Consider the following 288,358-nt stretch of genomic DNA (forward strand, 5'->3'; position numbering starts at 1 on the left):
CACTGTTATTATCATTTCGGTTTCCAGAATCTCCCTGAATCAAAATGATGAAATGTAGCTAACACTAAATAGCACAGTTCTTGACAAGGATATACACTTTTGAACTCTAAGATGAAAATCAATGCCTGTGCAATGTGTCATTTTTTTCCCCAAAAACTTCATCTCCCAAAATATTTGCTCCAGGAAATTCTGAATAACTTTGTTATTGGTTTCTAATATCATTCATTTATTTTCTTGGCAAATAATTACAGAGCACCTAAATGTACATTGAGGGTTCTGGAGATGTGCTAGTGACCAATATGGGTGTGTTCCTTATAGAGTTGACAGTCTAGTGGAGAGAAAGGTATAAACATTCCAGTAGGGAAACAGTTCACTGCAGTGGCCATCAACGCTATGGAGGAGTACAAGGTCCCACTTGTGCATGATCTCAGGAGGTTAAGCTTTAACAGGGAAGGGAGTTCTCATCTCGAGCCCCACCTTTGACTCTCAGGTAGAAGCTGCCTGTGCACAAACCAGGCCAGCTCTTTGGTGTAAGTGGCGGCATGTGATGCAAACCCAGCAGGTGAAGTCCATGTTTCTCTCCCATTCTGATCACTCTGGTCTCTGTATGTGTTAATTCTGTGTTGTTCTCACAAACAAGTTTCCATATAAACCAGCCAAAAGGGGAACAAAAGGCAAAGGCCAGCTGGGCAGCCTGCATTGTTCACGGGTTTCCCAGGTGCCTTCCGTGCAGACTTAGTGGTTGGGAACTAGTCCTTCTTAGGCCCTCTGTCTGATTTTCCTATGGCTGGCTCTGATTTCTTTACCTCCTGAACACCTGCAGCCAAGGCTCCTTTTCAGAGCAGTTTGAAAGCCATCCTTTCTTTTTGCTCTTTACTCAGTTTGGTCCAGCTCTTAATCTTTGAACAGCATCAAATATTCATTGCCATTTGACAAAGCTGGGGCTGGAGGGTCCAGCGTTTTCTAAAACAGATCTTGCTTTACCATTGGTGATCCAGTGAGCCTTTCAGCAAGGCTGACTGTAAATCATCCAGGCTCAATTAGTGTATTTCAAAGAAATACCCAGGTGTTGTTTGACCTTCAAACATATGGACTGCTGGAATAAATGAAAGTCTTGCCTGTTCCCATCATGCTGAGGGAACTAGATGGGGTAATTCTTTTTCCTAGTCTCTGAGTTTTGTGGAGGGATTATTAGGTTTGGGCTCAGTGAGTTATTTGCTTTAGCAATATGCTCAGTGGTGGGCTGCAGTTGCCTTTGCTGAGGGAATTGCCAGGTGTGAGCTGTCACCAAGTACCACTAGAATGCTGGAGGGGCGTGGGGAACCACTGGGCCATGGAGGTGGGGCCTGAGCTCTGAGGCTTGAAGGGGACAGCCTGGGGTACAATCGGAAGCAATAAGGTAGGTGTCCAGCTGAGCTCTGTGACCAGGGCTTAGGAGCTCTGCACAGCAGGAGAGAATTGGATCTGGGGTCTTTCTTACCTTTTCCTAGTGTAGGGGTGATAGCCAGCCTCTCAGACTCTGACTCCTGATTTGATACCCTTATGTTTTCTTTGGTTTTGTTCAAGAGGCCATCCTATGCAGAATTGTCAGAGCTTTGCAGCGCAGCCTGTGTTTTTTGCAACCTAAATAGTTTCTAAGAATTGGGACAATGTTGAAAAGCATTGTTCTGCGGCCAAGAGTGTGGTTTTCAGAGTTAGAAAGATGTGGTTTCAAATCACAGCCCACCCTACTGACTAATTTTGTGACATCAGGCATGTTTCTTTACTTTCTCTGAGCCCAATGTTTCCAGGCATAAAATGTAACTGATAATTCTTACTTTAGCCTTTTACAAAGTATGTTTAAAAGATATTTTAATGTTCATCCAACTAAAAAGAGATTTAGTGGTCAAGTACATTTGGAAAACCCTTTAGAAACTCTTTTCCTGTATTTTGGATTTGATAATGCCTATTGTCAGATTAAAGTTCCTGAGAAGTTCTGAAGGAAATAAACCTGTTTAACTTTGTTTAATCCATAATGTCAAAATATGCTTGAGTTCATGAACTCTTTTTCTTTTCTTTGGTAGAAAATGGGAGCAGTGTTTCATGAAATACAAGTGATCTCATAGGATTGTTATAAGAACTTATGATAAATGCTTCCCATGGTGCCTGGCCCAGAGTAAGTAATCAATAGTAGCAAGTGTTGTATGATTATAATTGTATGATTATTATTAATAAGGGCTTTTGGTCTCCAAAACTTAAAACTCTAAATTGGATATATCTAGTTTTTAATCATAAGCTCTTTGCCAGTTGGAAATTTATAGATTTCAGCTTTCAGTGATGGCTAATGGTTGTGATTAAGTGCCTACTATTTATCAGAGGGCATTTTAGGTACTTTAACAAAATCATTGCTATATCTGATGGTCACAGCTATTTAACAAGGGAGGTATTATTATCCTTTCATTCGTAAATATCAGCATTGAGGCTTGAAGATTGTATGTTTCCAGTCCAAAGTTGTGCAGAGACTCTGCTGTGGAATTAAGAATTAAGCTTGTATTTGTTTGGCCCAGAGCCCTTTATTATTCTAAGTTGGCATTCTGTAAATCTACAGGGGTCTGTGAAGGCACCAATGATGTGAAAGAAATTTGCAGTAAGTCTAATAGAAATCAAACACTTGGCATGAGACATTGGAAGACAGTACACTGAGAGATCACCCTTCACCCACCCCAAGCTTCTTTCCTTTATTGGAATCCCCTTGTTCTCTCACCTGGAAGCCTTTCAGTGGTTGATCCCTTGGCCCAAAGCATTCTTCCTGTGTCTCCTTCCTGGGTTCTCTCTCATTCATCCTTCAGTCATTTGATTTCTCTGTCTACACATCAAACTGTGAGCATGGACCAAGTCTTCGTCAGTGCAGTATCCCCAGCATGTGACAGGTGACACGCTATATTCCATAGATACATATTGATGAATGAAGGCTATCAATTCAAAAGCTATGTGAGAAAATGATTTATGCCTTAGAGAAAAGTGGGGGAAAAGTTTATCATTTAAAAAGTACCGTCTTCTCAAGACACAATTTTGTGGAATCCTAGACAGTAAGGATGTTGAAAACTCCTGTACAAAACAAGGCTTGCTACCACTCTGGAGATGGTTGAATGTGGCTGCCTGTTTTTGGTGAGTATTAAGGTTGTGGGTTTCTATAGAACATCGCACAGCTCTGCAAGTTCAGAAACTTACTTTTTAACAGACCCCTGTTGTGAGGGAAGGTTGGTGCTTATGATTCAGCTCAAGAAAACCAATTCACTGGAATGCCATTCAATTATCACAGTTACTGTCTGTGAAATGCCTTCTTTTACCAAGCTGTGTCCTAGGCATATTACACATGTTACCTCTCATTTTTATGGCATGTCTCCAAAGTACTCAGCATTATTTCCATTACAAATGAGGAAGCACGGGTTCTGAGAAGTTCTGCAACTTCCAGAGACAGCTAGAAAGTGGTGGAGCAAGGATGTTAATTCAGGTCTGTCTGTGTGCCAAGTCCATTTGCCCCTTTAGGCCACCTTGTCATCTGAGACAGGAGCTTTCTGCTCCGTGGGAACTCCACTGGCAATGTGACTAGTACTGCACATTGATGAGCAAGTTCCCTCTGGAAGCTAACCTTACAGCAGAAAGATGTATAGTGACCTTAAAGATGTCTAGTGACCAAAATCAAAGCAAGTGTTGCTTTCAAGCTTTGCGTATCCAGCCTATTCTGGCTACTGTGTCATCTTCCCATGCCAAGAATGTTTTGATAGCAGTAACAAGGAATAGTTCTCAATACCAGAACACCCATTTCCTTGGTTAATTCTGCATCCATGCTTCACCTTTGAGATCAAATCCTCCTCATGCTCCATTTCTTTCCTTGTTTGAGAGTTCCTAGTGTCAGACTTATTCAAGTTCAACATTAGTTTGTCATTTTGTATGGAGGGAGTTACCCTGATATTAAGAGCCAGACTATCTTAGAAGTTGATGGATTATTTCCTGCAAAGCTCTCCATGGCTGAATTCTTTGATGCATTTTATTTTAATCTTTCCTGTTTCATGGTGTATCTGACAGGAATGGAGGAGATGGGAACTTAATTCCCTTGAGCACTGCCTCTAAGAGTGGCATAATTTCAATCATAGATTAGGATAATATATAGACGGGATAGTTGTTTTGGTTAAAACAAGCAAAAAAAAAAAAAAAAATGCTGGGGAAGCAACACTAAACCAAAGGGCAAATATATTGAATACATGATTGAAATGTGGATGACCAAATAATGGGAAATGAGAAATGATAGCCAAAGCTGTCATTGCTGGTGATGCTTACTCCTTATCCACAAATGCCACAGACCTCCTTCTCAGGACTTAAGCCCCTTAATGTTGAAACCTGGTGATGCTGCCTATCAGGTTGGAGCAAGTGGAGCAACTAATGAGTGTCAAGTATCTGCCATAGCATGAAATGAGAAGGGGGATATTTATTCTATTTCAGTTCCACAAGTTTATCTATTCTAATCTGACTTCTACATTCTCAAGGCATAATTGAATACTTGAGATTCCTTTTGATTAGCTTTAGAGGGGACAGTTCCAGAGAGAGTGGTCATCCACAGGCCTCTTTTCTATTTAAATGAAGGGACTCACTCTTCCACTACAGGCTTTCTCAAAAGTTTGGTCTAAGGATCAGTGCATGAGATTTACTTGGAGCATGTTTTTTTAAAATGTCCCCACCTTACACCTACAGTACCTGCGTTTCAAAGGATGAGGCATGTGTTTCTACAATTTTAACAAGCCCCTCAGATAGTTCTTCTCAGAAAAATGTTAGCTTTAAAATGACCACCTGTGATTTGGGAGAATGGCAATGAAACATGTATAATATCATATATGAAATGAATCGCCAGTCCAGGTTTGATGTATGATACAGGATGCTTGGGGCTGGTGCACTGGGATGACCCAGAGGGATGGTACGGGGAGGGAGGTGGGAGGGGGGTTCAGGATGGGGAACACGTGAACACCCGTGGCGGATTCATGTTGACGTATGGCAAAACCAATACAATATTGTAAAGTAATTAGCCTCCAATTAAAATAAATAAATTTATATTAAAAATAAATAAATAAAATGACCACCTGCAAGATGCCAGGATTCAGAGGAAGCAGGCACTGAGAGAGCCCTGGGAGATCATAAAGTCAGTTAATTACTATCATTTGACAGAGGAGGAAGCTGAGCACAGAGATGCACCAAAGTTGTTGATGGAGCTCAGGAAAGACCTAAATACAGGCTTTTCAGAGCTCCTCCAGACTCCGAGGACAAAAATCATTCTGCTACACTATAAGTGGCATTCCTTTTGTCTGCCAGGAATTGGAATTGCTCTGCAAGACTGTATTTCTTAAGGAAGAAATGGTAACTCATTTGCCCCTGGAAATGCCATCCTCTTTTTGAGTCTCAAATAGTAACATTTTAAATAAGCTACTTAAAATTCCTTTATGATTGCCCATTGTCTTAAGAGTGGGGTCCAAATGGTGGGCAAGCCCGTATCTGTGATTGCACTTACATCTCCAATATCTTCCACCCTTCCACTCGCCTCTACCTCCTTTACTTTCCGCTCTACTCTGCAGGTATTCTCACCTATTTTCAGTTCATTCAATGAGCCACGTTCCTCCTTCTGGAGGGTGACATGTGATATTATTCTCTATACACTATTTTTCCTAGAAAAGTTGTCTTCATCTTTCGGTTGTTGGATGACAGGTTATGTCCTCTCTTCCTTGAGAACCTTTCTCTCACCTCCCAAGTATTTGTAATAGACGATATCTGTACTCTATACAACCCAAATTGATTGATACTGTATTGCAGTTGTTACGGTGCTTTTCTCTTACCTACCTTTTAAGCTCTAAAGGACAGGAATCATGTTTGGTGTTGTAGGACACATGGTATGTAGTGCCTGATCAAAGGAGACACTCAATAAACTGGAGGCCACATAAATGGCAGGATGATCTTGGGGTTCACATACCAGAATGCTCAAGCAGATCATGGTCTGCCTGGAATAGAGGATGACGTTAGTCAATGTTAGAAGGTGAAGTGAGTTAGGGCAAGCTGAGCTCGATCTTGGAAGGCTTTTGTTAGTTGAAGATGTTAACCTAGATCTGGTTACTGAAAATGATTGATTGATGGGGGTGTGAGGAAGATTCCCACTGCAGCGGTGGGGAGCCATGGGTGGCAGTGAGAAGTGGCTAAAACCACAGGAGAATTATGATGTGGCTACAATAGTCCAGACTCAAGGTAATGAGGGACAGGAGCAGCCTAGTGGCTATTGGGAGGATGAGAAATGAATGAATCCCAGAAATGCTGCCATCAATCAAGAGTACTTGATAGAAGAGTCAAAGATCTTCCCAGTGGGACCTTTCTTCTTTCACTGATTTGTCAACTTATTAATTCAACAAACATTGACTGTGATATGAAGCCCTGGGACTCTATTAGTAAGTACAATAGATATGCTCCTTGCTGTCCTGTAAGTGAAGGAGATAGATAACAGATAAGTAAACAAACCAAAGAAGAAGTGCCTAATGTAAATGTTTAGTAGACAATAGACTTCATGTATCAAATTTAATAATTCATGTGAAGCACTCAGCACAGTCCTTAGTATTATATATAGTAAAAACCCAATAAATTTTATGAAGTCTGACTTCCCCATATTCTCTAATAAAATTTTGAAAATTTCCTGTCTCACAGCCAATTTTAAAATTTATTTTATAGAAGTATAGTTGATTTACAAAGTGTTCATTTCTGCTGTACAACAACGTGATTCGGTTATATATATGTGTATATATTAATATATATATTTTCATATTCTTTTCCATTACAGTTTATCACAGGATATTGAATACAGCATCCTATGCTTTACAGTAGGGCCTTATTGTTCATCTAGTCTACATATAGTAGTTAGCACCTGCTAATCCTAAACTCCCAATTCATCTCTCCCTCACCCACCCCTTGGCAACCATAAGTCCGTTATCTATGTCTGTGTTACTCAAAACTATTAAATGAATCATGATAGTGGCTACCATACATCAAGTACCTATTCGATACCAAGTTTTATCCCATGGGATTTGCATATATTAACTTCTCCTTATAATCACCTTGTAAGAAACTCATGATTGTCTTCTTTTTTCAGATAAGGAATCGGAAGATAAAGAGCATTAATTTCCTTAAATCCCTAGAGCTAGTGAGCTGGAACCCTAGGTAGGCCCAGCTCCCAATTCCATTCTCTTTCCATTGTCATGGTGGATCTGTTGCCAACCCGTGTTAGAGCAATCAACTTTGTTGTGAATCTGGCAGGCTCTTTTGACTTATCTATTTCTTCAAGTAACTGAAATAACCAGCAAATGTTAAGGAGTATATAGAAACATTACTTATGACACAGTTACCCACATGCAAGTATGGTCAAGTCTATGCTCCTTCCCTGCCTTCCAATGAACATCTTTGAATTGGGAGAAAATCTCAATACAGTCATCTTGTGACTCTTTTTTAAAAAGTATTCATTTATTTATTTCTGTATTTTTAGAAATCTTAGACTATAGAGAAAAGATCTACAATGTTGTTCAATTCAGATTCTGAGTGTTCAGTGTTAGGATGAAGAGTCTAAGCTTTGTAGATTTGGTTGAAGTCTTTCCTTTGCCACTTACTGGACTATGAAATTAAACAGATCTCTTAAAGCACTCTCAGCTATATTCTCATTATTTATAAATGATGAAGAAATAGGGTGGTAATAGCTCCTACTGAAGTCTTGGGACTGAATTAGTATAAGTAAGAGAAAAGTGTGTGTTAGTCACTGAGTCGTGTCTGACTCTGCAACCCTATGGACTATAGGCCGCCAGGCTCATCTATCCATGGGATTCTCCAGGCAAGAATACTGGAGTGATTTGTCATTTCCTTCTCCGGGGGATCTTCCTGACCCAAGGATTGAACCCAGGTTTCCTGTATTACAGGCAGATTCTTTACCATCTCAGCCACCAGGAAAAGTAAGAGAAGTATGTTCTTAACTGGTTGCAGTTTGCTACCCAGGAGATATTTAGCAATGTCTGGTGACATTTTGGTTGTCACAACTGGGGGCATGTCACTAAGATCTAATGAGTAGAGACTCAGGATGATTTAGAACATCCTACAGTCCAGAGATAGCTCCCTCCCCCCACCCCCAGCAGAGGATTATCCAGTGCTGAGGTTAAGAAAACGGAGTATAAATCCTAGTCAGTACTGTGTAGCCATACCAAAAAAAGAAAAAATCCTAAGATCATTCAGGAATATGGAACACTTGGGAAATCCTTCTGGAAGCACTGGGATTATGACATTCAGATGAAAATACATCTGGAGTATTGACTAAATATTTTCCTTTTGTCTAAACAATTTGAAGTCATGAAATAGGTATTTCCATTCGTCCACTTGGGGTGTGGAGTGCTGAGGTTTTTTGGTCAATTGTTTAGGGGTTTCATAAAGATGAATTTGCATTTGATGGCAAGCTCTGTTTTTATTTTTCATTTCAGGAGTAGTTTATCCTATACCATTACTTTTCGAAAGGGAGGCTGATTTGTTTTTATGATTTTTTTTCCTTTGTAACTTAAAAACATCTTGAATTATTAAACTAGTTATTTTCCAGACCTGCAAATGTTTTCAATGTGTGGCCATAAGTTTCCCTGAGTCAGCACATAGTCCTACATCTTGGAAGAGCTTAGTTGGTCAGAACCATTTCCTTAAGATGGTGGTAATTTTCTTTGGGGTTGTGATTTTCAAGGTACTCATTCTGATACAAGAGAGTATGTATTTTTCCCAGACCCCCATATTCAAGGATGTGATGGGAATTCTGCCCAGGACTTAGGGGTATGCATCATCATTTCAGACTAGAGAAGAGAATTAAGAGGAGAAACTCAAGTGGCTATTTAAAATTTCCCCCTGATGTTGGACTCTCGCTCATTTCTAGCCAAACCATAAAGTAAATCCTCCAGCTCACATTCTATGGGTGACTATAAGAAAGTACTTTGAGTTACAGCTGAAAAATTATTATTTTCTCCTTCAAAGCCAAATGATTTCATAAGAGGCAGAAAAAGAAAAAACCCACCAAAGTCAAATTGATGAAAACCAGTTGAAGTACAGCCTTGAGTCTGATACCGCCATCCTGTGTGTGTGCTAAGTGGCTCAGTCATGTCCGACTTTTTGTGGTACCACAGTCTGTAGTCTGCCAGGCTCCTCTGTCCATGGGGATTCTCCAGGCAAGAAAACTGGAGTGGGTTTCCATGCCCTCCTCCAGGGGATCTTCCAACTCAGGGACCAAACCCAGGTCTCCAGCATTGCAGGCTGATTCTTTACCATCTGAGCCACCAGGGAAGTCCAAGAATACTGGAGTCTGTAGCCAATCCCTTCTCCAGGGGAACTTCCTGCACCAAGAATTGAACCAGGGTCTCCTGTGTTTGGGGATGAAAGCCCATCCCAAAACACAGATGGCATCTTCGGGCATGGCTCTCAACACTGATGGAATTAGATTTCTCTGTCAACTCATTGGAAGCTGCAGTCCTGTACCACACATTTCCTGAATGTCTTATTCACAATGATCAGACCTGTTTTCTTCATTATCAGGAAGCTACAAAGACAACTGAAAGGATTTCTACTGCCAATACAGGCTGACTTTTAAACAAATATCCTCAAAGCTCGTGAATACATCATGTAAGGGCTGAGGCCTCAAGGAAGGTATCTTTCATGAAAGCTGGGGAAATCTCTGCTGAAATCACTGGACCCTAGATGATGGATAGCCTCCCACCTAAATCCTGTTCAGTTAGTAAATGCTTAGAGATGATGGTTTGCTCTTAAACAAACATGGATTCATTCTCGATTTTTGTCTTAAGCTATACTTACTGATAGCCCAGAGAAATAATTTTTTTCCTCTTTATGTCAAGAAATCCAAATTCTATGTAATGAGATCAAGAGATTATACTCATTAAGAGCTGAAAAGAATCTAGCTCATCATTGGACTCAGTTTTTCAGGGAGGCTCCTAAGATCCCAAACTAATGATGGCTGAAGGAGGGATAAAAGACTCAGCCAGAGGTCTTTGGGCTACAATACATGTGGCAACCGAGACCTTACTTGTTCACTCTTCTGTTTGGTGCTTTCCTCCAAGACTAGACTGCCCAGCTCGCTCTTCTCCTGATGTTTCTCACAGTTCATTTATAACCCGTGCCCCTCCCCCATCTGACTTTGAAGAACCTGAATTCATTTAGGCTTTGGTTAGTGGTAATTATTTACCTGTCAGACCCCAGCTGGACTGCATCACCAAAGCTGAGTCACACAGCTTTGCTTCCAGTGACTGCTTCCAAACAATTAAATCAGAGAAGCACCTGTGTAAATATGCAATATTTGGCGATAATAAAATGATGAGGCAACAGAAACTGAGCCGAACTGGTGAAAAATAGTGAATATTTTCCCCTGGGGGTTTTCAGTATCTCCAGTCTCAAGAACAAGGTCGAGTTACTTTCCCACCCTTCCCATACTTTGTTTTTTTTTTTTTTTCTGGAAAATATAGCTCATCTGATATCACCAGATGTGGTTTGTTTGCAAACATTAAGATTTTAAGGTAATCCTCTCATGTGAATGCTGAGAGACAAGAAGTTGAAATAGGGTGAAGGACTAACCAGTAATTTTCTTTTCCAAAGCCAAAATGTCTATCTGAAGAGATAAGCTGACAATTGAAACTCATCTTGGACAATGATACATGTTCTTTTTTTATATTTAGGGCTTCCGTGATTAGAGTCAAAGCCTAGGATGGTGGAAAGAGTGAGAGCTTTTATAATCAGATAGACCAGGAGATGAATCCCAACACTGCCTAGTAACTGTGTGACCTTGAAAGGATTTTGAGCCCTAGATTCCAAATTTGTAAAAAGGACATAATCCTTAACCTCATATGCTGTGCCATAGTAAAGTGTCAATCTCATTACCTGCTTAGCAAATATTCACTCTGCCCCACTGCATAATGGTAGACCAGAAAAGTCATCATTTTTGGCCTGGTTGCCATTTAATAAGCCACAATTAAACTGTTGGTGACTTTTCTTTATGTTGCTTTCTGATGGTGATCACTTTTCGGTAATAACCAGAAAGTGATTCTGAAATTTCCATCTTATGTTTCAAAGGTACCCAGTCTTGCATTTGGGATTTGTTCCTTCTTTAACCCAAATTCATGCATAATGCCTATTTGAGACATCTTTTCAGTTGTCTTTTAGCTGGACATAGAAAGATGTTGTCACTATCCGGCCATAATTTGTTTAGATTTTTCTGTTTCGACACGATTGGTATTTTTGAAATTTTATTGAAGTATAGTTGATTTACAGTATTGTATAAGTTTCCACTGTACAGCAAAATGATTCAGATATAGATATGTAAATATACACACACATTATTTTTCATTATAGTTTATCTCAGGAGAGTGAATAAAGCTCCCTGTGTTATACAGTAGGACCTTGTTGCTCATCCATCCTATATATAAAATAGTTTGCATCTACTAATCCCAAACTCCCAGTCCATTCCTTCCACCCCTCCTTCCCCTTGGCAACCAAAAGTCTGCTCTCTGTGTCTGTGAGTCTGTTTCCTTTTCATAGATAAGTTCATCTGTGTCATATTTAGATTCCTCATATCAGTGATATCATATGGTATTTCTTTCTCTTTCTGACTTACTTCACTTAGTATGATCATCTCTAGGTCCATTCATGTTGCTGCAAAGTATTTCATTTTTTATGGCTGAGTAGTATTCCATTAGGGTTTCCCTAGTGGCTCAATGGTAAAGATCTGTTTGCAATGCAGGAGACATGGGAGACATTAGTTAAATCCCTGGGTCAGAAAGATCCCCTGGAGGAGAGCATGGCAACCCACTGTAGTATTCTTGCCTGGAAAATCCCATGGACAGAGGAGCCTGGTGGGCTATAGTCCATGGGACCACAAAGGGTCGGACATGATTGTAGTGGCTGAGCACAGCACAGTATTCCGCTGTGTGTCTCGGTATGTATACACACAGACACACACTCACTCCATCTTCTTTATCCATTCATCTGTCAGTGGACATTTAGGTTATTTCCATGTCTTGGCTATTGGGAATAGTGCTGTAATGTACACTGAAGTGCATGTATCTTTTTAAATTAGAGTGTTCTCTGGATACATAAGGCTAGTATTTTCAGGTGAGGGACTTCTACAGATGGAGTTTCATAGACGCACTCCTGTTGTGTTCCTAAAGTGCCTGCTTTGTCTGTTCCTAAGCCCTGTGATCTTGGGCAAGTTAATGATTCACTGTGTTTCTTTGGAGATGATGATAACTAATGCTTCAGATTATTCAGAGAATATAGTGAGTTACACGTAAAGGATTTAGAATGTGACTCAAATAGAAAAGTTGTAGTTGTGACTGGTATTATTACTGGGACAAAAGTAGGTAGCCAACAATAGGATTTGTCTTACAGAAGGAGTGAGTGTGCGTAACATTAATCAAATTTTCCCGAATCAAAAAGTTCAGTGTTAAAAATGTTGTCTTCTCATACAGAAGGCTAACAAACACTTGAAAAGATGCTCAACATCACTCATTATCAGAGAAATGCAAATCAAAACCACTATGAGGTACCATTTCACACCAGTCAGAATGGCTGCGATCCAAAAGTCTACAAGCAATAAATGCTGGAGAGGGTGTGGAGAAAAGGGAACCCTCTTACACTGTTGGTGGGAATGCAAACTAGTACAGCCACTATGGAGAACAGTGTGGAGATTCCTTAAAAAACTGGAAATAGAACCGCCTTATGATCCAGCAATCCCACTGCTGGGCATACACACCAAGGAAACCAGAAGGGAAAGAGACACGTGTACCCCAATGTTCATCGCAGCACTGTTTATAATAGCCAGGACATGGAAGCAACCTAGATGTCCATCAGCAGATGAATGGATAAGAAAGCTGTGGTACATATAGACAATGGAGTATTACTCAGCCATTAAAAAGAATACATTTGAATCAGTTCTATTGAGGTGGTTGAAACTGGAGCCTATTATACAGAGTGAAGTAAGCCAGAAAGAAAAACACCAATACAGTATACTAACGCATATATATGGAATTTAGAAAGATGGTAACAATAACCGTGTATACGAGACAGCAAAAGAGACACTGATGTATAGAACAGTCTTTTGGACTCTGTGGGAGAGGGAGAGGGTGGGATGATTTGGGAGAATGGCATTGAAATACATAAAATATCATATATGGAACGAGTCGCCAGTCCAGGTTCGATGCACGATACTGGATGCTTGGGGCTGGTGCACTGGGACGACCCAGAGGGATGGTATGGGGAGGGAGGAGGGAGGAGGGTTCAGGATGGGGAACACATGTATACCTGTGGTGGATTCATTTCGATATTTGGCAAAACCAATACAATATTGTAAAGTTTAAAAATAAAATTTAAAAAAAAAGAATAAAAAAAACCGTTGTCTTCTTTCATAAAAGTCATTCTTAATTTTATTTAGTTTGAATGCAATGTTGTGTTGATGATTTCTGAATAAGACAGTGAAAAGTGAGAAAGCCTTCAATGGAATGTTATTCAATTATTCACAGAGGCAGGTCCAACTGTCTTTGGACCTTGTGTCTAAAATGAAATGATCACTAGTTTTAAAAATCTCTGAGATATTATTTACTCTATGGTATGAAGCTGATATACTTGTAAGGATAGGTAAGGGAATAAATAGCAGAGAATTGTCAAAAAGTCAAGGTTATACCCTTAAGTTGTGACAGCCAAAATAATAGATTTGTAGGAGGCTGTTAACAGAGTTTTAAATGCAAAATTTAAAGAAAGTTCACTCATAGTGTATCCTTTCCCTTCCTAATCCATTAAGCAAACCCATTAGTGTTAAATGAAAAGATTTGGTGGAAAGATTTGCTTTGGGATAGAAAAGTATTTTGAATTATTAAGCTTCCTACACATCTTAAAACAAAATTTACTCTGAAATCCCCATTAGATCCCACTGAATTCACTGAGCAATGTGGCCTCCTGGTTTTGTTTAACAGCTCTGCTTTCCCAAAGGGGCTGACGACTCATTGTGTTGGAGCTGAGCTTTAACGTGCTTCTTCCCTGAGGCCTCATCACTTATCTAGTCTGTTGAAGAACTCTGTACATCTATGTAGCATGGTCCAATTGAGTAGGCTGTATGATAAGCATCTCAACAATAACACCATAAAATCTAAGCAGAGAAATACACGATATGCTGATAAATAGACGTGCATGCATTGAATTTTAAAAATATATTTTCCCATTCTGCACTTTCATAGCCACAGTTTAAATACCCAAAAGTCCTTTCCATGAATTCATCCATGCACATTCCTCTAAATCTGCTATATTTTGGATGGAGATTGGCCCCATTTTTCTAGGAAATGAAAGAAATTGTTATTCTAATACCATTTTTTTGGTCACTTATTTATAAATCTTATTATTTCTCATGTGGTTTAAATATTCTGCCAGCACCTCTTACACCTGAAGTCCTGGTCAATTCCCATTCACAGCTGCAAACTCTTAGGCGGCTATTGATTCTGTGTCTCCTTGCTAAAGGTTACGAACTTCCTCAACTGTAATGTTGTAAGTTATATCTATTGATGTTAAGATTCTCTTATTGTTCCTTGCTGACACTGTACTTTTGTTTTTTGGCTGTTTAGTGTTGTTGACATACATTTTGCTCATCAGTTGACAAAGATGATTGAACTGAATTATCTCTGGGTATCATGAAAGTTGACATACTTTCAGCTTTTGGATCATGAACTGAAACCAAAAATTTGATGTTTTTGGCAACCGTACGCACAGCCTGTATTATCTTTGGTCCAAAGAAGCTTTCAGATCATGCAAAGACATGTTAATTCTTGCTTCTAGCTTCTTTCTGCCTTCCTTCTTCAGTGCATGTAACATCCTTAGTTTCTGTTGAGAAGACTAGAAACAAAGCAGGATTGTTTAGCACCTGCATAAGGAACAATTAGCTTAAGCATTATGTCATTAATATGAACTAGAAGATTGTAGATTTTTGGGTCTCAATTGGTATGCCACAAACCTTTCATGGGTATGCAACCTAATGGGAAACAGTCTCATGTTTTCTTTTTGTACAACTGAAGGTTGTACAAAAATATATGACAACAGCTATCACTTACTAGGTTGATCATTCAACATATTGGGGGAAGAGCCAAAACCTACTGAGTAGGAAAGAAGAGACACAGACTAGCATAAATCTGATACAGGAAAAAAAAAAAAAATCAAGGAGATATATGATAAAAAGATGTATAGGCAGAAACTTACAATAACTTTGTCCTATATGTGTATACATATAAATATGCTATTAGATTTACTGAAGTATAATTTACATACAACAAAATGAGTATAGTCATTTAAAATGTACAGTTCAATGAATTTTTATGTATGCATAAATACATGTAACCATCATCCAAATCAAGAAACAGAAAATTTCCAATACACTAAAATACTCTCTTCTGCTCCAATCCAAGCAATTTCTCAATCCAACCCCAGGTACCATTACATTTTTGTTTATCAATATAGACTAAATTTACTTGTTTTAATTCTACATACAAATAGAACAATGTGATATGTACTGTTTTGTGTTTGACTGCTTTCACTAGGCAAAAAGGTTTTGAGAGTCATTCATATTGTATGTATTAACAAATATTCATATACAAATATGGGCTTCCCAGGTGGCGCCTAGTGGTAAAGAACCCACCTGCCAATGCTGGAGACCAAGAGATGAGATGTTTGAACTCTGGGTCCGGAAGATCCCCTGGAGGAGGAATTAGCAACCCATTCCAGTATTCTTTCTTAGAGAATCCCATGGACAGAGGAGTCTGGTAGACTAGAGTCCACGAGGTGGCAAAGAGTCAGACACGACTGAGGTACTTAGCGTGCACACACACATACACAAGTAAATAGTCTGTGTAGATACAGGCTTTTTTTCTTAGGTTCTTAACAAGTTGTGTTCTAAGATATTTATAACATTTTATATCCATATTCGGAGAAGGCAATGGCACCCCACTCCAGTACTCTTGCATGGAAAATCCCATGGATGGGGGAGCCTGGTGGGCTACAGTCCATGGGGTCGCTAAGAGTCGGACACGACTGAGCGACTTCACTTTCACTCTTCACTTTCATGCATTGGAGAAAAAATGGCAACCCACTCCAGCGTTCTTGCCTTGAGAATCCCAGGGACAGGGAAGCCTGGTTGGGCTGCTGTCTATGGGGTCGCACAGATTTGGACACGACTGAAGCGAATTAGCAGCAGCAGCAGCAGCAGCATATCCATATTGCCAATGGGTGACATTTTCAGACCTATATTCTTCTATTTAAAAAGTATGCTCTAAAACATAATCACAAATGGAGTTGAAAAACTAATTATATTTTTCTATTACATATTTTAAAAAGCAGGTAGTTCTTTAAAAACGAACAGTGTATCTTTGGACTACTTAAAGCATCTTATATGCTACCTAGCACTTTCTACATCTAGCCATACTAAAGTAGATCACATCAACATTGAATGAAGAAGTGATGGAGATAAAATATGGAATGACAATGTTTCACTTGTGGTTTCTGATAGAATCATAAAATTTTAAAACTAGAATGACCTAATCCTTTCCTTTCATTACACAGATGGGCTAATTCCTTCCTAAGGCCTCTCAGCTGGTTAATTAACTCAACAGATACTTGTAAAGGGCTGAGCATGTTCTAGGAGTTGGAAATATGACAGTGAACAAAACACTCTTTCATGGAGCCTACATTCTAGTGCAGAATAGAACCCCTTTCTTTGGTTCTATGTCTAACTGTGTATTATTTAATGGCCTATTCACTGCAAAAGATAGCATCTGAACATTCTAACACCTGTCTCCAGTTTCTCTCTAAACACTGTTAGAAATAAGGTTTTACTCTGTGTAAAATCAAACCAATTGCATAATCCTTTCAAGCTAACTCACCTTTTTTTTTTTTTTAAACTTTACATAATTGTATTAGTTTTGCCAAATATCAAAATGAATCCGCCACAGGTATACATGTGTTAACTCACCTTAAATATACCAGCTCACATGATGGCACTCTGCAGTTCCTAATGGGGTAACTTCTCATGCTTTTCTCTTTAGCCATAAAAGGGAAAACAAATCTCTCATTTTTTATGAGAAAGTGTCCACTACCCATCATAATTATGTAATTTGGGATTTTGTAGGACATGGTCAGTCTTTGGTTGCAACACACATTAGAACTTGTAGACAGGGTCTTTTGCTCTTATCTCATCTTGCTTCAGATCTTCTTCCTGCTCTGTTTTAGTCTCTCTTGACATATCACCCTCCCAAGGTGTTTCTTCTTTTTATCTGTATCAATTCCTGTATCCCAGCTCTGTCTCCTTTCAGACCTGAAAATTCTTACCCAACCAAGCCTCTTCTGGTCTGAGGAAAAGAGGACTCTACTGTGGCATTCCAATCTTGAAAGCTGATTCTGTTCCTGACAATGTCAATGGTTTTCACAGACACAATCACCCCCAGAGAGGCAACAAGGGTAGGATGGAAGAAATCATCAGAAATGGATTTGGGCACACAGTTTCATCTCTCCTTTTTGTCTTTAGATCAGTGGAATTAGTGAAAGCTTCTGTGAACTCATGGAATTTTCAGGCTTTGAAATTACCAGACGTCTTCAAGTTGTCTTTGAAGAATGCTTATTTTACAACGTGTAATTTTTCTGAGAAGAGGAGAAAAACAGAGTGGGTCTTGTTCAAGGGATAACTGGAACTTAGAGATAACTCCTTTTTATTATGGACCGCTATGTCCCAGGCATTGTGCTGTGTGCTTTTCATGTTTTTGCCCTTTGACCTTCCCAACAATTCAGTGATAAATGAGTTATGTGTAGCCTCATTTTACAAATGAACACATAGGATCTTGGAGAGGCCACTTAGCTTCCCTAACATCAAACAGCCAATATATGATTAAGTCAAGATTTAGTGCCAATGAAACCCTTCTATAGCTTGTTAATATTAGTGTCAACATAGAAATATTTGTAAAGCGTTAAATGTAAAGTTTGTTCTTGTATATTCATTTTGTCACTAAACGGAGTCAGGGTTTGTTGAATTTGCCTCAAAATCACTAAGTTAAGATGGAGTGGTCTAAATCAGAACCCTAGTTTTTTAATTTTATTACAAGGTTTTTCCAACACAGCATTCTGTAATTCTAAGAGAAAATTGTCCACTTTTTCATTGGCTTCAGTTATTGGGTTAAAACTCACTGTATGAACAGTCATGACAGAGATTTTAAAGACTGAGTTATAACATTGACATTATAAATAATATTTAATTCTGTTAAATCCAACAAGTATTTATTCAAATATTTATTGTTTCTTTTTATTGTTGACATGATGCCTTTTTTACTACTGAACCCCCCACATATACTCTTCTATTATCAGACCAAGACAAAAGATAAAATGCCCTTTCAAACTCAAGGAAATTGTCCTGGTCTGTCTGGATTAACTATCATCCTGAAAGATGTATAGATGTGTGACAGGTGAGAATACAATAGGAAATATCTCCTTCTTCAGAATGCCTTGTTAGGATGTGCCATTTGAAAGAGGAAGAAAAAGGTTATGTTGGAACCACATAATCATTGAAAGCAACCTTATTTCAGGCGCCATCTCTGCAAATGCAATTATGACCAAGTCTCATGAGTCTGTGCTATTGGGAAGAGGGTGGAACATGGACAGTTGGCAGGCTCAGATAATCCAAATACCTGATTTTCAGCATTTCCCCCACTAAACGTCTTTACCAGCATTGCTAGCAAGTAATGGAAATTGCTGCTTCTAGTTTCCTTCCTCTCTTTCCCACACCCAGTGCCCCCAGCCCCAGTCACCCTTCCATGGAGATGTTAGTAAGCAATGAAATGGCCAAAAAGCTGTGGGAGGAAGAAGAGCTAAGGAAAGTCAATCAGTCCTTGTGTAAAATAGAACTCTTTTAATGTGGGACTTCCCTGGTGGCTCAGACAGTAAAGTGTCTGCCTATAATTTGGGAGACCTGGGTTCAATACCTGGGTCAGGAAGATCTCCTGGAGAAGGAAATGGCAACCCACTCCAGTATTCTTGCCTGGAAAATCTCATGGATGGAGAAGCCTGGTGGGCTACCACCAGGGGGTCGCAAAGAGTCGGACATGACTGAGCGACTTCACTTTCACTTTACCAACTGGAAGGTCCTGCTCCTTGTAGACTATTGTTTTGATTGATGATATCTTTATCAGATATATTTGTACTAGCACATCTCAAATATAATTTTATTCAATTTCTATTATATGAGTAAAATATCAATTCATTTTCCTTGTTTTAAAATACTAAATATTATGATATGACTGAATTTTTTTAACCTTTAGCCTCTATCTCAAACCTGCTTCTTCTGGAAAGGAGCACTACAATCTTGGTATCTATTAATTATTACATAAAGTGTCCAGATTTTATCTCCCCAGAGTTTTTTCTTTGTACTTATGTAGAAATTTAGCCAAAGAACATAAGCAAGCCTTTGTTTTGTTTTATAGTAATAATAGACTATACTGTTTAGCTATGTGGTGGATACTGTAAGACATTGCCCAAATCCCTCTTGAATGAAGGACTTGTTGCTTCAGTAGGAAATGCTGTCAGCAGACAGTTTTAGCTGTCGGGGCCTTCACCACAATGGCACAGAGGCGTGTCACCCTCAGCCTCTCCAGAGTCAGCCAACATCCAATAAATGATCCAGTTCCAATGTGCAAGTTCATTGCAAGACTATAAAATGTCCTGCCACGTTGACCTAACTTGGGCCGACTCCGAATTGACCTTTCAAGGTTGAGAGCTCTGCGTGGGGTGACTGAGGCTGCTGCTGCATCTGTATTGTAGCTCATCTTCTCCCTTTGCCCAAACACGCTTTCTCAGATGTTAATGGCAAAAGTGTTTGTTAATAAATATCCTGAACAGTAAGCAGTAAACTCATAGCCTTCTCCTCAAGGAACCAATCCTATGACATGTCTCTTGCCAACCTTTCCACTCAACAGTGTGTCATGCAAGGCTCATTTACAAGTAACTTAGATCTGCCCTAATCTTTTAATATTCTCATAGTATTTGTGTCAGAAACTGAGTAGTTGTTCACTAAAGCCCTTGTTTCCTTTCTTCCTGAACCTGTGTCTAGACCACACAATGATTAGAAATAGCTAGGTTGCCAAGTTCTGACAGTTGGATTGTGGAAAGAAGTGATGTATGATACTTACAGTCCCAATCTGTTAAAATCTTATGTAGTCCTCCATGCCTTCTCATATCTCAGTGCCAATTAGATGCAAAGGATTTAGCAGAAGATGCCAAGGTCCTAAGGGATGGCTGAGCCACAGATGAAACAAGACTGGGTCCTAAAATCATCATATTGACTGCTTGTGTACCCCGTATCAAACTGTTAATCTCTTGAAATATTTAGGGTTATTTCCTGCAGAATTAGCCTCTTTTACTTAAAAGAGGCTAGGTTTTAATTGTTGGTTGTTTCCAATTTCTTACCATTGCAAATCAGATTTTTCCTAATATTTTGTACGTGTTTCTGCAGGTAAGTGTTTCTCTCATATTAAATGCAGGAAAGTGAAATTGCATAAACTTTCGAAGAATTCAATAAATATTTTTGTAACTCCTTTCCAAAATGGTTATACCAAGTTCTATTTTCACAAGATATACTTATCTCTCTAACATAGGATTTTAAGGAAAACTTCATTTTGGGGTGAAAAATATTTCCATATGTAGTGGAATTCTAATTCATTTCATATCTCAAATTCCAGTAAACAAAAAATTTTAAATCATAGACACTTGATACTTGGAGTTTAAAGTCTCTTCCAAAGCAGTCCCTAAGATTCATGCCATGAAGTCACTCACCGTTTTGCTGTAATAGGAATTGGAATTGTACGTGCTAAGGTGGATGCATACTCGTGTGTTTCACTACTGCTGCTGCTGCTGCTGCTAAGTCACTTCAGTTGTGTCCGACTCTGTGTGACCCCATAGATGGCAGCCCACCAGGCTCCCCGTCCCTGGGATTCTCCAGGCAAGAACACTGGAGTGGGTTGCCATTTCCTTCCAATGCGTGAAAGTTAAAAGTGAAAGTGAAGTCGCTCAGTCGTGACCGACTCTTAGTGACCCCATGGACTGCAGCCTACCAGGCTCCTCCGTCCATGGGATTTTCCCCAATTAAATGCCCAGATTCCACCTCAGACAGCTTTACTGCCACCTGTTCCTCATTCTGAAGGAAGTAAAAAATGTCATAATGACACTGGCTTTATGTATTGAGTATATGATATATGTCAGGCCCTTTGCTAAGTATCTTATCTACATTAACTTACTTGAATCTCATCGTAATCCTCTGATATACAAGTTTCTATTACTTAGTTCTGCTTTTCGTATGAGAAGTATGAGGTCAAGGTAACATAATTTACAAAGAGCTGAGACATAACCTAAGACTCTTGGACTCCAAGCTAAATGCTGGATTTCTTTTCTCTTACACTCTGTTGCCTGCTTATTCAAGGTCAGAAAGTGTCACATCCATCATTAAATTAAATTTTACTGGACCTCATTGAGTGAAACGTGGGGCTATGACAGTCTCTGTGTATCTTGGGAGTTAACCAGGCCATGAGGAGGATTTCTTCATGAATGTGTAGGGTTTTATTGTGTAGAAAAACACCCGGTAGGGTTAAGCCTTCTGTCTCAACTCTAGGGGAGAAAGTATCAAAGTGTACAGATCCATAAGTCATTAAAAGTTGTTTTTTTAAAAAAAACAAAAACAAAAACAACAATAAAATCTGCATTCTGGGTGGCTGCTTGCAAAGCAGCTGTAATTGCTTGGCCAAATCAGATCTTGCTCCATGCTCCTTCCTGAACTTCCTTTGTCCTCAATCTGAGCACAATGCAGAGGAGGGATGTGTGGGTCCAGGGCAAGATGGAATTTGGACCAGCTGTTTTCAAAGGTTACATTAGAAACTCCAAAGGCTAAAAAGGGCCGCTGTGAGAACGGCCTTCTAACATCAGAGTCACCACATTGCATCACGTGTCTGTACCGAGAAACCACAGTGGGGATGTAACTGGTAACACACAAATCTTTCTAAGATGAACAAAATGTTAGGCCCTATCGACATGGCACAAGGACATATCTGACTTTCCAAATTTCTTCCATTTTTGTGGTTTTTGAGGTTGCAGTAGAATTCAAACCTCTCCGGGTTCAAGTTATCAAGTCTTGACAAAATATGACTTCCTGGATCAGCAAAAGGTTTTGATTAAAAAAAAAAAAATTTTTTTTTTGAGGGCAATTAGATGAAATCATTTTCATCATGTATAAATGAATCAAGGTTAGATTTCTCTTAAAATACACAGGGATCAAAAATCTCTCAGAATGAAATAAGCAGTAGACTGATTCTGAGCTTCCTAGGGTTTTACCACATTGAAAAGTCCCACGTTCCTGTAAATCCCAAAGTTGGACAAAGGGCAAGAAAACAGAACAGAAAAGAGAAAGAGGGCTAAATGAGTACATATAATCACTGGGCAACAGGCTTCGATTTGGTCTCTTCTGGGGGCAGATGTGTCCCCTCAATAGCTGTCATCCTCTTTGAAAAATGATAGATGTTTGTTCATCTAAGCAAAATCTATTGTGCTGACTTGGTGTCTGGCACAGTTAGAAACTTGCTTTACAGCAGAGAGTAAGACAGACACAGTCTCTTCCAGTCTTTGAGGGAAGAGATAAGGAAATAGCAAAGACAACTATTTATAAACAAGTTTTGCAAACTGAGACAGTTGCTGTGAAGAAGGCGATCAGGGTATTCTGATCCAGAATGAAGGGGGAGATCTGTGTAGATGAAGTCCTCAGGGGAAGTTGTGTGAAAAACCACCTCCCGAATGGGGCCGTGTGCACACAGTGAGACCAGGGTGAAGTTTCTTGGGCTGGGAGCTGCTCATGGGAAGAACCTGGACTGACTGGAGGCAATGGCGAGTACATACTTGGACAGTGCAAGGGCGGCTCAAACAAAGGCCAAATAGTCCCAGACAATGAAATGGCACTGGGGAGATTTAAATGGGAATGTGTTATGCTCTGATTTACATTTTAGAAGTATCATTCTGGCTGCAATGTTCTCACTCAATTTGGGGGAGGAGACGGGTTGGAAAAGGAGTAGAGTGGAAGCAGGGGGTTGAGATAATAGGCGATTACAATAGTTCAAGTGCAGCAGGGCAGAGGAACACAAGTGAGATGTATTTATCTGTTCCTTTGTCACTGGCTGCAGTCATTTGGACCCTGGTCAAAGCTGACAGAAACGTGAAATGTTTGTATAAGTTTGATTACATTGCATGAATTCCATTAAGCATTCTCAGGGGAAATAACAATTAAGGACGCTGGAAGTCTACAACTGCTGCTTTAAACTTTGTCATTTGCCAGAGATTACGAGTATACAAAGTGCCTGTATCTGTGATTCTAGGCATGTGCTAAACACTTGAACTTCTGGGGTTCTGCAAATGTCTGTCTGTGCGTGTGGTTGCCATGGTAGCGAGCTTCTCTGGCAAGGATAGGAGATGCACTAGCCCTAGGTCTCTCTTCTGTTTCCTTGGCATGAGATCGAATGGAGAAGGCAGAGAATAACCAGTGTTAATGAGTTTCTGATTTTTCTGTGGGTATACTCACAGAATATCTGAAAAGAAAGGAGGACTTGACATCTGGTTTCAAATCACTGTGCGTGGAGGTTCAGAGCTGTGAATTTTTAAGCTCCAGTGAAGACTTTTGACTGGCCTTTGACTATTCCTCTCCTTATGGATAGCCTTCATCTAAGGCAGACTTTTTTTTTTTTTTAAAGCCACGCTGGGCTCTCTTCTACCTGTAAATTTATTTTTATTTTAGTATTTGATTGTCTACCAAAGATTTCTGTGGGTTTCTAAGGTTCTTGCTTTATGATTTGGGATAAAGTGGAGAATTGAATGTCCTATACAGTAGGATTACCAGGCCTTGGTGAATGTCCATCTGAGATCTGTGGCCATGAATTTAAAGTGAGGTCAACCAGAATTTTTATGTTCAAAGAGTCACAATGCCTTATTGTTCTAAGGCAAATAATATCTTCACTGGCAAATTGCTTTATTTCCCTGGCATCTATGGGATGAGTCTTTCTTTCATTGAGTTATAAATATTTCTCAAGCATCTATGATGAGCCAAACATTATATTGACAGAATCCTCAGTAATAAGCTAAGAGAAGCAGAATGAGGGAGGAAAGATAGAACGTAGGGCAGAGAGAGAGAAAAAATAACTTAGGAAAAAGGACTTGAAAATCCCTCTGGTGTTTGCTTTGGGTAGACCACTTCATCTATGTCTTTGTTGCCCTAGCTAAATTCGCAGACTTAATTAAACTATAGAGTTCTCAGTGGGCTTTCAGAGAAAGGTGTAGCTCAAGTGCCAAGTATGACACATAATTATTTCAGATTTCTCTGAAATGAATAAGCTCCAAAGATTTGGTATCTTATTTAACAGGTAGCAAGTAATTTTCATAAAGTTCTCCCCACAGGTTGGGAACTTGGTGAAGTTTTCTGTTCACAAAACAAAAAGAATTACTGCTTAAGAAGCTGATTTCTTTTGAATGTTTTTATTGTTTCACCTACAAGAGAAGAGCACAGGCTCTTGGGGGCTTGAGAGAGAAAGAGCAAGGGGGAGAAAGGGGGATTGCGGAGAGAGAAAGAGTTTTATGTTGAATTGTGTGTGAGCAGTGCTGGCAATTGATCTTTTTTTACACCAAAAATATAAAACATTTGGAACAGAGGAAACAAAGCCCCACCTTATTGGCTTTTACTTTTGCTCATTTCTGGGTCTTCATGATGACATGATTCCAAATGCTAATTTAGCCAATTATGGTTAATCTCTTAGAAGCCTTAGCCATCAGCTACATGAATTCAGTGGCATTCTACAGAATCTTCAATTCAATTTCTCAGATTTGTCAAGGAGAAGGATGAAACTGTATTTGTCCCACAAAGCAGAAACAGTACCAAAAGATCTAAAATAATATAGAATTCAGACTTCCTTGGTCCTCCAGTGGGTAAGAATCTACCTGCCAATGCAAGGGATGTGGATTTGATCCCTGGTCCCCGAAGATCCCACATGCCACGGAGCAACTAACCATGTATGCCACAGTTACTGAGCCTGAGCTCTAGAGCCTGCGAGCCACAACTCCTGAAGCCCATGCACCTAGAGCCTGTGCTCCACAGAGGGAAGTCACTGCAATGAGAAGCTCATGCCACAACAAAGAATAGCTTCCTCTGGCTGCAACTAGGAAAAGCTGGTGTGCAGCAACGAAGACCCAGGGCAACCAAAAATAAACAAGCAAATAAATAAAATTAATAACAATAAAAATGCTTTAAAAATAATATGTACCTGAGCATCCATGCTGACACACCAACCATTCCAACTTCATTGTCTAGAAGAGCCGTTCTCAGTCTGGGGCAATTTTGCCTCCCAGGGAACATTGCAGTGTGTAAATTCTTTTTTATTATCATGAGTCAGAGTTGGAAGTAGACATAGGCCAGGGATTCTTCTAAACATCCAATGACGCATAAGGCAACCTTCACAATAAAAATTTATCTGGACCACAATGTTGATAGTGATAAATTTGAAAAAATCAGATCTAGATCATTTCTTTAACTCCATAATCAGATATGCCAACTTCCCAGGCAGGCAAGCTTGCTAAAAGAAGAAACTAAACATTGAATTTAGTTTTCAACATGGTTTATCAATAGCTTTCCTATGCGAAGTACTTTCAAGTTTTAATATCAGATGTGTAACAGGTTCATTTGTAATAAAAATAACAGTAATCCCTTACATATGTAAGGTCCATTATAGTATGCAAAATATATTTACATGCATCACATGTTTAATCATTGCTTCAGCCCTATTAAAGGGTTATAGCTGGTATCTAATCACTGTATAGAAGGGGAGTTATTTTTGCCTTTCAAATCTCCTGAAATGGCTTTTCAACTTGTGATAACACCTTAATTATTGAGGAGTCACCAGCAAATCATGACAGTTATTTCTAGAAGGAAGTACTCAGGATATGGGCTACTCATTCGTATGTCTCTCACTTGGGATGAGTGAACTCACTCCAGAGAAAAATAGAGCTTCAGGGACAGAAGTGTTAAATCATGTGGTATGCTACAAGTGTGCCACACATCTAATTTATTTTAAAAAAATCATATTTTTTGAAGGCAGAAAAAGATATTAGAAGTGATTTCCTTATTTAAGTTACCTTTTTTATAGAACCTGAAATATAAGAGGGTCATGATCAGGGAGAATTCCTGGCCTGTGATCTATTCTGTGTATGGCTTTACTATGCTGTGATGCATAGAGCATCACTTGAACGTTTAGTGAAGAGACTGGGAAATCAGAGCCTGAGCTACTGTTTAAGTTTCCTTGGCAAGCTAAAAATGTATCATCAAGAATGTGTCTAGTCCATCAGACACTTGAAGGACACTCTTTGATTCTGCAGAAGTCTTAAAGACACAGAGTTCCAAGAGATAACCAAGCCAGAACAAGGATTCGGAGGATTCCTGGCTGAATGTGGGAGGAGTTCTTGCCTCATTCAGGACTGGCACAGAGCATATTGCTTTTGAATTAGGAGTTAGCAGAAGGCAGGCCCAGACTGAAATGCTGGCTCTACCATCAGCTAGGTCTCTGAAATTATAGCCTTTTTGTGATGATGCTTGGTCTCCTCATATGCTGGTTGCGGATGGCACTCTTTGGGGGCAGCATAGAGGGTTACAGATGTGATGTAGAGCAAGGTATGTTTGAAGCACAGAGGACAACAAATCCTTCTCGAAGGGGCTGTGAGGTTCTGATTAGACTGTTCATGCTAGCATGATCTCTGTGAGACTTCCCTGGTGTGCATGTATGTTTACTCTTAAACATACTGTGTTCAATGCCACTGTCCTAAGTAAGATTCTTGACATGTTTTGCCAACACCCCACTAATGAGACCAAACCCTGCCTCTACTTAACACCATTCAAAGAATCTAACTTTCTTAAGAGAGTAAGTCTTCCATTGCTCTCTCTTTAAATGTTTGGGCTCCCTAGGGCTTTTTCTCTCATTTTCGGAGATGGAGGGGCTTCCCTTATGGGTCAACTGGTAAAGAATCTGCCTGCAATGTGGGAGACCTAGGTTTGATACCAGGGTTGGGAAGATCCCCAGAGAACGGAAAGGCTACCCACTCCAATAGTCTGGCCTGGAGAATTCCATGGACTGTACATTACAGTCCATGGGGTCACAAAGAGTTGGACACAACTGACTGACTTTCACCTGGAGATGGAGGGTGATGATGGTTGTACAGCAATATGAATGCGCTTAATCCCACTGAACTATACATTTAAAAATGGTTAAAATGGTAAGTTCTATGTTGTATATATTTTTATTGCAGTGGAAAAAAATCTTTAAGTTTATTATAATAATAACAAGAAAAATTGCTTGTATTTATTGAATATTTACCATGTACCAAGCATTGGGCTGGTCATTTTTTATATAGTCCTTTAATCCATTAACTCTTGGAGATCAGTGCTCTTGTTAATCCTATTTACCAATGAGAAAATTGAGGTCTGGGAAGGGTGTATGCCCAAGGTCACACAGCTAAGAAGTTGTAAAGCTGAGATTGAAACCCACTTATCACGTTCTAAATTCTTAATCATTAGGCTTACTGCCTCACCGAGTCCCTACATGTTGACAATCATCACATTTTGAATCTTTAGCTAAAACCTAGAAGAATGATAATGTAGGCAATTGTACTGGTGTTTGCTAACATTATTTTCAGTCTCTCAAAAAATTGTGAAATATTTCCATCACCCTGATTTAAAGATAAGAATCTGAAACATAGGGAGTTTAAATAACTTATTTCAGCTCACTCACCCATGGCAGAGTCCAGATTTAAACCTGAATCAACCTGATTTAAAGCCATATGCTTATAAACTGTGTTCTTAAATGTTCCATGAGCACCCTATTCTAAGATAAGTTATCTTCTTTTATATTTTAAATAAAGTTTATGAAGTAGGGATACACCTTACTGTATCAATACAGTATTCTCCATACAATCCAGTGTTAACTTGATGAGTGGACTCTGTAGAACTCAGGAAATAGGATATTTATTACTCAGTATAGTATGTGCGTGGAATAAATGTGATAAAACATGATCTGGGCCAAGATTACTAATAAGTCCCAGGGACGGGGGAGCCTGGTGGGCTACCGTCTCTGGGGTCGCACAGAGTCGGACACGACTGAAGCGACTTAGCAGCAGCAGCAGCAGCAGGTAGACATAAATGGAAGAATAAGGAACTTAGATGAGTTGAGCAAGTGTGTATAAGAAAGAATCCTCTCACAGCTCAATGAGATGCTTCTGAGGCATGAAACTGTGGCTATCCCAAGGCAGACAGAGAGAGTATGAAATTTATTTCAAAACAAACAAGTTTTTATTGAAATAAAGTTGATTTACAATGTTGTATTTGATTCTGATCTATAGTAAAATGATTCAGTTATATATAGAGGATAAGTACAGTATATATATAGTATTTTACTATATTACTATATTCAGTTCAGTTCAGTCACTCAGTCGTGTCCGACTCTTTGCGACCCCATGAACCGCAGCATGCCAGGCCTCCCTGTCCATCACCAACTCCCGGAATTCACTCAGACTCATGTCCATCGAGTCAGTGATGCCATCCAGCCATCTCATCCTCTGTCGTCCCCTTCTCCTCCTGCCCCTGATCCCTCCCAGCATCAGAGTCTTTTCCAATGAGTCAACTCGTCACATGAGGTGGCCAAAGTACTGGAGTTTCAGCTTTAGCATCATTCCTTCCAAAGAAATCCCAGGGCTGATCTCCTTCAGAATGGACTGAGTGGATCTCCTTGCAGTCCAAGGGACTCTCAAGAGTCTTCTCCAACACCACAGTTCAAAAGCATCAATTCTTCGGTGCTCAGCTTTCTTCATAGTCCAACTCTCACATCCATACACGACCACTGGAAAAACCATAGCCTTGACCAGACGGACCTTTGTTGGCAAAGTAATGTCTCTGCTTTTCAATATGCTATCTAGGTTGGTCATAACTTTCCTTCCAAGGAGTAAGCATCTTTTAATTTCATGGCTGCAATCACCGTCTGCAGTGATTTTGGAGCCCAAAACAATAAAGTCTGCCACTGTTTCCACTGTTTCCCCATCTATTTCCCATGAAGTGATGGGACCAGATGCCATGATCTTTGTTTTCTGAATGTTGAGCTTTAAGCCAACTTTTTCACTCTCCACTTTCACTTTCATCAACTTTTGAGTTCCTCTTCACTTTCTGCCATAAGGGTGGTGTCATCTGCATATCTCAGGTTATTGATATTTCTCCCAGCAATCTTGATTCCAGCTTGTGCTTCTTCCAGCCCAGCATTTCTCATGATGTCCTCTGCATATAAGTTAAATAAGCAGGGTGACAACATACAGCCTTGACATACTCCTTTTCCTATTTGGGACCAGTCTGCTGTTCCATGTCCAGTTCTAACTGTTGCTTCCTGACCTACATACAAGTTTCTTAATATATTAATATATTACTATATATATACTGTGTGTGTGTATATATATATATAGTATTTCACTATATATAATATTTGACTATACATATATGTAGCATTTTTTCCAGATTCTTTTCCAAGTTATTATAAGATTCTGAATATAGTTTCCCATGCCACACAATAGTTCCTTATTGATTATGTTGATTATGTTTTATACATAGTAGTGTGTATCTATTAATTCACAATTCTTAATGTAATTTTTAAAAGTTAAACCATTCTATGTACATTTTGGTTCTTCTTTTATGGCTACTTTTCTCTGCTGTCTGTGTTTTTTTCCATTCTTAGTGAGCATCTCTGCCTTATTACTGAGAGCTGAGACCCTTGGTGGCCCCTGGGCCTTTTTTGCTGGCAGTGGTCTTGCATCAACTCACACTGTTGCCTCTTTACCAGTTTTTACAATTGCCCTCAGAGACTGCAGTAAATGGAACTGAACAACTTGGAGCCCAAACACAATTTCCAGGACTTAAATCCCTGGCCTCCATAGAGATCCTTAGAGATGCTGTGGAATGCAAATTCCCCCAGCAAATCCAATCTGCTTTGTTCTATGAAAGAGTTCTCTAACAACCATGAATCATTAGGCATCATAACAAAAAGGCCAATTTTCCTGCTGTAAAACCAGCTTTTCATAAAAATAGGCATCCTTGATGTCATGAACAGAACTAAATGACCTGAATGCAACTTTTTAACAAAGGAAATATTGGCTAAGAGTTTTGTTGTTGCTCTTTTTTTCATAGAGTATATCTTGCCTGTACCCAGATCCAGATCTGGAAAAAGTTACTTGTAATAATAATTAGGCTCTACCATGACAACTGAAGTGTTTAAAATTGTTGGTAGCAAAATAAATCACTTCCCAAGGAAAATTTTTTGTTGAAAAAAAAAATACATGAAAAATTTCAAGGCATAACAAAAATATGTATGTTATCCTAAAATACACTATAACTTCCCCAGTTATTACTGATGATGTAAATGCAAAATGCAGTTGAAATTTCAGTGTGACAGAGTCATAACGAATTTTAAGGTCAGCCTGACTGGTATTATCTTATAGAAGAAGAGGAATAATCCTGTAATTGGAGAGGGGCTGGAATTACTCTAGTCATCAAATATTCATGCTATAAAAACTCTGCAAAATGGCGTTTCCTAAGTAAATGTCAAGAGTTAAATGGCATTCACTGAATGATTCCAAGATTAGTGTAAACAGTGTTTCTTTAATTAAGTGCAAGCAAAAAATGATAACTAATTAAATGTCATGATGGAACAGGGAAAGTGTAGGAAAGAAACATCTCAGTGGGAAACCAGGTCAGAGAACTGGACTGATTTTGAGGAGAGGGAAGTGAAGATCAACTTCCTCGTGTCTGCAGAGCCAAGTTCCAACAATGCCCCATAGTAAAATACTAGCAAAGGTCTTCCCTGTAACTCAAACAGTAAAGAATCTGCCTGCAATGCAGGAGACCCAGGTTCGATCCCTGGGTTGGGAAGATCCTCTGGAGAAGGGAATGGCAATCCACTCCAGTATTCTTGCCTGGAGAATCCCATGGACAGAGGAGCCTGTCGGGCTACAGTCCATGGGGTCACAAAGAGTCGGACCTGACTGAGCGACTAACACTACTCCTACTAAAATACTAGCACAAATGAGTCCACAGAAGGGAGAGCCCTAGCATTCCTTTAAAGGGAAGGAAGCTGCAGTAAACGTAGTTAGGGAACATAGGTTGCTATTATTAAAAATAATAGTAAGTAGCATTGACTGTATTTCATCTATGCTAAGGAGTCTGATAAGCATTTCACAGACTCTTTCTTATCAGACTAAGCTTCTGTGCAGTGTAACGTTGAAGTACACAGAACTTTTTTCTCTTTCTTTACTGGACACAGATATATTTTGCATTTTCAAAAATCATTGACTTGGTCTCAGGAGAAAACTTGGCATGTTGCTGAACTACCTTTTTCATATTTTGAATTGGTATTGTTTTTCATTTTAAAGTACATAATAGGATGATGGGGCTAGCACTATCATTTTTTCAATATCAAAACCTCTGCAGGTTGGGCCCTGGCCATTGGGCCTTCAACATCACTCCTCCATTGACTAGTTGCCATCAGATCATCCCGTAATGAGGAGAAAAGTAGGACATACACCTTTAAGACTGGAGCACCGGTAGGTCTCCCTTCTATACTGAACTTGCTCTAGAGTACCTCCTGTCCATCCTGGGTATACTGCCTATTGAACCACCTCCCCCCACCTTCCCCCCCACCTTCCCCCAACCCCCCTCCGCCAAACCTTGTTGTTTTTATCTGAACTTTGTGTCTGATTCCATATCATCACTCCCCAGGATATTTCTACCCAGGTTGAAAACACAATCCTGCTTCCAGGCATCTGCTTCACGTTTCCTGGATGGCCCTGAAATGTGTTTTGTTTAGCTCACTTCGCATTAGACTATAGATTCTGCCAGTGGCCTTTTGAACATGGGCCTCAGGATGTTTGTTTTTGTAAGTTTTTGTCTTATCTCACTTCCTCTGAAAAAGCCTCACTTTTCACAGCTTGGCTGAAGGCTGAATAAAGCAGCTCTCTGAGCCCTGCCTAGACATCTTGCCAGAATGCGAAGCTAAATGTGTTGCAGTCTGAAAATTATAACCATTCTGCATTGCAGTGTTTCATCAAATAACCAGGAGAGCATTCCAAGAGCATGGGCAAGAAAGCAGTAAACTACTGCCGCGGCTGTCTGTCTGTCTCCTTTCTCTCCCTCTCTTGCTCTCTCCCCAACACCCCCTTCCCTCTCACAAATGGATGAAGTTCAGTGATTCTAAAAAGCAAGGCAAGCACCTGGGGACTTTGTTAAAATGCAAATTCCCAGACCACATCCTCGGCGATTCAGACTCAAAACAGCTGGTTGAGTCCTGGGAATCTGTCTTTTTAACAAATATTCACCCCCTCCACACCACCCCCATCATTTTAATGAAATTTTTTGTAGAGCCAAGCATGAAGAAACCCCAGTAAAGTGGTGAAAATCTTGACCTCGAAAGTCTCAGATATGGCTTTGAATCCTAGCTCAGGTATAGCCTGGCTGGGTATCCTTTTAAACCCCAGTTGCCCTCAAAATAAGTGGATAAAATAAAAGATTTTGTGAGGATTCAATAGGCTTGGCACAAAGTGTATGCTCAGCAAATAGTAGCTCTTATTTTGAGATTCATCCTATTTTAAAGAAACAGAAGAAATGAAAATAGTAGAAAATACGATCTTGTTACCAGCCTTGTATGAGAAGTAAGTGGGCTTAGCCTATGTAAAACTAAAGATGTATCTTGGACCAAAATATGAAAGACAGGAAACAAGAGTGTGTAGCCCTTTTGTTTCTGATGATCTACAGCTCATGTTTCTCCCTCACCTTGGTACCCGCCTCTGTCCCATCTTCACTGAGCATCCATTAGGAGGTTTCTTGAATTTGCTTCCTCAGGGAGGATGGCCTTCCTGACCCCTAGGTTAAATCCACAACAGTGGTTACTTCCTCTCATGTTGTTGTTAATTACTAGCTAGATGTCTGCCTTCCTTCTAGACCATGAGCGGCTCTATCAGGATAGACTCTTGTTCCCTATCGTAGCCTTCTTTCCAATGGGAAGTTCATACTACGCACCTGATAGCAGAACTTTGGGGGGAAGAAATAAATCTAAAGGAGATTTTAAAAAGTCATTAGTGCTGTTCAACTCTGACATGGAATATCTTGGATACAAGCTTGCCTGTCACAGCAGGTCCATTCAAATGGACCACTTGTATATATTGCTAAGGAAATCCCTTTAGGAAACTTGGAGACGCTTAAGTTCTCTTCCAGTTGGGCGAACACTTTTCCAGAGCACCTTAAGGAAATCTTGGACAGTTTCTTGAACAAAGTCATAATGAAGATCTCTGTTTTGCCATTTGCAAGGAGTTAGACAAATTGCACAAGGAAACACCAGATGACAGCATCAATTTTAATTATGTCTCAGTGAAACACCTGGAGGTGCCATTTCAATGATGCACCGCTCCAGGACCTCCAAACAATCAAGGGAGAAGTAATGAAGTCAAGACAGGGTGATTGTATTTGCCAATCTACTCCAGCTTTACCTCATTTAAATTTTTTTTCCTTCCTCATATGGAGAAATTTTAGCTTGGCATTAATATCCCCACAAAGGAAAGGTGATTCACCAGCTGAATGAATTAAGCATTTTACCAGACTTGGCTTCAAAAGTTGGAAAAACAGCAAAAATCACACATTATTTCAAGTCTGGAAAAGCTAATGTTTTTTTTTTTTCCCTCCATTGTCTTTCATTTTCTACTTCTGGTCAAAAATAGAAAGCCACTTTTATATCCTTTTAAATATGTTTCTTAGGGGGAAAAGACAATTTTCAAGTGGAAGCAGAAACAGAGTATAAATGCTAAGTTCTATTTCTTTTGGCATATAGACTTCAGTTGAATTTTGCTCCTGTGCCTTGAGTTTCTGTTATTGCCAAAAGAGGGGAGGGGGCACCTGGAAGCTCAGAAAAAGTAAAGTAAGAAGGCTGCATAATTCTTAGCCATGTTCTTTATTTAGTCCTTATTATAACTTAACTCCATCCATAGGATAATCCTTCTGACTGAATATTTATATTCCATTGTTTTCAAAGAAGATCAAGAATGCCATAGAAAGTGACTGTTAAGTGTGGCAAGCTTGTCAGTGAACATAAGTAAATTATGTCTTCATTCTTTCTTTTTTGGTAAAGTCATAGAGCTGCCATTCTTAAGGTATTCTATACATTCCTCTATTTATTTCTTTTGAGCCCGTTTATGTTTTTCTTCCAGGAAGGAAAATACACTAAAAACAAAGAGAAAGTGTACTTTTTGGCAAAGTATTAACAGTTTCAGCAGTAGACTACCTCTGAGTTCTGGGGAGTCATTTTGCAAAGACTCTGGATCTAGTCTGGTTGATGAAAACCTCTGATACTTGTTAGTAGTCTGAGCTTTATCAGGTTTATCACTAGCCCTCACTACAAGGAAAAGCCATTGTGGGGAAAGTCATATCATCAGATAGGGAAGTATTTAAGCATTGTGTGGAGATCCCTTTTCTTTCACTTACTGGGTGAAGGCTGTGCAAAGGAAGAGCACACTGTGTCTCTAGAGTGGATAAAGCAGCAAGAGAAGGATTTCTTTACGGAAGAAATGTCCAAAGCGTATTCCTTAGATGCTATTCTGTGGTCACAAATGTTTTGCACAATAACTCAATCTTATTTCTATTTGCATAGTAGGAATGTGTAGCAGAATCACAGTGCATTTTCATCAAAGACCCTAGGTATTCCTGAAACAATGTATACTCTTCTAAACTTAAGTTTCTGCAGATTCATCTGACCCCTATTTTACAGCACACCTGTTAACAGTAACTCAACTTCCATTGAAAAATAGTACCACAACTTGCATGTAATCCCATCTGCACTTCCCCTCCCCCAACCCCACAAGCTCTTTTTTTCCAGATTTTATTTAATGCAAGCATGACCTATAGTAGCTCCAATACTTTGCCAAGTTTTTATGTTGTGACATCCATAGACACATATAATAAAAATTATAATAGTTGCATGCCTTATATATCCAGAATGATTATGAAAATCTTTTGTCTACTTCGTGATATTTGACTATCTTTACCTAGCATAAGTATTCTGTGAATCCTTCTGTAAATTTATGAAGTGCTGGCTCAGACAGGAGGGTGACCATAGCCCCAAGGGCTAAGGGGATCAGTTGAGTGGGGAAATTATACCACAGCTTACTGTTTGGGACATTTCATTCTGATGAGCTAACAGGGATGCACAGGGTGAATCCACCCCTTCTACCAGGAATATTTGTGTGTTAAGTGTGGAGCCTTCTATATGCGCCCATTGTTTTGTGTCCTCAGGTACCTAGGTGCCCAGTGTGAAGTCAGATGTGAACGCTGTAACTGGTGCCCTTTGTTTCACTGCTCAGTTCACCTCACACATTCTAAGGGGAGCTGGTACTGTATCACCCAAATGACTCCCCTCATTTGCTGTGTTAGATACACTTCATATTTCCTCTCTTGGTTTCTTTAGGAGGCAGCAGACCAGATGGATGAGAACCGAAGGACCATCTATCAACCCTCCCTGCAACATTTGGAGGTTTCCCCTTTCTTTTAATTAGGAGCAGACTCTTCTAGAGGGTCACTCCCCTCACTCCCTCCCCCTGCTGCCTACTTGTTTCCAAAGCGCACAGCTAGATGTTGATTTTGCTATCGGAGCTAGGGCTCTGGAGAACATAGTGACCAGGTAGGAAAAGAGTCATGGTCATGGAAAAGTTACATTCAAATAGATGAATAGGAGTTGATAGGATACTCCTGGTATTCTGTTATAAACACACCTCACACCCAGTACCATGTTTCTTATTCCCCCCACACCCCCCCCCCCACAGGTAGTTAAGTGTTTCTTGTTACTGTTAATCCATCAAAAAACAAATGAATTTACTCCCCTAGAAAGAGTTCATTTTCTTCTTTGTTTTATCATAATGGTTCAGCTCTAGTCTTTTGTTGTTGTTACTGTTGTTTTCCAATAGGATGTATTGTCTCCTTTTGATTTCCCTTAAAAAGTCATCCATCATCACTGCTCAAAACTGAAACTATACCAATGAGCAAAATAATGAAAACAGAAATCATTCATGAAACATCACCCAAATAGAACCATAGTTAACATTATAATGTAATTTTCCCAGTCTTTTTCCTTGCATAAATATTTGCAGTTTATTTTAAAACATTGGAATATTTGTGCATGATGTATTGTAAATATCTTATCCCACCTACTGCATCCCTCAGTTGTCTTTAGATGCCATGCCATAAAATATTGTTCTATGTTCTCCTCTCTGGAAGCTGCATGAATTCCCTTCTGTGGCTCTATATGTGATGAGATATTTGATTCATCACTTCCTGTGATCCAAAACAGTGGTTCAGTGTTTCAGATTTTTCTTTCCTATCACAAACAGTGTTAAGGTTAATACCTCTGTAACCAAACCTTTGAACACGTGCCTCCTTGGTTTTGTACAGTTTTGGTGTCATTTTCTGTGAGAGATAATCAACATACAGAAAAGCACAGAAAACATTTTTACAGTTAGTTGAGTCGATGCAAAAAGGAACAGCAGTAGCTGTATGCCAGTATGAATATACCTAAGGTCACAGAACTGTGACCATTTAACCATTTAACAATGGTTAAAATGGTAAATTTTAGGTTAGATATACTTTGCCACAAAAAACAAGACAAGAAAAGAAAGGAAAGAGAGAACACTAGTATAATTGCCACACTGGACCAGGAAAAGATGACTGCCAGCAGCGCATGAGCTCCTACCTATCACAACTCCCCAGGTTTCCCTGGAGGTAACCACCCTTGTGATGTTCATCTTTTATACTTAGTTTTACTAAATATGAATGAATACCCTAAAATATCTGTTTTTGAACTTTTATAAAAATGGAAGCATACTTTTGTATCTGACTTCTTTGGCTCCTTGTATGTTTGTAAAATTTATCCGTGTAGCTTATTCATTTACAGTGCAGCAGGACATACCATTATACGTGCATGTGTGAATGCTCAGTCATGTCCAACTCTGCAACCCCATGGACTGTAGCCCGCCAAGGCTCCTCTGTCCATGGAATTTTCCAGGCAAGAATATTGGAATGGGTTGCCATTTCCTCCTCCAGGAGATCTTCCCAACCCAGGGATCGAACTTGCGTCTCTTGCCTCTTGCTTCACTGACAGGCAGATTCTTCACCACTGTGCTACCTGGGAAGCCCTACCATTGTATCAATATACCAAGATTTTTCTACTATACTCAGCATGGACATCCCAGATTTACACTGCTACAATAATCCTAGGGCACACGTGCACCTATTTCTCTAAGATTGAAATCATTGATTCATGGGATAAATATATCTTTGATTTGAGTACACAAGGCCAAAATAAGTGATTATATTTTTCACACCAATTGTGTATGAGGATTCTCAGTATTCTACACTCCCCCCATATTTGGCATTTTCAGAGCATTACATTTTTTGTCAATCTAGTAGATGTACAGAGCTATTTAATTTTGTTTTTTATTTGTGTGTGTCAGATAATTCAGTTCAGTTGCTCAGTCATGTCCGACTCTTTGCGACCCCATGAATCACAGCATGCCAGGCCTCCCTGTCCATCACCAACTCCTGGAGTTTACCCAAACTCATGTGCATTGAGTTGGTGATGCCATCCAGCCATCTCATTCTCTGTCATCCCCTTTTCCTCTTGCCCCCAATCCCTCCCAGAATCAGGGTCTTTTCCAATGAGTCAACTCTTCGAATGAGGTGGCCAAAGTATTGGAGTTTCAGCCTCAGTCAGCATCAGTCCTTCCAGTGAACACCCAGGACCAGTCTCCTTTAGGATGGACTGATTGGATCTCCCTGCAGTCCAAGGGACTCTCAAGAGTCTTCTCCAGCATCACAGCTAAAAAGCATCAATTCTTCGGCACTCAGCTTTCTTCACAGTCCAACTCTCACATCTATACATGACCAGTGGAAAAACCATAACCTTGACTAGATGGACCTCTGTTGGCAAAGGAATGTCTCTGCTTTTGAATATGCTATCTAGGTTGGTCATCTGAGTTAAATTCACCCATTCCAGTCCATTCCAGTTCGCTGATTCCTAGAATGTCGGCATTGACTCTTGCCATCTCTTGTTTGACCACTTCCAATTTGCCTTGATTCATGGACCTGACATTCCAGGTTCCTATGCAATATTGCTCTTTACAGCATCAGACCTTGCTTCTATCTCCAGTCACATCCACAGCTGGGTATTCTTTTTGCTTTGGCTCCATCCCTTCATTCTTTCTGGAGTTATTTCTCCACTGATCTCCAGTAGCATATTGGGCACCTACTGATCTGGGGAGTTTCTCTTTCAGTATCCTATCATTTTGCCTTTTCATACTGTTCATGGGGTTCTCAAGGCAAGAATACTGAAGTGGTTTGCCATTCCCTTCTCCAGCGGACCACATTCTGTTCATTTCCAAGGCAAACCATTCATATCACAGTAATCCAAGTCTATGCCCCAACCAGTAATGCTGAAGAAGCTGAAGTTGAACGGTTCTATGAAGACCTACAAGACCTTTTAGAACTAACACCCAAAAAAGATGTCCTTTTCATTATAGGGGACTGGAATACAAAAGTAGGAAGTCAAGAAACACCTGGAGTAACAGGCAAATTTGGCCTTGGAATACAGAATGAAGCAGGGCAAAGACTAATAGAGTTTTGCCAAGAAAATGCACTGGTCATAGCAAACACCCTCTTCCAACAACACAAGAGAAGATGGTCATCACCAGATGGTCAACACCGAAATCAGATTGATTACATTCTCTGCAGCCAAAGATGGAGAAGCTCTATACAGTCAACAAAAACAAGACAGGGAGCTGACTGTGGCTCAGACCATGAACTCCTTATTGCCAAATTCAGACTTAAATTGAAGAAAGTAGGGAAAACCACTAGACCATTCAGGTATGACCTAAATCAAATCCCTTATGATTATACAGTGGAAGTGAGAAATAGATTTAAGGGCCTAGATCTGAAAGATAGAGTACCTGATGAGCTATGGAATGAGGTTCGTGACATTGTACAGGAGACAGGGATCAAGACCATCCCCATGGAAAAGAAATGCAAAAAAGCAAAATGGCTGTCTGGGGAGGCCTTACATATAGCTGTGAAAAGAAGAGAAGTAAAAAGCAAAGGAGAAAAGGAAAGATATAAACATCTGAATGCAGAGTTCCAAAGAATAGCAAGAAGAGATAAGAAAGCCTTCTTCAGGGATCAATGCAAAGAAATACAGGAAAACAACAGAATGGGAAAGACTAGAGATCTCTTCAAGAAAATCAGAGATACCAAAGGAACATTTCATGCAAAGATGGGCTTGATAAAGGACAGAAATGGTATGGACCTAACAGAAGCAGAAGATATTAAGAAGAGATGGCAAGAATACACAGAAGAACTGTACAAAAAAGATCTTCACGACCCAGATAATCACGATGGTGTGATCACTGACCTAGAGCCAGACATCCTGGAATGTGAAGTCAAGTAGACCTTAGAAAGCATCACTACGAGCAAAGCTAGTGGAGGTGATGGAATTCCAGTGGAGCTATTCCAAATCCTGAAAGATGATGCTGTGAAAGTGCTGCACTCAATATGCCAGCAAATTTGGAAAACTCAGCAGTGGCCACAGGACTGGAAAAGGTCAGTTTTCATTCCAATCCCAAAGAAAGGCAATGCCAAAGAATGCTCAAACTACTGCACAATAGCACTCATCTCACATGCTAGTAAAGTAATGTTCAAAATTCTCCAAGCCAGGCTTCAGCAATATGTGAACCGTGAACTTCCTGATGTTCAAGCTGGTTTTAGAAAAGGCAGAGGAACCAGAGATCAAATTGCCAACATCCGCTGGATCATCGAAAAAGCAAAAGAATTCCAGATAAACATCTATTTCTGCTTTATTGACTATGCCAAAGCCTTTGATGTGTGGATCACAATAAACTGTGGAAAATTCTGAAAGAGATGGGAATACCAGACCACCTGACCTGCCTCTTGAGAAATTTGTATACAGGTCAGGAAGCCACAGTTAGAACTGGACATGGAACAACAGACTGGTTCCAAATAGGGAAAAGAGTATGTCAAGGCTGTATACTGTCACCCTGTTTATTTAACTTCTATGCAGAGTACATCATGAGAAATGCTGGACTGGAAGAAACACAAGCTGGAATTAAGATTGCCGGGAGAAATATCAATAACCTCAGATATGCAGATGACACCACCCTTATGGCGGAAAGTGAAGAGAAACTCAAAAGCCTCTTGATGAAAGTGAAAGAGGACAGTGAAAAAGTTGGCTTAAAGCTCAACATTCAGAAAATGAAGATCATGGCATCTGGTCCCATCACTTCATGGGAAATAGATGGGGAAACAGTGGAAGCAGTGTCGGGCTTTATTTTTATGGGCTCCAATATCACTGCAGATCGTGACTGCAGCCATGAAATTAAAAGACGCTTACTCCTTGGAAGGAAAGTTATGACCAACCTAGATAGCATATTGAAAAGCAGAGACTTTACTTTGGCAACAAAGGTCCGTCTAGTCAAGGCTATGGTTTTTCCTGTGGTCATGTATGGATGTGAGAGTTGGACTGTGAAGAAGGCTGAGCGCCGAAGAATTGATGCTTTTGAACTGTGGTGTTGGAGAAGACTCTTGAGAGTCCCTTGGACTGCAAGGAGATCCAACCAGTCCATTCTAAGGGAGATCAGCCGTGGGATTTCTTTGGAAGGAATGATGCTAAAGCTGAAACTCCAGTACTTTGGCCACCTCATGCGACGAGTTGACTCATTGGAAAAGACTCTGATGCTGGGAGGGATTGGGTGCAAGAAGAGAAGGGGACGACAGAGGATGAGATGGCTGGATGGCATCACTGACTCGATGGACATGAGTCTGAGTGAACTCCGGGAGTTGGTGATGGACAGGGAGGCCTGGTGTGCTGCGATTCATGGGGTTGCAAAGAGTCGGACACGACTGAGCAACTGATCTGATCTGATCTAGGTTGGTCATAACTTTCCTTCCAAGGAGTAAGTGTCTTTTAATTTCATGGCTGCAATCACCATTTGCTGTGATTTTGGAGCCCAGAAAAATAAAGTCCGAAACTGTTTCCACTGTTTCCCCATCTATTTCCCATGAAGTGGTGGACCAGATGCCATGATCTTTGTTTTCTGAATGTTGAGCTTTAAGGCAACTTTTCACTCTCCTTTTTCACTTTCATCAAGAGGCTTTGAGTTCCTCTTCACTTTCTGCCATAAGGGTGGTGTCATCTGCATATCTGAGGTTATTGATATTTCTCCCGGCAATCTTGATTCCAGCTTGTGCTTCTTCCAGGCCAGTGTTTCTCATGATGTACCCTGCATAGAAGTTAAATAAGCAGGGTGACAATATATAGCCTTGATGTACTCCTTTTCCTATTTGGAACCAGTCTGTTGTTCTTTGTCCAGTTCTAACTGTTGCTTCCTGACCTGCATATAGGTTTCTCAAGAGGCAGGTCAGGTGGTCTGGTATTCCCATCTCTTTCAGAATTTTCCACAGTTTATTGTGATCCACACAGTCAAAGGCTTTGGCATAGTCAATAAAGCAGAAATAGATGTTTTTCTGGAACTCTCTTGCTTTCTCTCTCTTTTTTTTTTAAATGTAAATTTATTTATTTTATTTGGAGGCTAATTACTTTACAGTATTGTATTGGTTTTGCCATACATCAGCATGAATCCACCACGGGTGTACACGTGTTCCCCATCCTGAACCCCCCTCCCACCTCCCTCCCCATTTCATCCCTCTTGGTCATCCCAGTGCACCAGCCCTGAGCATCCTGTATCATGCATCGAACCTGGACTGGAGATTCATTTCACATATGATATTATACATGTTTCAATGCATTCTCCCAAATCATCCCACTCTCACCCTCTCCCGCAGAGTCCAAAAGACTGTTCTATATATCTGTGTCTCTTTTGCTGTCTCTCATACAGGGTTATCATTACCATCTTTCTAAATTCCATATATATGTGTTAGTATACTGTATTGGTGTTTTTCTTTCTGGCTTACTTCACTCTGTATAATAGGCTCCAGTTTCATCCACCTCATTAGAACTGATTCAAATGTATTCTTTTTAATGGCTGAGTAATACTCCATTGTGCATATGTACCATAGCTTTCTTATCCATTCATCTGCTGATGGACATCTAGGTTGCTTCCATGGCCTGGCTATTGTAAACAGTGCTGCGATGAACATTGAGGTACGCGTATCTCTTTCAATTCTGGTTTCCTCAGTTTGTATGTCCAGTAGTGGGAATGCTGGGTCATATGGAAGTTCTATTTCCAGTTTTTTAAGGAATCTCCACACTGTTCTCCATAGTGGCTGTACTAGTTTGCATTCCCACCAACAGTGTAAGAGGGTTCCCTTTTCTCCACACCCTCTCCAGCATTTATTGCTTGTAGACTTTTGGATAGCAGCCATTCTGACTGGCATGAAATTGTACCTCATTGTGGTTTTGATTTGCATTTCTCTGATAATGAGTGATGCTGAGCATCTTTTCATGTGTTTGTTAGCTCTCTTGCACTTTCGATGATCCAGCGGATGTTAGCAATTTGATCTCTGGTTCCTCTGCCTTTCCTAAAACCAGCTTGAAGAGATCAAATACCTTTTTATATACTTATTGGTCTATGTTATCTTTTATAAAGCAAAAGACTTGAATCTTTTGCAGATGCTTTTCTATTGTGCCATTTTGTCTTATTGTCTTGGAATTGTTCTTTTAATTTTCTGAAAACAAGCCCTTCATTGGTTGTTTCCCCAACTTACAGTTTTTCTTTTCAGTCTCTTAATAGTGTCTTTTGGTAAAGTTTTTTGTTTTTTTTTAATGTAGTGAAATAGGCAACCTTTTCCTATGGTTCTTTGCATTTTGTTTAAGGCATTCTTGTTTACATTGCACTTGTGAAAATATTCTTCTGTATTATAAGTTTTATAGTTTATAGCCTCCTATTTGGATCAGAAACTAATTGGTATTATTTTATATATAATGTAAGGTAGAGGTATAATTTTTTTTCTTTTTTAAAAAACACATGGATATGCAGTTGTCTTAGCAAAACTTATTGGTATCTGTCCTTTCCCTGTCAAGCAGCCATGATACCTCTGTCATGCAGGCAATGCCCATATTACATGCCTGGGTCTGTTTCTGGGCTCACTATTCTGTTCCATTGGTCTGTTGCATCACTGATTCACAGTTAATTCTCATATCATGGTAATTTGTGGTCCTTGATGGGGCACACTTCCCACATTGCTGTTCTTCTTGCTGCTTATCATTGCTTATTCATCCTTTTCTGTTCCAACACATTTGATACTCAGTTTATTCCTGGACAAAGAAGCAGGGCTACATGTATGCTGGGCTACACTCCATGGGTTTGCAAAGAGTCAGACATGACTTAGCAACTAATCAACAATATCAACAAATTATCATGTTAAAACACTGGGACATCTAGTTGGGCTTATATTGGAGGAGAATGTATATATTTATAGTACTGAGGCTTTCAATCTATGAATATTTATTTAGGTCTCTCTTTTTTTTACTGTCCATTAATAAAATTTTATGATTTACTCGGTGGAAGTCTTAATTCAGTTGTTAGATTTATTGTTACATATTGTTGATGCTATTCTGAGTGCTATTTAAAAAATTTTATTTGTGTTTGCAACTCTTTAGTATTGTTGACTTTTTCATACTAATATTATATCTAGAGAATATATTTATCTCATTATATATCTGTAAATAATATATCTGTAGTTTCTTTTGGTGACTTTTTGGGTTTTTTTCTTTTGGTTTCTTTTATATTCTTAAATATAATCTTTAAATGACGGATTTGTTCCTTGTTTTCTAATTCCTATGCTTTTTATTAATTTTATTTTTCTAATTTGTATTTTCCTTGCCTCACTGCACTGACTAAAACGTTCCATGTAATTCTCATTAAAAGTGGTAATAGTGGGAACATTTGTCTGTTTTTTAACTTAAAATGAGAATACACCTTCAAATATGATGACTGTCAGGGTTTTCATTTCTTTTTTTTTTCCCATAGATTTCCATTATCAGATTAAGGAAGTTAGGTCCATTCTGTTATTTTTTATCATTAATGAATGTAGAATTGATCCCAAATGTTTTTTTTCTGCATTTCTGCATTCTTTGAAATGATCTTTTTTCTTTTATCTATTGTTTTATGAATTTTCTCTTTTATCTATTGTTTTATAACAGTCTCTACCCAAATTTCTGCCGTTTATTATCCCTTACATTCTGTGGGTTAAGAGGGTTCAGCAAGGTGTTTCTCTCCCATTCTTGTTTGGGTGGTCTCATGCAGTGGCAGTAGCTCTGACTCTGGATTCATCTGGATTCTCAGCTTGGATGTTGAAAGGTCCCAGATGGCTCATTAAATGCCTTGCACTTCCTTGGAGGTTTCTGGAAGTCCCAGTGCAGCTGGCATGCTGAGAATGCTGTTCCTGTCTTTCCCAACATAGTCTCAGGGCCCTTTTTCTCTCTATGGTCTCTATATTTGGCCTTTACAAGGTCTCTCCAGCTTGGTAGCTGATATATTCCATGGTGGCCCAAAGTGTGAAGCAGGAGTTTCCAGGCTTTAAGGCATTTTCCTGAAATCAGCATAGCCATGTTCAGTGGTTTAAAGTAAATCACAGGCTAGCCTAGATTCAGGTCCAGAGGGACAACATAGGACAAGATGGCAAGAGGTCATCTTTAGAGACCAACTATAGGAATATATTCGTGGGTGAATTATATCAGTTAGATTTTCCAGTGTCTAGTAGCTTTACATACTTGGGATAAACCTAACTTGGTCATAATGAATTATCTTCAGATCTAATATGTCTAATATATTAGATTTGAAGACAATTATATTACATATTATGTATCTAATATATTCTTAGGTTGGCTCATTTTCACCTTTTCCTCATAATGTATTTCAGGAAAAGTTGTGGTTCTATCCTTGCCCTTATAAAGGATCCAACCATGTCTTTATTTGAGAAGTTCAGATACCATGTTCTTTCCTCTCCTCATGTATGTCTTGAGATGAAACTTCTTTGATCCTTCCTGGGAGGGAGTGGGAGACTGGGACAGTCTTACTGCTCCCAGCTTTGGCAGACATTTCAACCTAAGCAGCCATGGTTTTGCTTAATGACTCATGGTCACACTGGCATATTCTGTTCTCTGTTGATGGGCCACCTTTTAAACAGAAGAACACAGAAGTTCCTGCATTTGCAATGAGATGAGTCTGCGTACCTGCCCCTTCTTCTTTGGGACTGCACAATGCCTACATTATAAAGATTATGATAGGAACTTCCTGCAACCCTACAGTGTCCAATAGATGGAGGGTGACTCATGCCTCTGACAGGGAAGTTAATGATTCTTTCCAAGGCTGATATTGGTTAGTTTCCTCTGCCTTCCCCCAACATCTGCTGGTCCAGTAAGTTTATAAAAAGACTGAAGGATATCACTGTAAGGTAATAAGGATAACATTTAGTTACTATTAGAGTAGATTCAATTTGAAAGATTATAACTTAACATTATCAGACACTGTATATGTATATAAATATATGTATGTGTATATATATATATATATATATATATATATAGTGAGCATATGTATGTGTGTGTGTGTACTTTATATGTGTGATGGACAAAACATGACTACAAATTTATCAACAATCCTCCCACTGAGAGGTGAATCTTTGATTCCTACCCCATGAGCTCAGACACTGATTTGAGCAGGCAGATAAAGATATGGAGGAAGAGATGCTGTGACTGTTTTCAGGTTCAAACCTTAACAGACTGGCAACTTCTACTTCCTGCCTCTTGGAACATTTATTTAGGGAGAAGGCAGTAACTGCATAAATCTAACAATCCTGAGACCACCATGATGTGAAGAAGCCCAAGTTAGAGGAGAATGAATGGAACTGACTAAACTCCCACTCAGCTCTTCTGGCCAACCCAGCCCAAGCAGCAGACCTGTAAGTGAGGAAACCATGAGATGATTCAGCCTCAATGACCATCTGTTGATATCAACTCACAGAGAGATTGTAGGAGGAGATACCAGTCGATTTATGAAGAAAGATGAGTTCAGTGTTGGTTGTGGTGCGTTTGAGGTGCTGTGGGACATCCTGATAGAGTTTGTCAGAGGGTACAGGTGTTTGAAGTTCAGGGTGAATGAACTAGACGGGTGTACACCTGAAAATGCTGAGTGTGCCTATTGTGTTTTGAACCATGGGATATAGCCCACCTTGCCAGCAGTAGTTGCTCAGAAGAGTCAGAGTAACATCCTGAGGGAGTGGAAGAGAGTTGCTCTTACAGTGAAGAGGCACAAAGTGTGCCATCCATCTTGAGGGAACCCCGGTCTGTTCAGATCAGTCACTCAGTCATGTCCAACTCTTTGTGATCCCATGGACTACAGCATGTCAGGCTTCTCTGTTCATCACCAACTCCTGGAGCTTACTCAAACTCACGTCCATCGAGTCAGTGATGCCATTCAACCATCTCATCCTCTGTCATCCCCTTCTCCTCCTGCCTTCAGTCTTTACCAGCATCAGGGTCTTTTCCAATGAGTCAGTTCTCATCAGGTGGTCGAAGTATTGTAGTTTCGGCTTCAGCATCAGTCCTTCCAATGAATATTCAGGAATGAATATTGAGGATACCCCTCTCCCATGCAATTCTAGTATCTGTCTTCAGGCTCTCCCTCCTTGCCATAAACTAAGATAAAATAAAATGCAATCTCATGTTAGAGTATAGGCCATTTTTCATGTGATACATAGTCTTTTGTATAGATTTTTTCCCACTGTTAAATTTATCTATCAAACTCTCTCTTCCACTCTTTTTTTATGCCCTGTAAAGGCAAACACCATCTCATTTTTGGCCCACATTGATCTCATTTCCTTTAACTTCACTCCCCATTCACTTTGCCCCAGCTTCCCTGACTTATCTGTCCTTTCCATTTACCAAGCTCTTTCCCTCCTATGGAGGGAGGGGGGCTCTTGCACTGATTATTCCTTGTGCGTAAGAGCTTCTACCTCAGTTTTTCTTATAGTTCTGTTCTTATCCAAATTCATATGTCAGCTCAGAACCTGAATGTTATTTTCTCAGAGAGGCTATTCCTATACACTAGTACCCTATTTTGTCTTCTTTGTAGCACCTGTTCATACTTGAAAAAATTTTAATTGGAGTATAGTTGCTTTATAATGTTGTGTTACTTTCTGCTATACGATGATGTGAATCAGCTCTATGTATTCATATATCACTTCCCTCTTGAGCCTCCCTTCCGCCACACTCCCCAGCCCCATTCCACCCATCTAGGTCATCACAGAGAACCAAGCTAAGCCTCCTGTGCTTTATAGCATGTGCCACTATCTATCTATTTTTCATAAGGTGATGTGTATTTGTCAATCCTAATCGCCCATTTCATCTTACCAGTCCCTTCCCCCACTGTGTCCATGGTCTTTCCTCTGTCTGTGTCTCTCTTCCTGCCCTGCAAATAGGTTCATCTGTAGCATTTTTCAAGATTCCACATATATGCATTAATATACGATATTTGTTTTTCTCTTTCTGACTTAACTTCACTCTAATTCACTTTTGTTTGTAGTACTCTTAGCTTCACAAGGATAGAATTTGTGAATTTCTGATTTCTAGTTCCAAATGAGTATATAGTGGAGTTCCAATAAATAACTGCTAAGTGATTAAATGATCTAGATGGGGGAGAGAAGGAACAAGAGAGGGTGGCGTAGGGCCAATGAGCATGTGTCTGATAGGATTCCATCTCCAGGACTCCCATATCTAGTGCACTGGTCAGTGGATCTCAAATGAAGCTGCACATTAGAATCATCTAGGGTCCCATTAAAGTTTGAGACCCAATCCTAGAAATTGATTTAGTGAGATGTGGCCTAGGCATCAAGATTTTTCGAAGCTTGCCAGGTGATTCTCACATGCATCCCCATTGACAATCACTTGTTAGGTGTTAATGAAACTGAGGTTGTCTTTTCCTGGGCCTCTTGTGACTTTTTTATTAAGTAAGTTCTGAGACTCTAACTCTAGAGCCACCAAGTGATGTTAATCACTAACGATGTCCCCAAAATACTTGGTCTAAAGACGGATCTGGACTGCTTATATTTACCTTAAAGATCAAGTTCCCATTGACTGGTGGGAACATTTTGCATTATAAGAAAAGATACATGGAGCTTTCATTAGACAAACTAGGACCGGCATGTGAGCCAAATTCAGAATTTTCCACATTAGTGTCTTTCATGGTCATCGTATATTAAAGTAAGATAGGAAAGTAACTTAACAGCCCTCCTGGGAACAGGGGCACGTTTTGACATTTTGAAGGTCAGATCTCAGCTCCCAAGGGAAGCATGTAGGAAAACAGAACCAGGTTCATTCTCTTAGCCCATCTCTTGGTTAACATGGAGAAGGTACTGATGGTATTTAGGGGCACTGTGGAGCATGAGTTTAAAACACTGAAAACAGTGAAACCCTTTTTTCAAAGAAAATCAGACTATAATCCCAATTTCTAAAACTGATTAAAGTGAGACAGCTCAGTTTGAAGTGAGGTTTGTGGCCTGGAGGTTGGGTCAGTCCAGGTTGCCTGACACAATCCCTACTCCCAGATGGCCCTGAGGGACTGAAGTCTTTGGCTCTGCCAAACTTAGCTTAACAACCCTCTTCCAGATGATGCTTTTCGAAGTAGTAATTTTATATCTCTCCTGGATAAAAACATCCACCACAGGAGAAATTGAATGAATAACAAAGAGGTAAGGAGCTGCTGCAGTTTCTTTGGTATCAAGACTGAGCACAGTATCAAGGTTAACCAGGTTGCTGCTGTGCAGCAGAAACTAACACAACATTGTACAGCAACTATATTCCAGTAATTTTATTGTAATAAAAAGATTAACCAGGTTGGTCCCTTACATGAGCATGACTGAGCGACCTTGGTATGCAGGTTCTGATCCAGTTCATCTTGGATAGGATCCAAGGTCCACTTGGGATAAGCTCCCGAGTACTGCTGATGCTTTGAATACCAGCATTTCAAATCACAATTCATATAGCAAAATCCTCTGGGAGGCTCATTAAAAATGCAGATCTTCCATCTTTCTGGAAGGAACCCTCCAGTTGTAGGTCTAGAAATCTTGTTTTAACAAGTTCCCCAGGTTTTTCTACTGTTCGCTGGATTTGAGAACTATGCTCCTGCATGTATCTGTCTACTTACTGTTCTCTTCAGGGATCCAGGAAGAAAGCGTGAAGCTCCACAGATTTCAGGGCTGGAAGAGACTTTGGAGATCATCTAGCCTTACTCTGTTATTGATTAGAAAACTGAGCTCCCAATGGGTGAACAGTCCTGCCAGGTGCAGATAACCAGCGGGTTGCAGAGCAGTGCAGACGCCAGAACAGAAGTTACTGATTTCAACCCTCGGCGTTTCCTAGAAATCCACGAGCCTTCCTTTGTCACTACTTCTTCTGTGGGGCTTCATGAGGCTGCTGTATTCCCCAAGCCTTGTGTTTGCCCCAGGGAAGATGCTGAGTTACTCTTACTGTTGTATATTCCTGCTACGTGTGTGCTTAACGTATTATCTTTGCATTCTCTTATTAAGTATTTTCAAGTTATCAGAATGAACACTGATGTTACCAGGTAAAATGCCAAAGTTCTTATAAGAAACCTAAATGTAGAAAGGCATGTGAGAACATGAATTATGGGGAATGGAGGTGATTGCCCTAGAATTTAGCCCCAGTTCCATCATTTACTAAGTATGTGATCTTGGGAATTTTGTTTAACTTTTTCTGAGCCTCAGTTTCTTCATATGTAGATTGGAGATATCAATAGACCTTATGCTATGGAGTTTTGTTAAGTAGTTTATTGGTCAGTGTATGTAAAATGTTTAATACGGGGCCTGGAATATAGTAAGGGTTAAATCCAGTAGTAGCTCTCTGGATTTCAAAAACAAATTATAATTCCAACAGTCACAGTAGAAGCCACAGCCTTAGGAACCCCTTGTCAGCTCCCAATCCACAATAATTAGTAATCCATCATCTCTGAAATGATCATGTGTAATAATGCATAAACCTTAGGTCTGAAGTGAACAACCTTGAGTTTGCACAGATTCTAAGGAGAAACTTTCTATAACATATAAGATGTGTTACCCTTGCATAGCAAAGTGGTTCCTGAGATGCTGAAGAGCCAAGTTACTAGGGTGGTTCACTCCCAAGGGGCAAGATGGCAGAAGGGGTGTGTAGACTGAATTCCCCACTCAGATTCTTTCCACGAGGTCCAAATATTGACTAACCAGCTCAGAGTTTGATGCAGATAAGTGGCTTTCAGCAGTGTGTTTCCATCTTTACTCAGAGAGTGTAGCAAAGATATTTTTAGCCTGATTACTTAATTATGGAATGTGAGTTTGAAATGCATACCTCCAAAGTTCACCCGGGGAACGAGACTGTGTGATTATTACTATCAGGGAATGTGTTTTCTCCAACTGTCCCTGGTTTTCAGAGTAACTCTGATTTTCAGACAAGATGCTCTGTTGTTCCATGAGTAAAATTCTGCGTATCTGAGCAGTTATGCTGAATTTGTGAGTAAGTGGTTGGGAAAATACAGCCACCACAGAGCAATATAGAGATCACATGGAAGGTACTTGGTGTTTGAAGGAAAAGTATGATATATGATAAGTAGATGTGACTTCCTCTTTTACCTCAGTAATGAGTCACTTTTTTTTCAGTTACAGGTGACAGGAAATAATTGAAACTTGCATAGGCAAAAAGGGAATTGCCTGGCTTTTGTAACAGAAAAGTCCAGGGGATTCATGGCTGGCTAGATACAGATTCTTGACCAGTGACCCAACAAAGCCACACCTCTTACCTCCTCACTCTTGCTCCTCTGTGTCGGCTTTATGCTCAAGCAGGCTGCCCCCTGTCATCTTGGCATCTGTAAGGGAAAAAAAGTGACTTTCCAAAGTGTTTCAGCAGAAGTTCTGAAAAGTTCTTTCTGCTGAAACTGAGTCATTTTTCCCTCCCAGTTCAGTTCAGATCAGTCACTCAGTCATGTCCAACTCTGTGATCCCATGGACTGCGGCACCCCAGGCCGCCCTGTCCATCACCAACTCCCAGAGTTTACCCAAACTCATGTCCATTGAGTCAGTGATGCCATCCAACCATCTCATCCTCTGTCATCCCCTTCTCCTCCTGCCTTCAATCTTTCCCAGCATCAGAGTCTTTCCCAAGCCCACCTTAAACTATAAGGACTAGAAGACTCTTCAAAGAAACTGAGGCATTGATATCAAAAAGGAAGGCATAAACACTGGGCAGGGAAATGCAGTAAATGCCTTACATCCTTTGCTTGTGTAGTGGGATTCTATTTGCAGTCACTTCTTTCTGCCCAGTTTTTCTATAATAAGACTCTTCTATTTACCATCCTCATCTACCAACAAGAGATCTACCTTTTTCCCACAAATACTGTTTATCTGGCCACCCTTTTTATTTCTGCCTATGGGAGGAAGGGCAGTGCCTATAGTTGCATGCAGCTAGGAAGAATGTCTTCTAAAATTCCCTGGGTTTCCAGGCATGTACTTTTGCAAACATATGCAGCATCTGGGGCAAACTGTGGAATGGGCCCATAGTGAATAGTGAATAGTGAAGTCGCTCGGTTCTGTCCGACTCTTTGCGACCCCGTGGACTGTAGCCTACCAGGCTTCTCCGTCCATGGGATTCTCCAGGCAAGAATACTGGAGTGGGGTGCCATTTCCTTCTCCTGGGGATCTTGGAATGGGCCCATAGTTCACCTTAATTCATCAGAGCAAGAATGCCAGGAATGATATGCTTGGCTCCAATTTACACTTTGCTTTTAGAGAGTTAAATAGATAGGAATTTGCAATTGAGGACTACCACTCTGGAAGGAAGCCATTTGTTTGTTAAACAAGAGGTGACGATGGTGTGTGTTGTGTACTTAGTATGGTAAGGTTCACAGTTGCGCACAGGGTGGAAGAACTCTAAGACTGATTAGTGCTCAGTAGAGAGCCAAATGTCACAAGGTTTAGAAAGAACCTCAGGGAAAAAAGAGACATTAAAACCAAGTGTGTATTTTCATTCAGCATAGCACACAGAGCCTTCTCTAGGGTTTATTAAAAAGAATTAGCATTTATTGACTGCTAAGTGTCAGACACTGGGCAGAACCCATCACTCCTCCAAATACCCAATGGGGTGTTTATAATTCACATTTTACACCTAAGGAAACTGAGGAACTTGATGTTAACTGACTTGCCTTTGATGACAGAGCTGGACCATGAGGGAACTTTAAGCTGTTGGACCTGGGCTCCAAGCTCCGACATCCTACATAGGTCTAATATGAAGCTCAGTTTGACTCTTGGGGCTTTCCTGCTGGCTCAGACGGTAAAGAAATCTGCCTGTAATGTGGGAGACCTAGGTTCAATCCCTGGGTTGGAAAGATCCCCTGGAGAAGGAAATGGCAACCCACTCCAGTAGTCTTGCCTGGAGGATTCCATGGACAGAGGAGCCCAGTTGGCTATAGCCCATGGGGTCACAAAGAGTTGGATATGACTGAGAGATGAACACTTTGACTCTTCAGAAGTTATCCGTGACCGCTTTTTTGGTTTGTTTTTAGACTTTCTTTTTAAAAGAGTTTTGAGTTAGTCGCAAAATTGAGAGGAAACTACAGAAATTTCCTATATATTCTTTGCCCTACACGTCCGCAGCCTCCGCTATTGTCAATATTCCACACCTTAGGTTACATTTTTTTTGTATTACTGGAAACTACATTGACACATTATAATCACCTAGTGTGCATAGTTTTACCTTAGGGCTCACTCTTGGTGTTGTGTATTCCATGGGTTTGGACAAATATATAACAACAAGTATCCATCATTATGGTATCATATAGAATATTTTCATTGCCCTAAAAAGCCTTTTGTGCTCTACCTATTAATCCCTCCTCTGCTCCTCACTACCCCAGCAATCATTAAATTTTTTGTTTCCTTTGCTTTTTCTAGAATGTCATAGAGACCATGCAGAATGTAACCTTATCAGATTGGCTTCTTTCACCTAGTAATATGAATTTAAGGCTCCTCTTTGTCTTTTTATGGCTTGACAGCTCATTTCATTTTGGTGCTGAGTAATTTCCACTATCAGGTTATAGCACGGTTTATTTATCCCTGTTCACCTACTAAAGGACATCTTGGTTGCTTCCATGTTTTGGCAGTTATGCATAAAACTGCTGTAAACATCCACGTGTAGGATTTTCTGTGGCCGTAAGTTTTCAACTCCTTTGGGTGAATACCAAGGAGCATGATTGCTGGATTGCATGGCAAAAGTATGTTTAGTTTTGTAAGAAACAGCCAAACGGTCTTCCAAAGTAGCTTTTACCATTTTTCATTCACAGTGATGAATGAGACTTCCTGTTGTTCTACAACATCACCAGTATTTGGTGTTGCGAGTGTTCAGATTTTGGCCATTCTAATATGTGTGCTACCTACTGTTCTTAAATTTTTCTTTAAATATGTATTATATGACTCCTATGTCCTAGATATTAGATACGTACAGTGCTCTGAGAATTTTTGAGAAGTGACTCCCAGATAGCACCTAAGGTGCTGCTGCTGCTGCTGCTGCTAAGTCACTTCAGTCGTGTCCGACTCTGTGCGACCCCATAGATGGCAGCCCACCAGGCTCCCCCGTCCCTGGGATTCTCCAGGCAAGAACACTGGAGTGGGTTGCCATTTCCTTCTCCAATGCATGAAACTGAAAAGTGAAAGTGAAGTCGCTGAGTCTTGTCCGACTCTTAGCGACCCCATGGACTGCAGCCCACCAGGCTCCTCCGTCCATGGGAGTTTCCAGGCAAGAGTGCTGGAGTGGGGTGCCATTGCCTTCTCCAATCTAAGGTGAAATACAGTAACTAAAACCTATTGAGTGCTTACTAAGAGCCGTGCCTTGTGTTAAGTACTTCATGTTTTCATTCTCTTATTCATTTAATTCTCATACTATCTTCCTGAGTGAGGTAATCCTTCATTCTGGAATAAGGAAACCAAAGTTCAGAAGGAAGACACTTGCTTAAAGGCATCTAATAAGTGATGGAGCTGAAGTAGGCATCTAGTAAGTGATGGAGGTGAAGTTGAGTCCAGGTAGTTTGACTCCACAGCCTTTGCCCGTGACCTCTATGCTTCTCCACACCACACCATGCCATGCCATGCCACACAATACCACGTCACATCACCGCTGATCCTGTCAGTCATCGCCAAGATCACTGATGGCCTACTAGAACCCAATCAACTTTATATTAATACTTAGTATCCCTCAGTTATTATACAGGATTTTCTTTTTTAAAATTTCAAGGCTATCACCTATCAAAACATTGAGCAGTAGGTATTTTACTTTTCAATTCAGTTGTAAAAGCACAAAATTTTTGAAGAATGAGATTTTGTCACTGAATACAGTCACAGAATGCTGCTTATCAATTCAATACATTTCCCAAGATGGGTGAAGGTGTCAGGCTCTGTGGTAGACACTAGAATGTGTGGTAAGACACAGGCAGTGTGACGAGAATGTGCAGAGTTAGGTGATAGGTGTACAAATAAGTTTAGGGGGATGTGTTGAATTTTGAAGAACTAGAGGGAAGGCCAAGATGGTTTGGGGACTTGGTCTGAGCTACCGTGACAGTCAATGAACAGAGTCTTCCCTATGAGGTTAATGGAAGTCTTATCCTTTAGTTACAGGGATCAGATTTTGAAAAATTGTGTGCTTAGTTAAGAATACTTTTGGTTGAAAATAAAAAAGATAACAGAAATTTAAACAAATGGTGAGTTAGTTAATCAAGAGATCATCAGCATTAGGTCACTTGTCCCATGCTATCAGCAATATTCCATCTGTCTTCACCATCTTAGTTTGTTGGCTTTTCATATTCATGATTTTACCTCATGGTCAGAAGATGGCTGCTGTAACACCGTATAAAACTAAAGTAGGAAGTGGACAAAGGTGTGATAGTGAAAAACCACTTCTCCTATAATGGAACTCTCTTTCTTCTAACAAAGGAAAACACTTTCTCCAGAAGCTCCCCAGAAAACTTCCCTTTCCATCGCATTGGCCAGCATTAAGTGACATGATGATACTTCACTGTAAAGGAAGTTGGGAAAAAAAGCAAGTCTTCAGCTTTTTTCCATCCTCTTTAGGGCAAGATTAACAAGGGAGATAGAAACGACTCTGTGTGTTATCAAACCAGTAGTTTCTGCCACAGTGTGAGTGAGGCACATCTGGAGGATTCCTAACCATACAAGTACTGTGACCAGTGATTTGTGACCTTACACTCATTTAATTGGTCAGTGTTGGCATTAATCATATAGAACTGGGTCACATGTTGAAGGGTGTGAAGTTTCTGCCCTGTTGCTCATGAGTTTTGAAAACTCTTCCCAGGGTAATTAATAGACTAATAATTGGCTTATCTGTTTCCACTAGAGTTGTAATAAGCCAAAATATTTTTTCATAACCTAAGATTGGGCAATATATCCTCAAGTTTCCAAAATCAGCTGAACTCTATGCAGCTAATTTGCCTTTACATTTTTTTTTTGAAGCTTATGTCAATTATAGCTTATGTGGTATGGGTGGCACCAGCCATGTAATTTGTGAAGCTTGCTGCAAAATAAAAATGTAGGCCTCCTTATTCAAAAATTATTAAGAATTTCAAGACGGCACAGCAAAGCACCAAGGCAAGCACAGGGCCGAGCCCAAGCAATTGCACAGATTACATATCTACAAAGCTGGCAGGAGCTGAGGGCAGCTGGTTGGCTACTGAAACCTAAACTTAGAGGAGGCAGAACATAAGAGGTGGGCCATAGGTGCAGGATCTGCTCCTCAAAGGGGCAGCGTGGTGGTTGAGTCCACACTTTTGAATAGGCCTTCTGTATATTCTAACCCTAATTCTGCTGCTTAACTACTCAATGATTTTAAAAATGTTTTTAGCCTTTCAAAAATTCAGTGCCCTTGTCTATAAAAGGATGATGATGATATTTTTTGCATACATTGTCGAAAATAAAAAATGAAATGATAGATGCTATGTCCTTCTCATAATACATCCCTGGTATGTACTATGCTATGATCTTAATGAAGGGTTTCCATGACCTGTGAATTTTGCTGACCTCAAAACTCAGTTTTACCATGTTAGAAGATACTAGACTCTAGGGGACAGATCCTTGCACATTAGACTCACAGGAGAATGATTTCTGAAACGGAATGTCTTTTTCTTCACATGTAAAGAGTTGACTGGACTTGGAATGACATTGAACATCAGCTCTTATTCGGAATCCAGTTAGGAAATGATGCTTAGATTAGTAGATCGCTTTGAACACAGAATCAGTGCTTTCTTCAAATGCATGTGTCCTGACATTTCCAAGGCCAGATACATGGAAATCTTTCAAATGTAGCCAAGATTTTCTTTTTGTAGGACTTGGGAGAACCTTTAGTGTGTTTATTAGGTCTGTGAATTCCCAAGAGGATTTCCAAACTTCCCCAAGTTTGCATGATGGGATCAGTGTGTGGATTCACTTCAGTAATCACTTAACATAAACAGGGTCATGTTTTCTATGTGAGCACAGGTACGTGTAAACTACTGTCAGCCTACCCAGTAGAAGAAAGCTGCATTTGAAGTGCTCTCAGCAAAAATCCAACCTCAAAGGTAGTTATTCAGACCTTTTGAATGTGCCTTTTATAATCCACACCATGCTGCTGCTAAGTTGCTTCAGTCGTGTCCAACTCTGTGCGACCCCATAGATGGCAGCCCAGCAGGCTCCCCCATCCCTGGGATTCTCCAGGCAAGAACACTGGAGTGGGTTGCCATTTCCTTCTCCAATAATCCACACCATAAGATTTATTAATTTTTAAAAGAGAAATAGAAATGCTTTCAGTACAGATCAGTCGCTCAGTCGTGTCTGACTCTTTGTGACCTCATGAATCGCAGCACGCCAGGCCTCCCTGTCCATCACCAACTCCCGGAGTTCCCTCAGACTCACGTCCATCGAGTCAGTGATGCCATCCAGCCATCTCATCCTCTGTCATCCCCTTCTCCTCCTGCCCCAATCCCTCCCAGCATCAGAGTCTTTTCCAATGAGTCAACTCTTCACATGAGGTGGCCAAAGTACTGGAGTTTCAGCTTTAGCATCATTCCTTCCAAAGAAATCCCAGGGCTGATCTCCTTCAGAATGGCCTGGTTGGGTATCCTTGCAGTCCAAGGGACTCTCAAGAGTCTTCTCCAGCACCACAGTTCAAAAGCATCAATTCTTTGGTGCTCAGCCTTCTTCACAGTCCAACTCTCACATCCATACGTGACCACAGGAAAAACCATAGCCTTGACTAGACGGACCTTTGTTGGCAAAGGAATGTCTCTGCTTTTGAATATGCTATCTAGGTTGGATATAACTTTCCTTCCAAGGATAAGCGTCTTTTAATTTCATGGCTGCAGTCACCATCTGCAGTGATTTTGGAGCCCAGAAAAATAAAGTCTGACACTGTTTCCACCGTTTCCCCATCTATTTCCCATGAAGTGATGCGACCGGATGCCATGATCTTCGTTTTTTGAATGTTGAGCTTCAAGCCAACTTTTTCACTCTCCACTTTCACTTTCATCAAGAGACTTTTTAGTTCCTCTTCACTTTCTGCCATAAGGGTGGTGTGTCATCTGCATATCTGAGTTTATTGATATTTCTCCTGGCAATCTTGATTCCAGCTTGTACTTCTTCTAGTCCAGCGTTTCTCATGATGTGCTCTGCATAGAAGTTAAATAAGCAGGGTGACAGTATACAGCCTTGACATACTCGTTTTCCTATTTGGAACCAGTCTGTTGTTCCACGTCCAGTTCTAACTGTTGCTTCCTGACCTGCATACAGATTTCTCAAGAGGCAGATCAGGTGGTCTGGTATTCCCATCTCTTTCAGAATTTTCCACAGTTTATTGTGATCCACACAGTCAAAGGCTTTGGCATAGTCAATAAAGCAGAAATAGATGTTTTTCTGGAACTCTCTTGCTTTTTCCATGATCCAGCAGATGTTGGCAATTTGATCTCTGGTTCCTCTGCCTTTTCCAAAACCAGCTTGAACATCAGGAAGTTCACGGTTCATGTATAGCTGAAGCCTGGCTTGGAGAATTTTGAGCATTACTTTACTAGCGTGTGAGATGAGTGCAATTGTGCAGTAGTTTGAGCATTCTTTGGCATTGCCTTTCTTTGGGATTGGAATGAAAACTGACCTTTTCCAGTCCTGTGGCCACTGCTGAGTTTTCCAAATTTGCTGGCATATTGAGTGCAGCACTTTCACAGCATCATCTTTCAGGATTTGGAATAGCTCAACTGGAATTCTATCACCTCCACTAGCTTTGTTCGTAGTGATGCTTTCTAAGGCCCACTTGACTTCACATTCCAGGATGTCTGGAAATGCTTGATTGACTGTTAAAATTAGTGATGTTCAGCTATGTTAAGGGCCAGAATGATTGTATGGCCCCCACCTATCCTGTGAATAAAGTGTATGAATCAAGGGAGCCAGTCACCTAATCTCTTTGGTTCTCTACGCCTGCACTTCATGGAGGGCTCTGTCACTTGGCACAACCCTATAGTGGCTGGTTCAGCCCCCAGAGGACTATGGTCTCAGCCTGTCTTAAGCAGAGTGAACATTTTATGAAAGGGACTTACGCAACAACCTCAAGGCAGACTGGGATCTCCCAGGGTTTACATGAAAAATAGGCATTTCCATACTTTGTGTTTATCTGCTGTTACATATATGACTTCCCTGGTGGCTCAGACAGTAAAGAATTTGCCTGCAATGCAGGAGACCTGAGTTTGATCCCTGGCTGGGAAAGATCCCCTGAAGAAAGGAATGGTTACCCACTCCAGTATTCTTGCCTGGAGAATTCCATGGACAGAGAAGCCTGGCAGCCTAAAATCCATGAGGTCACGAAGAGTCGAATACAAATGAGTGACTAACACTTTCCTTCATATGTGTTTGGCAGAGCTCAGTCTAAGGCTTGCTTGCATAAGGACTTCTTACTCAGGAGTAGAGATGTGAGGTGGAGGGTACACCTGAAAGTTGAAAATCTTTATGCAAACAGCCCAACCATTTTGTGTGGCCAAATGGGCTGAGGGGCAATTTGCCATTCAAATGCTTTCTTGGCAGTACAGTTCACAGAACTAATGTTCTCAGGAACACACTTTGGGAAAGTCTTGAGTTAATTTACAAGCAGAGAATTAATTTCTTAGGTAATATTCCCATCAGTCTAGAATAGATGGGGACAGTTGATCTAGTCCTTCTCTGGTTGTTTATATTTTGATTTTCTGATCTGTGATGTCATGTATCAGAAAAGTGTTGGGAAAGCATCACAATGAAATCCCATTTGATTCTGTGTTTAGCGAACTACTTTAATTGAAAAGAATAAAATAGAGGAAGTTTGGGGAAAATAGAAGACATGATCATTTCACACTCTCACACTCATAACAGATCTGTGGATGAGAAATGAAGCACTTTGGCATCATCTGGGTATTTCTACATGTTTAAGTGCTTTCTCCTGATGGAGTGACATTTAGAGGACAGACTAAAAATTGCACTCTCAGAAGCATGATGCTATGAGACACATCCTAGGATAGAAAGCTCTTTGTGGTGAGAAAATTCACTGCTTTTCTGTGGCATCTATAACCAGCACACATCTAGTCATCAAAAGGAGAGCTGCGTGGAATAAATAGAGTAGTTGACTTCTGCCCAAATCCTTTTGAAAAAGAGGAAGTGGAGCCTTTCTGCTCTTTGGCACACAAAAGCACATTGCTTTATAATGAATTCCACAGAAGAAGCAAAATCCAAACAAAGCAACATCTTTTGCCCTAACCTACATACAATGTGAGATTCCAAGTATGCAAATAGTGGGAGGGAAGAAATGCATGCTTGCTACCCCAGTTATTGGAGACTGTGGAAGAATATGAATTGTGATTGCCCACGAGTTGGACAGCTGATGTGAGCCACTTATATTCTTCTTCCTCCTGTTCCTTAATATTTGCTCTCAGTCTAATCTCTGCTCTTTCTTTGATTATTTCTCTTTCTGTAAAAGGTGTGGTGCTGTTCTAAGAACTGAATCCAACCCCCTGCAGCCCAGGCAATCAGGGTGAAATGTAACAACAGTTCTCTTTATCTGGGCCAGTCATTTCTTTTTAGACATCAGTAAGGTTTTTCTTATATCCATCCTGAACTTGGTTTTGAAAGCAAATCTATCTCCAACCATTTATTCTTATGGTCCAGGTGTGAGTGGAATCAGTGCCATTTTAGAGCAATTTCTGTGAAGTGCAAACTCCTGAGGCTACAAGCCTTTTCCCCAACGCCATCCCTCTGACTGAATCCTTACAATGTATCAGTTTATCAGTCTAACTGCTCTCCCCACCTCACTCCCCCCATCACACACTATTAGGCAGGGACCTTGTTTAATTTTCTTTACATCTCCACCTCCCTCTACCCCTTCCCAGTGCCCAGGCTAGTATTCCATCCAAGCAGGCTCTAGATGTTTGTTGGCTACTTAAATACTTCTGGAGGACTGTTTAGGGCACTATTGAGGAGGCAGGAAAATGACTTTGCTGGAGCTCCGCATGAGGGTAGGAGCGTCATTGTCTAGGCTGGAATGAAGTATAGTGGGAGGATGAAGGATGTTTGCAAAACTGTGGGTGGAAAGCACTAGGGAAAAAAGAAATGCAGAAGGGAATTTTGTGGTCTGTTTTTGGAGTTAAATTCATCAAGATTGTATAAACCTCACAACATCAAAAGTGATACCGCCTCCTAAAAGTCTTGGACTGTACTATCCAACATGATAATCTGTAGCCACATGTAGCTAAGTACACTCAAATTACTTGAAATTAAACAAAAATAATTCAGTTTTTGAGTCACACTAGCTATATTTCACATGCTCAACAGCCATATGAGACTCATGACTGCTGTATAGGAGAGCAGAGATGTAGAAATTCCATCATCCCAGAAAGTTCCTTTGGACAGCCCTGCTCTAGCAGTTGATAGTATGTTCATTTTGTTTCACTCTTTGTTTACTCATCCTACAGTATTAACCAAGTGCCTACTTTGTTCCTGGCAATGCTCTCAGAAAAACATGAAATGGCTAAGAGCCCAGACTCTGAAACAGTGGGTTCAACTGCTCACTTACTGTGGGACCTTGGACAAGTCACTTAACCTCCCTGTGCTTTAATTTAACCAGCTGTAAAGTGAACATAAACGTTGTCTTGTAGGTTTGTTATGAGAATTAAATTGGTGTGTATATATATGTGTACTTGTGTGACTATGTATATAAATGTGTGTACATGTGTATATCTATATATGTGAGTGTATATATATGTATGTTTGTGTGGATGTACATATACATTTATTTTCATGTGTGCCTTAAATCAGTTTCTGATGCATATTCAGTGCTTGGTAAGATGGAGCTCTTAGTAGTGGTAGATATTTATTACAAAACAAAAACAACTATGATTTCTGCTATCATAAACAAAAACAGATCAACAAAACAACTATGATCGACAAAAACAACTATGACTTCTACTGTCCTGGAATTTACCAGCTAGTGGGAGCAGCAGACATTAAATCACTATACAAGTTAATAATTACAAACTGTATCAAGGGTTGCAAAATAATGAATGGGATGAATCAACAGAGAATAATAATGGAAAAGCTACATCGAAAACTTCTCATTTAAGCTAAAAAAAATAATAAAATAAAGAGGAGAAATGGCCACTATGAAAAGGGAGGAGAGAGAACTATGGAAAGTATACTAAAGCAAAGGAAAGTATACTATGAAAGAGGACAGGGAATTCCCTAGTGGTCCAGTGGCTAAGACTCCCACTGCAGGGGTGCTGGGTTTGATCCCTGATTAGGGAACTAGATCCCACATATTGAAAAAAAAAAGGTTCCACATGCTGCAACTAAGACCCAGCACAGCCAAATAAATAAATATTTTAAATAAAAGAGGTCATTGTGACTAAAACAGACCAGGCAATGGAGGAGGTTTAGATAAGTTTGGAAGAAGAGATAAAATTCAGCCAGTTCATACAGGACTGAAGCCAGTGGTAGAAATTATGTGCCAAGGGTAATATATTATTATTATATATAAAATGATCACTCTGGGAGTTGTGTGAGGCACATGTTGGAGGGGTAGCAGGAATGAAAGTGGAGTCTATTAGAAGACTATTTTAATAGACTGGGAGAGGGGGAGTAATTTAGATTCAGGCATTAGACAGGGATGTGGAGAGAGATGGTCAATGTCTGGATGCAGTTGATAGAAAGAACCCATGGGACTTGCTGATGGATTACATGTGGTCGATGAGGGAGGCATCCAAGCTGATGCTCAGGGTTTTTACTTGATTAACTAGGTCAGTGGTAGGTTTATTTACTAAAATAAAAAAGATCTATAAAGAACCTTTTTGAGAAAAACTAACTATATCTACTTGATGACAAGCAGTCTGCTAGAGATGGAAGTCTGGTATCCAGATGAAAGCCTGGGCTGGCAATAGACACACAGGCATCATTAGCTCATAGACGATATTTAAGAGGTTGGATAAGAGATTAACCTCTGGAATGATGGATCTAGAAACACAGCAAACATTCTCCCCAGTGACCATTTAACTAAAGAAAATTGTATATAGTCTCTGATAACTTTCCTAAGGGTAAACAGCAATTAGAGCAATATTCATTCAAGTAAATTTAGTAAATCTTAGTAAGAACAGTGAGAGTCTTTGACGTTTGAGCCATGACACCTCCCTCCCAGCTATATCTTCAGAATCACCATGCAAGGGGCAGGCTGCCAGCACTTTTCATCTTTCTTCAAAAGTCCTGTGTTGCAGGACCTTTATTCAGAAAGAATAGGGCCTCTAGTCCTCCACCTAGGAAAATATCCATTAAATACAAATGAACGCAGTAAAACAGAAACAGAAGAACAAAGAGATTTGAGACATAAAACCAAAAGCAAACTGGCAGATGTAAATTCAACCATATTAGTAATACTGTTTATGGATGATACTAAAATATGGATCATCACACAGTCCAACTGAAAGGCAGATTATCAGATTAGGTTGAAAAAGTAACATGATCTGACTATTTGCTGTGTACAGGAGGCATTTTAGATTCAAAGATACAAACAGCTTGAAAGCAAAAGGATGAAAAAAGATATGCCATGAAAATAGCAACTGTAAGCAACTTGAAATAGCTATACTAATAGCAGATAAAATAGACTTTAAAACAAGTTCTGGAAATGGGTGAGACCACCCAAGGAGAAAGTAGTGCTAGATAGAGAAGAAGAGCGAGCTTGGGTGGAACTTTGGCAATTTTCAAGTTTAGAGGTAGGAGAGAGGGGAAGGATTATGAAAAGGAGACTCCCAAGCAATAATAATTTTCCAGGCTTTTATAGATCATGATATCATACAAGTACACACTCTAGAATCCTTCAGCATCAGCCCTAAGAACACATGCAGTTGAACTGATCCACTCACTCTTTTTCCTGCCCCAATTTGACAAATAAGGAAAGACTGAACAGTGACTCCCCAAAGTCAGAGAAACATAGTAACAGAGTTGAGACTTAAAAGGTCACGTATATATGTGTGTGTCCACAAGCACCACTTCCCATACAGCAGTACTAGAGATGCTTTGTCTTACTTTTTCCTTCTCACATACTGTCTTTTGTTGTTTTGAGAGCTCCACTGTAGTATTGTAGGGGTGTAGCCAGCTTGGGACCCTGATAGTAAGTTGTCAAGATTTTAAATCAATGATACAAATAGGGTTGATTTGATATTCATCATGTCTTTGTAGATGACTGTTTAACTTTCTGCAATTTTGGTTTCATCATCTGTGAAGTGAAATTCTCTGAGGGAGACACTCAGACTGGAGGTATAATTACTAGAAATAAATGAGGAGCACAGATCTCTTTGAGCTTACCTGTATTTCAGGAGCCCGTCAAATTGGTTTAGAATCCATGTTGTCTGTTCCATCTTTTGAGGGCATCATAAAACTTTCAAGACATAAAACTTATGCAGTGGGAACTTACCTCTATGGGTAAAAAAGCAGCAATTTTGGAGAGTCCAGTAAAAACACCACAGTATGTTTCAGATGCCAAAGAAGAGCCATCACAAAATTTCCAGTTTCCAGCAGCAATTATAACTATAATATAGGATTACTTAGCATCTGAAAGATGAAAGTGTTACTCAGTTGTGTCCAACTCTTTGTGACCCCATGGACTGTATAGCCTGCCAGGCTCCTCTGTCTGTGGAATTCTCCAGTCAAGAATACTGGAGTGGGTAGCCATCTCCTTCTCCAGGGGATCTTCCCAACCCTGGGATTGCACCTGGGTCTCCTGCATTGCAGGCATATTCTTTACCATCTGAGCCAACAGGGAATTCCCATTCCAGTACTCTTGCCTGGCAAATCTCATGGATGGAGCAGCCTGTTGGCTGCAGTCCGTGGGGTCGCTAAGAGTCGGACACGACTGAGCGACTTCGCTTTCAATTTTCACTTTCCACTTTCATGCATTGGAGAAGGAAATGGCAACCCACTCCAGTGTTCTTGCCTGGAGAATCCCAGGGACGGGGGAGCCTGGTGGGCTGCCATCTATGGGGTCGCACAGAGTCGGGCACGACTGAAGTGGTTTAGCAGCAGCATGGGGCTAACATACAACCATGGTCTTGACATGAAAATGCCAGTGATCCTATCGTATCTAGAAAAAAATGTGTTTGTTGGCATTTAAACATGTTATAACCTAAAATGTCTAAAGGCATTTAATAAATACCCTTATATGTTGTTTACTTGGGTAAACCATCTAGTCAGACCCTCTTGTCCTCAGGATGTCAATGAGAATTCAGTGTGGATAAGCTTAGTTTGTATTCTTCCTAACTGTCTCCTTGGTGTTCACTATGATGAGAATCTGATCCCAGTGTTACCCAGGTAGAATCTGGTCAGTATGTTTTTAAAAAATCTATTACATGAACTAGATTTTTGGAATAAGAGATCAAAATCACTTTTGAAATAAGATATCAAAATCATAGTATCATTGAGACAACTCTTCTCAGAATATGGGCAATGATACAGGAGATTAGGTGGTTTGGGAAACCACAGGACCCGTACTGGGGTCCCAAGCATAGAGTCCAGCACAGTTTGCAAATGCAGAGTGACTTCAGTTTGGGCCATTTTTCAGTTTTATTTAACAAGTTTTCATTGGGAACTTCCTGTTGCTGATACTGTAAGATCAGTATATATTGGATATAAAATATAAATATATATATTTTATATAATATAAATTATATATATTATAATTTATATACTATTATATAAATATTATATTTATATAATATATTGTTTTATTTATATAATATATAAATATTTTATAAATAAAATATATAAAATATAAATGATATATAAATATTATATATATTTTATATGTATCTATAGAAAATATGTTAATAATAAAAATAATATATTATATATTAAATATAAATATATAATAAATCTATAATATATAAATAAATTATAATGTGTATAAATATATAATATATATAAACAGGATATAATACTGTTATATTACTCAGAACATGCACTAGCTTATGGCATTGCACTGGACTCTGGAGTTAGAGTTTAATCCATAGTTGTCATTTCCAGGCAACTGGAAAGAGTTTACTATGCTCAGTGGAAGACAGAGATTTGGGTGATTCTGGGTACATTTTTTAAAAAATTATTTTCAGTGGAAGAAAGAAAATTATATCTGGGGTAGAAGTCTCTGTTTTCATGTTGAAGAGATTTTTAAAATATAGACAAATCTATTTATTCATGTATTTAATTGAAGTATAATTGATTTGCAATGTTGTGTTAATTTCTACTGTACAGCAAAGTGACCCAGTTATACACATATATACATTTTAAAAATATTCTTTCCATTAACCCGGGGTATTGAATATAGCTACCTCTGGTATACAGTAGGACCTTCTTTATATTCTATATGTAATAGTTTGCATCTAATAACCCCAAACTACTACTCCATTCCTCCTCCATCCCTTTCCACTCTTGGCAACCGTAAATCTGTTCTCTATGTCTGTGAGTCGGTTTCTGTTTCATAGTTTCACTTGTAGCATATTTTAGATTCTACATGTAAGTTATATATGATATTTGTTTTTCTCCTTCTGACTTACTTCACTTAGTATGATGATCTCTAGTTGCATATATGTTGCTGCAAATGGCATTATTTTGTTATTTTTTGTGGCTGAGAAGTGTTCCGTTGTGTATGTATATCAGATCGTCTTTATCCACTCATCTGTTAGTGGACGTTTAGGTTGTTTCTATGTCTTGGCTTTTGTGAATAGTGCTACAGTGAACTAGGAGTACACATATCTTTTTGAATTTTAGTTTTGTCTGGATGTATGTCCAGGAGTGGGATTGCTGGATCGTATGGCAACTCTATTTTTAATTTTTAAGGAATGTTTCCCATAGTGGCTACACAAACGTATATTCCCACCAACAGTACATGAAGGGTTCTCTTTTTGGACAAGTCTAGAGTAGTTAGCGGAGAAGGCAATGGCATCCCACTCCAGTACTCTTGCCTGGAAAATCCCATGGACGGAGGAGCCTGGTAGACTGCAGTCCATGGGGTTGCTAAGAGTTGGGCATGACTGAGCGACTTCACTTTCACTTTTCACTTTTATGCATTGGAGAGGGAAATGGCAACCCACTCCAGTATTCTTGCCTGGAGAATCCCAGGGACAGAGGAGCCTAGTGGGCTGCCGTCTATGGGGTCGCATAGAGTCGGACATGACTGAAGTGACTTAGCAGCAGCAGTAGCAGTAGAGTAGTTAGGTGGCTGAGCAACTTCACTTTCACTTTTCACTTTTATGCATTGGAGAAGGAAATGGCAACCCACTCCAGTGTCCTTGCCTGGAGAATCCCAGGGATGGGGGAGCCTGGTGGGCTGCCGTCTATGGGGTCGCACAGAGTCGGACACGACTGAAGTGACTTAGCAGCAGCAGCAGAGTAGTTAGCTACGAAATAGAGTGATCTTGTCATTTGACAGTATTCTCCATAGAACACTCTCAGTGAAGTAAACTGGATTTCTTAAAGAAATTTCTTAGAGGAAATTGCCTTCTCTCAGTTTAAGTTGCCTATAGGCTTCCCTGGTGGTTCAGATGGTAGAAAATCTGCCTGCAGTGCAGGAGACCTGGGTTTGATCCCTGAGTTGGGAGGATCCCCAGGAAAAGGAATTGGCAACCCACTCTAGTATCCTTGCCTGGAGAATTTCATGGACAAAGGAGCCTGGTGGGTTACAGTCCATGGGGTTGCAAAGAGTTGAATACAACTAAGCAACTAATACTTTCATACCTTCAATGAAGAATAAGGATCATCATTACTACTTGGAAGAGTAGAAGACATCAGTAGGGCAGAACAATCGAAAGAAAAGGTACTCTTAAATTTTATTGCCATTATCCATAGTATTGCCATTTTAGATGTTTTTCTGTGGAACTAATCAGCTTTTCAATTAAACCTGACAGCTGCTATTCAAAAAGTGAAAATAAATTTACTTACATTTATAGGTAACATTTTTTTTCCTCACCAAGAATATATATTCTTTCCTATATATGATTTCTTCTTGTAAGTTGGCATTTGTAACTTATTAATATTATATTAAAATATAATATCCATTCTTTCTTTTATCAATGATATAATCAGCTTACCACAGTGCATTTCTTTTTGGTATAAATTAAAGGAAACAGAGTTGAATTTATTTAAATCAATTTTAAAACTATTTATTTTTATTACAGCCTAATCTTTCTTTGAGTTTCCTTATTACACTGTAAGTCCTTTATCCCTCAGATCTCTACTCATTAACACATTAAGCCAAAAATCATTATTAAGAGTCCTGCCTCATTAAAAATTGCAAGAACTAGCTTTCCATGCTGGAATTTTACACTGAAAATAGCTTCTAGAGAAAGATAACATTTTTTTAACTGCTCATATTTCTGGCAAACAGCATTATATCATTATTGACAAGTCCCCAAATCAGAGCACCTACTGAACATGTCCATTCAACAAAAATATTATTTCGTATTGTTTTTGAACAATAGACTTAAGTGCCAAAGTATGTCATCTTCCCAAGTACTTTTCCCCCACCATCAACGAGTTATTCTTTCCAGTAACCCTATGACAGAGGCTGTTATGAAAGGAAGCAGAAATGGAAAAAAAATTCTACAAAAAAAAGGTTGTGTCAGAGTTACACTTTGCCAAGGTCACTTTCTATTGAGGGCAAGTGTCTTTCAATGATTTGTCTCTTTCCGATGGTCAATTACACCCCAGCATGCCTGATAAGATCAATAATACTCCTTAAATTGCTGGGGAATCTGAGGCCGGGTTGACATTTAGAAACAAAACCCTTTCCTCCTCATTTCAGTCAAAACAATCAGTCACAGGCCTCCAAGGTGACAAGATTGGCAGAGCTATAGTTTCAGATGTCCCAGTTGGCCTTCCAGAGAGCAAAATCATCCTCGGACTCTCAGAATCACAGTCTCTTGTTTTCTAAAGAGAATGCAATTCCTAGGTTCTTAACCTTGAGTTGGATCACAGAGTCCTCCAAGCACTCAACTCAAGGTACATATGGCTCTCTCTCCAAAAATATACACAAAAAGCTTTCTGCTATTAAGAGTTCATTCACAAAACTTACCTTTGTCTTCTTAACTGAGATAATACAGACCCGTGAAGGTCAGTTTAAATTCTCAAGTTCGTATAACTCCTAATCTGGTCTTCTTCAAATCATTCATTGGTACCTCTTGAGAGGGCTGAGGCAACCTCAGGTCTTCCTCAGCTCTTCTAGGAAATGATAATACTCTGATTCTGAGAAACTTCAGGCTTATTCAGCAGTATTGGCTGAGCCCTTCTATGTGCCAAGCACTGTGTTATGCATTCTTCTCTTCCATAGCACAGGTGTCAAAACTGAAGAAGAATAAAAATGGTGGCCTTATCTTTTAATCTGACCTATTGGTAAAGCTCCAGAGAACATTCTTCTGCCTTTTCTTTTCATTGACAGGGATAACACACTTCTAAAACAGTTCTAACTCGACTCAGAACCACTCATGTTCCTCTACTGCTCCTAAGATCAAACCCACCTGTGCCTGGTATGGAAGGCCCTTGCATACGTGGGAAACCTACATCCCAATTCATCTTTCCAAACCCCTTTATTCAAGACAAACCACTTGCAGTCACTTTTTAACAAACCATTTTTTAAAAAAAGAAAATAGTGCTGTTATCCATTCAAACAGTTCTCACCCAGAAATTTGCTATAGTTATATTCATCCTTCAAGGCCTGCATCTTATCACCCTTCCTCCCTGAATTCTATTCTGATTACCTAACTCAAAATTCCCGTTTCTTTTCTTACTTTCTACAACTCTTATGGCTGTGCCCAGTTGGAGGCTAATGGTTAATGTTTTATCTCTTCATGCACAAATGACTTAATACCACTGATACATTTATGGTGTTTGAGGACAGCTAGCACGTCTACAGTTCATTATATACCCTCTTTCACTTTATGGATTTATTCAAATGAGGACTAGCAAAAATGGCCTCTCTTTAAAGGATTCCCAAATTATTTCTATTTTTAGTAGTTGACTCTTAACAGAGAAAACCCAGTCTATCCACATATTGAAACCCTTGAATCTGCCTTGAATGTGCATTTCCTCAGCCAAGAGCACTCTCACTTTTATTTTCTTCCAGAGTCCAGCAAATCTTGGAAGCTTGCCTTACGGGGTGATGGAATAAAAAGCCAGACCAAACCAACCAGACGTGGGTTCCTTCTATAAATGTACATTCCACAGCCCAAGATAGAGCATCTTCCATTTTACTTGCTCAGCCTCTGAATGCCTCCTGGTTATAATGAAATACTTCAAAGTCTTCCAAACACCCATTTGGAAGTGACTGCCCCCGATACAAAACGATGTCCAATCGGATGTACATCATCACACAGCAGGGAGGGAGAGGTGTGGAAAGCACCTGGTCTAATCAAAAAGCCTCATCTCTTGATGAGGATTTTCTTTTTCTCATTTGTCATCTTTCTAGCCACTGAATTCTCAAGTGGCCAATTTGCTTCCTATTGGTAATCAGCTAGTTATTTTTACTCTCATTTCTCTCCCTGGAACTGTCAAACTCTTTGGAACAATTCATCACCCACAGGGGCCTAACCCTTCTGTGGCGGGAACTGGTAAGAGGGGGAGGGAAGCTATTATCCTGGAAAAGATAAGTACAAAACTATTTCACCGTTTATATTCAGTTTTTAAACAATGATTTCCCCGATGAGGTAAGTCAAATAATGACACCACTGGGTAAGAGCGAAACAATGAAAGCTTCAAGGGAAAGTGCATTAGGCAATGGAAATGCTCCCCAGCTGTGAAGTTTGTGACTCTGAAATCACTTGTTCTTAGATTGTCTTTACAACCCCACAAAGGAGCATCATCTTACATCCACGACTTACGTTGGCAGGAAGCTGTCTCTATAAAAATTATAAACCCAGAGAGGAGAGTTTTAAATATGTATAATGCATTGGTGGGTATTCCAAAAGCAACTTTACCCTAGCAACGAGAGAAGGAAGGTAGCCTTTGAAGGTTGTTTTGTCTGTGGCAGGAAACTTTTTCTGCTAGTTCCCGCAGGTCTTCTCAATTACAGAATCTCACTTTAGTTTGTCTCTTATTCCCTTTCCTTCCAGCTTTTGCTGTCTCTGTCTGTCTCCAGTGAAATCATTTCCAAACACTGTTTTCAGGTTGCCATTTTTCTGAGTTCACATCAGGTGCCATGGAAAAGTTGACCCCACCACTCTTGTGAATAAAACTCTGGTGTCAGTACATTTTCTAATTACTGGGTGTCTAATTTGATCTCTTCTCAAATTTCCCTCAGTCCTTCAGAAGAACCTAATATCAATCCCTCCAGGCTGGCTGTGCTCGCTGGAGCCAAAAGTTTACATTTCTGAAGTCCTCGTTCAGCTTTAAGAAAGATGTTAGTGTGACATAAATTGGCATTTTCTTGGCACTTCCTTGGCTTGTAGCAAACTCTTTATTCCTTGGAAGGAAGCAGAGTGTTGAGCAGCCCTTCTGGCTATTTCCTTAGAGACTCTCTGAATCGGGCAGCAGCAGTGTGATATGAATCTTGAAATGTTTATCTTCCTCCACCGTTTTTCATGTCTCAGACCCTTTCTTGTGTCTCTTCTGTTTCATATAAACATCCACACATGTAACTTCACTTTTAGGTGTGTGCCTCTGTAAGGAGAATCGAAAGAGACTGAGAAAGCACGTTTACATACCCCTTGTCGAGTTTGCTGGCTTTTCATCTGCTAATTCCCTCCACGCATGGCTGTTCTCACAATGGGTGATATCACCCAACAGCTGTCCTGGACTGGAAACTAAAATACTTGTAGAATTTCAGCCTTTTGTCTTACCTACTAAAATCTCTTTTTTTTCCAAAATACCAAAACAGTACAAAAATGGTTGGCTGGCTTCATCGAAACATTATTCCCGTGACTTTATATAAATTGTTTTATAGCCTGTTCTCTTTATGTTTCTTGGTAATTGTCCCTAATTCTAAATTTGCCTTCAAGAATCATGAACAGCGATGTTATTGACATGAGTCCTTATATTTGGCATTTGGTGAAACAGCAAAATTGTTTTTGTAAAAATCGGTTTTCCATCTGCCATGTGTGAGTAGAAAATGAGTGGAGAGAAGCGACACTTTTCCTGCCCCATGTCCCCTGGTTGACCCGAATGAGAACTTTAATATCTGACATGATCCATATGTGTTGATTAGCATCTGGATTGGCTGGATACCATAAGTAGAGATCTCTGTGCCTCCTTCTGCATAATTACTCTGGTTATTTACTCGTGTCACTTGGTCCTACTCCTCTAAAAATAGCAGGTTCCTTTCTTCATCACCAAAACTTACTTCATCACTACAATCGTGATTTTTTTTTTTTTAAGACAAATCTACTTTCCTAACTGTTCTCCCATTCTCTTGGGTCTCCATCCTTATCACAATATCCTGTTCCCTGGCCCTTTCCTCTATTTTGGGGCATTGTGTTAACTACTTACTCCCAAAGAAGGGTGAGAAAACCTCCATGGAGCAGCAATTCTAAAATCCACAGACTACCAGCAGTTCACCATGTTGTACAGACATTGTATACAGCTCAACACATTTTCATAAACTAAAAGCATCTCTTTGACCAGTGCCCAGCTCAGGAAGGAACATTTACGAACTTTGCTAGCCACTGGACAGAATAACGTCTATTGAAAATAATAAGCAAGAATTGGACCTATATTTTGCCTATCTCTTTATTCTACTTTTAATCCTGTTTATTGTTTTTATAAATGTATTGACCAGTGAGTGATTAGAAATAAATAACCAAACAAAATCAAATCAAACAACAGAACGGGCCCTTTACCTCTGCTTATCTGAGAAAAACCAAGCTAGAGGATGTAAGATGCCTATCAGATTTTGTGAGTGGTTAATTTCAGTTGCTAACTTCAGCGTGCCTGTGAGGACCCGTAGTTCACACGGGGCCCCGCTGTCCTGAACACGTAGGATAATACCGTACAAGGAACTCATGCACCAGAAACCGTCTCCCACTATCAAAGCGCCTTTCCTTGGATTTAGAGTCACCATAGCATTTTTGTTCAGGGTCCTCAAAGTGTTGCCTTCTCTGGGGTCCCTGCTTGCAGACATCACACTTGAATTTCACTAGAGTACCTTTTCCTTTTTGGAGCCCAACATCGCTTGTGAAGGTGACAGCATGGTCTATACCATAAAAATGATTGTTCTGGTTCTAGTATAGAAGCTGACACACAAGACTGGACTTTTCCTCCTCTCGTGCCAAGATTGTCTGCAGATTGTCAGACAAGATTGTCAGAGCTTCCTGTTGTGAATGGGTACAGGCTGTGATGTGGCCATTCTAGGACTTCCAGTAGTAGTAAGAGGAAAATTATGAACCAACTCCCCTGGAGAGGAAGTTCCTATTGAAACAGCAGTCCGGTCAGCAGGCGCAAGCATGGTAGCTGCCTCCTTCCTACCAGGAATAACCCCACCTCTACAGCTGCTGACTTTCCCATTGCAGGGTCTGTGAATTCGTCACACCAAGAGGTTTGGCAGAAGCAGCATTTGGCATATTCACACAAATTGGGAAGGAATCAGCTACGTGCATTTTCCTGGAAGGCAGGATTTCCCTTGCTCATTGATTGTGTCTTCAGTTTACAACAAATGTTCTGAAAATGGGACACATATGATATTGTAAGTCTTCTATAATTTCAAAGAGCAAATGACCCAAGCCTCATTCTCATTTCCCCTTGTTCCAGAAATTGATTGTTGGATACACAGGTGATACAGCTGGAAGGCCCCATACATATCCGCTAACAAATCCCCCTCCCATCTTACAGGCTGAGACTGAAGCCTGGAAAATGTGTATGACTTGCCAAATATGAGATTCAAACAACACAGATTGGATTTTAGGGTTTTATGTTTTAATTTTGTTTGTTCTTTTTTTTGGGGGGGTGGGTAACGTATTGGTAGAAATACAGTATACTTACAGAAAAGGCAAATCATAACTGTGAAACTCAACAGATTTTCTTAAACTGAGATACCCATATAACCACATAACCAGCACCCCGAGCAAGAAGCTAAGCAATCCTAGTACTTCCCAAACCTCTATAATATACTGTACCTCTGCTCCCTCCCAAGGGTAACCACTATCCTGCCTTCTAATATCATGTCTTGTTTTTGCCTATTATTAAAGGTCATATAAATGGAATTATGTAGTGTGTTATTCTTGCACCTGGCTTCCTTCAGCTCTATATTGGTGAGATTCATTCACATATTTGCGTATAGTCTTATTTATTTATTTATTTGACTGTGCCAGGTCGTAGCTGTGGCATGTGGGGTCTAGTTCCCTGACCAGGGATTGAACCCGGGCGCCCTGCATTGCAAGTGTGGAGTCTTAGCCACTGGAGCAGTAAGGAAGTCTCTGTGTAGTCTTAATGCACTGATTTTAATTTATGTGTAACATTCTTTCCTGTGAGTATAGTACATTGCATATATTTTCAACAGCTGGTAGACATTTAGATCATTTCCAGTTTGGGGCTCTTATGACTAGTAGTGCTAAGACCATTTCTGTACATGTCTTTTGGTGAATATATATATAATAGAATTGGAGTTGACTCACGCTCTCTGATGATCTAATGGTTAGGATTAGGTGCTCTCAGGGCCATGGCCCAGTCCAATTCCTGGTCAGGGAACCCTTTCTTCTTGGGCTTCCCTTGTGGCTCAAACCGTAAAGAGTCTGCCTGCAATGTAGGAGACCTGAGTTCAATCCCTGGGTCAGGAAGATCCCCTGGAGAATGAAATGGCAACCCACTCCAGTATTCTTGCCTGAAGAATCCCAAAGACAGAGAAGCCTGGCAGGGTTCGGTTATGGGGTCATAAAGAGTTGGACATGACTGAGCAACTAACACAGAGTTTAATGCCTAATGATACTCTCAGAAGATGATGAGAAGGGAAATGAACCAGCTTTATGCAAGTCCTTGTGCTAGAGAGACTGTCACTACACCACTCTGCGCCAGCTGTCAGAAGAGGACTATTTGAGGAATATGGTGGACATGACAGTTACCAATAAGCATTTACAATTGAGACAGTTTGCAAGGACTCTCAAAAGCCAAAATAGTCCTTGACATTTCATAAATATAAAAATCTGTTCTTTAATTTTCTTTTATTTTTACTTATTTTTATGTACAGAAAGTGAAAATGTAAAAGTGTTAGTCACTCAGTCGTGTCTGACTCTTTGCAACCCCTGAAACCCACCAGGCTCCTCTGTCCATGGGATCCTCCACACAAGAATGCTGGAGTGGGTAGCTATTCCCTTCTCCAGGGGATCTTCCCAACCCAGGGATTGAACCTGGGTCTCTTGCATTGCAGGCAAATTCTTTACTGTCTGAACCACGAAGGAAGCCATACATTCTCATCCTATAAACATACCTCACAAAACAATACTGCTAGGATGTAGATGTCATGGTTGCAAGGATTTTTGTCTATTCTGTTGATCACAAAGCAGCACCAATGCCTGGCCTAGAAGGTGCTAGACATTATCCATAGAATGTATGAATGATGGATGGTCCTCATGGCCATTGCTCTCCAACCTTGGAGCTTCCCCAGAGGTAATCTAATCTCTGGTTCTGATGTGTGCCTTTCCCTTCCTTTTTTTAAAAATACATTGGTTTTGTGTGTGTATGTGTGATAATATCATTTTTGGATTATACCATGCTTTATGAATTTTATAAGTTAAGGCTATGTCAAGCATTTTTGTTGGTCAGTATATAGAGAAGGTCTATCTTTTTTGCACTGTGTAACATTCCATGATATGGATTGTTACATTTCAGCCATCTCTAAATTTTTGATACCACAATTGATGGGGCAATGAGCATTCTTATGAATATGTATAAATGTTTCTTGATGGTAGGTATGTAAAAGGGACTTATTGACTCACAGGTGGTATACATTTTTAATGCTTCCAAAATGACCCTTCCAATTCAGTGTCATGAGCAAATGCTAACCTGCTTCTCCTTACCACTGCTATGATTGATAATATCAAATTTTGAAATTTTTGCCAAAATGATATGTGAAAAATGTCATTTAATTTGTATTCCTATCCATATTACTGGAGTTGGGCATCTAGCCATGTATTTGTTGCTTTAGTTAGGGTTTGATTCAAGCCTAGACTATACACCTGCAAAGTGCAAGTGTATAATCTAAAATAATTTAGTGGGTGGATGAAATCCGTCAACCCCTATCAAGGCACTTACTTATGGCCATGTTATTCACTATTGTGGTCTTCAGGACTATAGGAATCCCAAACAATCTCTGATTATATCTCTGCCTACATGCTTAGGGTATAAAGAAGTGATTTAAATAGGTCTTCAACATCCCAGGGGACAAGCAGAATTTTGACCTGTCTAGTGTATTGATACAAAACTAAATCATTTGGAAACTGGACTATTTGGCTTATCTATCTTTGCTACCAAAGTGGGATCTGAGTTCTGAAAAATATCCTGTACAGGGTATGAAATTACAACTAAATCTGCAATAAGCATCCAGTTTATATTCCTGCGTGTTGGGTTCATTACCCAACCTGTTCCTGACCAACATTAAGGGCAGAGAGTCTGGGGGTGAACTGACCGACTTTCAATCCTGATCTTTGCTGGTTTGCAAACCAGGACGTGTTTGTGAACCTCTGTTCCTCTGTTTTATTTTCTATCAGAATAAGACTTACTTTGTAGAATCATCAAGAGAATTAACTGATTAATAAATTAATTGATCAATAAACACAGCACAGACCCTAGCATATACTAAATATTCAACAAAGATTATTATTATAATTATTAATAGGTTTAGTTTTGATTGGGTTAAAGATCAGGGTTTACACTGGACCTGAGAACGTATTCAAATTCTTTTCTGGTCCTCTACTGGGGAAGAAAATCACTGTAGTGGGCCCTTCATATTCATCTACAGATGTGTGCTCACTTTGTATAGAAGTCACATTGGCCTCAGATGTTGTTTTTATACATAGCTCCTTGCAGGTTTTTAGTCCTGAACATGCAAATGAGGACTATTTAACAGAAAGGCCCACCAGACTACTATGAGTTTTTACCTAGTGCATAAACTGATTCAAGTTTGTTCTGATCAGACTTTGGCCTCATGAGCCCTTGGCTGACATTTCTGTTTGAAACCTGACACCCTGCCAGAAAATTTCTTCAGTTTGAATGAAATGAAATGGGGAGCTTAATTCCAATAACAGACGGACCCAGCAGGGCCGGCAGTTGGTTCAGATTTTTATTGTCCCACGAGAACTTGGCCTCCTAGGCCGTGACTCCAGACCGCTACACGTTCACCTTGCATTCAGGATAGAATAACCAGAGGCTCACAGAGGGGACGTCTGGGTGGGATAAAGTCAAACCCCAGCTGCCTTTTTCCTTGGCTTCCTCAACGGTTCTTTGAGGTCCGATCACTCTTGGTCTTGGGGATGAGACTAACTTAATACCAGGGCATATGCTGGTGCCATTTCAGAAATGCTGGAAAGATGCCATCCTTACCACACTCACTCTAGAATGAGCCTTCCAGGGAACTCCTTCTCTGAAAATTCTGAGATTAAGATGCAGCCCTCATTAGAATCTTCTTTCTAACCAGAAGTGAGCTGGGGAGAATGTTAAGCTATTGTTGTTGCATCAACCCATCATTTGTTCATTTATTTACTTACTCTCCACGTGTCTGTGAGGGCTTACCCAGCACTTGGCACTGTGCAGTGGATAGTGGTTAACAAGGCAGACACAGTCCTCGTGGTCCTTACATCCTACATCACCCAGTTACAGGGGGAGAAAGACACTGGACAGAGTGTGATGAATGTAAAGGAGTCACCAGGAAGGGCCCTGAGGGACTCTGGGTTTGGACTCTGGATTTGGCCTTGACTCTGCATGACCTGGATCATCACTCGCTCTGTATGAGCCTATGTGGTCATGGGACACCATCCTCAATGCTGCTCCCAATGACAGTTTTAGCTTCAATAAGGCACCAGGGCATGCAGCCAACTCAGAGCTCTGGAGTAATTTATAAAAGTCCCATTACAGTATCCCTCTTGGTGTCCCTGCCACAGGATCATGCTGTAGGTGGGTCCACATTATAATGATGGTTTTATGCATATTTCATCCTGGAGTATGGACAAGGAAATGGCAACCCACTCCAGTATTCTTGCTTGGGAAATCCCATGGACAGAAGAGCCTGGTGGGCTACAGTTCATGGGGTCACAAAGAGTCAGACACGATTGAGTGACTGAACAACACAGAAACACCCTGGAATAAACCAAACTCCAAGTTGAAACAGAGAGAGGAAGGAGAAGAAGGGGAAGAAAGAGGGGAAGGGAAAGAGAGAGAGGAGAGAGGAGAGATGCTGAGTAAACAGGGATACAGGAAGAAGAGAGAGACAGGCAGAGTGTGATCCTACTGTTCTTTTTCTGGATGAATCTGGTACCAAACACCCTTCCCCTGTCAAAGAGGAAAGTTGAGTATCTGACTCAGGGTACCTGGACTTCACCTACACTCCCCATCATTCGCCAGCCCTGACCTTGTCAAGTCATTGAACTTTTGTTGCTTCAGTTTCCGCATTTACAAAAAGACATTTAAATCACCACATCACATTCACTGGGTTATGTAACTTGAATGAGAATAAACAAGTCAATACCCATCCACAGTGCTTTCAAAACATAAAAAATATGTTAAATACTAGTTGTCATTGTTACACATACACATTCAATACATGTATATGCAATGGATGTAAATGAGAGAATCTATACTTTTGAGTTGGCTTAGGGTCAAAGGGTAGACTGAGGCCGTGAAACCCGGGTCTCCCAGAAAGAATGGATTCAGGCATCCTTCTCCACTTCCTCATTCTCTTCCAAGTGTATTTCCATGGTGCCCCTAACTTTTCAGAGCACTCACACATCAGTCATTTCACTGTCTCGGTAGATTTGTTACTGAGTGACCAAAGGCACTCAAGTGACCCACCTCTTTTGTTCACAGACTTCCAAATGAATGTCACTTGACACGGCTGCATTGGTATCCTTGTGAGGCTGGGTAGTGGGGAGGACTGAATACATTGTGGGCTAGGAGACCTTCATTCCACATGTCAAGTCCTTTTAGACCGCTGAGCTCCTGATCTCGAGAGGAAAGATAAAGTGCAGTGTGAGGGCATGACGTCAGACTTAATACGGGAATCACTTATGACAGCCAAGCTTGCCAAGTCAAGAACAAAGTTCTGTTAAGTTTATAAATGGTTTCCTCTAACACACCCTAAAAAGATGCTTAACCTCTGGCCTCTAGTGCCCAGGGTACCACTATTCCTCCATGAAAGAGCAGCCTTCCTGGGGAGCTTCCGGAAAGCATGCATTTTCTGACATTTGCAAATGGCTCTTTGGGGACTGCTTCTCTACATCTAAATGTTCCAACTACAAAAAAATGAATTTCAAAACCATGTAGAAACAAAACATAACATCATCAGCATCTTGGTCATCAAAAGGGCAGTGGCCTGGAGCTGGAGGAGCTGAATTCAAATGCCAGCCCTATCACTTATTAACCCAATCATTCTGGACAGTATTTTTTATAGTCTCTGAGTCTCAGTTTCCTCATCTGAAAAATGGATATGATCTTCATCTTATAGGGTCATCATGAGGATTCAGTGAGGCATTGCAGATAAAGTGGTTGGCACAGCCCTTGACGCATATCAGGTGCTTCATCAGTAGTGGTCACATTCACTGTTTTGTATATCCATTCATTTTAGGGAGGCATAATGAACATGGTATATAACTTAGACTCTTTTTCTGCTTTTCTAATATGTGACTTCATCACTGAGACCTGTCCTAATCACCCTATTTTAAATTGCAAACCTGTATCACAGCCTTCCTTCCCCATATACCTCTAACCACTCCCTTTCTTTCTTCACTACCCCAGTTTTTAGAGTACCATCACTTTCTTTTAAAAAAATTTTATTGAAGTATAGTTGAAACCACTACAATATTGCAATTAGCCTCCAATTAAAATGAATAAATTAATTTTAAAATAAAATAAAAATTGGAAAAAACAATTTTTATTGAAGTATAGTTGACTTATAATGTGTTAGTTTCTGCTATACAGCAAAGTGATTCAGTTATACATTATCTATCTATCTATCTATCCTTTCCATTTTATTTTTCATTTTTTAATCTTAGAATATTGAATATAGTTTCCTCTGCTATTCAGTAGGACTTTGTTGTCTATTAATCCTATATGTAATAGTTTTCATCTGCTGGTCCAAAAGCCCCTCTCCTTACTTCCCCTACTGAGCAACCACAGTCTGATCTCTGTGTCTGTGAGTCTGTTTCTGTTTCATGAATAACTTCATTTGTGTCTTATTTTAGGTTCCACATATAAGTGATATCTTATATTTATCTTTCTCTTTCTGACTTACTTCACTTAGTATGATACTCTCTATGCCTAACCATGTTACTGCAAGTGGCATTATATCATTCTTTTTTATGGTTAAGTAATATTCTATTATATTTACCTATATCTCCAGTGTTCTTGCCTGGAGAATCCCAGGGACGGGGGAGCCTAGTGGGCTGCCGTCTGGGTCGCACAGAGTCGGACATGACTGAAGCGACTTAGCAGCAGCAGCAGCATATCTGTATCACATCTTCTTTATCCATTCATTTCTCAATGGACATTTACATTGTTTCCATGTCTTAGACATTGTGAATAGTGCTGCTATGAAAATAGGGTTGCATTTATTTTTTGAATTACAGCTTTGTCCAGATACGTGGCCAGGAATGAAATTGTTGGATCTTATGGCAACTATACTTTTAATTTTTTAAGGAATGTGGATACTGTTTTCCATGGTGGCTGCTCCAACTTATGTTCCCACCATCAGTGTAGAAGAGTTTCCTTTTCTCTGTACCCTCTCCAGCACTTGTTATTTTAAGCACTGTTACTTTTCTTGGTGATTAGATCTATTATTTATGGTTTGTCTCCTCCTAACAGAAACTAAGTCCCATAAGGACATAGAGCTTTGTCTGTAATACGATCATTCCTTGGTATCCCCAGAGAGTTGCTTCCAGGAGTCCCTTGGATACCAAGGTTGGTGGATACTAAGTCCCTTATATAGAATGGTATAGTACAATGAATACACGGTTGGCCCTCTGTGCCCCCTGATAAGAAGCTCGCAGGTATGGAGTGCTAACTGTATAGTCTTTGCAGCTGGAAAACATGGCACATAGTGCCCTGAAATCATTAGTTAGACCTGGTTCCAGTGCTGGGCTTGGCTTGTACTGGTGCTTGTGACCTTTAGCAAATTATTCTCGGTCTCAGTTTCTATTTGTGTAAGATAATGACAATGATTACAATCTCTCAGAATCAAAACAAGTAAATGAAATTGTATCTATAAAGCACTTGGCACAGGATCTGGGTCATAGAAGCTGTTTTTTAAAAATTTATTTTTAATTGAAGGATAATTGCTTTACAGTATTGTGTTGGTTTCTGCTATACCTCAACATGAATCGGCCATAGGTAGACATATGTCCCCTCCGTTTTGAACTTCCCTCCCACTTCTCACCCTATCCCACCCCTCTAGGTTGTCACAGAGCATCTGTTTGAGCTCCCTGAGTCATACAGCAAATTCCCACTGGCTATCTAATTTAGGTATAGTAGTGTATAGAACTTTTAAGTAAATGAAATCTACTAAAATGAAATTTTGAAGAGTTCTTGATACCCATGCTAGTGCAGACAGACAAGGGGTCATCCAGAGTGGTTCCTCAAAATAGTCACCCTGGTCTTATTCTGAAACTCCCTTCCCCAATAGTGCATAAGCAGACAATGATGTGAATTCTGCCCCCTCTATGTGACCCTCTAAAGTTCAACTGCCCCTAAACCTCAGATAGCATGATGGCCTATGGGGAAATTTGGAAATCATCACAGGTATTTGGCCCCACAATGCATATGGCTTGACTGGTGCTGAGATCAAAACAGTGTTGTCCCTTGAATCTGTCATTAGCAAAGAATAGACTTCCTATGGGCCTATTGTGTGAGGGGAGCCAAAATCACAGTTTCTGTCCTCAAGGAGCTTTTGACCCAAAACCTTCTCAAGAGAGGACCAAGGAGCACTGCGCCAATAGTCATCAGCAGATGTGTGTGCACGTGTGTGGATTGCTTCAGTGAAGGTTGGGAGTATGCAAGAAGCTGGGGGTTTCCAGCTCACTCTAGTGGGCAAAGCCAGCCTGCCATTATTTCCTAGAGGCCTTCTCTTCAGTGTGAAAAGTAAGGCTGATTGACATAATGGACGAAAATGAGGCTGGCAGTCCAGAGGACTGAGTTCAGGTTTCAACTCTGCTGTGTGTCTATGGGCAAGATATTGGGCCTCTCTGAAGATAATTATTAAGACAGCTGATGTTTGTTGCATGACCACTGTGAGCCAGTGACTCCAAATGTATCAGTCACATATCTAGTCCTATATTCAGCCCTTTGTTTTACTCAGCATGTTGAGTGAAGCCTCACACCAGGCACCATGAATGTAGCCTTGAACAAGATAGTTCAACCCCTTATATCTCACTGAACGTAAATACTGGTGGTGGAGACTGAGAGTGAGTAATCCATTATACATGTATTTAATCATTATTAATGATTTATTCACCTATTCAAACACCATGTGTTCAGTCTCACACTACTCAGTTGGTGAATTGTGGTCAGTGTTACAAAGAAGTTTCCCGTGCTCTTTGTGAGGGTATACCCTAGGTGGAAGGGTGCCTGGACTGGTTGGAAAGCTCAGCCCTGACTTCCAAGGAGAAATGGCTTTTGAACCATAGCACTGAAGAATGAGTAAGAGTTACTGTGTAGTCCCATTTTGCAGATGAAGAAACTGAGGCTCAGAAAGGTCACATAACTTGACCATAGAACACATTAGTTAGTTGATGGACCCAGGATTTGAACCCTAGTTTTTCTAACTCTGAAATGAGTGGTTTATCAGGTTACTGTTTTTTTAGGCTGGGATATAGATCAAAATTTCTACTAAGAGTTCTATTAGAATGTATGTGCTAGGTTCCACTGAGAGATTCTGATTCAGTTGGTCCAGATAGAGCAAAGGCACAGTTCAGTTCAGTCACTCAGTCGTGTCCAACTCTGTGACCCCATGAACCACATGCAGCACACCAGGCCTCCCTGTCCATCACCAACTCCCAGAGTTTACCCAAACTCATATCCATTAAGTTGGTGATGCCAGCCAACCATCTCATCCTCTGTCATCCAAGGAGGGGCAAAAGTAAGTTTGAAAGAGCATACCAATTGATTGGGATACATGACTCAAATCATCACTATCTAGTATTTCTGCCACAGTTCCCCAGAGCTCAGCGACACCATGACATCATGGAAGGAAATGCAGATGTGTGTCAGGCCCCTGCTGCACCACTAAGTCCCTGCTTGATCTGTGGTGACATCAGTACTCCAGCCCTCATGCACATGAGCGTCACCTGGAAAGCTTTCAGAATCTCTCCTATGCCCCACCTCCCAACAACAGCACCAGAATCTCAGGGGAAAGGACCTGGACAGAGGCATTTACTAGATGTTTCCTTGTGCTTTAGTACTAGACGACCTCAAAGATCCCTTCTGACTTGGAAAGCCTCTGCATCCATGACTCCCTCCTCTACCACTGCTTCCTGATGAATGAGGGGGACATTACGGAGGGTGTGTGTGTGTGGATGATGCCTTGCCAAGACCTGCTGCTCCACTCTAGCACTGTCTTTGTGAAAACAGTAACTTTTTTTTCCCTGACTGATTTATGTGAAGGTTGGAAAGCAGCTCCCAGAACAGGCTGTTCCTCCCCTCGGTACTATTAACATAAATATGTGCGCTGGGCCTTCAGCTCCAGCTTCTCTCTGGGTAAACGAGGCTTAAAGGGGCCCATGAAAGCCTGAAGAGAAACCAGAGGAGAGGAAGTGTCATTAGAGGCACAAGAATGAAAAGGGGAAAAGGACAGGACGTTGCTAAGAGACAATGTCAAGCTGGGCCATGGGATTAACAGCCGGTATCAAAGCAAGTCCTTCTTAATGGTGTTTCTCCAGTAGGGCCTTTTCCCCACGCTGGCGGAGGGTGAGATTATCAAAGCAATTCCATTCCAAATCAGGCGTAAAAGACCCCTTTCTTTCTTGGTAGGACCAAAATATTAGGTGAAAATTCAGTGATTTAGGTATCTGTATCTTCCAGCTTGGGGAAAAGCGAAAACCGATTCTTTACTGTGGAACTACTCAGACCCTCTAACCTGTGAATGAGCGCTGAGAAGAACTGAGAGGTAGATGTCTCTTGCAGCCCACACTGAAATTATTTGCCACTGTGTATTCAGATGGCGTGAATGCCCTCTAAGATACGTTTGAGAAACCCTAAAAAAAAGTTAGAAGAAAAAACCAACTCTGGTGGTAGCTAATGCTACTGTACTAAATGTTTTACATGAATTACTTCTTTTAATCTAAGCAACACACTCTGGGTTAAGTACTTCTGTGTCCCTTTTTGCACAGGTGGAAAAATTAAGGGATTGAGAAGTTAAGTACTTGCCCAAGATGACCCAGCTAATGGGGAATGGAAGGAACTTGGGTTCTGGAGTTAAAATGATCTGGATTCAAATCCTGGTTCTGCCGTTTACTGGATGGACATCTTTGGACAAGTTACTTGATCTCTCTGAGCTTTGATTTCCTTATGTGCAAGTTAGAGAGAATAAAATGTACCTTGTAGAGTTACTCTGATTGGAGATAACATATATAAAGCACACAGCTGCTGCTGCTGCTGCTAAGTCACTTCAGTCGTGTCCGACTCTGTGCAACCCCATAGACGGCAGCCCATCAGGCTCCCCCGTCCCTGGGATTCTCCAAGCAAGAACACTGGAGTGGGTTGCCATTTCCTTCTCCAATGCATAAAAGTGAAAAGGGAAAGTGAAGTTGCTCAGTCATGTCCGACTCTTAGCGACCCCATGGACTGCAACCTACCAGGCTCCTCCGTCCATGGGATTTTCCAGGCAAGAGTACTGGAGTGGGTGTCCCATAAATGGCTATACATATCATCATCATCTTATATTTAATGTTCAAAAAGGGAGTTTATCTACAATGCAGTCCCACCTCACACCAGTCAGTGTGCCCATCATCAAAAAGTCTACAAATAACAAATGCTGGAAAGGATGTAGAGAAAAGGGAACCCTCCTACACTGTTGGTGTGAATGTAAATTGGAGCAGTCACTGTTGAGAACAATATGGAGTTCCTTAAAAAACTAAAAATAGAATTACCATACAATCCTGTAGTCCCACTCCAGGGCATATACCCAGAGAAAACTCTAATTTTTAAAAATACATGCACCTCAATGTTCACTGCAATGCTATTCACAGGAGCCAAGACATGACAGTAACCTAATTTCCATTGACAGATACATGAATAAAGAAGATGTGAGATAGATATATGTATATATATATATATATAATATTACTCAGCCACGATAAAGAATGAGGTAATGTCATTTGCAGCAACAAGTATGGACCTAGAGATTATCATACACTAAATGAAATAAGTGAGAAAGAAAAAGATAAATATTATAGATATCACTAATATGCACAATCTAACTATGACACAAATGTATTTATGAAGCAGAAACATACTCATCAACATAGAAAACAAACTTTTGATTACCGGGCGGAAGAGGGTGGGGGAGGGATAAATTAGGATTTGGGGATTAGCACATACGAACTACTATATATAAAACAGGTAAACAAGGTCCCACTGTATAGCATACTCAATATCCTGTGATAAACCATAACGGAAAAGAATATGAAAAAGGATATACAGTTATATCGGAGAAGGCAATGGCACCCCACTCCAGTACTCTTGTCCGGAAAATCCCATGGATGGAGGAGCCTTGTCCCTTGTGAAGTGTGGCTCTTCTAGAAAGCAGATGGAGCAGGACCACTTCTGACCTGTTCTGCAGTCAGGTACCTAGGCCCCAGGCCTGGGGTCTGTAGGTCTGTGATGGCCCCTGGGAGTGTATATCTTATGGGCCTTTCAGCTGATGCTGATGCCTGCTTTTAAAATCACTGGACTTCATAACTCCAGGAAAGCTTGGAAAACTTTGCAGATGAGTTATGCAGCAGGGACTCAACCTGGTAATTATTTTTGGAACCCAGAGAGTTTATGTCCCTTCCTTGCAGAAGCACCCAACAGCTTTCAAACATCTTAGCATCAGAGGGACACGTTTTGCTTGTGCTTTGCGGTTGGCACAGTGGCCTGGGTGGGTGGTTTATGGAGTGATTACAGCCCAAGCTGGGGCACCAGGCAGGCCTAACACATGACGGTAGAAAACCACAGGGCATCATGGTGTTTTGAGGAGTTCCTGTCTGTGCCATCACATTCACGACACAAGTGAGAAGCCAGGCTGGAAAAGTAAAATCCTGCCTTACATTTTAGTAATTGTCTACAAGACAATGGGAAATAAAAACAAAGCATTTCAGTTCTTGTGTTTTGACATGTTTTTCTTTTATTGAATAGTATGCAAGTGAGTAGCATGTTAATGTTATTCAGTCCCTAAGTTGTGTCTAACTCTTGCAACCCCATGGACTGCAGCACACCAGGCTCCCCTGTCCTTCACTGTCTCCCAGAGTTTGCTCCAATTCATGTTCATTCAGTTGGTGATGCTGTCTAATCATCTCATCCTTTGCTGCCCCTCCTTCCTTTGCCTTCAGTTTTTCCCAGCATCAGGGTCTTTTCCAATTAGTCAGCTCTTTGTATCAGGTGGCCAAGGTATTGGAGCTTCAGCTTCAGCATCAGTTCTTCCAATAAATATTCAGGGTTGATTTCCTTTAGGATTGACTGGTTTAATCGCCTTGCAGTCCGAAGGACTCTCAAGAGTCCTTTCCAGCACCACATTTCGGAAACATCAATCCTTCGGCACATGTTAATATCTGGCTTTAAATTAACCTTAATTTCTCTATCAACTACATGTAAAACTCATGGGAAGACATATTTTAAGTTTTTGTTAAAGTGATGTTTTTGAGCCTCTTAAACATTTACATTAGCCTTTTCTCTCTTGGAGAAGGAAATGGCAACCCAGTCCAATATTCTTGCCTGGAAAATCCCATGGACGGAGAAGCCTGGTATGCTACAGTCCATGGGGTCTCAAAGAGTCGGACACGACTGAGCAACTTTACTACTTCTTTTCTACCTTTAAGAAAAAAGTAACTAACCTTGGCTGCAGTTACCAGCTTATAGTCTTAACATACTGATGCATTTCATATTTGGAAATGAAATTCTTTGTTAAAATGTCAATATAATAGGGACTTCCCTGGTGGTCCAGTGTCTAAGACCTCACCTCCCAATTCAGGGTGTTTGGGTTTGATCCCTGGCTGGGGAGCTAAGATCCCACATACCTGTTCGACAAAAAATCAAAACATAAAATAGAAACAGTATTGTAACAATTCAATAAGGACTTTAAAAATGATCTACATCAAAAAAAAAAAAAAAAAGAACAAAATCACTGTAATAAAGCATGTCCTGATCTTAGTTCTACCTCTTTCTAGCTGTGGAATCACAACAGATTCTTAAATTTTCTGAATTTCAGTTTCTTTATCTCTTGTTTAGAAATTCTGACAGTACCCATTATAAGGGGTTACTAGGAGTGTTAAGAGAACTCATATCAAGTACTAGTAAAAGGTTTTGTAGTAAAATCTTAGTTAACAGTAGTTGGCATTATCATTATTTTGTCCCAATTCAGCTTACTTATTATCTGTATGACTGTGGACAGGTAACTAGGCCTCTGTGAGCCTCATTTTCCTCACTGGTGGTACAGGAATAATCCCATCTACTCATGGTGCTGTTGTAAATATTAAATGAGGGACTATTACCTGTGAAACACCTAGTAACATGCCTGACCTACCTTAAATAGTTCATGAATGCTGGCTAATGTCATTTGCAAGACTGATGGGTCTTCTCTGTATTTGGATCTTTTACATCATTTATTCATTCAGAAACACATATCAGAACACCTGGTACAAAGGCACTTGACATAAATGCTTCTTCATGCATTTGGCTGCTATTAAAAGGCAGTGCCATGCAGGTATGAATGATGTCACCTCTTTCTCTTCTGAAGGAGGACATCCCACTATGAAGTAGAGTTGGGAGGCAGGTGCTGGGAAGCAGTAACGGCCCTCCATCAACGCCCACAGTCCATCTACTTACGGGGTGATGTCAGGGAAAACTTAACATCATCTTCCATAGGTTTCAGTCTCTCCCTGGTGGCTGCTCTCTGCCGCCATACACTGTGCTGGCTACTGAGGATGGAGTGATACGCTTACAGGTGTGATCTCCGCCCTCAAGGAGGTAACAGATAAGAGAAAGGAATCCCATTTCTTGGGGTGACAGACTTGAAGTGAGGAAGTATATTCAGCAAAGGCCCAGAGTAGTGAGAGCGAAGATGGCAAGCTAAAAGAACTGAAACAAAGGAAGTGTGGCTGAAACGTCAAAGGAGAGAGGAACATGGAGAGACATGAGTTTAGAGGCAGCAGTCTGGGTCTGCCATGGAAGGCCTCCAAAGCCATGATAGGGACATGTTAAGGACATTGGGAGCCCACTGAAAGGTTTTGAGCAAGAGGTGATCAGACTTGGGATTTAAAAAATTAGTGTGGCTTCCCAGTATTTGAAAAAGTGTGTGTGTGGAGTAGGGTGTGGGAGGGACATTTAATTTTTTTAATGCCTAATGTCATAGTAATTGCTCCATCTTCTTGGGGTGGACCCAAGGCAGCAGGAGAGATAGGGGAGCAGGGGTGTGATGCCAACATGGTCATTCTTCACTGCGCATCTTGATGTATAGGATGTGATGCTAATAAAAAGATGGTGCTCATGACTTCTGTGGTTGGCAGTGTTCTGAGATGGCCACAAATAGTCCCTGCCTCCCACTCTTCACACCCTATGCAGTCCCCTCCTCTGGGGTGTGGGCTAGGTCTGGTGATTCCCTACAAACAAATAGAATACAGCAGAAGTAGTGGGATGTTGCTGCCATGGCTGAGTGACAAAAGACTATGACTTTGTTATGCTGTGGCTCTCCCCCTGGTTTGCTCTGATGTGGCTTCCTATGTGAGCTTGTGGGTAGAACTGAGGGCTGTCTGCAGTGCTCAACCAGTGACGCCTGGAAGTGTCTATCTGACCACCCACAGGACCCACAGCCTGCCAACAACCAGACAATGAGCTTGGAAGTAGACCCAGGCTAGCTGGGAGCACTGTGGCTCCCACCAGCACCTTGACCATGGCCTATGAGAGAACCTAAAACAGAAGACCCTCTAAAGCTGTGTCTGGCTTTCTGACCCTCAGAAACCATGAGATGAGAAATATGAGTTGTTTAAGCCACTTGGTCTGGGGCTTATTTGTTACACAACAACATAGAGTGAGACACTGATATACGATATCACGGAAGGCAAGAGAGGACATGACTCTGAGAAGGGGGAATGACAAGCATTGTCAAATAACCAAGGATGATAGTGAAAAAGAAAAGATTGAGTCTGACAAGACAGCAATGAGAGGAAACTGGGGTGCAGTAGCAAGGGTAGATATCAAGAGTCTCATGGCATCCGCATAGCTCCTGTACGATGTGACCAAATTAAAACTCCAGTTACTTCTGCAGGCAGGAAGTATGACCTTTCGAGGATGAATAATGCAATCTGTTTTTGCTTTCTATTTCTCATTCAACTTTGGGTCCCAATCTTATAATACTGTGCTTCTGAAAACTCTCCTAAAGGCATCTACTAATGAATTCAGCATCTGGCTTTGCAGTACTGATCCAAATTCTTCCTTCCCTTTTTCTGGATTCTGCTCCCACTGATGCACTCTCTGTGCCCTTAAAATATGTCTTTTCTACGCACTACCTATTGTCTTCGGAGCAGACTTGGGAGCAAAATGAGAAACTGTACACACAAGACCTGGGCGTGTGAGGTCAGAGTCTGAGTGAAGTTGAGTTCAAATTCTTCCCTTGCTGGAGTTTCTTACCTATAAAAAACTCACAGACTGCCACATGACGCTGTGTCCTTGCCATCCCTCCAGCTTAAATGGTTCCCCTGCAGAGCAGAGCAGGAGAAGCAATCAAAGAGTTTTGGAGTCTCCATTGGATTGCTATGTGACTTTGAGGAAATGGCTTAATCTTTCTGAGCCTCAGTTTCCTGTCCTGCAAAATGGAGGTGGTAGTACCTCTTTCTTTGGGGTTTTCTTTGAGGAAGATGAAAAAAGTTGGTATAAATAGGGCACTAAGCAAGATCTTGGCACAAACTCTTGCTGATGTGAGGAGCAGCTAACTTTCACAAGTTTTCTCACCTGCGTGGCAAACCCAAAACCACTCTTGAGGCTGCCAGGCCAGCTGCCTGAGATGTGTCAGAAACAGCCTGGGGAGGCAATTTGCTCTCAAAGAGAAATAGGTAGAGGGAATGAAAATAAGACAGCCAGCAGCGGGCCCAGCCCTGAGCCAGGACGATTTGGCACTTGGCAGCCTTGATGGCTAGAGGTGTACCGCCCAGAGAGTACGTTTCTGCAGGAGCTCACAAGCTCAGGATTGTCCTGAAACCCCACGCTGAACAGGAAGATCTGGTGGTGTTGCCCCTTGGCACCTGTCCCTGTCTATTCCAAGCCCAGAGTTGCCTGAAATTATCTTGCTCTGATTTTTTTCATGCCACTGAGGGCTGCTCCTCCTTCTGTCGGTAGAGTTGGTTTTCTCTCCTTCTCTCTTGAAGAGGGTGGAACAGATGCAGGGACTGCCCGAGAAAAGTGTGCAGGACACTAGCCACCTGCAGCCAGTAATAATCAGTCTTAAACTTAGAACACAGCTTCGTGTCGGCTGCCAGCGTGTGGGTTACAATGCCAGAGTCTTTGCCATGCTGCTTATTACTGGGTTTTCTTCCTGGAAGACAGTTTCTGGGTTTTTGGCACACAGATCCTCGCCTAGCCTTTTTTTTTTTTATTGATGGCCTGGCTCCATTTCACTGTTCATCCTCAAGGTAAATAATCACCTTCTTGGAGAGACCCACCCTATGTTGAAGGGATGATTATTATCATCCCAGTCTTACAGATGAGGAAACTGAGGCTGAAACAAATCAGAAGAATTTCTCTAGATCAGAGAACCAGTTAGTGCCAGAATGAAAATCAAAATCAGGGAATATGAGTGTTCTGGTCAGTATAGTAACCAGAAGCCACATGTGGCTACTGAGCCTTTGGGTTGTGGCTTGTTCAAACTGACATGTACTTATCTAAGTGTCAAATGTATACTGGATTTTGAAGGCTGAGTACAAAAAAAATATTAAAATATCATTTTATTTTGATTATATGCTGAGATAAAAATTTTTGATATGTTGAGTTAAATAAAATAGAATATTAATTTCACCCATTTATTTTTATTTCTTAAAATGTGGCTACTGCTGCTGCTACTGCTGCTGCTAAGTCGCTTCAGTCGTGTCCAACTCTGTGCGACCCCATAGACAGCAGCCCACCAGGCTCCCCTGTCCCTGGGATTCTCCAGGCAAGAGTACTGGAGTGGGGTGCCATTGCCTTCTCTGATATATGAAACTCAAGTTGTATTTCCATTGGTCTGCCTTAGTCTATACTTTTTTATTGAAATACAGTTGATTTACAATATTGTGTAAGTTTAGGTCTATATTTTTAATCATCTCACGTAGTAAGACCTGAAATATTGGTAGATGTTGTATAATGTCACTATTAATGCTAATAATAACAATAAAATTCAGACAGTCATCCAATTTAAAATCCCCTCTTGTTTTTTCTAAAGTTTGTTTGTTAAAAAAAAAAAGCAGTTGCCCTGGAACTACCCCACATACATTAGGTGCCTACTCTGTGCAGAGCACTGTGCAAGGTGCTTCTTGATGAATCAGTAGTAGTAGTGTTAGTTGCTCGGTTATGTTCAATTCTTTGTGACTTCACAGACTGTAGCTCACCAGGCTCCTCTGTCCATGGAATTCTCCAGGCAAGAACACTGGAGTGGATTGCCATTCCTGTCTCCAGAGGATCTTCCCGACCCAGGGATTGAACCTGGGTCTCCTACATTGCAGGTGGATTCTTTACCATTTGAGCAACAGGAAAGTCTGTGATGCAGTCAGAGCCTGCATCAATCAGGAAGTGACAGAAACCCAGCCTGAACTACCAAAGGTATTAGAGAGGGTGATTAGCTCAAGGTATCCTAGTATTGAAGAAATAACCAAATGAACAATGGGATCCACATCTACTCTTTCCCTGTCTCAGTTCTACCTCTTTCTGAATGTTGGCTCCTTTTCTTCCATTAGCTTCCTCCCATGGCTAGAGGCAGATTTCTTGGCACCTTCCAAACTCACTTCTTCCCATTTTCATCACCAGAGTCAAAGGGTTGCCTCTGTATCAACTCCAAACTCTCATTGGCTTAAATTGATCACGTGTGGATCTCTCAGGCTAATCATGGGTGATTGGCCCAGCTAGATCACATGTTCATCCATGTCCACAGATAGGTGAGATAAACTGATTGGCAATCCTTATTAGAAGCAAAAGCTGGAAAGGGAATTTTTCCCAAAGTAAAGGATGATTCTTCTTTGATGAAGGGAGGTATGCTGAGCAGACAGACAAATGCATAATGCCTTTCCAGGTGCCATTGTCTTCTCTGTGGAAATGCATTTGAGAACTGATAAAAATCTCTAGAAAAAATGAAGATTGAAGAAACTGGTATTGAAAGTCCAAGATATGAGAGAAATTTTACAGAAAACTAGAAAAAGGAATAGACGTCTTTTTTGTGTGTGATATAAGGGGAATATATATAAACCGACTCAAACACAGATGGCCCTTTAAAAGTGCCTGCTGTTGTTAGTTATGACCCTCTACGTTCCAGACATAGCCCTGAGTGCAGCAATACTGGACTAATGAATGAGCTCCACCTCTCATCACTGTCAGAATACTGCTGCTCATTTGTTGAGTACTAACTATGCAGAACATAGAATTAAAAACAGTTCTGGTCTACTAGACAAACCTCATTTAGGTAATATTTTCTGTTGAACAACATGCCCTTGAAAAACCACTTGTGCTCAAATGTCTTCCTTTTTCTTAGAAAACTTGGTTCCTACACACACACACACACACACATACACACCCCTTCCTCTTCATTAGGGTTTCAACCCCTTCCCCCGTTTTAAGCTTTACGTTATAAAGCTGTCAGCTTATTGTCATCTTATACCACAACCTCCAGCATCTGAGAGCAGAGCCTTCCTTTGCCACTTAATCATGGAAGTCACGTTTGGACACATTTCATTAAAATTGAGAGAATTGGGCTTCAGGACTGGAAACGTAATTAAAGTTGAATATGTAGACACTGAAGAGATGTTGGAGTAAATTATAAGGCAATCTATCCATGCCTGAGAACCCTATGGATAACTTGAAATATTTGCATATCATCTCTATTAACTTCATAAAAAGAGATTTCTAAAAGTATATGCTCACATTCATTTTTCACTCTTTTCTTTACTTTTGGAAAGATGTAGAAGTTTCCCCTCTCGCTTTCTTTGCAACTACTCAGTTTCACAAAGACAAAGAGGTGAAATTCTAACTTTTCAGCTCCATGGTGGGGTCTTGTCTAAACTATAGAAGAAGAAAGAGCAGTTCTTTGCTATGCATGCCTGAAGCATTATGAAAATAAGAGTCAGATTTCTTGGCTGGGAAGACCATGTTTGAGGGAAAAAGGCTAGGGAAGGGGTTGTCTTAGAAGGCAGCTCAGGCCTGGCATGTATTCTTTGTCATCGTCATATTCTTAGGAAACCTCTGAGCTTATGTTTCCACTACCTCACCCTCACTGTACCATGGAGGCCAAAGATACGTGGGCATAAAGACAGCTCTTATATAAATGTTTAAATAAGTTCCCTTTAGAGGTGTGGTTTGGTTAGACAAAACTTAGAGAGTTTTGTCTGGACCAGTCCTCATTACACAGTTTTTCTGATTTGGAGCAAATTGATGCTTTATACAAATCATGAAAAATTAGTTCTCTAATGTATGTATCCTCTTTGGAATGAAGATCACTGGAAACACTTTAAAAAGTGAAGAATGAGGGTTGGAGGACACGTCTTCCTCCCTGGATGCTTTCATGTTTAATTGAATCTGTAAATTAAAAAAATTTTCCCCTTCTCATTTTAAATCCCAGCCAACTAGTGCCTTGTCTTTCTGGCACAAGAGAGAAATCTACAAGTCTAGCTTTGCAGGTAATGGTGACTCATTGTTGTAACCAAATGGGAGGGAAGAAAACAGACACCAAAAAGCTCTCCTCCTTACTGCAGAACACAGAATGCCACTTCTGGAACAGTCAGTAATTTCTAGTTAAATACTGCCAGGTTTATCTTAAAGGGACCATTACGTGGTTTTGCTTTTGTTCATTTCTAATGTTTATATCTGAGGTTATTTCTGAACATATAAAAGGAATGAAGTTGAGCATCCACACAAAGCTGTAATGTAATGATCTGCCTGTGTGTAAAATGATGGCTTTGATCTCATTGGTCATGAGATTTCAACACCCGCATCATAATATTTCTTGAACTGCTTGGTTTAATTTTAGGCATTAAAAGGAACCAGAGCTTTTGGTAATAAAATTCGCAGTTATATTTTCTGTTCTCATTCAGATGTTTTCCCTACTTTATGAGATGTAAGGATGTTTTCTTCTCCTAAGATGTGCCCTAGTCTTTGCCTTGATGCTTTGGTTATCTGGAAAACAACTTGAATGTCTTTTTCTGGAACTGAAAGAAGAAATAATTTGGTATTAAGTGATGAAGGCTCTTCTCCATTATGCCCTGAGCCAAGAGAATCAGAGTTATCAGGAACTTCCTAAGCACAGATGAGGCAGTTCGGGACTCAGAGGATCCCATCACATACCCACCTCATGACCTTTGCACATGCTGTTCCCTATCCCTCTAATTCACTCCTTCTCACTCTTCTTTCTCTGGACCTCTCCTTCTCATCATTTCTCAGTTTAATGTAACTTCCCCTGATGCTTCCTGGCTAATTTTACTTCCTGTGGCATCCTCTGTAGCTACAGGGGCTTCCCAGGTGGCAGTAGTGGTAAAGAGCTCACCTGCCAATGCAGGAGACCTAGGAGACATGGGTTTGATCCCTGTCAGGAAGATCCTCTGGAAGACGGCATGGCAACTGACTCCAGTATTCTTGCCTGGAGAATCCCATGGGCAATGGAGCCTGGCGGGCTATAGTCCATGGGGTTGCAAAGGGTCAGACATGACTGAAGTGATTTAGCATGCACAGGGCCTAGTACTATGTCTGATAGATAGCAGCTACCTTATACATAGCTTGTTGAAGGAATCAACTCCTTTAGTGATATCCCATTTAATTCTAAGACAGAGGATCCCAGGCTTAGAAATAACTGAAAAATAGGTCCAAAATTGAGTACACACACACGTTAGATGTCCAGTTGTCCAGCTGTGCATCAAGATAGGGTCATAGGTGCTCTTGTGATTACAAAACTTCCAACATATAACGTAGGCTTTGATAAACTCTGCCAAGAATATCATCTCTGTCCAACATTGCTTCCAATGAGTTCTAAACACTCTCAATATATGGTGCCTATGCTAACTAGCCTTCAGAATGGCCCCCCCAAATCCTCACCTCCTGTGCTTCACTCTTTTGTGGTATTTGTCTCCCACATTGAGTCTGGTTTGCCTATGAACTAATGGGCTAGAGTGTGAGTCTGAGGTTAGGTCATAAAGGCATTATAACTACTTCCCTAATCTTTGGGCAATTGCTGCTGCTGCTGCTAAGTTGCTTCAGTTGTGTCCAACTCTGTGCGACCCCATAGACGGCAGCCCACCAGGCTCCCCCATCCCTGGAATTCTCCAGGTAAGAACACTGGAGTGGGTTGCCATTTCCTTCTCCAATGCATGAAAGTGAAAAGTGAAAGTGAAGTCACTCGGTCGTGTCCGACTCTTCACGACCCCATGGACTGCAGCCTTCCAGGCTCCTCCATCCATGGGATTTTCCAGGCAAGAGTACTGGAGTGGGGTGCCATCGCCTTCTCCACTTTGGGCAACTTGCCTTGGCCAAATCCAGCCATCATGGTAGAGGGTGCACATGCAATGGGGGAGGGACTACGAAGAGGGATGGAGACCATTGCCAGCATCCTCTGTAGTCATGTGGGTAAGACATCTGAGAAGTGGATCCCCCATTCCCAGAATTACTTATGAACACTTAGCTCATGGCTTCACTGACACAAGCAGAAGGTGAAATACAATAGCGATGATTTCAAATGTTTCCTACTTTGTTAACATCCTCTTCAAAGACAGAGAAACAAAAAAGTTATTTTTTTCTTAATGTGTGTTTATTTTTTATTTTAACTTTTCATTTTATTTTAGAGTATAGCAGATCAACAATGTTGTGGTAGTTTCAGGTGGACAGAAAAGGGATTCAGCCATATATATACATGTATCCATTCTCCCCCAAACTCCCTTCCATCCAGGCTGCCACATGGCATTGAGCAAAGTTCCCTATGCTATACAGTAGATCCTTATTGTGGATCTATAATAGTGTGTACATGTCCATCCCAAACTCCCTAACTATCCCTTCCTCCCATCCATCCCTCTGGCAACCAAAATTTTCTTCTCTAAGTCTGTAAGGAAGTTATTTTCAACTCATCAATGTTAGTAGGGGATCTTCATACTTTGAATACTTATTGTAAGTGGAGTAATGCAGTAAATCCCTTATTCCCTCTCTATTCTACTAAAATCAACCTCTTGGATTAATTGACAGGTTCAAAAACCTCAATCCAATTAACATAACCCATCTTTATATTTTTCACAATTATTTTCTTTTTTTTTTTCCTAGGTATTTTATTTAATCAGATGACAATTTTTTTTTAATTTTATTTTTAAACTTTACATAATTGTAATTATTTTCTAGTGCTCAGAATACTTCTGCTAAAGGTGGCCACATTAATCCTTCACTTGGCATGTCAGCTCTAAAATTTTCCTTCAAGATACATTTCTGTTTTACCAAACTTCAATACCTGGTGTGTAGTTTATACACAGCCATGGACAACACAAAGAACATTGTTCCACTGGAAATGGTGGAAGGTGGGTTACATCTACTCTTGTCCTGAAAAATGCTAGGTATCTTGTTGCAGCCTTGTACCATGCACATTTTATCCCATTTTGTATCACTAAGCGCTTCCATCCTCTTTTTCATTTTCATTCTTTACACCAAGGGATGTTTTCTTCTTGCTGTTAAGGCTTGCTTTGGCAGGGAACATCTGATCCTTTGTTAAGGATGTAATGGCCATCTGGTCCCTTTTAGACCCATATTATAGTGCAAGCTTTAGGGTCAGAAGTCATCTGACTTTTTAATAGTTTTATTTTTATTTTCTTATAAAAGGAATACGTGCTGTTTGTAAAGATAAATAATAAATGATATAAAAATATATAAAGCAGAAAAAATCATTCGATCTTTTATTGTTGAGAGTTTTAGTCCATATCTTTTAAAGCTTTTTTTTTTTTTCATTTTTTTGAGTAAGTATGCATATATAATGTATGTATGTATAAGGGCTTCCTAGGTGGTGGGGTGGTTGTTCAGTTGCCCACTCATGTCTGACTTTTTGTGACCCCGTGGACTGCAGCACACCAGGCTTCCCTGTCCCTTACCATCTCCCAAAGTTTTCCCAAGTTCATGTCCATTGTATTGGTGAAGCCATCCAGCAATCTCATCCTTTGATGCCCTCTTCTCCTTCTGCCCTCAATCTTTCCCAGCATCAGAGACTTTTCCATTGAGTTGGCTGTTTGTATCAGGTGACCAAAATATTGGAGCTTCAGCTTCAGCATCAGTCCTTCCAATGAGTATTCGGGGTTGATTTCCCTTAAGATTGACTGGTGTGATCTCCTTAAGGTCCAAGGGATTCTCAGGAGTCTTCTCCAGCACCACAGTTTGAAGGCATCAATTCTTTGGCGCTCTGCCTTCTTTATGGTCCAGCTCTCAACAACTGTACATGACCACTGGGAAGATCATGGCCTTGACTATATGGACCTTTATCAGCAGCGGGATGTCTCTGCTTCTCAGGTGAAGCTAGTGGTAAAGAGCCCATCTGTCAGTACAGGAGACATCAAAGACATGGATTCAATCCCTGGATCCAGAAGATTCCCTTGAGGAGGGCATGGCAATCCAATCCATTATTCTTGCCTAGGGAATCCCATGGACAGAGAAGCCATAAGGTCACAAAGAGTCACACGTGACCGAGGTGACTTAGCACACACATGTATGTGTAAAGAAAATGTTTTATATAAATGGAATAACTTAATAAACAGTATCACGTAACTTAAAAATCTGAGTAACATAATGTTGACATATTTACATAATGAATGTTTCACTTCAGTCGTGTCAGACTCTTTGAGGAACCATGGGCTGTAGCCCGCCTGGCTCCTCTGTCCATGGGATTCTCCAGGCAAGAATACTGAAGCTGGTTGCCATTTCCTTCTCCAGGGGATCTTCCTGACCCAGGATAGAACCCAGGTCTCTTGTGTCTCCTGCATTGGCAGGAGAGTTCTTTACCACTAGTGCCACCTGGGAAGCCCCATTTAGATGATAGCGGTGACTTCTATGTATGGAGTTACTTAGGTACCAGATTCTGTGCTAAGCACTTTTCACAGATTATCGAACAGAATTCTTGGAACAGTATTGTGTGACAAATGCTATTACTATGCCCGTGTTCTAATGGGGAACCTGACTTAGTGAAGGTAAATGACCTGCCTGATGCCACACAGCTAACAGGAGATGAGCTCAGATTCGGTCTCCACAGTCAGACTCGAGAGTCTAAACTCGTAGCCGCTGCCCCTGTCCATGTTTTCATATCCAACTCTCGTTCTTTTTTTTCTTTTTCCAAGTAACAATTTTATTTTAGTCTATAGCATGTTTTTGCGTACATTTTAGTGGTTTTTACAGTGGTGCTTTTGAGCAGACTTTAAATAAATCCACAAAAGTTAATATATTTAAAGTAAAATATACACAATAAAACAAGAGGCATCCAGATGTTCAAAATCATTCTGAAGGACCTTACCCTTAGATCAGGTGCTGATATTGCCTGTTTTCTAGTGATGGGTTAGATCATTGGAATTGTTGGTTTGACAATACACAATTCAATTCATTGAAATGCTGTACTGATGTAGCTTTAAATGAGGGTTCATTTTGTGAGTGTATGTTTAGACGTCTCTGACTTTGGTAAATTATATGGGAACGAAGAACAGAAGGACCAACTCTCATTCTTCATAATGTGCATGTTACCCATTCTCTTCATCGCTTTGCCACTTTGCCACACTGCCTCTCTGTCCTAGAACTTATCTTATTTCCCCTTCTTCTCCTGGGTGCCCCCTCGAATGACCATACCCTTTGACTGCCTTCCCAAGCTTGTTATATCCCTGCTTTATTTATGGGCTCTAAGTAGCACTTCCCTTCTCTTAAGGTGAGTTTTGACCCAGATAAACTGGTTCTTTGCTGATTTTGTCAATGATCTGAGTGGAGTTTGGGGGCTTAATGCATTTGAGGTGTTCTGTTTGTGAGGTCTACAAGTCCTATATTCTTAGAAATTGGCACACTTAAAAAATAACGTCCCCTTTTCCCTCCCCCTCCTGCTCTAAGTTTGACTCTGCTCATTCTTAAGTGAGTTCATGGTCTCTGCCTGAACTTTCATCAACAATGCTTTGGGTGTGTCCCAGCAGCTCTGATATCCTTCTCCCAAGAAAGAGAAAGAAGAAAAGCGTCATTATATGTGAACAAGAGGTGGGGGTGGTAAGGGAGCAGGGGCACAAAGAGGTGAAGCATCTGGACTTGGCTTAAGGACTGGGAAGCCAGGGTAATGACTAGTTGCTTTCGTAAATCTGTACCTTGTCATGATCCAAGGACACTCCCAGACTCCAACCAGTCATTACGCCTGTGAAAGCTTGCTGTCTGAGGGTGAAACCTAGCCCCTCAGAGAGGAGGCAGGATTCCAGGCCTCCCTGTTTGCACGGAGTAGAGTGCTGTTTTCCTCCTGTGGTAAGCAACAGACCATCACAGCAGCTTCAAGACTTTGGAAATGGTGGCTTCACAACTGGCTTGGTGGCAGACAGCCCCAGGCTCATTACAAGGCATCCTCTCTTTATAAGTGCCAGTTGGGCGGCAACCTCTGAACCATCACATCTCAGATGAATTTCATTTCTAAGAGTTACCAAACAGTCTTTGGAAAGTAGCATTGACCACACAGCATGCAAAATTGACTCCTTTTTCACTGTAACCATTAAGATAAAGGTGTTCAGCAGGAAGAGGTGATGTAGGAGTAGCCAATAAGTAGGATATTGAATGCCAGCATTTGTTGACCGGTAGTGGCTGCCCAGAGTAACGTGTGTGTAAAAGGATTCTACAGTCATTTCCAGGCTCAAAGGGAAAGATCTCCATGACTGACCAGTAATGTCTGCAGTAGGCATGAGGAACAGCATGGTAGTGTATATATCATACCCTAAGAATAAATTACAGAGTAATATAAGGTTGCAGTGCAGGCTCAGCTCTGCCACTTTGTAACTGGAAGCTAATTCTAGGACAATTGACTTAATTCTCAGAGCCTCAGTTTTCCCATATATGCAATGGGAATTTTACCTTTTATTTTTTGGAATGGTGATGTTCTTATTGAGGTGTCTGGAACATGAAAACTTCTCGATAAATGGAAATTATCCAGACTTACTGCTGAAGGTTGTTTTATCACAGAAATATCACAGAAATACAATGGGAATTTTACCTTTTATTTTTTGGAATGGTGATGTTCTTATTGAGGTGTCTGGAACATGAAAACTTCTCGATAAATGGAAATTATCCAGACTTACTGCTGAAGGTTGTTTTATCACAGAAATATTACTGGGGTCAAGGGAAAGAGCAAGTACATGTGATAATCCTATTGCTGGGATCAGCAGCAAATTTGGTGATCCTAAATTTAATAATGAATTTGAAGATGCTTTCTCCTTCTGCCTCTGCTTTTGTTGCTGACTGATTTTACTGCTCTAGGTAACCATAACTTAAGTTTTTAGATGTGTCCTGCCATTGATAGAAATTGGGGCCAGACTCCAAACTCCCACCTCTTTTATTCATTATACAACCTGATATGCAGATATGAGAAGACTCTCATACTTTTGGGACCAGAATGTGATGCTCCACTTTATGTTTTCATTTGTGCACCCTGAGGCAGATTATTTAATGGTGCTGGAACTCAGTTTTTTCATTAAAAAATGGGCATAATATATTTTTTATACTTTACAAGATTGTCATGAGGTTCCATTTCAATAATTTTTGTGAGTTACAGAGGCACTGTTATTTTAAGGTTTTATTAATGTATCAAAATTATTGTTCTCTTCATGAATATAGCTTCTGAATTTAGGTGGGCTAGAGGAACAGTTAAAAGCAAAGGTCAAAATGACCTGATAAAAAACAATAATGATAGGATTTACTATTTTTGGATGTCTCCTTGGTACCAGAAACTAGATTTGTTTCCACCTCATCTAAGGGTACAATTGCCAGATAAAATATAGGATGCCCAATTAAAGTTTAATTTCAGAAAAAGAATGAATATAAAGAATAAATATTTTTAAATGTTGGTATATCTTAAACATTACATAGAACTTGCTTATAATTAAAAATTATTTGTTGCTTATTTAGAAATCAAAATTATCTAGGCATCTTTTCTTAAACTAATTATATTAGAGTTTACTGAGTGTATTAAGAGTTAATAAATGTAAACCACAGGTGACCCTCGAACACCCTCATGAGGGCAGGGAAAGTTTAGAGGCACAAATCACCGGTACAGTCGAAAAGCATGTATAAATTTATAATCAGCTCTCCATATCCAAAGTTACATATCTGTAGATTCACCCAATCTCAGAATGTAGTAGTATAGTATATATTTACTGAAAATATCTGCACGTGAGTGAACCCGCACAGTTCAACCCTGTCTTGTTCAAGGTCCACCAGTGCTTGGAAGAGCTACACTTACATGTGAGTGCTCGATAAATGGTAACAGTTCAGTTCAGTCAGTTCAATTCAGTTGCTCAGTTGTGTCTGACTCTTTGCAACCCCATGGACTGCAGCAGGCCAGGCCTCCCTGTCCATCACGAACTCCCGGAGTTCACTCAATCTCATGTCTATTGAGTCGGTGATGCCATCCAACTGTCTCATGCTCTGTTGTCCCCTTCTCCTCCTGCCTTAAAACTTTCCCAACATCAGGGTCTTTTCAAATGAGTCATTTCTTCACACCAGGTGGCCAAAGTATTGGAGTCTCAGCTTCAGCATCAGTCCTTCCAGTGAATATTCAGGACCGATTTCCTTTAGGATAGACTGGTTGGATCTCCTTGCAGTCCAAGGGACTCTCAAGAGTCTTCTCCAACACCACAGTTCAAAAGCATCAATTCTTCAGCGCTCAGCTTTCTTTATAGTCCAACTCTCACTTTCATACATGACTACTGCAAAAACCATAGCCTTGATGAGATGGACCTTTGTTGACAAAGTAATGTCTTTGCTTTTTAATGTGCTGTCTAGATTGGTCATAACTTTCCTTCTAAGGAGTAAGCGTCCTTTAATTTCATGGTTGCAATCACCATCTGCAGTAATTTTGGAGCCCCAAAAAATAAAGTCAGCCACTGTTTCCACTGTTTCTCCATCTATTTGCCATGAAGTGATAGGACCAGATGCCATGATCTTAGTTTTCTAAATGTTGAGCTTTAAGCCAACTTTTTCACTCTCCACTTTCACTTTCATCAAGAGGCTTTTTAGTTCCTCTTCACTTTCTGCCATAAGGGTGGTATCATCTGCATATCTGAGGTCATTGATATTTCTCCTGGCAATCTTGATTCCAGCTTGTGCTTCTTCCAGCCCAGCGTTTCTCATGATGTACTCTGCATATAAGTTAAATAAGCAGGGTGACAATATACAGCCTTGACGTACTTCTTTCCTTGTTTGGAATCAGTTTGTTGTTCCATGTCCAGTTCTAACTGTTGCTTCCTGACCTGCGTGCAGATTTCTCAAGAGGGAGGTCAGGTGGTCTGATATTCCCATCTCTTGAAGACTTTTCCACAGCTTGTGGTGGTCCACACAGTCAAAGGCTTTGGCATAGTCAATAAAACAGAAATAGATGTTTTTCTGGAACTCTTTTGCTTTTTCCATGATCCAGCGGATGTTGGCAATTTGATCTCTGGTTCCTCTGCCTTTTCTAAAACCAGCTTGAACATCTGGAAGTTCATGGTTCACGCATTGTTGAAGTCTGGCTTGGAGAATTTTGAGCATTACTTTGCTAGCATGTGAGATGAGTGCAATTGTGCGGTAGTTTGAGCATTCTTTGGCATTGCCTTTCTTTGGGATTGGAATGAAAACTGACCTTTTCCAGTCCTGTGACCCCTGCTGAGTTTTCCAAATTTGCTGGCATATTGAGTACAGCACTTTCACAGCATCATCTTTTAGAATTTGAAATAGCTCAACTGGAATTCCATCACCTCCACCAGCTTTGTTCGTAGTGACACTTCCTCAGGCCCACTTGACTTCACATTCCAGGATGTCTGGCTCTGGGTGAGTGACACAAAGGATACAGGTATGGAGGGCACACTCTGGAGGGAGATTTTCTGCATCAGATCACAATGGGCCACTTGTTAGCTGGGTGACTTTGGGCAAGATACTCCAGCCGGCCTCATTTGTAAAATGACAATGAGAGCTTCTGTCTCATACAGCTGTTGTGCCACTGAAAGTTTTGGGATGGCATCCAAAGCAGAGAAAGTGGTCAAAATTGATAGCTTAAATGATATTACTGTCATTGCTATTGGACTGTAATTTAAGGGTATTATTGCTTATTGTATAATGATATCAGTATCTACTCTCCATCAAAAAGGTTTCAGGCAGCTAGGCAGGTGTTGCTTCATCCCCATTGCACAGAGATAGATCTAATATTAGAAAGGTTGCTAACTTCCCTAAGGTCACACAGCCAGAACTATGGTTCACATCCCTAACTATCTGACACTACAGCTGAATCTCTTTCCACTTCTTGAGCAACTGAGATCTGTGATGTATAGAGTGGAGAAAATGGCTATGGATTATAACAATAACATCATCTGTTGGATGTATGAACACTGTAAATTTTAGAGAACATTATCTGAATTATAATAAGGTTATATGTTATTGTTTATATTTATTGAAAAATCTAAATAGTCTAAAGCATATTATCTCCTTCTTCACAGCCTCTGTGGTGGGCAGAGCAATTTTGATTGCTACCACTAGGCAGAGGAGGGAAGTTAGAATCCCAGGCAAGTGGGTGACTTCCTTGCAGTCACCCAGCAGAATAAGACAGAGTGGGTACAACCATCATCCTCAGTTTTCAAAGCCTACGTTTGTTTTCTGACCCATGGTACTTCCCTCATTATAAATATATTCCTCCATTAGAGCTTCCAACATGGTCTGCTTTGGTTTTTATTAAATTGAGTGTGGCATCCACATTCAAAGACAATTCAAATGTTCTGTTTCATAAAAACTCCTCCTGCATTGGATTTTTCTTTCCCATTTATCTCTAAGATAATAAAAACAAATAATTCACAAATCCAGGGGAGAGATTAGCAAAACAAACTTTGCTGTTATTTTTAAGCTATAAGTAGAACAAGCAAGCACCATAATTGCTAGCAAATGTTCTGTAGCCTATATTATCTCATCAGCTAATTAGACAGCTAAGGCCACAGTACCTTACATTTTCTTTAGAATCACAGGTATAATTCCTACCATGTTATTACCATGTTTTCAGTTTTCAATTACACTCCAAATGCTTATTTGGCAGTCAGATGTATTCTGTGCCTCTTTTTGGATTTCAGAAACTATTGCCCGTGTGGCATGTCTCCAGACCATCTTTAGTATACAATGTGCTCATCCTTGAATTACTTTGCACTTAAAAAAAAAAAAACTGTAAGATGTTTATGGAAAATGCTGGTTTGGGGGATCGTAAAAGAAATGTGCTTTGAAAGACCAGGCAGGAGTCCAGACCAGCTGACCTAAGACCAAAGCCCCTATCAAAGCTGATCTTCTCCAGCCCAGTGGTATAGAACTGAGCTTGGAAGGAACTGCCAATCTGTATATGTCATAGGATAGCCCCTTGCCCTCTGAAATACCTTCCCGGGGTTGGGAAGGGTGACAGGGTGGGGATGGGGACAGCAGAAGTTACTCCATCCTTTCTCAAAAAGACTTAGATGCTGATCACAGGCAATACATTTTGTAACAGGATCAGGAAAGGAAAAAGTATTAGCATATTTTCATTTTTTAAAAAGCTATGCAGAGAGAGAGGCAAAAAAAAAAAAAAAAGCCTGGAGGGATATACACGAATAGAAATGTGGTTATTACTGGGTGGTAATTCAAAATTATTTTAGTTATAAGAGAATCTCACCTAAAACTAGTTTAAGTGAAAACATATATGAAAAGGAGCATACTGGCTCATATAACTTTCTGGCCCATAGGAGATGGTCATAGTTTATGGTGTCATTTGATCCGGGCCCTCTAATCGTCATTAGGGATATCTTACTGCCCACTCTTCTTTCTCTCAATCCAGAAAGCTAGGATCTGCTTCCTTCTCTATTCATCACCATGGGAAGCTTCAAAGACATTAATCATATATCTCATGGGCCCCAAAGGAAAAGAGCATCTTTTTGTAGCTTTAGCATAAGTCCCAGGGGAGCATCCACCTAGCACACTGGCCCATCAGTGCCTGTGTCAGGGTCACCTCTGTGCAAACCACATGGATGGAGCAGAATTACTGTGCAGTCATGAGACCTGACTCCCCAAAGGGAGAGATGTAAGCAGACAAAACTCCTATGTCCCCTACTCTGTGATTTTTCATCTGCTTTTTGTTAGACTCCTTTTTCTAAATAATTTTTAATGAACCCATATTGTTTTAGAATATTTAAACCTTTTAAAATTCATTTTGAAACATACTGTGATGAAACAGAAAGGAATCTGAGAGATTCTAAGCACCCAGGAGGCTTTACACTTTTAATATCCTTAGTTGCCTTCCAAGGAAATAGACAGTGGTACATTGCCAGTTTGTCAATGAGCGGTTGCTACCCACAGTTAGTGGGACCAGAGAGAATCACCCTGGCCTCAAAGTAAAAATAGCACCATTCTGTTTATGTATAGTAACTCATTTAATTAAAAAAAAAATCCATCTGAGGTAGGTGCTATTAATATCTACCTATCACAGATGGGGAAACTGAGACACACAAATGTGAAGGATCCTGCCCAAGGTGACAGAGCATCTGTCTAGGGACAGGTGAAAAACAAGATCTTGAGAGAAGGACCCAGACATAGAGGAAACAGCAGGGGCAAAGGTAGCGAGGATGGGAGAGAGACACTTGTGAGAGGAAGTCCACAGACCCAGCCCTCTGAGCTGCTGCTTTCCTGAGAGACGAGGGGCCATTGGTCCAGCTCTTCATGAGCTGTTTTCCTGCCCTGCTCACTTCCCTATGTCTCTTGATGATAAATGCTTCATCCCTTGACATAGTGTTACCTCTTCCTCAGTCTTGAAATGCCTGACTTACATGTGTGACAAAGGAAGCATATGGTCCCACACATACCTGGTTGCCTCCCAAACCCATCACCAAACCAGAGAAAGCCAGTGAGCTTATCAATTTCTCTTGCCGTTGCTCTCCTGAAGTTCTTGGTTTGGATGTCTGTTTGGACACTGATTTCATTCTGCCTGGTATTACCAGGAGTGGTCAGTGTTTCTTTCCCTTTCAGATGCCCAGCAGCCACTTGTGAAATAAAACTGAGGTTTGTCCTGCCTTCTGAAGGATGCTCTTTGGATGCCAGAATCCTTTTATGATGACCTTGTCCCTAGAGGTCAAGACCTGGCCTTGTCTTTCCTTGCTTCTCCTGACCCTGACCATGCCAGAGTGTGAAGAATCAGCCTTCTGTTACCATTCAAAGCTACATGCACGTCTAAGAGAGACCCTCTAATATTATCCTCAAGGGCCAACTTAGTGGGCAAACTTAGTGACTGCAGAGTCACTAAATGGCATTTCAGAAGGGGACCATACTGGGAGATGTCTGGAGGGGCTGCCCTGGGGGCACAGGTGAGATCAGAGGGTGTAGACTTACCAACTTCCAATGAGAACTGGGTCCTAGTGACACTGTGCTCTTTCTTTACAGAGATGAGGACACAGGGCCTTTGAAGAGCAGATCGACATTCAGCTTTTAGGTCCTGGTTTTACTGTATGAGGCCATGTGCGATCTTGGTGGGAGATGCTGGAGAGTGGGCTGAAATCACTAGGATGGCTACCTGGAGGCAGAACTCAGTGAGTTTCCTTAGATTTCTCAGAAATCAAATGATACACGGGAGTGTCATTTGGTACTCAGCCAACATTTTCTAATGCTTTAGAACACTATTTGCTTAAGAACAAGAGAATGGGGCTTCCCAGCTGGCACTAGCGGTAAAGAACCTGCCTGCCAATGCAGGAGACATAGGAGACGCTGGCTCAATCCCTGGGTCGGGAAGATCCCCTGGAGGAGGAAATGGCTACCCACTCCAGTATTCTTGCCTGGAGAAACCCATGGACAGAGGAGCCTAGCAGGCTACAGTCCATAGGGTTACAAAGAGTCGGACTGACTGAAACGGCTTAGCACAGGAAAATGGAAAGGGAAATATACCAAATGTCCAGTCAAGAAGTTCCAGCTGGGGCCTTCTTTGTCATCCTTCCCTAGTCATACTTCACCCCTCAGTCTTGATACTCCAGGCTCCTCATTTGAGTTCTCAAATACCCCCAATCTCGTGCCCATCTCAAGACCTTTGTGCTTGATATTGTCTTCTCCTGAATCAAGGTGGTGTCAGCTCATATTTCACCTCCTCAAAGGCACCATTCTGGACCACTCAACCCTAAGTAATCTTCCTCTAACTACTCTTCCTAATTTCCTTCTTTAATGTCTTTATCACACTATTTAAAATTATTTCCTCTGTTGGTTTATTAATATTGGATTGTCTGACTTTGCTAGGATGTAAGACATTCCATAAGAGTAGGGTCCTGGGATCTCTCTGTCTGTGTCTTTATCTGTATACAACACACTCTAGCAGGTTGTGGCTGTAGATTGTTATCATCATCCATAGGACACAGTTACTCTGCCCTGATCTGAGCCCTTGGCTGTGGGAAAGATAACTTTTCTCTTTCACAGAAAGACCAAGTTAGAACCTGATTCTAAGTCTGGATCCTTAGAAGGCTCTTTGAAGTAGCGTCCCAGAAGTTACGAGTTTCCAATGCCATTTCTGCTGAACCTTGAGATTTACATGTTTGGTATTTGGTGGCATTTATAGGAATTCCCTTTGGAGTTTTACCAGCTATAGCATAGCATTGGCTCAGTGTGGTCAGATAAAAGAGAGCTCTTGGAATTCGTTGAACGGCTTGAAATCTCAATTTTGGAATTCTGTTTTCCTAATTTTGTTCCTTGGAACACATGTATACCTGTGGCAGATTCATTTTGATATTTGGCAAAACTAATACAATTTTGTAAAGTTTAAAAATAAAATAAAATTAAAAAAAAAAAAAAAAGAACTGCTTCCAGTAAGCATTTATAGGTGTCTTGTATGAAAAATAAAAAGGAAAAAGGGGCATCTGGGCAGTAGACATTGTGGTGTCCCATTTACCTCGGGCGGGCACTCACAGTTTCCATGCATGACAATCTGAGTGCTCTATTATACACACCCGCTACTCTCTGCCTGACCTCATTCTCTGAATATCCTATAGGGCAGGCTCAAATTGCCAGGGAGATATTGACCCCAGAAGCAGCTCTCATTTATTACAGATGAGAGTTGGTGAATAAATATCCAGCTGCCTCATTCCTGACATGGGTCACCTCTGAAGCATCTTCCCATCAGTTCCCAAGAAGACTGAGTCCCCAGTTGCCCACAGGAGTAATGCCTGTGAATGCACCCTGCATGGGCCTCCTTTCCTTTCCATCTTACTTCCCGTTTCCTTTCCTGGTGCTTTTTATAAATTTACCTCCCATGTAAAACTGTTTGCCCTGAAATCCTTATCTCGGGATCTGCTTCAGGTGCAGTCTAATCCAAGACAGCATACTATGACTAAACATGGTTAAATAAACTTAGGAACTGAGCAAAATTAAATAGAATATTTTTCTCCTGCAAAATCGCTTGGCTTCTCTAATGTGCCTTGTGAATTTCAAGACAAGAGCTACCGCAGTGTTTCCTTTATTTATCTGGCTATGGAGACTAAGGCAATGGTGCCCCTTTACCTGAGGAATTGTGTGGAGTCAGTGAGCCTTAGAATAACACAGTTTAGGATCATTTATCCCCTCCTGATCACCCATGGTAGGAGAAGCTCTGTGGCTAAGACCTGGCATGTTTACATTTTTGCTTGGTGACAGTTGCGTGGGTTTAAAGCTTCCTGTTGGCAAAAAAAAAAAAAAAAAAAAAAAAAAAGTGGTGTGAATGCAGTAGCATTCCCTCCACAGCCATCTACACACTCTCTTGGCAAAAAAAAAAGTGTGCACAGATTCCAAAGGAAACTGTTCTTTCTGTTCCTCTGTTCCCAAAGGAACATAAAATGGACAAGGCTTTCAAAATACCTTCCTTCCCAGGGTTACTCACCCATAGTCCTACAATTAATTTAACTTGGCAATTTTGGTCATCTCATATCCTTCCTCTTTGTCATGTAGAAAGTCACAGGATTAGAAATGAGCTGATGGGAACTGAATATATGGATGGTTAAAGAGTTAAAAATGATGTGTCATTAATGAGTGCATTATTCACACTGTGGCATGGGATACAGATGTGAGGGGATCCTGGCACCTCAGTGTAGCAGGTGAGATGAATAGTGAACCCACAGTTACAAAAAGAATGACTCTTCATAAGTGTTCTAAATGAAAATGCAGGTTCCCAGGAGAGTGTTTAATGGAGTACTGGAAAGCCTTCCTTGAGTAAGTTGCATTCGGGGGAGACATTAAAGGGTGAAGAGGAGGGATGAGAGTTGGTGGTGGTTCTAAGCCTGCAAGTGAGAAAGAGCCAGGCATTAGGGGAACTGACCAGGGGGATCAGATCTCCAACAGTGAGAGGAAAAGGGTAGGAACTCAATCTGGTGAAATAGACATAGGCCAGATCAAGTACTTCTATTCACTTTGTGAGATAAAATAGTAAGCATTCCTTAGTCTCTGTTTCTTATCAATGAAGTAGGAATAAAGTAGCCAAATAGAGTTCTAATATTTAGTGAAATTAATACATGTAAATCCTTTAGCAAAATTTTACACAGCGTTGTATAGTAAATGTTATGAAACTATTTACATACCATCTGTGATAATTCAGTTGGTTAGTATGAGAACCAGAATTGAAGCTCAGGCCTTTCTTACTGGAACCTTCCCTATGAACTGCCATGATATATTTCCTGGTTTGACTTTACATAGTGTTCCTCTAGGTGACACTTAAAGATCAAATTTTTAAAAAATATTTAAGAAATGAGTATAGGGGAAAATGGTCACAAGATTTTTAGTGAGAAAGTGAATTCTGTAAACATTTATACACCATTATCCCACCTATTTTTTAAAATATTTACTTAGAAGACTAGATTTTTAAAAAAAATAAAAATGTGAATGCATTGTTAGATAATAGAAGCATAAGTGATTTTCTAAATAAATTTACCTTAATAGCTTTTGTAATTGCGCCCCCCACCCCCAAGGAAAAAAGCCTGGTAAAGTTCCAAATTTTCTTCCTGGCCCCAATCTTAAGCATTACTCATTTCCCTGTTTCTGAAAAAAAAAAAAGAAATTATAAATGCAAGATTCATCTCCTACCAGGAACTGACTTAAAAGACTGTTAATCAAGCCCGAAAAGGAGTTACAACTGGCTAACTCTGCATCTGGGTCCACTTGAAAGACTAAAGGGATGCTTTCCTTCTCTCAGGGGGAAGTCAACACAAAAGTACAGGAGTGGTCCACTTCCAGTCTTGGCAGGCGACCTGTGCCCAGAGCATCAATGGTCAAATGGCTGGCACAAAAAAAGAGTAACTGGATTAGCTTCCTGGCCTTTCTTAGGAGCTTAGCTCAAATGCTTAGGGCACTTCCCACAGTGCATTGGACTCAGTACTGGGCTTAGGTAACACCTTGGAACATAAAGCCTGTGTGTATCTGTTTTGAAAATGAAAGCCTATGTTGTCCCAGAGAGAAAGCATGAGGACCAAGGCCCCACATTTCCCTTTAGAAAGGTGTTAGCCACAAACCTGACACCAGCATGCAGCGAGGAAGACGCAACAAAAGCATTCCTCAGGATTTGCCAGGAACACAAGAGCACATGATCCCTCCAGGATTTGAAGTCCATCTTCAAGCCCCCATCCATTCTTCTTCTATATACATACATCAGCAGATCAAAATGTGCCCCACACTTACACATTCCGAGAACTGAAAAGGTATTTGGCAAAGAAATGCCAGCGGTATTGAGTCAGAGTGTTGATACAGCACATGCAGTTTTAATTCAGATTAGGATGCTCCAGCTGAAAGAAAATTGTGTAATCATGCCAGACTTCCACCCCTCCACACACAAAAAGATTTATCTGGAGTTGCCCAACCTTTGTGCCCGATCAGCATCTTTTGCAGCATCCGAAGGCATATCCCAGCGGACAGTCATTTATTACGTGCCTCCTAGGTGTCATATATTGCAAAGGCATGCCTCAAAGGGGAGAAACTGGTCATTTTTTTTAGCAAGCAGTCTCTTAGCAAACATTTCTGAGGTAAACAGGGATTTATTTGAAGCTTAAGATAGAGGACGTGGGCTCCAGATGGTACTGGTGTGAGTGAAAACTCTTCAGTAAAACAGAGCTGACCTTAGAGTGCAAGGAGCACGTTTTGGCAGATTATCAGACCATCTGTCACTTGAATAATGTCTTCCATAGGAAATTGGGGGAAGTTATGGGCCTCTTTTTGAAGGTCTCGGTTCTGAAAGAATAAGCTCATGAGGCATTCATTGTTTTCAGAAGGTGGACCCGCAGGGTACGGAAAAGGTGTGCTCAAACCCTAAAAAACTCATGACCTCCTTCAACAACCGTGATTAATCACTGCATTAAAATAATAAATAGTGGACCTTTTCCATGTGTTAGTGTAAGAAACACATGTACAATGGTAGCCTTAATGCCTGGGACTCTAGAATTCCTGGACACACCTACTAGAGTTTTGTTTTGAAAGTCTCAGACATCTTGAGAGAGATAAAACATTTGTGAGGACTTTGACATCAGTAATCACGTCCAGGGTGTGCCTGGATTTAGACTCTAACACATCACATTGCCTATATTCTTTCCATGGTGTACCCTTCCTTGCTTTCCCTCCTGGATGACTCTCATCCACCACCCAGGATTCTTCAGGGCAAAGCTAAGTGTTGCATCTTCATTTACCCATGACCTCCCCTGCCTCTGCTGATGACAGCCCCATCATTGTTATGCCACTGCCTTCCCACTAGACTGTGAGGACTTTTATGTCCGAGAATAAGTCTTACTCATCTTTCTACCCATAGCACCTGTCTCCATGGCCAGCGCAGAAGAGACCCTGAAATGGATCTGGTGGAGAGGAACTAGAAAAGGAGAGAGACTTCTCCGGGATCTTAATCCAGCTATCTGTCAATTTAGTTTTTTCTTTTTTTTTTTTTTGGTTTTTGGTTTGTTTTTATGTGTATGTTGACTGAAAGAACCATGAGAGATATTTGAAATATTGATTTTCTGGCAACATTTTGAAATAAAGTTCAGGGATCACCTGGTAAAGTTTCTGAAACCCAGAAAGGAGCAGTAGTGCAGTAATACATTTATATAATATGTTATGAGAGTAAAAATTATATTTTATGTGGACTTCCTGCTATAAACAGTGTAGTGGTTAGGAGTACAGGTTTGAGGGGAGGTCAGAATACCTGGGTTGGGTCTTGGGATCTTGTACAAATCATTTAAGCTCTCTGAACTTTTAGTATCATTATTTATAAAATAGAGATAATGTATTCATCTCCATGTGTTCATTTTTTTAGCTAAACAAATGTTTGTGAACCACTTAAGTAAATACATGGCAAATAATAAGTGCTTATAAAGATTCAGTTCAGTTCAGTCACATCCAACTTTGCGACACCATGAAGCACAGCATGCCAGTCCTCCCTGTCCATCACCAACTCCCAGAGTTTACCCAAACTCATGTCCATTGAGTTGGTGATGCCATCCAACCATCTCATCCTCTGTCCTCCCCTTCTCCTCCTTCCCTCAATCTTTCCCAGCATCAGGGTCTTTTCCAATGAGTCAACTCTTTGCATCAGGTGGCCAAAGTATTGGAGTTTCACCTTCAGCATCAGTCCTTCCAATGAACACCCAGGACTGATCTCCTTTACGATGGACTGGTTGTATCTCCTTGCAGTCTAAGGGACTCTCAAGAGTCTTCTCCAACACCACAGTTCTAAAGCATCAATTCTTCGGTGCTCAGCTTTCTTTATAGTCCAACTCTCACATCCATACATGACTACTGGAAAAACCATAGCCTTGACTAGATGGACCTTTGTTGACAAAGTAATGTCTCTTCTTTTAAATGTGCTGTCTAGATTGGTCATAACTTTCCTTCCAAGGAGTAAGCGTCTTTTAATTTCATGGCTGCAGTCACCATCTGCAGTGATTTTGGAGCTCAATAAAATAAAGTCTGACACTGTTTCCACTGTTTCTCCATCTATTTGTCATAAAGTGACAGGACCGGATGCTATGATCTTAGTTTTCTGAATGTTGAGCTTTAAGCCAACATTTTTACTCTCCTCTTTCACTTTCATCAAGAGGCTTTTTAGTTCTTCTTCACTTTCTGCCATTAAGGGTGGTGTCATCTGCATATCTGAGGTTATTGATATTTCTCCCGGCAATCTTGATTTCAGCTTGTACTTCTTCCAGCCCAGCGTTTCTCATGATGTACTCTGCATATAAGTTAAACAAGCAGGGTGACAATATACAGCCTTGATGTACTCCTTTCCTATTTGGAATCAGTCTTCTGTTCCATGTCCAGTTCTAACTGTTGCTTCCTGGCCTGTATACAAATTTCTCAAGAGGCAGGTCAGGTGGTCTGGTATTCCCATCTCTTTCAGAATTTTCCACAGTTTATTGTGATCCACACAGTCAAAGGCTTTGGCATAGTCAATAAAGCAGAAATAGATGTTTTTCTGGAACTCTCTTGCTTTTTCCATGATCCAGCAGATGTTGGCAATTTGATCTCTGGTTCCTCTGCCTTTTCTAAATCCAGCTTGAACATCTGGAAGTTCACAGTTCACGTATAGCTGAAGCCTGGCTTGGAGAATTTTGAGCATTACTTTGCTAGCATGTGAGATGAGTACAATTGTGTGGTAGTTTGAGCATTCTTTGGCATTGCCTTTCTTTGGGATTGGAATGAAAACTGACCTTTTCCAGTCCTGTGGCCACTGCTGAGTTTTCAAAAGTTGCTGGCATATTGAGTGCAGCACTTTTACAGCATCATCTTTTAGGATTTGAAATAGCTCAACTGGAATTCCATCACCTCCACTAGCTTTGTTCGTAGTGATGCTTTCTAAGGCCCACTTGACCTCACATTCCGATGTCTGGCTGGAGGTGAGTGATCACACCATCATGACTATCTGGGTCGTGAAGATCTTTTTTGTACAGTTCTTCTGTGTATTCTTGCCACCTCTTCTTAATATCTTTGCTTCTGTTAGATCCATACCATTTCTGTCCTTTATCGAGCCCATCGTTGCATGAAATGTTCCCTTGGTATCTCTAATTTTCTTGAAGAGATCTCTAGTCTTTCCCATTCTATTGTTTTCCTCTACTAAAAGGTTAGACATTCTAATTATTAACCAATTACATATGTTTAGCATTTGGTAGTTAAATAGATTTAATCTAAAAGTATTTAGTGCCTAGTGTTATTCACTCTTTGCAACCCCATGGACTATAGCCGGTCGGGCTCCTTGTCCATGGAATTCTCCAGGCAAAAATACTAGGGCAGGGTGCCATTCCCTTCTCTAGGGGATTTTCCTGATCCAGGGATCGGTCATGGGTCTCCTGCACTGCCAGCAGATTCTTTACCATCTGACCACCAGGGAAGCCCTGGTATTTACTTACTTTCAGTCCAGCAAAACTTTCCCCGGGTGCCCACTGTGTTCTGTGGCTAACTGTGCATAGGAGACTAGATTTAGGAAATTGAATGGTTCTGTCACTGTAAAACTAAAAGGGAAGCAAATAATTGAAGTATAGTATAATATGTACTATTAGTAGGTTCATTAACAAGGTGCTGTAGGGGAGATGTCAAGTAGTTTTTAGAGCTAGTAATAGTCAGTTGCTTGAGAGTGACTGCTTTGGAAGGCTGTGTTTAGAATTCTGAGGACAAATCCAGTTTCTTTGCAAAAGAGTACTGTTGTCAGTCAGCAATGTCTGCCAGAAACAGAAGTGAGGGAATTATGGTTCAAGTGCTATGTTTCAATCATCAGAACTTCTCAACAGTAGCTGACATTTCATTCTACAGCATTACAGTCAGTCCTCAGTTCAGTCGCTCAGTCATGTCCAACTCTTCGCAACCGCATTGACGGCAACATGCCAGGCTTCCCTGCCTATCTCCAACCCCCGGAGCTTGTCCAAACTCATGTCCGTTGAGTCAGTGATGCCATCCAACCATCTCATCCTCTGTCGTCCCCTTCTCCTCCTGCCTTTAATCTTGACTGAAGACAGTCAATCCTAAAAGAAGTCAACCCTAAATATTCATAGGAGGGACCACTGCTGAAGCCGAAGCTCCAGTACTTTGATTACCTGATGCAAAGAGCCAAGTCATCAGAAAAGACTGATACTGGGAAAGACTGAGGGCAAAAAGAAAAGTGGGTGACAGAGGATGCAATGGTTAGATGGCATCACCAAGTCAAAGGGCATGAATCTGAGCAAACTCCAGGAGAGAGTGAAGGACAGCGGAGCCTGGTTTGCTGCAGTCTATGGGATTGCAAAGAGCTGGACATGACTTACTGACTGAGCAACAACAGAAATATCTTCTTGAGTTGAGGTAGGAGTAATACCAAAAAAAGCAGACACTCCTGGGTTTAAGACTTTGCTCTCTATGCTTTGTGTAAGTTACTTAGCATTTTTAAGCCTCATGAACCACAAAGGTGTAATGGAGGTAATAATGCATCCTTATTGTATAGATTGAATGTGAAAATACCTAGCAAAGAGTCCAGTGCTCAATAGGTATTTAAAGAATGATGTGCTATTTAATGATAACAGAGTTCCTAAACTCCATCTCCCAGTATGATGACATCTCAGCTTTGCTTTCTTCTCATTCAAATGACTCATCGCACTTGAAAGCACAGAAAGATGGTTAAGTATTTTTATCTCATTAAAACCACCACCCATTGAGCAAGATATGAAGAAAGGAGTGAATGAACTTGCCTTCTTTCTGTCACGAATTTTAGTGGCACAAATAATCCTCATTCCCAAAGATTACTTTTTCTGGTACATCTTGTCTTTTTCACAGCTAGAAAGGATTATGTCTCACATGGGTTCTGTAGATCCTCAAATACACATTTTGGGTGCTTAGTAAGTGATGAGGATAAAAAGAGCCTAAGAAAATAAGATGACTGTTAAAAGGATTTCATTCAGGAGATAAGAGTTGTAAAATCATGAAAATTCAAATATTTGATGCTGGCATATTTCCTACCAGGCTTATTCCTCATGCAATCATTCTTCTTCAACATCATAGGTAATAGAACAAACCCATATAGTTGAAAAATATGTGTATTTCAACCACTGAGAAATAATTCATTTTATATACCATGCAAATAAACCTTATATCACAGAGTAGTTATAATATATTGATATTGGGCACTTACCCTGTCCTTGATTGTACTATGAACATGAGCAGCATTATATTATGTGCTTATCTATAGTCCTTTGACATACATACTGCTATCTTCCACAAGTCACAGATGACAAAGTTGAGGTTTAGATTAACTTCAAAAATTTGAAGCTTGGTATTTCTGACTCCAAAGCCCATGTATTTCCCCCTTATCATTGGGGTCTACAATCTTCCCAATTGTGCATAGCTTCATTGTTTGTAAAGGAAACAAAGTAGTTTTAAAACCTCAATTATTTTCTTCATATGTATCTCATTTATTCAGTTCAGACTTTATAAACAAGGTTTGCTTTAAGCAGAACACACCTGGGGTTACTCACAAATTATGAACATGATGGTGTTTAGCAAACTGATTACACATCATTATCACATTTCATAAATGGTGACTATAAGGATGAATAATCATTTGAATAAAAATATTTTGTGCTGTACTTATTACTATGCAAATATCCACATTATCATTTCCAATAACTGTTCTTTTCTATGTTCTTAGCCATCAAATCATTTCACAATGTTTTCTGGAATTTAGTTCATCATTATCAGTACATTACCAGCTCTGTGTGAGTATTTGAGCACATAATATGTCCAAAGTAATGACTAGCCCTCTAATGGTTTTTCAAGTGTGGATCACTTCCTTTTTGGTTAGGTGAACAATGCTTTTGGAAATTAGTTGACATGAATAAATGGATATATTACTTCTCAGCAGTATAGCCTTAGTTACAAAATCTATTGTCTACCATAAAAGGAAACTTCAGGCTACCATGAGTAGAGATCAGAGATCCCAAATAAATAAAATCCACAGCTGCCTTATCAAGTCAGATGTTTACAAAAATGCAGTCTAAAACCATGGAGGCTATATACATTACCTAATTAAACACGTATGTGACAGAGTCAGTAATGCAGGGTAATAGATGTTTAAACTTTTCTCAAAGAAACAAGTCAACTGTGATCATTAGTTTATTTCCAAGTCAAGGACAAGTGTTGAAATCCCTTTGTATCTGTTCTCAATGTAAAAAAAAAAAAAAAACAAAAACGTTCTGTTCCATTTTAAGTATGTGGTTATCATAGATACTTGGCATGGTCTGGGAATATGGTATCCTAATTAATCCAAGCTTAAGTTTCTATAGATACCTTTCATGTCAGTGGTTGAAAGCAATACGACACTGAAAAAAATAAAAGGTTTCTTGTGGATTCTGGTTTTGGTTACAATGGAGTAAGCGCACTCTACCTTGTTTCTGCCACTGAAGGCAAACAAAATCCCAGGACAAGATGCACAGAACTTCTATCTGAGCTCTTAGGAAAGTAAGTGGTAGCAGACAGGTTGAGAAATGAAGCCAAAGTGCTAAGTAAAAATGAGACTGTGAGTTTCCTGGGGACTTCCCTCAGGTCTCCTAGCCTGGGCTCAAGGGTGACATAAATCCTGACACAGCACAGGGATGCAAAAAGACGCCCCTGCTTCTCTTTCCATAGAGCATGAGGTGGCCCCCTCAGAGTCAGAGAGGGTGGGGAAAATCCCGTGCACATTTTCTGTTATTCCTTCCTCTCTTACTCCAGCCCACAGGCAAGTTTCAGTCCTGGAAGCTGAGATCATGGTCACAGGCAACAGAAGCTGACTTTAGGCAGGTATCTAAAACCCTGAGTGAGGAGAAGCCTTATCTCTTACCAGAGGAACTGTGGCTTGAGGAGCTAGGGGAGGAACAAACGTGGATTTCATTTTTATTTCATGTGCCTGTTGGCTTCAGAGGTGGACCCAGCTATAGAACCCTAAGAGCCAGAATAGTCAGTACAAACACTACATTTTATCTCACCTCATCCAGCCAAAATATTATCATTCCAATCTGTAATCAATATGAAAAAATGTTCATGAAATATTTTACTTTTGAGAGGGTATTAAGTGGTTAAATCTTCCCTGGTGGTTCAGCAATAAAGAATCTGGTTGCCAATGCAGGAGACTGGTTCGATCCCTGGGTCGGGAAGATCCCCTGGAAGAGGGAATGGCAACTCACTCTGGTATTCTTGCCTGGAGAACTCCATGGACAGAGGAGCCTGGCAGGCTAGAGTCCATAGGGTCACACGGGTTCAGACACGACTTAGTGACTAAACCACCACCACCGAGTAGTCAAAATCTCCTTGCTCCATGTGACTACAGGAAATATGGCTAGTCCAAACAGAAATGTACCGTTAGTGTAAAATACACTCCAGACCTTAAAATATATTCTTACACTCAAGTTCACCTCTTTTCTTTACTCTCTTTAATATGACTACTAGAAAATGGGAAATTATGTGTCTGATTCACATTTGTGTTGGATAGCATCTGCTGCAGATGCTCAATTTTTACTGTAAAGTGAAAGGAAGGATGGATACATGCTGGAGTCCTCCAGGACTGCTGCATGGAGAATGCAGGCCTGGGAGTTGGTTAGAATTGGAATAGGTAGAGGCCCCAAAGGTATGCTTCCCAGGGGAGTAGGAAGCCATAGTGGCTTGTGTGGGGAAACCAGGAGATCAGAGGGAAGAGGAGAGACTCCTAAGGTCTGCAGTGAGTATCTACCAAAACTTGCTTCCTAAATGCTTCTGAGACTGGCTGAAGTCTTCTGAGCCTGGGAGGTCCGCCCCAGGGCACGTCCCTGACACCAGAGGCATCCTACTACAAAGGGGCAAGCCCAGGGGCCACATGACAGCATCTGCAGTGCTAACAGATGGTCCTCAGCTAAAGAACATGTGCACGCTGGCATAACAGAGACTCCTGAGATAGAATCTCGTGTTGTTCCAGGAGCAATCAGGTCTGAACATCCACATTTTCTCACTAGGAAACTATGTCCTTTTGGCTTTATGGAGGAAAAGCTGTTTTGGGTGGCTGCCTTTTTCCCCTCAATTACGCTATGTTGTATGTTGAAAAATAATAACTCTGGCTTATGTTTATGAAAGGCTTGCCCTATGCCTGGGATCTTACCAGGGGCTTTATGTGTATTATCTCATTTGCTTCTAATGACCCTGTTCTATAGGTATTTTTATCAGTCCACTTTACACTGAGGAAGGAACAGCTCAGGAAGTAAAGAAACATATTCATAGTCAAACAGTTTTAAAGGAGGTAGAGGAAAATGGGGATCCAGTGTTGACTGCCTCCTAACAAGCCCAAGGTTCTCTGACTTAGCAAGGCTATGAACTCACCAGTGGGTTGGTTTTTCAGCTACTTTTCAGTCTTGAATGCCCATTCTAAGCTTAAACAGCTATAAGGGAAAAAAATCAGTTCTTTTTCCAGTCTGCTGGAATTCAGCATCTGCTTGATTCTCTGTGCACTTCACACATGAAGGTGAGCTCTCAGCACATTGGTTATTTCACACATTTGAGCCTGGCAAGGAGATCTGTGCCATTCCTCTGCTTCTAGCCAATTGAGTCTTGTTCTATGGCTAAGGACACTTCTCTGGCACAGGGCAAATTTCCAATCATGATGCATCTTGGTTCAGGAGCCCTCAGAGATGTCCCCTTTGGGCTGGTGTGCTCGCTCCTCACTCTGAACTCATTCTCAGCCTTGAAGGTTTGGGGGATCTGGAAGAGCCCCAGCCTCTTCCTAAGCCTTGTACAGTGCAAGGCACCGAGTCTGTGTTTGACCAACTTGAAACTGATGCTAGTTTCTCTGGCCACATGCACCTACCTCTACCATCATTGTTGTTATTTAGCCACAAAGTCATGTCCAACTCTTTTACAACCATAAATATGTATTAAACTGTCCCAGCATCTTAAATCAAGTCTCCTGGATATAAAGTTAAAGAAGGATGCTAGGCAAGGTAGGGTAGGAAGGACAAACCAGCAGTGAATATTTCTAGGGATGCAAGAGAAGAGTCATGAATTCATGGTATATCACAGCCTAGAATCAGAAGCCAAGGGAATTCAAGTGTGGGAACAACCTCCATAGGGTTAGGGTTAGGGTGCTTCTGGAAGTCTTCCTGGAAGGGCTTGATTGTGAATTTCCTAACTGGGTGTTTTTCAAACTGTGGGTCATGACCTAAGTGTCAGGAAATCACTTTGGTGAGTCAGGACCAGATTTTTTTTTTTTTTTTTAATGAAAATAGAATGAAATCAAATTGAAAATAGCAGAGTGTATTACTGGCTCACAGCATATAACATAATCTTTCTGAGGACAGGGATCCCAAAAATTTTCAAAACATTGCGCTATCCTTTGACTTGAGAGAGGTTGCTCTATGCCTACAATTCTAAATTCACCAGTCACTGTTGAAGATGATCTTCTATTCTGCTAGGGATGGAGATGTGGTACAACTTTCCTGCCCTCAAAGAAACAACCCTCATCTTTCTGTTGTGTCTATTCCTACGTGAGATACAAGCTATTCTATATGTAGTCCAGGCTCCGAAGTCAGGCAACTGAAACACATGATCAGCATTTAATTTTCACCTAATCCCCTTCTAGCCTTATTATAACCCAACAAAGCCGGGCTCATCATTTCCTCTGTACTGATAAGAAAACTCAGGGTCAGGATGAAGGTGTTACTAATCACTTGCCAGGAAGTGGCTGAACTGGATCTGAACCTACTCTGATTTGACTCAGGTGCTAGTCTAAAACCACTATGCCACCAGCAAGTAGTCCTTTTTTTTTTAACTTGGAGTTTTTGTCGTGGAATTATATATTCCACTTAACCAGAGCATAGGCAGTCCATCTTCATTTGGGGCCCTCCACAGTGAATCCTTAACTTTGTGCCAGATTTTTCTCCCAAAATTTTATCGTGGTAAAGTATATATAACATAAAATTTGTCATTTTAATCACTTTTAGGTATAAAGGTCAGTGGTATTAAACACACTCACAATGTTGTGCTCACATCACCACAATCCATCTCCAGAACTCTGTTCCATCTCAGTGACCTAAAATAGTCCCCATTTCTACATCTCCCCAGTCTCCAGAAACCATCATTCTACTTTCTCATTTCTATGACTCTGACTGCTCTCAGTTCTTCATATAAGGAGCATCATACAGTATTTGCCCTTTTGGCGACTGGCTTATTTCACTTAGATTAATGTCCTCAAGTTTCACCATGTTGTAGCATGTGTCAGCATTTCCTTCCTTCTTAAGGCTGAATAATGATCAATTGTATGAATATACTGTATTTTGTTTGTCCACTCATCTATCAATGAATACTTGGGTTGTTTCCATGTCTTAACTATTATGAATTATGCTGTTGTGAACATGGGTGTACCCATGTCTTTGAGACCCTGCTTTCAATACTTTTGGGAATATAACCAGAAGCAGGATTGCTGAATCATATGGTAATTCTGTTTTTAATTTTTTGTTTTTCCCAGTAACTCTGTCATTTTATATTCCCACTGACCATGCACAAGGGTTCCAATTTCTCCATTTCTTCACCAATACATCACTTTTAAAAATGTTTTGATAGTAGCCATCCTTATGGGTTTCAGGTGGCATATTGGAATTTTGATTTGGATTTCAGGTATACAGATGACACCACCCTTATGGCAGACAGTGAGGAGGAACTAAAAAGCCTCTTGATGAAAGTGAAAGTGGAGAGTGAAAAAGTTGGCTTAAAGCTCAACACTCAGAAAACGAAGATCATGGCATCTGGTCCCATCACTTCATGGGAAATAGATGGGGAAACAGTGGAAACAGTGGCAGACTTTATTGTTTTGGGCTCCACAATCACTGCAGATGGTGACTGCAGCCATGAAATTAAAAGACGCTTACTGCTTGGAAGGAAAGTAATGTCCAACCTAGATAGCATATTGAAAAGCAGAGACATTACTTTGCCAACAAAGGTTCGTCTAGTCAAGGCTATGGTTTTTCCCATGGTCATGTATGGATGTGAGAGTTGGACTGTGAAGAAGACTGATCGCTGAAGAATTGATGCTTTTGAACTGTGATGCTGGAGAAGACTCTTGAGAGTCCCTTGCACTGCAAGGAGATCCAACCAGTCCATTCTGAAGGAGATCAGCCCTGGAATTTCTTTGGAAGGAATGATGCTAAAGCTGAAACTCCAGTACTTTGGCCACCTCATGAGAAGAGTTGACTCATTGGAAAAGACTCTGATGCTGGGAGGGATTGGGGGCAGGAGGACAAGGGGACGACAGAGGATGAGATGGCTGGATGGCATCACTGACTCAAGGGACATGAGTCTGAGTGAACTCCGGGAGTTGGTGATGGACAGGGAGGCCTGGTGTGCTGAGGTTCATGGGGTTGCAAAGAGTCGGACACGACTGAGTGACTGAACTGAACTGAACTGAATGATTAGTGAGACTTCCCTGGTAGCTCAGATGGTAAAGCATCTGCCTACAATGAGGGAGACCTAGGTTCAATCCCTGGGTCAGGAAGATCTCCTGGAGAAGGGAATGGCAACCCACTCCAGTATTCTTTCTGCACCACACCCCTGACTCCCAAAAAAGCAGCCCTGCTTATTTAACTTATATGCAGAGTACATCATGAGAAATGCTGGACTGGAAGAAACACAAGCTGGAAACAAGATTGCCAGGAGAAATATCAATAACCTCAGATATGCAGATGACACCACCCTTATGGCAGAAAGTGAAGAGGATCTAAAAAGCCTCTTGATGAAAGTGAAAGAGGAGAGTGAAAAAGTTGGCTTAAAGCTCAACATTCAGAAAACGAAGATCATGGCATCTGGTCCCATCACTTCATGGGAAATAGATGGGAAAAGAGTGGAAACAGTGTCAGACTTTATTTTTCTGGGCTCCAAAATCACTGCAGATGGTGATTGAAGCCACAAAATTAAAAGACGCTTACTCCTTGGAAGGAAAGTTATGACCAACCTAGATAGCATATTCAAAAACAGAGACATTCCTTTGCCAACAAAGGTCCGTCTAGTCAAGGCTATGGTTTTTCCACTGGTCATGTATGGATGTGAGAGTTGGACTGTGAAGAAACCTGAGCACCAAAGAACTGATGCTTTTGAACTGTGGTGTTGGAGAAGACTCTTGAGAGTCCCTTGGATTGCAAGGAAATCCAACCAGTCCATCCTAAAGGAGATCAGTCCTGGGTGTTCATTGGAAGGACTGATGTTGAAACTGAAACTCCAGTACTTTGGCCACCTGATGCGAAGAGTTGACTCATTGGAAAAGACCCTGATGGTGGGAGGGATTGTGGGCAGGAGGAGAAGGGGATGACAGAGGATGAGATGGCTGGATGGCATCACCGACTCGATGGACATGAGTTTGAGTGAACTCTGGGAGTTGATGATGGACAGGGAGGCCTGGTGTGCTGAGGTTCATGGGGTCGCAAAGAGTCGGACACGACTGAGTGACTGAACTAAACTGAATGATTAGTGACATTGAACATCTTTTCATGTGTTTATTGGTTATTTGCATATCTTCTTTGGAGAAGTGCCTACTCAAATCTTTTGCTCTACTTCAATTCAAGATTTTGTTTGTCATTTGTGGTTCAGTTTTAGGAATTCTATATAGCTCCTGCACATTAATCCCTTATCAAATATATGATTTGCTAATATTTCCTCCCATTCTATGGGTTGATTTTTATTCTGTTGACAATGTCTTTTGACATACAAAATTATCTACTCTTCATGAATTCCAGTTTATTTTTTCAGTTGCTACCTTTACTTTACATGTTATAACCAAGAAATCATTGCCAAATCTAATACCATGATGCTTTTGTCCTATGTTTTCTTGTCAAATGTTTATAGTCTTAGGTCTTTGATCCATTTTTGAGGTTTTTTTTTTTTATGTGGTGTAGGGCCCAATTTCATTCTCTTGGTTGTGGACACTCAGGTTTGCCAGTACCACTTGTTTAGAAGACTGTCCTTTCTCTACTGAATGATCTCAGCACCCTTATTGGAAAATAAATGCAAATAGTTTTTAAGCTAAGTGTGTAATGCAGTAGTATGATTTTGTAAATGTCATTGCCATTACTCAGTAAGACTGAATTACCTTCTGTTATCTATCTTTGTAGGATTTTAAATTCCCATGTTATTTTTTCAAAGAACGTAGCTCTTCAATTCCTAGTTTCAGATCTGAAGTGTTGTTTTCTCATCTCAGTCCCATCTCTTGAATATATCATCCACCTCTCTTCAGCTTCACCGTCATCACGCAGTCCATGCCACCACCGTCTCTTGCCAGGCAACCTGTAATAGCTTCCCAACTGGTCTTGTCAGTCTAGTCTCTTACTATTTTCTTTGAAATGCAAATTCCATAAATCCACTGCTCATGATATTTCAATGGCTTCTCTTTGTTCTTACACTAAGCACAGAATTTGTTAGGGTGGCTGTCTGTTACCGTAGTTCTGACCATCCTCTCCTCTCCAGCTTTATTTTGTACCATGCTTTTGCTCTTACCATCAAGCAGGTCTTCTTTCAGTTCCCTCCTTCCGCAAGTGCCTTACACATGCGGTTTCTCTGCCAGCATCACTCTCCAGACCACTCCCCTGTTCCTGTTATCTAAAGAACCCCTGTCCTTCCATCAGATTGCCACTGATTTCATTAGCTCCCAACAGAAAAATTCCCCGTCCTCCTTGCAGACAAATAACATTATAGCATCTCAAAGCACCCTGAGTCTTTACTTCATAATACTCTTCCTTGTAATTTTATGTTTATGGATGCAAATTCTCTGGTGGGGGTTTCCATGCACCACTGGACCATTAGCTCCATAAGGGAAAGAATTGTGTCAATCTTTTGCTCCCAGGACCTTGCACAATGTCCAGCTCATAGAAAGTAGGACACTCAGGGTTCAACTTATCTGACCTCTCTAGAAGCAGGTGCTCTTATTTGACCAATTGTCTCAGCTCAGAGGGAGGTAGTCAAGGGCAGATCTCTGAGGGATTAAAGAGTCAGGTTAGCAGTAAGAAGAGCCTTCTGAGTGTAAATGTTGATGTCTCGGAGCCCCGGTATTTATGGTTTCTCCTTTATTTGGTCTAGACACAAGACATTCCTCCATCTCCTTTGGGTACTGCTGTTTCCTTGTTTAGGAGTTTAATTAAACCTGCTCCTAACATGTTGGGGGGAGGAGCGGTGTCTGGTTTATGGCTTTGAGGGAAATGTTAACTGTGCATAGCTTTGCAGCCATAGGATTTACTGTGTGTATAATACTCAGATGGATTTGCATGGGCCTCCATTAGCCCAGTCCCAACTTTAAACTGTCTCCCTGGCTATCTGTCTCCCAAAGGATCTAAGGGTAGAAAGTAGAAAACAACAAACAAACAGAGATAAGACTTCTCCATGAGCAATGACATCTTTTCCAGGCAAGCCTCTTATCCTAGCAACCACTGGGGCATGTTGAGGGGATACTATTAATAATAATGAAAATAGTAGTAATAATCACAATAATTATTATGCTATTTTAGCACTTATTGAGCTTTTGTTATATGCTAAGTGCTTCGCCGGCATTATCTAACTTAATATTCCCAACACCAAAGGAGGGACTCCACTCCATTTTATCCAGGAGTAAACTAAAATTTAGAGAAATGAAGGTCTTTCCTCAGGACCACATATGAAGCAACAGGTGGTGAAGGGATTCGAAACTGGGTGGATGATCTTCCAGTCCCATTGCTCTTGACCACTGTTTTATCTTCGCTTTTTCATTACTTAGTCATCCCTGTAGTAAATCTTTTCTTTTTAGGCATTTATTGTATGATGGACACTAGGGGTTCAAAGCAAGATAAGTTATAATGATCCAGTCCCTAGAGAAGTTCAGCACCCGGGTTGGAGGGGTATATAGCATCTTCCTTCCTTGCTGACACTAACGGAACACTTACTGGGAACCAGCTCTGAGCTAAGCCCTGTGATATTCTCAGAATTCTCCCCAGGTAGGTGCTGTTATCACAACCTTTCTACAGATAAGATGAAGGCCCGAGAGAAAGTACTCAAGGGCTCACCAAGAGAAAGCGACTGGCTGGGACATGACTTCAGCTTTATTTGGCTTCGTCAAATGTCTGTGCCTGTCCCTACAATACTGAATTACAGAAATGTGGAGAATGCACATACAAGGGAAGCTGCAGTACACTTTGAGAGTTCAGGGTAGGATGTGCTTAATTAGGTCTAGAGAAGCTAGAGGAGACTTCCTGAAGAATACTAAATCTAGAGAGGAATAAAATGTAGATTGTTCGGGGTAGCTGTCCTTTCTGCCTTCCTGATTAAATATATTCCTCATCTGGCAATGAGTGAGGTTGGAAGGGAAGTGAAAGCCAACAGGGAGACACTCCTAGAAGGCATATTTGTGTTCAACGTATAGAACTTTCTGATAATTATTCCAGACTAAGAGTAGGATTGATTGTTTGAGAAGTGGTGAGTCCCCCATTATGGAGGCTTGAAGGTGGCCAGGGTCTACATGGGGAGATTCAGGTACTGGATTAACAGTCAGATGAAGTCAAGGATATCCAATTTGGTTGTGCATAAGAATTGATGGGTGATTTGAAATACCAGTCCTTGTGTCTTCCCTCTACGTATTCTGATTCAGTGGGTCAGGACAAGGTCTTAGGCTTTAGCGTTTTAAACAAACTCCCCAGGTAATGTTGAAGGACCTGGTCATGGTGAAGTCACACTGCCACAAGTGGGCTCGGTGGCCTTTAAAGTCACCCAGCACCGAGGTTCTCTGAGCAGTGTTTCCTAGCATGTATCTCACAGACCATTCAATCTGTAATAGGAGTTGACAAACATTTTCTTTCAAACAACAGATAGTGAAGGATTTCGACCTTTTAGGCCATAGGGTATCTGTCACTACTCAAATTACTGTGTAGTGTAAAAGCAGCCATAATATATAAATGAATGTATGTGGCTGTGTTCTCACAAAATTTTATTTGCAAACATATGTAATAGGTCAGATTTGGCTATGGGCTGTAGTTTGCTGACCCTTGACCTATAAAAATTAGTGCTATATAAAAATGAGTTTGTGAAAGTATGCAAGCTATATACTTTTCATGAGAAATCTTGGTGCCTTGGTAGCATCTTAAAAGTTCTGAGAAGGCCTGAGAAGTAAAGAGACTTGTTTAGTTTTGGTTGACTCAAAATTTTTCAAATTCATTTTACCAAAGACCCTTCTTACCATGTATAACGCTGCTATCCTCTTAGAACTGGAGTTTCAGAGAACACACTTTGAGAAATACTTATTCACACTTTACAAGTAGACAAGATACAATTTGGGTAGACTGTCCTCTGAGAGGTTAGGAAGAAATTTTCCCTAGAATGTGTGCTTCACCCAGATCACTGTTGTCTAAATTGAACCCATGTAAGGCAGTGTCCTTGACTTAGGGTGCCATATATAGATTAAAATGTACAGGGGTTAATTGGTTCCTTCCTCAGGAAGGTGGTTTTGAAAGCAAGTGATGGAGCAGAAGAATGGAATTATTTGGACAAGGTCAAACAAAAGACATCTTGGAAAGGAAGGAGCAAGATAGGGGAATAAATAATTATAATAAGAAATATTAAATACTTGCTGTATACCTACCACTATACTGAGGCCTTTATCTAGATCCGTGGTTCTCACAGAAGCAATTTTGCCTCCCATGGGACCTTTGACAACAGAGACATTTCTGATTGTCTGGTCTGGGGGTATGGGGTATTGTACTAGCATCTGCTGGGGGGCCAGGGATGCTGCTAAATGTCCCACAATGCACAAGACAACCTCACCTGTACCCCTAGCAAGGAATTGTGCAGCCCCGGATTTTCATAATGCCTCTTTTGAGAAGCTCTGACCTAGATTATCTCATTTCTTATCTAACGTTGTGAGGTACTGGTATTATTTGTACTTTTAAGAAATGAGGACACCAAGGCAAAAACTTTCTCTAGTTAACAACAGTGTGTGCCCACTCATAAAAGCTTACCTTCAGTTGACTGTGGCAAAAACAGTTTTCACTTCCATGGCCACATAGCCTATGATTTTAAGAGGTCTTTCCATAGATCCTTCATGTCACCAACCCCTTTCCCTAACCCTATTTCCCTTTCATTTGCTGCTCTTGATACCTTAGTAACATTCAACTTTATCCATCCTCTGAACATATATTTCTGACAATTACTGAAACACTCCTTATTTAAGTGTTAAATGGCCGGCCTGCCTGTTTATGTTCAGTTAGGTTTGTAACACCAGGCAAATTATTTTGACCTGTTGGTTTTGGTTTCTGTAAATGGAAATGATAATAGCGCATGCCCTTCCTACTTTGATTCTATTTGATTCAAACATCAGCTATTGGACTCTGTTTGAAACATGGGGTATCCAAAGAATGCACAATCCCCCAGGGAGAGCATGCTGAGTGAATGGGATCTTTAAGGAGGAAGTAAATTCTTTTTTTTTTTTTTAAATAAGCCTGCCCAGCTCCAGTTTTTCTAGCAGTCTGCAAGCATACTGCAGAGTGTGTGAGTGGGCTTAAGAGGGTCTGGACAATATCACCAAAGGGCAGTTCTTAGCCTGATATTTGGTCTGGGGATAAGGAGGGCTAGAAGTGCTTGCATGGCAGCACAATACAATGTTGAAAGTTAACCTAAACAGAATTCTGGGGTGAACGTGACAGAAAGCTGTGAAGAGACATTCTCAGGGCCCAGCACTATGAGTTATCCTCCTCTCTGTAATGAAGAAACATGGATCCCTTGTGCTTTATTTTCATCACTGCTAATTTGAACAATCAATTTCAGACAATCCATGAATAAGGAGGTTGTTTCTGGGAAGATGATACCCCATGGATTGTCATTAAGCACTGAAACCAATACTCAGAAAATAAAAATAATGCAATGGCAGGAACATTAATGATGGCGCATCATAGTGACAAGGTCTGAATATGGCAGAGTTGCAAACTTTGGGCCTAGAAGACTGGCTTTCCCTTTATTCTCTCTTAGCTTCTGCTCCTCTCAGAGATGTCAGCTCTTTTTTCCTCTTTCCATTGTACTGACTCTGGCTTTTCAATTATTTCACAGTAAAAGAAGATACTTCTAGAATTGGAAATTACAGAGACGCCACAATTGTAATGAAATTTCTTTTCAGAGTCTCAGATCCTCCTGGGTACTGGTGACTGTCAAACACTGTGCCTTGGTACTCACAAATACCAGGAGTTAAGTAGTGTAATAAGAAATGTCCCATAAATGGTCATTCCCCATCTTCCTAACCATTAATAAAATAAATACTGTGATGTCAGTGTGGTTTGAGGACATCAGATTGGGGGGAAGAACAGGGGACATGAGGGCACATGCCCAAGGAGACTCATGGAGGATGACCAGCATGTCTGAAGGAAAAAGTGAGGTTGTTCGATTATTTCATAGCAAGAGATATATCATGTTATGGATATTTGTAATAAGTTGTATTTTCCTGCCAGTATTCTTGGGCTTCCCTTGTGGCTCAGCTGGTAAAGAATCCACTTGCAATGCAGGAGACCTAGATTCGATCCCTGGGTTGGGAAGATCCCCTGGAGAGGGGAAAGGCTACCCGCTCCAGTATTCTGGCCTGGAGAAGTCTGTAGTTCATGTATAGTTCATGGAGTCGCAAAGAGTTGGACATAACTGAGTGACTTTCACTTTCACATTTTCCTTGACTACTAAATCCCATTCCTTTTTTGCTTTCCTTAAGCCTTTTCTTTATAGTTTATTGAACAGCAATAAGGGAAGTACAAAGACCTATAATTTGGAAGAGATAAAACTTGAGATTTGTATCTTGGCTCTGCCTCTAATTACCTGAGTGGTTGTGGGCCAGTCACTTAGTTCTTCTAGGTCTTAGTATTTTTAACAGCTCAAATAAGGGCTTCCCTGATGGTTCAGCAGGTAAAGAATCCACATGCAATGCACAAGAGTCTGGAGATGCAGATTTGATCCCTGGGTCGGGAAGATCCCCAGGTTGGGAAGATCCTGTGGAGAAGGAAATAGCAATCCATTCCAGTATTCTTGCCTGGAAAATCCCATAGATAGAAGAGCCTGGTGGACTACTGTCCATGGGGTTGCAAAAGAGCAGGACACCACAGCATGAAAACAAGCAAGGAAATGTTACTTATCTCATTGGATTCTTTTGTGAAATAAAGGAAATGATGTATGTTAAGTGCCTAGAATAAACTAGGCACTCAAAAATGATAACTGTTATTCTCAGTCAAATAGAAGTGAAATTATATTGATGCTCCAATGAAATAGCTCTGTTAAAACACTTAGCTGCTTCTCATGAAGAAGAACAGCTCCTTGTACCTGGTAATGAGCAGCAGACATAAGTGATTAGAATTTCAGTTTGTCATTTTTTTCTTGGTAGACCTCTGATCATTCAAAGTTGGAAGATATAGTGCAAAAGGAAAAAAGAAAGAAAGACCTCAGGAGTCCCACGGTAAATAGATTTACAAGAATTTAAATTTGATTGTAAATAAATTATTGCTAAAAGAATTCTTGTAAACACAGGGTTAACAGTCCTTAGGAGGCTAGTTGATCTGTTTCATGTTATCATTTCTTGGTTCCTTAAACTCAGTGACTCAAACTGGGCTGCCCTCTTAGCCTGGGAAATCCCTAAAGCGGAAACTGGGGGTGGGAAGGAGGGGAAAGAGCCCCTTTGTGATTTTCTCAAAATGAATCACCAGTGATTAGAGCCAATTCAATTTTGGATTCGTTCAACTAAGTCACCTTGAAAAGTGGAAGCACCTTTGCCTTTCCCTTTTCCTTTCTTTGTTCTCCAGCCAGCCAGAACCCCCTGGGTCCACCACACGCCCTCACCTCTTACACAAAGACCTTTAGAACAGGGAAGTCTCAGCAGCCTCCCTGGGGAAGAACCCTTTGCAACGCCCCTCCCCCTCCATTTCCACCCTCCAGTCTTTTCTGGCAGGTGCTGGTTGACTCAGTTTTCCATCTGGGCAATTTTGGAGTTTTGCTTTTCCTCTCTTTCAGTAACCCTGTTGTTGTTCAGTCTCTCAGCCATGTCTGACTCTTTGCGACCCATGGATTGCAGCATGCCAGGCTTCCGTGTCCTTCACTATCTCCTGGAGCTTGCTCAGACACATGTCCATTGAGTTGGTGATGCCATCCAACCATGTCACCCTCTGTTGCCTCCTCTTCCTGCCCTCATGAGTTGGCTCTTTGCATCAGGTGGCCAAAGTATTGGAACTTCAGCTTCAGCATCAGTCCTTCCAATGAATAATCAAGGTTGATTTCCTTGAGAAAAACGCAGTTAGCTAGCTCCTTATTCACTGGAGTTAGTAAATGTCTGGGTAGGTAAAACTACTCCTCGTGGTGAAGAGACTCTGAGAGTCCTTGGTTGATTGTGTTAAAGGCAGCGGAGGCTCTTTGCACGTGTCTAAGTAGACTCTCGTGCTGGCTAGAACACTCCGGAAGATGACAGAAGCAAACAAAGGCATCTGGTGGGATTAGATTGGGATAGCTTCCGGAATTGTCTATTACGACCACTTAGGGATGTGGTGGAGGGAGAGTAGCTATGATTTTCCTGCCCTTCTTCCCGCTTTCCCTCTGTTTCAGTGAGTAGACAAAATTGTGTTTGAAGGAGGGTAAAAATGATACTGGGACAGAATTTTTTTTTTTTCTTAAACAGAATTTTAATATTCAGTTCTGAATGATTTGATTCAGCCAACCGTGCCTAAGCCTCAACTCTGGGAGGCAGGGAGCTGGCATACAGGTCCCGTCCCTGCCTTCCTGGAGCTGCCTCCTAGGAAGGAAGATGCCTATGTTAAAAAAACAACTGCCTTTTCCATCCTAATCAAGACATTGTGAAATCATGGGTCTGATGTGTTAGCTACACTGTTACAAATGCACATTAAAATAAATGAATGAGGAGATGAACCTGTTCCTCCATGTACCACACACCCAGTGCACCTCACATATGCTCAGTGGCAGGTAGACCACCTATGGGGAATCAATGCTGTACAATGCACTGCAGGTAGATATATGACAGAGGTCTCTGCAGAGGCTATGCACAAAATCAGGAAGGAGGAGCGAAGCAAGAAAGATAGAAAACGGGGGACAGAGAACTTCTCTGCGGATTCTGGGCTGAGATTCAAAACATAAATGGAAATTTGCTAGGGAGTCCGGGGGAAAGGGGACTTCAGACAGAAGGAGCAGGGTGCGCTAAATTTAAACTACTAGGGAAAGGAGTAAAAGATTGATGCATTCATTCAACAAATATTTAATTTCAAACCACATGTCTGTTTGCTAGTTTTCTGCAAGGTTTGTTCTGGAAGGATCCACCAGGAAATGTGATAAATGGTGTTGCTTACAATCTAGTCATACAGGCAATAGGCATATATGCAGATACAGGTATCCAGAGACAAGCATCCTTAGAGAGTATACGATTAAGGACCAAAATAGCAGCGCTGATAAATTACTGTGAGGTCTGCAGATAGCACTGGCTGAGAAAGGCTTCCTGAAAGTGAGGGACTGGGAAGAATAGGGTAAATTTGGAGAAGGGAGGAAACAGTTCAGATAGGAGAAATAGGTCAGGAGGGGCAACTGCAGTTACAGGGACAGATCTAACCTGTCTCCACCCCTCGACCTCTAGACTGAAGGTGGGCACAGCTGTCATCCAGGTTCTTAACCCAGTGCCCTGGATAGATGTTAAAGGCTCTGTGACCCCCCAGACATGGATGCAAATAATTTTTGAATTCATGTCTGCATTTTTCAGGGCAAAGTATTTCTGGTTTATATCTGATGCTCCAAAGAGTAACACGCAGTTGCTCAGGGGTTTCTGCAAATCTATTCTAATGTGCCTTTATTATGTTGTCTTTTTTAAATCTTGCTCTTTTTTTCTTTACAAAGAGAATGCATCTGTCACAGACTTGAAGGGAAGCAACATTTCTCAGAGTGATTAGATTAATTTGCCCAAGGTCCCTTGGTGGAAGTGCCTCCCCAGTGAGATTAGACTCTAAGGCCCACCCATGCACTTAACCACCACGATACACTGTTCACTCTCACTCCCCATGGAGCAAATCTGCTCAGGTCCTTGGCGGGCAATGTCACCTCCACTGCAAGGGCTTCTGATACTCTCAGCTTGTGAAACAGCCCTCTGCGCGATAGGCCCTGGTCACTGACCTTGGCTTGAGTGTTAATTTTCTCCTTTTGACACCTGATTTTACTAATCATCATACTCTACTTATAAGAGCCAGTCCTTTGGAAACTGTGGAAAGCAAGCATGCTTTAAATACCTTCAGTACAGCCTATCTTTTTAAGGCAATATTTCATTGCAGTAGCTACATATGAACCTTTATGTTCAAAAATAGCCATTTTAAAATCACCACTTAAAATCCATATTTATAAGAACCTGCTTGCAAATGCACTGCTTACACATAATTTTTAAATTAATTATTCTTCTTCTACTTTTATTACACAAAAGTAGAGAAATTATAACCAAGCCCCATGTTCCCATCTTCTTTCATTTATGAACTCATGACCACTCCTATTTCCTCTTAGCCCCACCACTCTCTGTTGCCACCTGGGATTATTTTGAAGCAAATTCCTCATATCATATAATTTCACCCTTAAATATTTCAGCATTATTCAGAATTTAAAATAGACTCTTATAAATAGTATAGGCCACTTTGCTCAGTCATGGAAAAATCTTACACTATACAGTGGCATGGGAAAGGATTTTACTTAAATAGGGCTTCTCTGGAACATTTTTGTCTGATAATTTCTGTTGGTTGAAGGTCTCTTTGATAATGAAATGTCGCACTTTCGAGAATCATTGTTGCTGTGAAGTATAGTTTTAGTCAAGTCAGTTCAGCAAATATGCAAATATAGATAGTTCTGCTATAAGGCATGTTTTGAACACATGGATTTGTTTCAGTGCCATTGATATATTAGGGAATAATTTAGGAATAATCAAATTTCATGTGAGCTTATGCATGATTTGAAAGTGGAACTGTTCATCGCTCAGTCATGTCCAACTCTTTGCGACGCCATGGACTATAGCCCAACAGGTTCCTCTGTCCATGGAATTCTCCAGGCAAGAATACTGAAGTGGGTAGCCATGCCCTTCTCCAGGGGAATTTTCCAGATCCAGGGATCAAACAGAGGTCTCCCGCATTACAAGCAGATTCTTTACCATCTGAGCCACCAAGGAAGCCCCTATGCATGACTTTGTCCCCACAAAACACTTGAAGAGCATAGAAAACTGTTACAAGCTGAACTGGGCTGTGTTTTCATCCCCACAAAACACAGACACATACATATTCTCAGACATCCACCAGCTACTTTGTACTTTGGTTCACTCCGAATGTTATGAGCCACACCCCATCTATATCTGGTGCTAGAACTTTCCATTCAGTTTCAGATAACCCTGCTTCTACTGCTTCACAATTGTTCACCAGCTGAAACTGTTCCAACACCCATTTCCACAGGCAATGCCACTATAATATTTATTGAAGTTACTTATGCATTTCTTAACCATTTAACATGGGTATAACAGCATTTCTCTTTTTATTAGACTCCTATTCTTTTTCTTTTTTAATGTGTTGCTGACAAGTGTTTGAGTGTTTTGCCCTCTAACCCAGAGTTTCTCAGCCTTGTTACTATTGGCATTTGGCGCTGGATCATTTTGTGCAGTAGGGGTTGTCCTGTGCAGGGAAGGGCACTTAGCAACAACTCTGCCCGTGACCACTAGACGCCAGTAGCACCACCTCCTCTCCGGCTCAGGCCCTCCCAGTTGTGACCAAAAAAAAAAAAAAAAAAAGAGTAGACATTGCCAAGTGTTCCCTGGGGAGAGAGGCAAAATTACACTAGATTTCAAGATTTTATGAGTAACTGAGAGAGCCTTCTGTAAGCCCGTTTCCCACATGTCCTGTGGTATTTCTCACACTACTTTGCATTGCGTGATAACTTTTAAGATCTTGTATGTCGTATCACAGCAGAACTGACTGTTGCATCTAAAATGAATGTCTTCATGTCAGTCCTCGTGCTGACATTATTTATGGTAGGAGGCAGTCCATGACTGAGCAACTGAGCACACTGGATGATATGGGGCTTCCCATGTGACTCAGCACTAATGAATCCGGCTGCCATTGCAGGAGAGGCGGGTTCAATCCCTGAGTCGGGAAGATCTCCTGGAGAAGGGAATGGCAACCCATTCCAGTATTCTTGCCTTGGAAATCCCATGGATCTAGGAGCCTAGTGGGGCTACAGTTTATCATGAGGTCGCAAACAGTCGGACACAACTAAGCAATTAAACAACAGATTCCTTTCACTGCGTTAAGTTCAACACATAAATTCCAGAATTAAGGAAATCACTGAATCCTAATAATGTCTTTACTTTCAGAGTTTATAGACCTTGTACCGTACATGATCTTATGACAAAAATAATAGTAACAAAGCAGCTACTTTTCTCAGATTTTCCATAAGAACCAAGCACTGTGCTGTAGGCATTAGGGTCATATTTAACCTTCACAAGAACCCATTCTGGGAGCCACTGTCTATCACAGCTTTAGCAAAAGATAATTCTCAGAATGGCATCTGATTCCCAGAGGAATGGGTGATTTGCCTGAGGTCAGCCATCCAGTTGAAGAAGGCAGTGGCACCTCACTCCAGTGCTCTTGCCTGGAAAATCCCATGGATGGAGGAACCTAGAGGGCTGCAGTCCATGGGGTCGCTAAGAGTTGGACACGACTGAGCGACTTCACTTTCACTTTCCACTTTCCTGCATTGGAGAAGGAAATGGCAACCCACTCCAGTGTTCTTGCCTGGAGAATCCCAGGGACGGGGGAGCCTGGTCGGCTGCCGTCTATGGGGTCACATAGAGTTGGACATGACTGAAGCGACTTAGCAGCAGCAGCAGCAGCCATCCAGCAGGGGAATGAGAAGCATCAGGAAACCACAACTCTAACTCTGAAGCCTACGTTCTGGTTATTCTGAAGCCTCCTGGCTTAAGGATATCAGAGGCTATTTATTAAGCACCTGCTCCTTTTACCAAAGTCGTGAGTGTAACCTTGATAATGGAGCAAATAGTTGAAAAGTCAAAGTGCTCAAAGGGATTGAGCTTAGTAAAGATAACTTCACATCCCTGCATTTAAGCTTTATGCAAACATTAAGTATAACGTTGTAGAAAAAAAAGTATATTGTGACATCTTCACACTTTATCCAGTAGTTCGTGATTCTGTTTCTACACAGGAAAATAGTAGAAAATACTAGAAGGTGTTATACCAAAACAAGAAGCAGTATTATTATATCCTTGTGCTAGGATGACCAATGATTTCTGGCCTCATCATTTTGCTTAATCATGTTTTTAAAATTTTCAGCCAGAAACATGTATTTTATACACACATACACGCACAATTTTAAGGAAAAAAAGTGAAACCTAAGATAGCACAACAGACAGTAAAAGGGAAGCCAGATACTTAATGAATTCAAGTTGGATTAGATTCTAGAATACAGAAAGGACTTGCAGATGTGATTACAAAACCACTGTCAGCAATCTTAAAGAAATCAGAGACTGGGATCAAGGCCAGGGAACTGGAGACGGGAATAATGTTATTCCAGTTTTCAAAAATGAGAAAAATGTGGGTTCTAAAAGCTAGAAGGCAATGGACGTGGTATTCAGAACCCAATCATTAAAACACACCCTTTACTAACATTCAGAAAAGACAGCTTAGCCATCAATGGCTGAGAGTCTAAGGAAGTTGAAGTCACGTTGGCCTAACTGTATTTTCTCTTTCAGTTGTTTTTGATTGATCAGTAAAGTACTCCAGGTATCACACAGTTTGATTCCAACAGGAGCATTTGATTAACAAATACATGTCTTTTGTTGTGGAAAGCCTGGGCTAGATGATAATTTGATGAGTTGGGTGCAAGCCTAACTGAATTATCCATAATAACTACCAGTGACTGTATATTACCCAAGAAAGGTGCTGGGCTAAGCCTTTGAACACACAGCCTCCTCAGACAGATGCCATGGTTATTCCTCTTTTCAGAGATGGGGAAACAGAGGCTTGGAGAAGCTGTCCTATTCTGGAAGATATGTAAATAGCAGAGTCGGGACTGGTGCTTTTAATTACCTCTCCATACTGTCTTCCTAGTAAATAAATAGAGATTTATTCAGTATGAGGGTTGCAGTTGCAGGCTGAGTCTTCATTGCATGCAGTATATTGCTCAATGACTCCTAAGAGACTGCAAGACTGACAGTTGTCAAATTCCAGATGACAGACAGCTGGCATTAGCCACCTCTGTCTTCAGAGTCACTTCTTGTCCTTTGGTTGTAGGAGTGGCCGCTACAATGTGTGGGACTGGGACGGAGGACCTGAGAGGCATGGGCCTGGGGAGAAACCACACTCCAATCTGCTTTATCCAAAAATGCATTTACTAAGGTCAGCGTGAAGTTCAACCTTTTCAGTACTTTCCATGGACATTTGGCCTGAATAAGAAAGAGGCCTTTGGCCTATTTATTTCTCCACTTCTTTCAGTTGAAAATAAATCTTTGGGGGGAAAAAATCCTCTGGTTCTGAAAATAAAAGATTTGTTTCTTTTTAAACTTTCCCCTCCAAGTACTACGTTATGGAAGTTAGAAAGGAGGAGAAAGCAGAAAAGAGAGAGAAAGAGGGAAGGGAGGAACAGGAAAGGGAAGGAGAAGGAAGGAAGGAGAAGAAGAAGACAGCAGGAAAACAAGAAAGGTGAGAGAAACAAAGAATGAGAAAAAGAAACTGCATTGTGTATTAAAATCAGATTTCTCTTTAAGGCAGCAGAGAAAATGAAAAGGGTTACAAGTTTCCCCAGCTGTTTGGTCTAGATGCAGTGTAAACAAGCCGGCCCCCCATCTGGCCCCCAGGAAGCCGTGAATCTCAGTGGAGCCTGAGCGCCTGCTTGGCCAAACTGCCCTGAACCCTCCCTGGGCCCCTACTTGCTGAGTCAGCAGGAACAACCAAGGGACTTTGACTGTTTCCCATTTTCATTCGTCTGAGCGCCAAATAGCAGAGTATGCAGGTGAAGGGTGATGTCCTGAAACAATCAAGGTCAGCTCCGATTAGGAAATTGGGACACAGATTGCAGATCCTTCCTGACTCTGCAGAGCTGAGTTTGTGGGGAGATTATTCTTAGCTGGCGTTAGGAAATGTGCACCATGAAGATTTGGCCAGGCATATAACCCAGTACTTGTATTCTAGGCTTTATTTATTTTCTTCTCTATCAAGACTACACCCTGGCATATTTGCATCAGTGAAACGTGCTGCAGCCATAAAGAAAGATTGTATAGACTACAGGGCAATGGTACTTGCCAGGAACAGATGCCTGCAATGTGTAGTTTGTAAAGAGCCCAAGTGTAATAAGACACAGATAGCATCAGTTATCTCTAGGTAGTAGGATTGCAGGGGATTTTTTAATTTTATATATTTCTGTATTGTTTGTATTTTTATACTCATAATTATAGCTATGTATATGGAAGGTTTTCTATGTGGCGGGCACCATGCCAAGTATTTCATGTGAATCATCTCATTGGCTCCTTGCTAGAGACCTTTGAGCAGGTACTATAAGCATCCTATTTTATTGATGAGGCAACGTCATTAAGACCCTTGCTCAAGGTTATGCAAGCCACAAAATGCCCGAAAATGAGACTGAAACCCATAACCCACACTAAAGCCTGTTCTCTTAAGCACCATATACCAGTACTTTTTTTTTCTGAAAACAATAATTAAAACGTATCCTGACAACTGGTTGAGTCAATTTCTGAACAGAATGCAGCTATTTAAAATGAATTGGTTGACAGTTACTGATGGTGACAATATGTTCCTAATGTTTCATTATGTGAGAAGGCACGTTACAGGTCTCATTCCATGTGAACTCGCGTGCCCAAGTGCACCCTTAGGAGACAAGTATCTCTGTTGATGTGTTAACTGTGACTTTCAGTGTGGGGATGGGGATCATTTAAGACTTTTGATTTCTAGTGGTTTAACATTCTCAGTGGTTTCCCAGATGGCACTAGTGGTAAAGGATCTGCCTGCCAACGCAGGAAACCTAAGAGATGTGAGTTCAATCCCCAGGTGAGGAAATCCCTTGGAGAAGGAAATGGCAACCCACTCCAGTGTTCTTGCTTGGGAAATCCTATGGACAGAGGAGCCTGGCGGGCTACATTCCATGGGGCTGCAGAGTCGGACACGACTGAGCACGTGCACAAACAGCAAGAACAGTCTTTATAACAGCAAGTAGCACTTTTGTAGTAAGCAAAGGACCGCAGCCTCTCCACCTGCCTTCCTGACACCCAGCACAGCTGCCTAAATGCCTCCCCTCCCCATTCCTTTTGCCAACTTCTGCAACAGTAGCTTGTCTTTCTTTTTTCTTTCCCTGGGGCCTGCAGCTCCCTGGGCTGGCCTTCTTTGGCCAGACCCTGAGTTGGTGCTTTAGAGACAAGAAACAGAAACTGGCAGATAACTTGCCTCCTGAGTTACCCACCTCTGTTTTCTTTGCTCCCTGGGGCAGTTCACAGAGGTCAAAGGCTGGCTTGTTGAAAGGGGCTTGTTAGAGATAAGGATTCTTGACTCCCAGGGCTCAGTGGACAGGGTGTGGCCATGGGATAGCTGGAATTTTGAAAGTCATGTCAAGATTTCTGCACAGGCTTCCATAAGAAGCAGCTGGAAAATGTCTCTCACGCCTGAAGGGGAGGTCATGTACCAGACAACAAGGCTCGGTGCAAACCAGGTGCCCTCCCTTCCATGCAATGCCCTTTGCCTGAAATCCATTCATTCATTCAAGAACTACTTATTGAATGCCTTCTATATGTAAGATATAGCTTCAGATACTTGGGAGTCAGCGGAAAAAAACTGACCAAAGTCCTTGTCCCTGCAACACTTGGCTTTCTAACCTTGCCACCATCTCATCTACTTAGAAAATACCACCTCATGCTTTAAGATCAGAATTTTAGGCTCAACCTGGAGAGTTCTATGATAACTTAGGGGAAAGCATTAGACCCACTTTTCTCAGATTCCATTATATTTAATCAGCAGTGATTTTTCTATTATATAACTTATTGTACATGTGTGTGCTTATGTGTAATGTAATTAGTTCTGTGCATTTTTCTCAAAGACCATGAACTGAGACAACTGGGGTCAAATTCATTTTCCATCACTCCAATTGCTGTGTGACACTTAAATTTAGTTTTTAGTCTAGTTTTTTCATCTATATCTTTGAAATATTAATATCTAACTCAAAATATTGTTGTGGGGTTTACAAGAGAAATGAAAACCTGTTTATGCAAAAACATGTATGTGAATATTTAAAGCAGCTTTATTCATACAAATCCAAAACTGGAGGCAAGCCACATGTCTTCTGACTGATGAGTGGATCATCAAACTATGCTACATTTGTACTATGGAATACTACTCAGCAGTAAAAAATCTGATACAGGGAACAACATGCATGAACATCAAACACATTATGTTTTTTAAAGTATATAATGTTAACAGTTTTATTATATTCACAGAGCTGTGTGTCCATCACTTCAGTCACTTTTAGAACATTGAAGTATGTGCCTGCCCTCTCACCAAAAAAACTGGGACCATTTAGTTGTCATCTTCCACCAAATCTCGGAGAAGGCAATGGCACCCCACTCCAGTACTCTTGCCTGGAAAATCCCATGGACGGAGGAGCCTGGTAGGCTGCAGTCCATGGGGTCGCTAAGGGTCGGACACAACTGAGTGACTTCACTTTTACTTTTCACTTTCATGCATTGGAGAAGGAAATGGCAACCCACTCCAGTGTTCTTGCCTGGAGAATCCCAGGGATGGCGGAGCCTGGTGGGCTGCCATCTCTCGGGTCGCACAGAGTCGGACATGACTGAAGCGTCTTAGCAGCAGCAGCCACCAAATCTCCATCTCTCAGTCTTAGGGAATCAACTTTGTGCCTCTAGAGATTTGCCTGTTCTGGAAATTTCATATAAATGGAGTCAAACAATATATAACTTTTTGTTGCTGGCATCTTTCAGTTCAGTTCAGTTCAGTCGCTCAGTCATGTCTGACTCTTTGCGACCTCATGAATCGCAGCACGCCAGGCCTCCCTGTCCATCACCAACTCCCAGAGTCCACCCAAACCCATGTCCATCAAGTTGGTGATGTCATCCAACCATCTCATCCTCTGTCGTCCCCTTCTCCTCCTGTCCTCAGTCTTTCCCAGCACCCAGCATATTTTCAAGCTTCATGCATGATGTGGCATGTATCAGTAACCTTTTCCTTTTTATTCCTGAATAATAGTCTATTGTATTGATATACACCATTTTTCTTATCCATTCATCAGTTGATAAATATTTAGATTGTTTTAATTTTTGACTATTATGATTAATACACATTTATGTATAAGTTTCATATTTTCAGTTTTAGAAAAAATGTACAAACACACATATATGTAATTGAATCACTGGACTGTACACCTGAAACTAACACATTATAAATGAACTATACTTCAGTTTTAAAAAATATACGTATATGACACCAAAACACCAGCAACAATGCAAGCAATAGACTGAAAAGAAAAAAGACAAAACACGTTAAGTGAAAGAAGACAGAATCAAAAGGCCACATACAGTATAATTCCATTTATATGACATCCTGCAAAGTACAAAACACAGCAGCAGAAAAAGACTAAGGGGCTGATGTGAGAGGTGGGTAGTCCTACATACCGGTAAAATGAAACCTTTGAGACGATGACCTATTATCTTTATAGCAGTGGTTATACAACTGTATTCACTGAACCAAATTCATAGAATGAGCACTGTAGAACTGTGTTTAATGGATGGATGGATGGATAATTGGAAGGAAAAAAAGGAAGGAAGAAAAGATGCTCAATTTAAAATTTCAGGGGATTTAATGCCTCCAAACATTTCCAATAGGAAACAGAAATAAATTCTTCTCCAATTCTTCTCATGGTCTCCCCAAAATATGATCCCATGATAACCTGATACCAAGTGTTCACCAGCTCAGTAGTGCCCCCTCAAATTTGCTTTCACTTCTTCCTTACTGTGATCCATTTTTCCTCACTTTTGTTCCTCCACAATACACTGCATTGACTTCCTACTAAAAGAACACAACACCTTTTGCCTCAGGCTTTGCTTTCAAAGGAGCTTAGGGTAAAACACTAGGCATGGGTGTAATTAGGTTCTTGCCAAGAGAAATGGGAGCAGAAATGATGTGTGCTACATTTAGTTCTGAGCCCTCTGCCTTCGGGTATGCTCTCCTTCATTCTCCCTCTTCCTGTGTCAATTCAAATATGGAGACCCCCTAAGAGATGGCAGCACAGCCATATGGAAGGAACTTTTTGGTTTCTGGATGATCCTGTGGAGAAAAGAAACTGCCAGCCTGGACAAATCATCCCAGAACTGTTAGATGAGAAAGAAAACAAGCTCTGTATTTTTTAAACCACAGTATTTTGGGGGTCTCTTTGTTAAAGCAACATAACCTTTACCTAAACAAATATAGGGGAGTCATATGGTTTCTCAAGCACTCTCTCTGATGATGACTCTTCTAAAAACATGGTGGTCACACATACTATCACTGAAATTGTGACACTTTTAAGGGTTAAGGAGATGCTATATTAATACTAATGATTTGGATGTGAGAGGAGTATAAAGTGGTCTCCTTTTCTCCTTTTTTAAGATGCTAGAAGTGCTCCCAGAAAACTCAAGCCATCTGATCAATATACAAAAAAAAGTATGTCCTGGAAATGGTTTTTAGCACATAAAAAGAGTAGAGTGGCTTTCAAGCCTTCTTCATGAGGACCTAACCACTATGTATATAATTTTCCTTCCATTGCAAATCCCGTTGCTGGGCAAATTAGGATTAACATCAGACTAAATCCTGTGTGCCTCAGTTTGATCCCAAATCGACTACGTTTTGTTTTGTTCCATTCCCAGTTCCTTCCCAGACTATTATCACTACATGAGGCAATGTCGTGTGAGACTGGGCTTATATAGGGCTAGTTATGTTTCAGGCAGACCAGTCGCCCCAGAAAATTTTATCTACAAGCCTGTTATTCATGTTTAAAAAGATGTTAGTTGGGGAGAGGAAATGTTAGCATTCAGATGCAAGAAATTGTAAAGCCATAATCTGCCAAATAAAACTGTTTCCTTGGAGCTAAGTAAATATTCTCGGAGGGACGGACCTGAAGAATCAGACAGCTGCATCTATTTATGGTTTCCCCTCTGTTTCTCTCTCCTCTGAGTGGATGAGCTCTGCAGAAAGCAACGGCAGTTTCTTTATAAAGCCTCCCTTTTCCCAGCAAGGGACAGGAGTAGTGCAAGAGAGAAACAGTGATCCAGCTGCCATTGAAATGTTCCGACCATCTGCTCCTTCCTTATTTTTCTTTACCCTGTACATGTTTAAATGTCCTTCCTTGTTTATCTGTTTGCAGAAAGCAGATGGAATTGTCATAATCACATCATCATCATCATCATACTGAACATCTACTCTGCGCTAAGCACCATGTTAGTAACTTTAAATTATCTCATGTCATCCTCACAAAGTTTTCATAAAGTATAAGTTTTATTATCCCATTTTCTGGATGGTGAAACTGAGGCCTAGAAAGTTTAAGAGAGTTGCCAAAGCCCACATAGCCAATAAGAGGGATGTTCTGAACCGTAAGCCTTTCTATTTCAAAAGAAATGTGTAATGTGCTGATGAGCCTTCAGAAAAGTTATGAAGTAGGTGCAAGTATGTTTAGCATCTTTCAACTCCCTCTTTTCAAGTCACTGGAACACCTTACTCCTCCGTTCTATTTTTCCCAAAACTGTTAAGGATCCTAACAGTTCCAAAGCATCTTTTCTTATACCATTTGCTTGAATATGGTCTTGTTGAAAGCAAGACAATTGAAACATCCAAAATAAATAAATAAATCTTCTAAAGGCTGAACATCAGATCACTCAAGAAAGTAACAGGGAAGATCACTTTAAGTGGGTCTCCCAAGTCTCCTTTGGTGAGTACAGATAGAAAGCTGCTACTCTGAAAATTTTAACCCTGTACCCTCAGCAAAGTCATGTTCACATGTAATACTTCCTAAGTTAGGCTACCTTTCAAACTTTCCCATTTATTAAAAATTCTTTAAGGCCATTACTATGATTCTATAGTATTTTGAGGGGGAAAGAAAGCCCAGTTTTTTTTCAGATCAGTAATACAGGAGAGGTCCAGATCCCTGACTTGGCTCTGATTAAGTGAACAAGGTGCTTGTTTTCTCGCAAATAAAAATATGGTCTTTGGATACACTTCTTTCTTCAGTCCCAGGAATATGGCTTCAGTCTCCTATTGAAAATCTAAAGTGTTCCAGACAGAACAACAGTAGACTTATCTCTTCCCTGAGTTTGGACAATGATTGTTCTCCTTCCAGAAACAGAGAGAGAAAAGCGAACTTGGAAATTCAGCCAGGTGTTAGCCAGCCTCCTGGGGGGGTTCTCTTCTGCCAGGTCCTGAAATCCCGGGCCTGGAACAGGCCCCACTGACTTTTTCCAAAGTTTGGCCTTTATTAGAGAGGTTGAGGCCAGGGATTTTTCCATGCACAGTTCTTTAGCTCCAAAATTCTGGATCTGACCTTCTAGTCCAAGAGAACTTGCACATCCCAACCTCGAAGACATGGTGTGACTATAAAGCATTGAGTTGTTTTTCTTTCCATCACCTTTTCTTATTTCCAGAAAGAGAGTTTGAAAAAGACGAGTATTTGAGATGTTATTTGGCTTAGAAGCAATTTTGTAGAGAAGAATGTCACCCTAGGGGTTTTCCATCACAGGTAAATTTTTCTCCTTTGCTAAGTGAATAATTAATGTTGCTTTAATATGGAACTGGCCCTTCATTTAGACAATTTATATGCATGAATGCCCACCCCTTCTTTCTCTTAAAGCAAATGGAGTCTTTTAACCTACTAGGAGGATGGCTTAAAATAAGTAAACATTTGGGTGGTCTGTTGATATTCACAGAGCACATTTGAAATTAACTAATTTGCCTTCTATGAGAAACAGACTTTTAATGCTGTTCAAAGAGCTGGAGCTTTGAAATTAAGTAGCACAAGTTGTCTCTGTGTGTCCTCTGACTTGCTTAGGTTGTTGCTTCAATGGCAGCATTTCCTAATGAAGGGAAGGAGGTTGCCAGAGCAAGGGACAGAAGGCCAGGATGAGGTCTCCTATACAGAGTGAAGTTTAAAGATCAGGAGTGAATAGACAGATGAACCATATATTGAGGAACCAGATTCTTAAAACATAGTTATTCTCTCTGTATTCCCACACGGTTATTGTTTGCCCATCTCTGCGGCACAGCCTAGTAGGCTTCATCTGGGGCTCCTTGGCCAGCTAGCTTCAGGCTGGGTTTAACTGCAGAATGATACTGACAGGAAAATCAGAGGGCAGAAAAGAGTGAAGTCAGGTTATCTCTGCTCTCCTCCTTCACTGTTTTGTCAGCTCCCCTCTGGCCATGCCTAAGGTTACCTCTTACTGCTTTAGCTCATGGGATGATTGTCTAAACTGGATATTGCCATAGACTGGATGGCATAAACAACAAACATTTGTTTTCTGGAGGCTGGAAAGATATACATCAAGGCACTGGCCACACTGGTGTCTGCTGAAGGAGCACTTCCTGGTTTGCAGATGGCTCTCTTCTCATTGTATCTTCACATGGCCAAGAACAGAAAGAGAAGCAAGATCCCTTTTTTCTTATTTTTTTCAATTAATTTTTATTGGAGTAGAGTTGATTTACAATGCTGTGTTAGTTTCTGCTGTACAGCCAAGTGAATCAGCTGTATATATAAATATATCCACTCTTTTTTAGATTCTATTCCCATGTAAGTCGACTTCCCTGGTGGCTCAGACAGTAAAGCATCTGCTTACAATGTGGGAGACCCAGGTTCGATCCCTGGGTAGGGAAGATCCTCTGGAGAAGGAAATGGCAACCCACTCCAGTACTCTTGCCTGGGAAATCCCATGGATGGAGGAGCCTGGTAGGCTACAGTCCATGGGGTCGCAAAGAGTCAGACACGATTGAGCGACTTTACTTCACTTCCCATGTAAGTCATTACAAAGTATTGACTAGAGTTCCCTGTGCTATACCATAGGTTCTTATTAGTTATCTATTTTATATATAGTAGTGTGTATATGTCAATCCCAATCTCCCAGTTCATCCCTTCTCTCCCTTACTCCTTGGTAACCATAAGTTTGTTTCCTCTATCTGTGACTCTGTATCTCTCTATATAGACTCTATATCTTTGTTTCCTGTAACTGTTTTGTAAATAGGTTTATTTGTACCATTTTTTACATTCCATATATGAGTGATATCATGCTATTTGTCTTTCTCTGACTTATTTCACTCAGTTTGACAATCTCTAGGTCCATCCATGTTGCTGCCAGTCACATTATTTCATTCTTTCTCATAGCTGAGTGATATTCCACTATAAACATGTACCATATCTCCTTCATCCATTCCTCTGTCGATGGGCATTTAGGTTGCTTCCGTGTCTTGGCTGTTGTAAATAGTGCTGCAGTGAACGTTGGGGTACACGTATCTTTTCAAATTGTGATTTTCTCTGTATATATGCCTAGGAGTGAAGTTGCTGGATCATATGGCAAGTCTATTTTTAGTTTTTTAAGGAAGCTTTCTCTTCTTAGAAAGACACTAATGTCATTCATGAGGATTCCACACACATGATGCAGTTACCTCCTCATACCATCGCATGGGGGGTTCAGGTTTCAACATAGGAATTTTGGGGGGATTATAACATTCAGTCCATAGGAATTGTCATGACTACTTAGGTTTGCTAGTTTCTGGGTGCCTTACCACTTCTTGTTTCATCAAGCCCACACCAACTTTGGGGGTGATAGTACATCCTGTTTATTGCTAGGATCCTGATAAATTACACAGATAGCCTTTACTCAATAAGCCTAAAAAAATACTAGAAATTGATCTTATAATGACCTCAGTGTTGGATCAGTAGTAATAACAGTGAGATCTAGCACTTATTAAATGCTTTCCATGTTCCCACATACCATGCTAAGCACCATATATGAAGAATTACAGAAGTAGAGACTGGACAGTTATTTTTGAAGTAATAGGCTACAGATGGCAGAAGCAGTTAATAGGCACTAAGGCCAAAGTCTATTTAAGTCCAAAGAAAGTGATCCTTTAAGTCATAATATTAAATATTACTTTTATTAATTCTGAATATTAACAAAAATAATATTAATGATCCCTGGGTAAATGTGGCTAAGGAAATCATTTTCACAAAAACTTCTCTTAAAACCTGCTATAAATATCTTTACCATCAATTGTTGTGGGATCAAAAGACTTCGTATCTGTCTATCCTCCCCTCCTTACTCCTCTCTGAGGAATCCAGAGGCACACAAATGACATCCCACACCATAGTCGGGAACCTGGGTTATGTCTTCCTGGGGTTGGGAGTTGGGAACAGGGGTTTCAAAGCTCCCAGGAAGACTCTGGAAAACTTCAGGTTTTGACCTCTTATGATTGACTCTTTGTGCCTGAATTTGCTTATGACCCTCTCTGGGGTCCTCTCTGTTCTAACAGGTAAATTGCTTCAAATGTATGCATTCTCTCAGAAGGAAGAGGAAAAGAAAGAAGTTAGGATGGGGTTTGGGGCAGGGAATAGAAGGAGGTTGGTGTGACTGTGTCATACATTGAATCTTTGTTCTTTCCTCCTTTCTTTTACCAGAAAAAATTGTGCATACTGAAAGTTCTGCTAAGTTGTTGGGTCATGTTCAGGCATTGCTTGGGTGGTATTGGTATTGATGTTGGTGGTATATGTGTGCTTCTGTGAGAGTGTGTATATTTTATCTGACACTCTTAATTCTTCACAGTCAACTAAAATTAGGTGTAAGAGCTTTTCCTAGTAGTGTTTGGGAAAATTGAACCCATAGCCCATTATCTGTCACAGATGTAATCTTGATCAAAAGCTGAGCTTACCAAGAAAAAGAAGTCAAGATAAATGTGAAACATCTTTTCTGGAAGAATGTGAGAGGAAATTATGTTTAAATTAAAAAGAAATGAATCATGGATAAAAATGTAGAATTCACATGAATTTTAACATCACATGGGAGCCAGCCTTAAATGATGCATTTTCTACTATTAACTGTATGAAATGATCCTAGGTATCCCAGGCTTGACAACAATAAACAGTTAACATTTATTAGAGTCCTTACTGTGTACCAGAATTTAATCATTATGCCAGCCCTATGATCTACATGTTATAACTTTCATTTTATAGATGAGGAAACAGAGGCTCAGAGAAGCTGAGTAATTTTCCCTAGCTCACATAGCTAGTATGTAGCAGAATGCTGACTTAATATTAAATATTAACTTGAGTCCCTGTGTATTCAACTGCTGCTTGTTTTATTTTTAATTATATAGTTCTATGAGCTCATTAATAAAAAAATCCAACCATATAGTATTAGACAAAGTAAAAGGGAGAAAGTTTCCATCTTCCTCAACCTTTTCATGTCTATTTTCTTTCTACTTCCTTCTTGTGTATTATCTTGGCAGTGACTTCTGTGGACCTTGACCAAGATCTTCTAAGCCTAGACTCTTTTTTTTTTTAACTCACAGTGATTCTGACTGGTCACCCTTAAAGAAAAAAAAGAATTTATTTTATTTTTGGTTGCACTAGATCTTTGTTGTTGCACGTGGGCTTTCTCTGGTTGCAGAGAGCGGGGGCCTCTCTTCACTGTGGTATACAGGCATCTCATTGTGGTGGCTTCTCTTGTTGCGGAGCACAGGCTCTGGGCACACGGGCTTCAGTAGTTGTGGCACACAGATTTAGTTGCTCCAGGGCATGTGGAGTCTTCCCCTGACCAGAGATCAAACCCATGTCCCCTGTGAGGGCGGGCGGATCCTTATCCACTGTACCATTAGGGGAGTCCTAAGCCTAATCTCTATGCTATCCTGCTGCCTTGTTGGAAAAGTTGAGATGCATTTACATAAATTTTGCCAAGAGAACAATCTGCCCAATATTTAAGTTAGACCTTATTTAAATCAAACTCTTACTGAGTACATCTGTTCAATCCCCTTGTCAGAGTACAGTTTAAAAGTTAGAAATATAATACTTTCAAATGTAGAGTGTATAAATGTCAATGATTTCTCTAAGTCAGTAACAAGATACATAGCAGGATGACAGAGTTGATCTAAGGGAGAATATAAGAAAAATGATATATATTTAGTCAATCAAAAAATGCTGGAACATATTGCAAATTTAGAAATAAGCATTAATTTTCTTCAGAGTAATAAAACCATAACTTGTAAAGTTGTCTGTTATTCTGGATGAAAGTTATTTGCATCTCTAGAAAAAAAGCTGTTTTAAAATTTATCTGTCTTCTATCAATGGACATCTAACTTTACAGAGTCTCAATTCTAATTAACAGTAACTTTTAAGGCAATATTACCTTCCCTTAGAACAATTGTCCAACAGAACTTTCTGCCATGATGGAAATATTCTTTATCTGAGCTGTCTAATATGGTACCCTCTAGCCTCATGTTTGGCAACCCCACTCCAGTGTTCTTGCCTGGAGAATCCCAGGGACGGGGGAGCCTGGTAGGGTGTCATCTCTGGGGTCACACAGAGTCGGACATGACTGAAGCAACTTAGCAGCAGTAGCAGCCTCATATCTCCATTGAACATTTGAAATGTGGTTAGAGTGACCAAAGAACTAACTTTGAATTTCATTTACTTTTAATTCAGGTTTGACTTGAAAGAATCTATGGCTAGTGGCTATTATAATTGATCAGTACAGCCCTAGAGCAACAAATGACCCTTAGGTAGGCTCAGTAGAACAGTGAGCATGGCTTTTAAAAAGCCCATGGTAAATTTTTGGCTTATTTCTAAGTTTGGGGGCATTTTTCTCAATACCCTTGCCTCTCCTACATTTCCCCCATTAATCTTTATTTTTCTTTCTTTTCTGTGAGAATCAGGAAGGGAACACTCTGTTTCTTGCCCACTGATGGCTCCAGTCCAGCTCTCAGATGAGACTGATGACCCCTCTGAGGACTGAGCACGCAGTCCCCGGGCACAGCCGTCAGGAGGGACGTCCACGCGGCTGCAGTCTAAGAGCGCTGACGTGTTCTACTGCCAAGCTGAGGAATAAATGTCACGAGAAAAGCCCTGGAAAATGATTCTCATCCTGCTTTTCCATCACAAACAGCCCAAAACGAACTGTTCTCAAATGTTGAACTGTAATATTAGTCGTGGTTGAGAAAGGCTTCTGGTAAGAGGGTTCTTGGGTAAATAGGTTGCTAGGATTTAATTGATTATCAATGAAATTCCCAGAGCAATCTCTTGTACAGGAAATAGGCTCATATGACCTTTAAAAAGGAAGTATGCTACTTTATGATAAGGTGATTCAAGAGTGATTTTTTGTTGATTTATTTTGGAAGAGCCATTTATACAATGACTGAGATTAAAAAGAGAGAGAGAAGCCTCTGCTGGTCTCTGGTTTACCTTACTTAGAAGGGGAGAGATAAGTTAATTGTATCTTAGAAAAAAATTAACTGCTGTGTGTTGCTGGCTCTCTCAAGCCATTTTTACTTCTCTTATGTTGATAGCTCTCACTGCTAACTCCTAAAGACTAACAATCCATAGATGGAGTTAATACCTTCAATGCCCCCTTCATGCATTCTCAGCATCAGGACCTAATAAGTAGTGATGTCTGGGTTGCTCTGTTCTGAAGATTGCCTGCCACTACCTTGGTGCACTGCCCTGGATTTGCAGTAATCTGAGGGGATTCAAGACACAAAGATTCAGAGATTGGAATCATTTTGCCAGCTCTGGAAACCTCTGTCACTCTGAGTTCTTTAATCTTCCTATATTTTTTATTCCCCCCAATAACTGAAGCCTTTACTGGAAGGTCAAGTAACTTTGCTGTAAACTACTAGAGAATCCAGGAAAAAAAGGTAGGAAGGGAAACCTGATGGCTGTCAAACAGTCTTGAAATTTTACCCTTTTAATTCTGTAAGCCCCTTGAACTTAAAAAGGCATATAGAAACATATATAACTTATGCGAACCAGAATACCCATTGATTTCTTGAGCTAACTGATGGCTAACTAGAAATGGGTTTATTGTCTCACTGCTGTTGTTCAAAAGCTTTCTGAAGAGTATATTCATTTTCCTGCCTTATTAGTCCCAGTAAATCTAATGGATCATTTTGACTTTAATATCATACACTGTACTGTGCCTGTAACTCGTCATTTTCCACTGGAGTTCTTACCATCATTTACCTTTTTCAATATCGGACACTGAGTTGAATGCTCCAGTTATTTGAAAATATCCCCTTGAACACATTGGGCAAATCTTTTGAAATCAACTTGCATTATCATCTCTCTCTTTTTTTCTTTTTTGATCCAGGTGAGGTTTACTGAGGGTTTACTATGAGCCAGGCATTGTGCTAAGTGCTTTGAATGCTGCTTTGAGTGCACTGAGTTAGTGGTAGTTTTCTCTCTAGTAAAGACGAAGAAACTAAAGTTCAGAGAAATCAGTGACTTATTCAAGGTTACTCAACTAGTAAGTATTGAAACCATGACTCAAACCATGACTCAGACGCCTCAAAAGGCATGCTTAACTGCACAGACTTGCTCACAGCTCACAAAAGTCTCAACATCTATTCCCTGCTCTGAATGTTACAAACTAAATAGTTGTTTGACCTCTCCAATGATTTATGTTCTTACTGGAAAAATAAGGGTCATAATATTTCTCTTTCAAGCTTGGGTACTGAAACTTAAGAAATGTTAAGCACATGCAGTCTGTTATTATTTTAATATGTTCATTAGTTTGTAACTTCTTTGGTGAATTGGATTCCAGTAAATCAATATGTCCTGCTTAGATTATAGGTGGAAATTCTCACTATCTTCCATAGGGAAGAAATTGGTTTAAGACCTCCTGGCTTTGGATTTGATTCAGTGTGACCTAGTGATTGAATTACCACAAAGAAATCAACTTAAAGGTGGCTTGGCTAATGAAATAGCCAATCCCTGCCCCAAATACTGGTCCCAGTTTCAACTTTCTTGCTTGTTTCACAAAGTATGCAAACATTCAATTATCTAAATAATTCTCTTGCTAGTCTTCGAGATTCTCTTTTATAGTGCTCATTTTTTATCACATTAGGTAAGCTTTGGAGAAAAATTAGTATGACTTTGAAGGGGCTCACAGTAATCTTTTTGCCTTTTTTCAAATTTTGGGTTATTTTTCTGAGCAACTTTGCCTCTTCTACATTTTTATTTCTATCCCAACTACTGGGATAGTTTTCCTGCTTTTGAAAGGGACTTTTTATGATTTGGGACACTCTTCTGAAACAGAGCAAAAAAGAGCAAAATGGATTTAAAATAGATCAATTCTGTATTGGTCTTGTGTTCTTAGAGAACTCTAATGCAATGTGCCTCCAAGCAGAGAGATACTATTAAGAAATAACCTTGCCCTCTAAAAGTGGCCTTGCTGGGGTGACTTTTACTTATTTATTTTTTTGAGAAGCATTAAAATTCAACATTTCAAGGAATTGTTCTACACGGTATTGTTATATAACTTTACATTTTTCCCTTCCATTAAAATCCTTTCCCAGTCCAAACAATGGTTTAAGTAAAAATATAGAGAAAATGATTAAGTCACCTGGAGCTGAACTTCCAGGCAGCTTTGCTAAATATTCATGATGTTTAATTTTTAAATTTTGCTGAAATGGAATTCCACAGAGACATCAGAAACCATCATCTAAGAAGCAAATCAGTCAAACATATACACAGACATTATCAGAGAATAAAATCCTCATGTCACGCATTCCTGCATGAGCCACTTTTGAAGATAGGATGATAAAGTCTACACTATCAGAAAACTTACCACTGGCTAGAGGATATTGAAAGTTGCTACCTCTATGAATATTTGTACAAACAAAACAAGGAGATGCCTGGGACTGATTGGGTGGAGGGGAAGCCAAGTCATATGCTTCACCTTTCGGTCTGTCTGGCTCTTTTTGCTTCTTTTCTTTAAACTACTTTTCAGTCAGTGAAACAATAAACTTAACCAAGTTACAACCCTAGCTGCATTGTGAAGGCGAGAGTCAAAATTCTATTTGGTTCTCATTTTCAAACCCCTGACCCCAATGTCTGAGACATACTGGCAATAAAAAAAGAGCAGTAATAATTAAACAAACAACAACAACAAAAAAGTTAAAACCCAGAAAACTTTAGCTTGGATTTCACATTCAGTTCAGTTCAGTTCAGTCGCTCAATTGTGTCCGACTCGTTGCGACCCCATGAATCGCAGCACGCCAGGCCTCCCTGACCGTCACCAACTCCCAGAGTTCACTCAGACTCACGTCCATCAAGTCAGTGATGCCATCCAGCCATCTCATCCTCTGTCATCCCCTTCTCCTCCTGCCCTCAATCCCTCCCAGCATCAGAGTCTTTTCCAATGAGTCAACTCTTCGCATGAGGTGGCCAAAGTACTGGAGTTTCAGCTTTAGCATCATTCCTTCCAAAGAAATCCCAGGGCTGATCTCCTTCAGAATGGACTGGTTGGATCTCCTTGCAGTCCAAGGGACTCTCAAGAGTCTCCTCCAACACCACAGTTCAAAAGCATCAATTCTTTGGCGCTCAGCCTTCTTCACAGTCCAACTCTCACATCCATATATGACCACTGGAAAAACCATAGCCTTGACTAGACAGACCTTTGTTGGCAAAGTAATGTCTCTGCTTTTGAATATGCTATCTAGGTTGGTCATAACTTTTCTTCCAAGGAGTAAGCGTCTTTTAATTTCATGGCTGAAATTACCATCTGCAGTGATTTTGGAGCCCCAAAAAATAAAGTCTGACACTGTTTCCACTGTTTCCCCATCTATTTCCCATGAAGTGATGGGACCAGAAGCCATGATCTTCGTTTTCTGAATGTTTCTAAACTGTTGATTTTTAAGCCAACTTTTTACCTCTCCACTTTCATCAAGAGGCTTTTTAGTTCCTCTTCACTTTTGGCCATAAGGTTGGTGTCATCTGCATATCTGAAGTTATTGATATTTCTCCTGGCAATCTTGATTCCAGCTTGTGCTTCTTTCAGCCCAGCGTTTCTCATGATGTACTCTGCATATAACATACCTGGTCAAAGAAGTATATATCTAGTAAACCTACTTGTTACCTTTATAAACTTAGTATTAAAAATCCCATTGTGTCCTATTTGGGACACAATGACAATGACAGAGTCAAGGGAAGATAAAACTGCCCATCTGCTTTCTTTCAGAAAGATATCCAATTTTCCATATTAAATACTATAGGTCTGTTTAGAATGTAACTAACACATGTCTCTGCAGGAAAAGAAATCCAGGAGAGAATATTTAAGTCCTTTAAAATGACAACACAATGTGTAAAGAAGATAAACCATAGGAAATTTGATTAAACTGAATTTTCTCTTCTGAAAGAGAAAGAGTATCTTAATTGTTCTTGACTATGAAAGCATGATCTGCTTCTAATCCTATTTCTTAATGATGCTGCCTCTGAGGATCGGGGAGAAGACTGATTTTATCATGATAGAACTTTCTTTTTCATTTGAATGATGCAGAAAAGCTGCAGTGCCTTGAAGGCTGTTTTAGCTAAAGAATTAACACCAAACATCTCTTTGGACCATGGGCTTAAGGATTGCTTTCACTATTTCTCCTCCTCTCAGCTCTGAGTCCACATCAGAACGCTTTGTACCATGGAGAAACAATATAAATAAATCATGTAATAAAATGACCTTTCCCAAATCACGTTTTGGCGAGATGTTTTCTACAGCTGTCTCTCCGCTCTAGTTGCAGATGCCAACAAAAGTGGAACTTTTACAAGCCCTACTAGAAGTTCAATGTCCAGTTGAATTCAGTTGTGGGGAAGCTAAATTCAGCATGCTTCCTTTTCACATTTTTGGCAGAAGGAAAATACATATTGCCAATGAACCAGGATGTGTACAAATAACATCCTTATCTTGGGCCTTAGACTTTGCTTCTGGAGAAAAGAAAGTTGTCTTGGGAGAAAGACCTTGAGAAGGAATACCCAAAGGGATTATTTCTTTAATTGTGTTATTAGTTTATTTGCTCCGTCAGAATAATTGATTGTGTTGTCCTGAGAATTGCTGAGCATGGTGACATGTAAATAAGGAAATGGCCTGCAAAATAACATGTGAGTCCTCCTTTTTTTTTTTTTTTTTTTTTTTGCTGTGCTTTTGCTCAGAAACGAGACAGTTTTGAGTATATCAGGAAGAAAGACATAGCTACTCAGGGGATCCTTTTCTCCCAGTGACTGTTTTGTGAAATAACTGACAGACCACACTGGCTATCAACACAGCTTAATTCACGCATCAAACCACGTTTCTAACTGTTTCCAGAATATGGCAAGTCCATGCTGATTATCAGAAAAGTCAGAATTCTCAGAAACACACTGAAACCAAAAGGGATTGGAGGTTGTAAAGGATGAGAGCTGGAGTCTAAAGAGCCCTCACCACCTCTTTTAAAGCTTTTTTAAAAGATTTTTTCTTGGAGTATAGATGATTGTGTTAGTTTCAGGTGTATAGCATAACTGTTTATCTCTGATTCAGTTTTACTAGACCACAGTCTGACACTGGGAGCAAAACAGAAGAAGCTTGTTTGAACAGTGTACATCTTCTCCTTCAAAACAGTTATAGGAAGTTGCTCATGTAGACCCATTCAGTTCTTTTGGAAAGAGGTGTGGAAGAAAGTCATGATTAAAAAAAAAGTCAGTTTTTGTTGTTGTTGTTGTTAATTGGGGTATAGTTGCTTTACAGTGTTGTGTTGATTTCTGCTGTATATCAAAGTGAATCAGCTATATGTATGCATATATCCCCTCCCTCCTTAGACCTCCTTCTCACTCCCCCCATCCTACCCATACTAAAAACAAAGCTCATACTAAAACAAATGTAATACTAAAAACAAAGGTCATACTAAAAACAAACAAGTCACTTCCGCAGCCCTTTTCTTTTTTTTCCCCAATATTATATTTATGTTAAAACAGCCTTCTCTTTTCTTAAGTGACCAATCTAGGTATGATGGGTTGGAAACCAAGAGTGCCCTTCTTCCCCAATTCTCTTCAGTGTTTCTTCTCCCTTTACTCCTCAATTCTTCTTCCAGCTCCTCTTATCCTCCAAATTCTTCTGGCATTCCCAGTGTTTTTCATTCTTCCCATCCCCTTCTGATGCACTTAATTCTTCTCTTTCTCCACCTCTCTCTCCTTTTAACCCCCAGCCTCAGCCTACATATCTAGTTCTTTTTTTTTTTTTTTAGTGTAGAAATTGGATCTAGATTGTTCTCTCAGAATCCCAGGCTAGACCTAGAAAAGCCAGGCTAACATGGAATGAGGCTGGGTAACATCCATCTTTCTATTCCTGCCTCTGGGCCTTTTCTCTTGTTTTCTTGGGCCAGTTCCACTAGGAATTGTTGAAAACTCTACAGTAGATACATGGCTCAGATGAAGCAGCATCTTTTAAAAATGCAAGCTGGTTGGCCACATCTATTAGGGGACAACATCTCCTTAGAACCAGAAAAATAACTATCATTTTTGCTTTTCAAGCCAGCTCAGTATAAGTAGACACTTATCCTTTTGTTTTCACCTTCAAATTTAGGTGATAACTAGATTTAACTGATGACAAAAAGACATAGGAAAAATGGCAAAACAAAGGAAGATGGGGATAAAAATCAGTGACAACTATTTAATGTATCATAAGATAGATGAAAAGTTTAGTTAATAGAAAAAGCTTGCTTTTCATTAAAAGGGAGTGATCTGCTGGTTTAACTCTAAGTTGAACTGTATACATTTGCCAATATTCACCCATTTTTGACCTACAAAATGGGAATTTCATGTGGCTCACTGTAATCAGTAAGATTGTGATTTTGTCTAAATAGGTTGTGAGTATCTTTTAAGTCCTGGAGGGCCCGCAGGACTTGAAACCTGGCTCCTATATTGAATCCATTAAGACTCCACAGAATTGGGCTCTCTTTTGGCTTTCACAGCAGTGATAGAGAGTTCACGTGAAGGTGACAATTATAGGTTAACAGCTTAGCCTTGATTGATCTCCCTGAGTATTCAAATTGCAGCAGGAGAATCACAACTGTAACCCAGAGAAGCACAACTCAAACAGCTGTGCTTTTGGGAATTTCTGTGAAAATGGAGATGGTATCTCATGGGAACATATCATGTTGAAGTTGGAGTTAACCATAAGTATTATTTTATACAAACCCTTCATTTTACAAATGAGAAAACAGAAATTTGGATACATTAGGAGCATCATCAGCACCAGATCCTCATATGGTGACTGATCAGTTTTCTTGAACTGCACTCACTGTTCAATTCCACACCTTCCTGCCTATTTTCTAGCCCATTTCCTGCCTTACTTCAACTCACAGACTTTACCTCCAACCAATAGATGGAATGGAGGGAAGGAGGGAAAAAAAGGGAAAGTGGAGCCAATCTTTTCTCCCTCTATAATGAAGAGTTTCTGTGTCTAGATGGTAAACTGAACACTTGTCACTACCTTTCCCACCAAACGCAAGTCTCCCAGAAATGTTAGAAAACATGTTTAAAATGAATTTGTACAAAGTCTTGCTCCAAAACCCGAAAAGAACTCTCAGTGGATCATAAACTGTGAGGAATCCCTGGAAGTTAGCAATTAGTTAAAATCAGATCAAGGAGTAAAACCAAAGCCTAATATGTACATGGGAAAATTCATTCACAGTCTGCCACATTCCAAATTTTATCTCCTTTTCTCCACCCCCAGCTAAATCTGCATCCCAGACCCTCCCTCCCTGAAGCCTTCCTTGTCTTAGAACTCTTTTTACTAGCCTGTACTGCATCAGGTTTTTCTCAAACTTTTCTCATTATCACTCTCCTAAAGAAGATTTTGAAGGCATTTTCTCCCTAATCATTCCCCCATAAAACCTTAATACCACAAATATACAATGTATCTATTTACATACTCTGTGTGCATATGTGCTTTACATATCAAAAGACTAACAACTTCATGCCCCCTCAGGGCAGTTTTTCCTGACTTGGGAGTGATATTGCCCTCCTTGAGAATGTACATTTATGCCCCAAGTATCAAGTAGCTTCTTCTAAGAATGGGGTGGTGGGGTGTCTCCCTGTCTACTCACAAGTCATACAAGGGGAATGACCAATATTTCTACTTCACCCAGTCTTCATCCAATACTTCAGCCAATCTCTGGGTGAACAAATTATGTGAACAGAATCTTTTCCTGTAAGTGGGTTAGGGAAAAGATTCAACAGGGGAAGAAACCAAGAGCCAAAACATGGTTTATATACTTTTCTTGTTTTATTTCTCTTCCTAGTGTCCCCAGGACATGCTTTGCAGAAATGACAACCTCTAAGAGATAGTCCCAGTCCATTCTGAAGGAGATCAGCCCTGGGATTTCTTTGGAGGTAATGATGCTAAAGCTGAAACTCCAGTACTTTGTCCACCTCATGCGAAGAGTTGACTCATTGGAAAAGACTCTGATGCTGGGAGGGATTGGGGGCAGGAGGTGAAGGGGATGACAGAGGATGAGATGGCTGGATGGCATCACTGACTCGATGGACATGAGTCTGAGTGAACTCCGGGAGTTGGTGATGGACAGGGAGGCCTGGCATGCTGCGATTCATGGGGTCGCAAAGAGTCGGACACAACTGAACGACTGAACTGAACTGAACTGAAGAGATAGTCTATAGAATGGGGATGTCAGCACAGAAGAAATGCACTGTGGTAGGCAGATTCTGAGATGGTTCTCTTGGTGTCTGTGCCTTTGAGTAATCCCTTTTCCTTGAGTGTGGGTCAGACTTGCTGACTCACTTCTAATACAAAGAATCTGGCAGAAGTGAGGCAGAGTTACTTCCAAAACTAGATTATAAAAAGACTGGCTTCCATCTTGGATTCATTTTCTTTTCTTCTTCTTTGGCAGAGAAAATATTTTTGCTGAATTTTTACTCCAAAACTTAACTAATAATGAAATGTTCATATTGGGCAATTGTGCAATACAGACATGAGTTCTTCATAACAAATGCAATTAGAATTTAAGTATGATAGAAAACCATATATCAAATTAAAATATGATTTACTGAAGTCTAATAGAAACATGAGAAAAAGAACTACTCAAAACATAATAAGTATAGAGCTCAATAAGATAAAAACTGTGTAAACTCTTAGGTCAAGAACTAGAACACTGTCAGCATTACAGAAGTTCCAACAAATACATGTAATTATTACAGATATTATTTATGCCTTGAAGAAAGAAAGTGAAGTATTGCGATTTCAAATGAGAGGAGCATCTGTGTTAGTGGGTAAAGGGTAGGTACATATCACCTACTGTGAGGAGTGATGGACAAGGCAGGATGAGGAGCAGATAACACATTGTTTGAGAAGGTGATATGTAGAGTGTCAAACAGATTTTCCACAGTTGGACATTGATAGAAAAAAGAGTACTATCTTCACTGAATTAGGAAAGAAGAGGGAGAACATGGACATGAGAAAGGATGGGTTTTACATTTGTGGTGAAGCTTATCTGATTACTCTTCTATAAGGCTAATTTAGTTTTTTTGAATATGAATATATATTAAAAAAATAGAATATAAAGAAATGATAGTGCTATAACAAGTCTCAGTAATGAGAAAGTCAGGCTTCCATGGTGGCTCAGTGGTAAAGAATCCACCTGCCAATGCAGGAGATGCAGTTTCAATACCTGAGTTGGGAAGATTCCCTGGAGAAGGAAATGGCAACCCACTCCAGTATTCTTCCGTGGCAAATTTTGTCAAAAGAGGAGCCTGGGGTCACAAAGAGTTGGATATGACTCAGCTACTAGACAACAAATGATAAAGTCAGCCTATAAGGACAATATGTATGGATGTGAGAGTTGGACTGTGAAGAAAGCTGAGCACCGAAGAATTGATGCTTTTGAACTGTGGTGTTGGAGAAGACTCTTAAGAGTCCCTTAGACTGCAAGGAGGTCCAACCAGTCCATCCTAAAGATCAGTCCTGGGTATTCATTGGAAGGACTGATGTTGAAGCTGAAACTCCAATACTTTGGCCACCTCATGCAAAGAGTTGACTCATTGGAAAAGACCCTGATGCTGGGAGGGATTGGGAGCAGGAGGACAGAGGATGAGATGGCTGGATGGCATCACCGACTCGATGCACATGAGTTTGGGTAAATTCCGGGAGTTGGTGATGGACAGGGAGGCCTGGCGTGCTGCGATTCATGGGGCCGCAAAGAGTCGGACACGACTGAGCGACTGAACTGAAAGAGTCATTGATAGCCCAGTGGAATTTAAGCACCATAGCTTAAAAATACAATATTCTGATCTAGTTGAAAAATTTTCCCCAGAGTTGTAAATTTCTTAAAGTATTAATAAACTTAAAGAGAAGATAGCAGGTAGGATTCATGCAGGCTTAGCACTTTAACTCCAGTATAGTGGACACAAATAATGATAAGAAAATTAAAGTTTTGCAAAGGACCATCAATAAATTGCAGAGACAACCTATGGAACAGGAGAAAATATTTCCTAAGCATATATCAGATAAGGGGTAAATATCCAAAATAGACAAAGAACTCATACAACTCATAGCAACCCATCACTTCATGGTAGATAGATGGGGAAACAGTGGAAACAGTGGCTGACTTTATTTTTCTGGGCTCCAAAATCACTGCAGATGGTGATTGCAGTCATGAAATTAAAAGACGCTTACTTCTTGGAAGGAAAGTTATGACCAACCTAGACAGCATATTAAAGAGCAGAGACATTACTTTGCCAACAAAGGTCCATCTAGTCAAGGCTATGGTTTTTCCAGTGGTCATGTATGGATGTGAGTTGGACTATAAAGAAAGCTGAGCGCCGAAGAATTGATGCTTTTGAACTGTGGTGTTGTAGAAGACTCTTGAGAGTCCCTTGGGCTGCAAGAAGATCCAACCAGTCCTTCGAAAAGGAGATCAGTCCTGAGTGTTCATTGGAAGGACTGATGTTGAAGCTAAAACTCCGATACTTTGGCCACCTGATGCGAAGAGCTGATTCATTGGAAAAGAGCCTGATGCTGGGAAAGGTTGAGGGCAGGAGGAGAAGGGGACGACAGAGGATGAGATGGTTGGATGGCATCATCGACTCAATGGACATGGGTTTGGGTGGACTCCGGGAGTTGGTGACGGACAGGGAGGCCTGGCGTGCTGCAGTTCATGGGGTCGCAAAGAGTCGGACACGACTGAGCGACTGAACTGAACTGAACTGAAAAATGACGATAGGATCTGAATTAACATTTTTCCAAAGAAGACTCACAAATAGCCAGTATGTACAGTATAAGATTTTTAATATCACTAATCTTCAAGGAAATGCAAATCAAAACCACAGTGAGATACGACTTAGAATGGCTGTTATCAAAATGACAGAAGATAACCAGGGTTGACAAGACTGTGGAAGAAAGAGAACTTTTTTGTATCACTGGTAGGAATAGACTGGTGCAGTCACCACAGAAAACAGTATGAGGATTCCTCAAAAATTTAAAAATAGGCGTTCCCTGGTGGCTCAGTGGTGAGGAATTCACCTGCCAATGCAGGAGACACCGGTTAGATTCCTGGTCTGGGAGGATCCCTCATGCTTCGGGGAAATTAAGTCCGTGTACCACAACTATTGAGCCTGTGCTGTGAAACCCAGGAGCTGCAGCTGCTGAGCCCACGCACCCTAGAGTCCGAGCTCCATGGCAACAGAAGCCACTGCAATGAGAAGTCCTTGAAGCACAACAAAAAGTAGTCCCTTCCTTGCGGCAAGTAGAGAAAATCCTCACAAAGCAATGAAGAGCCAGCGGAGCCATAAATAAATACAACTTTTAAGAGAGAACCGCCACAGCATCAAGAAATCCCACCTCTGGGTATACAGTAGTCCCCTTATCTGTGGGAAATAAGTGCCAAGACCCCCAATGAATGCCTAAAACCATGGATAGTCCTCTCTCTCTCTCTATATATATATAAAATATTTTTTCCTATACAAACACACCTGTAAGAAAATTTAATTTGTAAATGAAGCATCATAAGGAATTAACAATAAGCAGATATTCAGCATAAGCCATACTTTTTGCACGAACTGTTTGGATACAAAAAGTCAGTCTCATCAGAGAAGGGTGAAAACCATCTTGATGTCTAGCATCGCGGATATCAGCCAAGGCGACGCCTGTAAACAGAGGTCTCGTACCAGGCTCATCAGACGCCAAGTTCCTATAGCAGAAGGGCTGGTGGGCGGCACGGGAAGATGCGCATGACACGTCAATCCAAGATGGAGGCAGTGGGCCGAGAAGTTGCACTCAGCACTCAGAATCCGTTAGCCGCACGCACGCAGGCACGTGCTGAGAGAACCCCGCCCCCTCCTGGCTTTGGAGTATAAAAAGCAGCCCCCACCATAGCCTTCTGCCTTGAAGAGCACGTGCTCTGGAACGTGACCTGGTGTCTCTCCGTTCTTCTGTCAGAGGTGGAAGCTTTCCTTTGCTTCTGAAGCTAACTCAGTCCAATTCTATCAGCTCCAAGGACACCGAGCAGAAGGACCGTTCATAAGGAAAGTCCTTGACTTAATAAGCAAAGGAAAAATGTGTGCTGCGGTTCCTAAAGATCTCTGGTAAGAACGACTCTTCTCTTGGTAAAATCGTGAAGAAGGAGAAATTCATGCTAGATTTTCTGTTGCACCACAAACTGGAGACGTTACAGCCGCAGTGTGTGAAAAGCGTTTAGATAACATAGAAAAGGCATTAAATTTGTACAGTAAGCCATTTCGAGAGAGACCATGTCCACATAACATTTATGACAGTCCACCGTTAGAGTTGTTGGCTTTGTTTTCGGTCTCTGCACTACCTCCCACTTCCTTCCTGTCCTAGGGGTAGGTCTTGTCTCCCTAGTCCTATCCAGGAGGTAGTGTCCCCAGGCTGATGCCTTGACTGCAGCCTTATGAGAGACCCTGGGCCAGAACAACCCAGGTAAACTGCTTCCAGATTCCTGACCCGCAAGAATGTGCGATAATACAGGTTTGTTGTTTAAGCCCCTTAAGATTTGGAATAATGTGTTATGAGCAATAGATACATAATACATTCATATTTTTCCCTGTGTTTCTTTCTTCCTTCAAGATTATTCATTATTGTTTGTTGGCTAGTCTTTCTGTTTTGTAGCAGAAGATGACTTTTTCTTCTAGAAAGATATTGGAGGTAGGTCTAAATGACCAAACCAAAAATGAATGCTAACACATCAAATAAAAACTTTGTTTTCCATGACATTGGTATGAGAAGAGTCATAAATGTGATGGAACAAAGTGTGACTGTTTCAAATAGAAAAAGTAACCATACTCAGTTATCCTTTTTTAGTTTTTTTTTTTTAAGCTTGACACTATAAAAAGACCTTATGAATTCCATCCCTAACAATTCAAATTTTGTGTTTATGTAGATGAAATCTAGGAGCTTATTATCTTTGTGAGATTTCATATATATGGCACAGATTATATGTAGTACTATATATATATATATATATATTGCTTTGCCTTAGTATGTATGTGTATAATTCAACCACTGCTGCTGCTGCTAAGTCCCTTCAGACGAGTCCGACTCTGTGCGACCCCATGGACTGCAGTCCACCAGGCTTCCCCGTCCCTGGGATTCTCCAGGCAAGAACACTGGAGTGGGTTGCCATTTCCGTCTCCAGTGCATGAAAGTGGAAAGTGAAAGTGAAGTCACTCAGTCGTGTCCGACTCTTAGCGACCCCATGGACTGCAGCCTACCAGGCTCCTCCATCCATGGGATTTTCCAGGCAACAGTACTGGAGTGGGGTGCCATTGCCTTCTCCCATTCAACCACTACTTCTTGCTATAATTGAAAGCAGTCTCTAGATTCTTTTTGTAGACTTATCAATATTCTCTCCCTCTTGCCTCGCATCCTCAGATGGAGGATTGCGAATTTCCAATCATATGGGTTTATTATCATTGTCTTCAACTCTTCAGTACCTGTCTGTGTTGAAATAATAGCTTAAGAAAGTTGATATCAGTAAATTTGTTTTCATGTCTCTATATGTAGTACAGTGTATATGCATATATACATATGGGCTTCCCAAGTGACTTAGTGGTAAAGAATCTGCCTGCAGTGCAGGAGATGGAGGTTCAGTCCCTGGGTGAGGAAGATCCCCTGGAGAAGGAAATGGCAACCACTCCAGTATTTTTGCTTGGGAAATCCCAAGGACAGAGGAGCCCAGGTGGGCTCTAGTACATGGGGTCGCAGAGTCAGACATGACTTACTGACTGAGCATTCACACACGCATCTATATATAGCTGCTGCTGCTGCTGCTAAGTCGCTTCAGTTGTGTCCGACTCTGTGCGACCCCATAGACGGCAGCCCACCAGGCTCCACCGTCCCTGGGATTCTCCAGGCAAGAACACTGGAGTGGGTTGCCATTTCCTACTCCAAGTGAAAGTGCAGTCGCTCAGTCATGTCCGACCCTCAGTGACCCCCATGGACTGCAGCCTGCCAGGCTCCTCCATCCATGGGATTTTCCAGGCAAGAGTACTGGAGTGGGGTGCCATTGCCTTCTCCAATCTCTATATAGGATACAGTATAAAAAGATTGTAAGGGTAAAGGAAATCTTTACCAGTTTCCACAAACTACTTTTCCCCTCAAAATATAGTAGCACCTTGACCTACAAATATACGTAAAGTGAAAGTGAAGTCGCTCAGTCCTGTCTGACTCTTTGAGACTCCATAGCCCCTCAGGCTTCTAGTCCATGGGATTGTCCAGGCAAGGATACTGGAGTGGGTTGCCATTTCCTTTTCCAGATGATCTTCCTGACCCAGGGATTGAACCGGGGTCTCCTGCACTGCAGGCAGACTCTTGACTGTCTGAGCCACCAGGGAAGTCCATAAATATATGTAAAACTATATTTAAATAGCCCTCATCTGTTCATCAAAATAGGTCCAATGAGATCTCCCCATGGTTCTGTCTTTGCCCAGTTCATATTTTATAATTTTGTATTTTCCACACTCCAGTTTGATTCATTCATCCATCAGATATCAAAAGGTAATAAGATATACTTTCTTTTAACTTGTACTTTAATTAAGATATTTTATTAATTCAGAATTGCCTGTCCCTTCAGTAACTCTAAATTGGTGAGTTCTTCTTTGAGGCATTTTTAATGTCTGTTCTGGTCTTGAATCTGGTGGTATTGGATTACTTTGATGGATTAAGAACTTCCTTCATTTTAAAAATAGCAGTCAGAAATTTTCTCTGATGAACAAAGAAACAGGTAAAAACTTTTTTTCAGAGACTTTAGCAGATTGACTCATTTTCATAAAATATTTTGTATAACAAAATTATAAAAGATGCTTCGTTTGTAAGCTGATTGAATGAATTAATATGGCTTAAGTACTCAGAGCATTAATGATGATATCTACCATGTCTCATGTCATCTGGAGGCAGTAAGCACATCTAATGTTAGGTGGGGGGGTGCCAGTTATAAATATGAGTTTTAACGTGTGAAAGTGAACATCTTCACCTGTGACCTGCAGCTACAGAGTGGCAGGGGACCACAAATTTTGGAATTTTGCAAACCTTGGTCTGAAATCTGACTATACCTCTTATTTGCATGTTAATCTAAACCTTCTTGGCTTCAGTTTTCTCATCTTCAGAATAGAAAGAAACAATACTCTCTCTTCATGTTGCTGTTTGTAATATTTAAATATGGTTAAGGAGCTAGTGCTTAATTTTAAACCAGGGGTCTCTAAATACATGACAAATGACCAGGTCATTATGTGAATGGTGAACCTCAACTCTTTCTCACAGACAGACGACCTATTAAATATCTATTATTAAAATACAATTGAAGTAATGAGCTCTTCTATTTCTGCTCCTCTCTTCAGTGCTATCTTTTGGAATTTCCCTTGTTGTAGATCAAAAGTGGTCAAATATTGGTTCATAGTGTCCATTCTAATGGCAATTTTATATTCGGAAAATTATATTCTGCTTAATCATACAAACCCTGAAAAATCTCGAGGATAAAAATGAGTTGGAAGTCCTGCAAGGATCTCTAATTTTCTCTCTGCACTTTACTCACTGCACTTGCTACAAGACATCAGGAATTTCTGTGAACTCCTTAAGGGAAGATACTACCTTATTAAACATTGTTTCCTCAGAGCCTGGATTTGCATAGGAAAAACAGTATCTGGTTGAGGTTTAGCACACGCCTGCCAATGCAGGAGACTTGGATTCAATTCCTGGGTGAGGACAATTCCCCTGGAGGAGGAAATGGCAACCTGCTCCATTACTCTTGCCTGGGAAATCCCATGGACAGGGGAACCTGGCAGACTACAGTTCAAGATGTCACAAAGAGTCGGAGAGGACTTAGCAACTGAACAACAAAAACATGTTCTGGAGCCAGGCTTACTGCGTTGGAAGCCCGGCTCAGCCACCTACCTGCTGTGCGATCTCTGAGTGCCTTAAAAACGCTGTGTCTCGTGTGCAGTCTGCTTCCTGGATCCTTGCTTGCTTATAACTTCCTTACAATTCAAAGATTTTTAAAAAGTGAGAAACAGAGAGCATTTGGAGTAGTGCTGGATACATTGTAAGCCTTCAGTTAATAACTGTGTATTTATTACAAAATGCTATATTGGTTTGTCTTCAGATAGGTCAGCCCTGCCATCTCTTTTTTCTGGTTATATATGCTGTTTTTCCCTCTTCAGTATTTCATTAGCTTAATTAATCTTTGTGTTTATTTAGCCTAGGATCTAACAGTGATTCTCAAATCTAACGGTATGCTCTAGGCTCATCTGGGGGCGTCAGTCAGAAAATCCCAGACATAATTCCCAGTGATTCTGCAACTAGAGACCTGCAGCTTTAAGTTTACTAGGCAATTGGTTACTAGGCAATTGATTCCAAAGAGGTGTCCTATGAACTGGGCCAGCATTTGGAAACACTAGCCTAGGATTTCTGTCTAATTTTAATTTGACTCCTTTATTTCCTAACTCCATTTCTTAAGAAAGCATCCCATATACACAATTTCCCCTTCAATTGAAGTCTGTTTAAAACAAACATCTAAATGCCATTTCATTCTCCTTTTTGCAAGATGCCCTTTTCTCTCCTCATTCTGGCCCCTTCACCAGCAGTTAGCATCTGACCCCATCCTTGTTCACCAAAAGAGCTGGCCGTTTGTAGTCAATGGATGAGCAGCTGACAGCTCCTATTAGGGGAGTAAAATTGCAAATAAGGGTGATAAATACAACTGTTCTCTAAAAGAACCAGTCTCTTTGGCACATTCTGTGCTTTCCTCTGTCAGAGCAGGGTGGGGGTGGGGGTGGGGGTGGGGGGTAGACTGAGGCTTATTCATAAGGGAATGAATCAGTGGTCAAAGAATCACTCCAGAAAGTCAGAAGCGAATTCTTTTTAGTTAAGTGGGGAATGCTTCTCCCTATTTCATATTTGTTTATGAATTTCACAGCACGTATTCTGAAAACACCATCCCTGGAGAGAGCAGACCTATAAAATTCTGGCAGAATTACATTACTCAATCATCTAAATTCAGGATAAATTTTAGACAGAAAGGAGATAGGAGAAAACCAATCCTTAGAACACACCTGTGAGACCCTTTGAATAGTGCTTTGTGAATGAATTGCCCTTTATCTCTCCCCGCCCCACCCCCCACCCCCTGTGATGCTATCACAGCTTAACTGGCACTAACACAGCTGTTCACAGCTGCACACAAGATGCTTGCTAGAGCACAGTGTCAACCATTTGTTCTCATGGGGTGCAGCTTAATTTATTTCCTTTGAGGATGGAGTCTGATATTGTGTTCTAGCAAGACTAATCAGCAGATCTAAAAGACATTCAGTGGTCAGATTTAAGGGATGAGTTGCATTTCCAAGTATGATTCTTCTCTTGGATATCTACTCCTGCCCCTCCAAACATATCCAGTGGAGAACTAATCTTGAGGGTGAGTTTGCTTTTGATAGACCTTAAGCAGGAAGTGAGTTGAGGTGGAACAAATGTTCTCATTATTTGAAAGAGAACCATAGCCACACTCCACTTCTTAGCGGGGTCAGCTGATGCCAGAATGCTCTTGACAAGCCAACTCCTAGCAATGTGACAAAGGAAATTTATTGAGCACCTACTGTATGCCTAGCAAATGTGTAGAGCTGAAAAAGGCAATAAAAAGTTTTCATCTCATTACAATGTAAGTTTCACGTCTTGCTCCTGAATGCCTTTGACATCCCTGGCCCAGTTTAGATGTTCAATGAATATTGAATAAATGAATAAATAATGCACTCAGTAAATCAATCTCCTAAGCTAAACCAGATAGATTTGTAACAGCTGCTCAGAGAGCTATGCCAAGAAAGACTCTGAGGCTATATCCATGTCAGTGGGAAATGTGACCTGATTGATTAGCAATGTCTGTCAAGGGCAGGAGAGAGGTAAAATCAAGTGTGCTGTATAATATATTCTGTGGCTAAACATAAGTGATATAGCTATTTATCCCCTCTTTTTCACCCTCCCTGCTTTTCCCCCATAAACCTTTCCTTTCAGTTTCTGGAACAAGTGGAATGACTGTCAGGGTCTAATCAGAAATATAAATCTTCTGTACTCATGAACCCCATCTTTTCAAAATTCATCTTCTTCCACTCAGGAGAGAAGAGCTAATAGATTCTGGTTTGAGTGAATCAAAGAGATCATAGAAGGAAATTCCATCTTGCTACCTCTACGCCTTTGCCTGGTTGGTACAAAATGAAAGACCAGGCAGAATGCAAAGTTCAAGAAGTTGAGAGTGCAGAGTTTACATTTTCTTGATTTAATTTATATACACAAGCTTCACCTAATCCTTAGCAGGTGAGGATATAGTTGATGAGTGTCCTGGATTCATATGGATTTTCTGTTCCTCTTATGAAAAACCACATGTGTCTTGTCTCTTCTTAATTTCACATTAAAAAAGAAATTGTCCAAAAGGTATATTAGAGCATGAACCTAATGGGAAGTAAAGAATTAAGTTGAGATCCAAATTGCATAATGAGTTATTCCTATAAAATTAATATAAGTGATATAATATTTGATTTGATAAGATTTCCCCTTTTCCTCTTTTTCTCCTGGAAAATTTGTCAGAGAAGTAAACAGGTATAGAACGAAAATCACCTTCACATTTATCTAAATTCTATTTTCTGGGGAATATTGACTCTGAAACAAAATGTAGAGATTCATATAATAGAACAGAGATGATCCTGGAAAACATAAATAGGAGTAAATCAAATTTGGCTTCTGAATATATATTTTTGAAATAGTTACTACTTAGTAAATATATAACAAATGCATACTTGATTGTCTTATACAGTAGAAAATGCTGAATATTCATTAGACACAGTAGTAGACATTGAGAGATGTATGCCAAGTCCTTCTGAAGTTGCCAATGATTTTACTTACATTAAAAAAAAAATCACTATATAAACATTGTTGCTAGTAACCCAGACCAATGGAAATATGGAACCTCTTAGCTGCAAACTAGAAACAGTGAAAAAAGGAACTTATACAAATAGGGCAGACTGGAAAGAAACTAAATTTACACTAAGCATCAATCTTAAGATCTAATTAGTTCCTCCTGGAAAATAATTTTTCAATTAAAGATTGACTTCAACACTAAATGCATGAGAATAAATTTGTAAAATGTGCTTGCACCCACCTTTTTTGCTTAAGGGTTCTAGTTATAAAGAAAGGACCAAGAAAATAAAAGTCTATGACAAATGAAAGAATCCTGTGACAAATGAAAGAATCCTAGACAAGCAAGTGAGGATGAGAAGAAAATAATTTGGGTTCCAAAATTACAGATTTTTAAAGAACCTCAGCAGTTAATCATTAAAGGTAGGAGGGGGGTCTATCGGATGCATAAGCAAGTCCAAGATACTCAAAGTGAGCTTCAAAAGTTCTAGGAATTGGTGTGACTCTAGGATTGCCATGGTGAATGACTAAATATTATTGTGATATGGGAGAATAGTATACTGAAGTCTGCGTTTGGATCCACTTCAAGTTTTTGTTACTCTGTGAAAAATGGTAGTCAGGCCCTTATGTCCTCTTGTTTCAGAGAGTTTGGATTGTAGGACAGAAAGCAGAATCCACCTGTGGAGAACCCTTGCTGCTTGGCTTTTATTTTCAAAAGTCTGCTTATTTTGTTTAAATTGAAATATAGTTGATTTATAATGTTGTGTTATAGTTTCTGGTATATGGCAAAGTGATTCAGTTTTATATATATATGTGTGTGTGTGTGTGTGTATTCTTTTTCTTACTCTTTTCCATTATGGTTTATCGTAGGATACTGAATCTAGTTCCCTGTGCTATACAGTAGGACCTTGTTGTTTATCCATTTTGTATATAATTGTTTGCATCTGCTAATCCCAAACTCCCAGTCCAACCTTCATCCTACTCCTTGGCAACCAAAGTCTGTTCTTCATATCTGTAAATCCATTTCTATTTTGTAGATAAGTTCATTTGTGTCATATTTTAAATTTCCCATGTAAGTAATATCATATGATATTTTTCTTTTTCTACTTTCACTTAATATGATAATCTCTAGGTCCATCCATGTAACTGAAAATGGCATTATTTTGTTCTTATTTATGGCTGAGTGGTAGTCACTTGTGTACATGTGCACCACATATTCTTTATCCACTCATCAGTCCATTGATATTTAGGTTGTTTCCATGTCTTAACTATTGTAAATAGCACTGCTATGAACATAGGGGTCATAGATCATTTCAGATTATATTTTTGTCAGGATATATGCACAAGAGTGGGATTGCTAGATCATATGGCAACTCTTTATTTGTTTTTTTTAGGAACCTCCGTACTGTTTTCCATAGTGACTATACCAATTTACATTCCCACCAACAGTGTAGGAGGGTTAAAAGTCTACTTATTCATTAGGCCACTGTTAGTTCGGGGCTCCATTACCCATAACAAACCTAATCCTAAGTGACATTGAAATTACTTCTAACCTGAATGAACACAACAGTTCAAAGTAAAATTTAATTTGATGTCAGAGAAATAGTGTCATTTTTTTTTTTTTGCACAGTAGAGTTTGAGATATATTACTTACTCCTGCTGTACTGAATTTGAAGAAGATAGAGTTATCCTGGTTGATGTTCTCATTGCTTTGAAAATTTTGATGTGCATGTGAATTACCTGAAGACTTGCTGCATAAATATTGCTGGGCCCTACCCAGAATCAAATGCTGCAAGTCTAGGGTGGGAGTGAGAATTGCATTTCTAACAAGTACCTAAGAGATGCTGATTCTACTGTTTCAGGGCCACACTTTTTTTTTTCTTTCCGTTCTACCAATTTATTGCTACCAACCCATCTCTGTCCACCCCGCCTCATGAGTGCCTGCTCAGTCATGTAACCCCATGGACTGCAGCCCACCAGGCTCCTCTGTCCATGGATTTTTCCAGGGAAGAGTACTGGAATGGGTTGTCATTTCCTTCTCCAAGGACCACACATTTGAGGACCCCTCTTCTAGACTAATTCTCAAACTAGCTAAGGTAAAAGACAAGTTTCAATGTCTATATTTACCTAATGGACTGGTTACCAGAAGTTCACAGATAAGCCTGGTGCATGGCCCATGACAGAACCCTTAGCCTAGGACTAGGGGCACTTTGGCTGCTTCCTGTCTGAGAAATTTCTGCAGTAGAATCCAAAGACTCAAAGCCTAGGACAGTATCTCCTATTCTGCCTGAAAAAGTTCATTCTTCTCTTTTCTTGGCCATGTCATGGTTCAGTGGTTTAGAGAGCTTCCTAGCATTGCTTCAAGCAGCGCGTTATTGAGGAGCTTCTGCTGCAAGGTCTTAAAAAGTAGTTGACAGCAAACAATTCACTGTCATCAGATTTTCCTTCTCTATGAAGGAATCTGCCCCTCTTTAAAAATACTATTTCTCAATAACTGGCAACTTATTTTTAGCACTTACTATGTTTTAGGAACAATGATAAATTGTTTACAAGTAATATATATGTTTTACATGCATTGTGTCATTTAAACTCTGAACAATCCTATGAGGCAGGTGCAATCATTACCCCCATTTTCAGTGGAGAGGAAAAAAACAAAACCGTGAGGCCCAGGAAAGTGAAATAACTTTCATGAGATCATACACTGGAAAGTAGGCAGTTAAACCAGGTCCATGCTTTTAACCACCAGGTTTTATTCCTCATTTCACTGAAGATCTTTGTTGCAGAAATGCAGGCCAGATCAAGATGCCAGCTTAATGCAAAGAATCCTAGAGACACCAGGAGACTCAGGCATAAGTCTGGACTCTGTCCCCAAGTAGATGAGGGCCTAGGAGAAGTCATTTTTCTCTTTGAGTATCACTGAGCTGTCATCCATAATTTTCTTTAGGAACTAATGTTCTTTGGAGGGGTTATCAGACATTCTATGGAAAATGTGTTTATGGTCAAATAAATATAAGAAAGACTGAATAAAATGTTACCCTCTTTGAGATTCACATTGCTGGTAAATTAAAGATTATTAAAGATCTTATGATGATATGGTTTTGATTTTACTTAACCAAGTATTTCCCAAGTCTTTGAATAGAGAACCCTATTTTTATATAACTTAATATCTTAATAATAGTAGTTATTCATTGAACACAGTTCTGGAAACAATACCCTAGTTTTTTCCTGTCCCAAAATTCTGTGAATCTAATTTTGTGAATCTGTGACTGGTATAGAAATATATACAGAATGATACAGAAATAGAAATGGTATAGAATAGATATAGAACAGTATGCTGCTGCTGCTGCTAAGTCACTTAAGTCATGTCTGACTCTGTGCGACCCCATAGATGGCAGTCCACCAGGCTTCCCCGTCCCTGTGATTCTCCAGGCAAGAACACTAGAGTGGGTTGCCATTGCCTTCTCCGATAGAACAGTATAGAGATAGAAAAAGAATGCCAATATAATAACAAAACCTATAAGACCTAAACCTAATGATAGTAAGTGCTATCATTAGCTATGCACTGGATGGATTAGAAACCTGGATGTTATTCTGCACGTTTCACGTATATTACCTTATTTAATCTTTATTATAGCCCTATTATCGGAGAAGGCAATGGCACCCCACTCTAGTACTCTTGCCTGGAAAATCCCATGGACGGAGGAGCCTGGTGGGCTGCAGTCCACGGGGTCGCGAAGAGTCGGACACAACTGAGCGACTTCACTTTCACTTTTCACTTTCATGCATTGGAGAAGGAAATGGCAACCCACTCCAGTGTTCTTGCCTGGAGAATCCCAGGGACGGGGGAGCCTGGTGGGCTGCCATCTATGGGGTCGCACAGAGTCAGACATGACTGAAGCGACTTAGCAGCAGCAGCAGCATAGCCCTATTATAATAATTACAAACATTGTTATCCCTATGTTACAACTGAGGAGACTAAGGCCCTGAAAAGAGCAATTATAGGTCTCTCAAACTCTACCATTTCTTAGAGAGTAAGATTTTCCTGCACATGCTGTGGAAAGTATCAAGAAAAGAAATAGAAGCAAGCCTGTTGCTTTTTTTTTTTTTGGCTTAGTATGCTCCATTTGCATATCAAAAGCCCTCTAATGTGACTATAATCTGCACTGTTTAATGTCTCTGACTTTCTTTTACTCTCCCTCTGTAGAACATGGTTCAGTCATTACTCTCTTGATCAAGTTACAGACAAATGCAGCCTTCAAATTAGGCCTATTAAGATTTGTTTTTAATGAGGAGATAATTCCTCTAACAACACAAGCCAGATTTGGCTGGGGTATGATTACACAATCAGGTCGTCTTGCAGAAACGAAAAGCAGATTTTTGCCTCTTCCTCGGATGATTTCAGCCAGTCTTTATTCACTTGATGCCACTTAAAAGCACAGAGCAAATGTAATATTTGAGACTTCTGAGGAATGAAGTAATCACATAGCCCATGCAGGACAGTGGAGAGTTTCTATTTCAAGAATTTTAACTTCTTAGAAGGCAAATGTCCAGATTCGTAGTATTGGAAATCACAGTAGGGAAGATAAATTCTTTCTAGAGTCTGAGCTGTCTTGCTTTGTTGAATTCCCTTGCCAACCTTCTTTGTCTTTTAGGAATGAATACCCTGTAAGACTTTAACTAAAATGATTTGTTAATTAATCCCAACCTTTGGGGATCTTTCTGTATACTTTTTATTTTTATGAAAATAATCCTCAGCACATTTACTTTCCAAAATGTTCTTCTAACAAAATCATGTCTAGATAGATTTATATCCTTTGCATACTCATTTTTCATAGTCTTGGGTTAAGAAATCTTTATCTGTACTTTATTAAATAGATCAACCAATCATTTCTTTATGTTTAAAATCCACCTAATATATCCATTCATCTGAAACTCTTTTACAATATGTAACAAGGAGAATGACCTTGGTGCATCATGGACACATGATTCCCCAGTATAGGTCTCTAGCCTCTTTGATGTTTGATTGCAACACTGTTATGAAGAGATGTGATACGCCTCCTTACAGATTTAAAGTTGGTGGGCAGTTTTATTTATTTCTGGCTGTGCTGGGTCTTCATTGCTGCACATAGGCTTTCTCTAGTTGTGATGAGCAAGGACTGCTCTCTAGTTGCAGTGTGCAGGCTTCTCATTACAGTGGCTTCTCTAGTTGCGCAGCACGGACTCTAGGGCTTCAGTGGCTGTGGTGCACAGGTTTAGTTGCCCCTGGGCAGGCATATGGAATCTTCCTGGACCAGGAATCGAACTCCAGTCCCCTACATTGGCAGGCAGATTCTTAACCATTGGACCACAAGGAAAGTCCCTGGGCAACTTTAAATTGTTTAAAATTGTTTGCCACAATTGAACTTAGCATTATTGTCAAGAAATAACTCTCAACAGCAGGCAGGGGATATAAAAGAATATTTTGGCAAGAACAGTAGTTACTGACATTACATACAACTGTACATGTAGAATAGGATCCAGTCAAATGATTTATTTGTTCTGTACTAACACAGCAGAAACCAGCTTGTTGCTTTTGGGGGCTGAGTAAATGAATCATGGGAAATGAAATGGCCACAATCAGGAGGCTAAGATCTAACTTATCTTGAACATCATCACCTGCCATTCCTACCTGACACCTGCACAACACTGTTAGACTCAACACTGTGACTCAGCATGGTCACATGGACAAAGCGAAGTCTTCAATTAATGTGGTCTCCTTTCAGTACTGTAAATACCTCTATTTTTCCCATTATAGTCCTACACTATTCTGGATTTCTGAAATGCTCTTTACCCAAACATTTATATTGGTCCTTCTTGCATTCTCTTCTTTCTTAGCTCAAATAAATCACCCAAGCTTTACTGAAGCACTCAAAGCAACTCTACTCAAATTCTTTCTCTCTCTTTTCTCCTTGTTTATCTTCAAATATAACTCCTATTTGATTTATTGTTTTATTATTTTTGAGCCTATCTTCCTTATCACTGTGTACAGTCTTTGAGAGTAGAGATAAATGTCCATTCTGTCCACTGCTATATTGCCTATCCTTAGAAAATATGGTAAAATTGACACTTTATGTTTTGTTTGCTCAGAAAAATGTATTTTTCTTGCTCATTTTTCATTGTTCATTTTGATTTTCATTTTCTAATATAAATGTCCCTCACTGGAGGCAAAAGTTGAGTTTTATGTGTATCCCAATTCCATCTTTTAATAAATTTATTCACCTTCCTTCCCTTGTACATTTTGAATGTGATTTTACCTAGTGCCTCTCAATGAGCGTTGGAGGTAAAGATGTTGGGGAACACTCTCCTTGGAGACTTCACTTAATATTTCTCCCAGATGAACTTACTGCCTCACAAAAGGACTCTTTGTCTTTCGAATTTAACCGGCTCTTTGTTTAGGCTGGTATCCAGCAGCCCAGGAGTAAAATGTCAGTGCTCTCTATTTAATCAATGTTTTATTCTTGGCTTGTATTTCAACAGGGGGGATGAAACAGCAGTTTGAATGTTGCCGATATATTTTTTGACCCTTTTAAATTACCGGTCTATGTTACGTGAATCTCAATAATTTCTAATTTATTTTCAGTCTGTACAAATCCCTTGGAGATACGTGCTATTCTTTTGCTAAAAGACATAACAGCTGTGCTGACACTGTACTAAAACCAAGACTAATCCTCACCCAACCCAAGAGGTCATTTTACGGCATTCAGCTTTTTTCTTTTTCATTGCCAAACTTTATATTGTGTGTTTGTAGAGCAGTGTTTCTCAAAGTTAGTTTTGTGGAATACTAATCTGCAGTGTTATTCGCTCCCCACCTCCCAAATAGTTTCAATGAGCCAGAAGTTTGAGAAACAAAGTACTAACATATTAACAATTCTGAAACCTGTTAGAAAATCAACTGCTTCAGTTTGGTTTACCTTTTAGCAGTTTTTCAGTGTATTTCACCATAGCGATGGTACACAAACTGTGGTCCCAGACCACCTGGGAATTTGTGAGAAATGCAAAATCTTGGGCCCCACCCAAGATCTACAGACTCCCAAGCCCTAGAGCAGAGGGGAGCCTGAGCAATCTGTGACTTCTCATGTCCTCTAAGTAAACTTGACATTTGCTCAGCATGAGAACCACTGGACTATGGAGGTCTTATATTTGGGACAACCTTCTAACATCCTGAGGGAATGTATTCAGATCACCTGGGAAACTATTCAGTAGCTCTGAAGTGTGGCCTGAGATTCTGCATTTCTCACAATTTCCCAGGTGATATTGATGCTGTGGAGTGCACCTTGAGTAGCAAGGCCACAAGACAGTTCTGAAAGAGCTAGAGCAAGCATGGGGAAGAATTTTTGGATAGATTCTTACAGTGGAAATTATGGGCAAATTGTCCCCTGTGACCCACCTGAGCCCCTCATCAGTCATCCATGGACCTTTGTTGGAAGATGGAATGGCAGTGGCAGCATGGTGCTTCTTACCTGCCACCTACCGTACCAGGTATTCAGAGAAAACATATGGCAAAGAAAGAAGTTATACCAGGGATCCTGAGCATGGGAATTTTTCTTGTACTTACAAATAAAAGAATAGCTGTGTGGTCCTGGGTAGCTTAACCACAGTGAGACTCAATTTCCTCACCACTCAGTTGGAAATATGTTAACAGCACCTGTGTTAGAAGTAGTACTCAAAGTATGACCTTCTTGTAAAATGTACTGAAAGTATGACCTTCTTCTAAAATGCTTACATTGTGGCACATAGTAAGTACTTGATAATGATACGATAATGGTCATGATGGTGGTGGTGGCCCCACATAAAACGGAAACATCCTGAAGTCAGCCTCACAATTTGATGAAAAAAACAACGTGGCAGCAAAGGTCAGATTGTTGTATTTTTCCCTCCATGATTAGGGATGCAAACTATCCTTTTTCATTTTGATTCTCTTCTCACAGCTCCCAGTGTCTAAACCACCTACCAAGAGCTCTGGGGTTTATGAGGAGTGGACTTGCTGCTGATGCTGATTTTCTTCTTTCTAGTATGACTGGGATAAAACTAGTCTTGTATAAGGTTTAAATGTGTGAAGGATGAGATGGTTAGAGAGCATCACCAACTCAATAGACATGAATCTGAGCAAACTCTGGGAGATAGTGAAGGTCAGGGAAGCCTGCTGGGGTCACAGAGTCAGACACTACTTAGCAACTGAATAGCAACAATAGAATTTAAAACCTTCCCCCATCTCAGAGTATTCCAAGGAAGATTTACTATTTGCCTGAGATCCAGAGCTTTGGTTGTATGGGTCTCAGTAATGCGTAAGGTAACCACATGGTAAGATGTGTGTGTGCATGCATGCTCAGTCCTATCCAGCTCTTTGTGACCCCATGGACTTGAAGCCTACCAGGTTCCTCTATCCATGGGGTTTTCCAGGCAAGAATACTGGAGTGGGTTGTCATTTACTTCTCCAAGGGATCTCCTGACCCAGGGATCGAACCTATATCTCCTGTGGCTCCTGCATTGCAGGCAGATTGTTTACCATTGAGCCACCTGGGAAGCTGTTGAGAGGTTACCTGGATCTAGACCAAGAGAAAGCAGGAGAACCACATTGGAAAAGCAGAGTCATTGAACACTAAAGCATGAACATGGAGAGGAGACAGGCAGGCCAGCACATTTACAGTCAAATTTGAGAGACAGGAGAAGAGATTGTGAAAGAGCAACTGTGGTGATGAGAGGATGGATAGACGGTTGAAGAGGGGTGTAAGGACGTTTGAGGGGAAATACCTGTCCTATATCTCTTAGGGAGATTTTGTTAAAGAGTTAAATTTATTTTCATTGATTTTTGGATGTCAGTTTGTGACTTTGTTGACTGTGACACCAGATTGAGACTAACTTTGGGTAATTTGGTATTGCTTAAGTAATATGTTCCCATGTATTATGTTTTATAAGTATTTATTACATTTATAACGGAGAAGGCAATGGCAACCCACTCCAGTGCTCTTGCCTGGAAAATCCCATGGACGAGGAGCCTGGTAGGCTGCAGTCCATGGGGTCGCTAAGAGTTGGACATGACTGAGCGACTTCACTTTCACTCTTCACTTTCATGCATTGGAGAAGGAAATGGCAACTCACTCCAGTGTTCTTGCCTGGAGAATCCCAGGGACGGGGGAGCTTGGTGGGCTGCAGTCCATGGGGTTGCACAGAGTCGGACATGACTGAAGTGATTTAGCAGCAGCAGCATTACGTTTATAATAAATAATAATAATACCTTTCTCTTTCTCTCTTCTCTCCCTCTGCCTCTCTCTTAGTAAAGAAACCATCTCCTTAAAATTTGGACACCCAGACCTGTTTCAATTAGCGATTCCCAACTGGGGGCTATTTTATCCCCCAGGGATATTGACAAGCTACATTGACAAGATATTGACAAGAGCTTGACTAGATGAATTGACAAGCTCTCAAGACAATTTTGCTTATCACAATGGAGGGTGTGTTTCTACTGGATGTGTGGGCTTCCCTGGTGGCTCAGACAGTAAAACATCTGCCAGCAATGAGGGAGACCTGGGTTCAATCCCTGGGTTGGGAAGATCCCCTGGAGAAGGAAATGGCAACCCACTCCAGTACTCTTGCCTGGAAAATGCCATGGACTGAGGAGCCTGGTAGGCTACAGTCCACAGGGTTGCAAAGAGCTGGACACGACTGAGTGAGTTCATTTTCACTTTCACTTTCTACTGGGTAGAGGCCAAGAATGCTGCTAAATATCCTATAGTCAATCACAGGTTAGTTCCCACTGCCATAACAAGGAATTATGTGGTGTAAATGCTCATAGTGCCAAGGTTGAGAAACTCTTGTCTAAATTGCTAGAAACTTTCTTTCCTCAATTCCACGTGGCTTCCAGAGTGTGACTTGAATAATTCCTCTGATTATAATTTACTTACTTCTAAAAATAATAATTCTAGGGGAAAGCCACGTATAGCACATAACACTATGATGCTTTGGGAACTTCCCTCCATCTTACTGGGGCTTCCCCGGTAGCTCAGTTGGTAAAGAATCCACCTGCAATGTGGGAGACCTGGGTTTGATCCATGGGTTGGGAAGATTCCCCTGGAGGAGGGAAAGGCTACCCACTCCAGTATTCTGGCCTGGAGAATTCCATGGACTGTATGGTCTATGGGATCACAGAGTCAGATAGGACTGAGTGACTCTCACTTTCACTTTCCATCTTATTATTTGTCAAAGGAAAAACTCTTAAAACTACAGATTTTCTCTGGAGACTCCTACTGTGATACTAGACTCAATTAACCAATAAATAAAATGTTCAATTCTAAAAGAATTACTTTTGAGATTTCATTGCCAGTAACAAAATGTATGATGAGTTTTATCTGATTTGCATGGCTGATGACTTTCATGAAATCACCATCTTGGAGGAGCTATTGCCAAACGTTTAAAGAGGTAGTGATGCCAGGTGGAAAGGGCTTTATCTGGTTGTCCTGAGCTTGGTTCTAGGTCCAGTTATACCACCGGTCACCTCATGTCCTTGGGGAATTTGCAATACTTCTCTAAAACTTGACTGCTTCTTCTGCAAAATTAGTAGGAATTGGATTAACTCATCTCTAAAGTTTCTTCTGGTTCACTCTAAACTGTGATTGATATTCTTTTCCTCCATGAGAACTGATGCCTTTTAGTTGACCTTTGAAGGAGAGTTAAATGAAGTTCAGGTCAGCCTCAAACTCAATGAAGTGTTTGTGTTATTTCTAAAAAAATAAGGAAAGTTAGGAGAAATGGCAAGTTGCCACTGTTAAAGTGACTATGTCTAAATGGAAATTTAGCATTTTCCCCCTACTATGACAAATCTGGATCTAAATAGAATTTGAAAAATAGTAGAAAAGTCAATTCCCACAGAAAACAATGAATCAAAATGAACATCTGTTAGATTTTTTTTTCAAGTCAGGCCAACACCATATTAAACCATTGCTGGTCCTTGCTCCCTCCTCTTAGTCTCCCTCTTCCAAAAATAAGTAAAATAAATTAAAAAAAAAAAAAGACATAGAAACAATTTGCATTTACTTCATTGTAACAGAATGTAAACCAAAACACATCTTTGAAGTTCCCGGCCCAGATGGCAAGTCCCAGCTCTCCCATGGTAGATGCTAAGCAGAAAAGTGACTGAGCCACAGGAAGTTGAAGAGATCACAAATATGTAACACCACAGAAATGGCCCAGAACTGCCACTGACAAACACAAAATGCAGTAAACTGATGCATCTCTCTGAAGCAGCCCATTTCTGGGTCTTCTGAAGGAAGTCCTTCTTTCAGTTGGAACTTGTTGGTAGACTCTTAGGTTATCAGCACTAGGATGTGCTCTTCTGAGCCTCATGTTTTAGTGGGAGAGATGGATTTGTGCTGCTTTGTTGATATCTACCACCTATTTCCCATGGTGACTTGTAGCAACCTTTTTAGGAAAGCTTCCTGAAGTCTGGAGTCATGGTGAGCAAACTTTTTTGACCTCAATACATAGAAATACATTTTACATCATTATACAGTACAAATGTGTATGTACACAGACTAAATTACCCAAAGTACCAAAGTTTCTCCGGTTATCTCTTGTGTGTAGGCCTATATACCAGTTCCTTCTGCCCAAGTCACTGTTTCTAGTCCACTCTCTTATCCCGTTACTTGTCTAGATGATGCCCACTTGTCACTCAGGCTGAGAAATGTACCCCACGCTGGATTTCATGCCTTTAATCCCTTTACAACAATAACAAAAAGTATATAAGTACATACAGAAAACATGACAATGCCATAAAAGAACTGAAAGTTAAATGGCCTGATTTATCTTGGAGCATCCCAGTTTTTGGGAACCATAAAAATGATTAAGAACAGCAGTTGCCAACTTACGTTACTTATGCCACAATTTGTGGCTAAGTACTGTGTTTCAGTATTACAGAAAGCTCAGGGGAAAATCTGTCTACTTACTTTTGATTAAGGTTGCATAAACAAATAAAATCATTTTTATATGACTTTGATTATAAAAAATAGGAAGACCATGGATTGTTATTTGAACCAGTGCTGTTTGCTTTTTTAAAGAAAAAGTCTCTTAAATAATAGGAAAACTGATTTTTTTTAAGTTCTTGGCAATCTAGGACATTTTTTGAGAGTCACTGATTTAGACCAGTGCCTTAAGTTTTACATATCTGGAAACTGAGCTCCAGAGAGGGTAAGTGACCTTCCAGAGCCCATCCAGCATATAAGGGTACTCTTAGGATCAATGATCACATCCTAAAACATAGGATTTTCCCCTAAAGGTATAGATAATTTATCTTCTCAATATGTTAAGAAGATAACAAATGATCCAGAATTTCAGTCAAAAGCTAAGTGTAACATTCTAGCAAACATAAATCTTGTACAGTTTTGAATATATTGTGTTCAGAACTGTAAAAGACTTATCAGAAACCACAAAGATGAATTCTACAGAAGTCTTGAATTTAGTAGTTTAGAATTAATAGCATATGCCTTCATTCTCTTGTTTAACCTTCACAAAAATTTTATCTGGGTAAATGTCACATTATTCCCGTTTTGTAGATAAGAAAGTCCTATTGCTGGTAACCTGCAGAACAGTGATTCAGAGTCTATGTCTTTGTTGCTGCCATATGTTGCACAAGTATTTTGAGAATTCAGAGAAAGACTAATTCTGGTTAGGAGATTTGTGTAAGGCTTCTTGGAAAATCTGGATTTTTTTTGTTGCTGTTGAGGTATAATTGATTTATGATGTGTTAGTTTTAGGCTCCTTCATGGATCACAGACTTGTCATAGCAAAAGGGGCTTGTGTAACTCAATGAAGCTATGAGACATGCCACGCAGGGCCACCCAAGACAAACGGGTCATAGGAAAGAGTCTGACAACATGTGGTCCACTGGATAAGGATATGGCAACCCACACTAGTGTTCTTGCATGGAGAACCCTATGGACAGTATGAAAAGGTGAAAAGATATGATGCTGAAAGATAACTACCACCGCCCCCCACCCCACCCTGCCTCTGCCACCCAGGTCAGAAAGTGTTCGGTGCTAGGGAACAGTGGAGGGAAATTGCTAATAGCTCAAGTAAGAATGAAGTAGCTGGGCCAAAGCAGGAATGATGCTCAACCGTAGATGTGTCTGGTGGTAAAAGTAAAGTCTGATGTTGTAAAGCACAATATTGTATAGACACCTTGAATGTTCGGTCCATGGATCAAGGTAAATTGGATGTGGTCAAGCAGGAAATGGGAAGACTGATCACTGATCATTGACATCTTAGGAATCAGTGAACTGAAATGCACGGGAATGGGTGAATTTAATTCTGATGACCATTATATCTACTACTGGTGGCAAGAATTCCTTAGAAGAAATGGAGTAGCCTTCATAGTCAACGAAAGAGTCCAAAATGCAGTACTTGAGTGCAGTCTCAAAAATGACAGAATGATCACAATTTGTTTCCAAGGCAAACCATTCAACATCCACAGTAATCCATGTCTGTGCTTCAACACTGATGCCAAAGAAGTTGAACATTCTTTGAAGACCTACATCTTCTGGAATGAACATTTAAAAAAAAAGATGTCTTTTTCATCAAAGGAGATTAGAATGCAAAAGTAGGGAGTCAAGAGATACCCAGAATAACAGGCAACTTTATAACAGGCCTTGGAGTACAAAATGAAGCAGGGAAAAGGCTAAGAGTTTGGTCAAGAGAAAACTGGTTATAGCAAATAACACTTTTCCCACAACCCAAGAGATGGATCTACACATGGACATTACCAGATTGTGGATGCTGAAATCAGATTCATTCATTATATTTTTTGCAGCTAAAGATGGAGAAGCTCTATATAGTCAGGAAAAAAAAAAAAAAGACCTGGATCTGACTGCAGCTCAGATCATGAGCTATTCATTGCAAAATTCTGGCTTAAATTGAAGAAAATAGGGAAAAACCTCTAGGCCATTCAGGTATGACCTAAATCAAATCCCTTATGATTATACAATGGAGGTGATAAATAGATTCATGGAATTAGATCTCTTCGAGTGCATGAAGAACTATGGACAGAGATTCATAACATTGTATAGAAGGCAGTGACCAAAACTATTCCAAAGAAAAAGAAATGCAAGAAGGAGAAGTGGTTGTCTGAGTAGCCCTTACAGATACCTGAGGAAAGAAGAGAAGCAAAAGGCAAGGGAGAAAGGGAAAGATAGACCCAGCTGAATGTAGAATTCCAGAGAATAGCAAGGAGAGATAAAAAGGCCTTATTAAATGAACAATGCAAAGAAATAGAGGAAAACAACAGAACGGGAAAGACTAAAGATATCTTCAAGAAAATTGGAGATATCAGAGGAACATTTCATGCAAGGATGGGCATGATAAAGGACAGCAAAGGTAAGGACCTAACAGACACAGAAGAGATTAAGAAGAGGTGGCAAGAATAGATAGAAGAACTTTACAAAAAAGATCCTAATGACCCCGATAACCACGATGGTGTGATGACTCACCTAGAGCCAAACATCCTGGAGTATGAAGTCAAGTGGGCTTCTATGGGAGAGGGAGAGGGTGGGATGATTTGGGAGAATGGCATTGAAATACATATAATATCATATATGGAATGAGTCGCCAGTCCAGGTTCGATGCATGATACTGGATGCTTGGGGCTGGTGCACTGGGACGACCCTGAGGGATGGTATGGGGAGGGAGGAGGGAGGAGGGTTCAAGATGGGGAACACATGTATACCTGTGGTGGATTCATTTTGATGTTTGGCAAAACCAATACAATATTGTAAAGTTTAAAAATAAAATAAAATTAAACTTCAAAAAAAAAAAAAAAGCATTACTACAAAGAAAGCTAGTGGAGGTGATGGAATTCCAGCTAAGCTATTTGAAATACTAAAAGATGCTGTTAAAGTGCTGCACTCAATATGCCAGCAAATTTGGAAAACTCAGTAGTGGTCACAGGACTGGAAAAGGTCAGTTTTCATTCCAATCCCAAAGAAGGTCAGTGCCAAAGAATGTTCAAATTTCATATAGTTGTGCTCATTTCACATGCTAACAAAGTTATGCCAAAAATCCTTCACGCTAACCTTTAGCAGTATGTGAACAGAGAACTTCGAGATGTGTAAACTGGATTTAGAAAAGACAGAGGAACCAGAGGTCAAATTGCCAACATTTGTTGGGTCATAGAAAAAGCAAGGACGTTCCAGAAAAAAAAATCTGCTTCATTAAGCTAAAGCTTTTGACTGTGTGGGTCACAACAAACTGGAAAATTCTTGAAGACCTGGTAGTACTAGACCACCTTACCTGTCTCCTGAGAAACCTGTATGTGGGTTAAGAAGTAACAGTTAAAACCAAACACGAAACAACTGCCTGGTTCAAAATTGGGAAAGGAGTATGACAAGGCTGTATATTGTCACTGTGCTTATTTAATTTATATGCAGAGTACATCATGCTGGGCTGGATGAATCACAAGGTGGAATCAAGATTGCTGGGAGAAATATCAGCCACTTCAGATATGCAGATGATATCCCACTCTAATGGCAGAAAGTGAAGAAGAACTCTTGATAAAAAAAATTGCAAATCAATGCGTACTCTAAAAAAATGAAAACAACTAGGGAATATTGGATACATATTGGGTTTTAGGTGGCTTTAAGGAATTACAGTTAATTTATATCATAATGCATGATTATTGCTTCAAAAAAATCTTTATATGTTAAATACATAGTGTAGTATTTATGGGTGAAATTATTTACTTTAAAAGAATATAGTTTTTACAAAGATTAGATGAAACCAGAATGGCAAGATGTTTATAAACTTGATGAGTTGTATTCTTTTCTTGACTTTTGTGTATATTTGATATTTCCATGATAAAAAGTTAAAAATAAAATCAACGAGAGAGACATTAGGAAGGAATAGTCTTCACCCTCTTAGGCTGGCTTCCCTGGGAAATTGGCTTAGAGATTTGTATGCAGGGCTCTTGAGAGTAAACCCTATGTGAAATTACAGGAAGTTGAACTGGGCCCAATGAGATGCTGGAATGCACTGTAGTGAAAAGGAAGGTTTCAATAACTTCCAACTAGGATGGCTCCTCAGGTCACATGATGTCAGGGAACCATGACTTTATACACCTCTCCCTGCCCTCCCCTTCACATATACGTACACATAATGACCTGTCTTTGAATTGTGAGCTGTCTCCAGAGAACAGGTATAACCTTGGAAAAGATATTCTTTGTATCACCTCACACTGGTCAGAATGGCCATCATCAAAAAGTCTACAAACCAGAAGTGCTGGAGAGGGTGTGGAGAAAAGGGAACCCTCCTCCCCTATTGGTGGGGATATAAATTGGTACAGCTGCTATGGAGAACAGTGGAAAAAAAAAAAAGTTAGTTGCTCAGTCATGTCTGACTCTTTGCGACCCCATGGACTGTAGCCCACCAAGCCTGCCAGGCTCCTCCATCCATGGGATTTTCCAGGCAAGAATACTGTAGTGGGTTGCCATTTCCTTTTCCAGGGGATCTTCCTGACCCAGGGATTGAACCTAGGTCTACAGTATTTCAGGGAGACTCTTTACCATCTGAGCTACCAGGGAAGCCATTATGGAGAACAGTAAGAGGTTCCTTAAACTGAAAATACCATATGATCCAGTAATTCCACTTCTGGGCATATATCTGAAGAAAACCATAATTTGAAAAGATATATTGACAGAATGTGGGCCACTGGAGAAGGGAATGGCAAACCACTTCAGTATTCTTGCCTTGAGAACCCCATGAACAGTATGAAAAGGCAAAATGATAGGATACTGAAAGAGAAACTCCCCAGGTCAGTAGGTGCCCAATATGCTACTGGAGATCAGTGGAGAAATAACTCCAGAAAGAATGAAGGGATGGAGCCAAAGCAAAAAGAATACCCAGTTGTGGATGTGACTGGTGATAGAAGCAAGGTCCAATGCTGTAAAGAGCAATATTGCATAGGAACCTGGAATGTCAGGTCCATAAATCAAGGCAAATTGGAAGTGGTCAAACAAGAGATGGCAAGAGTCAATGTCGACATTCTAGGAATCAGCGAACTGAAATGGACTGGAATGGGTGAATTTAACTCAGATGACCATTATATCTATTACTGCAGGCAGGAATCCCTCAGAAGAAATGGAGTGGCCATCATGGTCAACAAAAGAGTCCGAAATGCAGTAATTGGATGCAATCTCAGAAACGACAGAATGATCTCTGTTCGTTTCCAAGGCAAACCATTCAATATCACAGTAATCCAAGTCTATGCCCCAACCAGTAACGCTGAAGAAGCTGAAGTTGAACAGTTCTATGAAGACCTACAAGACCTTTTAGAACTAACACCCAAAAAAGATGTCTTTTTCATTATAGGGGACTGGAATGCAAAAGTAGGAAGTCAAGAAACACCTGGAGTAACAGGCAAATTTGGCCTTAGAATACGGAATGAAGCAGGGCAAAGACTAATAGAGTTTTGCCAAGAAAATGCACTGGTCATAACAAACACCCTCTTCCAACAACACAAGAGAAGACTCTATACATGGACATCACCAGATGATCGACACTGAAATCAGATTGATTATATTCTTTGCAGCCAAAGATGGAGACGCTCTATCCAGTCAGCAAAAACAAGACCAGGAGCTGACTGTGGCTCAGACCATGAACTCCTTATTGGCAAATTCAGACTTAAATTGAATTAAGTAGGGAAAACCACTAGACCATTCAGGTATGACCTAAATCAAATCCCTTATGATTATACAGTGGAAGTGAGAAATAGATTTAAGGGCCTAGATCTGATAGATAGAGTGCCTGATGAACTATGGAATGAGGTTCATGACATTGTACAGGAGACAGGGATCAAGACCATTCCCATAGAAAAGAAATGCAAAACAGCAAAATGGCTGTCTGGGGAGGCCTTACAAATAGCTGTGACAAGAAGAGAAACGAAAAGCAAAGGAGAAAAGGAAAGATATAAACATCTGAATGCAGAGTTCCAAAGAATAGCAAGAAGAGATAAGAAAGCCTTCTTTAGCGATCAATGCAAAGAAATAGAGGAAAACAACAGAATGGGAAAGACTAGGGATCTCTTCAAGAAAATAAGAGATACCAAAGGAACATTTCATGCAAAGATGGGCTCGATAAAGGACAGAAATGGTATGGACCTAACAGAAGCAGAAGATATTAAGAAGAGATGGCAAGAATACACAGAAGAACTGTACAAAAAAGATCTTCATGACCCAGATAATCATGATGGTGTGATCACTGACCTAGAGCCAGACATCCTGGAATGTGAAGTCAAGTGGGCCTTAGGAAGCATCACTACGAACAAAGCTAGTGGCGGTGATGGAATTCCAGTTGAACTATTCCAAATCCTGAAAGATGATGCTGTGAAAGTGCTGCACTTAATATGCCAGCAAATTTGGAAAACTCAGCAGTGGCCACAGGACTGGAAAAGGTCAGTTTTCATTCCAATCCCAAAGAAAGGCAATGCCAAAGAATGCTCAAACTACCGCACAATTGCACTCATCTCACACGCTAGTAAAGTAATGCTCAAAATTCTCCAAGCCAGGCTTCAGCAATACGTGAACTGGAACTTCCAGATGTTCAAGCTGGTTTTAGAAAAGGCAGAGGAACCAGAGATCAAATTGCCACCATCTGCTGGATCATCGAAAAAGCAAGAGAGTCCCAGAAAAACATCTATTTCTGCCTTATTGACTATGCCAAAGCCTTTGACTGTGTGGATCACAATAAACTGTGGAAAATTCTGAAAGAAATGGGAGTACCAGACCACCTGATCTGCCTCTTGAGAAATCTGTATGCAGGTCAGGAAGCAACAGTTAGAACTGGACATGGAACAACAGACTGGTTCCAAATAGGAAAAGGTGTACGTCAAGGCTGTTTTTGTCACCCTGTTTATTTAACTTCTATGCAGAGTACATCATGAGAAATGCTGGACTGGAAGAAACACAAGCTGGAATCAAGATTGCTGGGAGAAATATCAATAACCTCAGATATGCAGATGACACCACCCTTATGGCAGAAAGTGAAGAGGAACTAAAGAGCCTCTTGATGAAAGTGAAAGTGGAGAGTGAAAAAGTTGGCTTAAAGCTCAACATTCAGAAAACGAAGATCATGGCATCTGGTCCCATCACTTCATGGGAAATAGATGGGGAAACTGTGGAAACAGTGTCAGACTTTATTTTTGGGGGCTCCAAAATCACTGCAGATGGTGACTACAGCCATGAAATTAAAAGATGCTTACTCCTTGGAAGGAAAGTTATGACCAACCTAGATAGCATATTCAAAAGTAGAGACATTACTTTGCCAACTAAGGTCCGTCTAGTCAAGGCTATGGTTTTTCCTGTGGTCATGTATGGATGTGAGAGTTGGACTGTGAAGAAGGCTGAGCGCCGAAGAATTGATGCTTTTGAACTGTGGTGTTGGAGAAGACTCTTGAGAGTCCCTTGGACTGCATGGAGATCCAACCAGTCCATTCTGAAGGAGATCAGCCCTGGGATTTCTTTGGAAGGAATGATGCTAAAGTTGAAACTCCAGTACTTTGGCCACCTGATGCGAAGAGTTGACTCATTGGAAAAGACTCTGATGCTGGGAGGGATTCGGGGCAGGAGGAGAAGGGGACGACAGAGGATGAGATGGCTGGATGGCATCACTGACTTGATGGACGTGAGTCTCAGTGAACTCCGGAAGTTGGTGATGGACAGGGAGGCCTGGCGTGCTGTGATTCATGGGGTCGCAAAGAGTCGGACACGACTGAGCGACTGATCTGATCTGATCTGATGCACCCCAGTGTTTATTGCAGCACTGTTTACAATAGCCAAGACGTGGAAGCAACCTAAATGTCCATCAACAGAGGAATGGGTAAAGCATATGTGGGGTGTTTGTGTGTGTATATATATATATGATGGAATATTAGCCATAAAAAGAACAAAATAATGCCATTTACAGTAGCATGATGGACCTAGAGATGATCATACTAAGTGAACTATGTCAGACAAAGACAAATATCACATATTACTAATAGGCAGAATCTGATTTTTAAAAGAAACGATGTACATGAGCTTATTTACAAAATAGGAACAAACTCACAGATTTCAAGAACAAACTTATTGTTACCAAAGGGGAGATGTGAGGAAGGAGGGATATTATAAACCAGGAGCTTTGGATTAACATACGCAAACTACTACATATAAAATAGTTAGCCAACAAGGACCTACTGCTTAGTACAGGAAACTCTACTCAGTATTCTGTAATAACGTATGTGGGGAAAGAATCTGAAAAAGAATAAGTAGATGTATATGTATAACTGAATCAATATGCTATACACATGAAACACAACGTTGTAAATCAACTATATTGCAATAAAAATTTTTTTAAAAAGATTCTACTTGGCTGACAGTTCCCAGAGAGAGGGACTCCAACAGATGCTGAGCTTTCAGTCATTGAAGTAATAAGAACTTCAGTCTTCATCCTGGGAATCTGAGCAGCTTACTCTGGTACCCATCACACTCTCCCTTTTTTTTTTAATGCATAAACATTTACAATGATGACACTTTTCTCCTGTGTCTCATGCACTTGATGAATGTGTCCGTGTTTTGTTGGCTGTTAGAGAAAAGTGGTGTATTTGCATAAACAGAGCATGTGTTGACATGCAATAGATCTATTGCTTTAAATTCATCTTGCAAGTGGTTTTCATTGAAGTAGCACAAAACTAATGTCCTTTTAAAACTTTATTAAAATCATCTGGATGTGCTCAGTCTAATAAAAGCAGAGTACGTGGCTGCTGGACTTCCTATAGATTTAGATATGGAGCAGAAAGAGGCTTAAGTAATATCCTGCATTTGAAATTGTGTAGAAAGATATGTTATTGGCCTCAAAAAATATGTCCCTTATGAAGTAGATTCACAACTAGTATCCCTGCTCCATTTCTGTTTGCATGACTTTTTGAATGTCTCTAGCATTCTGTCCTACTTGGTCTCTTCGTTCTCCATGTGGGTTCATATACATCATTGCTATTTTTCTAGAATTGCTGCCTTTCCTTGTTCAGTCTGAGACATTTCACCTCTCCACTCCAGAAAGGTCAATTCTGAAGTGAACCTTTACAAAGAGCTGTATCACCCTGAGCCTCAGAGTCATTTCAACTTTGTCTTGCAAAAATTTGACCCTTCATCATAATTGAATTCTACTTAGTCTAGCCATTTTCATGATTAATTATAGATGGGAACTCTGGGCAGGATGGGGAAGCCATGTTTAATGAGGTCACTCAGGTGGCCAGGCTGCTTTCTAGGGCACTGTGATCTTTTACTAACTTTTGGCCAAAAAAAAAAAAAGCTTCAAATAATTTATACTGTGTTGTTGAGTTACTTTAGAAAAAATGACACCAGTGTTCATTAAGGATATAAATGCCTATAAATACACTTAAACACATGCCTTCTACATTGAAAGCCACCCTGGAACCTCGATTATGTTTGATTTTAGGGCTTTGAAATGCAAAGCAGCACACTGAACACTGTTGGATGAAACGGTTCTGAAGTGGAGAACTAGGAGGAAGTCTTAAATAGCAGTACTCCAGCCAACGTACACAAACTGAACATTGCTTTTTGAACCTATGGCCATGTGCATTAAAGATGAATATTTTGCCTTTGAAAAATTAATGTCCCAGAGCTCTTGCAACCATTGTTTTTTTGTGAAATGGAGTATGCAAAATGTCTTTTAAAAATGCGACGTTTTGGTGAATAGATTGTTTCTCCTCTTTTTTGGCTGTGTTACTCATTGGAAAGGCCCCTAAAGGAGCATTAAGCAAATGAACAAATAGCTTTAAAAATCCTGTGACCATACTCAGAGGAACCTGGAGATGGATGGAGTCAGTGAGCGAGACCAGTTTTCATCCTTGTGTGAAACAAATAAAGTGTCTCTTTCTCCTCTTTTCTTTTCTTGATCTTTTAAAAATGTAAGGGCTCACTGCTTTTTTTTGTTTAACAGATTGAAGTTTAAACAAAGCAGGCTTCTTTGAAAGGTCCAAGTAAGAAATGCCAAGCTAAGGAGAATGGAGCTGGCCCGGGAGCTTTGTGAGTTATCAGGTAAATGTTATGTCTGGAGTAGAGACTAAGATAACCAAGCCTCGTGGGGTCTTGGATCAATTTAATTTTGATAAATGACCAGTTTGGTAAATATTATTTACATTACTCCATAAGTCAGGTCTGTTTCTGATCCACTGATGTTTGAACAACTCGCATCATCGACTGTGGAAATAGCTTCTCAAATAATCCCCATGGGCTGGCTTATCCCACTGTTAGCTCACAATTAAAAGGATAATTAAGACTGAGGGTGCTTGGCTTTTGAACTAAAAATGAAAACATGAGCAAATGGCTCAGTAATCTAGATTTGAAGCAATTCTTGAGCCATAAGAACTCAATATTCCCAACAATCTACAGAAGTGGTGTTATTTTAAAATTCTGCATCTGCTTTAAAAAATGACATTCTTAAATATTACAAGATTTAAAAACAAAAACAGTTTTTAAGCATAGTCCTATCCCTTTAACACACTATTTTATTTATCTGTATTTGGTTATATATTTATACCTATATATAAGCTATATATCTATACCTGTATATAAACATATAGGTTATATGTTTATTGATTCATTCACTCCTTCATTCTGCAAGTGTTTAAATACTTAGAATGCATCAGTTAGTAGTTTATGCCAGAGATTAACCAACATTTTCTGTAGTGAGCCAGCCACATAGTAAAAGATTTAGGTTTTGAGGGCCACCCAATCTTTGTCACAACTGCTCAGGTCAGGTGTTATAGGGCAAAAGCAACTAAAGACAATATGTAAACACACAGATCTGATAGTTTCCCCCTAAAACTTTATGTACAAAGCAGGCAGTAGGTTGGATTTGGCCAGCTGGTCACAATTTGCTAAACTGTGGCATAAAACCATGGCATCCAAGAGCCAGACAAAATAGATAAAGTCCCATTGAACATACATTGTAATTGGGTGAGGCAAATAGTAAATAGCAAGTAAATGGTTTCAGTGAATAAATAGTACAAATCAAAGAAACTATTAGGTTGGTGCAAAAGTAATTACGTTTATGGGTGCTAAATTTTAAATCACTGTAACTAGGTGCAAACACATGTTTATTAGTCAAAATAAGAACCATTACAATCAACACGTTTTTGCCAATGAGAAATTTGTTTGTTTGTTACTATAGCATAAAAACCTATGCTTTGGGATTCAACGAACTCTTCTTGGATAGCTTTTTCTGCATCCTGCTGGTTGTGGAAGCATTTTCCCTACAAAAAGTTGTCAAGATGCTTGAAGAAGTGGTAGTCAGTTGGACAGAGGTCACATGGATATTGCACCTGAGACAAAAATTGTGGACCAGTTTGTTCGCCTTTTGAGGCATTGGTTGGGTGATATGCAGCCAGGTCACAGAAAAGAATTGGGCTCTTTCTGTTGACCAATACTGGTTGCAGGAGTTGTAGTTTTTTGTGCATCTCATCGATTTGCTGAGCATACTTCTCAGATGTAATGGTTTCACTATGATTCAGAAAGCTGTAGTGGATTAAACTAGCAGCAGGCCACGAAACAATGACCATGACACTTTTATTGGTGCAAGTTTGGCTTTGGGAAGTGCTTTGGAGCTGCTTCTCAGTCCAGCCACTGAACTGGTCATCACTGGTTGTCACATAAAATTCACATTGTTGTTGCATAGAGTAAGAGAGAATGACACTTGTAAAAGATTGTTTATTTGATTTGCAGTCAGCTCTTGAGACACCCACTTATCGAGCTTTTTCATCTTTCCGATTTGCTTCAAATGCCAAATGACCATAGAATGGTCAGTGTTGAGTTCTTCAGCAACTTTTCTTGTAGTTGAAAGAGGATTAGTTTCAATCATCCTCTCAGTTGGTCGTTGTACACTTCCAGTGGCTAGCCACTGCACTCCTCATCTCCACGGCTCTAATCTACTTTGCAAAACTTCTTGAACCTACAATGCAGTGTATGTTCATTAAAAGTTTCTGGGCCAAAAGCATTGTTGAAGTCACTAGTTGTCTCCACTGCTTTATGACCCATTTTGAGCTCAAATAAGAAAATCATTTGAATTGAATTTTGTCTAACATCATTTCCCTTGTCTAAAATACATATAAAATAAACAGCAAGGAATAATTCATTAGCAAAACATATAAAGCAAGAAATGCATGTTAAAATAATGTATAACAAAACCACATTGATTTAAGAATGTTTTCTAATATCAAATGGCAAAATTCAATAATGCAAAACCAAACTTATTTTTGCACCAACCTAATATTCCATTAATCCTTCCTGTGTCATACATATAGCTAAATCTAATTGATGAGCATATATATGAAGGAGAGATATCAAGGTAATAAAAGATATCAAGATAATACACTTTTTCTAAATTCTTTGTTTCTGCTTTGGACAGAGAAACTGAAGAATTTTAGAATGGGAAAAAAATCACAAGCAAGGAATGTAAATATAAAGAGTGTTTGCCTTGTGGTAAGAAAATTTTTGTTCGCTTTAGGCACCCAGCTTTCTGGGTAATCCTGAAAATCAGGGTCTGAAGAAAGGGAGCAGACAAATGGGAACCTCATACTTTCTGCGCAGGGCTTGTGTTTTGCCACTCGGCAGCAGCCCTTCATAATTAAGTCAGTTAAGAAACAAGGTAGCTCAGACAGAAGCTCACGTTCAGATCCATCAGGCACTGATTGTAAATGGCACAGTGCATGCAAAGCACAGTACATGATACGACGTTATAGAGAGGATACACTGATGAATGTGACAGATCCCTGTCTTTGTAGTTGGAGGGAGAGACAGGGACCTGGCAGATAGGACAGATTCAAGGCCAAGGTATCAAGTGATAGAGTAGGGGTGTGTGTGTGTGTGTGTGTGTGTGTGTGTTAGTTGCTCAGTAGTGTCTGGCTCTTTGTAACCCCATGGACTGTAGCCCACCAGGCTCCTCTGTCCATGGGATTCTCCAAGCAAGAACACTGGAGTTGGTAGCCATTCCCTTCTCCAGGGGATCTCCCCAACCCAGGGATCGAACCCAGGTCTCCTGCCTAGCAGCCACCAGGGAAGTCATGATAGAATATATGGGAGGTCAGCTCCTACTCTTCCCTCATATTCAGCATAGAGGAAGGGCTTACCCCTCATCCCATGCCTCAGGAAGGGAATGCACTGGAAATAATGTATTCCCTTCTGTTTCAGAAATATTTTCTCCTCGTTTGCTCTTCCCCTGGGGAAGAACAGTAATCTTTCTGGTGGATGAGATTGGAAAAGTATAGAGCGCAGTGTTTTCTGTATTCTTTTTTTTCAGATGCTGGTCATGGCAAACATATATTTCTACATGCCACATACCAACATTTTCATTTCTTTAATCCTCACAGCAGTCCTGTGAGGTAGCACTTTATCATCCCCATCTTCTAGGTGAGGAGATTAACTCACAGAAACCCTGAGGCACTTGTATGTCTGCTTGGCTGATGAATGGCACAGCCAGGTTCACTCACTCAAACTCCAGGTCCTTGCTCTCAATTTCTCCCCTCTCTGGTTCCATGGAAGAGTGAAAATGTACTGTTCACTTCTTCCGTGACATAAGCACACCTGAATCAGGGCAGGATCCTGGTCTTGCTTAAACCCTCTGTGCTCCTGATGGAGGCACAAGAGCAATTTTGAGGTGTAGATATGCAGGTTTCCTTCAGTTAAGGATATCCATTGCTAGATTTGGTGCAAGTTGGCAGAAAAGCCAATCATGTTCTTAAATTCAGCAATATTGGTGATAAAGCTAGTATTTTTATCTCTCTTGATTTAACTGCTGCATCTCTTTCCCAAAATTTTGGTGCCCAGCCAACTCAGAGGAAAAAAGGTGATTAATTCTCACCCAGACTCCCATCATAAGTATGAATAATAGCAGTAGTAAAAAATATTCAACAACAAATATGGTATAGCAGACATCGTGATGAGTGCTTTAGCTATGTATCATCTGTTTGCATCTTCACCACAATCTCAAATGAGTAGATACTCCATGTTGTAGAAGAGAAAAGAGGGATTAAATTTTAGGTTGTCAAATAGATTTCTGATGAATGAGAGTGTAATGACTATTTTATTGTCATTTCAGTTTCACGACATATTAAGAGGCAAACCAAACACTTGATTGCAATGGTCTTTGATGTTAACTTCAAATATTCTGTTCTTCACAGAATCACTCATAATAGTTGATGTTTAATACTGTCTAAGAGCATGCAAAGGTTAAAATAATTCACACTACTGGCCAACAAATAGCAGAATGAAGTTAGGTTAAGACATTTCAGTAGAAAACCTCTTTTATCTGTCTTCTTCTTCCCACCTTTTTCAGCATTGCCCTAGACAAGCCACCACTGTCTCTCACTTGTTCTACTGAAAGAGTCCTCATATCATCAACCACATGTATATTGTCAGTGCCACATGTCTTCTCTGTAATGTACAAGCATGACCTCACTACAGGGCACTGGCCCCTGACACCCTCTCCAGTCCTATCTCCTCCATTTCCCAGCTGCACTTCAATTCCTTGGCTATCCCATGTCCTTCGTGATGTGATTTGTTGCTGCCATTTTTTGTTTCTGAATATCCTTCCCTCTTCCTGAAACATCCTTTGCTAACCCGTTTTCACATCCATAAAGAAACTTATCCTTTATGCTTCAATTTAAATATTGCTTCCTCTGGATTTCTTTCTCAGTAGCCCTTGTTAGAGGTCCTTGTGCTATCTCATCCCTATATTTCTAGGACTTAGTTTATATTCATTTGGTTTTTGTAGCTACTCACTTTTTGTCTGACTTCATCTAAAATAATGCTTTACAAGGGTATGATCTGAATCTGCCTTGTTCACTGCTCTGTTCTCAGTGCCAAGCATGTACTCACCCAGTTTATGTTGTTGATCAAACTGAATATGGTTGTGAAGGTTGTGTCCTGTACAGCTTCAAGGGCACTGTCCACATAGATGATGATATCACTGATGCTCCCTGGAAATGTGCAACACATCAACCCTATATTGAATGAAAGAATGAATAAATAAATAAGTAACACCATTATTACAGAATTACCTTATTGAAGAAAACTATGTTTGATGCCCAGTATTTCCTAGAAACAATAAAATCCCATGTGGTCATATATGCTTTGCATATATGTCACACTGAAGCAGTAATTTTGGCATTTTATGTGTTCCAAGTGAAATCTCTTTTGCCCTTATTGAAATTCTGCATCAATTTTTTCATAATCTTGAACTTAGTCCACAACCCTCCAGGTGCCCATATAGAGTCCCACTTTAGCTTTTTAATTGTACAGGGACCTCATTCTTGACTTGCAGGTGAGAACGAGCTGAAGCTGCATTCCATGTGTGAATCAAAATACATTTTTAATACAGTATTTTTATTCAGTGGGGACCCTGAGTAAAACCTGCAATGTATTATAAAATGCTGGTAAATATATATACAATCATAGAGGGAAGAAATGAGTAACATCCAAAATAAGGTTATAGATCATAGTGCTGAGAGCTGGATTACCTGGCACATGGCACTGCTCATAACTGCTCATAAGTGTGTATTAGAAATAATAAATCTTAACCATGGTGCCCATCTCCAAGTCTTGCCATCTACATGTGTGACTCCAGGCTTTGCTACAGTAGAAATTGAACTGTGATTACTACTGATACCATTTATTAATAAATTTAAACAAGGCAGCAGTTTAAAAAATAAAATGGGAATTTGAATTGAACAAATTGTGGTTTCTTATAGGATATAATTGTCGCATCACCTCCAAAACTTCCATTGTTTCACCTTGTAATTCACATTTGCACATTCCCCCAAGACGCTCTAAGCTCCCCATGGTTCTTTAATCTGTTTTACTATCTAACTTATGCACACTTGCCTTGCACATACAGAGTTTGTAGATCTTGGTATTCATAGGGTGACTGACTGAAATTATTAAACAGAATGGTTTCATTAAACCAGACTTAAAATTACACACCACCTCAAAAACATCACTTTATTGGCTTTTCAAACTGAGAACAGAACGTTAACTTGGGCAAGTTTCTTACTGGGACTTAACCCATGAGATGGTAGATGTCTTGATGCACACCAAGAAACCCCTTCAGGAATGAAGGGCTTACCCATGAACTGCTGGGAGTGCAGTCAGATGGCAACCTTGGTTATTTGGCCCCCCTTGGGAAAAGACTGCTAAGGAGAGCCACCAAGCCCTTCCCACGCGTTCTCAGCCAATAGCTGGTCAACTCCAGCATGTCAAGTCTGCATGCTCTTCCTCCAACTCGAGTCAATGCTGCAGAGCCACCTCAGCTCCAGAGCTTTTCTTGGGGTCAGCTGAAGCCTGTCCTGAGAATACAACAGAGTTCAAGTTGTCCCTCTACCCCATCCTCCCTTTCACAGGTGTTCATCCCAAGAGCATTCCCTAATAAATCTCCTCAATGCTAGTATTTGCCCCAGAGTTTGTTTCCCACAGAGCATAGTGTATAGCCCATGCCTCTATGTTTCAGAGAGTTAAAAGACAAAGGAATCAATTCAAGGAATATTCCCCCTTACTAAAACAATCTTAAAACAAGCGGCATTATTATTTGTGCAAGCAACTGGGTCTCAGTAGCAGCTGCAGCAGAGAGCTGGATTTGTGCTATTCGTGTCATAAACAGAAACACTCTCAGAGCTTAGAGTAACCAGCAGCATTGGCCTTCATTGCATGGGACCACTGCTCCCAAAGCAACACTTGGAATTCAGGAAATTATGGTGGTGGAACAAACAGACACTTAATTAAGGCCAGTGTCAGAGTTCTTGCATTTTTTAACTGACCTCCAGAAAACTATATTCCTCTGATGCTTGGTTATTGTTTGATTATATTTAATTTCCCAAAATGTGTAGTAACAAGACAACACTTGAAGAAAACTCTAAGATCTAGAGGATTAAAAAGTCATACATTTTCCTTAATAACTATTATAACAAATGTAACTCAATGATACTGTAGTATAATTATATTTAATAACATATCATAATTATTGATGAGGCTTTTGTATAGAGGAGTCAGTGAACTACAGGTTGGGGGAGAAGCCTAGCCCACCATGGGCAGAATTTGGCCACAGCCATTCATTTAGAGATTGTCTCTGGCTGCTTTCATGTCACAATGGCAGAGTTGAGTAGCTAGGACAGAAACTGCACAGCCCACAAAATCTAATATGTTTATCATTTAGCCCTTTGCAGAACGACTCCTGACCCCTGCTCTCATGTAGTAACATTTAATGATCCCAGTATATATTAAATGAAAGGAGAAATATTTGTTGAAGGAAAGTAACACTCCATATGTACATATACACACATGCGTGTGTGCATGCACACACACACAGAATGTTATCTCTGGTCATTGAGATTAGAGGTGAATGTTTGTATTTTCCACAGGAAACATGCATTTTTTAAGTAATAAAACTAATAAATGCTATTTAATGTGTAATTTTTTTCTTCGGAACCATTTAGAATTTTATTAGCTAGCTGTCTGTATAAAAAAAAAGTCATTTATCTAAAGTCCAATTAGAAAGCAGCTCTGAATGTATGCATACTGAAGGATTTGTACAAAGGATTTCATAATACTACTCTATGTCTAAGGAAAATATGCAAACCATGAAATTGCATATTCATAGAGAAGCTTGCCCAGCTACTGGATTAAGCATCCAGTTGGTGATCAGAAGCTTAAAAAGAAAAAAACCAACAACAGCCCTGGGTTATTTTGTGACAGCTGGCTCCATTTGGTAAGCCTATACACACTGTGCTAAGAAATATGGTTTATTCAACTTCTGGTTTGTAATGCTTTTTAAATTCTCCCATCAATTTTCTTGTGTGTTTCAAGAAGAAAATGCCAAAAAAGCTTCCATTTTCCAAAACCAGGCCATTTCTAGACTATAAAAATAAGACAGTGGTCATTAAAATAATATAGCTAATCATTCTTGAACCGTTTTCTTAATAAATAACAAGACTCAAGTTCAGTGCTGTTTACCAATATCCTGTTTTTTTTTTTAATTGGGATATAGCTATCTTACAATGTTATGTTAGTTTCTACTGTGAAATTAAGCAAATCAGCCACGTGCGTGTGTGCATGCTAAGCTGCTTCAGTTGTGTCCCACTCTTTGTGACTCTGTGGACTGTAACTTGCAAGGATCTTCTGTCCATGGGATTCTCCAGGCAAAAATAGTGGAGTGGGTTACCATATCCTCCTCCAGGTGATCTTCCTGACCTAGGGATTGAACCACGTTTCCTGCGGCTCCTGTACCGCAGGTAGATTCTTTACCACTGAGCTACTGGGGGAGCCCCTAAATCAGCCATATGTGTGTGTGTGTGTGTGTGTGTGTGTGTGTGTGTATATCTTTGCTCTTAGACCTCCTTCCCATCCTCCCCCATCCCACCCATCTAGGTCACCACAGAACACTGAGTTGAGCTCCTTGCCCTGTCCCGCAGATTCCCATTCAGATCAGATCAGATCAGTCACTCAGTCATGTCCGACTCTTTGCGACCCCATGAATTGCAGCACGCCAGGCCTCCCTGTCCATCACCAACTCCCGGAGTTCACTCAGACTCACATCGATCGAGTCAGTGATGCCATCCAGCCATCTCATCCTCCTTCGTCCCCTTCTCCTCCTGCCCCCAATCCCTCCCAGCATCAGAGTCTTTTCCAATGAGTCAGCTCTTCGCATGAGGTGGCCAAAGTACTGGAGTTTCATCTTTAGCATCATTCCTTCCAAAGAAATCCCAGGGCTGATCTCCTTCAGAATGGACTGGTTGGATCTCCTTGCAGTCCAAGGGACTCTCAAGAGTCTCCTCCAACACCACAGTTCAGAAGCATCAATTCTTCGGCGCTCAGCCTTCTTCATAGTCCAACTCTCACATCCATACATGACCATGGGAAAAACCATAGCCTTGACTAGATGAACCTTTGTTGGCAAAGTAATGTCTCTACTTTTGAATATGCTATCTAGGTTGGTCATAACTTTCCTTCCAAGGAGTAAGTGTCTTTTAATTTCATGGCTGCAGTCACCATCTGCAGTGATTTTGGAGCCCAGAAAAATAAAGTCTGACACTGTTTCCACTGTTTCCCCATCTATTTCCCATGAAGTGATGGGACCGGATGCCATGATCTTCGTTTTCTGAATGTTGAGCTTTAAGCCAACTTTTTCACTCTCCACTTTCACTTTCATCAAGAAGCTCTTTAGTTCCTCTTCACTTTCTGCCATAAGGGTGGTGTCATCTGCATATCTGAGGTTATTGATATTTCTCCCAGCAATCTTGATTCCAGCTTGTGTTTCTTCCAGTCCAGCGTTTCTCATGATGTACTCTGCATAGAAGTTAAATAAACAGGGTGACAAGATACAGCCTTGACGAACTCCTTTTCCTATTTGGAACCAGTCTGTTGTTCCATGTCCAGTTCTAACTGTTGCTTCCTGACCTGCATACAGATTTCTCAAGAGGCAGATCAGGTGGTCTGGTACTCCCATTTCTTTCAGAATTTTCCACAGTTTATTGTGATCCACACAGTCAAAGGCTTTGGCATAGTCAATAAGGCAGAAATAGATGTTTTTCTGGAACTCTCTTGCTTTTTCCATGATCCAGCGGATGTTGGCAATTTGATCTCTGGTTCCTCTGCCTTTTCTAAAACCAGCTTGAACATCAGGAAGTTCACATTTCACATATTGCTGAAGCCTGGCTTGGAGAATTTTGAGCATTACTTTACTAGTGTGTGAGATGAGTGCAATTGTGCGGTAGTTTGAGCATTCTTTGGCATTGCCTTTCTTTGGGATTGGAATGAAAACTGACCTTTTCCAGTCCTGTGGCCACTGCTGAGTTTTCCAAATTTGCTGGCATTTTGAGTGCAGCACTTTCACAGCATCATCTTTCAGGATTTGAAATAGTTCAACTGGAATTCTATCACCTCCACTAGCTTTGTTTGTAGTGATGCTCTCTAAGGCCCACTTGACTTCACATTCCAGGATGTCTGGCTCTAGGTCAGTGATCACACCATCGTGATTATCTGGGTCATGAAGATCTTTTTTGTACAGTTCTTCTGTGTATTCTTGCCATCTCTTCTTAATATCTTCTGCTTCTGTTAGGTCCATACCATTTCTGTCCTTTATCGAGCCCATCTTTGCATGAAATGTTCCTTTGGTATCTCTGATTTTCTTGAAGAGATCTCTAGTCTTTCCCATTCTGTTGTTTTCCTCTATTTCTTTGCATTGATCACTGAAGAAGGCTTTCTTATCTCTTCTTGCTGTTCTTTGGAACTCTGCATTCAGATGTTTATATCTTTCCTTTTCTCCTTTGCTTTTCGCTTCTCTTCTTGTCACAGCTATTTGTAAGGCCTCCCCAGACAGCCATTTTGCTGTTTTGCATTTCTTTTCCATGGGGATGGTCTTGATCCCTGTCTCCTGTACAATGTCATGAACCTCATTCCATAGTTCATCAGGCACTCTATCTATCAGATCTAGGCCCTTAAATCTATTTCTCACTTCCACTGTATAATCATAAGGGATTTGATTTAGGTCATACCTGAATGGTCACCACAGAACACTGAGTTGAGCTCCTTGCCCTGTACCGCAGATTCCCATTAGCTATCTATTTTACACATGGTAATATATATATTAATATGTCAACCGCATCCTCTTAACAAACAAGAAATACTCTTTACCTATTTTCAGATGGGGAAACTGGTCCTCAGGCAGGTTGAGCAGACGCCCAAAGGCTCACCAGTCTAATACATGACTTAGCCAAATGTCCAGAGGTCAAGCCAACTCTCTCTGACTCTAGAAATCTGAGTCCTCACTCACCAGCCTGTGTGGTTTCCTGGCCATCTGCATATTTCAAAGCACAATATAATCCTAGCACCCATCTCCGTGGGAACATGTAGTTGGTATTCAAAAATATCTGTAGAATGACCAAAAAACTATGCAGTTTAGTCCATTCAGTAAAGCCTGGCACAAAGAAGTAGGAGTTGTAACATTAAAAGATATCAGGAGATCTTGGTTTTTATGTATAAAATTATTTGGGGGGAGTATTTTCAGAGTGGGTATAAAGCAGTAGCAGACTGCTGTGTAATATTAGAACACTTCTTATTGGAAGTAACTTCAGGAAACTTTTGTATACACATTTTATAAGTCCAAATTGATTTAATTCAAATATTAAATTTTGTATAAAAACCATATTTGCTTAACCTGATATAATATTACATGTCAGTATCACATAGAAAAACATCAGAATGTGATTTTTATTTCCATTTTCTTCCACTCTCTTAGGCATTTTTAGACTGCTATTCCAGTGCTTTGCTCACTGGAAAACTGAGGTTTTTCTGTTTTTTTTAAAAAAAATCTCTATGAATTAAAGCAAATATTACTGTATTTCTGGCTTAGAAACTATGGGTCTGTATAGCAGAAACTATGGGTCTGTATAGATGCTGAAAAAGGTATATCTTCATAATGCATCCTTTCCTGTTCCTAAATCAAAACAGAATGAATTTTTGAGATTTAGAAATTAGCATCCGAGATCAGAGAGATCGGGCGCCTTCAGGCCGATACGGCCAGTCCAGGTTCGATGCATGATACCGGATGCTTGGGGCTGGTGCACTGGGACGACCCAGAGGGATGGAATGGGGAGGGAGGAGGGAGGAGGGTTCAGGATGGGGAACACATGTATACCTGTGGCGGATTCATTTTGATATTTGGCAAAACTAATACAATTATGTAAAGTTTAAAAATAAATTAAAAAAAAAAAGAAATTAGCATCACTTAATCACACCAAATAAAAGTCAGTTGTTGCCAAATCTATTTTTTAAATAAAATTATGCATTTTTATCCTTCCATTGTGTATCAATATAAAGAGAAAATAAAGTATGGGCTTGGAACTAATATTTGAAAGTTGGCAATTACCCCCTGCCCAAGTTGTAGCAATTTGTATTTCCATTTGAAATACAGTAATCAGTGAATTGGGGTTTCCCTGGTAGCTCAGCTGCTAAAGAATCCACCTGCAATGCAGGAGACCACAGTTCGATTCCTGGGTTGGGAAGATCCCTTGTAGAAGGGAACGGCTACCTACTCCAGTTAAAATAGAATATAATGTTTTTATACTTTTACAAATGCCAGGCTTGACAAAATGCTGTCAATGTAGATACTTTATCAATTATCTCCATTTGACAGAAGAGAAACTTCTAAGGCTCAAAGAAATCAAGAAACTTACTCAAGATCACACTGCCATAACAAAGCAAAGCTGGGATGTGAATTCAACTACCGCAGCTTCTAGGGTAGAGTTGCTCAACTTCAGCACTACTATTTTGGACTGGATAATCCTTTGCATGGGGGGGCAGGAGCTGTCCTGGGCATTGTAGGATGTTTAGCAGCATCTTTGACTTCCACACATCAGATGCCAGCAGTACCTCCCTCTCAACAAGTTGCAACAATTGTAAATGTCTCCAGACATTGTCAAATTTTCACTGGGAAAATAAAATCAGCCCTGGTTTATAACCACTGCCCTAAGACTCCTGTCCTAACTGCTGTGCTTTTCTGCCTGCCTTTCAATTTAGGTCAAGATCACCATTCCAGAATGAACCCCTAGCAAGCTTGTCATAGTCCATGCATGTCTGGGCCTCAGCCAATTTAGTTTCTCTCTCATTTTACGTAGGAAGGAAATGCCAGGCGCCCACAACCTGGAGTGATTTAGGATATGTACCCAAAGCTAAAATTAATTAAAAAAAAATAATGAATTGCCCTGCTCTCATTACCAGAAATTTGAGCCAGAAATGGATCCATGCGCTTGGGATGAGATTGTAAAAAGGGGAGGGGAATAGGAAGACTTACTCAAGCTCAGAGTGCTCACTAATTTCACTCAGAATTAATTTGATGAAGAACTAGAATAAGAATTGCAAAGTCATCAAAGATGATGGCTTTTCCTTTATGACCCTTGGCACCAGAACAAAGAGCCTATTTTTGTGGGTTTTGGGGTTTCCAGAATAAAGGGAATAAAATGTTTAGGTAATGTTTGGATGGTTTAGAGACTGTATGTACATTAGTGATAGGTCAGTTAATATCTGCACAGTTCAAAGAGGCAATTATTTTAATTTATAAATCACTTCAGAGGCAGGGAGCTGCCATCCATTAATGTGGTTTTTACAAATAAGAGTGCTCATTGTTATGTGTTTGTGTATGTGCTTTTCTACCCATGTCATTCTATCTGGCCTGAATTTTCCAACCAGATCACATACCTCTGTGATTATGTATTTGTCTCTAGAGCACTGCCAAATACATAAAGCATTGTATCTGCAATTTGACCCTTGGCTGAGACCACCCTCTTTTTCGAGTTTTCACTGTGCTGAAAGGTACCACCACGCACAATGTTGCTTCCAGAAAAGGACTTCTTATATTACACTCTAAATGGCAGAGTCTGGGACTAAGCCTCCCCAGGGGTTGACAGTGCCTCTTGGTAATCATTCAAAAAGGAGAGAGGGCCAAAGTGATTCTGGGCATGGAGGGCTTATTAGACACTTTGACAACTGGTAAAAAGTTCCCAAGTGTCAACACAGAGATTTCCTTTAAAACCATGCCCTAAGCATCTGTTTATTTTGTCTTATTTTTTTAATTACTAAATGACAAAAAGTATCAAGCATAGTGCTCAATTCTAGGGGAATAAGAGTATGTAAGACAAATACAACCTGATGTGGGAGGCAAACTAGGAAGCTGGGATAAGAGTGTAGACTGATGGTTGCAGTAATTAGTAAATTATAAGGTACTAGAGAGGCTACATCGGAGAAGGCAATGGCACCCCACTCCAGTACTCTTGCCTGGAAAATCCCATGGACGGAGGAGCCTGGTGGGCTGCAGTCTGTGGGGTCGCAAAGAGTCGGACACGACTGAGTGGCTTCACTTTGACTTTTCACTTTCGTGCATTGGAGAAGGAAATGGCAACCCGCTCCAGTGTTCTTGCCTGGAGAATCCCAGAGATGGAGGAGCCTGATGGGCTGCCGTCTATGGGTCGCACAGAGTCGGACACGACTGAAGCGACTTAGCAGCAGCAGCAGCAGAGAGGCTACACACGTGGCTCAGTGGTAAAGAACCCACCTGTCAATGCAGGAGATGCAAGAGACACAGGTTCAATCCCTGGTTGGGAAGGTCCCCTGGAGAAGGAAATGGCAACCCACTCTAGTATTCTTGCCTGGAGAATCCCACGGACAGAGGAGCCTGGCGGGCTACAGTCCATAGAGTCTCAAAGAATCTAACACAACTTAACGACTAAGGAGCAAGAAAGATACTAGAAAAGGTGTTGTGGTTGGCAAAGCTTCCAGAAGGAAGTAACATCTTCTTCAAAGCTGAAAGATGAACATGTGTTAGTTTGGTGAACTAGAAGAGGGTGTGTTCCAGGCAGAAGGATGAGGCATGGAGAAAAGGCCCAGAGGCAAGAGAGAACACAGTGATTTCAGGAAACCACAGGAAAAATGGAAAGATAGACCAGTGAGGGGCAAGCAGTGAAGCTCAAGATCTGAGCACGGATAGGATTGCAAAATGTTTTCCAAGTCATGTTAGTTGACTTTACCCTAAGGTCATTGGCATGTAATGGATATGTTTTTAGCTGGGGAATGATATGGTCAGATTAGGAAAACCAACAGGAGGAGACATAAATGGCAAGGGAAGAGTAAAGGGGTTTGATAGTACATCAGGGAAGATAGTATATCAGTAGGCTCAGGGACTGGAAAGGAGGAATTTGTCAATGCTATTTAATGGAAGAGAATTAAATGAAGAATAAAGAAGATCTTGCTGATAATAAAGTCACTTTAATAACCCTTCCCATTATATAATACTCCTTCCCCTTTAACACAGCATATTTCTATTGCAGAAGAATGACCATTATATACTCTATATATTTATGACTGATTTCATGAATACAAATTACAAATATTATTGAGCATCTCCTACATGCCTGGCATTATTCTAGTTACTGAAGAAACTACTATATATAGACCAGAGACCATTCCTACCTTCAGTAAGTTTGATTTTAGTGATGGAAACAGACAGTAATGGGCAAATCTGTTTCTATATCTGAGTCTATTTCTGTTACGTAGTCATATTTTAGATTCCACATACAAGCGACATTATATGCTATCTTTCTCTGACTTCTCTTAATATGATAATCTCTAGGTCCATCCATGGATTAATAATTTATTATTAATAATAAATTGCATTATTCATTCTTATTTATGGCCGAGCAATATTCCATGGTATATATGTACCACATCTCTTTATCTACTCATCTGTTGATGGACATTTAGGTTTTTTCCATGTCTTGGCTATTGTAAATAGTGCTGCTGTGAACATTGAGGTACATTTATCCTTTCGAATTAGAGTTTTGTCTGGATATATGCCCAGGAGTGGGATCACTGGCTTACATGGTAACTCTGTTTTTAGTCTTTTGAGAAACCTCCATATAATTTTCCATAGTGGCTGTACCAATTTACATTCCTACCAACAGTGTAGGAGTGTTCCCTTTTCTTGGAGGCTGTCTACTTTATGACTGTACATTGTTAAAACCATTCCAGTGCTTGGAATAAATAGTCCTTCCTGGAACTGTGGCCCTTCCCAGGATTCACTGATGAAAATGTTTTATTATGAGATTTCTACTTTCTTCCTTGGGATGATAGCCTTGTCAGTGCAATATACTTTGTGGGGAAAACAGATCAGATGACCTAGGTAGAGCCTTCCCTGGAGAAATGATTATTTATGTCCAAAGACTAGGCTGCTGGACACTGACCAGTTGTCAAGCCCTTTCTCAGAGGAAGAGCAAAATAATACTGCATGCTTTCCCAGCGCTCCACTTAGAGGGAACACATCCCACATGAGTGGGGTTTTTGCTCTGTGCTGGCCAGCCACCTTGTCAATAATTAATTCAGTTCCTTAGTCACAGGAAAAGTGTTTAGGAAACTGAAATAATGAGAGAGGATCATCATCAGGATCATGTGTGTTCGAAGGACGCCCTGTGCACTGCCAAGTTTCCTCCTGCCTGAGCACAGAATGATGGCAAAGCAGTACCTTCACTAGCAGACAGGTGTGGATGTGTGTGCTCGCTGGGTTCCATTCCCTGTGGACTGGACTCTGTGGCCTTAGTTTCCTGAGTTTGTAAAATGGAAATCACACTTGGCTCATATGTCTGTGATGATAGGGGAATTCATTGGTCTCCATAGAGTAGATTTTCTCTGGTTTATGTGGCAGCTTTGCTTCATTTGGGCTCCACTTTAAAAAAAAAAAAAAAACAATAGCAGGCTTAATGGCTTTCCAGGGGTCTCCATGGTAAAGAATCCACCTGTAATACAAGGGTTGGAGCCCTGGGCCAGGAAGATCCCCTGGAGGAGGGCATGGTAACTTGCTCCAGTATTCTTGCCTGGAGAATCCCATGGATAGGGGAGCCTGGCAGGCTACAGTCCTTGGAGTCACAAAGAGTTGCCCATGATCAAGTACACACGCACATCAGTCTTTATAGCCTTCAAAGGCTGCAGCGCTTGGAGTCGCAGAAAGTTGCACATGACCAAGCACACATGCACGTCAGTCTTTATTTCTTCTGCAGCCACTGTCTTCGACTGGCAGTGTGAGCAGAATGTTATTAACATGGCTTCACTTTATCATCACCAAAGAGCGGCAGTGAATCAACATGCTGTTTATAAAGGAAACCTTGAGATTGTCTTTCTGATGAAAGACTTAACTAAAGGCTATGGTTTGTTATTGAAGTAATATCAATGCCTAGTAAAATTTAAAAATACAAAACAAGATGAGGGTTGGAGCAAGAGAAGGTAGAGAAGGAGAATTCTGGGAGAAGTTAAATTATACTTGGCTGGTCCTTAACATGTTACATCATATTGTTATGAAAACATCATGGTCTTACAAAACTTCTGTGAATGTACCATTAATTGTTTGTAATCTAATGGCATTATTTCAATCATATTAAAATGAAGAACATTTGCTGCTGTGACAGATATGATAATAGCTTTCTGCTGTGAAAGGCGTTCATTTTGAAACTTTGAAGTAATTATCTCTGAGGAGAGGGTACACGTCAGCATAATACCTTCCACTTTTTACATCTAAAGTTATATTTTATGGCAGCTAATCTCAGTAAACAGAGGCAGTGGGAGGCCATGTAATGTTGAAAGAACTATAGAAAAGGATTTGCTTTGTAATTAACTGTTAACACTTCATGAATGGAAATATAGTTGCACAGATGACATCTGGGCTCTGGAATTAGAAAGACTGAGATTCCAATTCCAGTTCTAACTCTTACAGCCGTATTGCCTTTTAGGACAGATTAAACCTTATCTCTAAGCCTGTATTTCCTTATCTGCAAAATGGAGATAATAACAATACTATTTACCTTACAAGTTTTAATTAAATTTAAATCTATAAGCCTTATAACAACAATTAAAATGGTAACATAGCAAGAGCTCAAAAAACATTAACCATTGTTGACATTAACTGTTACTTTTAGCAGGTTCCTTTAGGAACCTAGGCTTTAAATTTCTCACTTTTAAAATAGGAGATTTGGACTAGCATCCCTGTTTCCCAAAATTAATCATTCAAACATGGCGTTCAAAATTTTTCCCTTTGGGGAAAAATATCATGAAATATAACCTTAAAAGAATAAAACCATACACACAGATATTCAGAATACCTATATAAATCTGTAAATTTAAAATAAATCTATAATTTAATATAGGTACATTGGTTTCAATTTAATAGCGTAAGATATCATCATACCCGTCCTTCCAATGTGATATGATAGAAGGTGTTGTCACTAAAGGCTTATTTGTGAGCACATTTGGATATCATATCTATACCAAATGGACTAGCAGCATCTTCTATTCTTTAGGCTTATCCAGAGTAATAATAGCTTGTTATCTTTTTGTTTCAAATATACATTGATAGATACATGTGAAACTGATAGGTACTGTAGCTGAGAGCACAGACCTGGGAGCCAGAAAACCTGGGTTCAAATCCCAGCTTTGAAAATGGCTAGCTTTGTGATGACAGGCAAAACATTTAACATCTCTGTGCTCAGATTCCTCTTCTGTAAAATCAAAATAATAAGAGTGTCTAATTCTTACTGTTATTGTGAAATTTTTAGATAAGTTAGTAATGTAAAGTGCTTGGAACAGTGCCTGGTACCAACATCTGGTTAAGGAACTTTACCTACCAATATAGGCAAATATTGCACTTCAGCAAACATTGTCTTGTGTTACCTTTGTTTTCCACTGTGGTTCTGAATTCTTTAAGGGGTTCAGAAGGGAAACTGGATCCTCATACTTGGAGTAGACCCCTGAAGCTTCTGGTTCAGGTTTTTCCTTCTATACGATTATTATAGTATTATCTCCTTCTAGGTACTTCCTAAAAATGGTAAGGTCTAGGGAGGTAATGAATTGACATTTGAATAGTTTTAAATTCCCCAACACTTGATGGTTTCTACCATCCTATTGTTAGCTGATGGTCTGTGATTCTTTATCCTGAGCAGAGAGGATCAATGTAAGAACCAAATGTTGGTTGGTGACTCTCCACTGCTTCAGATAACCACAAGGGAAAAGAAAGCCATTTCTTTTGCTATGGCTTTCCTGCCAACAACATTGAAGAAAATGAGACATAATGTGAATACCATATGTCTAAATATATTACTATTCCATTTGGTAATAAAAATATAAGTCTCTCTGGCCTACCATATTTGAAACCCAAATCATTTATTTCTCAGACTCCAATCCTTCCTTTAAATCTTCACACACCTGCAACATGATGACATCCAAAATAAGCATGATTCATTGAAAAATGGGAGATTTCTGTCTAAAAAGAGGCTCTACAAGGAAAAGGGAATTTCTGTGCCTAGAGATTGGAAGTAAAATATACAAATGGGGATAGTGTGGCCATAGATCCCAGCCTCTGTATGTGCTGGGAGAAATTCACAGGGATAAATCAAGTGTTTGAATTACTCAAGTAGAATTATTGTGTTTTTAATTATTATGTCTCAGATGAGAAAGTTTTGGAAAATCACACTGAACTGGTAATTATGCTCTTAGATGCACTACAACCAGTTTCAGTAGCCCACAGAGACCCCTGTACCTCTCAGCTTGAAGGCACTCAGGTTTCCTCTGGGTATCAGACAAGTTCTTGCGTCAGAGCTGTAAGCACGTGGACAAGTCTAAACTAAGGCAGCAAGAAGGGATGATGAGTAGGGAAACCAAGGGCAGGGAAAGTTGTTTTAGCCAACATTGATTTTGTTTCTTTTGAAAAGAGATGATCCCAAGTCAAGAGAACATATATAGTTTGGTCTTGCTTCATCTATTACCCAGCTGACCACCTTTGGGACAAGAATTCCCTCCTCAGAGATTATCTGTATATCCACAGTCCATCTATAGGTTTCCAAGTGTGAACTGACCATGGTTGTGATTTGGTAATTTTTTAGATAGGAAAGTCATAGTATATATTGTGTGCATGCTAAGTCATTTCAGTCGTGTCCGACTCTTTGCGACCCTATGGACTGTAGCCCGCCAGGTTCCTCTGTCCATGAGATTCTCCAGGCAAGAATACTGGGGTGGATTGCCATCCCCCTTTCCAGGAGTTCTTCCCAACCCAGGGATCTAACCCATGTCTCTTAAATCTCCTGCATCTGTAGGCAGGTTCTTTACCACTAGCGCCACCTGGGAAGCCCTGCTGCTGCTAAGTCGCTTCAGTTGTGTCCGACTCTGAGCGACCCCATGGACTGCAGCCTACAGGGCTCCTCCATCCATGGGATTTTCCAGGCAAGAGTACTGGAGTGGGGTGCCATTGCCTTCTCTGTGGGAAGCCCTAGTATACTTTATATGCTGTGAAATTAAAACCCATCCCCTAAATTTGACATCATATTGGTCTGTGACTCATATTGGGAAAGTGTAACACCATCCTCCTCCTCCTTTGCTTTGGAAACCAAATCTATCTTATAGAACTCTGTCAGATTATTAACTAGAATGACACTGTCTTTCGGTCTCAATGCTTCATCTTTTCACCAATTTCCTTTCTGAGATGACCTTCTCCTTTGCTGTCCCCATCTTGCCAAGATCTGGGCAGGTGACACTGAAGTGTTCTCTGCAGGCATCAGGTTCTCAACTAATTCTGAGAGGTTCTTCAGAGGCACCCTCACCACCCTTCTAATAAAATTCCTGTTTTGCTTAACTTAAGTAAAGTTTATTTCTGTTTCTTGTACCCAAACAAGCCCATCTAATATGATAGTAACCAAAATGACATATATATACATACATATATAATGTATATTGCATAATATATAATAGACATTACTAACTATATATGGTATATTTAATGCATATTTTCTATGCATATAATTTATTGAAGACTTATCATACTAGGCATCATTCTAAGCTCTTAACGTGTATTAACTCATTTGTATTTACAAGTTTACAAAGGTATCCCTTCTCTGCCAACACTTCAGTACTTCCATTTTTATTCCCTGCTCTAATTTTTTTCTGTTTTCAGTATACTTCTCTCTTTGCAACACACATTATCATATTCTTATTAGGTTTATTGTGTATCAGTTTTCCTGCCACCCACTAAAATGTAACCTCACGGATATGTCTTAGGTGCCCAGGACAGTCTCTGATGTATGGTAGGGGCTCAATAAATATGTGTTTCATTAATTAAATAATTAATCAATGAGCTCATGTTACCATATGGTTTATTATGAATATTCCTTTCAATCAGCAACCTCCTCCCACCTACCTGGCAGGACCTGCTTAGGTACAATATCTATCTCTTCTGTAAAGTTTTTTAACTTTGGGCTAGATTTTTGCATACGTGCTCTGGTCCAGCAACAGGGGACTAGATCAAATGACCTCCTGAGAGCTGTCTGGCTCTTGACAATCAGATTCAATTCCACTTAAATATTCTAAAAGTAATTTGTGGAGAAATTCTTTTCCTCCTTCTCTCCCCAACTGGAGTGCACATTTATCTAATTATTTTCTTAGGAGGTTGACCTAGCTTTAAAGGAGTCCCATGTCAGCTCTCCTACATTTTCTCTAAGCACTCACTTTATAAAACTAAGAGACTAAAGACTCAGCTCTCTAGGGAATTAAATTTCATTCAAATAAGATTAAGGATTTTTGACTCACAAAAGCAAGGACAATCAGAGGCTAACTAAAATGAGGCAATTGTTCAGCAAACTAATCCAGACATGTTATTCACAAAGAGACTCTCACAATTGGCCAGGGAAGAAAAATGCCTGTGAAAGAATGGGTGGGCTGCACTGAGTTAAGGGAGCCTACTTCCTTCTAAGGCTTAAAGCCCAGTCCCTCACTTCCTAGCTGGTGAATGTGTTTATTTTCTAAATTTAGTCGATTGTAGCCCAAATCCTCCAATTGAACAGGATTAGATTAGAACCTGCTGCTGCTGCTAAGTCGCTTCAGTCGTGTCTGACTCTGTGCGACCCCATAGACGGCAGCCCACCAGGCTCCCTCGTCCCTGGGACTCTCCAGGCAAGAACACTGGAGTGGGTTGCCATTTCCTTCTCCAAAGCATGAAAGTGAAAAGTGAAAGTGAAGTCGCTTAGTCGTATGCGACTCTTAGCGACCCCATGAACTGCAGCCTATCAGGCTCCTCCATCCATGGGATTTTCCAGGCAAGAGTACTGGAGTGCGGCCTTAGATTAGATCTTGAAAGTCAGGCATGCACGGTGGTTAGCTCCTCTATGGAAGCAGTGGATTGGTGATGCGGTGACGTGGTGTCAGGAGTGGAGAAAAAGTGTTGATGTTGGTTTACAGAAGTATGTCTGTCACCCCTAGGTTTAGAACATGGGTTCTTAACCTCTTGTGGGGCATTGACTCTTTCTCAAAATGTTTTTGATTGTGTAAAAATGAGCATAAAATTGCAAAGCAAGCTAATTATATTGAAATGCATTTGTCAAAATATTTTTTTCAAAACAGAGCAGTAATTCATGTATTTATTATATATTAAATATCAGAGCTGCAGTAGGCTTGATAATTACTGTAATTTTAAAGTGATGATGAGTTTAAATTTAGTATCTCTATAGCTACAGTGTGATATGAAAACATATACAATTTATATAAGTGATAAAGTTACAGGTACAGCTAATAATTTTGTGGTTGAGTCTTTGCAGTCATAATTGAAGGAAATGTTGAATTTCAATTAGAAGTTAATGAAAATAGTGTTAGAATTTCTCAGATGCCCCCCACCATCTACCCCAGGTTAAGAACTCCTGGCATCGAGACTAAAGTGCAACAGTCCATGAATCACCACTATTAAATCTTGTACCCAGTGTCATGGGGGAATGCCCACATTTGTGGGCATTTGTTTCAGCTATTACCGAGCTTAAGAAAATGTTCTTTCTGGCTCACATTAACAATGAAAAAGATTAAAAAATGGAAAAACATTACTATCTGCCACATATATTCTGTACCAATGAAAAGATCTCTTTAAACTGGTGGGCAAGGGCCCCAAGTTGCCATAACAGAGTATTAGAACTCTGGCATTAGGGTGCCTAACTTGTTCCCATTTGCTCAAGACTGTCCCTGTTTTAAAATGAGAAGTCAGGCTTTAGGAACCCATTGGTCCCTGGCAAACATGGACGGTTGTTGAGTGCTTTGGAGTCAGAAATAACATAGTAATTTTGATCAACTTGAGAGACAGATAAGTTGTCAGGAATAAGTTGTCTGTTTGTCAGAAAAGACTCTGATGCTGGGAAAGATTGAAGGAATGAGAAGAAAGGGACAGCAGAGGATGAGATGATTGGGTGGCATCACCAGTTCAATGGACATGAGTTTGAGCAACCTCCGGGAGATGAAGGACAGGGAAGCCTGGCTTGCTTGCTCTTTGTGTAGTCACAAAGAGTTGGGCATGACTGAGTGACTGAACCACAACAACAAAAATGTCTTTCTTGAGTCTCAGCATCTTCGTTTCCAAATGAGAATGAGAATATCTTTCCTACAAAGTTGTGATAAATGTTAAATGAGGTTATACATATAAAATGCTTTGCCACGTTATAAGCACTCAAAAACCAGTGACGACTATTATAATTATTGCCACTGCTGTTATTGTAAAGTTAATTCCCTTCCCTTTACCTGACTCCATCCTCTCAAAAGAATCTCACCTTCCTCTCTGCCTACATTGTGTCCAGCCCTCAGACCCCTCCTGAACTCTATTTTTTCATGAAGAATTAATTTGCTAATATCACATGCAGTGATGAAATGGTACATTAGGTTGAACTTTTTGAAACTGGTAGTTTTGTAAGTCAAAAACAGTCAAATAGTGATATCATACAATTGGACCTAATGTGTGTACATACTAGGCATGGGGTGTGACTTACACAAGACTGTCATTTCATAAATGTTGTCCTTTCTTCCTCGATGACTCTGATATTCATGGGCCTCTCCTTAATTCTTCCTCCTATAATTGCCCTAGGTTTTCAAAGAGATTTCAGATTCCATGTCATTATATTATTTTAAATTAAGATGATCTATTAAATGCTTAAGTAAAATGATTTTTTTAACCTTTCATAAAACTGTGTGTAAAAAATTCACAAATCAGAAGAAAAATTCTATAGTTTTGGAACCTTATATTTGCTCTAGATACAGTTGCTATTATGTATCCCTCACTTTTTGGCAATAAATAATATATTGCCTTGCCTTTATCTTATGTGCGTGTGTCTTGAACTTAACCTTGACCATGTTATATTATCTTTTTACAATATCCAGTGTTAGAAAGAAGCACATTAATTACAGATAATTGGAAAGGGGGCTTTAAATATCATCGAAATCAGATGGTAAGTTTACATCAGTAAGGTTTCAAACTCAAAGGAACATCATTAAAAAGAAGGGCCCCAAGTAAATTTCTGGAGCAGCTCTGACCAGGCTGGCAGCCCCTATGCTTGTGTGGTTACTGAACCCTTGAAATATAGTTGGACCAGATTAAGATGTAATATAAATATGAAATACATACTATAACCCAAGAACTTAAACAAATAAAGAACATAAACTATGCTCTTAATAATTTTACATGTTGAAATAAGTTGGATATACTAAATCAAAAATGTAATTAAAATTAACTTCACTTTTTACTTTTAAATGAGACGCCAGAACATTTAAAAATTCATACATAAAATCACCCAAATGCCAGTCAAGAGATGAATGGATAAATTTAATGTGGTATATACATACAATGAAATATTATTCAGCCTTAAAAGGAAGGAAATTCTAATACATGCAGCAGCATGGATGGAACTTTGAAAATATGCTAAGTAAAATAAAAGTGAAAGTGAAGTCGCTCAGTCGTGTCTGACTCTTTGTGACCCCAGGGACTGTGGCCTACCAGGCTCCTCTGTCCATGGGATTCTCCAGGCAAGAATACTGGAGTGGGTTGTCATTTCCTTCTCCAGGGGATCTTCCCAACTCAGGGATCAAACCCAGTTCTCCCGCATTGGAGGCAGATGCTTTAACCTCTGAGCCACCAGGGAAGCCAAATAAGGCAGACATAAAAGAACAGATAGTGCATGATTCCATTTACATCAAATACCTAGAACAGGCAAATTCATAGAGACAGAAAGTAGAATTAGAAGTGACCATGGACCAGAAGTAAGGAGAATGGAGACTAAATGTTTAAAAGGTAAGGAGTTTCTGTTGTGGGTGATGAAACAGTTCTGGCAATGGATAGCAGTGATAGTGACTACTTAGTACCAGTGAATTATGCCATTATAAAATGGTACATTTTATGTATATTTTACCACAAATTTTCAGCGTTCTCGTGTGGCTTACATTTCTTTTGGATAGAGTTTAGAGTTTAAACTGGCTCTAGAGGTTAATGAAAAGTAAAGCAATACTGGTGGCGTTTGAGAGCTGAAACTTTGCAGTTAGATGTAGTTAGATGTTAGGGTTCAAGTTCCAGCCCTGCCCCCGACCACCTAAGAATCCTTGGTCAGTATCACTGACTACCTTAGTTTCTTCATCTGCAAATGGGGATTATAAAATGTACCACCAAGGGTTGCTGTAAGTTTAAAAGATGATACATATACATTGAGTAATGTGAACATAAGAGGCAGCTGAATAAATGGTATACCTTGTTGCTATTGATGGAAGCAGGATCTTCCATTTTTATTGATATCTAGCAATTTTGCTAAATCTGAGGCATAATCCAAAAGGCCAAACAGTATTCCATTCACCCGAGTGAAGCCTAGTCAGTAAATGTGATCCCCTTTCTGGGACTGTGGGAAAAGAAGTCAGTTCTACTCTATAGAGTGTTCATTTAGAACATCTATTTCCTTATTGTCTCTAGGTATATAACTCAATGTATAATATGCATTCCTAAAACATCCTGATGGGCAAAAGTATTCACTGAAAATAGCTAAGACTATGAAGCAAATACTCTTAGGGGCAGATCACTCAAAACCTACACACTTTTGCAGCCAGAGCATTAACAAAAAAACTGGTCCATTGGGAAACAACTTAGCCAGCTGAGGTGGGTGACTCGGCTTGGCTGGAGGTGGCCACAAGGATCTAAAAATTGCACACACACAAATGCACACTTGCACAAGTAGGAATGTTGGCAGTGCCTTAGCATTGGAACAGGACTGGAAGGTGTGGAGACAGTACAGATGAAAGCAGATCCCTGAATAGTAGGGCTGCCATTAAGGGAGGAAATACAACCTGCCCTGAATTAGGAACTGAGTAAGTCTGGTGGGTGCCCATGGCTGGTGAAGAAACCCAGGCGTGGGGCTTATGTTAAAGTATTCTTAAAAAGAACCCTCAAAGTTCTGCTTGAGGACATTTTCCTCTCTTACTGAACGTTCTCATTGCTCTCCTGCTAGTTCAGTTGCCAGTGCCTAGGGAAAAAAGAAAATCACATATGAACCAGTATGTCTTCTACATTACATAGGTAGCTGTCCCCTTTTTTAATAACATAAAGCCTAACTCATATTTCAGAACCATACATACCCGCATTCTCTTTGTGCCAGAGAGAGGGCTACATACACTATCATATTTGAGGTTCACCTGGCATTTTTACATCCATTACAAAGTTGATTCCCTTGCTCAAAGATCCCCCAGCAAGTCCATAGCACTAGGATTTACATTGAGAGTAGTTATCTCAAAGCTCATCCTCCTATGCAGTACAGTCTATCACCTCATAATTTTAGGCTATTTGCTCAGTTGCATCCAACTCTGTAACCCCATAGACTGTAGCCCACCAGCCTCCTCTGTCCATGGGGATTCTTCAGGCAAGAATACTGGAGACAGTTGCCATTTCTTTCTCTATTGGCCTTTTAGATATTGAAAAATGTGACCAGATACCTTAGCAGATACCTTAGAGCTTGCATAAGCTCTCCCCTCAGAATACTTCAGTTCCGCTTCCTGAAATTCACCTTGTGTAGTATTAGTAAACAGCGAATAAGTGATCCAGGCATTTTTCTTTTCAAAAGTACCTGGGAGAAGTGGAAAGTATAATGTCATTTTCTAAGATCTCTAGCTCTGAGGCTATAATTGTGAGTTTATCTTCTGTCAGGTATGAAAATGAAAGTTATAGGTTGTAAGTTTTCTTTCTCTTACTAAGGTTTCAAATGGTAAGCTCAATGGAAAAGTGTCCAAGCAGAACTGGGTATGCCCAATAGCCAGATCAGATACTGTTGGGATTCTTAGTATCGAAAGTAGTCTTGAAAGCTAGCACAGACTCTGATGGGAAAGATTCTTGGATGCAGCTCAGAACTTACTTCCCCTCCTGGGATATTCAGTTAGTAAATAACAGAGCAGCCATACTGGTTACTAAGACATACGTATTTCTGTAATGGAGGTGCTTCCCCTGTGGCTCAGTGGTAAATAATCTGCCTGCAATGCAGAAGATGCAGGAGACGCTGGTTCAGTCTATGGGTTGGGAAGATCTCCTGGAAGAGGGCATGGCAACCCACTTCAGTATTCTTGATTGGAGAATCCCATGGACAGAGGAGCCTGGAGGGCTAGAGTCCATAGGGTCACAAACAGTCGGACACAACTGAAGCAACTGAGCACTCACACGTGCATTTCTGTAGTGGTGGGTAAACAGTCGTGCCTGAGCCCTCCACATGCCTCTCTTTACCTTAGCTTCCCTCCTCTCACCCCGGATCCCTCTAAACCTCCTCACCTTCTGGAAACTAATTGCCTAGTTTCCTAAGGGGGCTCTGGTTCTTCGACTGGCATCTGTTCTCACTGAAGTACCTAACCATGCTGCCTCTTAAATATCTCCACATTCTACAGCTAAAGCATTAGCTTAATTCCTGAGATTCTATTTGCCCGTTTTTGTATTGGTGGGGTAGGAAGTATAGATGGAAATGAGAAATTGGAAAATAACCGGACTCTGCTGAATGATTCATCTATTATTTGAGTATAAGAATTTCTTTTAAAGAGCTTGAACTCATTTTTAGAAAGTCTCTAAATCAAGAGTTGCAAACTCCTGTGGATTGGCCCAATTTGGACTGCAGATGATTTTTTTCTGTAATGGCCAGCAGTGTGTAAATATACTGAATTCAAAGATTAAGCCAAAAAAGAACTGTTCATCTCAGCTACCCTCTTATCCTACTGCTCAGTTGTACATTTAAAATCCCAGCCTGTTCCCTGACAGCATTCAAATTTGAAACCCCTGTTCTAAATTCATACAACACCATCTCAATTCTACTAGTATTTACTCATCACCCGATCATACAGTCTATCACTTGAGCTGTAATGTTTCTATTTTGTTTAAGAAATGGATGCAAAGCTACTTTCAGAGGTAGCCAATTAAGATTAATTAAACATTTCACCAGACTTAACAGGTCTAATTAGATTTGATTCATCTGTAATTTTATTACCAGTGAGATATCTGGATGACTAAATTATATTTTCTTAACTTCTGGGAGCCGAATGCTCGTCTCTTCCCCTTGGGCTTTTTTCCTCCCTTTAAGGGATGTGATAGTGAGTCATCATCCATATTCTCCCTGCCTCCTGGTGCCATTAAGTAAAGTCCATCTGAGAGCTGATGATGGAATCTGGGGCTCTGGGGCAGCTTCTGGCTTTGGGCCACCTCCCTGAATTATTCATGTGGAGCCAGGGAGGGTAAATGTCCAGCCACAAGGATCCAGAACCAATGCCAAGGGGGAGATGCTGGCCTAAAATAATTGAGGAAACGACCACTGGCGCCACTGACTTGGAAGCTCCAAGTAGAACCACATGGCTTCAGCTCAGGTCTAGGTGGCCCTTGACACCCCCACATCCCCCTCTTTCCTGCCCCAGCACTCCTGTTTTAACTAAGAAAGGAGCTCTGAGGAGCCAAGATGTCTCTCTGACCCGGCATAAACCCTGTCCTTTGAGTTATTGCTCTCAGCAACCCTGTAAGAGGTTTGGGATTTTTCAGAATAAACAGCAATCCCCAGCCTCTAATTTTCCCCTGGCAGCACTCTTGTAATTATCCCATTGGTGTTAAGTTGATTGTATGTTTTTCGTATATTTACCGAGTACATATTATGCACAGAGCATATAGTATCACTGGTAGGGGGATGCAGAGGGCAACAGGGTACAGATCCTGATCTTTAAGTATAATAAGTAAGCTTCATTTGGAGTCAACTTCATGGTGGCTGTTGGAAGTGATGTCTTTTGAAGAATTCCAAGTCTCCAAGGAGAATTAGTGGGAAAGAATGCTGTGATCAGGTCACGATGTCTCCTCTGGCAGAGTACAGAAGGGTTTCATTCCTGACCAGCAGTCTAATAAGAAAAATAATACTGTTGTCTAGTTGTCCATTTATCTATAATGCCTTACTTAACAGAAAAAAAAAAATCACTGCCATTTACTTGGTACTGAATACAAGCAAGACATTAGGTAGGTGCTTAATATACATTTAGTCTCTTTTAAGAATATCTGGCATTGTTTCGTCTTGATCACCAGTGACTACTTTTAGACCTGTGATTTGACCTACGTGGTCTATGTGGTTATCCCAGCTCTAGAGGCACAGACACAACAATTTACAGTGTGGTATAGGAAGAGCAGTACATCAGCAGTTAGAAAGCTCAGATGCTACTAAGCGATCTTACATCTACAGCCCTCATTTTCCAAAACGTAATATATTGGGGATAACTTGATTTTTCTGGCCCCTTTTCAACACAAGTCTGAGGAAACCTAGCTCACTTCACTGTTGTACGGATGGACTTAAAAGTAATTAACAGAAGATGACCCAAACCATACACGTTTTTCTCCTCCATAAACATCCAAAAGGCTTAGTGTTTTGCTGTCATCCTGAGAAAGGAAAGGGATGCTGTTGGAATGAAAGAAAAGTGAAACTGTTAGTTGCTCAGTCATGTCTGACTCTTTGCCACCTCATGGACTGTAGCCCACCAAGCTCCTTCTGTCCATGGAATTCTCCAGGCAAGAATACTGGAGTCGGTAGCCATTCCCTTCTCCAGGGTATCTTCCCAACCCAGGGATCAAACCTGGGTCTCCTACATTTCAAGTAGATTCTTTAACATCTAAGGCTCCAGGGAAGCCCAATAAAGGAAAGGGATGCTGTTGGAGCAAGCCCACACAATTCCTCTGGGTAGACTTTCGAGTCTTCCAGATTTGGGCATGATACAGTCAAGGAAGTTCCCTAGGGTACAGTGACCTTAGTACATAAAGTAAAACAAGAGATTTGTCTCTAGTAGCTGTGACCAGGTCACTGAAGGTATGCAAGGAGAATATGTTCTGATAAAGGCTACAAAATTGTTAACACTTTTAATTATGTTTGGGGCACACAGCATTATAGAACCAGCTGACTTGGCGTTATTGAAAACCTTGTCAGCTGCCATTCAGTGATTCAGCCAGCCAAGGAAGCTCTAGGGAAAGTTTGCTCATTTCTTTATTCAGGTTGTTTGTCCATCCATGTAATTTTAGAAGTATTCTTTCGAAGAATCCAGCAGCCGTTAATCCTAACAAACAATAGCTTTTGAATTCCAAGCCATCCTTTATCACATAATAGTTAAGGTATAGAGAGTAGTGGGGAGTCTTCTAGTTATATTTTGCCATCCTGTCCAGAATACAAATGTGAGGAAATATAGAAGTATTTGACACATGGAAGCAGGAAAATAGTCCTTTTTAGATAAATGTTATAGATAGTTTTCATTCAAAGTTAAACTGTGTTGAAAAACACATTCAAACTTAAAGACATAGAGGCCATTATTTGTTTTATTTTGTTGCGTATTTTACTTGAGCTCAACTCACAATTCCTTCTGTTAAAAAGAAATGTTTTTTAAATCTACAGAATTCCAAATGCAGTATTAAATTTTGTAGCTAAAGGAAGTAAATGTGTACCACTATTTATATTCTAACAGAAATAGGAGAGAAAAGCCCCAAAACTTGTCTTGGTAAAGCCACACATTGGTAATTGTGCCAGGGAGTTCATGCTGCAGAATGTCTAGTGTAAGTAGTGGCTGACCTCTGATGAAATGCTTAATTTCATACCACAGAACCCAGTGACAGCCCATTAAAAGATAATCCCTTGGTGTTTAAATTTCAGAAGTTCTCTTTTGCCAGTCAACTTGTGGTCGGGGTTGTTCAAGACAGATGGACCGTCATCCCGTTTTAACATTGTATACTGATGTTTTTCTCTCGCCAAATCACTCTCCCCTGCACATATCCTTTTCTATGAGGTAAAAGAAATTGTAATCTCTGGACTTGTTTGATAAATTTATAAACCTACTTAGGATAAAGGAAACTTCAGAATTTGGTTCAATCCCTATAGGTCTGAGTTGAGAAAGAGAGAGAGACGGAGATGAAGACAGACAGAAGGAGGAAGGTGTCCATTCATATGTACCATACCTTCCATGGTCAAGCTAGTCATTTAATTTAAGATGCATGGACCTCTCCTGAAAATTTCCTCATGTATATAATAATATCAGCAACAAGTTAGATCAGTTGACTGATTGAGTACTCATTGTATGCCAAGGAATGGGGGCTGAGTGCCTTGGGATGTCAGCATAGAAACTGTGTGTCCAGCTAGGTTCATGTTGAACAGTTAGCTCCCCAACAGATGAGGGAAACCTTCAGAGAGAAATCAGAGTCAATGAGGCAGCCCTTAGGGACAAGGTCAGTGTGAGTCCTACTGCATTGTGGCAAATGGAAAGAAACGGAGTAGGAATGAGATTTGCAGTGCTTCTTATGCTTACGGGAGTTTTTCCCTCTCAAAAACATGTGAGCGTACAAAAGTTTGTACACAATTCCAGGAATTGTAACAGAAACCCTGAAATCTAATCACAGGCAGTTTGGACTCCTGGATTAAGACAAAAAGAGATAGGAGGAGAAAGCGTCTGATTCTTACTAGGAGCCTTCTGTATTGCAGACACTTGACATACACATAAACACACCTTGACAATGGCCATGAAAGATACGGCTTGTGGACCGCATTTGGTAGATCCAGAATCTGAGATTGTCAAAAGTTAAACATCCACAGAGATCACGTGGCTAACAAGCACTAGGCAGACATTCAAAACTCTTTCTTTCTGACTTCCCAGTGTTAGCATTTGAGTCAACCATGAGAGAGAGCACAAGCCTAAAACACAACAGAGATAAACCTTTTTATAAAAGATTATTGATGTTAGAAACTCTGTACATATCTCATGATAGGTACATTAAATATACTACAGTTCATCCATATAATGGAATATTATGCATCATTACAAGCCATATGTTCACAAATTTTTAATGATATGAGGAAATGTTCACAGTTGCAAGGTCACAGTAGCAGGATTCAAATATGTATATTTATCATAGCCTATATGTATGTGTGTGTGTGTGTGTGCACACATATATAGATACCAGAAAATTGATGATAAAAAATGGGAGTTTTGTCTTTTTAGTCATTCATGTTTGCATTATAATGATCATTTGTTAATTTTATAATCAAGAAATAGTCAGTCTTTCTAACAGTTGAAGTATATTACTTAGATGTTAACTGTCTTAGAGCATAAAGGAGCTAGAAGGGATATAACACAATCCCTTTTTAAAATTTTTATTTACTTATTTATTTTTTAAATTGAAGAGTAGTTGATTTACAATACTATATTAGTTTCAGGTATACAGCATAGTGATTCAATATCCGTGCAGATTACACTCTGTCATAGGTTATTATAAAATAAGAGCTATAATCCTCTGTGGTATGCAGTATATAGGGGCTTCCCTCGTAGCTCAGTCAGTTAAGAATCTGCCTGCAATGCAGGAGACCTGGGTTCCATTTCTGGATCAGGAAGATCCCTTGGAGAAGGAAATGGCAACCCACCCCAGTATTCTTGCCTGGAGAATCCCATGGACAAGAGAAGCGTGACAGGCTACAGTCCATGGGCTTGTAAGAGTCGGACACAACTTAGTGACTAAACCACCATGCAGTGTATCCTTGTTTCTCAGGTTAGTTTGTATCTCTTGGTCTTATACCCCTAATTTGTCCCTCCTGCCTTTCCTTTATTCTTTGGTAAACACAAGTTTATTTTCTATATCTGTGATTTTGTTTCTGTTTTGCATATACCTTCATTTGTGGTTTTATTTTTTTTAGATTTCCATGTGTAAGTGATATCATATGGTATTGTCTTTCTTTGACTGATTTTAATTTTCTAAGCATAATATTCTCTAGGTCCATCCATGTTGCTCCAAATGGCAGAATTTAATTCTTTTTTATGCCTGAGTAATATTTCTGTGTGTGTGTGTTACATCTTAATCCAGTCCTCTGTTGATGGACATTTAGGTTGTATCCATGTCTTAGCTATTATAAATAATGCTGCTAGTGTTTTTCTACATATATACCCAGGAATAGAAAGCTGGGTCATACAGGATCTGTATTTTTAGTTTTTTGAGGAACCTCCACACTGTTTTCCATAGTGGCTATGAAAGTGAAAGTGGCTCAATTGTGTCTGACTCTTTGTGCCCCCATAGACTATACAGTCCATGGAATTCTCCAGGTGGAAATACTGGAGTGGATCCCTCCTCCAGGGGATCTTCCCAACCCAGGGATTGAACCCAGGTCTCCTGCATTGCAGGTAGATTCTTTACCAGCTGAACCACAAGAGAAGCCCAAGAATACTGGATTGGGTAGCCTATCCCTTCTCCAGTGGATCTTCCAGACCCAGGAATCGAACTGGGGTCTCCTGCATTGCAGATGGATTCTTTACCAACTGAGCTATCAGGGAAGCCCAAGTTGCTCAGTTGTGTCCGACTCTTTGCAACCCCATGCACTATACAGTCCATGGAGTTCTCCAGACCAGAATACTGGAGTGGGTAGCCTTTCCCTTCTCCAAGGAATCTTCTCAACCCAGGGATCAAACCCAGGTCTCCCGCATTGCAGACAGATTCTTTACCAGCTGAGCCACAAGGCTGTACAAATTTATATTCCTACCAGCTGTGTAGGAGGGTTCTCTTTTCTCTGCATCCTTTCCAACATTTGTTATTAGTAGACTTTTGAATACTAACTATTAATAGGTGTGAGGTGATATCTCATTGTTGCTTTGATTTGCATTTCTCTATTAACTAGTTGTGTTGAATATCTTTTCATATGCCTATTGCTGCTGCTGCTGCTAAGTCACTTCGGTCGTGTCCGACTCTGTGTGACCCCATAGACGTTAGCCCACCAGGTTCCCCGGCCCTGGGATTCTCCAGCCAAGAATACTGGAGTGGGCTGCCATTTCTTCCTTCTCCAATGCGTGAAAGTGAGGTTGCTCAGTCATGTCTGACTCTCAGCAACCCCATGGACCTATACATATGCCTATTAGCCGTCTGTATATCTTCTTCAGAAAAAGATATTCTTTTTCTGTGTATTTAGATATTCTGCCCATTTTTTGATTGGGTTGTTGGGAGGTTTTTTATATTGAGTTATATGAGCTCTTTGTATATTTTAAATATTAGCCTCTTGTTAGTCCCATAATTTGCAAATATTTGTTCCCATTCCATAGATTGCCTTTTTGTTTCGTCAGTGGTTTCCTTTGCTGTGCAAAAGCTTGCAAGTCTGATTAGGCCCCATCTGTTTATTTTTGCATTTGTTTCTTTTGCCTTAGGAGACTTATAAAAAAAAAATGTTGCTACAATTTGTTAAAGACTGCCTATGTTGTCTCCTAGGAGTTTTATGGGCTCCATTCTTACATTTAAGTCTGTAAACCATTCTGTTTCTTTTATATATGGTGTGAGGGAATGGTGCAATTCCTTTTTAAATGGTGGGAAGACTAAGATTAGATAAACATGGCCTAAAATTAATTAGGACTTGCATAATATTGGTAGAGATGCTGTAATTCATAGTATAGTCTTTCATTTTTTTTTCCTTCTTATGTGCTTTATGAAGAAGTACAACCTTATCTGGAGAAAAATGTTCTCACAGTGAAACAATGCTTTTGATCTCCGGTTACCATGTATATGTGAACTCTGAAGTAGGGCTCTGCTCAGAAAGACAGATTGCCCAGATCCCTGCAAACTGTCTGTCTTCTGTTCCTCAACACCTCTTGCCAAGGGGACATCAAGTCTTACCCCACCCAGGATTTGAAACCATGAGAACAGGGATTCCTACTTGTCTCCTGGAAGGTAATTTACTGAAAGTGGCTTCTTCTCCTGGAATCTCCCTCCTCAACTCATCTCCTAGAGCCTGAGCCAGAAGCCAAGTCAAACACCCCACTTCCTCAGCAGAACCCACCCACCAGAGACTTTTTCTGTCAAAGGTTTACCATGGAAGGATTTCAGCCTCTGAGGAATATTCAAATATATGTACATTTGTTTCCCTAATTGCCATAATATTTACATTGTCATTATCAGTAGATTACATTATATATTTATTTAGAACTGTCATTTGCAGTGTTCTCCCCTAATTAGGAAAGGAAACAGCTGTTTGGCATGTAAGAGAATATGTCATGTCCCCTTTGACTGATCACTTGAATAGAACAGGGATTATAAGTATTTACTTAAGGATTTCTAAAGTAAGGCTGACCAGATCTAGGCAGAATGAAAATGATTTCTCAGGAATCTTCTGCTATAACAGATTATGGAAGGGAAGGAGGGACGAATGGAAGAGCAGGTCTTTGGGGTTAAATGACATTTGTCACCAATTTTAATGGGACTGGACAGTGGTTTGGTTGGTCTTTCAATTTGAATTGTGCTGTTTACTTGATCAGATCCTTGCTTTTGAGTATGTAATGGTGATGATATAAGTCTCAGGGTCACTCCTTGACTAGTTTGCCAGTGAGCTGCTCAGAGGAAAAGCTCTTCAAAATTGCCTGTTTATTTCAAAGGGGAAAAAAAATAATCTAAGTCATTTTTTGCCATTAGTTCAAATTATAAAAATGTTTTTAAAAAGTCAATTTTTAAAAATAACTAATTTATATTATAATCTTGGATGCAAATGGAAATAAAGATTTAAAACTAGGTTTTTAAAGAGTTAAACTGGTTGTACAGTCAACATTTCTGCTTATATTTACCTATAGGAACTATAAAATTCATGATGAATTTTGGCTTTTTCTGGCATTGCTCACATAAAATATATTGCTTATATATGAAAAAATGACTATACTATAGGGGATAAACTTAGAGTTCACCCTAAGTGTAGGTTAATTTAAGAGGAAAGACTGTATTTACTAATACCATTTCTGGTTAATAGTGTGTGAAGTTTAATTACAAAATCCTATACAAGGAATTTATTGCATACAATTGGGGTCAGTTAAAATAACTTTCTTAAAGCATAGCAGATTTAAATAGATTTGTGTCAACATAGCTTTCCAGTCCACCATCATTATCAGATTATTCCATATTATCTTCAAGGGGAAATGGTTTTAGACCCAGTGGTAAACATAGTTTGGTGCTCTACTTTGAAGGCAGGGGTCGTGTGTGAGTGCGGAAATAACTTACCACTTTAGTTCACTGTAGTAGACATTTTTGAATAATAGCCAAAGGGTTCTTGTCAGTTTCAGGAATTTACTGAGTACACACTTTCACTTTTCAGAAGTGGGCCTGGAATCAAACTCTTAATAGAATGAGATAACAGGTCAGTGTCAGAGACTCCAGAAATGACTTGAGGGTTCTTTGTAGAATTTTCACATATGAAGAATGTTTAGAAGAGTCAATAAAACTAAACTATGGAGCCAAGTAGTCATGGTGGGAAATGTCCACTTATTAATTGCCAACAGAAAAGACAAGCATATAGATCTTCAAATAATGATCAAGCAATCAGGCATGGGTCAAAGCATAGCAGACCCAGGGTTCTCAAGGGGTTCCAAGTCAATAGTTCTCGACCAAAAGCTGGACTTTTCTTCTTACTTCAGTTGTGACTTGGAACAGATCCCATCATTTCTCTTAAAGTGATTTATCTTTGCAATGAGTACAGTAGCACCAGGTGCTTTCTTTGGATATGTAGCATTTAACGCAGCTGTAAATGTTACATTTCTTTCTGTGATACTTGCTTAAATATTTGTCTCCTCATTTAGACATGAAGTCCCTTATATTCCCAGCATAAATCACATGCCTGGCACACAGCAAGCATTCCATGACGATTTGTTGAACAGGACCTTATTGCAATGGAAAATTATGGAGAACATATGAAACAATTCATGTAGAGTAGTTAGCTGTGTGCCGACACTGAGTAAGGCTTCATGTGAGACACCCTGATTGTTGTTGTTATTATTTACATTGAATAAATGTTTTTAAATAAAATAATAAGTTCTAGGCTCTTTCAGGATAAACCTCAGCAGGTAACTCAAATCAGTGGGCACTAAGAAACTACATTTAATTAGGTTATGTCATATTAGTCAAACCTAAGGAAACCTCTAAAATTTGGCTTCTCAGCCAGAAAGGCAATTCATCAATTTACAATAGAAGATATTCCACCCCCCACCAGGGGTCAGGACTTCCTGAAATCAGTGTCTTTGGAACACAGAATTAGTTCTAAATGTTGTTTGTAAGCTCTGAATCAGAACAAAGGAGCTGTCTCTGTGGTCCTGTAGGGTTTGAGATGTGGGCTGGAGACTTAGTTCCACCATTCTGGTACCTTTCTGCTTGCTAGAAAGGTGTGTAAAACATGTCTGTCAGCCTCTGTTTCTCACTGTTTCTCTTCCCTTAGAGAATGAAGGATAAATATGACAGTTCTTCTATATATATCTAATATAATTTTGAAGCTGAAAGAAACCTTGGTGGTTGTTTAATTGCTAAATCATGTCCAATTCTTGCGACCCCATGGACTGTTGCCTACCAGGTTCCTCTGTCCTTGGCATTTTCCAGGCAAGAATACTGGAGTGAGTTACCATTTCCTTCTCCAGGGGATCATTCTGATCCAAGGATCAAATCTGGGTTTCTTGTGTTATAGGAAGTCTCCTGCATTGCAGGCAGGTTCATTACCAACTGAGCCACCAGGCAAGCCCTTAAAAGGAACCTTCAGTTCAGTTCAGTTCAGTTCAGTCGCTCAGTCGTGTCCGACTCTCTGCGACCCCCATGAACTGCAGCATGCCAGGCCTTCCTGTCCATCATCAACTCCCGGAGATCACTCAAACTCATGTCCATCGAGTCAGTGATGCCATCCAGCCATCTCATCCTCTGTCGTCCCCTTCTCCTGTCCCCAATCCCTCCCAGCATCAGGGTCTTTTCCAATGAGTCAGCTCTTTGCATGAGGTGGCCAAAGTATTGGCATTTCAACTTCAGCATCAGTCCTTCCAGTGAACACCCAGAACTGATCTCCTTTAGGATGGACTGGTTGGAACTCCTTGTAGTCCAAGGGACTCACAAGAGTCTTCTCCAACACCATAGTTCAAGAGCATCAATTCTTCGGCACTCAGCTTTCTTCACAGTCCAACTCTCACATCCATACATAACTACTGGAAAAACCATAGCCTTGACTAGATGAACCTTTGTTGGCAAAGGAATGTCTCTGCTTTTTAATATGCTATCTAGGTTTGTCATAACTTTACTTCCAAGGAGTAAGAGTCTTTTAATTTCATGGCTGCAGTCACCATCTGCAGTGATTTTGGAGCCCCCAAAAATAAAGTCTGCCACTGTTTCCACATCTATTTCCTGTAAAGTGGTGGGACGAGATGCCATGATCTTCGTTTTCTGAATGTTGAGCTTTAAGCCAACTTTTTCACTCTCCTCTTTCACTTTCATCAAGAGGCTTTTAAGTTCCTCTTCATTTTCTGCCATAAGGGTGGTCATCTGCATATCTGAGGTTATTAATATTTCTCCTGGCAATCTTGATTCCAGCTTGTGCTTCTTCCATCCCAGCATTTCTCATGCTGTACTCTGCATATAAGTTAAATAAGCAGGGTGACAATATACAGCCTCGACGTACTCCTTTTCCTATTTGGAACAAGTCTTAGGGAGCATCTATTTTCCTAAACCCAACATCTTATTTATCTATATTATAGATGATAAATGTGAGCCTTGAAGAGGTGACTTTCCCTAGGAAATACAGATAGGTTGTAACAAAGCAAGGGCCTGACCCTGGTTTTCTGGAGAATTTTTGTTCTTTCCAGTTCCCTATCCTGCTTTATCTAACATTCCCTATTGTTGTGTAGTCTGGGAAAGAACCCTCAAACATTATTCACTCCTGGTCCTGAGTATCTGTACATGTTGCTTTATATAAAAAAGTGATGGGAGATTATCCTGGATTATAATCTAGGGGCTAGAAATTCAATCACATGTATATTTGAGAACTAGGGAAAGATGAATCAGAAATACACAATGGAAAAGGTGATGTGACGACCTGGCAAAGAGAGATTTGAAGATGCCAACCTGGAAGACTGGAGTGATGTCGCAACAATTCAAAATATGCTGGCAGATACCTGGAACTGGAAGAGGCAAGGAATGGATTCTCCCCTAGAGCCTCTGGAGGAAGAAAGACACTGGCAACACAGTGCCTTTGATTTTGGCATACTGCTACTGATTTCAAACTTTTGGCCTCTAGAACTATGAGAAGATCAATTTATGCTATTTTAAAGCACCATGTTTGTGGTAATTTGTTATAGCAGCCACAGGAAACGAATATACCTATGAAAATAGAAGTCTTATTTTCCTAGTTAAAGATTTGATTTATTTGCTGCCCCAACCCCACCAATAACATTAGCAACAAGGTAGCTTCAGAATTAAAATTTAAGTGAATTCCTGCTTTTCTGGCAGCAATTTAAACTAAATCCTACTGTTTCCCTAGTTTATTTGAGCAAATAAACTCTGGACTAATATGATTTCATTTCATTTGCAAAAAATTATAGATTTATGATATGACCACAGGGCAAATTATTTCGTACATAGACCATCTTGGAAATTACACACACTTTTTTGTCCAAGTCACCTTTTATAACATAATGTCTCAGGGTTAATTGAACTACAGTTTATTTTGTATTTCACAGATATTTTGAAGGGATTCATACTGATAAGATTTTTCTTTAGATGGCCTTAGGAAAGACCTATCTCTTATAAGATGACAATCTACAGACATAGAGTATCATTTGGTATCTAATTTTTTCAAAAACTAATTTCATGATCCTGTGTTGGTTGGTTTTTTTAGCTTTATGTTCAAAGAATGATATGTTTTTTTTCACTTTCTTCAAAAGCTAGACATACACCATTTAGGAGAACTGCAATCCCCAGACACTCCCCATAGCAATAACATTTCATTGTCTTCCTATGTATGGATTTACTTGTTGCATAATCTTGCCTTATATGTAATTGTCCTGTGTTTTTGTTTGTTTGTTTTAACCTTAAAGACTATATCTCTTGCTAAGCTTAAATCTTCAAAGTGTATAAGACAGCACTGGAAAAGATGGGTTAATATTGACTGTAGATTAGTAGGCTACCCTTTAGTTTTATGAAGAAGCAGTTATTTCAGGTAGATGGCAGAATAAAAGGGTACTTATTATTAAGACCAGATGTTATTTTAAATAAATGTTAACCAAAAATATAATTTTCAACACCAACATAGTATTGGTCCAGAAGCTTTTGTGATCATTAATAGACAAGTATTTCTAGGCATTAGCTTCTAGTGACAGTTGGGTTCTTACCTTCTGGAGTTGGATTAATTTGTGTATGTGTTTATCAAAAATCCCCATATAGTAAATTTAGTTACAAAGCCATAACAACTTAATTAATTCAGTAATGAGAAATTAAATATGGTGACCAAATTTGTGTGCACATCTATCAGATATTTAGTTAGAGGAGCCAACAGAGAAAAATGTATCCTTTACCACTAAAGTAGGAGAAATCGCTCCCAAAGAACCAGGATATAAATGAAGATCATGTTCTCTTAAAAAACAGCAAGACTCCTTTGTTAGTGGAACCATAGGACAGTGCCTTTCGTGTGTCATAAAATGTGGGAGGATAGCAGTTTCTTATGATTCAGCTCAGTTGTTTGCTTGCAGTTGGTTGGTCCTGGATGTTATAAAAGTGATCCAATTCAAAGACACCACTCCTTTTGACCTATTTCCTCATTTTTTCCCTTTGAATAATTTTACTTTTTTTAAAATAAATACTTCCCATCTAACTTTTTACAGTTGAATTTGTTTATTTTATCTTTGGCTGTGCTGGGTCGTCGTCGCCGCTCGGTCTTTTCTCCGGCTGTGGATGTAGGGGCTGCTCTGCAGTTGCAGGGCACCGGTCTCTCGTTGCAGTGGCTTTTGCTGGTTGCGGAGCACAGGCTCTAGGGCACGCTGGCTTCAGGAGTTGCAGCACGTGGACTTACAGTTGTGGTTCCTGGGCTTAGAGCACACAGTGGTTGTGGTGCATGGACTTAGTTGCTCCACAGCACGCGGGATCTTTCCAGGTCAGGAATCAAACCCACGTCTTCTGCATTGGCAGGTGGATACTTTACCACTGAGCCACCAAGGAAGCGCTCGAACTTATTCTTGATGTCAGGGCTAGTCAGGGCTCCACGAGGAGAATCACAGTGTAGTCAAATTGGGGAATTTAAAGAGAGATTAACAAAGAAGCCGTTAACAAAGGTGTGGACAGAGTAGAGAGATTCTACAGGGTGTTTTGCCATACCATTGTGCTAGTGCTATAGACTGAATGTGTGTATCCTCCTAAATTCATATGTTGAAAATCTAATGCTCAATATGATAATACTTGGAGGCAGGGCCTTTAGGTAGCGCTTAGGTCATGAAGGTGAAGCCCTCACCAAAGGGATTAGGGTCCGAACAAAAGAGGCTCCAGAGAGATCCTTTGCTTCTTCCACCATGTGAGGACATAACACAAAGATGTCCATCTGTGAACCAGTAAACCCTCACCACACATCAGCTCTGCTGGCATCTAGATTTTGGACTTTCCAGCCTCCAAAACTATCAGAAACATATTCTTTTGTTTATAAGCCATGCAGTCTATAGAACTTTGTTATAGCAGCTCAAATGAACTAAGACAGTAAAGGTCAGGGTGCTGTGCACACTTCCCAGCCTGAAGAGCAGAAAGAAGAGAAAGAGAGAAAGAAAGGGGGGGATAGAATAGGAGGTGGGTAGAGAAGTCTGTTGTCTGTCAAGAGCTCTGACATCTCTACAGGAAGGAAATCTGGGGGAATAAAACTCCAATTTACTTTTTTTCCTCTGCATTTCTTTTTGGTTTATTTTATTGAGCCCACCATTCCCAGGAAGAAAATCAGTTAATCAAACCTCTATATGCCAGCCTCCTAGAACACAGCAGAGTGGAGTGGATCTGGGGAGAGAAAAGGAATTATCCAGCACAGTTCTCGGATTCTCATGTTTGCTTGAACCACTTGGTTTACTTAGCCAGGGCTACTCTGGGCTTTCCAAGTATATGAGCTGATAGGTTATGTTTTCAGATACTTGCATCATAAAAGTAGCCTAACTCTAAGTGCCTCACAGAGCATCTGGTAGACTGGAAGTGCTCAGAAAACATTCATTGAACTAATTAAATGGAATCCTTGCAAACTGAGGTTTGTCCATGTGCCAAAATCCTAAAACTCAAATCAAGAAGATGATCAGGTCTCACACCCTTGCCTTTTGTTTTAAGACGGTCCTTGAAATGTGTTTGCTGAAGACAGAACTTTCCCTTCTTCTCCAGCACATAACCCAGTCAGAGGGAAGATGTTTTGTGGTTGAATAATGCATGAGATAGCAAGGCCCATGCCTGATGTTTTCAAGGTGTTAAAAACTTATGATGAGCCTGTTGATTTTTTTTTTTTTTTCCCAATCCGTCTGCTAAGTTGCTCCTGAGGATCATTTGACAGTTTCTTTGGGGAGGGGTGCAAGGAATGTTTGGAATATTGTTCCTTACTCTGCAGGAAAAATAAGAATTAGGCTTTTGCTTTTTCGTGCCCTGTTATTTTCCCTTTTCCAAATTCATCTGGCCCTGAGCACTCCTACAGTTGTAGATACTTTTTGGAGTTTCTGAGCTGCGATGATCATTCCTTTAGTTTTCATCTGACTTAAAGGAATGGACTGACAGCAGCCATGCTGGAATTTCACAGCCAAAAGGACCAGGAGTGAGAGCCTGAGGTGAACTAGGTCAGTTTGTCCTAGGGATTTGGAATTAGAGCAAAGAGCTAGAGAATGAAATTGTTTATGTCCTCCCATCCAGGCATCCATGCCTGGAACTACAACATGTGGCCTTGGGAGGTGTGGGTGGGCATCTTTCCTCCACCATGTGGAATGAGGAGCAGAGATGAGTTTTTGCTGAGACCAAATTTTTAAAAAATGAAGCAAATGTGCATATACAAACAAAGATGGAGTGAGTGTACTCCCTGCTTTCTGCTCTCCCTCAAGTTCACTCTTTTTAGTCTTTTCTGAGCCCTCTCTGCATTCCTGCTTATCATTCCATTATAACACCATTGCATCTGTATACTAGATCCTCATCTTTTGAGTAAAGTTACCTAATTTGATTTCTGTTCCAAGCAACCAAAGCAAACAAACAAAAACAAAATGTCATACTTAACCAAAAACTTCTTAAGATGGGAATTACCTAGGCTAGAAGGAATATTCCAGTTGAGAGAAACAAAACAAACATTATCAAGAAGAGTTGGAGACAGTCATTCTAAAAGCATTAAAAAGATGTCTCTCTTAACTTGGAAACTTACATTACCATATGTAAAATAGATAGCCAACGGGAATTTGCTGTATGGCTCAGGAAACTCAAACAGGGGTTCTATATCAACCTAGAGGGATGGGATGGGGAGGGAAATGGGAGGGAGGTTCAAAAGGGAGGGGATATATGTATTCCTATGGCTGATTCATGTTGAGGTTTAACAGAAAACAACAAAATTCTGTAAAGCAATTATCCTTCGATTAAAAAATTAATTAAAATTAAAAAAAAAAGATGTCTCTCAGCTGTGAGATGAGAAAAATAAAGCTTCTCTTTGGGCTTACATGGTGGCTCAAATGGTAAAGAATCTGCCTGCAAAGCAGGAGACACAGGAGTTGCTTTTGTTGTTTTGGATTCTCCAAACAGTCCTCCCTTTCTTTGGGGAAATAACAGAACAGTTGACCCCTGAACAATATGGGGTTTGAATCAACCAAGTCCATTTATATGTCGATATTTTTAATAAAGGTGTACTTACAATACTACATCTGTGTGGGCTTCCCAGGTTGTTCAGTGGTAAAGAATCTGCCTGCCAGTGCAGGAGACACAAGAGATGCTAGTTTAATCCCTGAGTCAGGAAGATCCTCTGGAAGAGTAAATGGCAACCCACTCCAGTATTCTTGCCTGGAAAATCCCAAGAACAGAGGAGCCTGGTGGGCTACAGTCCCTGGGATTGCAAAGAGTCAGACATAACTGAGCAACTTTCACTTTTCAGCTAGCTATGCAGAAATGAAATAAAATGGCCCTGCTCCATGGATTCACATAGTCATTAAAAGTGAATTTCTTTCTGCGGTCTTCAGCATGCAACTGAACCTTGAAATGTATTCCTAGTTAAAAATTCCTCTTCAAGCCTTATCCCATGACTTCATGAAGTTCTGTGCGCATAAGAGCGACTCTCCAGCTCAGAGATGTCATGTTTGTATCATCACTGACATGGAGACAAGTGTTTAAACGGTCCATTAAGTAAATGCCCCTCACAAGTCTGGGGCACATCTGTAATTTGATAGCCCCACCCTGCCTCTGTTTGGTTGGAAATCCTCAGCTTGGCATACTAAGAAGAAACAGGCACAATTATTATGTCAAAACACATTAATGTGTTGTATTGTGCCATTGCATTTGCTTTCTGGCATTTGATGAAGCTAAAAGACTTTAGGTTATGAAATGTGTGTTTCCTCTTGGTCTTTGTTTAGAAAGTATGTGTGGTATAATGTGGATGAGGAACATCACTTAGGCTTCTGGCCAATTCTTAGCAACCCGTAAATGGATTGGCATTCTCTTTAAAAAAAGATCTATACCTGCTCCTTTTTTCTTGAGTATTTTCTGATTTTCTGAGCAAAGGAGCTATTGAAAAAAAACAACATAAAGCCTGTCCCTTTTCATCCTCCAAAAAAAAAAAAAAGACTTTTCATTTGTTTTAATTGTAAAGTGATTATCTATGTTATTGGACATCCTTTGGAAATATTAGGACAAAAATACAAACAGCATGTTAATGAAATCTGCAGATGATACTAAATTGGGAAGTACTGTTTTCACTATTAATGACAATGAATCAGGCAGCCAAACGACACCAGCATCAGTAAGAGGAGAAGGAGGCAGTGGAGAGAGTTACATCGGTGGAAAAAGCATAAGGAACTATAGAAAATTGAAATGATTCTAAACCCAGATGCAGTGTGAGTGGTAGACAGGTGAGCCTTGAATATTCATTTGTCAGTTCAGCCTGGACATAAGTAGAAGGCCAGTTAGAGATCCCTGTACACTGGGAAGTAAGAACTATTTTTAGCTCCATAAGTAGAGGCATTGTGTTCCAAAACAGATAAGTCTTTTCTTCCAAAACTTTAATAAGACTGCACCTGGAATAGGGTGTTCAGTTCTGGAACTGCACCTGTATAATGTTTAAGAAAAACTCTTATATGTAATTTTTCAGGTGGTGTTTCTTTTTTTTTTTTTTTTTCAGGAAAGAAATACAGCCACCCGAAATTTTTTTTTAGCAATTCCTAACAATATAGCAATTGTTTTTACTGATTTGGATCATCCTTGAGTATTATCTAAATAAATCTGGATACCTAGTAGGCATCCTAAAATTAACATATTCAAACCTGATCTCTGTTCTCCCTACTGCTCCCAGCAAACTTGTTCTTTCCTGAGTCTTCTTTGTCTCAATTATGGAAATTCCATCCTAGCAGGTACTCAGGTTTAGAGTGATCCTTAATTCAGTTATTTTTGTCAAATCACACATTCCATACATCAGCAAATCTTGTTGATTGTAGTTTCAAAATAGATCTGAAATCTTCCTATATGTCACCACCTCCATGGCTACCCTGTAACCCGAGTCACCAGTCTCTCTTGCCATATTTATTGCAAAAATATCCTAGGTGTAGACTCTCTCTGTCTGTCAAAATGAAGGTCAAAGCATTTCACTGATCTTCCCAAGTCTTTAATGGATTTCCAAGTCAGTGTGTAAAGGCCAACAAGACCCTTTGTGGTCTGGCACCCCTTACCTCTCCGATCACATCTTCTACTCCTGCCTTGCCCACTCAGTTCCAGCTGTACTTGCCTCCTTGCTGTCCCTGTAACATGCCAGGAATATTCCTCTTATGTCTTTGCACCTCCTACTCCCTCTGTCTGGCGTTCTCTTGCCCAGATATCCATATGGATCACTCCCTCAGGTCTTTACTCCAAAATCACCTCTGCAATGAAGCCTTTCCTGCCTACCCTCATGAAAATGCAGCCCACATTCATATCATATATCCTTACCCTCCCCCTGTTTTCTCTTCATTGTACTTAGTATCAGCTAACATGCTGTATATTTTTATTTATTCATTGTTTGTATCTTCTCTGATAGACACACGTAAAATACGCATTACTGCCATCATTAACTTTCATCTGTTTCCAACACCACTGCTCCAGCGCCCCAAGAGTCCTGTGGCTCTGTTTGCTGAAAAACAGAATGCAACTCTATGCCTATCGGAATGTTGGCATTGCTAACTTTCATAATCAAAATACTTGATCAGTCAGTCAATTCTAAAAAAATATTTAATTCAAATCCAAAGAACATTTCTAAATCTATAGCAGATCTAGGTATGCTCTTTAAATAACTTCCTTTGTCCAGACACTACACTCAAAGACTAAATAGCATGTTTTCTAAGCTGGCATCACTTCTAGCTAGAATGCTGCACTATTATGTTTTTAATCAGCAGGGAATATATTTGCAAAGGCTTGCAATGGGTAAGCTGAGGGACTTTAAAAATAAAGATCAGAAATAAGGAAGATGATACTCATAAAAGTGTATCTAATGGGAAGAACACTGGCTCTGGAATCAGACAAGAGCTAATATCTACAGGAAATGTTCTTAGAGTATATCCTTATTAACTAGTTTAGCGTTCACAAGGAGATAGGAACTACTGTTTTCATCTGCATGATATAGATGGGAAAACAAGGCAGAGAGAGTGGGAATGACTTTCCCCAGATGCTTTATCTCTTACAAGATATTGGTGAGGCCAGGAAGATCTCCTCCCAGAATCTGTCTTCTTACACCAAGTGTCCTTTCATTCTGGACCTCTTTATACCCACAGAAAAAATGTTAAGGATCGCACAGAGCTTTGCTTATGTGCATTGTGCCTATAGATGTTTATTGTATTCAAAATCAAAACTAAGACAATTTTTAAAATATTTCTTCTTTAATTCATTTTAAAATAATATCAATAAATTCATTATATGTTAACATAAATATGTTAAGAGAAATAATTATATTTTTCAAAATAGGAAATGTTTGGCAAAAAGAGTAACATTATATGACATTTAATGTCCGATTAATAGCAGACAGTTTGATCATATTTGCTTCTGCCTTCAATCTACTACATGTTGTTTTGATTGAAGTATATAAAGGAAATCCAGCTTCACACGGATACACAATTGGGAAAGAAGGGAATAGTTTAACAGCTTTCTCATATAACTATAGTTGTTCTTCTTTGATAGTACACAAAATTTGACAAGTATTATTTTCGTCAATTTAGTTGTAATGTGGAATCTGAAACCGTATTGACTGACTTTTCAGACTTTGTTATAGTAAAATCCATGAGTCCGTTTTGTATTTCCAGTGGTTCTTTTACCCATGTATCTAAAACAAACAGAACCACTATGCATTGGACATTTGGAAGGTACCTAGTGCACTGACTTTTGCAGATCTTCCAAGATCTTTTGTTTTAAAGGTTCATTAATGTCACAACTCTCATTTAAAAAGGTGGGGGTGGTACTTTAGGAATTGGAAAGTTAACAAGCTGATGGCGGTAGGTACAAGTTTACAAAAATTCTAATTTTTTCCTGAAAGCTCAAAAATTATATTACTGGCAAGATATACTTTCAGGTTATCATACCAGGGGCCTTTTTGATTATTGACATAGCACATATTTCTAGACATTAGCTTCCAGTAGAGTTACATTTTGATCTTCTGAAACTTTGTTGATTTATTGTGAGTGTATTTATCAAAAGCACTCATACACCTTGAGGGAAAAATGTTACTTAAACTTACACAATTAACATCACTAATAAAAAATTATTTGGAGGCTTTCCCTGATGGTCCAGTGGTTAAAGTTCATTTCACTGTGCAGGGGGCGCCAGTTTAATTCCTGGTTGGGGAACTAAGCTCCCTTCATACAGTGAAGCATGGCCCTATGTTTTGCTAAGACACCAACAACTTTTTTCACCATTGCTTTTGAATCATTACTGCAAATGTCAATACAATATTAAAAGATAGATAACTAATATCTACATGTTAGTATACAAGGAGTTCTGATCCCCCTCAAAAGGCCTTAGACATGATGTTCTCCAGAAAACTTTGAGAACCATTGAACAATCTCTCCCATCCCTGTCCTAACTGTTAAAATTATGACACTTTAACTTCTCCTTCAGTTTCCTCACCTATAAAACACAGATATTAATACACAACTGTGATCTGACAAAAATTATCTTGAAAATTTGGGATAATCATATGTTAAGCTCCTGGCAACATCTCAGGCATACAGTAGGTACTTGAAAAGCAGCAGCTGTCATGGCTGTTGCCTAAACCCATAGCCTATTATTGGCAAAGCTAGGATGCCAAATCCTGTTTTCTGATTCCTGCTCAGAGCTCTCCCTGTGACATTGTATCAGCAAGAGCAGAACAGATCTCACTGTGGCTGTTTTTAAATACAACAAAGAGCAAAGAGCCAATTCATTAGATTCAGTTGATTCAGTGATCTTCGTAGTTATTGTCCTAGGTGATAAACGGAAGCAGTGGAGTCATTGAGACCATGTGTTATCTGCATTGGAGTCATGATTAGCTCTGTGCTAGCTGTGTGACCTCTACAGGTTCTCTGAGCCTCAGGCCTCTCTTCTGTGAATCTGGATAATCATCAGATCAGATCAGTTGCTCAGTCGTGTCCGACTCTTTGCGACCCCATGAATCACAGCACGCCAGGCCTCACTGTCCATCACCAACTCCCGGAGTTCACTCAAACTCACGTCCATCGAGTCAGTGATGCCATCCAGCCATCTCATCCTCTGTCGTCCCCTTCTCCTCGTGCCCCCAATCCCTCCTAGCATCAGAGTCTTTTCCAATGAGTCAACTCTTTGCATGAGGTGGCCAAAGTACTGGAGTTTTAGCTTTAGCATCATTCCTTCCAAAGAAATCCCAGGGCTGATCTCCTTCAGAATGGACTGGTTGGATCTCCTTGCAGTCCAAGGGACTCTCAAGAGTCTTCTCCAACACCACAGTTCAAAAGCATCAATTCTTCGGCACTCAGCCTTCTTCATAGTTCAACTCTCACATCCATACATGACTACTGGAAAAACCATAGCCTTGACTAGATGAACCTTTGTTGGCAAAGTAACGTCTCTGCTTTTGAATATGCTATCTAGGTTGGTCATAACTTTCCTTCCAAGGAGTAAGCGTCTTTTAATTTCATGGCTGCAGTCACCATCTGCAGTGATTTTGGAGCCCAAAACAATAAAGTCTGACACTGTTTCCCCATCTATTTCCCATGAAGTGGTGGGACCGGATGCCATGATCTTCATAGCACCTACCTTACAAGGTTGCTGTGAAGATTCAGTGAGATAATGCATGGAGATAGTAAGGTACCAGCCCAGTGTAAGTGTTCAGTAATGGGTGACTTCTTTCTTTGATAATAATAATGACTCTTATTATTCATTACTCAACTCAATATCACTTCCTCAGGGAAGCCTTTTCTGACCCTCTAATAAAGACACCACATTTTAAAATCTCATCACCCCTGCACTTCTTCTTTGGACTTAATATAGGTGCAGTATTAAATTTCAGTACGTGATTATCAGATTAATGTTGGTCATATGTACTAGGGTCTTAACAAAGGGATAGTGTCTGTTAGACTCATCATTTTTATCCCCCAATACCAGGCACAGACCCCAGCATAGAGCAGTTTTCATTAAATACTGATTGAAGGAATGAGTGAAAGAATTCATTTACTAGCCTAGCAAATCATAGTGTTACTCCACTCTACCATGTATTTGTAATGATAAAACTTCCTCTAGCGCATATTACTCTAAGTATGATCTGCAGTCTAGGAAAGAAGCCCTAATCTGGAAGCTTGTTGGAAACGCAGACTCTCAAACGTCAAACCAGACCTACAGAATCTAAAGCTGAACAGAATCTCCAGGACATTCATATGCTCATCAAAGTTTTAGAAATAAAGACCTCTGTCTACTCTTCACCAATCCCTGTGTGTGTGTTGGGGGATGGAGGTGGAGAATAAGAAGGAGGAGGGGGAGAGAGGAGGGAAAATGAGGGAAGAAAAGTGAAAGGGGAGGAGGGGAGGGGATGAAAGAACAGACAGTCAACTAAATTTCCCGAGTAAAGCTGCACTCCCCTTCCACAATCCACGTCTCATTACATTCCCAATACAAACATTATTACAAATATTACCATTTCTAAAAACCAGATGCATTTTTTTTCAGCCTCAGCCAGGTTGTTCTTATTTCCTATTCATATATGATTTTTTCCAGAAGACTATTTTGACCTCAGTTGAATAATTTATTTCAGAGACTTTACATCCTAAAATATTCTCTGGAGGAGACAGAAACACCATCTGTGCCCACTCTTGGAAAAACAGCCCCAAACCATGAAGTAGGGGTGTCATTTTAGTTAGAGTTGCAAAATCTGAATCCCTGCTTGTCCACCACAACCTCAGAAAAAGGAGAGAAAACTACATGTCAAAATTCCTTCTCCTGTAATAGCACCAAACCAATCCCACTCAACACCCCAAAGAGATTATAAAAATATGCATGGTACCCGTCTGACCCCTGGAAAAATTACAGCCTAGCTTTTTTTTTATGAAAAAGGTATCATTTTTAGAATGTATCCCCATTTTTGAATCGTCAAACCCACCCATCATTTTTTTTTAATTTTATTTTATTTTTAAACTTTACATAACTGTATTAGTTTTGCCAAATATCAAAATGAATCCGCCACAGGTATACATGTGTTCCCCATCCTGAACCCTCCTCCCTCCTCCCTCCCCATTCCATCCCTCTGGGTCGTCCCAGTGCACCAGCCCCTAGGATCCAGTACTGTGCATCGAACCTGGACTGGCAACTCATTTCATACATCATATTTTACGTTTCAATGCCATTCTCCCAAATCTTCCCACCCTCTCCCTCTCCCACAGAGTCCATAAGACTGTTCTGTACATCAGTGTCTCTTTTGCTGTCTCGTACACAGGGTTATTGTTACCATCTTTCTAAATTCCATATATATGCGTTAGTATACTGTATTGGTGTTTTTCTTTCTCGCTTACTTCACTCTGTATAATAGGCTCCAGTTTCATCCACCTCATTAGAACTGATTCAAATGTATTCTTTTTAATGGCTGAATAATACTCCATTGTGTATATGTACCACAGCTTGCTTATCCATTCATCTGCTGATGGACATCTAGGCTGCTTCCATGTCCTGGCTATTATAAACAGTGCTGCGATGAACATTGGGGTACACGTGTCTCTTTCCCTTCTGGTTTCCTCAGTGTGTATGCCCAGCAGTGGGATTGCTGGATCATAAGGCAGGTCTATTTCCAGTTTTTTAAGGAATCTCCACACTGTTCTCCATAGTGGCTGTACTAGTTTGCATTCCCACCAACAGTGTAAGAGGGTTCCCTTTTCTCCACACCCTCTCCAGCATTTATTGCTTGTAGACTTTTGGGTCGCAGCCATTCTGACTGGTGTGAAATGGTACCTCATAGTGGTTTTTTAATAATATGCAAGAACTCAAAGACATTCAGTGAACGATTCATTTGCCTGTGTTCATTCCTTTACATTTTATGGGACCCAATTTTGAAATTCCCTTCGCTATGGTGTCCTCTTCTCCCAAGGGAAGAAATGGGCTGGTCAGAAACAACACACATTTCACTCAGTTGGGTCCCCTCTCCTATCAGTGGAGTGAGCTTGTCAGGTCCTGAGTCCAAGAGCTGATGGTTGCCAAATCGCATTTGAATTTGCTGCTGTGTGTCCTCCCATAGCTTCTTACTTGCCCAGGACTTTGCTCTCTCTGTCTCTCTGCCTTCTGACTCCTACAGATATTGGTAAGATACAGATATACCTTGTTTCTCTGCCTCAAGAAATAATGTAGCTGCTAAATCTGTAGACTGAACCCCTAGAGTGAGTCTGTCCCTGTGGTCATCGTGTTCCCTCCCCTAGGGTCACAGGCATTGTTGAGAAAAAGCTGATTAGAGTTAGGGTATAAGTTAGAGAGCCATGCTTAAATAACAGTTGTCCTGATGGTCTAGTCTAATGAGATGGGCCAAGGGGTCCAAATGGGGTCTTTTTCCCCATCAGTAGATGCACATGGATAAGGCAGTGGCACCCCACTCCAGTACTCTTGCCTGGAAAATCCCATGGATGGAGGAGCCTGGTGGGCTACAGTCCATGGGGTCACACAGAGTCAGACACGACTGAGCTACTTCACTTTCACTTTGCACTTTCATGCATTGGAGAAGGAAATGGCAACCCACTCCAGTGTTCTTGCCTGGAGAATACCAGGGACGAGGGAGCCTGGTGGGTTGCCGTCTATGGGGTCGCACAGAGTCGGACACGACTGAAGCGACTTAGCAGCAGCAGCAGCAGCAGCAAATGCACAAAATGTAGTATCATGGGTCACTTGGAAGAAGGCATTTAGCAACCAAGCCCAGTGTAATACAAATAACCTCGGCTTTGGAATCATCTAGCTCAGAACCAAGAATCTTGGTTCTCACACTTGCTAGCTATGCCTCCTTGAGAAAATTGTACTTCATTATTTGATTCTCTTTTTCCATACTTTTTATTATTATTATTTTTGCTACACCACACAGCTTGTGGGATCTTAGTTCCTCAGGCTGTCGGTAGTAAAAGTGTGGAGTCCTAACCACTAGACCACCAGGGAATTCCCTCATTTTCCTTATTTTTAAAAAATTATATGTAATAGTCCTTAGTGAGCTTTTGTGGGGATTAAAGGAGATTATATTCCATAATACATGTGGCACGTAGGCAATGCTCGTATCTGACTTGGTAGATTTCCGTGACCCTGAATATGCTGATAGGAAGACAAAAGAAGAAATGGGGTAAAGGCAAGGGAACATAAGAAAAGGAAAAGAAGGAACTAGGTGACTTAAAAAATTAATTGTCAAAACAGTTGTGGTTCTTGAAAACCTGGTTAAAAAAAAGTCTCTTTCCATATAAAGTCTACTGTTTCGTTTTTCCCATTCACTATTTTAGCATTTTTCACCTCTTGAAAGCCATCGGTACCTCTGCTACACATTTACTATTGAAATAAACTCTGTCTGCTGTCCAGACACGTCATTATTGGCTCCAACCAGTTTAGGAAGAGGATTAACATGGCAATGGGACCCTTTCCCAAGAATCCACCTCCATACCATCATACTTGGGCTGCTTTATCAGAGAAGCGATGTCAGAGAGATTGATGGGGAGTCAGGAAAAGGAGTTTCAATCCACAGAGCTCTTGGTGCCAGGCAGAAACAATCCCTAAATTGTAGTAGAGAGAATAGCAGCCTCAAGATGTCTGTCGAATGTTTGAGCAGTTGAAAGTCTAGACTGATGTGATGGGTATCTTCCTTTGGTCCTTTAGGGTTTATGGGTAGATAAAGAGTGAGGACACCAGGAGGGAGCTGTGAAACTAACTTGAAAGCTAAGGGCAGCTCAGCAGCCACAAATGTCATGGATATGCTATTCCTTAAAGTTCTCTGTATCTTTTTGAATATCTGAAACATCTTCCTTAAAGTCAAATTTGTTTATGGTGTCAAGTACCCCATGAAGTGTAGACAGTGGATCAGCCTTGAGCTTTGACCTTTTTCAAATTCTCACATTTATGTTCATACTTTGTATACCAGGTGCCGTGCAGGTTGTTAGTGATATGATAATGATGATGGCAACACTGCTAATGTTGACATTATTGTTTCAACAAACATTCACTGAGTACTTTCTCTGGTCAGGTACTGTGGCTGAACCCTGTATGCATATTTCTAATTCATTCACCTATTAACACAAAGTACTACCAACGTTTCCTTACTGTGAATGAGATTATGTGTGAAAGTTACTCAGTCGTGTCCGACTCTTTGTGACCCTATGGACTGTACAGGCCATGGAATTCTCTATGTCAGAATACTGAAGTAGGTAACCTTTCCCTTCTCCAAGGGATCTTCCCAACCCAGGGATCGAACCCAAGTCTCCTGCACTGTGGGCAGATTCTTTACCAGCTGAGCCACAAGGGAAGCCTGTGAATGAGATTAAATAATGTTAAATAGTTTGAGCACAGTTATGGGTTACATAAGTAACATGTGTCAGAGGTAAGACTTTAAGCCTGGGATTTGCAATCTCATGCAAATGGCATGCAAAAATGAGTTGTATAAATGAGGCAGTCTCACTTTTTAATTAAGCTTTTCATTATTTTATGTTGACATCACCAGAGCTAACACAATGATAGGCTTGTGATACTTTGTATAAACTGTTTGCTGAATTAGACATTTTCCTGTCCTCTCAGCCTGGTATGGAAAACACATACAAGATGATTGCAATATAATATATTAGTGGCTGCCTGAAGTGTTGTCAGAACACAAATAAGGCAGTTGGTTTTGCTTAGTGGAGAAGATGGTGTCAGGAGAGGCTTACAAATAGAATAGGGTATTATTTGGAGGCCTTTAAAGACTGACTTTCGGCTCCACTGGGAGGCATGTTCTCTGGACAGCCACTCAGACCTCCGCAACCTCCATCGGGGCTCCTGGGCCAGGCTTCGCTTCTTCAGGCCATGCCAGGCGTTCCAAGAACTTCTAACAGTATTTTGGTGGACAAGTTAGAGTCATCTTTTAAAGCTTGCTTTCCTTCTCTGGTGAGTCAAAATTATGTCAATGGGGAGGAGCCAAGATGGCGGAGGAGTAGGACTGGGAGAACACTTTCTCCCCCACCAGTTCATCAAAAGAGCATTTAAACGTCGAGTAAATTCCACAAAACAACTTCTGAATGCCAGCAGAGGACATCAGGCACCCAGAAAAGCAGCCCAACTCTTCGAAAGGAGAGAGAAGAAATACAGCTCCATCCACCAGAACATCGACACAAGCTTCCCTAACCAGGAAACCGTGACAAGCCACCTGTACAAACCCACACACAGTGAGGAAACGCCACAATAAAGAGAACTCCACAAACTGCCAGAATACAGAAAGGACACCCCAAACTTAGCAATTTAAACAAGATGAAGAGACAGAGGAATACCCAGCAGATAAAGGAACAGGATAAATGCCCACCAAACCAAACAAAAGAGGAAGAGATAGGGAATCTACCTGATAAAGAATTCCGAATAATGATAGTGAAATTGATCCAAAATCTTGAAATTAAAATGGAATCACAGATAAATAGCCTGGAGGCAAGCATTGAGAAGATGCAAGAAAGGTTTAACAAGGACCTAGAAGAAATAAAAAAGAGTCAATATATAATGAATAATGCAATAAATGAAATTAAAAACACTCTGGAGGCAACAAATAGTAGAATAACAGAGGCAGAAGATAGGATTAGTGAATTAGAAGATAGAATGGTAGAAATAAATGAATCAGAGAGGATAAAAGAAAAACGAATTAAAAGAAATGAGGACAATCTCAGAGACCTCCAGGACAATATTAAACGCTACAACATTCGAATCATAGGGGTCCCAGAAGAAGAAGACAAAAAGAAAGACCATGAGAAAATACTTGAGGAGATAATAGTTGAAAACTTCCCTAAAATGGGGAAGGAAATAATCACTCAAGTCCAAGAAACCCAGAGAGTCCCAAACAGGATAAACCCAAGGCAAAACACCCCAAGACACATATTAATCAAATTAACAAAGATCAAACACAAAGAACAAATATTAAAAGCAGCAAGGGAAAAACAACAAATAACACACAAGGGAATACCCATAAGGATAACAGCTGATCTTTCAATAGAAACTCTTCAAGCCAGGAGGGAATGGCAAGACATACTTAAAATGATGAAAGAAAATAACCTACAGCCCAGATTATTGTACTCAGCAAGGATCTCATTCAAGTATGAAGGAGAAATCAAAAGCTTTTCAGACAAGCAAAAGCTGAGAGAATTCTGCACCACCAAACTAGCTCTCCAACAAATACTAAAGGATAGTCTCTATACAGGAAACACAAAAATGGTGTATAAATTCGAACCCAAAACAATAAAGTAAATGGCAACGGGGTCATACTTATCAGTAATTACCTTAAACGTAAATGGGTTGAATGCCCCAACCAAAAGACAAAGACTGGCTGAATGGATACAAAAACAAGACCCCTACATATGTTGTCTACAAGAGACCCACCTCAAAACAGGGGACACATACGGACTGAAAGTGAAGGGCTGGAAAAAGATTTTCCATGCAAATAGGGACCAAAAGAAAGCAGGAGCAGCAATACTCACATCAGATAAAATAGACTTTAAAACAAAGACTGTGAAAAGAGACAAAGATGGTCACTACATAATGATCAAAGGATCAATCCAAGAAGAAGATATAACAATTATAAATATATATGCACCCAACACGGGAGCACTGCAGTATGTAAGACAAATGCTAACAAGTATGAAAGAAGAAATTAACAATAACACAATAATAGTGGGAGACTTTAATACCCCACTCACACCTATGGATAGATCAACTAAACAGAAAATTAACAAGGAAACACAAACTTTAAACGATACAATAGACCAGTTAGACCTAATTGATATCTATAGGACATTTCATCCCAAAACAATGAATTTCACCTTCTTCTCAAGCGCACATGGAACCTTCTCCAGGATAGATCACATCCTGGGCCATAAAGCTAGCCTTGGTAAATTCAAAAAAATAGAAATCATTCCAAGCATCTTTTCTGACCACAATGCAGTAAGATTAGATCTCAATTACAGGAGAAAAACTATTAAAAATTCCAACATATGGAGGCTGAACAACACGCTGCTGAATAACCAACAAATCACAGAAGAAATCAAAAAAGAAATCAAAATTTGCATAGAAACGAATGAAAATGAAAACACAACAACCCAAAACCTGTGGGACACGGTAAAAGCAGTCCTAAGGGGACAGTTCATAGCAATACAGGCACACCTCAAGAAACAAGAAAAAAGTCAAATAAATAACCTAACTCTACAGCTAAAGCAACTAGAAAAGGAAGAAATGAAGAACCCCAGGGTTAGTAGAAGGAAAGAAATCTTAAAACTTAGAGCAGAAATAAATGCAAAAGAAACAAAAGAGACCATAGCAAAAATCAACCAAACCAAAAGCTGGTTCTTTGAAAGGATAAATAAAATTGACAAACCATTAGCCAGACTCATCAAGAAACAAAGGGAGAAAAATCAAATCAATAAAATTAGACATGAAAATGGAGAGATCACAACAGACAACACAGAAATACAAAGGATCATAAGAGAGTACTATCAACAATTATATGCCAATAAAATGGACAACGAGGAAGAAATGGACAAATTCTTAGAAAAGTACAACTTTCCAAAACTCGACCAGGAAGAAGTAGAAAATCTTAACAGACCCATCACAAGCACGGAAATTGAAACTGTAATAAAAAATCTTCCGGCAAACAAAAGCCCAGGCCCAGACGGCTTCACAGCTGAATTCTACCAAAAATTTAGAGACGAGCTAACACCTATCCTGCTCAAACTCTTCCAGAAAATTGCAGAGGATGGTAAACTTCCAAACTCATTCTATGAGGCCACCATCACCCTAATACCAAAACCTGACAAAGATCCCACAAAAAAAGAAAACTACAGGCCAATATCACTGATGAACATAGATGCAAAAATCCTTAACAAAATTCTAGCAATCAGAATCCAACAACACATTAAAAAGATCATACACCATGACCAAGTGGGCTTTATCCCAGGGATGCAAGGATTCTTCAATATCCACAAATCAATCAATGTAATACACCACATTAACAAATTGAAAAATAAAAACCATATGATTATCTCAATAGATGCAGAGAAAGCCTTTGACAAAATTCAACATCCATTTATGATCAAAACTCTCCAGAAAGCAGGAATAGAAGGAACATACCTCAACATAATAAAAGCTATATATGACAAACCCACAGCAAACATTATCCTCAATGGTGAAAAATTCAAAGCATTTCCTCTAAAGTCAGGAACAAGACAAGGGTGCCCACTTTCACCATTACTATTCAACATAGTTTTGGAAGTTTTGGCCACAGCAATCAGAGCAGAAAAAGAAATAAAAGGAATCCAAATTGGAAAAGAAGAAGTAAAGCTCTCACTGTTTGCAGATGACATGATCCTCTACATAGAAAACCCTAAAGACTCCACCAGAAAATTACTAGAACTAATCAATGACTATAGTAAAGTTGCAGGATATAAAATCAACACACAGAAATCCCTTGCATTCCTATACACTAATAATGAGAAAACAGAAAGAGAAATTAAGGAAGGAATTCCATTCACCATTGCAATGGAAAGAATAAAATACTTAGGAATATATCTACCTAAAGAATCTAAAGACCTATATATAGAAAACTATAAAACACTGGTAAAAGAAATCAAAGAGGACACTAACAGATGGAGAAATATACCATGTTCATGGATTGGAAGAATCAATATAGTGAAAATGAGTATACTACCCAAAGCAATCTATAGATTCAATGCAATCCCTATCAAGGTACCAACAGTATTTTTCAGAGAACTAGAACAAATAATTTCACAATTTGTACAGAAATACAAAAAACCTCTAACAGCCAAAGCGATCTTGAGAAAGAAGAATGGAACTGGAGGAATCAACCTACCTGACTTCAGGCTCTACTACAAAGCCACAGTTATCAAGACAGTATGGTACTGGCACAAAGACAGAAATATAGATCAATGGAACAAAATAGAAAGCCCAGAGATAAATCCACGCACATATGGACACCTTATCTTTGACAAAGGAGGCAAGAATATACAATGGATTAAAGATAATCTGTTTAACAAGTGGTGCTGGGAAATCTGGTCAACCACTTGTAAAAGAATGAAACTAGAACACTTTCTAACACCATACACAAAAATAAACTCAAAATGGATTAAAGATCTCAACGTAAGACCAGAAACTATAAAACTCCTAGGGGAGAACATAGGCAAAACACTCTCTGACATACATCACAGCAGGATCCTCTATGACCCACCTCCCAGAATATTGGAAATAAAAGCAAAAATAAACAAATGGGACCTAATTAACCTTAAAAGCTTCTGCACATCAAAGGAAACTATTAGCAAGGTGAAAAGACAGCCTTCAGAATGGGAGAAGATAATAGCAAATGAAGCAACTGACAAACAACTAATCTCGAGAATATACAAGCAACTCCTACAGCTCAACTCCAGAAAAATAAATGACCCAAGCAAAAAATGGGCCAAAGAACTAAATAGACATTTCTCCAAAGAAGACATACAGATGGCTAACAAACACATGAAAAGATGCTCAACATCACTCATTATCAGAGAAATGCAAATCAAAACCACTATGAGGTACCATTTCACACCAGTCAGAATGGCTGCGATCCAAAAGTCTACAAGTAATAAATGCTGGAGAGGGTGTGGAGAAAAGGGAACCCTCTTCCACTGTTGGTGGGAATGCAAGCTAGTACAGCCACTATGGAGAACAGTGTGGAGATTCCTTAAAAAACTGGAAATAGACCTGCCTTATGATCCAGCAATCCCACTGCTGGGCATACACACTGAGGAAACCAGAAGGGAAAGAGACACGAGTACCCCAATGTTCATCGCAGCACTGTTTATAATAGCCAGGACATGGAAGCAACCTAGATGTCCATCAGCAGATGAATGGATAAGCAAGCTGTGGTACATATACACAATGGAGTATTACTCAGCCATTAAAAAGAATACATTTGAATCAGTTCTAATGAGGTGGATGAAACTGGAGCCTATTATACAGAGTGAAGTAAGCCAGAAAGAAAAACACCAATACGGTATACTAACGCATATATATGGAATTTAGAAAGATGGTAACAATAACCCTGTGTATGAGACAGCAAAAGAGACACTGATGTATAGAACAGTCTTATGGACTCTGTGGGAGAGGGAGAGGGTGGGAAGATTTGGGAGAATGGCATTGAAACATGTAAAATATCATGTATGAAATGAGTTGCCAGTCCAGGTTCGATGCACGATACTGGATGCTCAGGGCTGGTGCACTGGGACGACCCAGAGGGATGGTATGGGGAGGGAGGAGGGAGGAGGGTTCAGGATGGGGAACACATGTATACCTGTGGCGGATTCATTTTGATATTTGGCAAAACTAATACAGTTATGTAAACTTTAAAAATAAAATAAAAAATTAAAAAACTTTGCAAAAAAAAAAAATTATGTCAATGGTACAGATCAGGAAGAAATTCGAACTGGTGTTGACCAGTGTATCCAGAAATTCCTGGATATTGCAAGACAGATAGAATGTTTTTTCCTACAAAAAAGATTGCAGTTATCTGTCCAGAAACCAGAGCAAGTTATCAAAGAGGATGTCTCAGAACTGAGGAATGAATTACAGCGAAAGGATGCTCTGGTCCAGAAGCACTTGACAAAACTAAGACACTGGCAGCAGGTGCTGGAGGACATCAACACGCAGCACAAAAAGCCAGCCGACATCCCCCAGGGCGCCCTGGCCTACCTTGAGCAGGCGCCTGCAAATATCCGTGCGCCGATGAAGCAAACCTGAGGAAAGGCCACCTGAACACTCGCTGGTGCCTGAGTCAGCCCAAACACTGTTTTGCTAAACATCTCTTCTTGTAGACTTGACATGTTGGGAGAACTCTTTGCCAGAGAATCAGGCGATTTTCGTTTTGTGCTCTCACCTAAAATTTTCCTCCTATTTTTGTAAGTGTTATTTCTTGAGTACTTTATAAAATGCTTATTGCTGTGGTAAACCAAGTATATTGTCTTTAGCAAAGTTTAAGACTGTTAGGAGAAGGCAATGGCACCCTACTCCAGTACTGTTGCCTGGAAAATCCCATGGACGGAGGAGCCTGGTAGGCTGCAGTCCATGGGGTCGCTAAGAGTCATGGGGACACAACTGAGCGACTTCACTTTCACTTTTCACTTAACAAAGACTGACTAGGAGCCTGCCAAACTGGAAATAAAGAAGCATATCAAATGAAGGGAACAGGAGGACCAAAGACACAGGTATAAAAATAGGAATTGTGGAGAAATGATCAGCCTGTATAGTGGTTCTCAAATTAAGTGTTCATTGGACTGCTGGGTCCAATCCTCAGAGCTTTGAATTCAGTAGGAGTGGGTGAGACCAAGTATTTGCATCTATAATGAGTTCTCAGGTGATGCTGATCCTTTCTGTCCAAAGACCACACTTTGTTGAGAGCCCTGTTCTACAGAGAAAGATCATCTGGAACCCACCCCCCCGCCCCGCTTCCCCAAGCGTGTGTGTATATGAGAGGCATGCCAAAGCCTGCAAGATTTAACACCAAAAGAAAATTCCCGGAAGAGATGAGGATTTCTTTTCCTGCAAGGAATGGAGGTTAAATTTCACTGTTGGTTTTGGGAGCAATTCATGCTGAAGCTGGCCAGTGGGAGGAAGCAGAGAAACCACAACTCAGGACTGAAATGAGGGCACCTGGGATTTTATTGCATTTCTGCCCCATCAGTGCCCCTATTCACGCGCCAGTGAGGGCCTGCAGCTACAGGAGTTGAAGCACACTGGCTCTTTTGTATTTGGGTCCAATTGGCTGGGAAGATGGCATTTTTTTCAGAGTTCTTCCTCCCATTTTTGTCCTGTGTCTGCTGACCAGAGGTGAGTTTCTGTGTTTATCACCCACATGCTCTCTTGACCGCCAAGAGCCTTGAGAGGTGGAGTGGCTGAGTGTCAGGATGCTCTCACAGGCAGAGAACCAAGAGGATGCCAGAATGTCAGGCTCAGCTGCATGGAGGTGGGACAGATGGCATCTTTGTGAAATTCTTCCCATTGCTCCACTTCTAATTCATTACCACGCTTTGCTTCTCTCATTTTCCAGCATGGAAAAAGCTATGTTGTATCTGCCCTTCCTCTCCATCCTCTTCAAATGGGCTGAGTAGCCCTGACAGGCTGCCTCCATTACTAGAATGACTCTCTCTCAACTCCTGACCTATGCAGGCCAGATACCAGCCAATCTGGAGATTGTATATGTCCAATAATTAGGGAACGTGAGGCACCTAGCTCAACATCCCTGCTTTTTTTTTTTTTTTTAATAACTAGTTTGCTTTGCCAATGGATAGCCAACAGCTCTGTGTGTGACATTGCTGCCCGAGGCCCTTCCAACCCCCAACATTACTGCCAGGACTGGCAGAGACGAGTGGGAATCCCCAGTTAGAGAAAGAGAAAGGAAACAAGACTGTGTTGTTCAGATTCTGTGTTAGCTTTGTTCTCAGTTCTCATTGCAGTTCCCCATTACTCTATTGCAATCTTCTGGGAAACTTGAAATCAACTTAGTAGTCCACTTAGTTACTGGCCTATGTGGTGCTGGAGATGATGCTCAGTTTTCATTTCAGAATTTTCATTTTCTTGTTATTGGCGACAGGAAGTAGCAGAATGAGATGATGGTCTAGAAAGCAAATATGACCTGGAACCAGTGAATCTGGTGCCAAGGGTGTCACTGGAGGCCATTGTTCCATTTCTTTGGCTGGGGGTGGGAGCTTTATTATCAGTGTTACTGATGAGACTCTGGCCTCTTTTCCAGAGATGAAGTCTTTTTGTCATCATGTCTATTGTTCCCCACAAATACCCAATTAGGGAAGATTGCCTCAACAGAGGAGGCTGATTAAATTCACAGATTTATTGCAAAACCACTTGGGGAGTTGTGGAAAATGAGTTTCACTGCTGAACTTCTGCGTTAAAAAGAGAAAATCAAGCTGCAAGCCTGAGCCTTGGATGATCCATCTCTTGCAGATCATAAAACATCCACAACCTTGCGTGTACTTTACTCTTCTCCAGAGAGGGTCCAGATGCTTCTTCCAGGTTCACAGCACCTGCCTGAGGGAGGTGAGGTGATGGCTTCTGTGTTCATGGGACACAAGGGGAAATGGACCCAGTCCTGCTGCCCTGGTAGGGATCAAAAAAGAAAACTGCTTTGCAAATCTTGCAACCAGTTTGAACAGGCAGTTCTTGTTTCTCATTGGGTCTCAGAAAGCTACTGTTAGTAGGCATGATGGAAATGAAATCTGATTTTCCACAGAAATGAGGGCAGCATGAAGATCTTCCTGACCCCTAATATGATGCCCCAAATGTTACAGAAATAGCCACAAGTACCACTTTAAAACTGTTCAATTTCTAACGAGAACCCACCTATCCAACCTAAGTCTTCAGTTTGCTTGTTTAAGGCAGGTTTTCCCACACTGTTTTCTGCAGAACATTAACCTCACTGGATGCACTGGAATAGGAGATTTTATGGCAGAAAAATGGCGCAACACTTCAGGCTATGTGCCCTTTAATTCACACTCCTTATTAACATATTAAAAATAACTGCCAACTCTTTTAATTCGATGTCTGTCTGAGCCAAGCATTACCAAGCACTTTTATATTTTATCTTAGCAAGTCTTTTAAAGATAATCCTCTCCTGCTGCTAAGTCACATCAGTCATGTCCGACTCTGTGCGACCCCATAGATGGCAGCCCACCAGGCCCCCCCATCCCTGGGATTCTCCAGGCAAGAACACTGGAGTGGGTTGTTATTTCCTTCTCCAATACAGGAAAGTGAAAAGGGAAAGTGAAGTCGCTCAGTCGTGTCCGACTCTTCGCGACCCCATGGACTGCAGCACAGGAGGCTCCTCTGTCCATGGGATTTTCCAGGCAAGAGTACTGGAGTGGGGTGCCATTGCCTTCTCCCATAATCCTCTGAGATACATACTAATTTATCCCATCTACACATGAGGAAAGTGAGGTTTGAAGTGTCACCCAGTTAAAGGTAAACGAGGAGCCAGATTTCAAATCCATTCTCATATTTAAGTTTATACTCAACCCCTAAGCTTTTCTCCTTCTCCTCACCTTTCCCCCACCTCTCAGCTAACTTATCTCACAGTTATTAAGATTCCAATAGAAAATCCCATGGATGGAAGAGCCTGGTAGGCTGCAGTCCATGGGGTCGCTAAAAGTCGGACATGACTGAGCGACTTCACTTTCACTTTTCACTTTCACGCATTGGAGAAGGAAATGGCAACCCCCTCCAGTATTCTTGCCTGGAGAATCCCAGGGATGAGGGAGCCTGGTGGGCTGCCGTCTATGGGGTCGCACAGAGTCAGACATGACTGAAGTGACTTAGCAGCAGCAGTGCAATCACTTTCCCACTAACTATATAGATGTGTTCTCACATTGATTTTTTTCATGATTACTTTTTTACACAAATTGAGACCATTCTTAACTGAATTAGTTGGTCATCTTTTGTTGGTAACTTTAATATTTATTCACATCACCATACCGAGCTGGCTTGGTATCATTTTAGATAACATCTTCCCTAACATCAAGCTTCTGTGCACCAGTCTCATTTGGCCTTTGTCTAACCGCTTCGTTGCACACTTTAGTGGATTTTCATCTGTATCTTTGACAGTTTATGGATAAACAAAGATGTAAAAGAGACAGGATGTGTCTGAGTTTATTTATCCTGCCTTTGGCAAAGGAGTCTTTGTCTGCAAAATGAAAGTGGTTAGAAAGCAAAAGTAGGATAAAAAAAAAAAAGAGGATGCCCACAGTATAGATGTAGTAAGCTCTCATGTTGAATGGGATTGGATTTCTTGCACCATTAGGACATTAAAAACTATTAGATAAGTTATTGGGTTGGGTGGGGGGAGTGGTGAGAAGGAGAGACAGAAAATGATGCTCTACCCTTCAATTTCACCCGAAAGAAATTGTCCATTAAACCTGGGATCTGAGTTATTCACTAACCACCTCTCCAAAGCATGCATTTGCTCAGGAAATGGGCTTTCAGAGAGAAGAGAAGGATGTGAGTTATTAGCTAAGACCCTATCTCTCAGCAGGGGCAGAGCCAAAAGGCAGCAGAAGTGATATTCTTGGTTCCATAAGATTGCACGAGGTACCTAATCTGCTCCATCACACTCAATCGCTATTAAGTCAGCTTCCTCCACTGTGTTCTCTGAGAGCTCTCACGTGACAGGGTTACCCTCCCTTTACCCTCTTTATCAGTCAGAAATAATTTCATAAGCATCTACTCTGTACTCAGCATTTCCTTTATACACAGGCCAGTTGCCTGATGTGGCTTGGCTGATGTTTCAGGAAGTTTTCTTTGTTGTTGAAACTGTGCTTAATGCTCTCCCTGGATTATCTGTTTCCATATCCAGAACAGTCTTACAAGAAAGAGTCTATTATTAACTGTGATTTACAAAAGAAAAAACAGAGAGAGGAGAAATGACTTGTTAAAAAACACACAGCTAATCAAGGGGAAGAGAATCAAGGGGCAGAGCAGGGATGCTTGCCCCACTTCCTTAAATTCTAAAGCCTGTACATTTTATGACTGTCAAATAGCAGAAAAGTGAATAGGAACTCTGCCACCGCTGTTCTCATGAACAAAGTGGATTCTGTTGAGGAGATATAAGTAAAGAAGAGAATTACTTGGTCAAATAAAAATGAATGTCATTGCTTGGTTAAATAAAAACAAATGTTATTACTAATTAGGTGAACAGGATCTCTAATACTGCTGGGGGGGAAAGAAAAGTCAGAAAATCATTTATTTTCAGAAAAACACTAATTACACACATATAAATTCTTCTGAGTAAAAATGCCAAGAATACTAGTGTTGTCTGAAGCCTAAATAGACCTTCTCTAGTTTGGCTGGCACTGAAATATTAGAATTTGATCTTCATTCCTCCAGTCATGAAAAAAAAAAAAAAGACTGTAATATCATCGTATTGTAATAATTAATTCTTTCAAATAACACATAGAGTAAGTCCACTTATAAAAACTTTGGTGAGTACTAGTAATCTCTTAGGTTTATAAAAATTCCAATGAAGGATAAATAAGAAGTAGGGACAACTTTACTCTTGTTGTAGCCTGAAAGCTTTAAATATTAAGCAGGAATTATTTAGCAATTAAAAAAAAATGATCTTTCAGGCCACAAAAAGACATGGAGGAAACTTAAATGCATATTGCTAAGTGAAATACACCAATTAGAAAAGTTCACATACTTTGTGAATGATCCCCACTATATGACATTCTGTAAAAGATGAAACTATGGGGACAGTAAAAAGATCTGTGGTTGTCAGGGATTGGAGAGGACAGAGGTTTGAATAGTCAGAGCACAGAGCATTTTTAGGGCCGTAAAACAATTCTGTCTGATATCGTAATGGTGGATACATGTCTTTATGCATGTCAGAACCCACAGAATGTACATTGTAAAGAGTAAACCCTAATGTAAGCTATGGATTTTTGGTTATGATAATGTTGTAATCTTGGCTCATCAATTACAGCCAAGATACCACACTAGATACCAAAATAGCCAAGATACCACACTGACACACTAATGCAAGGTGTGAATAGGGGAAACTGGGTTGGAGAGAGCAGGGTGAGGGAGCAGATGGTAATTCTACTTTGGATTCATTTTTTCTGTAAATCTAAAACTGCTTTAAAAAAAGCTTAATTTTTTAAAGCAGGAGAATATCATGCTGTTTTTTAGCATCATAGCATCTCTGTAGATGATAGTCCCTTTTGGGGAATAAAAACAATCCCCTCAATGCATAATACCAACTCAGTGCTTGGATTTTGACAACAAAGGGATACATGAAAGGTCAATTTAAACGTCTCTTTGGACTGGAAAGACAAAGGGGACTTTGTGTCACAAAAGTTCTCATCCCATGGAACCATGGAAATGGCAGGAGATAAAACAATACTCTTTATCACCAGCAGATTAACTAGCAGGGGCATATTCTTTCTATTTATCCTATAGGTTCCTAAGGACAATCGGCCTTTTATCCTTACACCTGCTGCAGGGGAATGGAACCCCTTGACTGAGACCTAGTGGGGTTTACCTAAGGCCATGCAGTTCAGATTTCTTGTGTGTGTCTCTGGCAGGACATCCCATTTCCTAATATGCCTTCCAGCAAAGGAACTTGGAGATGGAGCCCTCAGCATTCAGAGGGAAATAAGCTGGTCTATGGTTACTTGAGAAGAATAGTAGGATATAGAAATCTGTGCTGGAGAGCAATACAATAAGTGTGTGGCATGTTCTGGCTAGGAGCTTCTAGCCAGGACATCCTGCCCTTGCCTGGTCTTTAGGTTCTAACTCAGCACCAGGCACAGAGGGAAGGCTCTATAGAGGTGAGGCTTTGCTGGATGAATGAGCCTCCAAAACTTTGTTGAAGAAAAGGAAACAGCAAAATGATTCATTAACATTAATACCTGATTTATTTCAGCTCTTTCACTACAGTGTCCAGATAAACATCTGTGGGCATGTGTGTGTGTGTGTGGATGGCTTTCTGCATTCTAAATCCTTGTATGGAGTGGGATCTGTTGAGTTTTTTGACTGCCTTCTTTTGAGAACAACATTCCAGTCTTCTTTGCGGCAACCAGCCTTTAGCTTATTCTTGGTGTGTGAAGTTTGAATATTTCTCTTGGCTAGAGAAAATGGTCTGTGGCCTGTTCCCAGTCAGTCAGAGTGTTGTTTCCCTTGGCCTCAGTAAATCCAGAGACAGGCACATAAGTCAAGCTGGACCCCTAAGATTCCTACCTGGGATTTTGTTGGCATGATTGGAAAGAAGTGCTGTTTACCTGCTGGGGTTGAAAAATTGGCAAAACCCAAGCCTAGAGTTACTGGTGGATTAAGGAGTCACCACTTGGGAAAAGTCTCATTGAAAATAAAGCCAGAATAGAAGAAAAACTGAGCTGAAAGATGGACAAAGAACAAGTCTTGGTGGAAATATTTGAGCAACTTGAACCTGAAGCTTGGAGTCAACACGTTTCCTGGACCCTTCAATGAAGTGGGCTCTAAATTCCCCAGATTTCAACTGATAAAATTCACTGATAGATTCGTTGGGGGATGGGAGCTTTATTGTCAATACCGTATATTGAAGTTGTGAGTCTTTCCTTTCATATGTCCATGTCCTTCAGATTAGAATGGAGTAGGAAAATCCTATGTGGGAGATGTACTATCCAGAGCCTCCATCATTTCCCTCCACCTAATCAGACTGCCAGATGGAAAAAGATAACATCTGAAAGGAAGAGCCCTTGAAATAACCTCTTCCACATCTCAACAAAAGGAAGAATTCTCCTTTGTTAAACATCTCCTTTCACCATAAACTCTAAATCTTTTAGTGGTTTAGCAAAAGTTGGCATGTGGCAGAGTCCTCCTGAACAGATTGAGACATCAGAGACTGGGCCCTTGGCCATGCCTGGAACACGTTCTGAAGACATGGCCCATGTCCCCTCTCCCCCTCACATTCAATGTGCCATTAACACTAGGAGTACAGCTCAAGAGCTAAGGCAGCTTGGACTTGAAAAATAACCTTGCAGTTCATGGATGGGTTTGAAGGGTAAATAGGAACACTCTGTAGCTCTTTGCTCCACTCTGGCCATAATATAATAAAAAGTAACATCTCGAGTGCTTCTGTACCCAAGCATGGTTCTAAATTCTCTTCTTGCATTATCCCTTGTAATCCTCATCTACTGCAATCTTATGTGATTGATTATACTCACCTTTTCACATTTGAAGAAATGGAACCAAGAAAACTTCTAGAATAAGCCTGGTATCACTGAGGAAAATTTAACCCAAGTAGTAAGACCCAGGCTCTTAATCACAACACATTATGTTGTGTTGAAGAATAAAAACAGTGCCTGGACCATGGCTTTAGAAATACTGGGAATGAATGTTAGGACCAGAAGGAAGCTATTGTGTAACCTGATAGAAAAACAGACTGAAGGAGATAAGCGACTTCCCGAAACTCACATAGTTAAGTTAAAGAATCAGGTGCTGAAATCCAGCCCTGATGCCCAGGTTCTGTTGGAGTGCACACCTGTCCTTCTAGGACGTATACACTGCACCAAATATCAAGTTACTCAACAGACACCGGTTGTTAAAATTCTAAAATATGTCCAGACCAGTGAGCAAGTTGTACCAGCCTGAGGCTGTTTCCCTCTCCCCTCAGTACTCCTGGACAGCCCCTGCAATTCAGTAAATAAAGGGTTAATGTCTGTCTCTGTGACTGGCCTTCATTCTCATTAGCCACCTCACTCCCTTAGTTAGGTAAGTTTTTAAGGTTTTTTTTTTTTTTTGATGTGGACCAGTTTTAAACTCTTTGTATTGAATTTCTTACAATACTGTTTCTGTTTTATGTTTTAGTTTTTCGGCCATGAGACTTGTGGTATCTTAGCTCCCCGTCCAGGGAATGAACCCACACCCCTACAGTGTAGATCAAACCTACATTGGAAGGTGAATTCTTAACCACTGGACTGCCAGGGAAGTCCCTGTTAATAGTTTTTTTTTTTTTTTCTTTTCTGGGCATGAATTTATTTTTTTAATTAATTTATTTTAATTAGAGGATAATTGCTTTACAATACTGTGATGCTAAAGCCATACATCAACATGAATTGGCCATGGGTATACATGTGTCCCCCCCATCCTGAACTCCCATCCCACATCCCTCCTCACGTATCCCTCTGTAATGTCCCAGAGCACCAACTTTGGGTGCCCTGCTTCATGCATCGAGCTAACACGCACCCTTCATGAGCACAGAAACCATCACACAAGCTGTTATCCCTCCACATAACCGAAGCTTCATAGCTGAACTGCAGGTGACATTTGGGATAACATTGCTATCTCAAATATGAGATGTGAAAGTGTTAGTCACTCAGTCATGTTTGACTCTGCAACTCCGTGGACTATAGCCTGCCAAGTGCTCCTGTCCATGGAATTCTCCAGGCAAGCATACTGGAGTCAGTTGCCATTCCCTTCTCCAGAGAATCTCCCCAACCTAGGGATCAAAACCAGGTCTCCTGCATTACAGGTGGATTCTTTACCATCTGAGCCTAAGAGATAATCATGCCAAGTGTGCCTCAGACAGAATGCAGAGTTCAGAAAGAAGAAAGCTCAGCTGCAGCATTTGAAGTCTCTGTAGAGGTCTTTTCATGCCCTTCTAAGTGTTTGTTAAGAGAAAACTTCCCTGTAGAGTTGAGGCATTCAGGGCACCTGAATTGTCAGAGGCAAGAAGAGTCTTACCCCCTCTCTCCCTTCCCTTGTTTCTTTTTGGATTGACAGTGGCATCCCTCAAGTCACAGGAGCTCAACTGACAAACAAATGGGAAATACCAGGAAAGCAACGCTTGCCAGCTGCAAAGATGTCAGGCTCAGACTCCTTTTGAAGTCAATAGGAGGTAAGCTGTTCTTTCTCACCCTTCTCACCAGCAGAGATGGAGAAATAAATTGTTAGTGGAAGGGAGGCTCTGATGCATAGACTGCCCAGCTGGAGTCAACCATTGTGTACTGCTAGCCAGTCTAAAAACCATCTAGGTCTCAGTGACCTGCTTCCATGAGATGATGGTTTGCAGAAGACTCACTCAGGCCATTTAAATATCCACACCCCTGTATGCTTTCCCAAGATTTGCAGATCACCAAGTAATTCTTAAATATTAATTGATATGCATCCAAAAACATTCTTTTATGGGCCAGAAATTTATTTCAGTAGTAGCCACAACTTCCTTGTGTAATGTTTGAAGCGAAAGATATTACAGTGGCTGATAGCAAATACAGAAAAAGCCAGAAAACTCCTCATCTGCTGATCTCCTTCTCATTTTCTGAATGTTTGTTTACATATTGTTTCATATTCCAGGCTCTTTCCCCAGACTAAGTTGGCATTCCGTTAGCACCTTATGGTTTCCTTTTTGTAGTATTTATTACTTTTATGATGATTTACTTAATGCCTGTCTTCCCTGTTAGACCCATAATACCCATGAGAATTGATTGCATTACTCTTACTCACAGATCCCCAGGAACTGGAAAGGTGTTACGTGTTATAGTGAATATTTACTGAATAATGAATGAACACTGCAGGACTTTGACACCAAGTCCTCACTATTTATGGAGGGGGCCTTTTCTTATTGAAGTTGATTTACAGTGTTGTGTTCATTTCTGATACATAGCAAAGTGATTCAGGTATACATATATATATAAACATTCTTTTTTTAAAAATTCTTTTCCTTTATGATTTATCATAGGATACTGAATATAGTTCTCTGTGCTATACAGTAGATCCTTGTTGGTTATCCATTTTCAATATAGCAGTGTGTACATGTCCATCCCAAACTCCCTAACTATCCCTTTCCCCCACCCTTCCCCTTGACAACCATAAGCTAGTCCTCAAAGTCTGGTTGTTTTATAAGTTCATTTGTATCATTTCTTTTTAGATTCCACATATAAGGGATGTCATATGATATTTCTCCTTCTCTGACTTACTTCATTAAGTATGACACTCTCTAGGTCCATCCTTGTTGCTGCAAATGGCATTATTTCATTCTTTTTTATGGCTGAGTAGTATTGCATTGTGGAGAAGGAAATGGCAACCCACTCCAGTATTCTTGCCTGGAGAATCCCAGGGACGGGGGAACCTGGTGGGCTGCTGTCTCTGGGGTCACACAGAGTCGGACACGACTGAAGCAACTTAGCAGCAGCAGCAGCAGCAGTATTTCATTGTGGAGAAGGCAGTGGCCACCCACTCCAGTACTCTTGCCTGGAAAATCCCATGGACAGAGGAGCCTGGTAGGTTGCAGTCCATGGGGTCGCGAAGAGTCGGACACGACTGAGCAACTTCACTTTCACTTTTCACTTTCATGCATTGGAGAAGGAAATGGCAACCCACTCCAGTGTTTGCCTGGAGAATCCCAGGGACGGTGGAGCCTGGCAGGCTGCCGTCTATGGGGTCGCACAGAGTCGGACATGACTGAAGTGACTTAGCAGTAGCAGAAGCAGTATTGCATTGTGTGTATGGGTATATGTGTGTATATGTACATGTGTGTATCACTTCTTGATCCATTCATCTGTTGATGGACATTTAGACCCCAAAAAGGAGGGGGACTCTTAACCATTATTAGAATATGTGGGGAAGGCAGTTAAAAAAAGAAATAAAGTCATCCTTGCGTCCATCAAGTTCTTCAGCTTTACAAGTTTGCATAACACTTTTCAGTGTGTCTTATTTTTCTATTTACTTTTTGAGGGAGAGAGTAACATTTTTTTATAGTCTTAACAAACCTGTTCTATTTTAAAGAAAATTCTTGAGAGCTTGTAAATGCAGATACACACAATTAATACTATACTTTATAAGTATTCATTATTATTTGTTAATCTTTGAGATAGTAAAACCAAAATAAATGAGTGAACCAAAACTCTGTCAAAAAAGAACAGATTGAATCTTATGAAGGATATCTGATGGGCACTCAAAGAAATAAGAAAACTGCCTTGTTACTACCATGGTATGTTTTGTTAATAACTGACATCCTTAACACAGAATGTTTGCATTAGTCCCGAGTGTAGAACATTGGATTTTCAAGGGCCATTTTTAAAGATTTCTTAATCCTGGATCAATCACAAACTGAACTTTAAAATAAAAATTGATTTCATTACCTCAGGTAAATTATACATCTCTTGACTTAAACATTAAAAAATTCTCCCAAGACTATTTTTTTTCTCTTCCTATTTCTTGAAGTTCATTCTCTCTTACCCCATGAGTTAAGGAAACCTTCATTCCATGCTGTAATCTGAGCATAACTTAATTTTCCTTAAACTGGGGTCCACAGACTAGTAGGAAATGATTTACCTTTTATTGGGGTTCTGTGAATTCCCTCTGAAATGTGTAAAGGATGAAAGGGTGCACTGAATCGTGCAGATGAACATTTTTAAATGAAATATGGCCACATGGTGTCCATATCTGGAGGTTTTAAAATATATTGCAAGTTCTCTCATACTCCTCCCTTTGAAAAATAAGATTCTAATTTTCCTTCCTTTGGATGCAGGAAGTACTTAGTGACTTGCCTCTAATGAGCAGAATGAGGTAAGGTGATCTTATATGACTCCCGAGGCTAGATTGGAAAGAGCAATATGGCTTCCACCTGGCTGGCTGTCTTGGGGCATGCACCCAGGAAAGCAGTGAGAAATAGGGCTTTCCCAAGTGGGACCTAATTAAACTTAAAAGCCTTTGCACAGCAAAAGTGAAACAGAGTGAAAAGAAAATCCTCAGAATGTTTCAATAGCAAATGAAACAACTGACAATTCATTTTCAAAATATACAAGCAACTCATACAACTCAATACTAGAAAAACAAGTAGCCCAATCAAAAGTGGACAAAAGAGCTAAACAGACATTTCTCCAAAGAAGATATGCAGATGTCTAATAAACACATGAAAAGATGCTAAACATCATTCATTATTAGAGAAATGCATATCAAAACTACAATGAGATATCATTCACACCAGTCAGAATGGCCATCATCAAAAAATCCACAAACAACAAGTGCTGGAGAGGGTGTGTAGAAAAGGGAACCCTCCTGCACTGCTGGTGGGAATGAAAATTGATATAGTCACTGTGGAAGACAGTATGGATATTCCTTAAAAAACTAGGAATAAAAACACCATATGACCCAGCAATACCACTTCTAGGAATACACTCTGAGGAAATCAAAACTGAAAAAGATGCATGTACCCCAGTGTTCATTGCAGCACTGCTTACAATAGTTAGAATACAATAGCTGGAAGCAACCTAGATGTCCATTAACAGATGAATGGATAAAGAAACTGTGGTACATATATGCAATGGAATATTACTTAGCCATAAAAGGGAACACATCTGAGTCAGTTCTAATGAGGTGAATGAACCTACAGCCTATTATACTGAGTGAAGTAACTCAGAAAGAGAAAAACAAATATAATATATTAATGCATATATATGGAATCTAGAAAGATGGTAGTGATGAACCTATTTGTGGGGCAGCAGTGGAGATACAGATGTAAAGAACAGATTTACGGACAAGGGCGGGGTGGGGGAAGGAAGGAAAGGGTGAGATGAATGGAGAGAGTAGCATGGAAGCAAATACACTAACCTATGTAAAGTAGATAGCCAGTGGGAATTTGCTGTATGACTTAGGGAACTCAAACTGGGGCTTCATAACAACCTAGAGGGGTAGGAGGTGGGAGGGAGGTTAAGGAGGGAGGGGACATACATACACCTATGGCTAATTCATGGCAATGTATTGCAGAAATCAAGCCAATATTGTAAAGCAATTATCCTTCAGTTAAAAATAAATTTAAAAAGAGAAAAAAGAAATGTGTCTTTCCTAAAGCTATCATACCGCAGAGATCCAGTGAAGATATTGCATAGAGGCTGGTAGAGGAGCCCCAGCTGTTTGTCTTCCCAGCCCAGCTACTGGGTATGTGAGTGATAAAGAGTTCCAACCTCAGCCACCATCTCACTACAACCTCATGAAATACCCAGTAAGTCAGGACTACACAGCTCTGAGCCCCTGCTGGGTTCCTGACCTAAAGAACCCATGAGACAGAAATGATTGCTGTTGTGAGCCACTGAGTTTTGTGGTGTTTGTTACAAAGCAAAAGATTACTACTATGGTGTCTTTCTTTGCAGTTGGGTTTATGATACAAGGGAAACATATTTATTAGAGAAAAGAAGAGAATAGAGGCAATAAATGCATGTCAAGTGAAGGGTAAAGTAGTTCAAATGGAGGAAAGTGACAGGAAAATTGCTCATCACCCGCAATTTGATGTTTGAGGCGGGTTAAACTCAAAGGAGTCTTTGTTAGGTCAGTATCAGACTTGTGTCACAAGCAGTTACTGGCCTTGCAGACAGGACAAGCTCAGCAATTCCATTTAACAAATGCAGTCAATTTTAACTGTATTGGCTTGGCTTGGCTCTTATTTTTTTCCTCTGATTCTATTTAACTTTACATCTGCTCACATCTAGCTTTATATGTGTACATTTTAGTAGTGTTATAATAAAGTCATTGAAAATACCAGAGAACCACAGTTTTTCTTTCAGAGGAATCTTAAATTTGAGAATCAATCAGGAAGGAGTATCAGGAAGGCATGTGACACACTTTCATCTCATTAACTGTTGCCAAATGAAGTAATACCTACTACTGTATACCTTGTTACATTCTTCATAATTGTCCATATGTGTAATAGTTCAATTGGAAGGTTAATGTATCTGCCTGTAAATCTCTCAGTTTAAGTCATGTTTCAAAATGCCTGTTAGTGACCATGATGTTTTTAGTCCTTGTTTCTTAGTATTCATGACCTGACTTTTTTGATCAGCAATCACTCTTCCTATTTATCCATTTCAATTTGAAAACTTCTACCTGTCTTTGTAGTGTCTTTGAATTCATGGGGTCTCAAAAAGTCAGAGACGACTGAGCGACTGAACTGAACTGAACTCCCAAACTTAAATTTTTGAGTAGGGAACTTAAATGATATTCTAACCCAGAGCACAGTGAATGTACTTTTGAAATCTGGTACCCATTCATTTTTCTATTATTCTTAAAATATAGAAACTTAATATATAACTTAGGTTAATATATTTAAATGGGTATTTTTGTCTTATGGAGGTGATTGATAGATACAATACATAGCTTTCTATTATATGCTGTGACAAATGTCTGAAGTATTTCAATTTTTAAAAAATAAAACATTATTATTATATTAATAATAGCAATAATATCAGTCATCTGTTGCAGTCTTGAAATATTTGCACAGTACAGTGTTAAACATTTCATCTGTGTAATTTAATTTAATCCACACAATTTACCCAATGATTTACAACTGCCATTTATAAGAGGCTTGGAGGAATGGATGGTCATTTGTCCAAAGTTAACATAATTGAAACAGAAGAGCTAAGATTTGAACCCAGATAAAATTTCCCTTAGCAACTCAGTTTTGTAATTTTTCTAAAGTCTTTTGACTGTTCTTACATTGTTTTCCATATTTCAGTAAAGCTAAGTTGTCATAATGAAAGATGTTCCATTATTTATGAGCCAACATAACAAAGACTAGCTTTATCAATAAAACTTTTGTTTTATATTGATTTGAAAGTGCTCTACTTAAAAAACAGAGCTAGTTAGACATATATTTTTATCGGACATTACTGTTGTGCATGTATAAAATGGAAAGCGTAAACAAAACAAATGGGAGGAGATCTTTTCCTAGAACTTCCCGTTCAGAATCTGGCTCTTCTGAATCAGTTTGCAGATGAGCGTCCTTAGGGATATTCTGTGATGTCATCCTCCATGTCAATGAGAACATTGATGATGTAGCATTTCCAAAAAGAATGTTCCATTATTGGGTATAGAATTTTCTTCTAAGCTAGTCTCATCCTTTCTAGAAGTTTTGATATATACATGCAAGTAAAATCAAGACCTCACATTTAAATATTTTAAAATGTACATGAGAGAGTCAATGGAGTATGATATTATTATGTTTCCTGCAAACTATGTTAAAAAAAATCAGCTATCCACAAATTTAAATATTTTACAGTGTTTTAGTTACACTCAGGCATCTAGGTCTGATAGCCAGTCATTAGTCTGCAATGGATCATTACTATACATTTACATTGCTTTACTTCATTATCTCCATTTTTTGGAATGCTTAAAGATACATCAGTTACCGGTTTAAATTCTTTGCATATGTTAACTCATTAAACCCAAGGAAGTGGCATAATATCCATTTTATCAGTGAAGAAACTAAGATTTAGAGAATTTAAATAATTTGTTCAAAGTCACATTGCTTCTTCAATGGCAAAGCCAGAGTTAGACTTTAATCTCAGCAACAGCAAATTGCATTCTACTAACTGCTTTGTGATATTACATCCACATAAACACACAGCTGCAGTATGAGAATTGTTAACTAATATTAATGATCCTTATTATGTGCTATGTAAACAATTTCAACTTCACGGAGCCTTCCCTCTACTTGCACATGAGTATATAAAGTACCCTAAATGTGGATTTTTATTGACTACTTTCTTTCCAAGGCCAAATATTAACAGTAACCCTTCAGGGACTGATCTAGTGGTAATGGGCCAACATTTCTTACAGCCTGGCAATGCATCACTCTGTGGCCATCTTGCTTTAAAGATTTCTGAGGGAATTAGCTATAAAATGAACATACTTCTGGCCAGTCACTCTTAACATGGATATAGGTCCATGCATACCTATTTTGCCACTGATCGGAAAATGTCATCTTGACAATCATTCTCTAGGAAATTAATGTTGCATGCACCACATGTTTATGACCCACCATATGAAAGGAAAGAGTATTTGAAATTGCTTTATGATGTACCTAAAGCAAAGTACTATTATTAGGCACTGCTCAGTGGAGCCATGCTTAGGAAGTTATCTTGCTTTTAAAAAGAAGAAAAATAATCACAGAGGAACTCCTACTTCATTTTATAATTGGAGAGTCAGTGACAGCAATAGTTAGCCTTGCAAGTAACAAATCCAGAAATGACTTAGAAAATAAAGTGAAGCAGCTTTTGTAATGTTAGGTCATGGAGTTAGGAACTTTTATTTAAGCATTCCTCCTTTGAGGTACCTTGAGACAGCATCTTTATCAGCTCTGTCCAGGTGTTTGGAAACAAAAAGAGGATCTTTATGTTTCTAGAGTTTGTGCGCCATGCTTTATTAAGAAAAGGTCAGCTTCATGTGAAAAGGTTGGTGAAACCCTTTGAACCAATGCTGAGCCAAGGTCTCCCACCTTGTAGGCAGATGCTTTACCGTCTGAGCCACTAGGGAAGTCCGAGCCAAATGAAATGCATTGTAAAAGAAGATAACTGTGCTTTCTCCCATGTTCTTAAGTCTCAGCATCCAGCACCACCATCCTCCCCACTACCTAAAGTCGAAATCATCATTGACTGGCCTCTCTTATCTGGTCCTTGTATTTAATAAATTTCTGAGTCCTCTTATTTTCCTTCCTCAATAACTCCCTACTCAGCCTACTTCTATCCTAACTGCCATTACTTCCAGTCACCACCAGGGCCTGCATGGACAGCTGCATCCACCTCTATAGTTTAACTGAGGTTTTCTGCTTGTGGTTCTGCTGTTTATGAAGCTGATCATGTGACGTCTTGGCTTAAACTCTTCAATGGTTTCTTGCGGCTCTTGAGATAAGGCCCCAAGTCCACAGTGTAGCTCACAAGGCCCCTCACGATGAGACCCTTGTTGATTTCTGAAGTACTGTCTCTCTCCTTCCCATGGAGGGCATTGAAAGAAGGTAAAATATCCTTTCCTTTCCACAGTTAGATTTTACACCTTCTTAAGATGACTTCCTTTATGCCCAGGCTTGTTTCATACCTCCTGCTTTGTGTTCTCTTACTTCTGACGATCCTATCCCTTAGTTAGCTCTGTTTATAACTACCTGCTTCTTTACCTTCTCTACCAACCATAAATTCATTGAAAGCAGAAACTGGAAACTGTGTCTTGTTCAAAAGTCAGGACAGTTGTTACCATACTGCATAGAACACTGGTACAAAGGATGACTTGAAGTAGTTCACACATGTTCTCATTTAAACTTTTAAAAACTATCTTACTATTTTTTTACATTTATATTCTCTTTATAACAAGTAGTTTGTTTTTGTTTTACTATAAACCTCAGATGCACAGGGTTAAATTAACTATAATCTTTATGTATGACACAATAATCAGTGGGTTTTTCATAACCCATTTGTATTTATTTTGTTTGTTATTTTATACCTTAATAAGCATCCTCAAATTCATTGTGCAAAACAGAAGCTAAGATCATCACAAAAGGCAACATCTAGCCATATGATACATGGGATCTTTTTTTCTGTATCCTTGTACCTGACCCTACATACAATGATCACTGTTCTCTCACTTCCTATTTAAATAGTTCACTTTCCTGTATATTTATAAGCTTTATTTTTTTAATACTGTGGAACATAGTTAACAATTCAATTTTTAAATATGTTCTACTTTTTAAATAAAGTGCATATAATTGCATATCAAAACAGAATAAAAGAGTATATTTCCTTTTTTAATTGAGATATAATTGATATATAGCACTGTATTAGTTTAAGTGTACAACATAATGATTCAGTACTTGCATGTATTGTTAAATAATCACTGGATAAGTCTAGTTAACATCCATCACTAAACATAGTTGCAAAATTTTTTGTGTGATAAGGATTTTTAAAATCTACTCTCTAGCAATTTTCAGATTTGTAATATAATATTGTTAACTATAATCACCCTGCTGTATATTCCAAACCTCATTTTCTTATGTTGTTTTTAATTTTATAAAAAGCATATCACACTTTGGCAATACTTGGAGCTTTCTGCATTTAATATCATGTTGCTGAGAGTCATCTTATTGTTGTATGCTGTTGTAGCTCACTTGGTTTGACTGCTCTTTTCCACTGATGACTATATCATAGTTTAAGCATCCACTCACCCATTAGCGGGCACTTGAGTGGTCATGAGGCTTTTGCCACTGTGTACAGCAGTGCTCTGAGCCTTTGAGTACTTGCCTCCTGTTGGACATGGACAAACATTTCACTGTAGAACACATATCATAGAGTATGTGAATCCATAACTTTTAGAGAGAATACCAAACTGGAATTTAATGAGATAGCACCAACTTACCCTCTGACCAGTAGTATATATGAAATCCTATGGATCCACGTCCTCTCTGTTTCTTGGTACTGTCAGCCTTCTTCATTTTGGCTACTCAGATACCAGGAAAATGGTGTCTCGTGTGATCTTCATTTATATTTCCCTGATGAGTAATGATATTGAACATTTCTTCATACATCTATTGTACATATGTGTTTTCTCCTCTGTGAGACGTTTACTCCTATTTTCTATACATTTTTCTCTTGGATTGTTTGTGTTACTGGTATGTGGACATTTTTATATATTTTGATAGCAATTCTTTGAAGACTATGTACTTATCATAAAATATCTTTTTCAAGTTGGTAACTTATCTCTGTAACATCCTTAAGTTATCCTAATGAATAAAAAGTTCTAAAGATAACATACATATGACATTGAATAGTACCAAAGTAGATTTCTGGATAACATGGCAAGGAGTGAAATTACCCAGTTTCATAACTCATGAAGTGAGTTGTGGTATACGCTTTGCTCTGTATTTGTGCTGTTTTTGAGCTAGAACTTACTGCTTTCCACATATCCATAAGGTATTAGGCACATCATAGGCATTCAGCCAGAATTTTCTGGAGAAGGGCACAATAATAGAACATTCACCCTCCAGGTTGATTAAACAGATGGCTTGCTTTTGAAAGAAGAAAAATGTTTAAAGAAACTAAAGAACAGGACTGATTTTCCAGTTGATTTTCATGGTGTTTTTGGCAGACTAGTACATGTAGTTAAATTGGCCAAGTTTCCTCTTTTCCAAGACAGTATTTTGGGGACACACTTGTATAGGTATTTTGTACTGATTCATTTATAGGAGACTTTTGCATATACTATGGAACTTCTCTTTGGAGCTAATGAAAGGGAAGAAATAAGAAAGAAACACTGATCCTCTTACAAGTCATCCACGACCTCAAATTCCCCCAAGTGGACCCACCTATATTTCTTTATTCTTCACTCATTAGCTCCCACTCAGGCACAAAGCAGGATGTATCAATATGTACACTTTGATTTGTGCTGATTTTTCATCTTCTTTTTTAACCTACAATATGGTGTCACCCAGTCTCTCTGGGGCTCTTCCTATGACTACCATCCACCATTGACTCAGTGTTCCTGCCTCCCATGAGGGCCAAGGCAAAGGCAGGAATACATTGAGTCTGAGAGATGGAGTAAGGATGTCTGTTTTATATTTACATAGCTTTGCAATATGAAAGTTAAGTAGCATGTTTTTATTTTTAAAGAATATTATGTTTAACAATACAGAAAACTGCATCTCAACATATATGTACTATAAGGAATACTATTACTTGTACCCTGGCTATGCATTGCCCAGCTTAAGTACCCGAACTCGACCAATCTACTGCAACTCCCTGTATCAGCCCCTCGCCCCTCATTTATTTATTTATTCAAGAGCATTTATTTAAAATGAGTATTACATATCAAGCACTGTTTTGGGCACTACAAAACACAGTAAAATTAAAAAAAATAAAAAAGCCCTGACTCATGGAGCTTACATTCTATAAAAGAAAACTACTATTTTGAATTTGGGTTTTATCATTAGATAGCTACAGATCTCTCCAAGCAGTATGCTAGTTTATTATCCTGCCATCCAATTTTCTTCTAAGACTTGCTTTTTTAACTTCATGTATTTATGCATGAAATACTACTTTGTCCATTCTCAATATTTCTAAACTTCTGTTTTATAAGTACTTCACAGCATATCCATTTTTCTTTTGTAGATATCAGGATTATCTTTAGATTCTTGCTATTACAAACAATTCTGCTGTGAAATGGTACCCTAAGACACATATCTTTGTGTCTGGATTCTTTTGCTTAACATGATGTTTGTGAGACTCATTTCTGTTGTGCAAAGCAGTAATTCAGTACCATTTATCGTTGCATGGTTTGTTTGGATATGTTTACACCTAATTTGCTCATACTTATTTATTTCAACAATTTGAATTATTTCTAGTATTTGTTTAACACCATATTTATGTATATGTCTTTTGAAGCATATGTTTGTGTTGGGTATTGCTGGCTCATAAGATACATGTAAGTATAATAATAGGTACAGCCACATAATTATCCAAAGGGAAAATATAAATTTCTCTACCGCAGCTATTCTGCTATGTTTCACATTGTGCTTTTAATTTCTATTTGTTTGATGAGTAATGAAAGTGAGCACTTCCATAAAAGTTCATTTGTTGTTTCATATCATATTTATAAAGTACCATCTCTTGAATTGTCTGGCTACTTTTGTTGATTTGAAAAACTATATACAAGAGTATTCCTGAAGGATAGGAATAAAGGATAAGACCAATTGTATGTCATTAAATAGAAGAGGTAAATCCCACTGCTGGGCACTGAGGAAACCAGAATTGAAAGAGACACGTGTACCTCAATGTTCATCGCAGCACTGTTTATAATAGCCAGGACATGGAAGCAACCTAGTTGTCTATCAGCAGATGAATGGATAAGAAAGCTGTGGTACATATACACAATGGAGTATTACTCAGCCATTAAAAAGAATACATTTGAATCAGTTCTAATGAGGTGGATGAAACTGGAGCCTATTATACAAAGTGAAGTAAGCCAGAAAGAAAAACACCAATACAGTATACTAACGCATATATATGGAATTTAGAAAGATGGTAATGATAACCCTGTATGAGAGACAACAAAAGAGACACAGATGTATAGAACAGTCTTTGGGACTCTGTGGGAGAGGGAGAGGGTGGGAAGATTTGGGAGAATGGCATTGAAACATGTATAATATCATATATGAAACGAATCACCAGTCCAAGTTCTGTGCATGATACTGGATGCTTGGGGCTGGTGCACTGAGACGACCCAGAGGGATGGGATGGGGAGGGAGGAGGGAGGGGTCTTCAGGAAGGGGAGCACGTGTACACCCGTGGCGGATTCATGTTGATGTATGGCAAAACCAATACAATATTGTAAAGTAATTAACCTCCAATTAAAATAAATAAATTTATATTAAAAATAAATTTAAAAAATAAAAGAGGTAATAATAAGCACATTTGTCTTATTCTCGGCCTGAGGTAAAAGTCAGTATTTCAATTAAATATATTATTGTAAGTTTTGACAAATGGTTTATTGGAATAATGAAGTTTTCTTTCATTACTGGTTTGCTATAGTTTGTCATGAAAGCATATAGACTTTAAGTGCTTTTCATGCAGCTATTGAGTTAATTATATGCATTTTCTCCTTCATGCTATGATATGTTGATTTGTATTGATTAATTTTTGAATGTTAACCCAAGCATGCATTCCTAGAATAAATTCAGCATTTTTGTAGTGTAGTATCCTTTTTGAATATTGCTAAATTCAGTATTCTGATACTTTGCTTAGAATTTTTAAAATCTGTTTTCATGTAAAAGGTTGGCCTATAGGTTTACTTTCTTGGAACATGATTGTCAGCCTTTGGTATTAAAGGGTATGCTAGCCTCAAAATCATATTGGGAAATAACACCTCTTCATTGTTGTGATCTATCTCCCCCTACCCTAATTCTCTTTTCACCTGTGTCTAACTTCTATTAATCCCATTGATTGTGTTCTTAATTTCAGTTGTTACACTTTTTCCATTCTCCAGTTACCACTTGATCCCATTGTTTTACCATTGTATTTCATTGATTAATATTTTTACCTATTCATCCTGATTATTTTAATATCCATGTCTGAATATCTGGATATCCTATGTGAGTCTATTTTTAATACTTATTATTTGCCCTTGGTTATTAGTCATCTCAACTAATTCAGAAAAGCTCAACATTCAGAAAATGAAGATCATGGCATCTGGTCCCATCACTTCATAGGAAATAGATGGGGAAACAGTGGAAACAGTGTCAGACTTTATTTTTCTGGGCTCCAAAATCACTGCAGATGGTGACTGCAGCCATGCAATTAAAAGACGCTTACTCCTTGGAAGGAAAGTTATGACCAACCTAGATAGCGTATTCAAAAGCAGAGACATTACTTTGCCAACAAAGATTTGTCTAGTCAAGGCTATGGTTTTTCCTGTGGTCATGTATGGATATGAGAGTTGGACTGTGAAGAAGGCTGAGCACCAAAGAATTGATGCTTTTGAACTGTGGTGCTGGAGAGTACTCTTGAGAGTCCCTTGGACTGCAAGGAGATCCAACCAGTCCATTCTGAAGGAGATCAGCCCTGGGATTTCTTTGGAAGGAATGATGCTAAAGCTGAAACCCCAGGACTTTGGCCACCTCATGCAAAGAGTTGACTCATTGGAAAAGACTCTGATGCTGGGAGGGATTGGGGGCAAGAGGAGAAGGGGATGACAGAGGATGAGATGGCTGGATGGCATCACTGACTCGATGGATGTGAGTCTGAGTAAACTCCGGGAGTTGGTGATGGACAGGGAGGCCTGGCTTGCTTTGATTCATGGGGTCGCAAAGAGTCGGACATGACTGAGCGAATGATCTGATCTGATCTGATCTGATTAGTCATCTCATCTTTTTGTGTGTTTTGATAATTTTTTTGTGCTGAGAATTGACTTTGAAAAACTGTATAACTAGTTTGAAACTCTAAACTGTTCCTTTTATATCAGCAAATTCGTTCATGAGAAACATAATTCAGATTTCAAGCTTCTTTCCTTGGATTTTCACTCTCTCTCCAATCCTAGAATTGAAAATTCCTACTGTGTCAATGTTTTCAAGATTTTTTAAAAAGTTTGTCTAGTTACTCTTAGAGAATTTTTCTAAAATTTGTTAGTATGCTATTGCCAGAAGGAGCACTGATTATGTTACTGGATTTTAATTTGTGTTTTCTTTATTTCAAAAGAGTTGAACATTTTTTAATAAGCTTATCAGCCACTGGGTGTTTTCATTTATGCATGTTACTATTTATTCATTTTTTATTGATCTGTAGAAATTGTATTATCATATAGATTTTTATTCTTGTTGTATTTTAAATTCTTTCTCTCTAGTTACAGTTCTTTTATTCTTAATTTGCTTTGATGAACTTAAGTATTTTTAATGTAATCATATTCACCAATCTTTTCTTTTTTGAGCCTTTTATCTTATTTAGAAACTCTTTCCGTATATCAGTATTATAAAGATATTCTTCTATATTTTTCTCTAATAATTAAAAATTTTTTCTTTTAACTTTTGTCTTAAACCATGTACATTTCATGTTTGTGTGTAGAGTTAAGTAAAGATCCAAATTCATTTATTTCTATACAAATAAATATATGTCTATCATATGTGTTTTTCATGTTATAAACATACCATTTTATATTTTATAATATACCTTTTATTTTTTAATATTTATTATTTATTTGTCTGGGCCAGGTCTTAGTTGGGGCACTCAGGATCTTTAGTTGAAGCATGTGAGATTTAGTTCCCTGACCTGGCATGGCACCCAGGCCCCCTGCATTGGGAACAAAGAGCCACTAGACAACAAGGGAAGTCCCTGTAATATACCTTTTAATATTAACACTGCATAAATATACCTGGAGAAGACAATGGCACCCCACTCCAGTACTCTTGCCTGGAAAATCCCATGGATGGAGGAGCCTAGTAGGCTGCAGTCCATGGGGTCGCTAAGAGTCGGACACGACTGAGCGCCTTCACTTTCACTTTTCACTTTCCTGCATTGGAGAAGGAAATGGCAACCCACTCCAGTGTTCTTGCCTGGAGAATCCCAGGGATGGGAGAACCTGGTGGGCTGCCGTCTATGGGGTCGCACAGAGTCAGACACACTAAAGTGACTTAGCAGCAGCAGCAGCATAAATATACCACAGTGTGTTTATCCACTCATCTATTGATGGACATTTAAATTGTTTCCAGTTGTTGCCTGTTACAAATAAGGCAGTTGTAATATTCTTGTCCAGATTTTTTTGTGGACCTAAGTCGTAATTTCTCTTAGGTAAATGCCTAGGAATGAAATTGCTGAGTCATAGAGTGTTTAACGTTTAAAAAAAGCTGCCAAAGTGTTTTCCCCAAAAGAGGTACCATTTGCACAACTGTCTGCAGTGTATAAGAGTTCCAGTTGCTCCATATCCTTACCAATACTTGCAGTTGTTAGAAATTTTAACTTTAGCCATTTTATTGCTGTCCAGTGGTATCTCATTTGTCTTAATGTGCATTCCCCTGAAGGCTAATATGATGTTAAGTATTTTGTCATGTATTTATTAGCTATATATCTTCTTTTAGAAAGTACCTTTTCAGGTCTTTAGTATGTTTTTTGATTGAATTGTCATCTTATTACTGAGTTTAAAAGGACTGACTATATTCTAGATTATATATTCTGGATATAAGGCCTCTGGGCCTCTGTCAGAGGCATGTGTTGATAATATTTTCCTCTAATATGTAGTTTGCCTTTTCATTTTCCTACTGGTGTCCTTTGAAGAGCAAAAAGTTTTAATTTCAATAATGCCCAGTGTATCACTTTTTGATTTACATTTAGTCTAAGAAATCTTTTCCTGGGAGGAGCCAAGATGGCAGAGGAGTAGGACGGGGAGAACACTTTCTCCCCCACAAATTCATCAAAAGAGCATTTAAACATCGAGTAAATTCCACAAAACAACTAATGAATGCCGGCAGAGGACATCAGGCACCCAGAAAAGCAACCCAACTCTTCGAAAGGAGAGAGAAGAAATACAGCTCCACCCACCAGAACACCGACACAAGCTTCCCTCACCAGGAAACCTTGACAAGCCACCGGTACAAACCCACACAGAGTGAGGAAACGCCACAGTAAATAGAACTCCACAAACTGCCAGAATACAGAAAGGACACCCCAAACTCAGCAATTTAAACAAGATGAAGAGACAGAGGAATACCCAGCAGATAAAGGAACAGGATAAATGCCCACCAAACCAAACAAAAGAGGAAGAGATAGGGAATCTACCTGATAAAGAATTCCGAATAATGATAGTGAAATTGATCCAAAATCTTGAAATTAAAATGGAATCACAGATAAATAGCCTGGAGACAAGGATTGAGAAGCTGCAAGAAAGGTTTAACAAGGACCTAGAAGAAATAAAAAAGAGTCAATATATAATGAATAATGCAATAAATGAAATTAAAAACACTCTGGAGGCAACAAATAGTAGAATAACAGAGGCAGAAGATAGGATTAGTGAATTAGAAGATAGAATGGTAGAAATAAATGAATCAGAGAGGATAAAAGAAAAACAAATTAAAAGAAATGAGGACAATCTCAGAGACCTCCAGGACAATATTAAACGCTACAACATTCGAATCATAGGGGTCCCAGAAGAAGAAGACAAAAAGAAAGACCATGAGAAAATACTTGAGGAGATAATAGTTGAAAACTTCCCTAAAATGGGGAAGGAAATAATCACTCAAGTCCAAGAAACCCAGAGAGTCCCAAACAGGATAAACCCAAGGCGAAACACCCCAAGACACATATTAATCAAATTAACAAAGATCAAACACAAAGAACAAATATTAAAAGCAGCAAGGGAAAAACAACAAATAACACACAAGGGAATACCCATAAGGATAACAGCTGATCTTTCAATAGAAACTCTTCAAGCCAGGAGGGAATGGCAAGACATACTTAAAGTGATGAAAGAAAATAACCTACAGCCCAGATTATTGTACCCAGCAAGGATCTCATTCAAGTATGAAGGAGAAATCAAAAGCTTTTCAGACAAGCAAAAGCTGAGAGAATTCTGCACCACCAAACCAACTCTCCAACAAATACTTAAGGATATTCTCTAGACAGGAAACACAAAAACGGTGTATAAATTCGAACCCAAAACAATAAAGTAAATGGCAACAGGATCATACTTATCAGTAATTACCTTAAACGTAAATGGGTTGAATGCCCCAACCAAAAGACAAAGACTGGCTGAATGGATACAAAAACAAGACCCCTACATATGTTGTCTACAAGAGACCCACCTCAAAACAGGGGACACATACGGACTGAAAGTGAAGGGCTGGAAAAAGATTTTCCATGCAAATAGGGACCAAAAGAAAGCAGGAGCAGCAATACTCATATCAGATAAAATAGACTTTAAAACAAAGGCTGTGAAAAGAGACAAAGAAGGTCACTACATAATGATCAAAGGATCAATCCAAGAAGAAGATATAACAATTATAAATATATATGCACCCAACACGGGAGCACTGCAGTATGTAAGACAAATGCTAACAAGTATGAAAGAAGAAATTAACAATAACACAATAATAGTGGGAGACTTTAATACCCCACTCACACCTATGGATAGATCAACTAAACAGAAAATTAACAAGGAAACACAAACTTTAAATGATACAATAGACCAGTTAGAACTAACTGATATGTATAGGACATTTCATCCCAAAACAATGAATTTCACCTTTTTCTCAAGCGCACATGGAACCTGCAGTAAGATTAGATCTCAGTTACAGGAGAAAAACTATTAAAAAATCCAACATATGGAGGCTGAACAACACGCTGCTGAATAACCAACAAATCACAGAAGAAATCAAAAAAGAAATCAAAATTTGCATAGAAACGAATGAAAATGAAAACATAACAACCCAAAACCTGTGGGACACGGTAAAAGCAGTCCTAAGGGGACAGTTCATAGCAATACAGGCACACCTCAAGAAACAAGAAAAAAGTCAAATAAATAACCTAACTCTACAGCTAAAGCAACTAGAAAAGGAAGAAATGAAGAACCCCAGGGTTAGTAGAAGGAAAGAAATCTTAAAACTTAGAGCAGAAATAAATGCAAAAGAAACCAAAGAGATCATAGCAAAAATCAACAAAACCAAAAGCTGGTTCTTTGAAAGGATAAATAAAATTGACAAACCATTAGCCAGACTCATCAAGAAACAAAGGGAGAAAAATCAAATCAATAAAATTAGACATGAAAATGGAGAGATCACAACAGACAACACAGAAATACAAAGGATCATAAGAGAGTACTATCAACAATTATATGCCAATAAAATGGACAACGTGGAAGAAATGGACAAATTCTTAGAAAAGTACAACTTTCCAAAACTCGACCAGGAAGAAATAGAAAATCTTAACAGACCCATCACAAGCACGGAAATTGAAACGGTAATCAAAAATCTTCCAGCAAACAAAAGCCCAGGCCCAGACGGCTTCACAGCTGAATTCTACCAAAAATTTAGAGACGAGCTAACACCTATCCTGCTCAAACTCTTCCAGAAAATTGCAGAGGATGGTAAACTTCCAAACTCATTCTATGAGGCCACCATCACCCTAATACCAAAACCTGACAAAGATCCCACAAAAAAAGAAAACTACAGGCCAATATCACTGATGAACATAGATGCAAAAATCCTTAACAAAATTCTAGCAATCAGAATCCAACAACACATTAAAAAGATCATACACCATGACCAAGTGGGCTTTATCCCAGGGATGCAAGGATTCTTCAATATCCACAAATCAATCAATGTAATACACCACATTAACAAATTGAAAAATAAAAACCATATGATTATCTCAATAGATGCAGAGAAAGCCTTTGACAAAATTCAACATCCATTTATGATCAAAACTCTCCAGAAAGCAGGAATAGAAGGAACATACCTCAACATAATAAAAGCTATATATGACAAACCCACAGCAAACATTATCCTCAATGGTGAAAAATTCAAAGCATTTCCTCTAAAGTCAGGAACAAGACAAGGGTGCCCACTTTCACCATTACTATTCAACATAGTTTTGGAAGTTTTGGCCACAGCAATCAGAGCAGAAAAAGAAATAAAAGGAATCCAAATTGGAAAAGAAGAAGTAAAGCTCTCACTGTTTGCAGATGACATGATCCTCTACATAGAAAACCCTAAAGACTCCACCAGAAAATTACCAGAACTAATCAATGACTATAGTAAAGTTGCAGGATATAAAATCAACACACAGAAATCCCTTGCATTCCTATACACTAATAATGAGAAAACAGAAAGAGAAATTAAGGAAACAATTCCATTCACCATTGCAACGGAAAGAATAAAACACTTAGGAATATATCTACCTAAAGAAACTAAAGACCTATATATAGAAAACTATAAAACACTGGTGAAAGAAATCAAAGAGGACACTAATAGATGGAGAAATATACCATGTTCATGGATTGGAAGAATCAATATAGTGAAAATGAGTATACTACCCAAAGCAATTTATAGATTCAATGCAATCCCTATCAAGCTACCAACAGTATTCTTCACAGAGCTAGAACAAATAATTTCACAATTTGTATGGAAATACAAAAAACCTCGACTAGCCAAAGCGATCTTGAGAAAGAAGAATGGAACTGGAGGAATCAACCTACCTGACTTCAGGCTCTACTACAAAGCCACAGTTATCAAGACAGTATGGTACTGGCACAAAGACAGAAATATAGATCAATGGAACAAAATAGAAAGCCCAGAGATAAATCCACGCACATATGGACACCTTATCTTTGACAAAGGAGGCAAGAATATACAATGGATTAAAGACAATCTGTTTAACAAGTGGTGCTGGGAACTCTGGTCAACCACTTGTAAAAGAATGAAACTAGAACACTTTCTAACACCATACACAAAAATAAACTCAAAATGGATTAAAGATCTCAACGTAAGACCAGAAACTATAAAACTCCTAGAGGAGAACATAGGCAAAACACTCTCTGACATACATCACAGCAGGATCCTCTATGACCCACCTCCCAGAATATTGGAAATAAAAGCAAAAATAAACAAATGGGACCTAATTAACCTTAAAAGCGTCTGCACATCAAAGGAAACTATTAGCAAGGTGAAAAGACAGCCTTCAGAATGGGAGAAGATAATAGCAAATGAAGCAACTGACAAACAACTAATCTCGAGAATATACAAGCAACTCCTACAGCTCAACTCCGGAAAAATAAATGACCCAATCAAAAAATGGGCCAAAGAACTAAATAGACATTTCTCCAAAGAAGACATACAGATGGCTAACAAACACATGAAAAGATGCTCAACATCACTCATTATCAGAGAAATGCAAATCAAAACCACTATGAGGTACCATTTCACGCCAGTCAGAATGGCTGCGATCCAAAAGTCTACAAGTAATAAATGCTGGAGAGGGTGTGGAGAAAAGGGAACCTTCTTCCACTGTTGGTGGGAATGCAAACTAGTACAGCCACTATGGAGAACAGTGTGGAGATTCCTTAAAAAACTGGAAATAGACCTGCCTTATGATCCAGCAATCCCACTGCTGGGCATACACACTGAGGAAACCAGAAGGGAAAGAGACACGTGTACCCCAATGTTCATCGCAGCACTGTTTATAATAGCCAGGACATGGAAGCAGCCTAGATGTCCATCAGCAGATGAATGGATAAGAAAGCTGTGGTACATATAGACAATGGAGTATTACTCAGCCATTAAAAAGAATACATTTGAATCAGTTCTAATGAGGTGGATGAAACTGGAGCCTATTATACAGAGTGAAGTAAGCGAGAAAGAAAAACACCAATACAGTATACTAACGCATATATATGGAATTTAGAAAGATGGTAACAATAACCCTGTGTATGAGACAGCAAAAGAGACACTGATGTATAGAACAGTCTTATGGACTCTGTGGGAGAGGGAGAGGGTGGGAAGATTTGGGAGAATGGCATTGAAACATGTATAATATCATGTATGAAACGAGTTGCCAGTCCAGGTTCAATGCATGATACTGGATGCTTGGGACTAGTGCACTGGGATGACCCAGAGGGATGGTATGGGGAGGGAGGAGGGAGGAGGGTTCAGGGTGGGGAACACATGTATACCTGTGGTGGATTCATTTTGATATTTGGCAAAACTAATACAATTATGTAAAGTTTAAAAATAAAATAAAATTTTAAAAAAAGAAAAAAGAAAAAAAATCTTTTCCTACTCTAAAGTGACAAAAATTTTATCCTGTATTTTATTCTAAAAATACTGTAGTTTTGGCTTACCTTTAGGCTTTAAGATCTATGAATTCTGGTTTATGTCTTGAGGTAGACATAATTTATTTTTAATATGACTGTCCAGTGTTCCCACCATATTTAATGAAAACAATTTTACTTTCCCATATAATTACCTTGAACGTGTCTGTGCGACCCCATAGACGGCAGCTCACCAGCTCCCCAGTCCCTGGGATTCTCCAGGCAAGAACACTGGAGTGGGTTGCCATTTCCTTCTCCAGTGCATGAAAGTGAAAAGTGAAAGTGAAGTCACTCAGTCGTGTCCGACTCTTCTCAACCCCATGGACTGCAGCCCACCAGGCTCCTCCACCCATGGGATTTTCCAGGCAAGAGTACTGGAATGGGGTACCATTGCCTTCTCCAGATTACCTTGAAACTTTTCCCAAAATTGAGTTTACCAAGGGTGTGTTAGTTTTTTTCCAGATTGTGTTCTGGTCCGTTGATCTATATGTCAATACTTTTGTTAGTATTGTATTGTTATGATTATTGGAGCTTTATAATAGGCTTAAAATCAGATAGTGCAACTCTTCCAACTTTATTCCTTTTTTAAATCATTGATTAGGATGTCATTAAATCATTAACAAGTGTGACAGCATTGACATCTTAACAGTATTGAATCTACCAATTCATGAGCATGGTATAGCTCACCAGCTCTCTTTAAATTTCTCTCAGCAGTGTGTAATAGTTTTCAGTGTAGAGATCCTGCACATCTTTCATGAGGTTTATCCTAGATATTGCAATTGTTTTTAATACAGTCACTTAACCTTTTTATAATAACTTTTAAATTATTTTAGAAGAGTTTTAGATATATAGAAAAATTATAAAACTAGCACAAAGAGTTCCCATAAACCCCACACCCAGTTTGCCCTAATATTAGCTTCTTATTTTAATATGGTACATTTGTCACAATTAGTAAATCAAGACTGATGCATTATTGATAAAAAAAATTTATGCTTCACTCTGGTTTCCTTAGTTTTGAACTAGTGTCTATTTTCTGTCACAGGATCTCATCCAGGTACTATATTATATTTAGTTGTCATGTCTCCTTGGACTTCTCTTGGGAATTTACTTTTTACTATGTTCATAATATTATGTTTTCTTTTTTCAAAATGGTTGATGTATTAGATATTCATATGTCGAAGAGTAGAGTACATGTATCCTTTCAGACCATGTTTTCCTCTGGGTATATTTCCAGGAGTGGAATTGCAGGGTCATATGGTAGCTCTATTTTTAGTTTTTAAAGGAGCTTCCATACTATTGTCCATAGTGGCTATACCAATTTATATTCCCACCAGTAGAGCAGAAGGGTTCCCTTCTCTCCACACCCTCTCCAGCATTTATTGTTTGTGAATTTTTTTGATGATAGCCATTTTGACTGATATGACATGGTATCTCATTATAGTTTTGATTTTCATTTCTATAGTAATTATCAATGCTGAGCATCTTTTCATGTGCCTTTTGGCCATCTGTATATCATCTTTGGAGAAATGTAGGTCTTCTGCCCATTTTTTAATTGGGTTGTTTTGATGATGGTAAGCTTCATGAGCTGTTTATAAATTTTGAAGACTAATCCCTTGTTGGTCACATCATTTGCAAATATTTTCTCCCAATCTGTGGGTTGTATTTTTGTTCTGTTTATTGTTTCCTTTGGTGTGCAAACACTTTTAAATTTCAGTAGGTTCAATTTGTTTATTTTTGTTTTTATTTCCTTTTGTCTTAAAGACAGACTGAAAAAGATATTGCTATAATTTATGTCAGAAAGTGTTCTGCCTATGTTTTCCTCTAGGAGATATATAATTTCCAGTCTCACATTTAGGTCTTTAAACAATTTTGAGCTTATTTTTGTGTATAGTGTTAAAGAATGATATAATTTCATATTTTTACATGTATCTGCCTAGTTTCCCCACACCATTTGTTGAAGAGATTGTCTTTCCAACATTGTGTGGATCTTGCCTCCATGCCATAAATTAATTAACCCTAGGTGTGTGGATTCATTTTTAGACTTTCTGTCCTATTCCCTTGATCTGTATTTCCATTTTTTTGTGCCAGTACCATAATGATTGATGACTATAGCTTTGTGGTATCGGCTGAAGTCAGGGAGCCTGAATCCTCCAGCTCTAGTTTTCTTTCTCAAAATTGCTTTGGGTATTTGGAGTATTTTGTGTCTCCATACAGATTTTAAGATTTTTTTGGTCTAGTTCTGTGAAAAATACCATTAGTAATTTGATAGGGATTGCACTGAATCTGTAGATTGCCTTGCATAGTATGTAATTGTAATATGTACCATCTTTTGTAATATGGTACCTGATCTCATCTAGGTACCTTATTATATTTAGTTGTCATGTCTCCTTAGACTCCTCTTGGGAATTTACTTTTTAACTATGTTCATAATATTATGTTTCCTTTCTTCAAAATGGTAGATGTATTAGATACTCATTTGTCACAGAGTGGAGTTGGATGCCTACCTCACACCATGTACTCAAAATGCATCAGTGACATAAACATAAAAGCTAAAGTTACAAAATTCGTAGAAGACGACATAGGACTAAATCTCCATGAACTTTAATTTGACACATGGGCTCGTACATGACTAAGCAACGAGAAAAATAGTAGCGAAACTTGACTTTCATAAAATTAAAAGCTTTTGTTCATCAAAGGACATTATCAAGAAAGAGAAAAAGCAACCCACAGAATGGAATAAAGTAATTGCAAATCATACATTTTGTAGGGGTCTATAAAGAACTCGACTGTGTGGATCACAATAAACTGTGGAAAATTCTGAAAGAGATGGGAATACCAGACCACCTGATCTGCCTCTTGAGAAATTTGTATTCAGGTCAGGAAGCAACAGTTAGAACTGGACATGGAACAACAGACTGGTTCCAAATAGGAAAACGAGTACGTCAAGGCTGTATATTGTCACCCTGCTTATTTAACTTATATGCAGAGTACATCATGAGAAACGCTGGACTGGAAGAAGCCCAAGCTGGAATCAAGATTGCCAGGAGAAATATCAATAACCTCAGATATGCAGATGACACCACCCTTATGGCAGAAAGTGAAGAGGAACTCAAAAGCCTCTTGATGAAAGTGAAAGTGGAGAGTGAAAAAGTTGGCTTAAAGCTCAACATTCAGAAAACGAAGATCATGGCATCTGGTCCTATCACTTCATGGGAAATAGATGGGGAAACAGTGGAAACAGTGTCAGACTTTATTTTTCTGGGCTCTAAAATCACTGCAGATGGTGACTGCAGCCATGAAATTAAAAGACGCTTACTCCTTGGAAGGAAAGTTATGACCAACCTAGATAGCATATTCAAAAGCAGAGACTTTACTTTGCCAGCAAAGGTTTGTCTAGTCAAGGCTATGGTTTTTCCTGTGGTCATGTATGGATGTGAGAGTTGGACTGTGAAGAAGGCTGAGCGCCAAAGAATTGATGCTTTTGAACTGTGGTGTTGGAGAAGACTCTTGAGAGTCCCTTGGACTGCAAGGAGATCCAACCAGTCCATTCTGAAGGAGATCAGCCCTGGGATTTCTTTGGAAGGAATGATGCTAAAGCTGTAACTCCAGTACTTTGGCCACCTCATGTGAAGAGTCGACTCATTGGAAAAGACTCTGATGCTGGGAGGGATTGGGGGCAGGAGGAGAAGGGGACGGCAGAGGATGAGATAGCTGGATGGCATCACTGACTCGATGGACGTGAGTCTGGGTGAACTCCGGGAGTTGGTGATGGACAGGGAGGCCTGGCGTGCTGTGATTCATGGGGTCGCAAAGAGTCGGACACGACTGAGTGACTGAACTGAACTGATAAAGAACTCTTAAGCTGAACAACAAAAAGATTTTTTAAAACTTATTTAAAAATAGGCAAAGGATTTGTCCAGACTTTTATCCAAAGAAGTAAAAATGGCCAACAGGCACATAAAAGGATGCTCCACATTGTTAGTCATGAGGGAAAACAAAATTAACAGTGAGGCATTACTTCACACCCCCTGTAATGGCTGTAATGAAAAATATAAAAGATAAAAAGTGTCAGAAAAATATGGAGAAATTGAAACCCTCATACATTGCTGGTAGGAACATAAAGAGGTTTAGCCAGTTTGGAAAACAGTTTGACGATTCCTTAAAAAGTTAAATATAGAATTTCTTTATGACCCAGCAGTCCCACTCCAAGGTGTATACCTTGGAGTGTATACCTTCAGTTCTTTTCAAAAGAATTGAAAAAATACACAAAGAAGTACATGTACATAGAAGTTCATGGCAGCACTATACACAATAGCCAAAAGGTGGAAAGAAGCCAAATGTCCATTAGCAAAAATGGACAAACCTAGTGTGATATATATATATATATATATATATATGTACAATGGAATATTATTCGGCCTTTAAAAAGAGACAAGTACAACACAGTTAACTGTGTTGTTTCACAATAAACTGTGGAAAATTCTGAAAGAGATGGGAATACCAGACCACCTGACCTACCTCTTCAGAAACCTGTATGCAGGTCGGAAAGCAACAGTTAGAACTGGACATGGAACAACAGACTGGTTCCAAATTGACAAGGGAGTATATCAAGGCTGTATATTGTCACCCTGCTTATTTAACTTATATGCAGAGTACATCATGAGAAACGCTGGGCTGGATGAAGCACAAGGTGGAATCAAGATTTCTGGGAGAAATATCAATAACCTCAGATATGCAGATGACCCCACCCTTATGGCAGAAAGTGAAGAAGAACTAAAGAGCCTCTTGATGAAAGTGAAAGAGGAGAGTGAAAAAGTTGGCCTAAAGCTCAACATTCAGAAAACGAAGATCATGGCATCCGGTCCCATCACTTCATGGGAAATAGATGGGGAAATAGTGGAAACAGTAGCTGACTTTATTTTTCTGGGCTGAAAAATCACTGCAGATGATGATTGCAGCCATGAAATTAAAAGACGCTTACTCCTTGGAAGGAAAGTTATGACCAACCTAGACAGCATATTAAAAAGCAGAGACATTACTTTGCCAACAAAGGTCCATCTAGTCAAGGCTATGGTTTTTGCAGTAGTCATGTGTGGATG

At 39.9% G+C, this 288,358-nt stretch overlaps 1 protein-coding gene and 4 long non-coding RNA genes across 6 annotated transcripts; 4 read left to right on the plus strand and 1 right to left on the minus strand.

Annotated features, from left to right (window-relative positions):
- Positions 1-1,213: 1,213 nt before the first annotated feature.
- On the plus strand, positions 1,214-150,688 carry LOC129635412 (uncharacterized). The gene is made up of 3 exons (XR_008706267.1): positions 1,214-1,399; positions 2,064-2,155; positions 150,550-150,688. It is a non-coding gene; the product is annotated as an uncharacterized LOC129635412 (long non-coding RNA).
- Positions 41,988-216,084, minus strand: LOC129635413 (uncharacterized). 2 transcript variants are annotated; one of them, XR_008706268.1, is made up of 7 exons: positions 215,497-216,084; positions 197,006-197,130; positions 78,851-78,997; positions 51,100-51,165; positions 47,664-47,721; positions 46,483-46,949; positions 41,988-45,699 (listed from the first exon to the last, which is right to left on the minus strand). It is a non-coding gene; the product is annotated as an uncharacterized LOC129635413 (long non-coding RNA). The 2 variants fall into 2 exon arrangements; XR_008706269.1 differs by lacking the exon at positions 215,497-216,084 and adding an exon at positions 198,252-198,997.
- On the plus strand, positions 163,102-204,422 carry LOC129635414 (uncharacterized). The gene is made up of 3 exons (XR_008706270.1): positions 163,102-163,237; positions 192,072-192,169; positions 204,312-204,422. It is a non-coding gene; the product is annotated as an uncharacterized LOC129635414 (long non-coding RNA).
- A 6,409-nt stretch (positions 216,085-222,493) lies between the features above and the next one.
- Positions 222,494-241,877, plus strand: LOC129635415 (uncharacterized). The gene is made up of 4 exons (XR_008706271.1): positions 222,494-222,572; positions 222,670-222,802; positions 224,368-224,552; positions 241,747-241,877. It is a non-coding gene; the product is annotated as an uncharacterized LOC129635415 (long non-coding RNA).
- A 4,500-nt stretch (positions 241,878-246,377) lies between these two features.
- Positions 246,378-252,444, plus strand: LOC129635537 (mediator of RNA polymerase II transcription subunit 28-like; the record flags this gene model as incomplete). Its single annotated transcript, XM_055558606.1, has 2 exons — positions 246,378-246,561; positions 252,073-252,444. Coding segments are annotated over 2 exons (537 nt in total), but the record flags the coding sequence as incomplete, so codon positions are not given.
- Positions 252,445-288,358: the final 35,914 nt, after the last annotated feature.

The sequence above is a fragment of the Bubalus kerabau genome, chromosome 20 (assembly GCF_029407905.1).
Source record: "Bubalus kerabau isolate K-KA32 ecotype Philippines breed swamp buffalo chromosome 20, PCC_UOA_SB_1v2, whole genome shotgun sequence".
Lineage (NCBI taxonomy): Eukaryota > Metazoa > Chordata > Mammalia > Artiodactyla > Bovidae > Bubalus > Bubalus kerabau.